This window comes from Rhamphochromis sp. 'chilingali' (assembly GCF_963969265.1).
Source record: "Rhamphochromis sp. 'chilingali' genome assembly, chromosome: 1".
Taxonomy (NCBI): Eukaryota; Metazoa; Chordata; class Actinopteri; order Cichliformes; family Cichlidae; genus Rhamphochromis; species Rhamphochromis sp. 'chilingali'.
Window position 1 is genome coordinate 45,008,276 of NC_137929.1, and position 288,358 is coordinate 45,296,633.

General features: G+C 39.7%; 14 protein-coding genes and 2 long non-coding RNA genes across 26 annotated transcripts; 12 read left to right on the forward strand and 4 right to left on the reverse strand.

Moving 5' to 3' along the window:
* The first annotated feature begins 12,052 nt into the window (after window positions 1-12,052).
* On the forward strand, window positions 12,053-13,858 carry LOC308404911 (uncharacterized protein). The gene is made up of 2 exons (XM_080895201.1): window positions 12,053-12,833; window positions 13,276-13,858. Exons 1-2 carry the CDS (start codon window positions 12,168-12,170, stop codon window positions 13,393-13,395), a joined length of 786 nt encoding a protein of 261 aa, XP_080751327.1. The 5' UTR covers window positions 12,053-12,167; the 3' UTR covers window positions 13,396-13,858.
* A 9,920-nt stretch (window positions 13,859-23,778) lies between these two features.
* LOC308403194 (uncharacterized protein) lies at window positions 23,779-24,921 on the reverse strand (the record flags this gene model as incomplete). Its single annotated transcript, XM_080892462.1, has 3 exons — window positions 23,779-24,167; window positions 24,280-24,572; window positions 24,738-24,921. The coding sequence occupies 3 exons, from the start codon at window positions 24,919-24,921 to the stop codon at window positions 24,150-24,152; spliced, it is 495 nt and encodes a 164-aa protein (XP_080748588.1). The 3' UTR covers window positions 23,779-24,149.
* A 13,801-nt stretch (window positions 24,922-38,722) lies between these two features.
* On the forward strand, window positions 38,723-41,637 carry LOC308403126 (uncharacterized protein). Its single transcript, XM_080892374.1, has 2 exons — window positions 38,723-40,009; window positions 40,452-41,637. Exons 1-2 carry the CDS (start codon window positions 39,344-39,346, stop codon window positions 40,569-40,571), a joined length of 786 nt encoding a protein of 261 aa, XP_080748500.1. The 5' UTR covers window positions 38,723-39,343; the 3' UTR covers window positions 40,572-41,637.
* A 12,614-nt stretch (window positions 41,638-54,251) lies between these two features.
* Window positions 54,252-55,304, forward strand: LOC308395200 (uncharacterized protein). Its single transcript, XM_080879950.1, has 2 exons — window positions 54,252-54,970; window positions 55,064-55,304. The coding sequence occupies exon 1, from the start codon at window positions 54,445-54,447 to the stop codon at window positions 54,934-54,936; it is 492 nt and encodes a 163-aa protein (XP_080736076.1). The 5' UTR covers window positions 54,252-54,444; the 3' UTR covers window positions 54,937-54,970; window positions 55,064-55,304.
* A 1,733-nt stretch (window positions 55,305-57,037) lies between these two features.
* On the forward strand, window positions 57,038-60,741 carry LOC308407146 (histone H1.5-like). The gene has a single exon (XM_080898640.1). It carries the CDS (start codon window positions 60,046-60,048, stop codon window positions 60,631-60,633), a length of 588 nt encoding a protein of 195 aa, XP_080754766.1. The 5' UTR covers window positions 57,038-60,045; the 3' UTR covers window positions 60,634-60,741.
* A 7,349-nt stretch (window positions 60,742-68,090) lies between these two features.
* Window positions 68,091-68,658, forward strand: LOC308406501. Its single transcript, XR_013973554.1, has 3 exons — window positions 68,091-68,246; window positions 68,320-68,409; window positions 68,487-68,658. It is a non-coding gene; the product is annotated as an uncharacterized lncRNA (long non-coding RNA).
* Window positions 68,659-72,358: 3,700 nt separating this feature from the next.
* Window positions 72,359-74,125, reverse strand: LOC308408296 (uncharacterized protein; the record flags this gene model as incomplete). The annotated part of the gene is made up of 2 exons (XM_080900500.1): window positions 72,359-73,009; window positions 73,424-74,125. The coding sequence occupies 2 exons, from the start codon at window positions 74,123-74,125 to the stop codon at window positions 72,812-72,814; spliced, it is 900 nt and encodes a 299-aa protein (XP_080756626.1). The 3' UTR covers window positions 72,359-72,811.
* Window positions 74,126-87,050: 12,925 nt separating this feature from the next.
* LOC308403589 (butyrophilin subfamily 3 member A2-like) lies at window positions 87,051-95,837 on the forward strand. Its single transcript, XM_080893142.1, has 6 exons — window positions 87,051-87,318; window positions 90,062-90,403; window positions 90,775-90,988; window positions 91,150-91,214; window positions 93,556-93,675; window positions 93,815-95,837. Exons 1-6 carry the CDS (start codon window positions 87,267-87,269, stop codon window positions 94,345-94,347), a joined length of 1,326 nt encoding a protein of 441 aa, XP_080749268.1. The 5' UTR covers window positions 87,051-87,266; the 3' UTR covers window positions 94,348-95,837.
* Window positions 95,838-97,366: 1,529 nt separating this feature from the next.
* On the forward strand, window positions 97,367-101,240 carry LOC308393537 (butyrophilin subfamily 2 member A2-like). Its single transcript, XM_080877377.1, has 6 exons — window positions 97,367-97,492; window positions 99,198-99,536; window positions 99,719-99,932; window positions 100,151-100,215; window positions 100,393-100,506; window positions 100,755-101,240. The coding sequence occupies exons 1-6, from the start codon at window positions 97,387-97,389 to the stop codon at window positions 101,171-101,173; spliced, it is 1,257 nt and encodes a 418-aa protein (XP_080733503.1). The 5' UTR covers window positions 97,367-97,386; the 3' UTR covers window positions 101,174-101,240.
* A 16,410-nt stretch (window positions 101,241-117,650) lies between these two features.
* LOC308409316 (butyrophilin subfamily 2 member A1-like) lies at window positions 117,651-127,393 on the forward strand. Of its 2 annotated transcripts, XM_080901951.1 has the most exons (6): window positions 117,651-118,185; window positions 120,657-120,998; window positions 121,409-121,622; window positions 121,826-121,890; window positions 122,085-122,201; window positions 126,096-127,393. In XM_080901951.1, exons 1-6 carry the CDS (start codon window positions 118,050-118,052, stop codon window positions 126,575-126,577), a joined length of 1,356 nt encoding a protein of 451 aa, XP_080758077.1. In that variant the 5' UTR covers window positions 117,651-118,049; the 3' UTR covers window positions 126,578-127,393. The 2 variants fall into 2 exon arrangements, 1 of the variants encoding a protein (XP_080758077.1); XR_013974004.1 differs by lacking the exons at window positions 117,651-118,185; window positions 120,657-120,998; window positions 121,409-121,622; window positions 121,826-121,890; window positions 122,085-122,201 and adding an exon at window positions 124,064-124,175 and having other exon boundaries at window positions 126,096-126,234.
* A 1,812-nt stretch (window positions 127,394-129,205) lies between these two features.
* On the forward strand, window positions 129,206-139,790 carry LOC308408304 (sialoadhesin-like; the record flags this gene model as incomplete). The annotated part of the gene is made up of 5 exons (XM_080900507.1): window positions 129,206-129,467; window positions 129,548-129,811; window positions 137,775-138,041; window positions 138,122-138,385; window positions 139,662-139,790. The coding sequence occupies 5 exons, from the start codon at window positions 129,206-129,208 to the stop codon at window positions 139,766-139,768; spliced, it is 1,164 nt and encodes a 387-aa protein (XP_080756633.1). The 3' UTR covers window positions 139,769-139,790.
* Window positions 139,791-143,343: 3,553 nt separating this feature from the next.
* Window positions 143,344-146,468, forward strand: LOC308406262 (endonuclease domain-containing 1 protein-like). The gene is made up of 3 exons (XM_080897168.1): window positions 143,344-143,392; window positions 144,506-144,838; window positions 145,794-146,468. Exons 1-3 carry the CDS (start codon window positions 143,345-143,347, stop codon window positions 145,935-145,937), a joined length of 525 nt encoding a protein of 174 aa, XP_080753294.1. The 5' UTR covers window position 143,344; the 3' UTR covers window positions 145,938-146,468.
* A 43,388-nt stretch (window positions 146,469-189,856) lies between these two features.
* Window positions 189,857-193,342, reverse strand: LOC308391555 (uncharacterized protein). 6 transcript variants are annotated; one of them, XR_013970654.1, is made up of 4 exons: window positions 193,089-193,342; window positions 191,530-191,580; window positions 191,174-191,269; window positions 189,857-190,630 (listed from the first exon to the last, which is right to left on the reverse strand). XR_013970654.1 is itself a non-coding variant. In XM_080874194.1 (4 exons), exons 1-4 carry the CDS (start codon window positions 192,751-192,753, stop codon window positions 190,313-190,315), a joined length of 480 nt encoding a protein of 159 aa, XP_080730320.1. In that variant the 5' UTR covers window positions 192,754-193,064; the 3' UTR covers window positions 189,857-190,312. The 6 variants fall into 6 exon arrangements, 1 of the variants encoding a protein (XP_080730320.1); XR_013970655.1 differs by having other exon boundaries at window positions 191,526-191,580; window positions 193,089-193,303; XR_013970656.1 differs by lacking the exon at window positions 193,089-193,342 and adding an exon at window positions 192,752-193,069.
* A 41,563-nt stretch (window positions 193,343-234,905) lies between these two features.
* On the reverse strand, window positions 234,906-239,870 carry LOC308404749 (myelin-oligodendrocyte glycoprotein-like). 3 transcript variants are annotated; one of them, XM_080894936.1, is made up of 5 exons: window positions 239,751-239,870; window positions 237,102-237,452; window positions 236,870-236,950; window positions 236,468-236,505; window positions 234,906-236,295 (listed from the first exon to the last, which is right to left on the reverse strand). In XM_080894936.1, exons 1-5 carry the CDS (start codon window positions 239,836-239,838, stop codon window positions 236,275-236,277), a joined length of 579 nt encoding a protein of 192 aa, XP_080751062.1. In that variant the 5' UTR covers window positions 239,839-239,870; the 3' UTR covers window positions 234,906-236,274. The 3 variants fall into 3 exon arrangements, with proteins under 3 accessions (XP_080751062.1, XP_080751061.1, XP_080751060.1); XM_080894935.1 differs by having other exon boundaries at window positions 236,389-236,505; XM_080894934.1 differs by having other exon boundaries at window positions 234,907-236,505.
* Window positions 238,061-239,228, forward strand: LOC308402866. Its single transcript, XR_013972821.1, has 2 exons — window positions 238,061-238,393; window positions 238,980-239,228. It is a non-coding gene; the product is annotated as an uncharacterized lncRNA (long non-coding RNA).
* A 28,753-nt stretch (window positions 239,871-268,623) lies between the features above and the next one.
* Window positions 268,624-286,067, forward strand: LOC308406403 (myelin-oligodendrocyte glycoprotein-like). 3 transcript variants are annotated; one of them, XM_080897396.1, is made up of 5 exons: window positions 268,624-268,995; window positions 283,615-283,992; window positions 284,157-284,237; window positions 284,674-284,789; window positions 284,892-286,067. In XM_080897396.1, the coding sequence occupies exons 1-4, from the start codon at window positions 268,899-268,901 to the stop codon at window positions 284,778-284,780; spliced, it is 663 nt and encodes a 220-aa protein (XP_080753522.1). In that variant the 5' UTR covers window positions 268,624-268,898; the 3' UTR covers window positions 284,781-284,789; window positions 284,892-286,067. The 3 variants fall into 3 exon arrangements, 2 of the variants coding, with proteins under 2 accessions (XP_080753522.1, XP_080753523.1); XR_013973537.1 differs by lacking the exon at window positions 268,624-268,995 and adding an exon at window positions 274,850-274,977; XM_080897397.1 differs by lacking the exon at window positions 268,624-268,995 and adding an exon at window positions 275,294-275,394.
* Window positions 286,068-288,358: the final 2,291 nt, after the last annotated feature.

Consider the following 288,358-nt stretch of genomic DNA (forward strand, 5'->3'; position numbering starts at 1 on the left):
TTTTATAGCAGTTACATACCAGTTAATAAAAAATCAATTGCAGCTCCAAGGGGGTTTTCGAGTCTGTTTGTCCAGTGTGTTGACATGTTGTATATACAGCCGGACAGAAGAGCTTCAACTCCTTCGATAAGAGGTAGCTGGAATCACCCTTCACACACTGGCACTTTTTCTGTGAAATAATAAATAATAATAAGAAAAAAATCCCATAAGGGAGCACATTAAGCTATGATAGGTGTTATGAATAACTGAAGCCCAGAGTGAGCCCACCCAACAGACTTTCACAACATTTAACAGTGTTTCACAGGGGTATAACCCACCCACTGCTGGCCATGGGGTCTGTCCACAGTAGCATGTGCAGGGGTGGATCTACAGACATTTTCTCAGGGTTGCATGGAAATCAAATGGAGTGGCAAAATCAAAGCATTTTTTCCAAAACAACAACAGCAAAAACATGCAGGTGTTACATGTGGTTAAAATGATTCAAATGCAATATGTATACACATTTCATATAAATACAGTCTATAACTTAATTATTTTCTGTGGCCCATATAATTACCTGCCTATCTAGTCTACTTTCGGACTTTCAGTGTGCCTCCCAAGTTTGTGATCTGTGCACTTGGTTTGTTTATAATAGTGGCCCGGAAAACAGGACCCAGGGATCTGGTCATTTAAAAGGGTGGAGAAAAGTGTAAGAGCTATTTATATGTATGTAAACTTTTATACATCTGTAGTGTTTCAGAAAGGGTTAAAAAATAATGTTCACAGTTTATAATTTTTAAATGCAATATATTTTATTTAAGTAATTTAGCAGGTGCAAAGCAAAAGCTGAATCAAATAATCATATAGCCAAATTAATTGCACTATACTAAAATCTAATCTACTCTGAGCTAACGCTGGTTTCCAATACTAATGTTGGGGTGAAGGAGAGAGAGGAGGGTGGACACACTCGGGCCACTGGTGCATTTATCTCCCTTCTGTGTGATACAGTCCAACAGAAAAGCAGTCAAGTGGTCAAACAAGGTAACATTCCAGCATCGATACAGACAGAGAAACTCTGAGCCCCAAGGAAAGAGTCGTTCAGCGTCTAAAGAGATCCAGGTGTTATTCTGTTCATTTAATCTTTAGGTTTTCCTTTCTCAAATATTCAGTTTATCCACGTTAGCATGACTTTAGCATTTTATCCATCTGCCTTTGTATTTCTACTTATTCTGTCTCCAAATAAACTCTTTGGTTGCTCCAGTGTCTTCTTTGCTCCCTTCAGTCTAAATGCTGTCCTTCTCTTTACATTATCAGGAGCTGTTTAGCTGCTCTATCACAGAGCCTCTGTCCACACGAAGGTTACACATGAAAATTAAATCACACCAACATTTAATAATAATAATAATAATAATAATAATAAGTGTTTTCGGTGAACATAATGACAAACCACAAGAGCTATTATTATTATTATTATTATTATTATTATTATTATTATTATTATTATTATTAATAATAATAATAATAATAATAATAATAATAATAATAATAATAATAATAATATTCATTAAATTAATAATGTAAAGCAACTTTCAGTGTTTTAGGATTTCACGGAATCAGTATTTTGTGCCACATTTTTGAAGAGGAGTTTAAAAATGAATTTCAGATGTAAACTGGAAGCATGAACTTAACATTACAAGGGAAAATGGCCCAGCACTGACTTCAGTGAACGAACCTAATAAACAATTTAATAAAATACTCTCAACAGTTCATTTCCTTATTTTAACGTTTACTAATTTCTGCTGCCCAGAATTTTCTTCCCCTGTTAAAACAAGTTTGCAATAAAGAGCCAACCAGAGAACAAATATTTCATATTTGAATTTACTTATTTTTTATTATTTAAAAGTGAAATCACCCCTAATTTCCTTTGTTCTGTTTGTCTTTACTGCAAAGTTCCTTCATGTATAATGTCTCAGCACCAGCAGCACAGTCCTGATGTTTACATCACTTACATCAGTGTGAGACTGAAGAGACAGAAGACAAAGATAAAAAACAAATAAACTGTTGCTGAGCTACACGTTGCACAGATGTTACTGTTAACTGTTCATGTCACTGATACAGCCTTGAGTAACTCCAGAGTGTAAACACTAAATCAAAGCTGAGAGAAAAATAAATACATCTTAAAAAGGCAGTTACATGTGGTCACTGCTCGGACACGAGCACTCCTTAACAAACTAGCTCAAACCATGCAGGGAAATCTTATAATGTTGCCACGTTCCTTTTAATTAAAAACAAAAAAGAAAAACTCAGGCAAATGCATTGTTTAAGTATCAGGTTTCTTTATTGCTGATATCAATGTTAATACAATAATCTACTCATGTCTTCCTAGTCAGGATTCCTTTGATCAGTTTCTGAAAATATCTGCCCCCCTTCTTCCTGAATAAAATGTGTTAGAAATGTCCCCAACCTTCTTCTTCTTCTTCATTCTTCCCGTTTAAGGTCACCACTGCGGATAATCTCCATCTCGCTCTATCCCAGCATGCTTCTCTGCCACACCAACCCTTTGCATGTCCTCCTTCACTCCATCTGTGGTTCTCCACTGTGGCCTTCCACAAGAAATGACAACATTTTAAACTCTGCACCTTCAGCTATTCCTTCTGTTTTTTTCTATATGTCACAGTGTCCAAACCAAACATCGCAGCAGCTCTCACCATCTTGTAAACCTTCCTTTTGAATTTTGGGCATGGAGCATAAAAATCATTGCTGACTTAAACATACAGACCTTCAACAATGAGAAAACATGAGTCCTTGTTTCCTTTTATAAGTATTTGAGTCAACACAGTGTGGCAATGTGACCACAAGACAGAGCTTGAGCAGAGTTGCTATTGTGTATTTCCTCTGTTTGTCAATTCAATTCAATTTTATTTATATAGCGCCAAATCACAACAAAAGTCGCCTCAAGGTGCTTCATAGATACAGAGAAAAACCCAACAATCATATGACCCCCTATGAGCAAGCACTTTGGCGACAGTGGGAAGGAAAAACTCCCTTTTAACTGGAAGAAACCTCCAGCAGAACCAGGCTCAGGGAGGGGCGGAGCCATCTGCTGCGACCGGTTGGGGTGAGAGAAGGTAGACAATAAAAGACATGCAATGGAGGAGAGACAGAGGTTAATAACAGATATGATTCAATGCAGAGAGGTCTGTTAATACATAGTGAGTGAGAAAGGTGACTGGAAAGGAAAAACTCAATGCATCATGGAAATCCCCCAGCAGCCTACACCTATTGCAGCATAACTAAGGCAGGATCCAGGGTCACCTGGTCCAGCCCTAACTATATGCTTTAGCAAAAAGGAAAGTTTTAAGCCTAATCTTAAAAGTAGAGATAGTGTCTGTCTCCTGAATCCAAACTGGAAGCTGGTTCCACAGAAGAGGGGCCTGAAAACTGAAGGCTCTCCCTCCCATTCTACTTTTAAATACTCTAAGAACAACAAGTAGGCCTGCAGAGCGAGAGCGAAGCGCTCTAATAGGGTGATATGGTACTACAAGGTCATTAAGATAAGATGGGGCCTGATTATTGAAGACCTTGTATGTGAGGAGCAGGATTTTGAATTCAATTCTGGATTTAACAGGAAGCCAATGAAGGGAAGCCAAAACAGGAGAAATCTGCTCTCTCTTTCTAGTCCCTGTCAGGACTCTTGCTGCAGCATTTTGGATTAGCTGAAGGCTTTTCAGGGAGTTTTTAGGACATCCTGATAATAATGAATTACAGTAGTCCAGCCTGGAAGTAATAAATGCATGAACTAGTTTTTCAGTGTCACTCTGAGACAGGATATTTCTAATTTTAGAGATGTTGCGCAAATGGAAGAACGCAGTCTTACATATTTGTTTAACATGTGCATTGAAGGACATGTCCTGGTCAAAAATGACTCCAAGGTTCCTCACAGCGTTGTTGGAGGCCAAGGTAATGCCATCCAGAGTAAGAATCTGGTTAGATACCATATTTCTAAGATTTTCAGGGCCGAGTACAATAACCTCAGTTTTATCTGAATTAAGAAGCAGTAAGTTAGCGGCCATCCAGGTCTTTATGTCTTTAAGACATTCCTGCAGTTTAACTAATTGGTGTGTGTTATCTGGCTTCATGGACAGATAGAGCTGGGTGTCATCAGCATAGCAGTGAAAATGTATGCTATGTCTTCTAATGATGCTGCCTAAGGGAAGCATGTAAGATAAGATAAGATAACTCTTTATTGTCATTGCACAGTCATACATAGTACAGTAGTACAATGAAATTGGAAAAACTGTCCTACGTCGGCACTACATATAACACAACACGACACGATATGACACATCACAACGTAACAAACAACACAACACAGTATAATGTATAATTAATGTATAATGTAAACAGAATTGGTCCTAGCACTGAACCCTGTGGAACTCCATAATTAACCTCAGTGTGTGAAGAGGACTCTCCATTTACATGCACAAATTGGAGTCTATTAGATAGATATGATACAAACCACTGCAGTGCAGTACCTGTAATACCTACAGCATGTTCTAATCGCTCTAATAGGATATTATGGTCAACAGTATCGAACGCTGCACTGAGGTCTAGCAGGACAAGCACAGAGATGAGTCCACTGTCAGAGGCCATAAGAAGATCATTTGTAACCTTTACTAAAGCTGTTTCTGTGCTGTGATGAGCTCTGAAACCTGACTGAAACTCTTCAAATAAACCATTCCTCTGCAGATGATCTGTTAGCTGTTTGACAACTACTCTTTCAAGTATTTTTGATATGAAAGGAAGGTTGGAGATTGGCCTATAATTAGCTAAGACTGCTGGGTCTAGAGATGGCTTTTTGAGTAAAGGTTTAACTACAGCCAGCTTGAAGGCCTGTGGTACATAGCCGGTCATTAGAGATAGGTTGATCATATTTAAGATCGAAGAATTAATTAATGGCAGGACTTCTTTGAGCAGTTTTGTAGGAATGGGGTCTAAAAGACACGTTGATGGTTTGGAGGAAGTAATTATTGAAGTTAACTCAGAAAGATCAAATGGAGAAGAAGAGTCTAACTTAACATCAATGGTACTAAGAGTAGCTGTAGATAATATTACATCTGTGGGATGATTATTGGTAATTTTTTCTCTAATGATAAAAATTTTATTTGTGAAGAAGTTCATGAAGTCATTACTAGTTAACGTTAAAGGGATGGTTGGCTCAAAAGAGCTCTGACTTTTTGTCAGCCTGGCTACAGTGCTGAAGAGAAACCTGGGGTTGTTCTTATTTTCTTCAATCAGTGATGAATATTAAGATGTTCTGGCTTTGCGGAGGGCTTTCTTATAAAGCAGCAAACTATTTCTCCAGGCTAAATGATGATCCTCTAAATTTGTGACACGCCATTTCCTCTCCAGATTACGAGTCATTTGCTTTAGGGTACGTGTTTGAGAATTATACCACGGAGTCAGGTACTTCTGATCTGAGACCTTAGTTTTCACAGGAGCTACAGTATCCAGAGTCGTACGTAGTGAGGAGGTAAAATTATTATTAACAAGATAATCGACCTCTGTTGGGGTAGCGTTCAGATAGCTGCTCTGCTCTGTGTTGGTACAGGGCATTGAAGATGATAACAGTGGGTGGATTATATTCTTAAACTTAGTTACAGCACTTTCAGAAAGACATCTACTCTGATAAAGTCTACTCTCCACCGCTGTGTAATCAATTATTGTAAATGTAAATGTTATCAGGAAATGATCAGACAGGAGAGGGTTTTCAGGAAACACTGTTAAATGTTCAGTTTCTATGCCATATGTTACAGTTTTTCTCAGTCGCTTTGGTGCGTTTCTCAGAACACCATTAACATTTGCACAGCAGTTAGTGCATTTCCCAAAACAATTAGTGCAAACTGCAAAACCTAGTGGATAGCCTGCAAAAGCACGTCACATGCACAGAATTGATTATCCATACCTCAAAAGCAAGTATCCATGTCAATGAAACTGTCAGTGCCATCAAAATGAAAAGTCTTGACACCATCTTTATGAACAAGATAGTCAAATGGCATTGTCATGTTTCCACTATGACAGTTTATAATTTCAGTGTTTCCCATTTCAAAAACAATTGGTGACACCTGAAAATGCTGACGACAGCACTATGGCCTACCTGTACAGCCATCTGAAATGTGCAGTAAAGTCACTGTAGATGTTATGGGAGTCTTGGGAGTAACTGAGACACTGAATACGTACGTTTCACATTTCCATTGTGTAGAAGTGTTTGTAATCCTACAGAATTGTGCAAAAGAAAAATATGCTACAGTCACTTGTGCACTGTAGAATACATGTAAACATAAAATCACCCATTTGGTAGAGCTGTGCACTAATGTGAACAATAAACAGCACATGTAACAGTACAGTAAATCATTCTGGCACATCCAGACGTTCCTGTCTGTCTGGCCACATATTTTCATCTACATCACAACAGATGTTATCCCTCGCAATGCAGCGAGGAAAGTATCTCCTGGAGTGGCGAATCCATCCTCTGCAGGACCCTGCTGTGATGTCATCACATGCTGCATCCATGGCTGCTAGCAGGGCCATTTTCTCATGTGGATTTCATTTTTCTTGAGTACTCTGTCAATTGTTGAAATTGGAACAGATTCAATATTGCCAAATACCGTGTAATTCTCTATGACAGCGCTTTGTATGTCTCTCAGCTTTATTGCATTGTTTGCAATGACCATTGCACAAATGGCTTCTTCTTGCTGTGGGGTAAAAAGGGGCCCTCTTCCGCCTCCGCAAGGTTGTCTTACAATCCTATGTGGTGCAGAGTGAACTTCTTGTGAAATTGCAAATACAGTACAGTAACATGTGATGTGTCTGAGATGGCACAGTACAGTACAGTGTATTACTGTTTGCATACCTGTTTTCCCTACGGAATGTTTGAATGATTGAACTGACAGTAGTTCTTCCAATATTGGGTTGCACCCTTCGACCAGCCTCCTCCATGGTGAGGCCGTGATTGACAACATGGTCCACAATTGTAGCCCTTATTTCATTAGGAATCCGCCTATATCTGCCTCTTCTCCCTCTTCCCCTTCCCCTTCCTCCCCGCATCCTCACCCCTCTTCCACGGTGCTGACCTTCCATTTTGTGTCACAGAAGTGTAGAAATGGTACACACTAGCTCCTGCGCAGTTTATATATGCTTGCCAATTGGGGATTCACAGGATTCATCCATAATTGACAGTGAACAAGTTGTTTGTCATTGGTTACAACTAAACTTTCACACGCCTCCTCATGAGTGACAGCTGTAATTCACCCGAGATCAATTGTTCAATTTCCAGGAACAATGATACAGAAAGGTATAGGATTTGCTTGACAGATGGCCAATATTTGGCATGTGATAACTAGTTCAACAATTTTGTGTGTGATGACTCAAGCAATGGATGTATGACTATTAGTTTTATTGGGAACGACTATTCAGCATCCATAGGTATGATTACTTTTGACTGACATGACATAAGCAAATGGAAATGTCAGAAAGCAGCAGGGAAATGTATGGAAGCAACTGATTCATGTCCAAAATCATTTGCAGTTTGTTCAGAGAGAGGAGAAATTGCTACTATGATGTGCACAAATGACTGAGTGTTGTGGAGGTTGAACTAATAGTTATGAGAATTTCAATTCTGATCTGAGAAACGCACCAAAGCGACTGAGAAAAACTGTAAAACAAGATCTAGAGTGTGATTAAAGTGGTGGGTGGGTTCTTTTACATTTTGAGAGAAGCCAATTGAGTCTAATAACAGATTAAATGCCATGTTGAGGCTGTCATTTTTAGCATCTACATGGATGTTAAAATCACCCACAATAATTATTTTATCTGAGCTCAGAACTAAATTAGATATAAAGTCTGAGAAATCAGACAGAAACTCTGTGTAAGGCCCAGGTGGACGATAGATGATAACAAGTAAGACTGGTTTCTGAGTTTCACAGCTGGGGTGGACAATGTTAAGCATCAGGCTTTCAAATGAATTAAAAGTATGTCTTGGTCTTTCATTAATTAATAGGCTGGTGTGAAAAATTGCTGCCACACCGCCCCCTTGGCCTGTGCTTCGAGATTTCTGGTAGTTAGAATGACTCGGGGGTGTTGATTCATTTAAACTAACATAATCATCCTGCTGCAACCAGGTTTCTGTAAGGCAGAGTAAATCAATTTGTTGATCAATTATTAAGTCATGTACTAACAGAGACTTGGAGGAGAGAGACCTAATATTTAATAATCCACATTTCACTGTTTTACTCTTTGGTTCAGATGTGGATACTGTATTGTTCTTTCTTTGTAATTGTTTATGTTTAAGTTGTTTGTTGCTGGTTTTTAGTTTGTTTTTTGTCCTTTTGGGAGATGACACAGTCTCTATGGAGATGGGTTTTTGGGGGGGGGGGGGTAGCAGGAGGAGAGAAGCTGCAGTGAGGCATGTAAGACTGCAACTCTGCTTCCTGGTCCCAACTCTGGATAGTCATATTTTGGGGGGTTTAATAAATTTGTCCATATTTCTAGAAATGAGAGCTGCTCCATCCAAAGTGGGATGGATGCCGTCTCTCCTAACAAGACCGGGTTTCATCCAGAAGGTTTGCCAATTATCTATGAAGCCCACATCGTTTCTGGGACACGTCCTGCTGTATAAAACACAAACTGCTTTCATGTTTAAACTGGACAGAAAATGTTCATACTGGTGCCTTGAAGACTACAAGAATGAGATACATGTCTGTTTCTTATAGCAGCCAAACACACCTGATGAGCCACACCATCCTCAGCCTCCACCTCTGCTGCCTCTCCAACTACATAGCTGAAGATGAAGATGAGCAGCATCATCGTGTCAGCTGAATACAGCACAGAGAGGGAGCACAGACATGTGAACCAGCTTAGAGCTGAGCTCAGCTTTGGACCAAAGCATAGAAAACAAGCAGTGAGAACAACAGATCAGTACAGCTTTGACCTGATGTGGGGCCTCAGATTGCTAAGATCATTGCTGAGGGATTCCCATGATGCATTGGGTATTTCTTCTTCAGTCACTTTTCTCACTCACTATGTGTTAACAGACCTCTCTGCATTGAATCATACTTGCTATTGATCTCTGGCTCTCTTCCACAGCACGTCTTTTATTGTCTTTCTTCTCTCAACCCAACTGCTCACAGCAATTGGGAATTGAGAGACCTGATGACCAGTGATGGACATTAGATCAATGTTAAAATTGGATGCAGTTTGTTTGCACTAACCAAAACAACTACCATCTTCGTCTCATGCAGCTGCCCTGGCGCCAGCTGGATGCTCGCGGCCAAAGCTGACAGGAATAACAATTCTCGCTTAGATAACAAGACTGTTGTTGTGACAATCTTCCTTCCAGGCCACCTGCATTCACCAAAGATTGACTTTTGCCTAACCAGCTGAAGGGACACTTTCTCTCGACTAAACATGGAATTCACACACGCGTGTACACTGTTACAGACCTTCACTCCCCCCCTCCAAACGCTATGTTGTGAGATGTGACGATTCATGTGCTATGTGCTGAGGTGTTTTTTTTCTGTTCTCAGACTGATTTCCCTGTTGGAGCTCAGTCTGAGGGGAGTTCTTATTTTCTCCTCGCTTCTCCTGTTCATTTCATTTCACTACATGTTGTACTCTGTATGATTGTGTATGTGACAAATAAAGGTTGTTTGTTCGCTCAAGGCTCACTTTCTGTCAGGGGCTTTCCCGTGTTGCACAGGAGCACGTTCAGTGAGAGACTGAGATTACCAAAAAGCAACACTGACCGACGCAGGAAGTCATTTGTTAAATATCAACACTTCACCGAGTTCTTTTGATTCCTCAGAGGCATCCGATGGAAGACACACTGTTCATAGGCCATTTCACACTTTATTCTATCACAAATTTACTTCTAGAAGGGAGATGCGTCCTGCATGACACAGTGCCGCGGATCTCAAAATGGTGACGCACGCTTAACAGTTTTATTACCAGCTCTCTTATTCTAGTCTAAACAACAGTGATCCAGTAACTTTCCACTAGAAAATGGTCCCGTGTTATGTACTTTTTCCCAGACAAGTGTGAGTGAGAGTCTACAGCATTCTACCCCCCAAGGACACGTAGTCTAATGCCTTTATTTTTCAGGGCTGTGTCCACTTAATACTACACTATATAACTTTACAGCACTTATTAATAAAAAGCATAGCATTATTGAGGCACTTCAAATAATTACTTCTCAACACTCCTGCCTGTGGCCATAATAATGTATTGTTTGGAGTTGTCGGAACCATACTGAATTTCTCCAGAGAAACACACACATATGAAGTTAGAGAGAGTATGCATAGTATGCAAACAGCTACCAAACAGCCATCATAATTCGTCATACAATGAGAACAGAACAAATCAACAATTGACAATGACTCATTAATATTAAAATCTGTAACATAATGTATTGTTTGGAGTTGAATCTGTTACTGTTGCTATTTTTACCATTTCTTTTTGGAGCAACTGTAACCCACATTATTTCCTTAGGGATTAATAAAGTATTCTGATTCTGATTGTTTCAGGATGACCTGCCATTATCCAACGACACATCTTCTTACCTGTATCTTTTGCTCGTTTCTCCTCCTCTTCTTTTCTCTTTTTTCTAAACTGAGCACCTGATGACTTTGAACTTTTCTTGTCCATCTTCCATTGGTTTTAGTTTTACACTCCAGTATGAACACCCATCCCCCAACCCGATGATCACCACAACATAACCTAATAGACCTACACCTTAGTTCACAGATTCACTTTGTCTAAGGTGTGTTTCTGGGATTTCGCACAACCCAGGATTCAAATCATGAATACACAATGAGCTTGGATTTACAACATTATGAATGAAATGTGCTCTATTTGGAAGCAGCAGGGCCCCTCCCCTGTCGACGGGTTGTGTGTGAGACTTTAAATCATCAAACTGTAAATTATTAATTGTTCTTAATCCCTTTACCTCTAGTCATAAAGTGTATATTTATTTTCTTACTCTTCTTATATTTAATGTTTACTTGCACTGCTGTAACTGGAGCCTCGTCGTCTCGTCTCTCTATATACTGGACTGTAGCGGAGATGACAATAAAGTTTACTTTGACTTCAGCAGCAAGCAGGCGCACCGAGGGCTCTCGAGCCGCTCACGCATAAAGAATTTAGAAAAACATACAATGCAAGGACACATTAAGTGCAAATTATAAGTCTTTATCATAATTTCTGGTGGGTTTTTTTTATTTATTTTACGAGCTAGTTATAAGATGCTGCTTCAGCCACCCAGCCTCCCCCTGGTGCCCGCCCTGTCCTCCCTGTGCCGCAAGCAGCAGGCGCACCTCGCACACGGAGACGCCCTTACTCCTCGCAAAACCGACCGGTGCCTATTCCATCCCCACAATTCGCTGGCATGATGTCGGGCAGCATGTGTGCGACCAACTTTTTTTTTGCTCGTAATGCGCCCCCACCTGGATGCCACCCTGGGCCATCGCCCATATCAAAAACCGCTACTGCTTTCCGATTAGTAGACAATCTGCTGACCTCCTGAGCCTCAGTCACCAACACATTAGCAGAAGTCACATGACCCCCCTTTTTTTTTTTTTTTTGCTCTGATGGGGTGTTAAACGTTCTTGATTAATCAGACCCAGTCGTATCAATGACCTCATAGTACTGTAAAACCCCAATAGAGCATCGGAAGTCTCGCACTGCAGGCTCCTCCAGTCAAGTCTGGCCAACACATTTTAAAAGTTGGCTCACCGTAATTTTTCCCACGTAAATTAATGATAACAAACTATTACGATTATTATTATTATTATTATTATTATTATTATTATTAGTAGTAGTAGTAGTAGCAGTAGTAGTACTAGTATTGTCTACAGTGTTTATAGCATCACTGAACAGAAAGTGATGATCAGAATATGTTTATTGGATTTCAGCACCTTGTACATGTAGTTACGTCTTATTGCCAGCTTCAGTTACACGGGGCAGAAATCTATTTAGGCTAGCGCCATTTACAATGCTGGTGTATGCCGGTTGGGCGGACCCTGACATCACATCAGTTCATGCGCATGTAGCAAGCCTTTCTCTCAGTTTCTAAACCTAACGGAGCTTCGCGATAACGCAGAAGAAGGTTGATAACGGAAACACTTCACTGTCAGATGGTCAGGATGAGCCTTTCATCAGTGTTTGTGTTCTTTCTTCCTTTTATCTGTGAGGGGTTGGGAGCACTGATCCAAACCACTGTGGGGGCAGATGTCGAGTTTCCGCTCTCAGAGGAGTGCAGGAAGGGAGAGGGCACACTGTATCAGCGGCTGGATGATGCCAGCACTCAGCTCATCGCATCTCTAAATGGTTACTGGAAGCCAGGACGAGATTACACTGACCGCGTGGTCGTAGGACGCGATTCGTTAATCTTAACAAATGCTAACTTCAATGACAACGGACATTATGAGTTTACCTGCAACAGGAAACACTTGGAAGCTTACAAGCTGGAGGTATTTGTGCCCTCTGAAGTTGCTGTATCCGAGGGTGGGGATGCCATCCTCCCGTGTCGCTCCGTCACAGCGGGCCAGTCGGTGAAGTCTGCGCGCTGGAGGAGAAACGGGGAAGTACTGCTGGAGCTGAATGGTCGGACAGGGGAAATCACATACGGGGATGACTTTAACAGAAGCCGGGTATCGATACCATCTGACTGGGACCGACGGGCAGACCTGTCTCTCACCATAAAGGGAGCTCAGCAACAAGACGGAGGAGTTTATTACTGCGACATAGAGAAGGCCGAGAAACACCGCTCTGCTGTCCGCCTGCGAGTGCGCAAACCACCGGTAAGTTCACCACACCCTGCTCTATCTTGCAAACCGATTGATTTACAGCAGAAACGCTTTAAATACAACATCTGCATTTGATGCCTTGATGACTTTCTGAGTGTGAATAACTTTACCATACTGTGTCAGGGTGACTCTGCTGTGACAGCATCGATTACAACAACACTGATCTCTGTCCTGGCAGCAAAGACTCACAGTTCAGGTTTTAACTATGTCATTCAGGAATTTAACAAGATAACAGGCACCTACAGGTGATTTTGTGGCTTAAACTGGGATTAACCCCTTTTTTTCTAGTCAGATCACAGATTGCACATGAACATTTCATCTTGATGTTTTGCTGTAAACTGTGTGATCTTTGATTTGCTGTAAACTGAAAGGCATTTAAAGTTTAAACAAACTGCACTGACTAACACCGAGTTTCATGTTTTCTTGCCGTCTGCAGGAGTCCTACCACTGGATATGGATCACAATCATCATAACAGCAGCTGTGACATCTGTGATTGTTTTTACTCTCAAGTTCTTTTGGGGCTGGAGAGAGAAGACCAAGGGTGTACATGCATGAAGAAAGCAGAGGAGACAGTGTCCGAAACAGTCCACTAAATGACCAATCATTTATAATCAGGAGAAAAGCACATCTCTAAAAATTGCCCTGCCAAGCCTTCTGATGTTATACTGCCTATAAAAATGAATAGAAATAGCTTTTTGTAGTGCATTGCTTTTAGTACCAAAGTCCAAACCTTTATTTCACTGTGTAATGAAAGTCTTCATGGCAAAATAAACAGCAGATATCTGCACACTGCTAACTTACAGTGTAAAGATAAAATACACACATACAGAGATTTCTTTCTGACTTTTGACTTATTTATTTGTGTCTTCTTCTTCTTGGCAGCTCTTCACTTGGTACAGTTGAAGGTCTGCCCTGAGAAAGAAGGTATAGCTTGGTTATAGCAACAGCTAATAATCAATTTTTTTGATTTCTTCATAGATCTGTAAGAAGCTGAAGCTTATAGTTAATGAATGCAACAGTCTGCGTTGAGTAGTTAAATTTATTATCATTGTGTTGAGGACAAAAGAGTCTTCAGGCCTCCAAAAGACCTTTTAAACCTTTTAAAGGTTCCAGGTGCCACCAAGTGTGACTGAGCAGGAGACTGAATGAGAAATAGTGACTCAATCCCCTACTTAGTGGAGTCCTATACACAGACAGAAACATCTTTAATGAAAAAGAGAGCAACAACCAGGATGAGATAGACCTTTGACCTCTACATGTGGAGTCAGGAGTTTACATCCATTCATCATCGGCATAAATGTCATGACAATTATATATAACAAAATGTATATATACCCTTCTCACCCTGGACACAGTCTGTTTGACCTGCTCCCCTCAGGCAGGAGGCTCCGGTCCATTCGCACCAGAACCTCTCGCCATAAGAACAGTTTCTTCCCCTCTGCTGTTGAACACATGAACAATAAACGTACGACTGTTCCCACCACTAACACATGACCCTACGCTGTGTTCACTGCATCATTCCATGTTTGGCACTGATCACCACCTGCACTCATGTCATATATATCTATCTATCTATCTACTTAGCACTTTTAATTCTTATTCTCATTTTTATTTTCATGTCTATTTAAGCTTAATTTATAACAGTATGTTTGCACTGAAGCACCGCAGCAATTTCCTAATGTTGTAAACCCGCTCAACATTTGGCAATAAAACCCTTTCTGATTCTGATTCAGATTCTGATTCTGATGCAAAGATTGGTAACAGCGCTTGGAACCATAAGGCAACAAAAAACTGTGAGAAATAAACTCGGCTCTGCCTGTGAATCATTCTTTGCCTCTCTTCCCCTTCTATTTCCTCATTTTATCTTTCACTCTCAACTTGCTGCACATCTGAGAACAAGGCACAACTTGCTATTGCAATAAACTATTATGTAATTATCCACACTTAACAACTCTTGCACTTAATCTATAATAATATGATGACAGAAAAATGTTATAGAAACAAAACATTCCAGTTGTGCTTATCATTATTTTTTTTATACTGGAATACCTCTCCAACAACTGGTACGCGTGTTAATGTTATCTGTGTTCTTTGTAATCCAGCTGCTTTTTTTTTTCTGCCTGTCCTGTTTGGATCTTTAGCCATCAGAATTGTTGTCTTAAGGCCAAGAAAGACGCTAAGCGGATTTACTTTACCAAGTGGATCATCATGGCCTCGCCATATTGGTCCATTTGATTGACCTTTATTATAATTATGTATTTATTTTATTTTATTTTCGGTTGTTACAGATGGGACAGACATGGAGAAAGGGAGAAAGAATGAAAGAAAGAGAGGGAGAGAAAAAAAATTGAGGGGAGAAGAGACGGTGAGAAAGGGGGGAAGAAAGAAAGAAAAGCAAACAAAACACCTGGATCACCTGTATGGAGAAAAAACAAAACAGAAGAGAAAACAAACAAAAAAAGACCAACATAATAAATACAACACCATTACAATAAACTAGCTAGCAGTAGATAACAGTAGATACTAAATATTAAATGTTATTGTGCAGTACACAAGATCGACAGCGCACCATGTGCTTTGAGGTAGCAGCCAAGAGAGTGTACACCTGTGAGCATGAACGCGCTTGTTTTTAAAAGGTTCCTTCATGTAATGATCTGCTAGAGGGTGTGGGGGGGCCACAGCCCCGTCCACCAGGGCATGAAGCAGGTATGGAGGAGATCAAAACTCCAGACATCCAGAGGCCCTCAGAACACAAGAGACCAAGGAAGACCAACAGAGGGGCATTCGCGCCACTATCCCAGAAAGAGCTGAGGAGAGTCCCAGATGAGGGCTCACTCAGCAGCCGCGGAGCAGAAGCCAGGGGGGGTTGCAGTGACGTGCCCGGGAGCTCCGCCGGCAGCCAGCTGCTGAGGGATCCACTGCCTTTAGTAGCCTCACACAGCTCCCACTGTTTGCTCCTCATGTCCTTACCAGCCATGTCTGGACAATGTTATATCATGAGTAATAATTTAAAAAATGCATATACATAAAACACACACATGCACACACAGTGACATTTTAGACCTTCTTCAGAATACTGTATATATTATGGCCACAAGTTTCCATCATGGTGCTGATCCACAACACAGAATTTGGTATTGCATGAATTTATTATTTAATTACCCACATTTAAAAACTCTTGCACCTCATCCGTAATAAAATAAGGATAGAAAATGTTATAGAAACATCCTTACACTGTCACGGTTCTGGGTCATTTTGACCCAGCTTTTTCAGTTTCTTGTATTTTGGTATATTTCTGTATCATGATTTATGTTCTGGTTCTTTAGTTGTGCTATTTTGATTATTATTCTAGATTTAGTTCAGTGTCAGTCTGCGTCTTTGTAAATTGTTTCTTGTTCCCTGTTTTACTTTGAAGGTTCCTGTCTGATGTCAGTGTGTTCAGTTTTACATCCCCTCTGTCTCGTAAGCCTTAATCTCTCCCAGCTGTGTCTTCCTCGTGTTTCCTGTTCCATGATTACTCCCCTGTGTATATAAGCTCTGTTTTTTCCTCTTTTCCTCCTTTTCCAAATTTCACTGTGTTCCTTTTGCCAGCCTGCCTGCATGTTTAGTTTGTTGTGTATTCTCAGTTTAGTTTAGTTTTTTTTTGTTTAGTTGCTTTCCAGTAATAAAGCTGAGGATTTTGAGTTACGTTTGCCTCCGTGAGTCCTGCATTTTGGGTCCTCTCTTCCTGCCTACCTGCACACAGCCATGACATACGAGGAATGTCTGGACTGTGTTAAATCATGAGTAATAAGTAAAATAAATCTATATACATAAAACATATGCACGCACACTCAGTGACATTTTAGACCTTCTTTAGAAAACTGTATACTGTAGGCACAAGTTTGCATCATCTCATATAGCAAGCAGGTCTGGCGCGGATCTGGTATCAAGCTGGCACTGCTGGCTGACTTCTGGAATGATAAGTGGTATATCATCCAGATATGGGCCAAGCCTGCCGTAGATGGCACTGTTTATGCGATGGCATGCCATATCTGGCTCGATTGTGGTTTGGTGTGTGTGTGGCCCAGGCTCATAGAAAACAGGTCTTGCCCAGATCTGGCATCAAGCTGGCACTTCTGACTGACTGGTGTCATGGCTGAGTGTATGTCAACCAGATGTGGGCCAGGTCTGGCAATGATTCACTATTTATGTTCCTATTTTCCTATTTTAGTTAGAAGACCCAAATGCCATGTTGCAATACTATACTGCCATGGTAGCCAACGTTTCAAATGCAGGTTTGACAGGTTTGTGAGTGTACACTTTATCCAAAACCTAGTGAGGTTTTACTCATGTTTACCACTGGTTGGCTGTAGATCAGGAGGTAGAACAGGTCACCTACTGATCGGAAGGTGACAAGCAGACTGATTCCTACAGTCTGCATGTCAAGTGTGAATGTTTATGAATGTAGTTAGGAAGCACTCGGTTTAGAGAAAGTGTGTGATTGGTGAACGTGGCATGTTGTACGGAGTACTTTGAGTAATCCGGGAGAGTAGGAAAGCGGTATACAAGAATCTGGCCAGAGTTTTGTCATGTTACTTTTGCACTATTATGCACATGTTTTTATTATGTGGCTTGATTATGGTACACATTAGGCTGACACAAAACTTACACATGGCCCACATACTGCAGGGAATGACGGCCCTTTGGTGGCCCACACATGGGCCAGCACAGGATCACCAGCGTGTCTACTACTGGCCTTGTGCTGGCCCATGTGTGGGCGACCTCTGGCGAATCAGATCTGGGCCACCAAAGGGCTGTCATTCTTTGCGGTATGTGGGCCACGTGTAAGCACATTGTGTGGGCCAGATCTGGGCCTTACCAATTTTGCTATGTGGGACAGTGCTGATAAAGGAACCTCCCCTTATTATTTATTCCTAGTGCTATAATAATACATTAAAAAGAATACAAAAATAAATAATAAATATGTATAAAAGGCTCTGAGATTTTATGTCTATGTTCTGCAATATTGTGTGGGGTGGAGTTGTGGGAAATGACATTGGCATAAGTTTGGGGTACAGCGCTGCTACTCCAGGAGGGGAGATTGTTTTTCCATGTTAGTTCTGTTTTACCTCATCATGTAAGCTGTGTTCCTAGTTGCCATCCTTCACGTTGGTGCTCAGAGTGTTAAGTTCATGACTGGAAACTGCTGACAACACTGAGCATATAGGTGGCAATAAAACAGCTGGCGCTGACAATCCAGCAAAGTGAAAGCCTCTTGTCCTCCTTCCTGTATCCTGACCGATTCACCATCTTGTTAGCTGCTGAACCTAAATGAACTAGCCTTCACCAAGTACTCCTCAACAAAGTAAAAAAAAAAAAAAATGCGTGTGTGACTCTCCACTCTGTACATGTAACTGTAGAGATACAGTAATTTTGCTGCTGTAAAATAAGCATTCTGTCACATTTAAAATATAAATCTAAATCAAATATAATCTGTTTCTTAATGTATATTCTTTAAAATACAGTTTGTGTTTTTTAGATATCATAATTATAATAATCCATGATTATGTGAATATGCATATTAGATTTTTTTTGTAAAATACAAGCCCCCCAGAAAGGCAGGAAAAGCCTTACTATAAAACTAGCTAGCAGCTATGACCAGCAGCACTTGTGCAGTTAATAAAATGACAGATAATGTTTGTCGCGCTGTTGCACACAGCAGAAAATGCACCTGTACGTCTTTTTGACCTTGTTCCCAGCTCATAACCAGCACGTTCTGCCGTCAAGGGCGATCATTGGTTAATGGTCATCATGTGACTGATGCAAGACAGATCCTTTTATTTAGTAAAACTGTGATTAATAGTTAAATGTTATTCTTGAGGGGCACAGACAGGACTCTGCACGCACACACAAATTAAAAAAAAATAATTAATTAAAGAAATTGCCCCAACAAAAGACCACTTTGGGCACCCACGGTGACGCTGGTGTTCCAGCAGTTTCCAGTTCATGGCAGTCTTGTGCCTTGTTGTTCCTGAACACTCAAACAAATTTCCTCTGTCAGAAATAATGTTGTATTTGTGTTTGTTCTAGTTAAAAATGATGTGGCCAGGAGTTCAGCTAGTTGGCAGGGGCTCACAGGTTAACAGACATCTAGGGTGGTCTACTCACCTGAAGTGTTAAATGCTTCCTCAACTTTCATCCTCGTAAATGGAGTTGTTGTTATTCATCCACTGAATGAGTCAGTACTGCAGGGTCTAATCATAAAGTCACCTGGGACAAGCAGACGACATGTATCGTCCCTGTTATAAAAATATCACTATTATTGTCATTGTTATTTTAAATTATTGTTCTGTTTAGTTTTATCCTGCTGCTAAACTAATTTCCCCTTGTGGGACAATAAAGAATTTGGAAAAAAAAAAAAGTGCAACGCACTGCTGTTATAGATCCTGATTGATGAGCGCATATTTTGAATCTAGTAATGTGGATTTTTTTTTTCTCATTCCCGACGCTTAACATAATGAAAATTTGTCACCTAGCGTAAAAAGTTACACTTTAGGAGTGAGAAGGTGCTGGTTGTTAAAGCAGCTTGTCGGGTGGTGCTCACTGGTTTCCAAACACTTAGACTGCTCAGAATACTGACACTGAGGGTTTCACACTTCCTCGCCTGTTAGCTTTGTGAATTGTTGGGGGAGATACAGGAGAGGTGGAGGAAGATCTCAGCCTGGGCGTTTACCGTCTTATGTAGTCTGGAAGATGTGTGGTTGGTGGGGTGGGTGCAGTTTTCTCTGTGGTGGGGTTGGGTGGACTGTCCAGGGCTCTGTGGAGCCGGGGGGCGCTACTGCACTGGGCCCCGGTCTGATGGGCCTGGGCCCCCCTTCCCTGGCGGGTCGCGGAGGGTGGGAGTGCCTACTGGGGTCAGCGGGGGAGCTGGCCCCAGGGAGGGGTTACCTGCCCCTCCCTTCCTTCCCTCCCCATCTCCAGCTGCCTCCCTCTTCCCGCTCCTCCACAACCACCCACACATGCAGGGCCTTGGAGTGGGGGTATGTCACCAGGGTGCAGAGGAGGCTACCCCCCCCCCTGTCCCCTTCTGGCTGCCTCTGCCTCAATTTTATCCCACATCTTAGACATTCACATTATTCACACTCTCATTACACATACATATAGGATCTTGGGGGTGGGCACAATCACGGAGTCCAAATCACCATCAGGGTGTATACCTCACCCCTGACGTCGTTGCCCACCTCTCAATTTTAAATACACTTAGTCATTGAGGGTTAGCAGGAGGGGCTATGCGCTTACCTGCTGCTCCTTGGCAGGTAGCTCCATGCCCTCCTGGGTTTTAATTGCACCTTAGAACACATATGCATCAACACTACAATGAGCGGGTGGAGGGAGGTTTGGAGTCTTCTCCCACCCCCATTCTCTGCGGCCTGCTGGAGCGGGAGGGCTAGTAGGAGGAGTTGGCCGTCCGACTGCGGTCTGGGGTGTGGGGCCTCCCTGCTGCTGCGGAGTCGGGGTGGTCTGCCTCTCCCCACCGCAGGGAAAAGGGTAACACCACCTGGGTCTGGGTGCAATTCCCCCCTCCAGGGGCAAGGGTACCTAGACCCGGATTGTAGAGTACGCTTGGGGAGTGTGATTATGTGTACAGCGTCTCTTTATGTCTGTCTCCACGTTGGTTGAGTGTGGAGTGAGTGCATATGAGAGCATGAGGGTGGGAATGGATGTTTGTGTCTGTGTGTGCCGGTATGTCTGTGTCTATATGTCAGGTTGGGTATCAGACGCCACCTCTCTGGGGACACCTCAGGCCCTCCAAGGTTTGGAGGCCTATCTCCACCCACCACCACTTCCCCTGCCGGTGGCGGACTCCCTCAGGTGTCGGTGTGTTGGTGGTTCTTTGTGTCTGGGGGTGGGCGTCCGGGTACACACCGGCTCACTCCTTGGCGGCCGCTTGTCGGGGCCTGGGGCCTGGGGCTCGCTCGGGCCCCCTTTGGAGGTGGGGTGCCCCCGGCCTCTCGGCCTAGGGCTCGGTCACTCAGGCGCAGCTGGGGGCCGGCGGAGCTCACGGGCGCGTCACTGCAACCCCCCCTGGCTTCTGCTCCGCGGCTGCTGAGTGAGCCCTCATCTGGGACTCTCCTCAGCTCTTACTGGAACAGTGGCGCGGCTGCCCCTCTGTTGGTCTTCCATGGTCTTTTGTGTTCTGGGGGCCTCTGGATGTCTGGAGTTTTGATCTCCTCCATACCCGCTTCACACCCTGGAGGACGGGGCTGAGGCCCCCCCACACTCCCTAGCAGATCATTACATGGAGAAACCTTTGGAATGCAAGCATGCTGATCCACACAGGTATGCACACATGGGTATTCACAGACGCGGACTAAAGCTTTCTTGGCTGCTGCCTCAAAGCACACTGTGCGCTGTCTATCTTGCGTGCTGCACAATATCGTTTATTATTTAGTAAATACTGATATCTATGACTAGCTAGTTTATTGTGATGGTGCTTTGTTTTCTCTATTATTATGTTGCTCTTTGTTGTTTGCTGTCTCCTCTGTTTGTTTGTTTGTTTGTTTGTTTTTTTTTCTCCATACAGGTGACCCAGGAGTTTTTTTTTTTTTTTTTGTCTCTCTTCCCCCCCCTTCTCACCGTCTCTTCTCCCCTTTGGTTTTCTTTTTTTCTCTCCCCCTCTCTCTCTCATTCATTCCCCCTGTCCTATTTATTAAAAAAAAAAAAAAAAAAAAAAAAAAAAAATGACAAAGGATGAACTGAAGCTCTGCCATCACGTAATGTCGCATACTGCTGTTTCTGATGTCATTTAAAAAAAAAAAAAAAAAAAAAAAAAAAAAGCTTTGTGAATTGTTGTTGTTGTGGAGTCACTGAATTTCTTAAGGTCTTCAAGTTAGCTTTCGATGCAACATACATGCACTGTCCCTATTGTATAAATGAAAGAAATACAAAATAAATAAATAAAATACAACAAAACAACATGTCTCTGATTACCTCTGACATTAAACAGTCACAGTCGCATTAATTTAATCAGTAGACGTGGAAGTCATGCAGCATGTTTGCTGTGTGCCTTTAAGGTCAACGATCATTTGTAATTATAGATGACATGGTTGGAAATTAATTCTGTCAACAGGTGATCTCCCAAACATCGAACTTATGGGCATGTTTTCTGTCCTTGTAGAATGCAGCTGTTGCAAATGTGGAAAGGATGGATGACCCAGCATTGGCACACGTAGAAGAATTAAAAAAGAACCTAAAAATGACCAGCCTGTAACAAACAAACAAACAAACAAAACTCTTTAAGGGGGTTTGAACTCCCGCAAAGAGGGGAAGTAAGACATTGTGCCTCTCTGTAAATCTCTGTAAATCAGTTTGCGCTCAAACGCTGACACGTCTTCCAGCATGTGCCTCCTCTCCCCTGAATGTTGTATTCAGCTGGTTCAGATTCGCTGTCATGTCCACCATAAAATGCAGCTTTTCCAGCCATTCTGACTGTTTCAGCTCCCAGACATGCAGTAATGCATTTCAGCACCTCTCCTCTGGACAGCCACCGGACTCGGTTATGCAGCAGGAGATCAGAGTACGCGCTCTCCAGTTCATCTAGCGAACAGTAGTGACAGCAATTTAAACCTTTTGCCATCATTTTATTGATAATCTGAACAACATTCACGATCTCTGTGCATTCTGGAGGGAAGGTTTGTGTGCACAGTGTGTCTATGTGCAGGATGCAGTGAAACGTCGGCAGCTCACTATCCGGTGACTTCTGGATCAAGGCCACAAAGTCCCTGTACGCTCCACCCATAACTGGTGCCCCATCAGTAGCCACTGACACTGATTTTATTTATTACTCTTAAACAATCAAGCATAGCCTTGCAGATGCCCCCTCCCCCCGGCAGAAAATATCCATCTTTGACAGTCTTCGCACAGAGGCATCTCTCAGATTTTCTGCACAATTTCACTCTTGCTTTCAAAGTCCGAGGGTAGGTGTTCTGAAATCTTAATGTGTGATTCTTTCATACATTCTCTGTCCGTGAACGGCTTACCGTGCCTTTGTGGCCACAAAACTTGCATATGTAGTTGAATTTGCAGAATTCATCCAACTGAATTGATTTTTCTCAGATCAGCCTTCCGCATCAGTTCTGAAAGTACTTTTCCCCCTCTTCTCCCTCCCGATATTTTTCAGCGAAGGCTGTGTGTTTATTTTGGAAATGTCTTGCGACATTTGACTTTTTATTGTTACTCAGTCTCTCTCCACAAATTAGGCATACTGGTAGAATCATTTAACCTTTTAAAGATAATTTAATGATGCCTGGGAATCCGTTTTCTTCAGATACTTTTGTTCTCTTATATTTCTCCATACTTGGCTTACCTGGGGTTGAAAGTCTCGAAAAATACATGGCGTTTTGGCCGGTATACCGCTTTCCGCGAGTGTAACACTTATTTTGAACGACGAAAATAATAAAATATAACTTTATCTTAGTATTTCAAGATCACATAATCTTCCAATTTAGAACTACACTTTAAAAGACAACTAACACAAATAAAATAAACTTATAATTTATTTTCCCAAGCCACGCGGAGCCGCAGGATGAAAGAGCTGCATGCGGCTCCGCAGCTGAACCGTTGTGGTTTACATTCAGTCCTGTAGATAAACTGATTTTACTGCATAAATGAAATGTTCTAATAATTGAGTTGTGCTCTTGATTCTCTGTATAAATGAACATGATGCCAAACCATCGATTGCGAAATGAATAATATTCCTGCCTCCATAAATATAAGGACACATTTCTGCCTCGTACCAAAATGATGGTCAACTGATGGAACTAAAAATAATAATAATGAAGTCTGGTTACACATAGTGTTTTACAGAAAACACACATGTAATTATGTAATGCTACAAGTACACACTTTAGGCTTTTAAACTCATTTATTAATATAAAGAGAAAGACTGTATGTAGACTGAAGGCACCAAAGAAGACACTGGAGAAACCAACGAGTTACAGGATGAGTAGAAATACAAAGGCAGATCGATAAAATGTAAAAGTCATGCAAACTAATGATAAACTAAAAATCAAGGAAGAAATGAACAAAATATAAAGAGATATGAATGTCCTCTTAGAACACATTTCTTATGATAATAAGTCTGAAAAACTTTATTGTTTCCAAGCTAATCTGGCACTTCTAACTTGTTGTTTTTAGACGCTAAAAATGAGAAATATGTGTAACGGGTGGCACTGATGAGCTAAAGCGAAGCAGGGAGGTCCGTGTGACTGGATCTTGTGTGGATGTTGCACAGCACAGCACTGCTCCTCTGTCAAGCTGACAGCAGCTCAGGCTTGTTGTGGTTTCTAATGACAAGATTTCAGAGAACATGAAACATATATTCAGTTAAACTCAGACACAAGTGGACACTGTGGTGTTCACATTTCATTGTCATGTGTAAAAGGGAGGGATGCTCACCGACGCAGGCGGTGGAGTGGATGTCCCGTTGACCTTTAGCCTCACAACAGATGCGAACCGTTTCCCTTCACACTGGATGTAACAAAGATAATCTCCTCCGTCTTGCTTCTTAGCCCGTGTTACGTTTCGGCAACAGTCTCGTTTAGGTGACACATAGAGTCGGCCATCAGCACACGTGTTTCCTTCGTCTGTGGTGAAATTCTGCTTCCCGTTTTTCACACACTGCACAGTCTCGGACTTGCTGCAGTTACGTTGATAAAAGCACGGGAAGGTTGGATTTTCTCCCTCTTTGACTGTTACGTTAAAGGGAAGCAGAACTTTAACTTTCATTTTGATTTGCACGCCTTCTCTACACCTTAACACAAAATCCCCGGTATCATTGTAAAATGCGTGATAGAAGATAATGGAGGAATTGTTACTGATACGGTCTTCGTAGCCTTGAGCAGGTGTCCACACACCTTGCTGGAGAACAGCCACCTCCACCTCCCCATGCGGCTCACACCGGAACAGTTTTCCTCCATCATTGCTGCAGTTTTCTGGAAATGTGAACTGCCTTCCTAAAACAGCTTCCACACAGACATCACACCGAGATGCCGCTATTAAGGAGGAGACCACGACAAAGAGCTGCAGAGGCCGGGCCATCCTGAGTCTCTGTCCTTCTGAGTGGAGCAGGGGAACGATGGATTAATATAACCTAAAGAGAGTGACCCTCCTCCACACACTAGCCCATCTTTACTGGCGTCTGATTGGTCATCCAATCCTGGGATGTGAAAAAAAAATCAACTGCATGAATATAGTGAACATCAACGTTGGAAAAGCAGTCAGAGCAGTGATGATTATCAGCCTGATGTGGATAGTCTCATTTTTGAAGGAAAAGGCAGGAAGAACTCAGTGAACATCAAATTATCATCTCCTACTACATCACACGCCATGCCAATAATCACTGTGTCAGGTTTTGGTGTTTTGACTTGTCTGCACTTTTTAAAAATAGAAGTTCTGATACTTTTCTTCCCCATAGCATCTAGTTCAGTTACATTAAAGCTTCATTTTAAGAGTTCTGGAATTTCCGATTTTACAGAACCTACTAACGAGGGCTTTGATGAAATGGTGCAATGGATACACGTGAGAATGCAGACAAGGTCGACACAACCGTTGTTTGTGTGATTTTTACAACAATTTCAAGAACATTTGTTGCTCAGCTGAAATATATTTCCAGCCCGATGATCATAGTTTTATTGCATAAAACTATTTTCTACTATTATCTACTTTCTGGCTTCCTGGGAAGAATAATTCAAATTCAACAGCTTTTTAAAATCCTCGTAACTGTGTATGAGATGAGAAAAATTAGTATCAGGCTGGGGGTTTTTCATAAAAAACCAACCTCACAATAACGTGTTAAAATGCGCTGTCTCTTAACAAAACATTTACATTTAGCTCTATTGTTACGGGAACATGCTGTAAGTCCTGGTGTGGTGTTAATGGACTCAGTGGCGGTCTTAGCCTGTTTGGCGCCCTGGGCGTACACTCCCTCTGGCGCCCCCCCCCCCCCCCCCCCCCAAACACACACACATAAAACATATTAAGGATTATACATTAACATAAAACTGTTGTTGGAACCATACTGAATTTCACCAGAGAAACACACACACACACATATGAAGAGAGAGAGAGTGCGCATAGTATGCAAACAGCTACCAAACAGCCATCATAATTCGTCATACAATGAGAACAGAACAAATCAACAATTGACAATGACTAATTAATATTAAAATCTGTAACATAATGTATTGTTTGGAGTTTAGTCTGTTACTGTTACTATTTTTACCATTTCTTTTTGGAGCAACTGTAACCCACATAATTTCCTTAGGGATTAATAAAGTATTCTGATTCTGACTGTTTCAGGATACATGACTTGCCATGATCCAATCACACATCTGCTTACCTGTATCTTTTGCTCGTTTCTCCTCCTCCTCTTTTTTCTTTTTTCTAAACTGAAGACATGATGGCTTTGAACTTTTCTTGTCCATCTTCCATTGGTTTTAATTTTACACTCCAGTATGATAAGATAAGATAAGATAACCTTTATTAGTCCCACACGTGGGAAATGAATGTACACTTTATCCCTAGTCCTAAAGTGTATATTTATTTTCTTACTCTTCTTATATTTATTGTTTGTTTTCTTGCTCTGCTGTAACTGGAGCCTCGTCGTTGTGTCTCTGTATATACTGGACTGTTTGTAGCGGAGATGACAATAAAGTTTACTTTGACTTCAGCAGCGAGCAGGCGCACCGAAGGCTCTCGCGCTCACTTTTCGCTTATAGAATTTCGAAAAAAATCGGTGCAAATTATAAGTCTGTATCATAATGTCTGGTGTTTTCGTGTTTGTTAGTTTGTTTTATTTTGTTTTATTTTGCGAGCTGGTTATTAGATGCTGCTCCAGCCAGCCAGAGAATCCCCCCGCCGCCTCGCCCTCTCCTCCCTGTGCCGCAAGCAGCAGGCGCACCTCGCAAACGGAGGGCGCCCTTACTCCCAGCAAATGGGCCTGTGCCACTCCCAATATGCGCTGACATGATGTCAGGGCAGCATGAGTACGAGCAATTTTTTTTTTATTTTAATTTTTTGCCCATGCGCGTAATGCCGCCCCCCACCACGATGCCGCCCCGGGCAACCGCCCGTGTCGCCCGTATCAAAAACCGCTACTGAATGGACTAAAGACTGATTCTACAGAGTTTCTATTTTTCTCTCACTGTCTCTCTCTCAAGGTCGACAACTGGTGCCTAATCTGACATCTTGGAGTACGATAGTTAACAGAGAAAGGAGCACGGTTTGTTTATTGGACTATGCAGAGACAGGCGCAGAGATTACGTGCCAGCAGCGGAGGAACTTATCACCATAAAATATTGTTTGCTTCAAAAACAACGTGTTTGTTTGCTAGCATCCGTTTGTCTTTTGAATAACAAAGATTAAAACCCAGTCCTCCTCCGACCCCACCCCGCCCATTTTTTTTTTGTTTCCTGTTTTGGTTTGGTCCAGGTGCACGCGCTCTTAGCCATCTGATGACTTTAGGATGGCTCCGTGAAAAGTGAAGTCAGGGTTTCAAAGAAGAGAAGCAACACCGGTGGAAACTAAACTTATAGTTGAAGTATTAGTTAGCTTCATTTCTAATATGTTAGCGTTGTTTTAGCCAACACGTCCGAAACCAAAAGTTCTTTAAATGTGAACAAAATAAAAACGAAAAGACTTTCAAATAACAAGAGCCAACATTTTATTCACGACAGAACATAAATAACATAGGAAATGTTTAAGCTGGAAAATTTGACAATTTTATGCACAAAATTAGCTCATTTCAAATTTGTTTCTTCCCTTGGACCTTCGGAATGTCAATAAACACTATCCTCCCACACCGCACTAATCTGAGCTATCGTCCGAGTAATCGTCATCACTCAGGCAGCCACTAAACATAGACTGTGTACTCAGACCACGTCTTTCCTTTGCACTGCTTCAAACACTTTGAACTTGTTAAAATAAATAAATAATAAAACTTTATTTATATTACACCTTTCTAGACAGAGTCACAACGTGCTAGACATAAGATAACAAATAATAAAAAGGTAAAACAGACAATATAAAAGAGGCAAAATTTAATCAAAAGCAGTTTTAAAAAGGTGAGTTTTGAGTTGTTTTTTAAAAACAACTACTGAGTCCACATTTCTTAAGATTTGGGGCAGAGAGTTCCACAGTCTCGGGGCCACAGTGGCAAAAACTCTAATATCCTTAGTTTCCATCTTAGTCTGTTTTATAGCAAGTAAGCCCTGATCAGATGACCTCAGGGACCTGCTTGGGACATAGGGCTGTAGGAGATCGAAGATGTAGGCTGGTGCCAGTCCATGCAGGGCTATACATGTAAATGTGTTTCACATTCTTATCATGAATCACTTTAGAAAACAATATCTGATGAGGTTAAGGTTATGGTTAGGGCTGGAATGGAGGGGCTCCAAGCCTGTGTTACCGCGAGCGGCATTCTATAATCCGGAGGGTCTCACAGTGAGGTGGAAGGGTATCTTTCACGTTTCTAATCTGCACTTTACATGGGATTCATAACTCTGACATCTATCTGCTGTTTGGCACGACTCACTGATAGATGTTTCTGCTTTGGAGCAAGCATGTTTCATTTGTAGAGACAGTCTCTTAATAAGTGATCACTTATAGTTGTATGGCACCGGTTCGACTCCCTCATTGAACTGTTTGGTTACTCTGGTCTTTTCATCTCCTGGTTCTCTACTCTGTTTCCGGCCCAGAAGGAAAGCAATCCCAGATGTTACGGCTGCTATTTTAAGGACTGTGAGTAGGGATGGGTATCAAAACCCGGTTCTTGTTGAGAACCGGTTCCCACTGTTTCAATTCCTTGGAGTTGTTTGCCATTTTTGCAAACGATTCCCTTATCGATTTCAGTCGCCCCGAATGACGTCACCACGTTGCGGAGCGTCATTTACTTGGCAGGAAACATGGTGGCTCAAACGCTCAAAAGTTTGGTTATACTTTACGAGAACGGATGACAACAGGACAACTTGCAATACTTGCAAAGTAGATATTTTATTTAAGGGAGGAAACACTACGAATATGTAAAAGCATTTGCTCACAAAACACCTTGCCTTGCACCCATTTGCCACAGCAGATGCCCCGATTTTCGGTAAGTGAATGTGTTTAATTGTAGGCAGGGACATTACTGGATATTCTTGTGTAATTGCTACAGAATAATTTATGTTATACTTTGTTATTGCTACAGAAGAATATTTAATTTATTATTTTACATTTAGAATTTTTTTTCTGGGGACCCTGTGACACCCCATTGAAGAGCCGTAAGCTGTGGATCTCTTAAGATCTCACTGCTGGGTTTGTAAGGCCATGTTACTCCTAAATTTCTATCTTGTTCAAAGAGAAGATCTAAAACAAAGTTCTAAGCTAATTGACCTTAGTGTTCTCCTTTTTAAAAAAAAGAATCGATAAGAGAATCGAATTGTTAAACAGAATCGAAAATGGAATTGGAATCGTGAAAATCTTATCAATACCCATCCCTAACTGTGATCCATGTCTCGTGAGAGGACTCTGATGGCTGCAGAGGGAAAGCAAATGGAAATCAGACATGTTAGTGAGTGGAAGTTTCAGTTACAGTCCTGCATTTTTTTGAACAGAAATCCAAAGATGATACAGTTCAAAGCTCAACATAAAGATACAATGAGATGTTTCTATGTGACCTAAGTGTTGAACCTGAATTGGATTTCCAGAACATGTTTAACTGTAAATGCTCCCCTTACACATAAACAATCATATCACGCGCATATCAGAGTGAGTTGGCTCCTGAAGTGCTGTGCTGGTGTGTGTGCCAAGTGTATGGGAATTACGACAAATGTTCGCTGTGGTGAACGGTGGGTAGCGTTCACATTTCAATGCCATATGCAAAAGGGAGGGATGCTTACCGACACAGGCAGTGGAGTGGATGAACTAGACCTTGTCTTGTTGATCTTTAGCCTCACAAATGCTGGATGTAACAAAAACAATCTCGTCCATCTTGCTTCTTAGCCCGTGTTAAGTTTAAGCAAAAGGCTTGGTCAGGTGATACAGAGAGTCCACCATCAGCAGACTTGTTTCCTTCGTCTGTGCTGGAATCCTGCTCCACCACAATCTCCTGTAAATGCCCATTGTGGGAATACATTATTATAACTTTAGGGATTTCGCCGCATAAGCGTTAGCAAAGCATTATACTTTTTATTCATTTAAGTAGGTCATAGGTCAATAGGTCATACTAACACACACACAGCATAGAGAGAGAGAGAGGTAGAACTGGTAGAGTGAGCACAGCGTGCATGGAGGCAGACACTCCCTAGTCATGTGACCAATTAACTAAAGATAAAAGGGCATTATACAGCAGTTTCCTCTGAATTTTGAAAGCTCTATTAACATCAGTCTGTACAGGCTCCAGATAACTTTCCTCAAATTCTTTAACTCTCACTCGCTTTTGCAACTTTGTACTTTTGTGTTACTCGCAGAAACAACTCCACCTCATTGTTAGTCCATTTAAAATCTCAACACCCTGTAATGGGAAAATTAAAGTTAACCCTCACATTTAGATTTAGGTGGTTAGAATTTCACTGTATGATTTCTGTATAACCTTTGCATGCGTAAGATGAAGTAAGTATGTGTCAGCATGACCTTGTGAAAACTGCTTAGCTGCCTAATGATGTTCACTATGCTATCTGCTAACTGTTTTGCTCAGACAGATGAAGCTCAGGGTCAGTGCCAGGTGCTGGCCTGGGAAAAGATAATGGGAGTCTTCTTTGTTCAGCAATAGCCCGGGTTGGACAAAAGACTGTTGCAACTAAAAGATACACAGAGTTTGTGCGATGGTATGAAAGGGGCGCTGCGACGCCCCATGGTTAGAACGCTCATTGCTGTGAACCTGTTATGTTTTGATGTGTATGTGTGTTCTCCTGCACGTAGTAAGAAGTAGCTTGACCACAGCCTTTTTTGTGTTGCAGACTTTATTTAGAAAATTCCACAACACCCCAAATGACACCCTCAGCACCTTTTCTTAGACTTGATACATAACAACAAGCCTGAAATACTGAGTTACTGACAGCATGCTCCTATTGAATGAAGCCATTTCCTCACCAACACTTTTGCCTGAAACAGTTAACCTTCACAGCCTTTTTACTCTAGAAAGTCAAAAGAAGAAAAAAACCCCTCAGACTGACCAAGAGTAAGATCAGCCAGCGGCCCAGGTCCGCATACATGTGGAAATAGACAGGAGTAAGTAAGACAGAGAAAAGTATCAATTCCCATATGGCTCCTAAACTTCAGGCCTTCTTCCCTCTCCGGGCACATGGTGTGGAAACAGCTCTCAGGCTTAGATCACCTTTGAAAAAACACATCTAAGCTGCAATTTATTTATATAAATAGAGCAGAACACACTCACGAACGTCTCGAGTAAATATAATTGTTGCTAAACTCCCATCGCGTCTGTGTGACTTTTGGATCATCTTCAGGGTACCTCAGACCACCATTCACACCTATGGGCAATTTACAACCACCAGTTAACTTAACCCCACTAACTGCATGTCTTTAGAGTTTGGGAGGAAGCTGGAGAAGCCAGACAGTACCAATGCAGAAAAGGGGAGAAATGGAGAGAACCGTGACACTCCTCACAGAAAGGTCCTGTCCCAGGCCCTTCACTATGCTAGCCACGTCACTTGTGTCATGTGAGCCAGTCATGCACCTCTTGATTTTTGCAACTTGTCTTGACAAGTCTTGACTTGTGATTTTGACTTCTCCTCCGTATCAGCATGTCTGATGTAACATTGTCTGAGTGGTGACAGCTGTCATTTAGGAAATTACTGTAGCGGCTTCTTGTGCCTTAATGGTGGGTATAAATGACTGCATGTGCTTGATGATAGCATGAAATTGAGTGATGCAACCACTGCAGAGGGTACATTGGGACCTTGACCTTGACTAGAAACCTCCCTGCCTAACTGCTTCACCACATTCTAAACTTTCCCCTTGGTTTTCTGCTCTTAAGAAAACACAATACATTCCCAGCTAATTTCAAAGCTATAAAATCACCTCCATACACAGCTTGGCAACCAAAAATATCACACCGTAATGAGTCACATTGGAGATGGAAAGCCAAACACTACAAACCATGACTAAAGTGTTCATTCAGCAAAATCACACGAAGCATCTGTGCTGCATAAACCTGAATCAGGAAGCCAAGAAACACAGTTTCTCACAACAAAGTTCAAAGACTGTGAGAGCAAGTCAGTAGTGCATCTGTTGCATACCATTGAACTCTCTGCCAGCTAACTAAGATGAAAAGGCTTTGTTACGATTCGATGTTGTTAGTGTTTTGTTTTAGGCGTGACTGTTATGTGTTTCCTGTTTTACCTTATGCGCTGGTCCTTACTCCTCCAGGACTTCAACATTGACAGCCGGTACAAAAAGGGCTTAGAGAACATCATGGCTGATGTCCTCTGTAGGTCATGAATCAAACATTTCATTTGGGGTTAAATGTTTGATTTTTGGGTGGGGGGAAATGTTATGATTCGATGTTGTCAGTGTTTTGTTTTAGGCGTGACTGTTATGTGTTTCCTGTTTTACTTTGAAGGTCTGTCTTATCTCAGTGTGTTCGGATTACGCTTCCTTGTCTCGTCAGTTCTGATTTGCCCCAGCTGTGTTTCCCTCCTGTTGTCCATTCCCTGATTGCTCCCTCTACGTATTTAAGCCCTGTGTTTCAGTTTGTCATGGTTGTGCTCTCCCCCTGTGTTGTAAATGGTTTGTTGTATATAGATGGAAATAGTTGTCGATACTTTTTCCTTACTTGGTAGCTGTAGGGGTGAGAAGCCATTTTTCTTTGGGAACCTTTTCTCCAGTTTTTGGTTAGGGAGGCAGGTAAGATGCCTATAATTTTCGTTTGGGGTTTTCTGTGAAGGTAAGCCAGCTGCATTTCATTTCTCGAGTTTTTGTTTGTTGTTTTGGCCATGCTCACCCTGATGCCTGCTACCTTTTGGGACTTGATAAATTGACTGGCTGTTGTGAAATCCATGGTAGCTGTTTTTTGTTGGTTCGTCTTCCTTGAGAGCAGGGAGTGTGGGGGCATTTCTCCTTATTTTTATTTTTCTTATGTTGCACGCCAGTTTTCCCTGGGCTGGGGTGTAACAGCTTTGGTGTCACATTTTTATGGAATCGTTTTGCTCAAACCACTATTTATTTTAATTAGTGAAAACAGATCTGCACTGTACTTTGTTATTTTCTCTTCTAAGTTCACTCCCTTGCTCGAAGTCGTCAGAAAGTAGATGTGATTGTGCAAACACCGCTCCTCCCATGGAGGCACACTTCACTCTGCTCTGCTATATTTAGTTTACTTAGTGACTCAGTGGCACAGAGCAGCCACAGTGAGTAAATGAAATCACTGACTACACTGATTTGTGTGGGAACACAGAGTTTTGTCCCAGCTCATTTAGTTAGCCAATTTAGTGGAGAAAGTCATGTTTTAGTCATGACTCATCCCAGTTCTTAAGCATAACTTAAAGTGTTATTGACCATTGCCAATGACACTTATTGAATATAATATAGTTACTTTTTTGGATTGTCTATTTTATTCATTTAGGACATTTAAACAACAGATGTTGACCAAATATGCTTTAAAAATATGCACTTTTACATTCTACAACAAAACAAAAACACTCTTTCAAAATACTTGGAAATCTCAGTGATCTGATCTCAGTCTGATTAAAATGTATTTTTATTTGGCAAATTGATGATAATCCATCACATTCACCATAAGACTCCACTCTCATGTGTATATAAGCTGCCTTTATAGATTAAGTGCATCAATACTGGTATTCGTAATACTGGCTCTGTATTTACTTGATGTCCAATCGATACCAGAACTTGCAGTATCTCACACCACTACATGTCCCAAGACCAGTGGCGGTCCTAGCCTGTTTGGCGCCCCGGGCGAACACTCTGGCGCCATCATACCCTCCGACCTACACCTTAGTTCACAGATTCACTTTGTCTAGGGTTTGTTTCTGGTATTTCGCACAACCCAGGATTCAAATCAGGAATACACAATGAGCTTGGATTTACATCATTATGAATGAAATGTGCTCTATTTGGAAGCAGCAAGTCTTCCTCCCCTTTCGACGGGTTGTGTGTGAGACTTTAAATCATCAAACTGTAAATTATAAATTTTAAATTGTTATTGATCCCTTTAACCCGAGTCCTAAAGTGTATATTTATTTTACTCTTCTTATATTTATTGTTTGTTTTCTTGCTCTGCTGTAACTGGAGCCTCGTCCTCTAGTCTCTCTCTATACTGGACTGTATGTAGCGGAGATGACAAAGTTTTACTTTGACTTCAGCAGCGAGCAGGCGCACCGAGGGCTCTCGCGCTCACTTTTCGCTTATAGAATTTGAAAAAACATCGGTGCAAATTATAAGTCTGTATCATGATGTCTGGTGTTTTCGTGTTTGTTGGTTTGTTTTTATTTTGTGAGCTGGTTATTAGATGCCGCTCAAGCCACCCAGAGAATCCCCCGCCGCCCCGCCCTCTCCTCCCTGTGCCGCAAGCAGCAGGCACCTCGCAAACGGAGGGCGCCCTTACTCCCAGCAAATGGGCGATAGAAAACCGTTCGGTGCCCATGTCATTCCCAATATGCGCTGGCTGATGTCGGGGCAGCATGAGTACGAGCAATTTTTTTTTTTTTTTTTTTTTTTTTTTTTTTTTTTTTTTTTTGCCGACGCCCGTGATGCCGCCCCCCCCCCCACGCCCTTGTCGCCCGTATCAAAAACCGCCACTGCCCAAGACAGACACAGACCCCCAGCATAGAGACAGAGCTAAAGTTTAAAGACAGACACTTTCACATTCCCGTTTGAAAATACATGAAAAGGTTTTTTTTTCACTGTCTAACTAATTATTCTGGGAAGTAAAAATCCCAGTGATTTAGTCTATTAGAATCCAACTGATGTAATTAAGTGAACTCTTATGCTCCATCGTGTTTGTTTGTCATAAACAAAAATAGAAATACTTTCAGATATAGGGGTTCAAAAAAAATCCTGACTATGAAGAGGTGTAGATTATTATTATTATTATTATTATTATTAACAATATCAGCAATAAAAGCTGATATTTAAACACATTTTAAGATCTCACTGTTCGCAGTGTTTCTACGTCCTCAAGTCCATTATAAGGTGTGCTCTCCATCCAAGTGAGTTTTGTTGGACCGTCATATGAATTTTTTTTAAATGTTTTTTTTAAATGTCTGAACAAGAAATTATGCATTTAAAAGAGATGTTAAAGAAAATGTAGTGAGAGAAACACTTCCAGTAGCCTTGGCTCATCTGAGCAGCTGAATATCTTTGAGGGCAAGCTTACCCCCTCTGGGTCTAGTTCCCCAATAGCTGGAGGATCATCTCCAGTACGCAATAAATTGCAGTCTTGTGTAACAGCATCTGATAGGGTGGTGTGTGTGTGTGTGTGTGTGTGTGTATAACAAGAGAAATTAAGTGTTCACTCTTCAGCAATGGTTTTATGAAAGTAAACAGAAAAGGGAAGTTATACAGAAGATGTTTTGATGCAGTTGTGCTAGTGATCCTTCTAGTGTCCCTTATCATGAATAGTTCTTCAGAGATCAGTTTATGCTGTTTGTTCAAGATGTACCTTTACAAAGGGAGAGAATTGTTAGAAAGAAACTAGTACGTCACACTAACACGCTGGTGAAAAAAGCCTGCTAGCGTTTCTTCTTCCTCAGACAACTCAGACTTCCACCTACCTCAGAAGTTGCTCAAGAACTTCTACTCATGCACCATCCAGAGCATCCTGATGGGAAATATCTGCACCTAGTATTGGAACAGCACCAAGGAGGAAAGACGAGCTTTCCAAATAGTGGTGCACTTTGCCAAATGCATCATTTGACAAATGGAAGTTAAAGAAATGCTGCTGGTTAAAACCTAGTGCAGCTAATGGCTAAAGTATTAAGTCTCTGGGAACATGTGACCAGCAATATTCTGTAGACCTTACTGAATCACGTATAAATAGTGTAACATATCCTGTCACGTATCTTGTCATTACAGGCCAGCCCGCCAGGTGCTCTCTGTATTGTTCACTCTCAAGACCTGACTCCAGGACGTGCAGGAGAAATGACATCTCTGAGCTGGCCTAGGAATGCCTCAGTGGAAAGAAAAAGGTCTGGGCGTCTTTGCCTCGGCTACTGCCTCTGTTATCAAGCCACGGATAAGCAGAACAAAATTGGTGGTTGGACCTTTGGTTCTGTTAAAAATGAGGAAAAAAAAGGAGTAAATCTTTTGAAACTCATCCAGAATATTCATGTGACTAAGTGGAGTTTTCTGATGTACAGCTCCACAGGGACAACTCTTCAGCATGTCAGTTTCAATCTAAGATGCAGACAGAGCAGACTTGTTTCAGAGAGTTTGAAACAAACTCAGAGCAGAGTTTTATCGATTCTATGGAGTGCACAAAATCAACTTCCAAGTGAAAGGATAAGACGGGTCCATTTCACTATAGATGCACAAGATTAGTTAGAACTCAAAAAACTTCTACCCTACCCTATTTTAGAGTTTTCATTATTTAAGTTTGTGGCCAGGGCTCAGCGGACCCAACACTCTAAAGGAAAAGAAAGACAACTCTAGAAATTCCCTACTTTGCTAATGAAAACTTATACTTCCCAGTCAACACATACACAATATTGACAAGAACAGGAGGACTTCACAACCAAAGACAGTCAAGAAAAATGAGTGAAGAACTTTTCAGACAGGAATCTCACTGAAGTCCTAGCCACAGAACTCAATTTTGCCATTTCTCCTCAACAGTTACCCATAGTGGACTTCAAAACAGACACAGAAACAACCATAACGATTAATAAATTAACACAAACAGGATCAGAGCAAATAAGGAGGAAAGTTTTAGCCACCCTCTACAGTGCAAAAAGTTCCTCTGTCCAACCTCACAATACAAGAAAAGAAGGCTGTCCAGCCGATAAGAGGAGGTGCACTGTTGTTCTAAGCACAGCAGCTTATTACACAAACATTACTACACTCTGCAGTGACTTCAATACCTATGAAGCCTTAAAACAAGACCCCAAAAGCAAGCACAAATAACGTATAAGTTGCCTACAAAAACTTGAAAAGGACAAAGTCATTGACCGCCTTACATACCATCGTCTATACCCAGGGGATGCCAGTCTTACAAAGGGTTCATCCTAAACCTTGGCTGATTGTGACTCACAGCCGTTTTTACACCTTTGCTTAGGCAGAGGATCAATAGGGGGTCCATGACCCTCTTAGGGACACTTCCATGGGGCTTAAATCTGGGACTCTCCACCAGTTCCTCTTAGAATTGAAGAAGCTTCTCAGATGTGAGGTGAAACGTCTTCAAGAAACTTAAGTCCAGATTTTCTTTCCATAGACTAAGATGACCTGGATGACTAGAAACCTCTACAGAAATAAAGGATTATGATGTTTTCTCTCCCCACATGTTCACAGCTAGACTAAACTGCTTATAGTCCAAAAAATATATAAAGGGCTCCCCCGTGTGGTCTGAAATGATAACAGCTTGATGTTGTAAAATAAATATTGTAAGGAAACATTAGAAAAACGTTTCTGCCCCGTAACAAAATGATGGTTAACTATAATGGAGCTTACAGCTGTAGATGTTTCACTCTGTATGTAACAAAAATAATCTCCCCCATCTTTCTTTGTATCCTGTGCCACGTTCAAGCAAAAGCTCTGTCACAGATATCTGCATCAGCAGACTCGGAACAGAAGAGTGGTATTTTCTTCCTCTTCAGCAGTTACGCTAAAGAGAAACAGAACTTTAACTTTGAGATGCATCTTCTGGGTGCCACATCTTAACACAAATCACTACTATCACTGCAAAATGCGTGATTGAAAACAATGGAGGCGTTTTCACTGATGCATCTTGAGCCCGCCCTGAGCAGGTGTCCAAAAACCTTGCACCTCCAGCCACCTCCACCTCCCTGGGTGGGGAAGTGTTTCTTCTTCATCATTCTTAGAGATTTCTAAAAGTTTGAATGGCTTTCATAAAACAGCTGCACACAGACATCACACAGACTAGCAGCTATTAATGAGGAGACACTGATTAAGAGCTGCAGAAGCCTCTATCATAGAGGCTCCGTCCAAAGTTAAGTACGAAAAATGAAATCACATTAACATTTACATGTAAAAAAAAATGAATAATATTCCAATTATGTTGTACTAAGTATGACAAAAAGTTATCTTTAATAGCAAAAAATAAACAATAATCACAAAAAGTACAGAAAATGTTTTTCTTTCCTTTTTTATTTATTTCATATATAGCTGAAATGAATTACTTTGTAACCTAATTAATAATTTTATGTCCTGTGTAGTAGTAAACAGTCTTCCATCCATCCATTTTCTTCCACGTATTGACCGGTAAATCGAAGGTACAGCGTCCACATCACTGTGGTTGCGGCACTAATCCATCTGTCGATCTCACGCTCCCTTCTCCTCTCACTCGTGAGCTTAAACTTCTCCATGTAAGGCAGGAACTCTTCCATGACCTGGAGTGTGGATTAGGACCATGGCATCTCTACCTTTAAGATTAGGCTTAAAACTTTTCTTTTTGACAAAGCATATAATCAGGGCTGGATCAGATGACCCCGAGTCCTCCCTTAGTTACACTGTAATAGGCCAAGGCTGTTGGGGAATTCCCATGATGCATTGAGTGTTTCTTCTTCAGTCCCCTTTGGGGCTTTTTTTTTTTTTTTTAACCTTTATTTGTGTTTGTACAAATCTCTCTATTTAATTATTAGTTACTATTAATATCTGTCTCTCTTCAACAGTGTGCCTTTGTCCTGACTCACCCCAGTCAGACACAGCAGATGGCCTCCCCACCACGGGCCTGGGGTTCTTGCTGGGGGTTCTTCCTTCCCATTGCTGCCAAAGAGCCTGCTCATAGGGGGGAAACCTGATTGTTGGAGGTTTTCTCTGCATCACTGTAGGCTGTATAAAAAAACAGAATTAAACTGAGCTGACCTTTGACCTCACAGTAAACCTCTCAGGTCCACACAGCACTTGTTTAAACTGCTCAGCACTCTCACACAGCCTCCTGTCATGTAGCTTCTCCCCAACACATTTCACAACTTGGCTCACTTTGATTTTTCCCACGTAAATTAATGATAATAAAATATTATGAACAATATAATAATGTTATGGACACTGGAGTGTTCTGTGGCTACAGCACCACCAAACAAAAAGTGATGATCAGAACATGTTTGTTGGATTTCAGCACCTTGTACATGTAGTTACGTCTTATTGCCAGCTTCAGTTACACGGGGCAGAAATCTATTTAGGCTAGCGCCATTTACAATGCTGGTGTATGCCGGTTGGGCGGACCCTGACATCACATCAGTTCATGCGCATGTAGCAAGCCTTTCTCTCAGTTTCTAAACCTAACGGAGCTTCGTGATAACGCAGAAGAAGGTTGATAACGGAAACACTTCACTGTCAGATGGTCAGGATGAGCCTTTCATCAGTGTTTGTGTTCTTTCTTCCTTTTATCTGTGAGGGGTTGGGAGCACTGATCCAAACCACTGTGGGGGCAGATGTCGAGTTTCCGCTCTCAGAGGAGTGCAGGAAGGGAGAGGGCACACTGTATCAGCGGCTGGATGATGCCAGCACTCAGCTCATCGCATCTCTAAATGGTTACTGGAAGCCAGGACGAGATTACACTGACCGCGTGGTCGTAGGACGCGATTCGTTAATCTTAACAAATGCTAACTTCAATGACAACGGACATTATGAGTTTACCTGCAACAGGAAACACTTGGAAGCTTACAAGCTGGAGGTATTTGTGCCCTCTGAAGTTGCTGTATCCGAGGGTGGGGATGCCATCCTCCCGTGTCGCTCCGTCACAGCGGGCCAGTCGGTGAAGTCTGCGCGCTGGAGGAGAAACGGGGAAGTACTGCTGGAGCTGAATGGTCGGACAGGGGAAATCACATACGGGGATGACTTTAACAGAAGCCGGGTATCGATACCATCTGACTGGGACCGACGGGCAGACCTGTCCCTCACCATAAAGGGAGCTCAGCAACAAGATGGAGGAGTTTATTACTGCGACATAGAGAAGGCCGAGAAACACCGCTCTGCTGTCCGCCTGAGAGTGCGCAAACCACCGGTAAGTGCACCACACCCTGCTCTGTCTTGCAAACCGATTGATTTACAGCAGAAACGCTTTAAATACAACATCTGCATTTGATGCCTTGATGACTTTCTGAGTGTGAATAACTTTACCATACTGTGTCAGGGTGACTCTGCTGTGACAGCATCGATTACAACAACACTGATCTCTGTCCTGGCAGCAAAGACTCACAGTTCAGGTTTTAACTATGTCATTCAGGAATTTAACAAGATAACAGGCACCTACAGGTGATTTTGTGGCTTAAACTGGGATTAACCCCTTTTTTTCTAGTCAGATCACAGATTGCACATGAACATTTCATCTTGATGTTTTGCTGTAAACTGTGTGATCTTTGATTTGCTGTAAACTGAAAGGCATTTAAAGTTTAAACAAGCTGCACTGACTAACACAGAGTTTCATGTTTTCTTGCCGTCTGCAGGAGTCCTACCACTGGATATGGATCACAATCATCATAACAGCAGCTGTGACATCTGTGATTGTTTTTACTCTCAAGTTCTTTTGGGGCTGGAGAGAGAAGACCAAGGGTGTACATGCATGAAGAAAGCAGAGGAGACAGTGCCCGAAACAGTCCACTAAATGACCAATCATTTATAATCAGGAGAAAAGCACATCTCTAAAAATTGCCCTGCCAAGCCTTCTGATGTTATACTGCCTATAAAAATGAATAGAAATAGCTTTTTGTAGTGCATTGCTTTTAGTACCAAAGTCCAAACCTTTATTTCACTGTGTAATGAAAGTCTTCATGGCAAAATAAACAGCAGATATCTGCACACTGCTAACTTACAGTGTAAAGATAAAATACACACATACAGAGATTTCTTTCTGACTTTTGACTTATTTATTTGTGTCTTCTTCTTCTTGGCAGCTCTTCACTTGGTACAGTTGAAGGTCTGCCCTGAGAAAGAAGGTATAGCTTGGTTATAGCAACAGCAAATAATCAATTTTTATGATTTCTTCATTGATCTGTAAGAAGCTGGAGCTTATGGTTAATGAATGCAACAGTCTGCGTTGAGTAGTTGAATTTATTATCATTGTGTTGAGGACAAAAGAGTCTTCAGGCCTCCAAAAGACCTTTTAAAGGTTCCAGGTGCCACCAAGTGTGACTGAGCAGGAGACTGAATGTAGATATAAATGTTCATTTTAGATTATTGGCTGTAGGGTAAGGTTTTTATTATGATTTAATGCCAACAAGCTTAGTTTAGTTCCTTAGTTTATTTGATGAGGACACCCTGTGCGCTGCTGTGGTTTGTGGGTCAGTTGGTTTACAGTGAGTGTATGAAGGGCTGCTGCTGAAACCATAAACCACCAGCCAGTAAAGATTTACAGTTTAAGGGTCCTTCATTTGTTTGCTTTAGGGTTGTTTACAGGCCACAGTGACAAAATGTGATGAATTTGCTTGCACGATGAAAACACTACAGTTCAACTTCAAACACCCTCAGAGGTTCAAGCTGGACTTCTTTCTATGTCTAGAACTTTAAGGGATTCTGTTTTTTATTTAATAACTGTGACTTTACTTTTTCCATATAATGAAGTTACACATACATTCTTTTGCATCAAGTTCACTTTTAATAATTCTACCACGCAGTAAATCTGTGTGATTTTGATGTGTGGCTAACTCAGCATCTTTTAGAAATAGAGGAGTCTGAAACTCAGACAATCAGCAAATAGGGTTTCTGGTGAAGCTGGAGCCAAATAACTGCTTTTAAACTGATTCTTAGAGTCCAGAGTGAACCGTTAGTGTCCTTAAACAACTTGTTCATTGGCCACATGATATTTCCTGCATGTTTGTAGAGTTTGAACAATAAATATATTCATTTACAGTGAGCACTTGTCCTGCTCTGTTTTTTAGTCTGTACTCTGTTTACTTTGTTCTTTATAAAAACTTCAAGAAGCTTCTTGTAAAATAAAATAAAATAAAATCTTCAATAAAGTACAGCACTTAGGTTCATTAATATTCCTGTTAAATTAATGTCAAAATCAGTCAATAAACTGCTCAAAGAAAATCAGCACCATGAGGGAGCAGCAGGACAACAAACCTATACACAGACAGAAACATCTTTAATGAAAAGGAGAGCAACAACCAGGGCGAGACAGACGTCTGACCTGAAGCTGTGGAGTCAGGACTTTACATCCACTCATCATGGACATAAATGTCATGACAATTTTAGTCTTTTCATTATTTCTTTGAACTGCCAGCAAAACAGACCCTGATGCTACCAGCACTATGATGTTTTTAACGAACACCTTTTATTGCCTCACTGGCGACAGCCTCCTCAGTACTCGTTTGTCTTTCCACCCGTGTGTAGTGTCACCCAAACAGAGATCATTTTCACTTTGTTTGCATTTAAACTCTGTTTCATTGAAGACCACATCTCGTCGAATCAGTATTTTTCCTTTTTCCTCATCCCACAGTCGTAGCCTTTTGCATTGGTTGCATATCCCAGGAAACGAACTTTCACTGCCTTTTTGTCCAATTTCTTTCTCTCTGTGTCTGGAACATGAGAATAAGCAACACAACCAAATACTTTCATATGGCTAATGTCTGGGTTTTTTTCCCATCCCATCTCTGACAGGGTGTTTCGTTCTTTAAAGCAGATGTTGGGAGCCTATTCTGTATGTAAGCTGCAGTAGCAACAGCTTCTGCCCAGAATGTGTTTGGCAACTTTGCATGTGACAGCATGCTTCTAGCTGATTCCACTAGAGTTCTGTTTTTTCTCTCTGCAACACCATTTTGCTGTGGTGTGTGTGGTACAGTCATTTCATGGTGGATGCCTTGAGCTTTCAAATATTCTTGAAACTCTTTAGATGTGTATTCCCCACCATTGTCAGTTCTGAGTCTTATTACTCCCTGTCCACATTCATTTGAGAAGATTCTTTCAAACTCTTTGAACTTACTCAGGACTTCGTTTTTTCCCTTATAAAATAGACTTTACTACATCTGGAGTAGTCATCAATGAAAGTTACAAAGTACTTTTTTCCTCCTAGTGACTCAGTTTGAAAAGGATCACAAACGTCACTATACACTAATTGCAACTTGCGTTTTGATCGTATTTCTCCCACTGATTTGTAAGGTTTTCTTGATAATTTGCCCTCAACACAAGCTTAACAAAAAGTGTCCTCCTCTTCTTTTGTAAAGGTAACTCCTTTTACCAAGTTTTTGACTTTTTTCAGATTTGTAGTGTGACCTAGATGCTGATTCAATTCAATTCAATTTTATTTATATAGCGCCAAATCACAACAAAAGTCGCCTCAAGGCGCTTCATAGATACAGAGAAAAACCCAACAATCATATGACCCCCTATGAGCAAGCACTTTGGCGACAGTGGGAAGGAAAAACTCCCTTTTAACAGGAAGAAACCTCCGGCAGAACCAGGCTCAGGGAGGGGCGGCCATCTGCTGCGACCGGTTGGGGTGAGAGAAGGAAGACAGATGCCACATACTTGCTGGAACTTTTTCATTGTTATGACCTAAAGCCTCAACCACTCTGCCATCACCGAGTTTCACCGTTTGTGGTTCTGAAAACTCTTGGTAGTTTTGTAGTGCTTTTTTATTCCATGTCATGTGTTTTGACGCTCCTGAATCAATTAACCATTCTTCTTGTTGTGCATCACTTTTACATGACTCATTTACAACAAAGGTTCCCTCATATGAGTCCTCTTTGTCCTTATACACCTAGCCTTGAAATAGCTTGTTAGCAACAGTATCTCTTGCAAACTGTGCTTTTAGCATCTCCCATGCTTCTTTGGGGGTCTTACAGTTTGTTATCAAGTACAATTGGGGTGCACTTACATTCAGTACCAGCACTGAAAATGCCTTTTCTTTCTTACGTTCAAATTCAGCTCGTGCTTGGGCATTAGCTGCTCCGTCTCCTGTACCATACCCCACAGTCCTTTTGCCTTCAACACGTGCTCCAGTTGAAATTTCCACGTTGCCCAATTCTCCGGTCCACTCAGCTTGTCATTAAACAGTCTATCTTCCATTGTGAATCCCATAACTCTGTTTATGACTCCCAAAAAACGTGTTAGTGACCTCTGGGCCCATAACCTGATATTTTTAACGAACACCTTTTATTGCTGTAATGCACAGACACACCAACAGAGGGCAGTAATATCCCTTCAACATACATTGTAAAATTACTATTGCAACACACCATACTTGACAGCTGATACAGCGTTCTGAAGTCTCAAAGCCTCACCTTCACTCTCCCAAACACACCTGTTATCACTGTGGCCAAATAGCTCAGTCTTTGTCTCGTCTCTGCACATTTTTTCTATTTGGCTCATTCACGTGATCAGCTGAAAACTTCAGGGGAGCATGAAGATGCCGATCTTGATGTAAAACTCACAAACTTCCAGTTCATGGCAGGCTTGAGCCTTGTTGTTCCTGAACACCCAAACAAATTTCCTCTGTCAGAAATGAAATAATGTTGTACTTGTGTTAAAAATGATGTGACCAGGAGTTCAGCCAGTCGGCAGGGTCTCACAGGTTAACAGACATCTAGGATGATCTACTCACCTGAAGTGTTAAGTGCTCCCTCGACTTTCATCCTCGTAAAAAGAGTTGCTATTATTCATCCACTGAATAGGTCAGTACTGCAGGGTCCATCATTAAGTCAGCTGGGATAAGCAGACGACATGTATCGTCCCCGTTATATAAATAAATCAAATAGAAAAGTCCTTTCAGTGGACGATAATCTGATATAATCTTGTTGAGCCACTTTTATGCGTCACTTCCCTTTGTTGTGTAACCTGCTCTATTCTTTGTGCTTAGGTTCTGCTTGACTGTTCTGGATGACTGAGCTATCTGCTCACTGATTCAAACTGAGGTGTGATGACATCGATCAGACGATGCACTTGAACTGCGAAGGTTTATTGAATGAACTTAGTTGTGAAAGGAGGGAGATCCGGACCCTAGGTTCGTGTGATGCATTAGCACAATAGCGTATGCGTCGATACCTTACAGAAAAAGACCGATAGGTCGATCAGTGATAAAAAAAATAAGGATGTTTATAATCGTCGCAAATGTTCCAGGTTTGACTGTAAATTTTTGTAAATAAATATATGTAGTCGCACTGCTGTAATAGATCCTGGTTGATGAGCGCATATTGGAATTTTTATTTTTAAACCAGCTGGTCGGGTGGGGCTCACTGGTTTCAAACACTCAGGATACTTACCCGGAGTGCTTCATGTTTCCTCACCTGTTAGCTTTGTGAATTGTTATTGTTGTTGTTGTTGTTGTGGAGTCATTAAATGCAACAAGGTGCTCAAATTAGCCTTCGATACAACATTCATGTATCGTCCCTGTTGTATAAATAAATAAATAAATAAATAAATAAATAAAACCCAACAAAACAACTTATGACCTGGCATCAAACACGATCCCTTGTTTTCAATCAGAGTCACGTTAATGTAATCAGTAGACGTGGATGTCAGGAATGCACCACGAATCTTTACCGCAGCTGCAAAACAGCTTCTAGATTCACATCTTAATCTCATAACACTTATACGATTAACCGCAAAATCCGCGTCAGCAGTGAAACTGATATTTCATGCAGCGCGTTTGCTGTTTGCCTAAACTCAGCAGTCTTTCAAATGATTCATTTCAAATGAATCATTTGATTCATGATTCATTTCAAATGAATCATTTGAAATGAATCATTTGAAATGAAACACGTGCTTTGTAGTTTATTCTGTCAACAGCCCCCCCTCCCCCCACCCCCTCAAGAATTGAGTTTAGGCACCCATATAAGAATATGAAAAGAACCTAAAAATGACCTGTCTCTATTTCCTCGCGGCTGTTTTCATGCTTTCTTATTTTAAAACGATTCGTTGTGCTTGATTAATCTGGTAAGGCCAAGGGGGTTATGCTGTGATAATCTCTCTCACCAGGGGCGGAGCGGGGGGGTGGCTTACGGGGCTTAAGCCCGGGTTGTTTTGTCAGAAGCCCGGGGTATTTTGGAGTGTAATTTTTTCATAGTTAGATGCCTGGCTGACAACTGTATAAAACAAAAAGTACACACAATATTCGAAGCACATAGTGCACACTGTGGGAATTTACGACTGTGCGTGAATCCCCCCCTGATATTGGTATGATCCAAGCTCAGGCACTAAGCGACTGAGCGAGGGGGCGGGGCAGCTGCTGCCCGTGAGTGCGCTGTTGGAGAGACGGAGCCAGCCATACTAAGGAGAGCTTAAGTTTGACCAGGTACCAAAGCAAATCATTCGTACCGTACAAATAATGTAAATATGACGGTGCATCACGAAAGATTGATATGAAACTGATCACTTGACCAATATTACCTTACTTGCTCTTCAAGTGAATCAACAAATGGCGAAATGAAAAGCCGAACAAATGCTATTTTTTTTAGAGAGTCTTAGCTTACGTGTGTTTATTTCATATTTTCAGTTCTTACCCTCCCCGACTAAATCGGTTTCAGTTATGTACTGAAATATAAGAATGGACATTCGAGGGTTCTTTCAAAGAAAAAACTCAGGTAAATGTTATTTTATATATTATGCTTTGTATGTTGTTCAGTATATTTCTATGCAAAACAAGAGGGATTTCAGTACACAGCAGGATATTCACATTTGTAACCAGATATTTACATACACTTTAGGGAGAAAACATAAAACATTTTTACTGTACAACATCAATTTAGAGTAAATTTTTGTTTTAGATAAATATTGAAATATATTTTGAATTAGTTAAATTTCAGAATAAAGAGAGACAGAGCTATTTTTATCACTTTCATCAAATTTAGGAGTACATATACACTAAGTTTATTGTTAATTAATAAGAAACTCCAGACGATTCCATTCTGAGCTGAAGAAGCTTCTGATAGGTTAGTAGAGTCCATGTGAGTAAACTGGTGGCACAGCTGTGGATGCATATAAGGCAAAACACAGAGCCTGTTTCTTTGACATGGGAAAATCAAGAGATATCAACCAAAACACCAGGAAAAGAACTGTGGAGCTCCATAAGTGTGGCTCAAGTTTGAATACAATTTGGTGCCATTTGCAATTAAGAAATACAGATAGTTTCTCTCTTTACTCTTAAAGTTAACAAATATATTTTTATATTTATCAATCTAAAAAAATAAACATTTAGTCTGATTTGATGTTACAATTAAAAAAGTGTTTTTATCTGAAGAGTAAATATCTGGTTTCAACTGTATATTTGATGATTGTCAGCACAAAGAGGGAGAGAGAGGAGAATGAGGACAGAACAGATGAACAAGAGCAGGTGAGACACACATGTTAGTCAAATGGTTGTTTACCAAAAGTATCACCGTATCATAGGTCCTCATGTATCTCGTACCTAGTGTTTCTTTTTAGGTTTGTTATTTTTCAAATTCTGTATTTATTAAGTTCTGCAGGCTTGTTTGCACAACAAGGCTAAATAATTATATAAACTTTTCTCAATCTAAATATTGTACTTTGGTAGAATTAAAAAATAAGTGTAGTGCAGGTCTATGATGATTTTTAGTGCTACTATCATCTAGTTCTGATTCTGGTTCTGTCTTGGTTAAGTCCTCAGTCCTCCTGATTTTGAACTGTTGTAGTCCTGTTTTAATTCTGGATCAGTTCTGGGTCTGGTTGAATTGGGGTTTAGTCCTCGTGTCTTGATACAGCCCTGACCTTGTTCTGCCTTGCTGCTTAATTAAAAAACTAGTTTAAGGTGTCCTGCACATGTGATATATATTTTTCCCTATATGAAGTCATTCTTTTTTGAACAGAGCCTATTAATCTTTCAGTCATTTCTACACCCCCCAAAAAAAAAAAAAAAAAAAAATCCCACATGCATACTACTCTTTGGGCTAAGCCCCGGGTGTTTCAAATGTCTGGCTCCGCCTCTGTCTCTCACATCAGCGTTGTCCTCCTGGATTGGGTTTTTTTTAGTCTATGCTTGAAATAAACTGCGAGCGGAAATTTAGCGTGCAGGCACTGTGCCACGCCTCAGAGATATGATAACAAATGCGAGAGGAATGAGAAAGTGGCCCAACAGGTTGATATCAATAAAATACAAGTCCTGTGGGTGGATGGCAATCTTCCAGCTTCTCATTGAACAAACACCGATTTACACATAACAATCCTTTGGTGTGTAACATTATTCTCCCTGCCTGTGTTTTCAATGTCACCTGCTTGATTTGTCTGGATGAGAGAACAAATAAGGTCATTGGAAGACCCGGGAGAAGGCACACAGATTAAAAGGAACAATCACAGCACCTTCTCAGCACTCCCACAGAAAGTCCACCATCTGATGTCTTAAGGTGTAGGGATTTTTGTTTGTTTTATTTTATGCATTTCTACATTGTCGAAAGAAAACTGTCAACCAATCAGCGTTTAGTGTTTGCTGTGCAGATGATTGTCCACAAAAACAACCAAACGTGGCCTTACTGTCACAAACAGTATAAGGTACTAAACAGTTTAAGCACTGGTTTAGTAACCTCAATGAGACTCCAGAACTTGGCCCTCGTAGTTGTGTTTCTGATGATTCATTTTCGTAAAGTGTTTTTTTCTTTCTCTGATATCATCATAGTTCTACTCGGGCTGCTTCAGGCAGAAGCATATGAGTGGCTACATGTTTGAACTTGGCTGGGCGATATTGCGAAATGTGACATTTTGGTTTTAATGAGGTTTTCTGGATGTCGCTTTCATTAATATCATTGAAGAAAGTTACCCCTGATCTGTTAATACCTGTGATTTTCTCCTGTTTGACTTTATACACACACAAGTGTTTTTTCCGCAGTGTGGCGTTAAGCAGCAGGGCCTTGAATGTGGACAAACAGGTTAGACTGTACATTTTTTAATTTTTATTTTTGCAAAGAACAAAGCCAAGAGATGAGCTCCTCCAGGCCAGAAACATGCAGCTGAAGAATGAAGACGGACAAAGAGTCAAAAGATGGCAAAAGGAGTGCCACGCCGAGAGGAAACCCCTCACAGACAAATCAGAGATATGATAAGAAATGCAGAGAGAATCAGAATGTTTCCCAGCATCTTCACCTTCAACCTACTTGGCTTCAGGATTGACAGTAACGTCACAGCCTGACTCACTGTGGAGTGGACTGCTGCTGTAGTGACAGAAGAAACGAGCATCCCAGCATTGTAAGAAACCTATTTATTCACTTACATGCATACAAATAAATGCTAACGATGTAAACAAAATGACAGAAGTTTAAATAGAAACAGACTAAATGAAAGCTTTGAAATGAAAGCAGAATCAGAATACTTTAATAATCTCTAAGGAAATGATGGGTTGCAGTTGCCGAAACAGACAATTTAACAATACAATATATTACAGATTTAAGAAAGAGTAATAATATATACAAACCGTTCTATAATAAATATCAAGAACTAACAGATGTGATTATAAATAAATGTCAGAAATATTTACAGCAGCACTAAATAAAAATGAGCATGTTAAAAAAAATGTGTAACTATTGCAGTGTTAACAGTGTGTTAGACTGAGACTGCTCAGAATACTTGCCTGGAGGGTTTCATGTTTCCTCGCCTGTTATCTTTGTGAATTGTTGTTGATGTTGTGGAGTCACTAAATGCAACAAGGTCTTCTACTTAGCTTTCAATGCAGCGGCCATGTTAACATGTATCGTCCGTGTTGTATAAATGAATCAAATACAAAATTAAATAAATAAAACACAACAAAACAACATGTCTCCGGTGACCTCCTGCACACGATTGCTTGTTCTCAGTCAAAGCCACTCCCTCACTGGGCAGCCTGCCAGAGTCATTATCAAAGGTTTACCAAGACTAAGTGATGACATTTGGCGCTTTCTTTTGCTCACATTCCAATAAGTTTTTCTTGTTACTGATTAAAAACAATAGAAAAACAGCAGCAGTGAGGGATGGGCGGTAATATTGTTGTAACTAGCTGTTAATCCTCTTCAGTCTAAACTATTCACATTCAAATATGAAACGTAATTGATGTAATTAATCCAGATAAGATGACAGGTTACCTGTCAAATACCTATCAGCCTGAAAGTTTCTTGGCTCGGGATGGCAGCCTCTCCCTTCTTTTTGCTAGTGCAAAAGAGTTATTCATAGACGTCACGGCAGACAAACAAACAATGGAGGATTCATTGTTTTCTCTCACTTGTCATCTGCATCAGGTTACAGCGTCACTTTGTTACCAACTTAAAACTTTATTGGCTTTTTACAAAAGAGAAAAGTAAACAGAGGAAAGATTGTAAATCTGTACAAACAAGCAGGACAATATACTGAGTATATAATAATATAAGCAGAATAAAAGTGCTATAAAATGTTACAAATAACAAATAATTTAACTGTTCCATGAAGTTTTGACACAGATTGTTGTGCTGTTACATTTTAGGGTTGTGTGCACAAAAGTGTGAAGCTCATATTTTTTGTGTGAGGGATAAATGTTATTATTGGACATGACTGATGAAAATGTGCAGGTAGAAAATCGAGGATTACATCTCCGTGAGTGTTTCGTCTCCTTCTTTATCCTGCATGGGAGAGAAAAACGACATTATGAAGCTGACATTGATCACGCATCACTGACTTAGTGGAATGATGCAGCCAGCATTACACCATCCTTTGCTGGATCTTTTAATAGTGCGGTGGAGCTGTGGTCCTGCTGAAGTTTCACCCAGTTTGAACAGAACAATGATGCAAAATGAGCAGCACACGTCAGGGCCCTTCTCCCCGCAGGCCTCCGTGAAACCATGCTCCGTGGGACATTACACGCCTGCTTTCTTCTTAGTCTTAGTTTTCCTTTTTTGGGGAGCGTGGACTCTTCCCGCTAATAAACATTAGTAGCCTACACGTTTTAATGTTTGATCGTGTTTTACGGAATGTTTTCTTTATGTGACAAGCGTGCGTAGCAAAGTGTCAACTCGAGTTTCGTGTCCCGCCAAGAATAATCGATTTATTTTTTCAGTAAGAAACATCTTCAAACATAAGCACGATTGCGAATAAATCTACTGTAGAAAAATGAAACAGAATTGTTAGGTATTTTAGTACCATGGGAGCATTTACTGGATATTGTTTTATAGTGACATTATGCAGGAAAACTCTGTCATTCAATAAGGCCCCTTTGTTTTAGTTATTTTTCTCTTTGACCCAAGAATTGATGTGTGAGAATCACAGGCTGGTACAAGGTTGAAATACCACAGAGATCACTCCCTCAGCTACATTAGTTTCTTAATCTCTTAGGAGACGCCTGTTGAAGGCCAGATGGTTTGTTTCAGAATTCACTAATGAAAGAACTCTTTGTTTTGTGCCTTGAAAATATGTCGCTGAGATAATCACAATTGTAGCTGAACTGATACACTACACAAAGGGTGCTTCTTCACCCAAGGGCAGGAAGACGCTCCCTTATCTTGGTCTGTACTGGTTTAAACTGATAATCTGCTGTCTCATGAATTTTACCCTCTATATAAACTGTTGTACTTGTGAATAAAGTTGAGTCAATTTGGGAAGACAATCTAAAGCAGTCTCTGTTTTCTTGTTCTCCCAAGCTGCTCCCGAGCTCGTACTAACACGCTGAATGGCATGCTTGAATATTGCTTGAGAATATATTTGACTGTGTTACAGACTAAGGGACATTCTCTGCTGATAGGTGAAGGTACATTCTCTGCTGATAGACGTCCACGCCTCGAAGGAAGCCGATCCACGGATTAGGCCTTGGAAACCGTTTCCTTCAAGAATAAATGAAGATCAAACATCAGACTTATAACAGTTCAACAGATAATGCCATCATTTTCCATTTTAGTGCAGCTGTAAAAGGCTTCAGCAGTCAACTCTTTATGAAGTTTAAACGAATGCCTTTTTTTTTTGTTTTAAATAGCGGAGAATTCTTTTCATTATCTGTAAAACTGCGTCTCATCCGTCCGTCAGCTCATATGGACAGAATCCAACACAGGGCGTGTGTCGCGCCTTTGAACACACGCGTCAGACAGTTACACTGAGGTGTGTCCGCTTTATTTGACTTCACGCCCAGGCTAGTTCAATAAACAACCCGAGTTCGTTTCTGTCTGAGCGCGCGTGCGTTTGTGTGCGTCCGTGCGTGTGTTTGTGTGGTATCTATGATGTGATACACTGTTTTGTCATGTTTTTTTTGACGTGATGACGTATCCACAAAATCCACTGCCACTCAGGTATCTGTCGTTCACTCATTTATTTAACAAGAATCCGAAGCACACATCCATAATGTGAGTGAGGGGATTTAACAGGCTGTAAAATGCTATATGGCGTGTGGTGAAGTTATGGTGTGGTTTAGTCTCATGGACGCACACCGCTAACAGCATTAGAAGGAACGAAAATCCACTGCGGTCAAGTGAGCCCTCACTTACGAAGTCACAGTCAAGCTAGCCGCTCCGTCAGCCGCACCTAAAATGTGGTTGCACTACTCTTACGTATATTACGGTATGGGTGAAGACTGGCTTAGAAACGCAGTGTTTTGTGTCCTGACACTATTTTACTTCACAATCCACTCCCAGTTTTCTAGGCTGTCGCCACTCTTCACCCTGTGATCCACAGCCAAAATTACTGTACGGTTTTGGAGAAAATTGATAGTAAACTTTGCACAATTTACTCTACTGTACTCTATATATTCTCATCTTTGAGCTCAGATTCCAGGAAAACTGTAAGAGGTGACGCAGATATTTCACTGGATTATAACTCTGGGTGACCCCCACTCTGCACCCTGTGATCCACAGCAAAAATTACTGTACGGTTTTTGAGAAAATATCTGCGTCACCTCTTACAGTTTTCCTGTAATCTGAGCTCAAAGATGAGAATATTAAAAGTACAGTAGAGTAAATTGTGCAAAGTTTAATATCAATTTTCTCAAAATCCATACAGTAATTTTGGCTGTGGATCACAGGGTGAAGAGTGGCGACAGCCTAGATTCAGAATCCAGTGAAATATCTGCGTCACCTCTTACAGTTTTCCTGTAATCTGAGCTCAAAGATGAGAATATATAGAGTACAGTAGAGTAAATTGTGCAAAGTTTAATATCAATTTTCTCAAAAACCGTACAGTAATTTTGGCTGTGGATCACAGGGTGCAGAGTGGGGGTCACCCAGAGTCATAATCCAGTGAAATATCTGTGTCACCTCTTATAGTTTTCCTGGAATCTGAGCTCAAAGATGAGAATATTAAAAGTACAGTAGAGTAAATTGGGCAAATTTTATTGTTAATTTTCTCTGAATCATACAGTAATTTGGGCTGTGGATCACAGGGGGGAAAGTGGAGATAAACCAAAACTGGGAGTGGATTGTGAAGTAAAATAGTGTCAGGACACAAAACACTGCGTTTCTAAGCCAGTCGGCACCTATACCGTAATATGCGTAAGAGTAGTGCAACCACATTTTAGGTGCGGCTGGCGGGGCGGCTAGCTTGACTGTGACTTCGTAAGTGAGGGCTCACTTGACCGCAGTGAAAATCCACACGGTGAGTAAAACTCTGCTGACTCTTCCCACCTGCAGCTCGGACCGAACTCTGGGTCGACGTGTGCGTAATGATGAGGTAGAATTGTGTCTTCTGATTGGTGAAGAGAATGGGTTGCCTCACCGCTCATTGGCTAACCGGCAGCAGCCTGCTGATATCTTTACTCAGCAGATGTGGCTCCGTTCGTGAGTTCTGCCGACTGGCTGGCCTTTTGTACAGTCTGTGTAAAATCAGTAGGCCTAATGCGGAAATGGCAGCACCCAAAAAAGTAAATAATTAAAAAAACAACACAGACAATGCTTGAAAGCAGATCATGTGTAGTCCTAATTTTTATTTTTTTTTACCACAAGCCTCTGGAAGTGATTGGTTAAAACTGTTGAGTATTGCAGCATCGACAGCGATCAACTCGAAGGAAAATGACGACGGAGGCAAAAATGTCCTTAATATTTTGGGAACTTTATTCCTCATTAACACGCGGCAAAACTTTTCTCATGGGTGCCGTATCTATTTCTCTTCTTCTTCTGTTTTTAGGAACGTACAATGAAACAGTGCCTCCTTGTGGTGAGCACTAAAACACTGTCTCTGTTAAACCACAGTAACCATAATGCAGTTAAACAATGTACAACATGAGTACACACAACGAATATCTTAACAAAAACCCACACACATCCAAATAACCCAAATATCAAACTCATGTTATGCCTCTCAGACTGTAACGTCAGACCAGAGGGACACGCCTCTCCTAAGACAAGCGAGAGCTCACACCACGCGCCGAACAGAGATACGATGTCGGGTGGTGCAGTCTTCGTCTTTTTTGGTCTCTGTGTACTTTTTGTTGGCTGCTGTGGAAAACCGGCGATTCTGGGAGAGTCTGTAGAGTTAAAAGCTGATGTGAAGTGTGACGCGCAGGAATTCAGTCTAATCTACCGGCTGAGGAATGACAGTCCACGGACTGTGGCCCAGCTGGTAAACGGTGTCTGGATGCCGGGAGAGAGGTACAGAGAGCTTGTGGAGCACAGATCCACGCTCAGCTTGTTGCTAACCCGTGTGAACTACAACGATCAAGGCTACTACGAGTTCACCTGCGCCGGGCAGGTTGTCACCACCATCCACCTGGAGGTCCTCATCATCTCCAACAACAACCTCTCTGTGCCTGAAGGAGACACGCTCACGCTGCCGTGTTATTTCCACACTGAGGGGGACTCCGTGGACTCTGTTGTGTGGGAAAGAGACGGGGAACTGGTGCTGAACCACAGCCTCTCCTCCGGGGAGCTCATATATGGCACTGGGTTTGTGGGCAGAGCGTCTGTGAGGTCTGACTGGTTTGCACTGGGAGACCTGTCACTGACGGTGGAGCGGGTCCAGCTGGAGGACCGAGGTGACTTTTTCTGCCGTGTTAATAAAGGCAAAAAAAAAGAGCGGGAAGTGGAGAGAGAGGGGCAGCCCTGCCGCTGTGAGAGTGACGGTCAATGAGAGGATCACCATCATCAGCAGCACCTCTGCTCCTGTGAGTACACCTCTCTGCTAAACACTGAAGCACATCACAGCTGCTGAGTCAGCGCAGTGGGTCTCACATTATTTCATGTTTGTTTCTCTGCAGCCCACGCGTGAAGCAGACACACACACAACAGCTTGTGACACTCCCATCATCATCACAGCCGTCATAACCCTGCTGCTCTCTGCTGCTGCTGCTGCTGTGTGGTTGGTTTGGAGGAGGAAGTTCCGAAGATCAGGATCCACACCTGGAGGCGCTGATGGAGGACCTGCCAGAGACCTGGAGACGACACCTTTCACTGAGAGGAGCCCTGATGGAGGATAACTGAAGCCTGTGTGTGTGTGTGTGTGTGGTTTCTACACAAACACAACCTCTGCTGTGACTCTCTCTCTCTTTCTCTCTCTCTCTCTCTCTTATATATATATATATATATATATATATATATATATATATATATATAATGGGGTTTGGGTTTTTAGTATCTCGCTCCTTGCTTTAGCCTAACTTCCTGTTCCTGTAGTTTATAAGTTTTATAAGATATAAATCTCAGCTTTTCTGCCAATAAATATCTGAGATTTTAATGTTTGATCGTGTTTGTGTCATGTTTTCGTGTCTTCCTAAGTACCCTACATAGACAAAACAAGAATATAGTTAAATGGAAATGTGGGAAAACTGTTTTAATAAACAAACAGAAGTCAAAAGCTCTTGTCAAAATAAGAGAAAAGGCCAGACAACAGGTTGGTTGGTATGATGTCATCAGACCAAATATTAGGTCAGAAAGTACAAAAACATCTCCCAGCTGAGCTCTGCCATCAAAACCTCTCGTTAATTGTTTTCACTTTAACTAATGCTGTGAATGAGTAAATACATTTCGATAATGAATTTTAGCTCTGCATAAATGAAGTTAGACTTCGTCAGTTTCACAACACACAGTCGTGACTTAAACGTCCGACTTTCATGATACCACAGCATGGAAATTTACAGCAAACCGGTTCATGTGCATGTAGCTGTCTGTGCTTTACTCTTTTTTTCCTGCATTATCTTTCGTCCCACGGTGAGTCGCCCTGTTTCTCCGAAATGTATTTGGGACTCAGCCAAAAAGTAAAAACGGGAAATACTGAAGCTGCTTGTGTTTAGTCTTGCTCTGTAGTAAAATCAGCGACCGTCCTGTTGCTCCCATTGAAATGTATACAGCCTATTTAAAATCTAAAACTTATAACTGTCCGTAGCCTGCTGTTGTTACCACTGTCCTGCTTGAAATGGATACTAACTAGCTAACTGACTGAATGCCCATTAACCTTATAACTCCTGTTGTGTGTGCGTTTGTGTACAGAGAGACAGCCAGGTTCATAATGGATATAAGGAAGTTTTTTCAAAAAAGGAGCCACATTCAGGTAAAAGTGTAAAATCAAATGATCCGTCAATCAAGAATAATGTTGGATCAGTGTTTCAATGTTTATATCTTTTATTGGTTGTTCACGTGGTTTGGTTATTTGCCTTTTGGTTGAAAGTTCACTGAGAGTGGACTTTTTGTTAGTGAGCTTAATAGAATTTTTTTCATGTTAATGTAATTTTTCATCTAATTGAGTACAATCTATTTGTGTATGATTGTCAGTCCAAAGAGGGAGAGAAAGAACAAGGTCAGGAAGAAGCAGGTAAGAAAACAGACAGGGAACAGTGACAGGCACAACAGAAACTGTTAAACTGACAAAGAAAAACAACAACTAATTTTACTCACACAATCTGGAAGTTGTGTTCTCCCGATATTAAAGCTGCTATACAGAAACTGCAAAACAAACTGGGTTGAAACATTTTTGACTCTCTTTAACAACATTCCAACATAACATTATAATTGATTGGGGAGATTAAAATGAATTATATATTTTTCTGCGGTTCAGCCACAACTCTACTAAAACCTCAGCCAGTACTAGGTAGGCCAACTTTTGGACCGTCCAGTTGTCTGCATGACTGCCGCGGTACGTGCACGACATTTGCACACTATCAGAAAGAGCCAAACAGCCCTGGTGGAGCGAGGAGCTGTAAAGAGAAGCAGATGCTCTGTGTTAGATTTGTATTGTTGATTGTCATTTATGCTTAGAAATATTTACTTATATATGCTTAGAGTTTTGTAATTAGTTGTAGATTGGTAGAGGTTTTGATCCTTGATAGTCTGCAAACTTTGTGTGTATTAGACAGCACTTTGGGAGCATGAGAGGTCATACCGTGTCTTATTATTTTATGGTAGGATTAACGTAGTTGCGTCTGTTCTAGTCTAAGTGCTCTTTGTTTAGATGAACTGCAGGACTTCCTCACCGTGTTATCTAGGATGAACCATCTAGGGTGAGGGGGAGGCTACCCTCTTCCTGACCAAGGATGTTTGACCCTTTGATCAGCAGTACACACACACACACACACACACACACACACACACACACACACACACACACACACACACACACACACACACACACACACACACACAGGCAAGGTACTCTTTGTGTGTATGTAGACGTCATATGTTAATGAACTTATGCATATTCATGTAACCTCAATAAAAGAACAGTGATACGGGAGAACGGACGAGAGCAACTGGGGTCAAGCGAAGGAACGGTGCCTGTCCGGTTCTCTCCCGTGCACGAGAAACATGAAGAAGCTTGCCTACTTGTGTCTTGCTTTGCAGTGTAATTATATTGCCTTCAACGTTCCAGCGGATGGGTTCAAGCTACAAACCTATCATTAATTGGTCCTTCGATGCCGGAGCCCTGGAATCGCATTCACCGAGGGGAGGAGAGGCACGCTGAAAGACTGACGTCAGCCAGGAAGTTCCTGTGGATTCGCTGTATGTCTTTTCTCCTCGATGAATGGCGATTGGCGGGATTCGAGGCTGATATTACACGCTAAGCAACACCGAGTAAGTTTAGAGTCCAACTCTATAACTGTACGTCTTCGCCGCTCAGTGGGGCGTTGTCCGTGGCCGCTTAGTGGGGCTAAAATTACGTCTTCGCCGCTCAGTGGGGCGTTGTCCGTGGCCGCTCAGTGGGGCTAAAATTCGCCGTCTAAGTGGGGCGATGTACAAAGCCGCTCAGTGGGGTTTTTTGTACAGAAGCATTAAGTCGCAGAGTTGCGCAGTTCGAACTTTTTTTGGTTCGCCGTCTTAGTGGGGCGAAATACAGACCGCTGTGTGGGGTACTGTAGTGAGTTCTCCACCGCTCAGTGGGGTGTTGAGAAGTTCCGCGGGGTCCAGATTGTGCTGGACAGTAGGCCTATTTTGTGTTGTTGTCATTGTCGTCGTCGTTGTTGTTGTTGTTGTGTGTGAGTGTGTGCGGAGCAGAACATGTGGTCTGTGACACCGACTGTTGTTGTTATCATGGGTTTCTAAGCAACCAAGAGTGAGTCGGAGGGAGACAGACGTTTGTGCTGGACTTTGCTCCTGGCAGCACAAAGTATTTATGTAAAAAAGAGAGAGAGCGACGGCTCCACAGCTGCGCGGGTTCACGCGAGCGCGGTCACGCGGACCTGAGCCGTGCGGTTAATCGCAGGCTTATAAATGGAAGAGATTCAAATGTTAGAAGTTTTCAGAAAACACACCAGCCTTGGAGAGCTGTGGAGAAGGCCAGCCCACATCAGCAGCACTTAAGATATGCTCTGGTGAATGGCTTTCCCCCCACCCCTTGCTGACACAATGTTTATTCTTTAGCTTGCCCTGATCGACAGCAGCCTGTGTGCCAGACCATAGATTTAATTGAGGTGGATAGTTGTTAAAAGTAATCTACATTAAGCTTGTGGTTGCTTAAATTCAGTACAATGACATGTGAGGTGAAGTGATATAGGTAAATATTTAAACTAATGAAGTGCATAGAGGCACTTGACCTGTGTGAAAGACTGTCGTCTTGTTATGAGCCATTGTTGAGATATGGAGCACACCTGTGAAAACAACTAATATGCTGAACCCTGTATGAAACATCTAAAAGTACATGATGGAGGAGCTGTGTTGAATATGAAAGTGTAAGACTTTGCCGCTGTGGGCAGAGCATGCAACTACTGTGTGATGTTGCGTTGCAGTTTTTTTCTGAGCTGATGAGCAAGCTACACGTTATCAGATCAAGAGCTGTCTGGGAACTACTCAAAGAGGGGGAAACAGGGAGTGTGCAGCGTTTCCGTGAGCAGTTTTCCTGCATCTTGACTTGTGTGTAGAGTGTTCATAACATCAGCATCATGTTTTTGTTTATTTGTTTTGTTGGGTTGAAAATAATTAAATAAATGTGTGATCATGCCTATGGATCACCATGGCACGTATCTCCAGCCATATGATTTATTTATGCAGATGACAAAGTGAGTGTGAATGTGTCTGACATCACAGTGTTTTTGTGCACTGTGCAAAAGTAATTGCCTTTGATTGTGAGTGAGAGCGGTGATTCTGCAGGTCACCAGCTATTGTAACGAAAAAAAAAAAAAGAGTGAAAAAGAGACAAAAATTACATTGTAGACGAAGAAAAATAATCATGGGAAAAAGGTTTCGTGTTGATCAGCCGAAAAACAACTACAATGTCATTTTATGCTTTTAAGAAAGGATTGTTCACACAAACACACACACACACACAGAGATGTGTGTTGATTAAGCAGTGATGATAATAATGAAATGTCTTAGTTTGTCACTTTCAGGTGAAAAGCAGACCTGAATCAATTTTCCACATGCAGCGGTCGGAAGAAAGTTATAGTTTAACATCATTGGAAACATGCAGGCCAAGTTTCTGGCTGACTTATTTACAGTGCCATGTGTTTCTCAACCTCACAAGCGAGCTCACTCCTCCCTGAAGATAAGGAATGCAGCTCCAAAGCAATAACATGATAAAGAGACAGCAGCAAGTCCTGAGCACAAAAAGTCCCAGCAAAGCAGCAGCAATGTGGACAAACAGCAGCAGCAGAAGAAAGCAAACCCATCTTCCTGTCTGATTGGATGAATTCCACGGAGGGGCGAGCAAGATGGCGGTGGCAGCATGTTGAAATGCTCAAAAAGGACTGAGTGACTCGGGCAAGCCACATGCGGCTAGCATGCTGGCTAGCGACATGAAAGAAATGGACCCTTCATGATGCGTTCAACGTGCCAGCGCTGTGGTGGGAAAGGCTCCATCATAAACACGCCCTGCACCAAGGTTCAGGCCAAGAAGAAGAAGACGATGACTTCCAAGCCCAAGAAGGTCGGCCTCAGCGTGGGCGAGCTGATTGTGAAAGCCGTGGCCGCTTCCAAGGAGCGCAACGGCCTGTCCGTGGCCGCTCTCAAGAAGGCTCTGGCTGCCGGAGGCTACGATGTGGACAAGAACAAGGCCCGTGTCAAGACCGCCATCAAGAGCCTGGTGGCGAAGGGCACTCTGGTGCAGACCAAGGGCACCAGGACCTCCGGATCCTTCAAGATGAACAAGGCTACTGAGAGCAAAGCCAAGAAGCCCGCCGCGGCCAAAGCCAAGAAACCGGCAGCAGCTGCTAAGAAGTCGCCCAAGAAGGCAGCGGCAGCACTTCAGACACTAGCACAAAGTCAACCGCATCAGAGGAGGGACAGGACAAAGCTGAAGGAGAAACTGCCTGCTATTGGACTATTGAAGTGGCAGAGGACAATAGTGAGAGTGGTGAGAACACAAATTTTGTTATTAAATGTGGGAAATCAAAATTTGGGTTAGCAAACCTGGGGAAAAAGAAAACTGACTGCTTAAGTTGGAAAATTGTGAAGGAGTCTGAAACATATACAAACATATACAGAATCACACAAAACATGCATTAACCCTACTAACACAAGCACAAGAGAGCTTATGAAGATTAGACAACATCTTCAGCATGTGAGTCTGTTTATCATCTTGTCCAAGTCACCTCGTGTGATGCAAAGACCAGTGGACTCACAGCACATTAGTTAAGAAATGATTAAATAATAGCAGAGAAGTGTGTAGGAAAGGCAGCTTTAAGAACATGCTCTGCTGGATATGCAGCTCCACAGACATGCATTAAACCTGCCTAATAACACAAACACATGTAATGAAAATTAGCTTGTTATCTTTCATCAGTGTTAAAATAGTGTCAATTTAGCAGACACTTGTTCTCAAATACTGAATTTATCCAATAAAAAAAAATTGACTCTGTAGGTTGCAGGACAGCAGTTTAACTTTTGTGGGGAAAAAAGATCCTGGTTTGACCAACCAGTGATCAGACAATAAATTTAGTTGTTAATATAGTAAATTGGGAGAAGCTTCCTGCTTGATTGATGCAGCACAAGTTTACTACTAAATTTACTGTATGAGGGAAATTCTCTTTTAGTGATAACATTTTGAACATGCATTTCTGTCGTCCTGTCATCCTAGTGGGTTAATAGCTGATTCAAATTAGTTGATCGGTCTTAGATTAATGAAAGGTGACTGAATTCTAGCACGAGTGAATGAGATGTGTTGGAGTTGTTGTGTGTTGAGTGGAGACTCTAAAACACTGAGTTTCCTGTTTTGATGTGCGAGTGAATCCTGTATTTAGATACACAACTCTGAATACATCAGAACAAACGTCTTTTGTGAAGTGCATGACAGCATGTCACATGTTTTATGATGAAGGGAAAAAGGAAAAATTGAATAAAATAGATCTGTGGCTTAAATGAGTGAAGAGCACAGACCGGGTGATTAAACTCATAGCTAATATGACATTAGGGTTATGTGGTGTGTTGTGCGGCTGATGGTTGGTTTGGAGTGAATCTAGCTGATGATTCTTCTCCTGTTGTGAAGATGATGAGGAGTTTGTGTCATGACTTAACAAGGCCTTTTTATTTTGATACTTTCACAGTGCACTGAGAGTTTGGTTTGATAATCTCTGTTATTTTTTATTTTTCATTTTTGAACAAGCACTAATTTTTGCTTGTGAATTTCTTTTCTTTGAGCAGATCTGCAAGTCGGGAGTTAAAAGCGTTACACGTCGTCAAGAAAATTGTTGCAAGTGAGTTTCTCCACATTTAAAATGGGTTCAGGAGAAAGCCACTTATTTGGGACAATTAGGAAATGAGAGTCCCCCCCAAAAAGGATTCAACGAGGAAATCCAGTCTAAATTATTTTTCTTTTTGAAATAACGTCGTTTTGCTGAGCGTGGAAACGAATGCGATGATAATTTCCACAATTAGCAAAAGAAGGAACCACTGAGTGAATGAGTGAGAATTTTAAAATAACTGACTGACTGACTGAACATGATTGTGTGAAGCTAACCCCCACCTGACAAAGGTGCAGATGAACCCATGTGTTTCCTTTTACAGGAGCAGAAAGATGACAGCAACACTCGAGGTTGCATGATGATTTAACCTTTTAAATGCCATTTTCTGTGTCTGTGCATTTATCAGGTGTGTTATTCATAGGCTTGAGTTGCTCACAGAGATAACTGTGACAAAGTATGCATACGCCTGCGCAAGCGCTAATATTTGCATTTTCTTTTCTTACAGCATGCCAGTTCTTCATGTGAATTGATGATGCGATTTATACCAGGACAACTGGTTGATGTTTTTTCCTACTACAGGATTTCTGGGTTTATGTGTGAGGAAAACTGTGTTTATAGGTTATGAGTGGTGATGCTGTTGCATTGTGTTGATGGGAAAATGTGAAGGTTACTTTGATAATGTGAATAACATGTGTGAAATTTCCTGTGTTGAGAACTGGTGTTACTTCTTTCCACAGCTAGGGATGGCTAACTTTATGGTGTTTTTATGGCACCTCTGGAATGTGGATGGCCGACGCCTGCCCACCAGGATAATCAATGTGTGTTGCTAATGTTTGTTTTTTGAGACTGCATGTACAAGATTCAGCAGAAGCGGACAAGTGACATGAGACAAACAAATAAGAGATGCGGTGTTATGGAATAGTTAATATGGGCTCATTAGCTGGCCACTTTTGAGCCCATAAATAATATATGAGTGGAGTGACTTTGCTTAAGAGCAGTCACCGATTACATTAATGTTGCCTGAGTACATGGGATGATCCATGTCTGAGGCGACTTATGAAAATAATTGTAGTTTACTGATTTGAGAAAACCTGCACATGACACTTGTCTTGCTGATGTTGAATGCTTCTTGTTCTTATGATACAATTGTTTACAGGTATGGAGTTTGATTTTACTTCCAGATCTTGTTTTCCAGGCCATGATGGTGTGTATGCAGGCTCCTGGGAGAGCCAGGTGTTAAGCAAACTTAATATGCAAAACACACTAACATTTTCATTGCAGGATTATAGGTCCAGGGTGGTGCTGCTCCAGGGGAGGAGATGCCCTGATGTTGCCTGGGATATGATCTAGCTAATCTTTTTCTTTAAGACTGGAATCCAGGTTTGGTGAGTTGACGCATGGGTGTGTCCATGCGTCAAGAGGAGGGGTCCAAGGATTAACATTAAACAATGTTTTTTATTATTGTTGCAGTGATTTGTGTGATTAGCCGTTTTATTTACAAATATTAAACCTATGCAAGTGGTGCACCCATGTTCAGATGAGGCTTTGATGGCCTATAAGTGAAGTTCACTGAACTAAAGAATGTGGTTTGATGACTGTTGACATGCTCTCCAAATAGTTTGTCTTCCTAGCAAGGAAATACAGGTGCAGCAGTAATCTCCTGAGAAATCTTCAGAGGCCCAGTGAGAAGCGCATAGCTGACAGGACCAGGCAGTGGTTGAGGTCAAAGGTCAAGCTGGTTGGGGCCCATCATGAGATCAGACCTTGGAGCCACAGCAAGGACCATTTTAACTGCCTGCAAAATAGCGAGAGACCCTCCTGGATTTATCAGAGCCACTGCAAGAGGTCGAGGTCCCAGGAAACCCCGGCACCCTCAAGACAGCACAATAGAGAAATCTCACACTTGGTTGTTTCAGTGGTGAGGGGGGAGTGCTGATTGAGCCCCCGTAGGGTAAGCTCGCACTTCAACCTCCAGCCTCTGATCAACTCTAGGGCAACCAAGTGCGAGGCGTGACGGACCTGTGTGCGACCAGGACCCTCTTGGTTACCTTGACTACGACACTTATCCTTATAGGACCCCAGCTGGTGCCGGAAACAGCTGAACCAGGAGGAAGGCAGAGGAGATGGACACATGACTCTCACCTAAGAGAGACAGATCCAGCAGGCCCAAAATCAGGACTATGCATTACGAGAAGGAGTGCCTGAGAGGATCGTCCACAGGATGGGAGCTGAGGCCAGGAGAGAGGCTTCAGGAGGATCAGCGGTCATCTTCAGCACAGCAGACATCACACAGAGAGCTGTGCTACTGAGCTTCCAGGAGATCAAGAGGAGACTTCCCACAGCAAGATTTTAAATAAAATGAAAGATTCAATATTGACGCTGAGAAAGACAATTAAGGTGTACGACGTGCCCTGCCTTAAATCTTCAGCAGCGTTGGGATATGAAAACTCGAGGGATGAGGGCTCCATCGACAGCGTAGAAGCAGTTCGAGGATGACATCATGATTCTGTGAAAAGCACAGGAACCAGAAGCTATGGTGGTGATAACAGCAGTTTCCTATGAACATCACCTAACGCTGTGCCACTGTACTGTGCATACGATGACACTCTGAAGGCTGCTGGGATCATAACAGCAGTAAGACAACTGAACCCTGCACCCTTTCCACAGAGGTGTTTCTCTGCAGAGCGTGGACAATTAAGGAGTCATAAATATCCCCCTCACAGGACGAAGGCTTGAATGAGGTGATGGGGGTTGGTGGAGGCCATAAAACTAGAGTGCTGAGAGGTCTGCAGCTTGGAAATAGCTGAGACCCATGTTGACGAACAACAAAACTAACTGGTATGTTTGAATGTTTATTCTACATACATTTGGACTCTGGTCCTATGGACAGTGATGGAAACAACTGGAAGAGACATTCATGACGCCCTGCAGAGCTTAAACCACTCTGCAGAGAGACATGTGATTTGCACACCCAGAGGAAGCATCACCAAGCTGAGATGTTTTTGAAAATGTTATCTTCTTATTTTCACTATTAAATTAACAATTTCTTTGTTTGCTCGTAAGATGCAGTTTGCCATGAGATGAGCTCAATGAATGGGATAACTGCTAATACATTTGTTGAACTGTGTACCTTTTCAGTAATTTAGGGTGATTTGACATATGCTGAGTATAAAAATGTTTGCATTGAAACTGTCAGACATGAGGTATTCATACCTGGGAACTTTTCAGGCATAAAGGTCAAAAAGGGGGGAAATGTTAGATTTGTATTGTTGATTGTCATTTATGCTTAGAAATATTTACTTATATATGCTTAGAGTTTTGTAATTAGTTGTAGATTGGTAGAGGTTTTGATCCTTGATAGTCTGCAAACTTTGTGTGTATTAGACAGCACTTTGGGAGCATGAGAGGTCATACCGTGTCTTATTATTTTATGGTAGGATTAACGTAGTTGCGTCTGTTCTAGTCTAAGTGCTCTTTGTTTAGATGAACTGCAGGACTTCCTCACCGTGTTATCTAGGATGAACCATCTAGGGTGAGGGGGAGGCTACCCTCTTCCTGACCAAGGATGTTTGACCCTTTGATCAGCAGTACACACACACACACACACACACACACACACACACACACACACACACACACACACACACACACACACACACAGGCAAGGTACTCTTTGTGTGTATGTAGACGTCATATGTTAATGAACTTATGCATATTCATGTAACCTCAATAAAAGAACAGTGGTACGGGAGAACGGACGAGAGCAACTGGGGTCAAGCGAAGGAACGGTGCCTGTCCGGTTCTCTCCCGTGCACGAGAAACATGAAGAAGCTTGCCTACTTGTGTCTTGCTTTGCAGTGTAATTATATTGCCTTCAACGTTCCAGCGGATGGGTTCAAGCTACAAACCTATCACTCTGTTTATATTCTAAAAATGTTTTAAGCTTGTTTCAAAGATTCTGTACAGCAGCTTTAAATGTTTTCCAAAAGCACACATACACTTATCAGTGTTTCTCAAACTTTTTACAGTGTGTACCACCTGATAAAAATGTCAAGCTCTCCTAAGTACCACTATGAAAGCATGAAAGTCATAAATCTTACAACACAAAATTATTAATATTAAATGAGTAAAATTAGTAACTGCAATAAAGTTTTTTTTATACATTGTATACATTCTAACACAGGCAAAGTTGCCTCCATTTTTATAGTTTTTATTAATATTTTGTAATAATTTATTCTGTTTTGGGAGGGTTTTTTATGCATCTGTATTATATTATACATACAAATTAAAAGTGAATCTCTGTCCAAAAAATGCAGTCAGTTTACTTTTTACTCACCAGTAATTAAGGTTAGGATATGTATTTTTTTATTCCAATCCATTCTTCTTTTGCAGCATTTAAATAACCTTGATCAGATTTCATGGTTTTGTTACAGACTTTTCAAAACAAGTGTTTTGCTTTTGTTTCACAAATGTGGGGGTTAAGTTGTGTTAAAATGTACAAAACAGTGATGTCATGTTTTGAGACGAGGACCCAGGCACAGAGAGACTTGATGAATTTAAGAATCTTATGATTTAATAAAGAAGTTTGCAGACTTACACAGAGATGGTAAAATGATGATGACTGATAACGGAGACGAAGACAACAGACGACGAGGACAGGGAGGAACAGGGGTTTAACTGCACCAAAGTGACAGAGAGAACTCGGGACAACATTTAAGGATGCAGGAACTGACAGAGACAGCTTTATCTTGCCTGGCTGGGCAGCTCTCGGGGTGCTCAGCACCCCCAAAGCTCTGATCCTAGAATTGCCCCTGGCTTTAATCAGAAATCCTCTTTGGTCATTGTTCACTGATTTGTGAATATTTTCTGTTGTGATTTATACAAACGCTCTTGTCAATAATCTGCAGAACAAACCACTGATCGAAATACACTTTTCTTTTGACAACGTAAATATTCATAAAATAAGAAAATACAATTTAAAGTATTTAAAACTTAAAATTCTTCAGACGGTGAATTGTCAGATACTTTTGCATAGACCGGGTCCGTGTGAATACTCGCAGACACAGATGTAGGGGGAGGAGTGCTGGTGGTCTGATCCGGGCTGCTCTCACTGACCTTCAGCCTCGCAGCAGCTGGTGTCCCCCTCTGTTCCCCTCTAACTTCTTTTTGGATGTAACAGAAATAATCCCCCTGATCTTCCTTGGATCTTCCCTCTGAGCCCACTGCAAGTTTAAGGACAGGTCTCCGTGTGAGAGCCAATCAGCTGACAGACAGTCGACCATCAGCAGCCCAGTTACTGTTACCACCGCACGAGTCTCTCCTTAACACATCTTCCCCGTCTTCAACCCAGCGCACAGACCAGCAGGTGCCAGCTGTAGTTGGATAGTAGCAGGACAGGCTGCTCGCTTCTCCCTCTGTGACGGATGTTTCAGAGAACACGACAACCTCCACATGGACAGCAGACACCTCCCGACCATCGCACATGAACCCATAAACTCCACTGTCCGTGTAAACTGAGCGGTTAAAGACGGGAGAAGAGTTGGGACTCATGCGATCTCTGAAACTTTCCTCTGGTCTCCAAACTCCGTGTCGGTGCGCAGCGACATCCCGGGACTGAAGCTGTATTTGACAAAGTTATCCATCTACTTCATTCTAACAGTTTCCAGGAAGAATAAAAGAGTCTCCCAACATTACTTTCACATATGGTATACTCCCCTCACTGAAAACACTCACGAAGAAGATTGCAGGTAAGAGCAGCTGAAGCAGTTCCATAACGGTGCTCTCTGTGTCCTGCATCGATCCTGTCGGTCTCCCAGCCACATATAATATTCATGTAAGAATCTGGCAGCTCTTGGATTTGTCAGGAGCAAGATTGTGAACGCCCAGTTTCAATCTATCAGAATCAGAATACTTTAATAATCTCTAAGGAAATGATGGGTTGCAGTTGCTCCAGTACAGTAACAGAAACAGACTATTTAACAATACAATATATTACAGATTTAAGAAAGAGTAATAATATATACAAACCGTTCTATAATAAATATCAAGAACTGACAGATGTGATATAAATGTCAGAAATATTTACAGCAGCACTAAATAGAAAAGAGCATGTTAAAAAGGGTGTAACTATTGCAGTTGTGACAGGTGAGACCTGGAGATTTGGGACCGCCCCTGGTGGGCGGAGCTGGTCTTCGCTCCTTTCATAAGCGCAGGTGTGGGCAATTGGGTATTCCTTTGCAAACCTGAAGCTGCGAGTGCTTGGTCCGAGTTGGGCAAGTTGGTGTTTCTTAACTATGAAAGTCTGATACGCGTCCTCCCCTAAACTTCTGTTAGAACGGTAGGTTACACAGAAATGTACCACTTGAGCTCTGGCTGTTGGCAGAGGTTTACAGTTATTTGCACCCTTGTAGGTGGGAAACATTGCTCCCGTGAGAACGGTATAGTGGACTTCATCGCCACTGACCCACATTTATTAGGGTGTGACACGAACTTGTGGACAGGTAACAAAACCAATTCAGTGGAGGAATATTCCTGTGTTTTATTGTCCAGCTAGTGATCTCCTGCCTTTTATTCACAGAGTACCGAGCTGCTGCTTTGCCAGGTGGATTTCTGGCTGCGGGCAAAGGACCCGACACATCAGTGTGTTTTAATTTGTTTTAAACTGGTGTAAGCCGACAGACTGACTGCTGCGGCTGTCGATGGTTTTGGTTTTTTGTTTTACTTTTTCTGTATCAGTAGGCACCACAGATATTGATTCGCAGGCGGTGAAGGCGCTGCAGGGAAAACAAATCCTTTTTTGTCTCCCCGCTCTTGCATGCACAGCGGGGGGCCCGAGTGAAGACGGCACCGAAGATTTGCCTTTTTTTTTTCTATAGTGTTTTACCCATTTGGGGTCATGTGTGAGTTGCCGTCCATTTTTAACCTGTGTGCTATGTCGATTTGTTTTTAAACTGTTCTCCGCAGCGCTTGTCCTGCCTCACGGGCAATCGTACAGTCTTATCGTTTTTTAATAAGGTAATGTTTTTAATTGTTTTTAGGTGCTGCTGTTACACTGTTTTATTTTGTATTAAAAATTAAACTCTTTTAAACTGACTGTGCGCCTACGGCTCTGTCCTATTTTAAATAGGTACCTACCACGGGTCACACAGTGTTTACAGTGTGTTAGATGGAGGAGTTGTACAGGAATGATTACGTATGTCGTGGTGGTGCTTTTTGGTAATCTCGGTCTCTCACTGAATGTGCTCCTGTGGCTAGCCAGCACATCATGGAGTGGATGGGAGGTATTTTCCAACATTGTCTTTATCTTGGACAACATCCACCTCTCAGACACCATCCTAATGGAGTCCAGCTCCATCCCCACAAGTGCTTTAAGGGTCTCCGAAAAGCGTTATATAAATGCAATCAATCTTTATTATTATTATTATTGTTACTGGCCTTGTGGATCAGGTGATTGAGTCTGTTGGTTTCAGCAATCCTCAACCGGGTCCCCCAGCATGCAGACGACAGCACTGGCCACAACAAACTTAAATTCATTGACGTGCAGGTCACACCTGCAAGTCCATGCGGTGTTAGAGCTGCTGAGGAATGTGCTTGCTTCATTTGTCGTACTCTGTACCTTCTCTGTGACTACATGGGTCATCCATTGCTCCCCTTTTCAAGAAATACATGTGCTCTATCTTGCAACAAGGTCTTCTACTTAGCTTTCAATGCAGCAGTCATGTTAACATGTATCGTCCGTGTTGTATAAATGAATCAAATACAAAATTAAATAAATAAAACACAACAAAACAACATGTCTCCGGTGACCTCCTGCACACGATTGCTTGTTCTCAGTCAAAGCCACTCCCTCACTGGGCAGCCTGCCAGAGTCATTATCAAAGGTTTACCAAGACTAAGTGATGACATTTGGCGCTTTCTTTTGCTCACATTCCAATAAGTTTTTCTTGTTACTGATTAAAAACAATAGAAAAACAGCAGCAGTGAGGGATGGGCGGTAATATTGTTGTAACTAGCTGTTAATCCTCTTCAGTCTAAACTATTCACATTCAAATATGAAACGTAATTGATGTAATTAATCCAGATAAGATGACAGGTTACCTGTCAAATACCTGACGTTGGAATGTTTATTGAACTAAGTTGGGCATGTGCGAGTCAAATCCCGGAGAGCTTGATGGTTAACAAACCGTGCAGACAAACAACCACAAGTCGCCAACAGTCACAGAGTAACGGAGAGAGAGAAACGTGGAGGACTGACGACACTTGCTTGATTCAAAGGGAAAAAGCAAAGGGACGCACCAACCTGAGAGATGCATGCTGCACTCTGCTGTGGGTTAGGCTGTGATAACCTCTCTCTCATCAGTGTTGTCCTCTTAGATTGGGGGATTTTTGTCTGTGCTTGAAATAAACTCAGAGCACAAATTTCACCGAGGGTTGGGGGGATTTCTTCTCCCTCAAGTTTAGTTCAATGTCCGGTTGCAGTCTGCTGAGCTATCAGTACTTTTGTCACAAACTGCTTTCTCTGTGTTTGGTACATGGTTCGTTTAAATTATCGTTTACATATCATGTCCTTGTAAACTCACTTTTCACCAAAGAGACGAGAAACATTTGAACAAACAAACAAACAGAAAATGATGTTGACGGAGTGCCTTTTACTGTAGATTCTAAATTACTCACCCACCACAGTAAAACGATCACACAACTTGTGGAAACATGACGCTGTCACAACACCAAATATGTCCTTGTTCTCTTGGCTCACTTACTTTAGGTTAACATAATAGAAAGCTTTGTGGATGCCACTTTTCAACAACACAAACCTCCTCTGATGACATTGAGCATGATCAGTTTTCAGTCAGACTCTCTTACCGGGCATCATGCCAGTCTTTATCAAAGCGTGACATCAAGCCCAAACGATAACATTTGTTTTTTGGCTCTCTCCGTCCTCTTGTGTGTGTTCGGCTTTGTACTACACACAAACAGTGGCGTGAGGGATAGACGATTTAATGTCGATTTTCCTTTTAAATCCCCTTTTCAGTTGTTGATTTCATTTCTCTTTAGAATGAATGATTCATATTATAATATTTAACCTATGCTTTAAGTCACATTATTTTACTAAGTATACGCTGACAGACCGTATAATCTTCACTGAAGCTCCAGAACAGCCTCGGGGTGTTATCATAACTACAACACTCCTCTGTGTTTGTTAAGATTCACCGCAAAATCCGCCTCAGCGGTGAAACAGATCACTCACGCAGCGTGTGCTGATTGTCTTTAAGCTCAGCAGTCATTTGTAATTCTAGATGACGTGATTAGAAGTTCATTTCTTCGACCTGTTGAAGTTCAGCAGCGTCTGGTTTTACAGCAAATCACTTTATCTCGTTGCTGCTCTGGTATCAGCATTTACTGAGCTTTAACCAATCTGGATTTCTGGCTACCTTAGCGTTAGCATGCTGTCTGTGCCGGTGCTTGCAAGCTGCGTTAACATTATACTGCTGTTGTATCTGTCCTGGAGCAATCTCCCTCTACCATCGCGCTCTCATCCTTATGTGCAATACAAAGGCTGTGCGTACATACATACATCAAAAAGTAAAAAAAAAAAAAAAACCCAGTAAAACAGAATTTTACAAAAATGCAAAAGAATTCTGTGATTACCTGTACCCATATTATTTTACGTGTATGGCAATTTTACAATAATATGGGTAAAATAATTCGCTAGCATTATTTGAACAAGTTACTAAAAAAAGTCATATTCAAAGTAAATAAGTCTGTTTTGTATATTGTACTTATCAAAACTGGGATCAGATGAACATGTATTAATTCTCCCTTTTTTAAAATCTCCTGTAGATATATTTTTTAAATTACCATGTTTTAAAACAGCGCCGTTCACCTCTTTGCTCTGATAAACCTTATGTTTACACGACTTCAGAAGAGTGAGGGCTAATGACATATGAGAGGGATGGCAAGAGGCTGTGACAGGATGAACAATGTCACATCACAGGATTCACGAGTTTGTAAAGCAATCAGCCTGAAAGTTTCTTGGCTCGGGATGGCAGCCTCTCCCTTCTTTTTGCTAGTGCAAAAGAGTTATTCAGACGTCACGGCAGACAAACAAACAATGAAGGATTCATTGTTTTCTCTCACTTGTTATTTATTCAAATGTCTTTGGTGTGAATTTTTCCCTCGCTGTCTTTATTTCACACAAATACCTGCAGCCTTTCTGGCTGGAAACAGTTTTGTCAGGATAACAGAGCCGACTGCAGAGAAACACCTGGACTGAGTTTAGATGAAGCTTCAGGTTTAACTGGGATTATGGCAGCAGATTAATGCTTCTTACTTTGTTGTATATTAATTGTATGTTAATGTGATTTTGTTAAAGGTTTTCAGTGTTTATTCCATCAAACATTTGAAGTCATTTCATGTGCAAAATGAATAAAATCATGACTGTAATCTGCATCAGGTCACTTTATTATCCACTTAAAACTTTATTGGCACACAGCAGCTTCCCTGAGCTTTTTACAAAAAGCAAAGTAAACACAGTAAAGACTAAATCTGTACAAACAGGCAGGACAATATACAAATTCCCTGTATGTGTCTGCACATATACTTGGCCAATAAACACGATTCTGATTCTGTTACTGAAGAGCTCTCATTCATCCATCTTGAAGCTAAATTATGCATTGATTATGTAAGCAGATGATTTACAGGCATTACTTCATTGATTGGAAGACAAACACAAAATAATAGAGACAATCTCAAACATTGTAACAGCAGTCAGCCTGAGCAGAAGGAGAACGGAGGATTTCTAAACCTGAGAAAGTGGAGTTGCACAGTGGTGCCGTCATAAAGGTGGCGAGTTCAAATACTTAAAGGGATGAGCTGTTGTTGTTTTTCACTCATCAGTGGTGGTTAAAGTAAGGGTTCCCGTCTGCCCTCTTCAGCCCCTCCTCCTCCCTCCTCTGTGCCGTTGCAGAGAAAACCTCGAGAGCACACATTGAATATCCTGTTCCTCAGAAACCAGCAGAGCCAAACAAGCAGGGCAACGATCACAAATACAGCTGCCGTTATGGAGAAAGTGCTCCATGACCAGTCGGAGCACTCTGATGGCTGCAGAGGACAAGAAGACAGAGCAGAAATGTTAGTGAGCAGTTTTAACTGGCGTCTGTTATGACGTGGACTGTGAGGCTCTGCTAAAGCTTCCACTAAATTACAGGGACCCGGCTACCCTCATAACCTATATTACCTCATTCCTACAGTGTCTCCACCCCACCACCCCCTGCCCGCCTTAGTAGATCTGTGCACCTGCATTGCACTTTACTACCTTCCACTTTACAACCTTATAATAGCTCAGCAGTGACTAACTACATTTGTAGTCACTGTTGTCTGTGTGCTTGCTGATCTGGGCTGTTATCTGCACTGTGTGTCTCTGAATGTGGGATTTTGCATGCGGAAGAGTAACTGAGTGGACTTTTAATGCTTACTGTCAAATGTGAACCATTTAAATGCAGTCTGTGTTCTTACCCTCTCTGTGGTTGTAGGCTGGGATGTGGTGCTTGGTGGTGTTGGTGGTGTGGAGACGTGCAGGCGGACAGCGGAGCGGTGTTTCTCCACTTTGTCGATGTCACAGTAATAAACTCCTCCGTCTCTCGCCTCGGCTCGCTTTATGATGAGGGACAGGTTTGCTCGTTGGTCCCAGTCTGATGGTATTGAGACCCGGCTTTCATCAAAGCCGTTCCCATATGTGGTTTTCCCCGACCGGACATCCAGCTCCAGCACCACCTCTCCATCTCTCCTCCAGCGCACAGACTTCACCCACTGACCTGCTGTGATGGAGCGGCACGGGAGGATGGCATCCTCGCCCTCGTGTACAAAAACATCAGAAGGTATGAATACCTGCAGCTGTGCAGTCTCTTCTTTCTTGTTGTTGCAGTCAAACTCGTAATAGCCTTCATCACTGATATCTGCACTGGTCAGTATCACAGAGTCGCTGCTTTGGAAAAACCTGTTAATATAACCTGGAGCCGGCTTCCAGCTGCCGTCGAGATCCCCGACCGAATGGAGGCTGTTGTCCTGCAGGCGACGTTTCAGCGTGCCTCTTCCTTTCATGCACTCCTCTGTGAGGGGAAACGTTACATCGTCTCCTGCAGCGGCTTGAATCAGTTTCCCAGAAACGCCGCTGAGAAAAAGAAGAGGAATGAGCGTAGAGACCGAAAAACGTGTCATCTTGTCAGTGTGGCAGCAAAGTGAGCCGCACAGCAGCTGACTCGCTTTTTATCTGCTAATGCCTTATACGGCAGCCTCTGTGCGCCGCCCTTCTTATGAGTCATTCATTAATGTTAGTGCCTGTGTGTGTGTTTGGGTTAGAATATGAATGCGGTCTGGAGTTACGTCACACTGAAAGCATTTTTTTTTTTTTGCTGGGAGTTGATCAGTATTGCTGAACTATGAAATATTTTGTGTGCATTGTATTTGTTGCCTACAGGTTTAACATAATAGCTTTAGTGTTTAGAATGGAGTATGAACTTATACGAAATGCAGCAAGATATTTTTAAACAAGTTTTATTGATTATAAAATACACTAAATCGGATTCACATCTTATCGGCAGATATCCAAATTTATGACATAATCGGACATAAAAGAGTGGTATCGTGCCATCTCTCTTCAAAACTTGGGCTCCCATGGCAATATCTCCATGAATCCCACACAGTGCAAATATTCCTGAAAGCAAAAGATGGCAACTTCAAAACCCCAATTCTGGTGACACAAAAACACACAAATACATAGCTCAGCAGGTAATCCACAATTGGAAGCAAGCGCTTTACTCATTCATACATATAAGTGAACAACAGGTTTAACTCAAGAATACTACACTGCCTGGGGCTCAGCCAAACTCTTAAACAAGTTGCTCCTGATGAGAGAAATCCACTGGCTGTGGGTGACAAGCGGCAGGTGTGGCTGCCTCCAGCTCGACCAAAGCAACGTTGTCAGGCCGTCACACTGATTTCTAGCTTGAAAGTAAAATTCTCGGATTTCTTTCTTAGATCAGTTTTTCCAAATTTCCACCTGACTGATTTTTGTTTTTACAAGCTTTTTTATTTTATTTATTTATGTACTTCAGATTTCAGGAGAAGAAGCAAAGAGACCTTCTAGAAGACACGAAAACTTGACACAAACATAATCAAACATTCAAGTCTCAGATATTTATTTGCAGAAAAGCTGATTTTATCTTATAAAACTTATAACCTACAGAAACAGTCAGTGCGGCCAAAGCAAGGAGTGAGATGCCAAAAACTACAAAGAGTGTATCACATCACAGGTCACACACAAATACAGCCAGGTTTAGCACCAGGGTGTGACAGATTCAGGTGACTTCATAACTCAGCCAGGTTCAAGACACACACACTCCCAGAGATAACGTGAGAGTGAGAATGCAGACGGGGATGACAGAATTCATGTTGGTGTGACTTTTAAAAAACTTTTCAAGAACTTTTTTTTGCTCAGCTAATATGTATTCCCAGCCTGATGATCATAGTTTTATTTAAATCAAATTATTCAAATGTTATTAACCGCTTTTCCTGAAATAATGATTCAGATTTAAAAGTTTTTAAAGTCCCACTGAAGAGTAACCACAGAATATATGAGATAAATGTCAGACCTAATGGCCTAGGAACCCTAAAAAAACAAAACAAAAGTGAATTACTCTTTTTTTAAGCTTATCGCTGTATGTTTGCTTCACAAACAACATGTTTGTTTGCTAGCATCAGTTTTTATTTTTGGTAATAAAGAATAAAATCCAATCCTCTTCCAACCAGGTCGCTGCCAGTACTACCTAGCCTGGCCTGTCTCCCCAATGTGATGTTTGTGTATTGTATGTACGTCTATCTTAATTGCCCCTTGGGGATAAATAAAGTCTCTCTGACTGTCTGACCTCGCATCCACCTTTTTATTTCCTGTTTTGGTTTGGTCCAAGGTGCACGCGCTCTTAGCCAGATGATGATGGTAGGATCGCTCCGTGAAAAATGAAGTCAGGGTTTCAAAGAAGGTAAGCAACACTGGTGGAAATAAAACTTATAGTTGGAGTATTAGTTACCTTTATTTCGAACAGGAAACATTATTTTAGTGTTGTTTTAGCCAAACAATATCTCCAAAAGTTGATTCTGTTCATCTTTATAAAACGCTACGTCCAGATGAACAGAATCAACTTTTGGAGATTTACTTACCTGGATGATTGAGCATGCATCAGGAAATAAAACAACATGTAAAATCTGAGGTGCTGCTACACTGTGCGGTACCACAAGCCCCTCAAAATATGATTGGCCCCCTTCAGGCATGAACAGAACCACCTGTGGGATGTAACTGAATACATTTACTCAAATACTTCATTATTTATTATTTACAGGTAAAGTGATGTACCCATTAATATGTATAATAACAGCTTGGTGGTGAGTTTAGCCACAGAACATGAAGTGCAGATTTGGTCAGATATAACCAACCTTGCTTCCTTTCATCAGCTGCTGTGACAAAATCTAAAACCTCAGATAAAAATAACAGGTATCACACAGTAACTGTGAGATGAGCTGTATCTGCTAATGAGAGGCTGAGGTGGAGAGGGCTAAATGTGGCTCATCAGCTGCTTTGCACAGTGCAAACCCTTCATCTGTAATTCTGCCCTGGTCAGTGCATCACATGTGTCAGTTCCATGTCAATAATACTGAGAAGATTCAAGATCTTTTAGTGAATCAGTAAGCCGCAGTAACAGTCATGTTAAATAAATCTTTGTCTCAATCACAGTGATTATTCTGTTCCCTTTGTTGTGGGATTTTGAAAAGCGAGTCTGAAGTCCAGTTTTTATTTTCAAGGTCATCAACTATTCAGAGACACGTTCACTGAGTTCAGGTGATAAAAGGGACTATGTGACAGGCTGCCAGATCATAGCTACTGATGGTTTTCTCATACACAGCTGGTGCTAAACTGGGATTTACCTCATCGGTTATGTCAAGACTTGTTCTTTTTTTTAAATCACTGTTTGTAGTGAAGACAAACAGTGGGAATGCAGCAGGGCCTTGAATGTGGACGAACTGGTTAGACTGCGGACATTTTTTATTTTTGCAAAGAACAAAGCCAAGAGATGAGCACTGTCACACACAGCAGGCCAGAAACATGCAGCTGAAGAATGAAGAAGGACAAAAAGTCAAAAGATGGCAAAACGAGTGCCACGCAAAGAGGAAACCCCTCACAGACAAATCAGAGATATGATAAGAAATGCAGAGAGAATCAGAAAGTTTCCCAGCATCTTCACCTTCAACCTACTTGGCTTCAGGATTGACAGTAACGTCACAGCCTGACTCACTGTGGAGTGGACTGCTGCTGTAGTGACAGAAGAAACGAGCATCCCAGCATTGTAAGAAATCTATTTATTCACTTACATGCATACAAATAAATGCTAATAATATAAACATAAAATGACAGAAGTTTAAATATCCATCCATCCATTCGCTTATCCTTTTCAGGGTCGCTGGAGCCTATCCCAGCTGTCATAGGGCGAAAGGCGGGGTACACCCTGGACAGGTCGCCAGTCTGTCGCAGGGCCAACACACAGGGACAGACAACCATTCGCACTCACATTCACACCTAGTGACAATTTGGATTATCCAATTAACCTATCCCTAACCTATTTGGACGGTGGGAGGAAGCCGGAGTACCCGGAGAGAACCCACGCAAACACGGGGAGAACATGCAAACTCCACACAGAAAGACCCCGGCCTGATGGTGGAATTGAACTCAGGACCTTCTTGCTGTGAGGCAACAGTGCTAACCACCGTGCCACTGTGCCAGAAGTTTAAATAAAAACAGTAAATTAAAGCTTTAATCAGAAATCCTCTTTGGTCATTGTTGATTGATTTGTGAATATTTTCTTTTGAGATATATACAAACGCTCTTGTCAATAATCAGCACAACAAACCACTGATTGAAAGACACTTTTCTTTTGACAGCGTAAATATTCATAAAATAAAAAATACAATTTAAAGTATTTTTAGATGTTGCATTGCAGTCACATAATTACATTTCAAGTTCAAAATGAGGTATTTAAACTGGTTTCATGTTGTGTTGTTGCCAACTACTGGTGGACTTATGATTGTGCTTATGGCACACATGCTTTTGGCGGGAGATGCTGGTGAGAGGACACAAGGTTCCTTTCTCAATTCTAAGTACGCGAGTACGTGCTCACGTTCTCGGCAAGACCGGACTTGGGTACCGGTATCCGGTGCCACGATGGCATCGGATACCGGTACCCATCCCTATATTCAAGTTTGATATTCTTAATATTTTAAACTCTATTTTTGTTTATTTTTAATGCTACGCACGTGTTTATCCTTTGTTGAATGTTAGAGGTCTCAAGGATAAAGTTAAAAGAAAAGCAATATTTATGTTTATCAAAGGGCTAAAAGCGAATTGCGCCTTACTACAAGAAACTCATTCAAGTGACGCTGATGCCACCTTCTGGTCAAATCAGTGGGGTGAAAAAATCCTCTTCAGCCACGGATCCAACCACTCTGCTGGAGTAGCTCTCTGTTTCTACCGATGTCCAGGGAAGGTCATGACTTTTCAGGCTGATAATTTAGGACACTGGCTGGCAGTTGTATTGAATATTGATGGTTCATTTGTGATTCTAGTAAATGTTTATGGGTACTCCTCTGTAACTCTAAATAAGCTCACGTTGGAAAAAATAACAGATGTCCTTTCCGAGTATAAACTTTTATACCACACAGACCATGTATTACTAGGCGGTGACTTTAATTTTGTTCCAAATGAATGGCAGGATAGAAATCCTCCCAGATACAGTATTAATCAGTGGAATCCAATTCTAACAAAGTTCATTGATTCAAACAATTTAAGTGATATATGGAGAGAGAGAAACCCTGGAGTTACTCAATTCTCTTGGATTAAACCAAATGGTAATAATATGTCCAGATTAGATCTGTGGTTGGGCTCGACTTTACTATATAGATATGTTTCACATGTTTCCATCTCAGCAGCCCCGTTGACAGATCACAGTATTATTACTCTTAATCTTAACCCTGAAAATAAAACACAATTTAAAAAAGATAACTGGAAATTCAATGCAGATCTGTTAATTGATGATGGGTATGTTAAGATGGTTAAAGACCTCCTCCATAAAATTTGCAATGGTGGAACAATTGGTACTTACACACACAGATGGGAATTTTTTTAATTTAAAGTTTAGTAAAATGAAAAGTAGACAACAAAAGGAATTTGAAAGTAAATTACTTTACAATATAAATAACTATTGTAATAGACAGTTTATGTCAGAGGCTAAGAAATTCCCTTTTGTCTTTATAGGCTCAATTAGATGATTTATACAAGAAAAAGGCTCACGGAGCATACATTAGAGCTCGTACAAAATGGATAGAAGAAGGTGAAAAAAGTACTTCATATTTCTACAGGAGAAACGGACGCAAGAGAAGAAATCTATTAATACAATAATTGTAAATGGGGAAGAATGCACAAATCATAAGACTAGAAGAAGAAATACATAAATTTTATTCAAATTTATACTCATCTAAACATTTAATTACCGATTCATTTACCTTTTTTGATCAGATTGAACCTTACATTCCAAAAATCGATTCTGTATTCAGAGAAATTTGTGATTCTGATATATCACTGGATGACTTAGATCAAGCCTTAAACAAACTGAAAATGGACAAAGCTCCTGGTCAGGATGGCTTGACTGCCATCTTTTATTTCTTCTGAAAAGAAATAAAATAATTTTTCTTCAAAACTATTAGGGAAATCATTAGTAATGAAACATTAGCAACGACAATGAAACAGGGTCTTATCTCCCTTATTCCCAAACCTGGTAAAGATAAAAGATTAATCGATAATCTACGACCAATTACTCTATTGAATACAGATTATAAAATTCTTGCTCGTGTTATTGCAAACAGATTAAAGGACGGCTTAGATCAGATTATTAGTGAAACACAATCTGGGTTCCTTAAAAATCGTTCTATCCACAATAATAATAGATTGGTTTTAGATCTACTGGATTATAATCACTTAATTTAAGATGATGGTGTGATTCTTTTTTTAGACTTTTATAAAGCATTTGATATGGTCGAACATCCTTTCATTTTAAAAGCTTTACAGTATTTTGGTTTTGGTAAAAAAATTCATAGATTTAATTTCTTTATTATACTCTGACATCAATAGTTCTATTTCTTTACCTTTTGGAACGTCTAAACAATTTAACATCAGTCGAGGAATCCGTCAGGGGTGTCCAGCTTCTCCGTTACTTTTCATTATTGTAACAGAACTTTTAGCTATTTTGATGAAACACAATCCAAATATTCAACCACTGAATTTGATGGGAGCCCCATTGATCATAAGTCAATTAGCAGATGATACTACACTGTTTTTAAAGAACATGTCACAGGTTCCTCTCACACTAAATGAAATTTCACTATTTTCAAAGGCCTCTGGTTTGTACCTGAATATTAGAAAATGCGAATTATTAACTATCCATGATTGTAAACCCAGTATGTCTCTTAACATGGCTATTAAAAGTGAAATTAAATATTTGGGTATTATAAATCTCAAAGAATACAAATAATAGAGAAAATCTAAATTTTGAGCATATTACCCAGAAATCTAAAAAGATCCTAATCAGCTGGTTACAAAGTCCATCTTTCGATGCGTCTTGCTTACTAAAACAGAAGGTATCTCTCGACGGATTTATCCATGACAGTGCTTATATGTTTCCAATAGACTAATCAATAATATAAATCAAATTAACTTAAATTATATTTGGAGAAACAAGCAACATTATATTAGGAAGAATGATGTAGTGAAGTCATTTGAAGAAGGAGGTTTGAATGCGATTGATTTTGAAGCAATGGATGGTTCCATCAAACTCAAATGGTTGCAGTCTTTCATAAATAACTCAAACAGTATTTGGTTTTATTTCCCCAAAGTAATTTTCGAGAAACTTGGTGGCATTGAATTTCTCTTAAAGTGTGACTTTGAAATTTCCAAATTACCAATTAAATTATCCAATTTTCATAAACAGGTTCTCCAGTACTGGAAAATGATTTACAAGCATAATTTTTCTCCACATACAAATTCGATTTGGAACAACAGATGTATATTGATAAAAAGAAAATCCATCTTTTATAAGGATTGGATGGATCATGGAATTTGGACCGTTTTACACCTTTTAGACAATGACGGCAATGTATTATCGTATAATAAATTCATAGATAATTATGGCTTATCATGTACTCAAAGTAAATTTATTAAAGTTGTGAAAGCCATTCCCCCTGCAATGATTCAGATTGCTAAAGCCAGTTTAACCTATTCTTTCTCTATAATTCGTGAACCGTCCTTAATTATTGATGATCGTCAATTTAAAGGAAAGACATGCAATAATAAATTTTTAAGGACAATTCTAACCAAAAAACTTTTTCCTTCTCAATTAAAAAGAAAATATTTGTTTAAAGATTATAATTCGAGGTTTTTGACTAAGTATCTTTCTTTTCCAATTCCACCAAAAGCAAAAGAAAATCACTTTAAAATCTTAAATGCCATATACCCGTCCAAGGACTATCTTCACAAGAAATTCAATATAGATACAAACGCATGCACTTTTTGCAACACTGATATTGAGAGTACAGAGCACCTTTTTTATTCATGTGAAAGTTCCAGATCTTTTTGGGATGATTTTCAGTACTGGTTAACCTCTAAAAATATTGACTGTCCTTCTCTAACCTTTCAAGTACTTAGATTTGGCCTACAAACAGAAAATAAGAAAATGGAATTTGGGATTAACAATTAATTTATAGTGGCATGGTGGTTAGCACTGTTGCCGCACAGCAAGAAGGTCCTGAGTTCAATTCCAACATCAGGCCGGGGTCTTTCTGTGTGGAGTTTGCATGTTCTCCCCGTGTTTGCGTGGGTTCTCTCCGGGTACTCCGGCTTCCTCCCACCGTCCAAAGTCATGCAGCTTGTGGGGATAGGTTAATTGGATAATCCAAATTGCCACTAGGTGTGAATGTGAGTGTGAATGATTGTCTGTCCCTGTGTGTTGGCCCTGCGACAGATTGGCGACCTGTCCAGGGTGTACCCCGCCTCTCGCCCTATGACAGCTGGGATTGGCTCCAGCGCCCCCCGCGACCCTGAAAAGGATAAGCGGAAGCGAATGGATGGATGCAAAATTTTTCATTCATAAATGTCACTTCTTGAAAATTTGCTGGCTTTAAAAATGAAGTCCTTCTATTGAAGGCTTCATTAGACAAGTGTAACTTAAATTGTAACTTAAACTTAAAACTCCTCTCTGGAGGGGAGAGGGAGGGGAAACAGGAGGACAAAGGAGGGGGGAACAACTAAGCTGTAGTGCCTCTTCACCTCACTGTGCAATACCTTTTTGTGCAATACTTTTGTAAATAGTCAACAGTGCAATAGACTCAATACTTGAAATGTGCAATTCACTTGTATTTTTATTTTTTATTCCTATTTATTCTATTTATCCCCTTCGTATATTTTATTTATATTGTCTCTGTATTTATATATGTGTGTGTGTGTGTGTGTATATATATATATATATATATAATATTCTGTAACTCTGAAACTTCTGTCGGTGCTGTGCTTTTTGGAAATCGAATTTCCCAGAGGAACCCACCCGAGGGATTAATAAAGTTCTATCTAATCTAATCTAATCTAATCTAATCTAAATAAAGCTCACACCTCACTTGAATTTTTGATGCTGCTTTTCAACTGATGTAGCTAGACTGTGTGTGGGTACTTTTGTTTTTGTTTTGTTTTGTTTGTTTTTGTTTTTTTTTTGTTTTTTTTTACTTTATATGGAAGGTCATTTAATGTACTTGTATGCTGCTTTATGTTATTTCTGACATATACTGTTCATTTGTTCTTTGTTCAATGGCTGCTTTGTTCTTAACCACCTATACTTATACTTGTACATATCTTTTTGATTTGTAAGATATGCGCTGTAATTGTTAGTCAAAGGAGGACAAGACTGCTGAGTCTTGTCCTGTGGAGGTGGCTCTTCTATGTTGTGCCATGCGCTGTACAGCCACTTCACAAGCGCATAGCACAACATAGAAGAGCCACCTCCACAGGACAAGACTCAGCAGTCCATCTGCATCTTAAGGACAAAGGTCACTCTTTCGAGGATGCCAATGTTCACATTTTGGACAGAGAGGACAGATGGTTTGAAAGAGGAGTGAAAGAAGCCATCTATGTCCACTGTGAGCGACCATCTTTGAACAGAGGCGGGGGTTTACGACACCAACTCTCTGCCATCTATAATCCAGTTTTGAGATCCCTTCCCAGACGCCTTAACGCCCACTCACATCCTGGGCCATCTGATCTCAGGAATTCGCATGATAAGGTGGGGCCAGGTTTCACAATGAACTCACCCGAAACTCTGGCTGATTGGGACCCACACCCAGTTTCACAACTTGGCTCAGGCGATTAGAGGATCATCAGGGGGTCCTTTTGTCCCTCTGTGGGGGGTTACTCCCACTAGGTTTATATCTGGGACTCTCCACCATTTGACCTTAGAACTGAAGAAGCTTCTCGGATGAGAGGTGAAACATCTTCAAGTAACTTAAAGAAGTCCAGACGCTTTTCTTTGCAAGCTCCTTTGACTAAATGGAGGGACAGTAACTGCATGTGTAAATGTAAGCGTCTAAAACCTGAAGATAGAGACAAAATACTGTTAATCTAACTATCTGCCATTCTGCAATTCATCTCCTGTAAACAATAACGTGGCGCACAGCGTGACGTGGAAAAAGGCACATACCTTTAACATTGCATGACGAACTCTGTATTCCTCCTCCACACATAAACCCCAAAAAGGAGTTTTGAAAAATCTCTGTTTTTGATGATTCCAAACGCCGTTTACGTGCATAAAAGCATAAAAGAGTTAGTAGTTCATTTTCTTACTACCTGCAGTTTACTTGTATTTCCTTAATTGTTTACTAAATGTTTGAGGTGTGAAATAAACCACAATGGAGCAAAATATGGGTGTGTGTGGTTGGAGGATGTGTTTGTGCGTGTGTGCGTGCGCGGAATATTTTTCTTGTAAAACAAAGGGGGGCCCAGCAAAAAAACATTTTTTTATTTGAATTAGTTAAATATGAGTGGGCAACTCTGACCATGACAAGACTGCATTTACTTTTAAAAAAATTAATAAAAAATGTAGACATATTGTTGTCATTATTTTTACTCTTCAATTTGATGTGTTTTTTCTTTAAGATGTAGAGTGCAGTAAAGCAAAATGGGAATATTTTACTATCAATTTTCTCAAAAACTGTACAGTAATTTTTGCTGTGGATGACAGGGTGCAGAGTGGGGGTCACCCAGAGTCATAATCCAGTGAAATATCTGTGTCACCTCTTATAGTTTTCCTGTAATCCGAGGTCAAAGATGTGGACATTAAAAGTACAGTAGAGTAAATTGGGTAAATTTTATTGTTAATTTTCTCTGAATCATACAGTAATTTGGGCTGTGGATCACAGGGGGAGGAGTGGAGATAAACCAAAACTGGGAGTGGATTGTGAAGTAAAATAGTGTCAGGACACAAAAGACTGCGTTTCTAAACCGGGCTTCACCCATACCGTAATATACGTAAGAGTAGTGCAACCACATTTTTGGTGCGGCTGGCGGTGCGGCTAGCTTGACTGTGACTTCGTAAGTGACGGCTCTCTTTCCATAACATCAGAATGGCATTAAATGGAAAGTTCCAGCTTCCTCTGGTTTTTTATAAAAACTGTTCCAAACTCCACTGTTAGATTATATGCAATGATATGTGTTGGCACAAACTATTAATTCATAGAAGCTGGAACTTTCCATTTAATGCCATTCTGATGTTGTGGAAAGAGAAGCTCCTATAAACAAAGTCAAAAGGCTTTTACTCTGAAATGCAAAACGAGATTGATTTGAGATTGAGATGTTACCACTGTAGAGGTTGTGTATGGTTTGCATGAACTCCAGTTACTTAGTGGAAACAGTAATTGTCCTGTTAACAGCATCCGTGTTTAATTATTAAAAGTACCAAATGAACAATTATAATTCCGATACTGACGTGATAAAACTGTGGGGTTGTATACTGTCAATGCAGAGTGAAATGATCTTGTGGAAACAGCAACTTTGCTTTTAATGGCATTCTGAAGTCAGTGAAAGAGTGGGTCATACATGGACAATTTCAATGGACCATTACTTTGAAAGGCAAATTGACTTGATATCACCGTGATAGTGTGCACTGTCGATCTTGAGTGAAATTATCCCGTGGAAACAGCAATTTTCATTTTTAAAACATTCTGAAATAATTGAAAGAGTATATCACATATGGACAAATTTGATGGGCCATTAATTTGAAAGGCAAAATCAGACCAACATGAAATTTACATGGTTTTACTGTCGGGTTGGATACTGTTGATCTAAAGTGGAATTATCCTGTGGAAACAGCATCTTTCAATTTAAGAGCATTTTGAAATTGTTAAAAGAGTAGGTGAAAAGGCTTTTATTTTGGAAAGCAAAATCATAATGACTGGAAATTGACATGGTAACATCGTGAGGTTGTATACTGTTGATCTAAAGTAGAATTATCCTGTGGAAACAGGGATTTTCCATTTTAGAGCATTCTGAAATCACTGAAAGTTAAGTGAATTATGGGCATTTTCAACAGGCCATTATTTTGGAAGGCAAAATCAGAATTACTTGAAATTGACATGGTAACATTGTGAGGTTGTATACTGTTGATCTAAAGTGAAATTATCCTGTGGAAACAGCAATTTTCATTTTTAGAGCATTGTGAAATCTTTAAAAGAGTAGGTCGTATCTTGGCAATTTGAAAAGTCTTTTATTTTGGAAGGCAAAATCTGACTGATTTGATATTGATACGGTATCACTGTGGGGTTGTATACTGTTGATCTAAAGTGGAATTAGCCTGTGGAAACAGCAAAATTCTATTTAAGAGCATTTTGAAATCGTTCCAAGAGTAAGTCAGATATGGGCAATTTTAAAAGACTTTTATTTTGGAAGGCAAAATCAGAATGACTTGATATTGATATTGTATCACTGTGGGGCTGTATACTGTTGATCTAAAGTGAAATTATCCTGTGGAGACAGGATTTTTTTCTATTTAGAGCATTTCAAAATCGTTACAAAAGTAAGTCATATATGGGCAATTTCAATGGGCCATTACTTTGGAAAGTGAAATCAGACTGACTTGATATCGACATGGTATCACTGTGGGGCTTTATACTGTAAATACAGAGTGGAATTATCCTGTGGAAACAGGAATTTTCCATTTTAGAGCATTTTGAAATCACTGAAATTTAGGTCAATTGTGGACAATTTGAAAAGGCTTTTACTTTGGAAGGCAAAATCAGAATGACTTGATATTGATATGGTATCACTGTGGGGCTGTATACTGTTGATCTAAAGTGGAATTACCCTGTGGAAACAGGAATTTTCCATTTTAGAGCATTTTGAAATCACTGAAAGGTAGGTCAATTATGGACAATTTGAAAAGTATTTTATTTTGGAAGGCATAATAACAGAATGACTTGATACTGATATGGTATCACTGTGGGTCTGTATACTGTTGATCTAAAGTGGAATTACCCTGTGGAAACAAGAGTTTTTCATTTTAGAGCATTTTGAATCGTTAGAAGATTAAGTCAAATATCGACAATTTCAAAGGGCCATTACTATGAAAGGCAAAATCAGACTGACTTGATATTGATATGGTATTACTGTGAAAAAGACTGTGGTTGGAAAGTGTTAATATAAAGTTCAAATAGTATTTGGAAATACGACTTTTGCTTTTAAGAGCATTATGAAGTCATTGAAAGAGTAGTTCAAAAATGAAGATTCACAGGGCTTTTACTTTGAAATCCAAAATAAGATGGCCTTGATAGTGACAGGGCACAATTAGGGTACAAGGCTGTGTCATATAGATCTAACATTAGAGTTTGTAAAAAAAAAAGAAGCCTAAATTATATGTTATTATGTTCTTAACATATCTGTTAATTCACTCGAAGTTGGCTTTTCTTTTGAAATCCGGTTTCCACATCCATTCCCGTAATACTTTGAATACACAGGGAACGTAAAACAAACTGGAGGCTGGCTTGACTGCAAGTCTCGAATTGGAGGCTGGCTTGACACCAGTTTCCTTTTTTGCCAAACTGTAGTTCGTCATTTTGCTTCAGGCTCTTCCCTGGAGAGGATGTACGAAAGAGTTTAAGAAAGTTTGGGACCTTTTTTCCTTTTTTAAATCCCGTGGATCCAGTGGGTCACTTTTTCTGTGTTTCATCCATGAGTATCTCTGTGCTCCTGCTGCTCGTCGCCGCACACTCTTCTTGCACAGGTAGGATTTGGATAAAGGCGACCGTACAAGAGTGTTTCGGGTGTAGATGGCTTTTCCACGCTCCAGTTTCCAAACCAGACATTAATATATTTGTTATAAAAGCTGCCGGGGACGATCTCCGTGCAGCAGCTGCTCGGTCAAAACGAGCCCGTTCAGGAAGCAGAGGTTGTCTGAATAGTCAGGTTTTTAAGGTTTCTTCGTACTTCAGCTGATTCACGGAAAGCGTAGGCTTTTATTGAGGCGTGACAAAGTAACTTTACAGAAGCGCAAGAAAAAGGAGTGTAAAAAAAAAAAAAGAGGGGGGGGGTAAGGACAAAAAAATAATCTCCTGATTGGTCTGTGAGAAAAAAGAAAAAAAGACAACTTATAAGAACATAAAACATCCCATAATTGCGAGACTACAGCGCTATGTTTCGAAAAGGGAAGTCGGTATATCTGAGAAACAGAGATAACGATCTTAATGCGTTTAAAAGCGACGACTGTGAAGTCGGGCTTTAAGGCTTTAAAAGTGAAGGAAACGGTTTCCAGGGCCTACTCCGTGGATCGGCTTCCTTCGAGGCGTGGACGTCTATCAGCAGAGAATGTACCTTCACCTATCAGCAGAGATTGTCCCTTAGTCTGTAACACAGTCAAATATATTCTCAAGCAATATTCAAGCATGCCATTCAGCGTGTTAGTACGAGCTCGGGAGCAGCTTGGGAGAACAAGAAAACAGAGACTGCTTTAGATTGTCTTCCCAAAGTGACTCAACTTTATTCACAAGTACAACAGTTTATATAGAGGGTAAAATTCATGAGACAGCAGATTATCAGTTTAAACCAGTACAGACCAAGATAAGGCAGCGTCTTCCTGCCCTTGGGTGAAGAAGCATCCTTTGTGTAGTGTATCAGTTCAGCTACAATTGTGATTATCTCAGCGACATATTTTCAAGGCACAAAACAAAGTTCTTTCATTAGTGAAATCTGAAACAAACCATTTGGCCTTCAACAGGCGTCTAAAAGATTAAGAAACTAATGTAGCTGAGGGAGTGATCTCTGTGGTATTTCAACCTTGTACCAGCCTGTGATTCTCACACATCAATTCTTGGGTCAAAGAGAAAAATAACTAAAACAAAGGGGCCTTATTGAATGACAGAGTTTTCCTGCATAATGTCACTATAAAACAATATCCAGTAAATGCTACCATGGTACTAAAATACCTAACAAAAAGTGTGTCCCTGCTGGTTCTGTGTTAATGCTGCTAACATGAGTGTGATCTTCGGTCATCTATTATGTGCTAAAGGCGTCGACTTCAGTGAGCAGATGTTTGCATTTGTCGAAAGAATTAAAAGGTAAAAACAGGAAGTGGGTTTTGCTTCGATGAGTGGCAGTGAGTGTTTCACGTCGCCGTGGGGAAATTGTGGCCCACTCACCTTTGGCGTCTTGCTTTAATCCCGTCAGACTGGAGGGTTTCCCAGCATGGACAGCTGTTTAAGGTCATCATAAACGCCTTTTTGCAGTTCTGGCTGCCAAGTGTGAAACCTATTAAGATAAGATAAGAAAAGATAAGATAGTAAATCTTTATTAGTCACAGAGATTGGACAAATATAATAAGAACATAAACTTAAATATGTGATTGAATATAGATTAGCATAATCTTAGGACAATGACACCATGGAAACAATATAGAAAAACATTGTACTGTCTTGTACTGTAGGTATGTGACTGCTCTGGTTTATGTGGGCGTGTGCAGAACAGTTAGACTGTGTTTGCTCTGAATGTTGACTAACAGTTAAAGTCGTGATCTACCAAAGCTCAACATATGTTTATTGCAGAAACTTCCAAAAGCAGCTTCAGTGACAGATTCTCACTGCCTGAGTTTTATCCTTTAGATTTCAGGGACAAGTTCACAGGATGTTTAGAGTATATCAGTGGCATGTTTGGTAAACACACCTCCCCCTTCCTATTAAATGTGGCCCATCATATTATTCATGTTGCATCCCGTAATCGTCTTTCAATTCTGTTGAAGAAGTTGAAGGTAGCTGGAAATGTTTGTCTCTGCTCAGCTTGTGATCGTGCTGTGCAGACAGACTTGTATAACCCCAGAGAATTCAGCAGTTTCACAAGGACAAAAGTGCAGAAGTAGTCGACATCAAACAGACATAAATTTACTTTCAGAAGTATTCTCATTGCACATGTGCATGACCTTTTACGTTGCTTTAACAATGTACAAGCCAGAAAAAAAACAACCCTTGAAAGATCATTTCCATATCCTTTCTTTCTAATACAGATATGTGTTTAGAGCAGATTGGTGATTTCTTATCTGTAGGGACCCTACTAGCAGATTTGTAGTCCCTCTTTTTGTTAAAAATGTTAAAAAGGGTTTACTATTCTGAGCTTTATCTTCATGGTTTGGTTATTGAAGTCTTTTAGCACCTTTCCACACAAAATATCCCTTATTTGAAGCATCTTTATCTATTATAGTCAGTTTTCTTCAACATCAAACAGAGCCAAGCTGAAAAACTGCCTAAAACTGAGTGTTTAGCAGCATCTGAAGCCACAGGCATTACTCATGCATGCACATGCCCTATATGTATGAGTAATCTGTTGTCCTCTGGGTTTCTAACAAGAAGCTGCACCCTATAAATGTGCTTACTTTGTGTGATGAGTAACTATATTGTTGCTACACAGATAAAATGTGTTAGAACTCTTTTCAAAACACAGTCATGACCTACTCACTGTTTTATGCCTTTTTCTCTTCACAGGAACAGCGACCTCAGCAAACAATGTACCAAAGATCGTAGCCTCTGCAGGTGAAACTGTCCTCCTGCCCTGCAGCACCACTGCTAGCGACGATGTACCAGCAGTAGAGTGGAGTAAGGAGGGTTTACCTCCAGATATTGCCTTCCTGTACCGAGATGGATGTGAGACCTTCGAGATGAAGAATCCAGTCTTTCGGTACAGAACAAACCTCATCAGGGATGAACTTCACCATGGAAACCTGTCAATGGTGATGTCCAACGTGCAGCGAAATGACAGTGGAAAATACCAGTGTGCGATTGTTAGGAACCCGAAAACAGTCATCGCAAGAGTGGAGCTGTTTGTAGGTACGTCCACTCAAAGATTAGAGCTGCATTTAATCCCCCTAAAGTAATTTTCTTCACTTTGTAAGTCTGCACGCACCTCACGTTTTGGTTTATGTTTCTTTAAACAACCTGAGGAGTGCATTTCACAGATTTCGTTCTTTATTCTAAGCAGCAGTAACTGTCTGCAGGGACCGTTTCTGCAGACAGAGGGCATTTTCACCCACATCATTTGTGACAAAGGTTCTCTTGGGTTCAAATGCAGATTCTTTAGTCATGTATCTCTATCTTAAAGCTCGGATGAGATTTCCTAATTGTTTCTCACAGTTTTCTATGGACATTTGAACTGAAATGTTGGTCATAGACAACAGCCTGAATAATGAATATTTTTGCAGGTGCTGTTTCTGAGCCGAAACTCTCAGTTGTTCCAGATGTGGGAGGTGGACTGACTCTGCAGTGTGAGGCCAGGTGTTGGTTTCCTGAGCCTACGATTAGATTTCTTGATGCTCAGGGAAATGAAATCAGTGCTGAAGACCCAAAGAGAGATAAAGAGTCTTTGGGATGCTTCACCGTCAAAAGAAGAGTGACTCTGCAGACTGCTACCAACAGGTTTCATTACAGTATTAATACTCAAACTTAAAGTGGCTCAATCTGGGTCATTTAGTTAAACTAAGTGGGATATGTTTTCAGAATATTTTCTGTGTGCACACTTTCTTCTTTTTCTAGAATAGCAAAGGAATAAATCCTAAATATGTGTCTTTTGATCACAGGGTCACCTGCAGAGTTCACCAGCCTGAGGTAAACCAGACCAGGGACTCAGAGATTTACATATCAGGTACACCAGAACTTTAACAAACACCTGGATGAATAAATAATTGATATTTAAATTAGATTTAGACTTAGATTTAAAAACAGTAACTTCTCAGTAAATAACAATCAAATTTAACTATATTTTGGATGTTAAAAAACAAACGTGTTGTTAGTATATCTTCTAACATCGCATTACTCCTGCAGTTCAATGTATATGGGCTACAGATAAGCAATCATTCTACATATTTATTTTAATATTTCTAAAGTTATTTAAATACAACCGGAGATGAACAACAGCATGACATGTTACATTTTGTGATTATTTATTTAACAGAAGATGCATAAGCAACGTGAAACCACATACAGCCCATGAATCAGTAGTTTTGAAAACACCTTGGGAGTGATAACTTGGTGTAATTGCTTTTTGCGTAACTTTATCAGTGTCTCACAATGTTTTGGGGGAGTTTTGGTCCACTCTTCTTCACTACATTGTGTCAGTTGCTCCTGTCTCACCACTAGGGATGGGTATTGATAAGATTTTCACGATTCCAATTCCATTTTCGATTCTGTTTAACGATTCGATTCTTTATCGATTCTCTTATCGATTCTTTTTTAAAAAAGAGAACACTAAGGTCGATTAGCTTAGAACTTTGTTTTATATCTTCTCTTTGAACAAGATAGAAATTTAGGAGTAACATGGCCTTACAAACCCAACAGTGAGATCTTAAGAGATCCACAGCCTACGGCTCTTCAATGGGGTGTCAAAGGGAGAAAAAACATTGTAAATGTAAAATAATAAATTAAATATTCTTCTGTAGCAATAACAAAGTATAACATAAATTATTCTATAGCAATTACACAAGAATATCCAGTAATGTCCCTGCCTACAATTAAACACATTCACTTTAAATCAGGGCATCTGCTGTGGCAAATGGGTGCAAGCCTTTTACCACAAACTTAGTCACTGCTCGGTGACATTCGTCTATCCTGGCCTGAAAGGAGACGCTACCGGTAGACTGCAGCGAGAACTGCCAGCATCTGAGCCAGACTCTGTCTCTCTCATCATGGTCACCTAAATGCACAGTAATAGCAGGTTTTGTAATAAGGCAGATCGCGCTACCATAATATGCACTGTTAGTTGATTATTTACCTGCCGCATTAACGGGAGAGGACGTGCAAACGTTACCGCTGCTGCTGGGTTGAGATTCACGAGTCCGGAGCGGAATTAAAAACACGACATTCATTTAAGGTCATCGTGTGTTTAGTGAGCAAATGCTTTTGCATATTCGTAGTGTTTCCTCCCTTAAATGAAACATCTACTTTGCAAGTATTGCAAGTTGCCCTGTTGTCATCCGTTCTCGTAAAGTAAAACCAAAGTTTTGAGCGTTTGAGCCGCCATGTTTCCTGCCAGGTAAATGACGCTCCGCAACGTGGTGACATCATTCGGGGCGACTGGAATCGATAAGGGAATCATTTGCAAAAATGGCAAACAATTCCAAGGAATTGAAACAGTGGGAACCGGTCCTCAACAAGAACCGGGTTTCGATACCCATCCCTACTCACCACAGCATTTGAGTCAGTTTGGTTTGTGGACTTTGACTGGACCATTACAACGTCTTTTTCAGCCATTCTGTTGTAGATCTGCTGCTGTGTTGGGGACCATTATCCCATTGTATGACCCAAATTATACCAACTGAACCTTGGGGTGAATTTGCAGGGACATTTACTCCTGTTAGACTGGCAGCTGTCCTGAACTTTTTCCATTTGTCAATAATCTTTTGCACTGTCGAACTATGGACTTCAGGCTATTTGCAAATGGCCTTGTAACCTATGCCAGATTAATGATCAACAACAGTTGCCTCTATAAGCTCATTGCTGGAGTCCTTTTTTTTTTTTTTGCGCATTGATCTGACCTTGGGGTGAATTTGCTGGGATGTCTGCTCGAGGCAGAGTTGTTGCATTGTGTTAGCACACACTTGAATGCTCCAGACCTGCAGACTTTTATTGCTCGTGATCAATTAATCAAGTGCGTTTGATCAGCTGCAGCTGGCTGCTTACCCTCTTAATTCCTATGAAGGCATTAAGGGTGTACTTTGGTTTCCCACAGACTGCTTTTGCATTTTGTCTTATTTTTGTTAAATAAATAAAGACACGTTTTGTAATTAAATTATTTTCAAACTGTATGGCCCAGATCATATTTTTATATTTATATTACTATGCGTTGATATGTAAACCTTAGTGGTAACATTTCAGTTAAAAGCAGCTTAGAAAACAAACTATGGAGATAATCTTCTCGTGTAATGAGTTTTATTTTATCCCATTGTTCGTGCTTGATCTTATTTTTTTTTTTTTTAAAATCATTTCAGATGAATGCATGAAATCCTCCACTCGAATCATCGCAACTGCTGTGGTGACGACCATCGTGGTGCACACAGTAATCTGTGTTTTTACTTTGCTCTTTTTAGTCCAGAGAGGTTACTTGTCTGGTAAGTCAGTTTTTTTTGGCTCTATGTTTAACTGTTACTAAGTATTTTTTCATTCACTAACTTTTGTCTTTGTTGTAAGATCAGTGACCGTCAGGAGTGAAAGAAGTGCTAACTGTATATTTTTTTTGTGTTCATACAGTGGGACGACAAAAATCGAGCTTGGAGAAAGACGAGATCAAGCGATTAACTAAAGAGCTGAACGACCTCAAATCCAGGCAGAGTCCAGCACAACAGTCCAGCCAGTCCTCAAATAACCCTAGATCCTCACCAGGCACCTCTGAATGTGGCATCCCACCCCCACCAAAGTCTCCCTACCAAAGCAAGCCCCTTAAGCCAGCATCCTCAGCCAACGGCAGCCATCCAAAATCTGGCACCTTACCCCAGACTAAGGACTCAAAACCTGTTGCGTTAAGACAAAATCCAGCACGCAGCCCACAGATGAGAAGAAGCAGTTATGGCGGCAGTTCTGCTGTCTCAATAACTAATGATGCTGTGTCATTCACTCCTCTAGATTCAAAAGAAAAGCCTTTTCCCCGTTCAACTAGTCTGTCTGTGAAACGGACTCATGGAGTCATTCCAAGGTCTCCACGCAGGAATACTCTCTCAGGCATTTCTAACAACCCATACGGTGTCCTGGCAGATTTATCCGAAGATGAAAATCTGATTGGATAAAGAGTGATAACTAAATGTGATCAGGCAGGTTTAAAAATTGTATAAATAATAATAATAATAATAATAATAATAATAATAATAATAATAATAATGGATTGGATTTATATAGCGCTTTTCAAGGCACCCAAAGCGCTTTACAATACCACTATCCATTCACTCTCAAATTCATACACTAAATGAAACATCTCAGGTTAGTGACTGAATCTTAGTAAAAGCTGTCAGTTAGATGGAAGTTTGGGTGGTTTGGAAAAAAAAAGGAAAAGTAACGTATGTGTACAAAATTCTTCCCATTGAGCCTCTAAAGCCGGCTGAATCATCAGCTTCGAGCAGCTAAGATCTCCGTAGCAGATTACCCTAAATCTTTGCAGCTTGAGAGTGATCCATATTGTAATAGCTGTTACACAAGGCTGCCTATAAGAAAGGTTTTAGTGTAATTATTTATAAAATAGAAACTTGCAATAAGTTGTTGACCACTACTATTCCTGCAAGATGCTGACATTCAGTCACAGTATTTGGGTCAGATTGACCCTCATTTACTAGTTTATTAACAGCATGTAGACACAAATCTGTTGTGTGTTTTATCCCCATTCCCATATAGTTTGTTCATACTTTATGAACAAATAAAGGCAAGCACTGCCAACATTTAAAATGAATACTATTTTACCACTACTACTATTTTTCTTTTACTTGAGCCACAGTGAATGTCTCAGTTCAATGCAATTCATTTTTATATTTATGTAGTACAAAATCACAGCAACAGATTGCCTTAAGGTGCTTTATATTGTAAAGATCCTACAATAATATGAAAGTGTGAATTCTATTCAGAGCCTCTGTTACTTCAGCCTTACTGCTTTTCCATCACTCTGATGGAAAGCACAAATGCTTTAAGTGTTTACTTTTCACTCCTGGGACTTTGTTGCCGGGAATTAAATTCTTGTTGTTTCGCACTTTTCTCTTTAATGTGATGTTTATAAATGATGTCATTTTGCATTTGTGTTCCATTACAGAGATTCGACTGGTGGGGTTTTGTACAGTTTCATGGTATAAAAGTTACATTTGTTAAAAAATTGATCATGCTGCAGTCTTTGTGCATTAAATGAGACTAAATAAAACCAGAGTGCTTCCTGTCTATGAGCAGTATATTATTGAAAACTTTGCAAGCTGCAGATTGAAAAGTTTGAAGTTTTATTATATTTATAGGAATAAACACTTGATCATCTTTGATCCAGTAAGAATTGAGGTTTTGCCACATTTAGTGTTATCAAATAAGGATGCTTTTTTGTTTTATTTGTAAACATTTATTTTTACACTGTTCAAAAAAATCAAAAGGACACTTTTTAAATTGATATTAGCATCATGTCAGAAAAAGAATTTACGGCACCTTACTAAAGGCAGTAGTAATAAGGTAACAATAACATCTCTCTTTCTATGACCCTACATCAAAAAGTCCTCAGTGGACATTAAAGCTGGACCTCAGTGGCATTTTGGACACTAAGCAGCTATTGTCAGTAGATGTCAGGCTGACACTGAGGGCAAGAAAGACACACACTCACATTCAAACATACTCTACACACTAACATGATACACATTGTTATTTGGTTGAAATATTAACCCTTTGTGTTGTGAATTAACTGCTTATATTATTTAAACCTGGCCATTCTCTGTGTGTGCAAACTAACATTGTTTTAGTTGTTTTACACAACACAACCTTGCATGAATACAATAATTTTAAGAAATCAACATTAACTGCATCTGTTTAATTAGCTGACAGAGAAATGTGTGAGAGAGAAAAGTGGTGTCACACTTCTCCAAGTTGACTTTTATTAGCAGGTGCTGGGTTTGAATCCTCCATGAAGCTGACAGTTGTTTTTAATCTATAAAGCATATTTGTATGCTCATGCCTGACTGCTGAGAGGAGCTAAAAATAAACACTTTATAATTACAAAGTTGCAATATTTTCACAATACTTTCCTGCTGTTTAAATAATTTTAATATAAATTTACCTGTTACCTGCCGATATAATCAAACACATGAATCTTAATTAATTTATGTTGATTTATGAAACACATAAAAGAGTCTTCCTTACCTCCTTTGGGATGAAAAAATCACATAAAAACACAACTTAATGTCCCACTTTCCCCACTAACACTACCTTTTTTCGTTAAAATCCTTTGACTTGTTTTTGAGCCTTGTAAATGATGAAATTTGCTCCATAAGCCTGAAATATGTTGACAGCTTTGGTTGTGTGTGCTGTACTTTGCAGTTTCTTATTTCAGTTTCACTCGCTCAGTTTCACTGTATTGTTTTATAGCAGTGATTTACCTCAGAGTCAGACTCATGGTTTGCACAGGGCTTTGCCCGTGAGTTCAATTAAAGCCTCACACTATAAGTTCAAGCTGCTGATAGCAGAACAGCTGCACTGGTATAATGTTAATGAGATTGACTCAATAATTGTTTTCTGGAATAATAGAAAATGTATCATGTTCATAAGCCAGTTAAAATGTGGACATCTCCTGCAGTCGCAGCACGCTGGTCAACAAGAGATGTGCAAACTATAAGAAACTCTGACCTTAACACTGACCTATAAATCATTCAAGTGTTATAAGGCTCCAAAATCAAGAGATGAACCAGCGTTTAAACAGAAAGCAGACAGAAATACCGAAAGCACTTAGGTGTTAAAAAAGTTGCGTGTATGACTGTGTGAATGGATGAATGTGTCATATAGTACAATATATTGTACTATATAAAGCCTCCGAGTGGTCAGGTATAGTAGAAAAGCGCTATAGCATCCAGCATTACGAAGCTACTTTCAATTTAATGATTATTAATGAACTTATAATAGATGATGAACGGAAACCTACCTGTATAAGAAGAAGTACTTTGATTGTTGTCTACTAAGCGCTATAAATGTGTAAAATTATCAGACAGCATGATGAAATTATGGCTCTGATCCCGCCTTCTTCTCTTTTTGCGACTTGAACTACAACAGTCGAAACTGTTCCACTTCGTCTGTGTCGACCTGCTCTCTGAAGAGGAACCATGGACGAAGTCATCAAAGTTTGTTTTGATGCCTGTTTGAACAGGTTGCTGTGGTTTGTCCGCCTGCTCCTGCTCGCCGCTGTCCTGTCCTCATCTTGTTGTACAGGTGAGATTTATGGATTTGTATTTTCAGCGAGTCACTTTACAAATGTTAACACAGAGTCGCTGTAAAAGTGCGTATCTGTGTACCTTTAATGCCTTTGCTAAAGTTTCTGTATTATTCTCTATCGAAGTTCTGACGATAAAAGCAGGATGTTCGGCACGTGGAGACTATTTGTTTACATTTTGAGGAAACAAGCTCAAAATCTGTGCGTCAGTCATTTAAAGAGCTTCTCTGTGTTTAAACTTGAAACGCTGAGCGATATTATCAAATGTTTCTCACAATCTGAATGTTGCAGTTCATTTCTACGTTTAGGGGAAGTTCATTTTGACCGACATGACTCGACTAAATTGACACCCAGTTCCTCAATTCTCATTTCAAGTTGAAGTTCACTCACTTCCAAAGGTTATTTTTGGATCATTTCTGTTGTAGAGCACCGACTGCAGTCAGCAGGGAAATCACACTGCTGCTGATGTTTGTGTGCAAACAGCAAATGACCACAGTTTCCAAAATAAAGCGATTTACTGTGACATCAATGTGCGCAATGTGTGACACCCGTACAGTAAAACATTTTTCAGAGTACTTTTTGTGTACGTTTATCGGTGATTTTGCTGTCACGGTTGCAGCAGAGATTAACAGTGTGGTTTTGTGCTAAAAATGTGTTTTTAATGTGTTTTCTTTATAACTGTCCCTCAGTTTTATTGCAGTTTCCTACAAATGTTTGTTCTGCATTTATTTGACTCACGTTATGCAGGAAGTTTAAGAATCTGCCTCACATGACAGGATTTCCTTGCGCATGCTATAAAAAAGGCAACAAAACAAAAATTGAAGTAAATTTACTACTTGCACGTACACAGAAATGTTTCAGTGTATTTGTGCATGACGTTTTACCTGCCTGGAACTGTGAGTCTCCTGCTGGAAAAATTATTATGACATTTTGTCTGATTTTTCGTTTGACGTTATGCAGGGATAAACTATCCACAGAGACTGCAACTGTCTCCTTCTTATTTCAGACAAAACAGACATCTTATCTTAAAGACACCACATAACACTAACAGATTAACATCGCTCTCAGACATGTGGTTCGTCTGATATTTAAAGCAGAATGAGGAGGCAGCGCCTTCAGCTTTCAGACCGCCCTTCTGTGGAACCAGCTCCCAGTTTCTTACACTCTAAAGCACCTTTAGCTGTTGTAATTTCTCGCTATATACAGGCTGAAAACATGCTTTTCTTATATGGTAATGTTGGGCATGTAAATGTGCAGTCTGTGGGGACTGACACACTTTTGTAACCAGCATTAATTTGCCACAATAGCGACAGTAGGCTGCATTTCTGCGCTGGCCTCGTTTTTCAGCCACAGAGACTCCTGCTTGGGTAATCTGTGGTGAAGAGGTTAGCTATTACAAATATATAAATGAAATTACACATAAGGCTCATCACTGACCTACAACACAGTCTGTGCGTATTTTAGAGTCTCAGTTTACACAAACAGAAGAAAACTTCAGATTTGTTGGACTATATTGTATCGTGAGAATAAACACTTGTGATGAGACCTGATATTTGTATGAATGCTTTCTGAGCAAGTTTTAAAGCATAAAGCAATAATGAGGTTGCTGCTGCACACACACAAACATTTTTTTTAGTAGACTCAGTTCTTTGAATAAACACAGTAATTAGTTCCTCCGTGTTTTGTTATCTCTATTATCCACAGGAAAACCCTCAGCGATTGTCGTACCAAAGATCGTGGCCTTTGCAGGTGAAACTGTCCTCCTGCCCTGCAACATCACCCCAAGTGGAGACGTCCCAACAGTGGAATGGACTAAGGAGAGTTCACTTCCAGATATTGCCTTCCTGTACCGAGATGGGTGTGAAACCTTTGAGATGAAGAATCCAGTGTTTCGGTACCGAACAAACCTCATCAGGCACGAACTTCACAACGGAAACCTGTCAATGGTGATATCCAACCTGCAGATAAGCGACAGTGGAAAATACCACTGTGCGATTATCAGGAAGAAGAAAAAAGTAATCACAACACTGGAGCTGTTTGTAGGTACGTCCACTCAAAGATCAGAGCTGCATTTAATCTCTTTAATGATATCTATCTATCTATCTATCTATCTATCTATCTATCTATCTATCTATCTATCTATCTATCTATCTATCTATCTATCTATCTATCTATCTGGTTGGAAAGTGCAAAGGCTACAATGTGAATATTTAATATTTTTGCAGGTGCCGTTTCTGAGCCGAAACTCTCAGTTGTTCCTGGTGTTGGAGGTGGACTGACTCTGCAATGTGAAGCTAAGTGCTGGTTCCCTGAGCCTAAGATTACATTTCTTGACAATCAGGGAAATGAGATCAGTGCCGAAGACCCAAAGAGAGATGAAGAGTCTTCACGATGCTTCACGGTCAAAGGAAGAGTGTCCCTGCAGACTGCTACCAACAGGTTTAATATCAAATTAAAACTTACCACAAGTTTATATTCTGAATGATGTGTTGGAGAATTTTTATCTTGATCATTTAGTTTGTTTACTTCAAAAAAAGTTGTACTTGTAAATATACATTGATTAGTGTGTAATTGCATCTTTCAACAGATGCCTTCTCACGCTAACCCCACTGGTGCACATTTTGAATAAGATGTAAATGTGTGTGTTTTGGTCCCAGGGTCACCTGCAGGGTCCACCAGCTGGAGATACATCAGACGAGGGACTCAGAGATTTACCTGCCAGGTAGCTTTAATCAAACACCTGGATTAGCTGTGTCTATGCTTCACTATCCATTAGCTATTCAGACACACAACATTTATTGAGTAAAATGTGCTGATAAAGCAGCTATGAAATTATGCAGGTTCCTCCTCTTTTATCGAAATGCTTTTTCAGGTTCAATCTCCTTTTTTGTCATTACAGATGGATACCAGGGATCCTTCATTGTAACCATTGTAATTACAGTTTTAACCACCTTAACAGCCACTGTCATCTGTTCATGTATTGTGCATTTAGTGAAGAAACACAGCTGCCCTGGTAAGTCAGTTTCTAGGCGTTATTTTAAAAACTGCTAATTCAGTTCAATGAATCATCAAACAAGTGAAGGAAAAGCAAAACAAATAATAAAAAATAAAAGGAAAAAATATACATATGGTAAGAAGCACCTGGATTTTAGCCTGAATTTAGGTTGGCTTTGTCATAACAGTTTGTGTGTGTAATAAGAACAACGAAATGTCAGGAATGAAACAGATGCTAATTATTTTTGTTTTTTTGTGTTCATACAGTGAGAAGACAAAAACGGAGTCTCGATAATCATGGTACGAATGATGAAAGGCAGAGTCCGGTCATCCAGACAAGGGACTGTACAAATGACTCCAAATCCTCATCAAGCATCTCAAATCCCACGATCCCGCCCTCTCCAAAGTCTCATCACAACAACGACAACCCCAGACCAGAGGCCTTGACAACATCTGTCAGCTCCTCACAGACCACAGAAGAAGATTCATCACATCTGGACACCAGCGGCGAGATGAAAAGAAACAGTGATAACAGCAGTTCACTTCCAGTGTTGTCCATTCCGCATGAGCGTCTTCGCCGCTCGTCCACTCGTCGGTCTGTTAGAGGCAGTATACGTGTTCAGCACAGAAACATCATCTCTGAAGACTCAGAGCCGCTGATGGAGATCGGACCTGAAACTAAATGAGGAACGTTTCATAATCAGACAAATGAAACTGTCAGTTAGGTGGGAGTTGACCTCTAAGTATAAACTGATTTGTCATTTATTTCAGGACGCCATCCAAGTGAGTTTTATAGAAAAGCATTGCATTTTATAAACATACCAACGTTTTAAATACTTATTTGATAGTTTTTGTTTTGAAATACAGTCAAAGTTGTCATTTTAATGTGCTGACCCAATATCTGCTTTTCTTGATTATCATCGTAGGTAGTAATACGGTTTTATAAGAGAGGCACCTCAATTCAAACTTTATCCACATTCATTTTGTGTAATATATTGGGATATGTATTTATTAGAGCTTTGCTGTAATCTTTTTTGAGTTTTGTAATTATTGTATTATGTAATAGTGCTGTTTTAACTTGCTGGTTACTGTTCTTGGAACAGCTGCAACCACACGATTTGCATTATTTTCACCTGGATTGCTGTGCATGTGAGTATGAAGCTGGCTGAGCTCCAGCCAAAGTAAAACTCCGACACGGACAGCAGTGACAGTGAAAACCACGTCATGTATCATGTAACTGTTTGTGACATTCTGATATAAACACACACACCTATAAAACAAACTGTAATGTTAAGAACAATAAAAGTTGTTCTTGTGAATCTACAGCTGTCGATTAATTCTGGTTAAAGCAAGTTTTCTTCAGTATTCACTTAATGCAGTCATATTTGAATTCATATCAAACGATTCAAGGTAAAAATGAACTATTTGTAGCCAGTTCAGTTTTCTTCTTTTTCCAAAACCTCAGAAAGAAATGGGCTAAATATTCCTCACATTGCAGCAGAGTAAAAGTAAGTAAAACAAATGAAGGTTTTGGAGTGGTCTATCATCTGGGCTTAAATGTGACTGGATTACAGAGATAATCGTGCAATTCTGGAAGAAGCTGCTGCTTTTCCTCTGTGTATGGAAAACTCCTTTAGAAAGCCTGTTGTAAGGCTGATGTTAAATGTTGATGTTGTTGTTGATGCTGATGTTAAATTAAAGTACAATTGCTGTTTGTTAATAGTAAACAATGATAAAAAATTTAAGTAGCTTTGACATCATATGCAAAGCACCAGTGGCGTGCACAGACATTTTGGGGGGCAAGTGCTCCAGGGGGAAAAAAGGGCACTTTTTGCATATGTGGAAAACCAGCCACACATTAGCAGAAAACCACTGTTTCTGGAATGATCTCCCCTCAGTTTTTGGGTAAGGTATATCAGGCTGACATGGGCCCACATTGCAGCACATTGAAACGTATCTGTCATTGCGCTTTATTTTAAATGTATGGATGTGTGTTGGATCTGTTGGGTATTGTAAAGCTGCTAACTTTGACATTATGTGATCGATCTGTTCTTCCTCATTGTGGTCTTCAGAGAGCACTACATCAGTGTCTGTAGGCCTAACTGAACCTGTTGCTGCATTGGTCGCGGCTTCATCTGTTTCTATATCTCCCTCTTCTGCTATGCTGGTAGATGGCATAGAGCTGCTTCCCTGCTGTGACTGACTACAATGGAACAATAATAATAATAGTAGTATTATTATTTATCATAATAATAAGCTTAAACAGATAGTTTTAATAATAACCCATACTGCAAGTCTTGTAACATAGAAATAACTTTCGTAGGTACAAAATAATAGTTAGCTCAATGCCTGCTGATTAAGTTCATTAAAAACTAAGTGTGAACAGCTTTTAAGATTATCCAATAGAATTAACTGCAAGGAGCAGGTTACATTAAAACATTAAAATAGAACCTGACTCTGCCCTTGACTCTGACCTTTCATCTTCATTTTCCTTTGCTTTCATCCAGGAGAGCAGAGAACTGCTTCCCTGGGCTGCCTGTTGTAGATCCCTTTCTTTCTCCTTTCTCAGCCTCTCTTTCCTAGGCATTATGCTTGCTGAAATTAGTAAATAAATAGACCAAAATGTATGAGAACGAATAAGACTGACTGTGGTCATTACAAGAACAGGGCAGAACGGTCGTTTTCACAGGCAATTGGGAACTGCCTATTTTTCCTTTAGCAAATTAATGTGTTAATGTTGCCAATATGTTACACCAAAAAAAATTAACATGTCTAACCAGTGCTTCTCAAAACTTTTAACATGCACCACCCCCAACACCGTACCCTTCAAACTACCAATAACAACGTCACTGTTCTGTCACAATCAGGTCACAACACAGTGCGTAAATGTCTGCGAGCATCGCTGAGTCACAACCAGTTAGGCTAAAGACTGCATCTTTAGACAGTTGGACGGTGTTCTAACTTTCTCACAGGAGACACCTACTAAAGACAGTCAAAGACATTAATTTCAATCTTACCAAAGTAGGACAGTAGTTGACGTTAGTTATGGAAAGGCTAATCCACAAAAACGGAGAAACGTCCATAATTCTATTATTCATAATCATGTCAAGATTTTAGGTTTTTCTGCAGTTCCATCTCTAAAAAGTGTGATGTCTTCCCGTCACTGACTTCAGTTTGAAAACTTTGTATTTATTCACAGATTTCCGTGAGATCATCCTAAAATTTGTAACGAAAAATGGGCTCAAAAGAGCCCTCTGCCTAACGGCATGTAGCCTATAGCATAACGTGATATTTTCAATAGTGTATGCAAAAAGGTCGGAATTGATGGAGAGTGGGGTTGCCTAAATGGTTTAGGTTACATTTTAAATGTGTCGTTTTTTTGTTTATCCATATGGATGGATGGAGGGGGCAAGCTGGCAAAGTTTGTCATGTGCAGTTTCTTACAGGCTACTTCACAACAAAACAATTGCAGGTTGGTCTTAGAGAGCAAACAGAATAATTTCACTCGATTCATGGGTTACCTGACTGGTTGGGAAGGGAAAGAGCTGCCGTGTTGTCCGCCGTGGCTCCCAGTCGCTATAGTTAGCCTACTATGCCTACTCCAAGTAGTCCTATGTCATGCCGCTGCTACACGCCTCACAACAAATGAACTGCAAGCGTGTTCACGTGACACGGTGACAGTGAAAAAGCGACAGGGTTCGGGTGTCTTTGAAGAAGGGGCACAAATCAAGCCATTATTTTCACACCTTTTTAAATCGCGCAGCTTTAAAAAAAAAAAATCACGTCTTTCAAAAGGGCACTTTTTTGGACTGAGGGCAAAAGGGCAAGTGCTTCAGCACCACCTCGTCTCTATCTGTGCACGCCAGTGCAAAGCACACAGAGTAGCAAAGTGTGATGGTGAGTTACTGAAAAAAGTTTCTGTTAAAAACCATGGCAAAGGTTTAACGTGAGTTTTTAAAGAAACAAGGTATCATTTTTATATCTTTTAATTTTTTACATGGTACATTTTTTTCTGTAGTCTACTGAGGATTTTGTGGTATTTACTGTGAAAGGTTAAATTTGTGGGTTTTATAGGAAGTGTCAGGTGATGTGAGAATTTAAGGAAAGCGAATGCAACTGTTTTTTGTTTTTTCCAGATGTCTTCCCATAATCGTCTCTCATTTCTGCTGAAACAGTTTAAAATTAACTGTAAATGTTTTTTTCTGCTCAGCTTGTGACGCGTGCTGTGCACAGAGTTCAGGAAATTTGTTTCACAAGGACAAAAAGGATTTACAAAATTGCACAAGTTCATGGTAATGAAATAGAAGTAAATCTACTTAGTACGTGTATGGAAGTATTTTACAGCATTTCTGCACGACTTTCTACTCCACTTGAACTACTTACAGTTATTTTTTTTTAACTATTATACTTTACAAAGCAGTGCAATTAAAACTTTTGAAAGATATTAATTCCACAGCAGTGTGTCCATAGCAGAGTGGTTTCTTAAATATGGGCCCTTTGCTGAATTTCATCCTTTATTTTTTAGTTAAAACATTAAAACAGACCTACTATACTCATTTCAGCCTCCATGTTTCGATTCTTGGAGTCTCCTACAGTAGTTTTGCATGATGCCCACTTCAAAAATATTCCTTCATTTTTAGCTTTTCTTGATCAATTTTAGCCAATTTTCTTCTGATTGGCAGGCTGGTGGGGCTTTTCCTCACAGCCACAGCTGTGTGCCTGACCATGTTAGGAAGATCCCTTTTCTTTGACGTCATACAAAGAGAACTGAGTGTTTACAGCAGACTTTTGGATCACAGAGATTATTAATCTGACATTTTGTGTTGTCTTAGGTTAGAATAAGGGGTACAGTGATTTGCAGTTATTTTCATTTCAATACATTTTGAAAGCACAGAAATAAGTAACAATAATGTAAATAACGTAATGTAACAATAATGCAGCTTAAAAAAACCGTTCACTTTGAACCAGCATAGATTTGTTTGTTTTCTAAACACTTAAATTAAAATATATTAAATACATGTCTTTTGTTCCTACTGAGTCACACCTAATAAAACATTAATGTGCTGTCATGTTTGCTGCTTTGAGTCTGTATTATCTAAATTTTAGCAGTTAACTGCAGGCCTACTTGTTGTTCCTAGAGTATTCAAAAGTAGAATGGGAGGCAGAGCCTTCAGTTTTCAGGCCCCTCTTCTGTGGAACCAGCTTCCAGTTTGGATTCAGGAGACAGACACTATCTCTACTTTTAAGATTAGGCTTAAAACTTTCCTTTTTGCTAAAGCATATAGTTAGGGCTGGACCAGGTGATCCTGAATCCTCCCTTAGTTATGCTGCAATAGACGTAGGCTGCCGGGGGATTCCCATGATGCATTGAATTTTTCCTTTCCAGTCAGCTTTCTCACTCACTATGTATTAACAGACCTCTCTGCATTGAATCATATCTGTTATTAACCTCTGTCTCTCTTCCACAGCATGTCTTTATCCTGTCTTCCTTCTCTCACCCCAACCGGTCGCAGCAGATGGCCCCGCCCCTCCCTGAGCCTGGTTCTGCTGGAAGTTTCTTCCTGTTAAAAGGGAGTTTCCTTGCTTGCTTGCCTGCTTGCTCATAGGGGGTCATATGATTGTTGGGTTTTTCTCTGTATCTATGAAGCGCCTTGAGGCAACTTTTGTTGTGATTTGGCGCTATATAAATAAAATTGAATTGAATTGAACAAGCCCAACATGACAAAATTTGCCACATCTAGTTTAACCCCTACTAACATTTGTTTATGCTGTTAATCACAGGTGAGCAGATCATCCTGTGTGGGCCAAAAAGCAACAATACAGACAGTTCACCTCACTATCGCTGTCACTGATCAAAAATGAGCTTTTCTGACTGATTCAGATGTGAGACCATTGAGATGAAGAATCCAGTCTTTTGGTAACCTTTGTGCTCAAATTGAATAGTTTATAATTAAAGAAGTTATGAGAGAGTATGAACCATCATCAGTGGTCCTCCAACTGCACAACCAGTAAGAATGTAACAAAAAATCAGAACAGAAAAATGAAGCAACAGATTTCTGTCCCTATAAGTTATAAGTAAATAAATAAGTAAATGTTATAAGTAGGGCCAGCTGTCTGTAGACAAATGCTAAACTGTTTCTTTGTGGACATTTTCACCCACATCATTCGTAAAGCGTGTGTAATGTAATGTTTTGTATAAACATTTGACCTGAAATGTTGGTTGAAAAGTTCAAAGACCACAACGTGAATAATTAATAGTTATGTATCTCTCTCTTAAAGCTCAGATGAGGTTTCCTAATCGTTTCCCACAGTTTTCTATGAACATTTGAACTGAGATGTTGGTCACAGACAACAGCCTGAAAAATTCTTACTTTTGCAGGTGCTGTTTCTGAGCCAAAACTCTCAGTTGTTCCAGATGTGGGAGGAGGACTGACTCTGCAGTGTGAGGCTACAGTGGGGCAAAAAAGTATTTAGTCAGCCACCGATTGTGCAAGTTCCCCCACTTAAAATGATGACAGAGGTCAGTAATTTGCACCAGAGGTACACTTCAACTGTGAGAGACAGAATGTGAAGAGAAAATCCATGAATTCACATGGTAGGATTTGTAAAGAATTTATTCGTAAATCAGGGTGGAAAATAAGTATTTGGTCAATAACAAAAATACAACTCAATACTTTGTAACATAACCTTTGTTGGCAATAACAGAGGTCAAACGTTTACTATAGGTCTTTACCAGGTTTGCACACACAGTAGCTGGTATTTTGGCCCATTCCTCCATGCAGATCTTCTCGAGAGCAGTGATGTTTTGGGGCTGTCGCCGAGCAACACGGACTTTCAACTCCCGCCACAGATTTTCTATGGGGTTGAGGTCTGGAGACTGGCTAGGCCACTCCAGGACTTTCAAATGCTTCTTACGGAGCCACTCCTTTGTTGCCCGGGCGGTGTGTTTTGGATCATTGTCATGTTGGAAGACCCAGCCTCGTTTCATCTTCAAAGTTCTCACTGATGGAAGGAGGTTTTGGCTCAAAATCTCACGATACAAGGCCCCATTCATTCTGTCCTTAACACGGATCAGTCGTCCTGTCCCCTTGGCAGAAAAACAGCCCCATAGCATGATGTTTCCACCCCCATGCTTCACAGTAGGTATGGTGTTCTTGGGATGCAACTCAGTATTCTTCTTCCTCCAAACACGACGAGTTGAGTTTATACCAAAAAGTTCTACTTTGGTTTCATCTGACCACATGACATTCTCCCAATCCTCTGCTGTATCATCCATGTGCTCTCTGGCAAACTTCAGACGGGCCTGGACATGCACTGGCTTCAGCAGCGGAACACGTCTGGCACTGCGGGATTTGATTCCCTGCCGTTGTAGTGTGTTACTGATGGTGACCTTTGTTACTTTGGTCCCAGCTCTCTGCAGGTCATTCACCAGGTCCCCCCGTGTGGTTCTGGGATCTTTGCTCACCGTTCTCATGATCATTTTGACCCCACGGGATGAGATCTTGCGTGGAGCCCCAGATCGAGGGAGATTATCAGTGGTCTTGTATGTCTTCCATTTTCTGATGATTGCTCCCACAGTTGATTTTTTCACACCAAGCTGCTTGCCTATTGTAGATTCACTCTTCCCAGTCTGGTGCAGGTCTACAATACTTTTCCTGGTGTCCTTCGAAAGCTCTTTGGTCTTGGCCATGGCGGAGTTTGGAGTCTGACTGTTTGAGGCTGTGGACAGGTGTCTTTTATACAGATGATGAGTTCAAACAGGTGCCATTCATACAGGTAACGAGTGGGGGACAGAAAAGCGTCTTACAGAAGACGTTACAGGTCTGTGAGAGCCAGAGATTTTCCTTGTTTGAGGTGACCAAATACTTATTTTCCACCCTGATTTACGAATAAATTCTTTACAAATCCTACCATGTGAATTCATGGATTTTTTTTTCACATTCTGTCTCTCACAGTTGAAGTGTACCTCTGGTGCAAATTACTGACCTCTGTCATCATTTTAAGTGGGGGAACTTGCACAATCGGTGGCTGACTAAATACTTTTTTGCCCCACTGTAAGTGTTGGTTCCCTGAGCCTCTGATTACATTTCTTGACAATCAAGGAAGTGAAATTAGTGCTGAAGACCCAAGGAGAAGTGAGGAATCTCCAGGGTGTCTCACAATCACAAGAAGAGTGACTCTGCAGACTGCTACAAAAAGGTTTCATATTATTTTAATATTTAAAGTTTCAGATCTTAGTTCTGGTTTTATGTGGTTCATTTACCTCAGTTGGGTGGGATTGTGTTGTTAAATTATCATCAGTGTACAGAGAGCTTTAATTTTCCAGGACAAAACTATGTGAATAAAACTAAAAGGTGCTTCTTTCGATCACAGAGTCACCTGCAGAGTCCACCATCCGGAGATAACCCAGACCAGGAACTCAGAAATGTACATACCAGGTACACCAGCGCTTTAACACACCTGGATCAGCTGAACTACATAAAACACATATTTTTGTCTATTGTTTACATCCATCTAGCTTTTCTAAAAAAACACTGCAAACTGTACATGTATATGAAAACTGTTTAAAATGTAATTAATTTTAATGTAAGATTTGCTAATTACTGTGTTCTTTAATGTCACTTCTGTTTTAATGTAAATTTTACAAGATGGAAGTTACGTCACCTGTTTGTGTCATTTTTGCAAAATTTTATTATCCTAATCTTCAAATGTTGAGTTTCAGGTGAAAGCCTGAGATCCTGCACTGACATCCTTCGCTGTTGTCGTGAGGGTCTTTGTAACAGCAGTCATTGCCTTTTTAGTCAAGAAATGTCAGCGTTATGGTAAGTCTGTTTTTTTAATAATGTGTTTTAAAATTAATTATTTAACTGATTATTTGGCCATCAGAATGTAAATATTAAAAAAACAAAAAACAAAACAGATCTGTTGCAATTATCTCCGTCAAGGAGGTTGTGTTTCTGGTAATGTTTGTGTGCTTTTCTTTCTGTCTGTAAACATAGTAGCTTGAAAAGTTTCTAATGAATTCTGATTAAGCTTTGCAGGCGTCATGTTAACAATCTATTCAAATTCAGCTAACATCCACCAAGTGTTCAAGGTCAACTTAATGATTTATTGGTCAAAAAAGCTGCGTGATTTAGAAACCACAATTCTTACGAGTGTGGTGTCTATTACCAATGTACAGAAAGCGATTTAAAATAATATTCCTTGGACATATAAAGACTGATATAGGTCAAAAAACTTAAACTTTCATGAAATTGATTTGCCTGAATTTCTACTGCCTTAGTTTGCATTGGCAACATGTACGAAATGATATTAGGATATTGAAAACATCACATTGACCTCTGACCTCACTTTTACATTTCACATCAGCTTTTCGTTCAAACTGTAAGGACACAAAGATATATGTTATATCTTTAAAGAACATATTGTCAAGAGAAAGACAATGAACTGCCCATTAAGTGACAAATATACTGACATGTAATATTATATAATGAGCTCGGGTTAGTTACACATCAGTACACATTGTCAAACATCTACTACTACATAATGTCTGCCCTTCTTACAACCTTAAAGTGAATACTGCTGACATTGTGAGCTGACCTGGTGGAGGTTTGCAGAGATTCTTTTAGTTATTTGCTGGACTGGGTTTGTGTTTTCACTCTATAAGAATGTTAAATGTAGCAATAATGTGGACATCTCAGGATACACCAGATCGTTGTGAGGCAGTTTGTACTGACTAATTTGACACAAAATCAAACCTCTTTTTACATTTAACTTTCTTATTTTTACAAGGACTGTATAGCTACAGTAAGTTCTCAATCAAAACCTCTTCACACTAAAAATCTTTACAATAAACAAATGCAGCAAAGTGCAGACAACAGAGAAAATATATAATTCATACACTAAGAGCAGTAGTGGTAGTTTAGCCAGGACTATCACAAACATATTTGACATTAATTTAGGTATTAGAATAAGGAAATGGGATGTGGTGTGTTGCAAAGTGGCTTGCAGAAGAAGCAGGCCGGGTAAAAGAGCTTAAAAATGTGCTGTAAACAAGATTGACCAATTTGATTAGATAAGTGATCATTTGTTGTAGCCTGGCAGTGACAGCAGGTGATGGTCCTGGATTTTGAGTTAATTTGGCCTGAATTTGTGGCCTGCCTAATCTAATGCTCAGTCTAAATATATTAATTTAAATTATATTTGTGTGTGTGTGTGTATGTCTGCACTGATCGATAGAATGGTCAAGATTTAAGAAAAAATTGCCAACCAAGTGATTTTTTATTCACTTTTTGTGTTCATACAGTGAGAAGACAAAAATCAGGCCTTGAGAAAGATAAGATGAGTTGTGTTCAACAGTCTAGCCAGCCCTCGGGATCATCACAAAGCACCCCAAACCCTGTTATCCCACCCCCAGCAAAGTCTCCCCACACCATCAGCCACCTGAAACCGGAGGCTTCAACCAACAGAAACCATCCAATCAGCTTAACACAGACCAGGTATTCCACACCTGCCGTTTCAGGACAAAATCCAACATCTGGCACGCAGATAAAAAGAAACAGCTGTGACACTTCTGCTTTTTCAGCAAAGAATCGTGCTGTGTCATTCAGAAGTCCTTCAGATTCAAAAGAAAGAAAACATCTTCCTGTTCAAAAAGCATGCGTGTGTCCTGGTCTGGTGCAGGTGGTGCACATGCGCCTCAGCGCAGCAACACCTTCGCTGACAGGTCTAAACTGCACTACAGTACCCTGATAGATTCATCTGATGTCCGGGGACATCAATAACAAATCAATATAATAGTATTAGATTTAGTAGCAGTAGTAGTTATAATAATGATAGTAATTGTAGTATCAAAAGTTAATAAAATTATTAATGCCACTACATAAAAATACTTCTGAGAAAAAATATAATCCCAAGATGTGAAATGATTCAGTGCAAGAAACAGGTCTGTGACATGCTTTATTTTCTTTATGGATTCATCTTATGATTTTTTTTGTTTGGTTTTTTTTTTGCTTGTCAAATTATTTCAAGAGTTTCCCAGTCATAACAAATCTCATGCAAAATGACAGATTACTAAAAAAAACTTGGGAAGAGCAGCTAAAGATGAAAATGCGCTTTTTCCCCACATGAAAAGGTTTCTTTTTTAATTTCATTCTCTTTTGGATACTACATCAGTCAGTTTCATGGGAAACCTTACACTTTTACAAATAATTTATCTTTCATTTGTATGTGTATAATGTGTAAAGTAACATACTTGAAGTTGTGTCTCAATATTTTTATTGCATTTGATTATTCTGATATTGGAATAATACAAAAATATGAAAGACAAAAACACCTTTCATTTTAAGCTTCTTTTAGTTGTATGCATATTGTATGTCCTATCCTTCAGACACTTTAAACTGAGTGTATGTTGACTTTTCCATTTGTATAAAAAAAATGAATCAACTTTTTTTTTCTTCCAAACTTAATTTAAAAATCCCATTACAGAGTCACAGCCCTTATCTACCCCAGAATTTTCCAGGGGTTGGCACAAATAAATGGAAAAGAGACAAAATGAAACCATTCCTTTCCTCCTTACAGGAGCCATGGTGGTTTGAAGGAAGCTTCAGTGCTAAATTGATTTCATTCATCTGTAACCCAGAGGTTTTGAAATGAAAGTTTTGTGGAAATATTTAAGCATCTGTCGATCTAAGCGTATGCAAATAAGAACACCGATCCATCACATTAACATCATGTGAAATAAAGAAAGCACATTATACTTCCACCTTTGCTGCTGCTGTGTTCTCCTATAGAGGTCAACTTTTCTATTAAGGCTTGTTTTTGGTCCATGTTTGTCTCTTATAATATCTCTGCTGCTGGACTTTCTGTCTATGTCTATAATTTCTTGGAGACTTAACTGGTCATGAAAAGACAAAGCTGTTTAATAAATGAATAAATCCTGTTGAAACTGTTTTTTTTCCAGCATATTTAAACGAGCAAACATTTTATCTTTGACTCATGTCCCAGTTTTTAATCCCTGTTCAGCGACGATGCCAGACTAGTGGTAACTGCTAGTTTAATGTCAATGGGCTCAACTTACAAGACTGTACATGTTTCATAGGACACAGAACCAACATAACAAGCTTGTTTCCACCACTGATCAAAAACAACAACAGCAAAAAAAGGAAATTTTGTTTCATAGATGACATTTCTTTATCACAAGCTTCCATAGGCATAGACAAAACATATAAGAGGGAGAAATTTCTTCTCTGCTCTGGACTCTATTCAAAAAGACGAGCCTTGTCTTTGAAAAATGGGGTCAGTGCCTGCCAATGCTTATAAAGATATAAATGTAGGCATACACTTCAGTCACTGACAAAGGAGAGGAACTGTAATGTTAGGTGACAGTAAGTTTTGCAGAGACTTATGTCAGCATTTGATTGCGTCAGACAGACGAGTAACTTCACAGACAGCAGATACTCGGAGTTCATGAACTGTAAAAAAACTGCATAAATATTTTCACATCCATTAGAAAAAAATTATTTTATTGTTATTGGGAGAGAGACAGAGTGAAGTAAAAACTCAGAAACCAGCGAACGACAAAGGTGGCACCGCTGATTAATAGGATTTTTAAACAGTTTCACATTTGCAATCAGAGGAAGAGGATTTAGGAGAAAATTATTATGGTTTCATGTTTAAATTTTTTATTTTGAAACGATATTAGGCTGTTTTAAACATACAACACTTATTACAGTAAAACTGATGTTTTACCTCATCCAGTGTCCCTCTGTTTTGTTCCAACCTATGAGTAACTTTTCATGCTGAAAATGATTCACTGTGTGCGATTAACAGGAAACAGCCATCGTATTTTCTCGAAACCATCGACAGCACCTTTGAATGACTGACAGAGGTTAACTCACTCATCACTGCATCTACAGCAGGTCTATGGCCTTTTGGTCAGTGAAGCTGCACAATGGTTTATGTTTGTTTAAGTTTTAATAAGCACTGTAGATGTGACTATAATTGAAATAATAAAAAAGTTAGCAATAATAACGCATTGCTGTTAAGATTTCAAGCTCCGTGAAATTAAAGCTTGGCTTATTTACTCAAAAACAGCGCAACCGTGTGGTAGGATATGATAACTGCATTTTATTATCGACCTCTTGATTTAATATTCAGCTTTTTAAAATTCGGCTTTATATCTAAATATCCTACATTTTTCAGCAGATCAAAAATTTATTCTGCTTGTTCTGGTAATTGTTTATTTTCTTCCTTTTTTCGGTTTTTTTCTTCCTCTTCAAAGGACTTCCATGATATACGCTCTATATAAGACCAGATCCCCAAAGTGAAACATTAGAAAACTACATGCAGTGCACGTGTGGCAGATGTGACCCTGAGTTGGATAATTAGAAAAGGATGGATGGATATACATGTATGTGTGTGTGATACAGGGCTTTAAGAACAGGTACATAACTCAATATGTTCAACACAGAAAGAAATTGGAAGGAACACCAAAGGGGCAAAACACCAGCTCTTGATACAGCTGTTGCTTGGAGTTGCAAGACCAGACTGGTCGTAAGACTGGCTACGGATACCGACTCCAGAATGGAGCAATCTCCACCCACCTCCTCTACATGGATGACAGGAAGCTGTATGCCAGGAGTGAAAGAGACACTGTCATTTGAACTTGAGAAGTGTAGTCAGATGGTAATGAAGACGGTAGTCAGAATTGGGGAGGACTGCACCACCATAAGGCAACATTGCAGACATCGAGGACAACTACAAGTACCTGAGAATCCTACAGGTAAACTGAAACCATGAATAGGCCTCTAGGAAAGCTGCAACCACCAAGTATGTTCAGAGAGTAAAGCAAGTCCTGAGGAGTAAGCTAAACGGGAAGAACAAAATCTGGGCAATCAACACCTACGCCATGACGGTGATCAGATACCTCACCGGGATAATAAGTTGGCCAAATGAGGAGATAAATGCCAGAAACATCAAGACAAGAAAACTCCTGACCGTGCATGGAGGGTTTCACCCAAATTCCAGCGCCCTGAGGGTGTACGCTAAGCAGAAGGAAGGAGGCCAAGGGCTGGTGAGTGTCAGCACCACAGTCCAGAATGAAACAACAAAAAGCAAAGGTCTGTTGTTGTTGCTTTGACATTTTTTATCTGACTGTGTTAATGCTGTCTACATCATCTGTTGGGTGGACCTTTTGTGACCTTTTGTATAGTTGAGAAGACACAGGAGTCTCTTCTTATAATGTGCTCTAAAAAACAAAACAAAACACAGTCTCTGTTAACACATAAAGTTGCCACTTTTACCATATTCAGCATTGCAAAGGAAAATAATGAAAAATGAAAATGCACAGCAAAGGTATAACAGGCTAGAGACTAGGGATGGGTATCGAAACCCGGTTCTTGTTGAGAACCGGTTCCCACTGTTTCAGTTCCTTGGAATTGTTTGCCATTTTTGCAAACATTCCCTTATCGATTCCAGTCGCCCCGAATGACGTCACCACATTGCGGAGCGTCATTTACCCGGCAGGAAACATGGTACCTAAGTGGCTCAAACACTCAAAAGTTTGGTTTTACTTTACGAGAACGGATGACAACAGGACAACTTGCAATACTTGCAAAGTAGATATTTCATTTAAGGGAGGAAACACTACGAATATGCAAAAAACACGTGATGACCTTAAATGAATGTCGTGTTTTTAATTCAAATTCAAATCAAATTCAAATTTATTTGTCACGTACACAGTCATACACAGTACGATATGTAGTGAAATGCTTGGACAACTGCTCGTGACCTAAAGAGAACAAAAAAGGAAAAGGCTATGAATAAGATAGGAAATAAATATGAAAAATTAAAAAGGGTAAATTTAACTAGGAAGGAATAAAATATAAATTAAGGTTAAAAATGAAATAACTGTACAACACAAATTAGAATGAAGGGTAAATTTAACTGGGAAGAATAAGATAAAGATAAATATATAAATTAAAGTTGAAAATAAAATAACTGTACAACAAAATACACAATACACAATATAGAACTATATAAGAATGTATGAAGGAATCTAAATATAAATAAATATATACACAATAACAGCAGCTGTACAAGTATTAACCGGAAATGAAGAATATAATTCCGCTCCAGACTCGTGAATCTCAACCCAGCAGCGGTAAAGTTTGCACGTCCTCTCCCGTTAATGCGGCAGGTAAATAATCAACTAACAGTGCATATTATGTTAGCGCGATCTGCCTTATTACAAAACCTGCCATTACTGTGCATTTAGGTGACCGTGATGAGAGAGACAGACAGAGTCTGGCTCAGATGCTGGCAGTTCTCGCTGCAGTCTACCGGTAGCGTCTCCTTTCAGGCCAGGATAGACGAATGTCACCGAGCAGTGACTAAGTTTGTGGTCAAAGGCTTGCACCCATTTGCCACAGCAGATGCCCCGATTTAAAGTGAACGTGTTTAATTGTAGGCAGGACATTACTGGATATTCTTGTGTAATTGCTACAGAATAATTTATGTTATACTTTGTTATTGCTACAGAAGAATATTTATTTTATTATTTTACATTTACAATGTTTTTTCCTGGGGACCCTGTGACACCCCATTGAAGAGCCGTAGGCTGGATCTCTTAAGATCTCACTGTTGGGTTTGTAAGGCCATGTTACTCCTAAATTTCTATCTTGTTCAAAGAGAAGATATAAAACAAAGTTCTAAGCTAATCGACCTTAGTGTTCTCCTTTTTTAAAAAGAATCGATAAAGAATCGAATCATTAAACAGAATCAAAAATGGCATCGGAATCGTGAAAATCTTATCAATACCCATCCCTAGAGACGTAAAGAAGTGTGTCCGTGTAATGAGCACTTTCACTTTAATAGAATCAGTAGCCACATTTTATTGAGATCACTGGTATCTTATCTGGATGAATCATTTGGTTTGTATCGATAGCATAAAATACAACAATATGAATGTTAAAGTTGTTGTATTCAGTCATATTTCTTTTATTAACAGATTCAGATGTGAACATAATCACACGGGCTATATTGTCAGCAAATAACATAAAGTGCTACTACATGAGTTACTTCTCACACACAAATTTTCTGTAGACTTCATCTTGAAATGCACTGACTGATATGAGCTGTCAAATGACTGTACTGCTGTTGTTTGAGTGTAAACAGGAAATGACCAGAGCTTCAAAATTACAGTAACTTAGCATGACTTCATGCAATGCACAGTAACAAAGCATGTTTCTTGGCTTTTGTTTTTTTGTAGGTTTACCAAAAGTTTCATGGCATTTACTGTAAAAATTGTGGTAAAGATTAACAGTAAGGTTATTTTAAAAGCACAAGCTATCAGGTGATGATTCCTTTGTATCCCTTTTTTGTACTAAAAATAAATTGTGGTTGTGTTTCTTCTTCTCCTTTTTTTAACTGATGTTCCCATAACTGTCACTCAGTCCTCTTGAAAAACTTAAAAAGGTTTGCAAGATGTGTTTGTGTTCTGCATGCATGTGACTCATGCTGTGTGACAAGTTTGAGAAATCTGCCTCACATGACCACACAGGATTTCCTTAAGTGCTGTTAATGTTGTGATAAATAATATGATAGCGTTATGTTCTCATCGGCCTCCTGATTTAATCTTGAGATTTTTTAAGGTTTTCTGGTTACATCTACAAATATTATACTTTTTAATCAGCAGCTCAATAATTGGTTCTAGTTGTTCTGGTTAATAGTTTCTTTGAGGGACATGTGCCCTGTTAATTTTATATAAGAGACCAGACCTCAAAGTCATCTAATGTCTTTGTCTAATATCAAAGACATTAGATGACTACTTACAATGTGGATGTGGTTTGTGGCTGTGCTGTACATCCTTTTGTTGTTGCTTTGAGTTATATTTGTTTGCAGACTTTATGCTAAGGGGAAGGAAGGAAGCCGAGGACTAGTACGTGTCAGTACCACTATTCAGCATGACAAAGAGCAACAAAGAGCAAAGATTTGTGTGAATGTGTTAATCCTGTCTACATCATCTGCTGGGCGACCTTTTTGTGTCTTAAATTTGGGGGTTTGTGTCTTTAAGATATTCCTTTTAGCTTTTTTTTTTTTTTTTTTTTTTTTTGAGACACTGGACGATTTCCCAAAGGGTTTCATATGAAATGTGATGTGAATTAGAAAATTACAATCTATGATAACAAGTTGTCAGTTTCAGCACATTCAGCATTACAAAACTACTTTTGTAGCTGTTTGTATTGTTTGGCATGATGAAAGGAAGCACTTTCAGTTCACTCACTCACTGTTTGACTTGAAGCAGCAGACCTTATTGTCTTTTTTGAGTTTGTTTTCATTTAGCCAGATTTATCTTGTACTGCATTTGAATCTTATCTGGGTGTAGTTTAAGAGAGCACAATGACTATGATCTCCTAAACTACAAATACATTAAAAAACCAAACAAGAGTGCATGATGACATTCACACCGTCATGAACCCACCCACTTCCCGTTTTGTGAATGAAATACAGTTGGAACTGTTGCACATCATTATGCCTCAGGCTGCCCTCTAGAGAGGAAGCATGGAGCAGGTTAACAGAGTTTGGGTCCTTTTTCAGTCCTTATTTCACACCCGTGGATCCGGCAGGTCGTTTTTCTGTGCTTCGGCCACGCACGTCCTTGCGTTCCTTCTCGCCGTGGTCCTATCTTCTTGTAGAGGTAGGATTTCTACAGTCCCGTGGGAGTGTTTTGTGTCGCGTGACTTTCCCACGAATTACTGTGCAGATCACACGAGAATATATTTGTTATAAAATCAGCTGAAATGGAGAGAATATCAGTGTAGTAGCTGCCTCTGCCCGTTGTCCATTTATATGCCCATATACAGTGGACTACACGGTTAATGGTTAATTCTTTGTATCTTGTTTTATTTAATCTGAAAAAGTCAGTGATCACTGTCACCCTATGTTTTTATTACCACTGTTCATTTTAAAGCTCAGTTTTTACATCCTTACGATGTGACTACAGCCCAGCTCATGCAGCAGTATATCAATGACTAAACTTATATTGTGGATGGATTATCTCAGCTGTTCTGCTGCTGCACCTCTTAGATATGACTGTAGTCATTACTGCTCTCACTACTTGTTTCAACTTCTATTGACTGTGTGTTTGAGGTGGTTTCAATCAGGCAGAACTGAAAACACATCCACACTGTTTCATGGTTTCTGGTAATATTTGTGTAAAAAGTGATATGCCTAGCAGGTTTTTACAGTTAATGGCTTGACTTTCATTTTTAAGAAACAAAAAAGGTTGTAAATCTGAGGACATGGGGCACCATGCATTGTTTTCCCACACACCTATGCAACCGAACTTCTTTTTGCCCTCCATAAGAAGAATGGCAGTCCCATAACACCGTCACTTTTCAGGCCAGGAAGGCCATATTATCTTTAATATGCTGTCTGTGGTTGATTCACATATTGTACGTCCATGTGACTGAACCATGTGATGCACTGTGCTGGCTGTTTATTTATTACATTTGTCTTGCACGGAGCCATAAAAACTGAAAGGAAGTCCTTCTACATTAGTTCATTTATTATAAGAACACAAACCAACAATCAAATTATCTTATAAAGGTACCAAAAATATGTTGCTTTACTTTTTTGTGCAACATTTCTTTAGACATTATCTTGTAAGACAGTGATTGATATCAGCTGTCAAATTTAGGTGTTACAGGAAACAACTACGGCTTCAGAAATAACTTACTGTGACTTCATGCAATGCACAGTAACTAAGCACATGTTTCATGCTTCTTTTTGTATGTTTACTAAGAGTTTTGGTATATTTACTGTACAAATTGCACTAAAGATTTACAGGAAGGTGGTTTTAAAAGCACAAGCTGTGAGGTAATCATTCTTTTGTATCCCTTTTTGTGAGCATTAAAAATAGATTGTGGCTGTGGTTGTTTTTTTGTATAGATGTGTTAACTGTCATTGGGTTCTGTTGAACAAGCGTTTGTGTTTGCATGCATTAGAGTCATGCTCTGCACCAAGTTTAAGATCTCAGTCTCACATGACTACACAGGATTTCCTTTATTGCATAAGCTATGACAAAAAAAGTGGAAGTAGATGACATTTTAACTTTACAAGCATGACTTTTAAATCTGTCTGTACTGAACACATGCCAAGACTTTTTTCTGACTTTCTTCAACACCTTTAACCTCTGCAGGTCAAAATAACACAAAAACAGCAACTGATGCATTTTACAACACGGTGCATCTCTTCTGCCCACTTAAAGATGCCACACATTACTTTCTAACAAGTGTGAGTGCACAGGAAAATGGTGTGCACACACACATTTCGTCCTATCTATATAGGCCTATTATGTTTTCACTGTAAGAGTCCAACATTTTAGTTAAAAGAAGAGGGGGGGGGGGGGGGAATATGAAGAATGAAAGGTGGTTATTCGAGCTGATATACCTGTGCAGGTACAGAAGACCAGATTATTTTAGACAGTTTGACTGAGGAATGGAGGAGAAGTGTACAGGTACCAAGCAGTTTCATGTTTTGATATAATAATGGCATCCATTATTCTGGGAGAAAAATCATCCCACTGTTTGCTTTTGGGCTTTCAAAGCTTTAATGTTTACGCCTGTAAACAATGTTGTATTTTTGGAGCCAGATTTGACCAAATTTGATTGCTAAATAAATGCTAAATGCTAGCATTCTGTTTAGCAAACTGCATCAATAAACTGTATTACACAATAGGTATTTGAGGGATAAATGCCCTAAAAGAAGCCAAGAGGTCTTCTTTATACAATTACTTCAACTGAGTCCTAGCCTATTGGAAATAGCTGCCAGTGTTGGCACACCCATCAAAGTAGGCTCAACTGCAAAAGTTAAACCTCAACAAAATTTCAATGAGTGATAATAATAAATACATAAAAAAAAATCACTCCCGCTGTTGTCATGTAGAGATGTACTATCTACAGAGGCTAAAGCTGGTTTGTCTACCAAGCTGTACACAAATGTTTTAACTTGTTTTAATGTTGTTAACTTGGGTGTTTTGAGTTCTATAGCATTGAGAAATACTGTTGCTGCACATGCAAACTATATTAGTAGATCCAGTTCTTTGACTGTAGGAAAAACACAGCAATTAGTTGCCACACATATTCTGTTTTTTTTTCTTATTCACAGGAATAATGTTAGTGGATACTGGACCAAAGATCGTTGCCTTTGTCGGTGAAACTATCCTCCTGCCCTGCATCACCACCATCAACAGTGAGGTGCCAACAGTGGAGTGGACTAAAGAGGGTCTGTTTCCAAACACTGCCTTCCTGTACCGGGATGGATTTGAGACCTTTGAGATGAAGAATCCAGTCTTTCAGTACCGAACAAACCTCATCATGCACAAACTTCACGATGGAAACCTGTCAATGGTGATATCCAATGTGCAGCTAAATGACAGTGGAAACTACCAGTGTGCAATTCGAGAAACAGGAAAAAAGAAAGTCATCACAAGGCTGGAGCTGTTTGTAGGTACGTTAACTCAAAGTGCAGTGCTGTATTTATCCTTTCCTCCACTTTGGAGGTCAGCACAAGCCTCACATTTTGGTTTAGGTTTCCCTAAAGACTCCAAGGAGGGCGTGAGGGGTGCACAGATTTTACTGTGAATGTCAGATTAAATGATTTATTATTTAATGAAATAGTCTGAGGTTTTCTCCTTTCTATTCTTTATTCTAAGCAAAGGTAACCAATTATCTGCAGATTTTTCCCAATCGTCTTTGCCAAATGTTCTTAGGAGAACATGCAGATTCTTTAATGATTTCTATGATCCACAAACCTCAGATAATATTTGACATTAAAGTATTTTCCACAGTGAAAATTTTTGTAATAATGTTTGCTTGAAGGTTCAAAGGCCACACCCTGAATAATTCTTGTTTTTACAGGTGCCGTTTCTGAGCCGAAACTCTCAGTTGTTCCTGGTGTTGGAGGAGGACTGACTCTGCAGTGTGAGGCTAAGTGCTGGTTCCCTGAGCCTAAGATTACATTTCTTGACAATCAGGGAAATGAGATCAGTGCTGAAGACCCAAAGAGAGATGGAAACTCCCCAGGGTGTCTGACAGTTACAAGAAGAGTGACTTTGCATACTGCTACCAACAGGTTTAATATCATTTTAATGCCTAAAGTTCAAGACCTCAGATCTCATTTTATCTGTGTCATTTACTTCATCCAAATGGGAATGTGATATCAAGTCACTGCATTAGTGCAGTCATGCATAAGCTATGACAAAAAGTGCACATCAGTTTTCTTTTTCCAGGACAAAACTGTGAATGAAACCTAAAGGTGTGTCTTTTTAATCACAGGGTCATCTGCAGAGTCCAGCAGCCTGAGATAAACCAGATTAGGGACTCAGAGTTTTACATACCGGGTAAGCTTAACACCTGAATCAGCTGGACTGCATAAAACATATATTTCATTATTCTTTTGTAATGATTCTAAATGTTACATTTTGCAGAATAAAAGTGCATCAAAAAGCACCTTCAAAAAATAAATTATGCCAGTGTCTCTTTGTGTAAAATGATCTTGATTTTCTCATTGAATCTCTTTTTTTAATCATTTCAGATGAATACCTGAGATCCTGCACTCTAAACATCGTAATCAGCGTTGCAGTGACGATCCTTTTAGTCACAATCACCTGTGCACTCGTATACTTTATTGTCAAGTGCTGTTGCTCCTCTGGTAAGTCATTTTGTGCCTTTGTTTTTAACTACTTCTAATTATTTGCTAATTAATTAGACAATTTATAAAATGGACAGAATGTTGTCTCCAGAAGTTTAGCTGCTTTAGCGTGGCAAGGTATGGTGGGAGAACACGGAGCTTCCAAGTTTAGCAGATATATTCAGCTGTGGTCTGTAGTAATGGCACATGAAGCAACTATCAGTACTGTGTGCGTCAAACATTCAACACGTCCAAACATAATTCTAGCACAGAGATTCCAGATGGAAACTGTATTCAACACTCACATGTATAACAACTTTAACAATTACACGAGGTTTATAATTAGCATTAACTAGCTTAGTAGCTTACATAGCGTATTAGCGTAAGATAGCATTAGCATAGTCACGAGGGAACAAATACACACAAAAGCATTGACTTACACAAAATCATGTAAACAGGACCCACCTTCTGGCATTCAGACACAGCAATAAAACAAGAACCCACAAGTTGCTGGTGAGAGGACACAAGGAAAAAATGCTGGCTATCAGCAGCTTCGAAAAGCAGTTTTCAAAGCCCACTGTGAGCATCAGAGCTTTTGTTTTGCTTGAAGAGTCCAGAAATGTATAAGTTAAACATCAAATGAGTCAAGGAGAAACAGCATTTTCGTACCGTTATAAATAAGAACCTTGATACTGTCTAAAATATTTAAATAGTTATTTGTAAGTAAGTAATTTTAATGTCAAATTGCTGACACAATAGCAAATTGTCTCATAATTGCCCCCAAAACATTTTTGTTGGGTTCAAATAAAGATGAATGCTATTGTAACTAAAATGCTTATATCTTACAGTTGGAGTTTTCCAAATTTTACACACACAAAAGAAAATGGAACTGTGCCCTTACCATTGTTATAGTTACTAGTTACTTCTTCAAAAAGGTAATTGAGTTAACTGAGTTACAATATTCTAAAAGTAATTAATTACTTGAAAAGTAACTATTGCATTACTACTAAAAAACGTTTAACCCTCTGGGGTCCAGGGTATAATTGGCCATTTTTAACTGCTTTTGATTTTCCCCACATTTCACCTTTAAAAACTATTTACTTTGCCTTGTTTGGCCTATCAACACAATTTAAAAACTGGTATCTATCACCTTGTTGCTTTGTCTTTAAGTGGTCATGTGATTGGCTAACCACGACTACTTTATTCTTCCTCAGTCAAACAGCAGCACTCATGCGATTGTTTTGCCCCGAGCTCCAGGTGTTGTGCTAGACAGTGATCGTGATTACCGTCCGCGGGAGCGTGCAGCTGCTTAAAGCTGTACCGCCCAGATTACTTACGTAGTCTGTTACTTCCGTGCAACTGATATAAGATGCGGTAAGCTGAACACAGCTTCAACCGTCTGTTTGTTGAAAAATAGTAACGGACTGCATTTTCTTGTTAGTAACGGTAACGGCGTTGTAACGATAGGAATAGTAATTAGTTAGATTACTCGTTACTGAAAAAAGTAACGCCATTAGTAACGCCGTTATTTCCCATCACTGGCCCTCACTACTAAAGAAACAGCTAAAAGCAGCTTTCGTTCATTAAAATAACCTTGTTAATCAGAGCAAATCCCAAAATATGGGGTCACTCAAGTGAAGTAGAACCTGGATTTGCTATGAAATTCAGAGAATTAACACTGAAATTATTAGAGATGGACCGATCCGATATTACATATCGGTATCGGTCCGATACTGACCTAAATTACTGGATCGGATATCGGAGAAAAATAAAAAAAATGTAATCCGATCCATTAAATATCACGAAAGCACCTCACAAAACTTGCAACACGCTGTAACTCACAGAATGTTAGCACGTCGGAGCAGTATGCATCACGTGATAGAGCGGCTGTGGCATGCGGGACCTGTCGGTGGTCTGGATAGCATGTGGAGCTTCGCTAGCAACCCGGCATTTCATCTCCGACAAAGTTATCCCCGAGAGAAGTAAAGCAAGTGTGTAAGTCCATCTCTGAATGTTTGTAAAGCATTCCCACGTTAAGCTTAACGAGCGACTGCCTCTCGCTCTCCGGCTGCTGCTTCAATCGTGAAACTGCTTAAATGATCAGCTGATCGGCTTTTCTGTCGCGAGTCCGTCTCTCTTGCTTGTTTTTGGCCCACTTTGCACCAGAAAGAGGAAACCAGCGGCTGAACAACAGCAGCACGTTTAAGCTTGATAAGCTGTTGTTAGAATTTATTTAATATTACTTTCTACATCAGGATCTTTTTCTACGTAGCTGACGGCTGTAACTGTGCAGGGGTGGATCTAGCAAAGTTTAGCCAGGGGGGCCGATAGGGCATTAACTGGAAAAGGGGGCACAAAGACATACTTTTCTTTCTTATTCTCATTTAAAATGTCTGGCTGTTATTAAATAATTATCTGACACCCAAAGTTTTAATTTGATGTAAAATGAATAGAAGTCAATTACTGTATATAGTGACTATTAAGTCTAATATATATACCCTAGTAAGCTATAGTACTTTTTACTTTGGGAAGGTACCATCTGTGCAGTCTGCAATTTTGTTGAAGAAAGATGTTGAATCTATTTAATATTTCTTGAAAAATAATTGATTTCTGTGCATTTTTTTTCACACTGCATCAAATTAAGGTTGATTACGTCGATTAAGCATCATGAGGTGGAGCGTGAGGGGTGGTTCCCTATTTTTTATTTATTTATTTTTGTTGTTGCTGGGAGTTGGAACCCTATTAGTTAGGTTGCTTAATATTTACGCTAAGTACTCTTTAAAATACCAGAATAGGGAGGATGGTGCAGGTCTAAGTTTATTAGATTGATCAGTATTGCTGAACTATGAAATATTTTTTTTGTATACAGGTATAACAGAATAGCTTTAGTGTAGTTGTTGTTTTAAACTTGAGTATGAACTTGCAGACTTGCAAAATGCAGCAAGATATTTTAAAAAACAGTTTTGTTGATTAAAAAACACTATATCGGATTCATATCGGTATCGGCAGATATCCAAATTTATGATATCGGTATCGGTATCGGACATAAAAAAGTGGTATCGTGCCATCTCTAGAAATTATGGTAAAAAGATGCAGTAATGTGCAGGTTTTAATGTGGACAACAGAGGAATACAGCAGTGGTAGTTCAACTGCAACTGCTTTAATTAAAGGAAAGTTATTTTCATTTGGGGGCATTTATTTATTTGTTTGCATGGCTACTCTGATGTCCTCATCCTTTTATGCATTTATGTGAACAGGCGGGGAAAGACAGAGCAGAGACATAACACAAAATGCAGGAACTCACATGTAGGTGGTCTGCAAGCTGCAAGATAGCTTGCAGAAGAAGCAGCAACTGCAGATAGAGTAAATAAGCTTAAATAACATGCTATAAATGAGATTAGCCACTGAAGGATATTAGCAACTGCCTTACCTAATGCTTAAGGTTAGTGCATTCATGTATATCAGGTATACTATGTTTTCTTTTGTGTGGGGTGGCTGTAGCTCAGGTGGCAGAGCAGGTCAGCCACTAATCAGAAGGTCAGTGGTTTGATCCCAGGCTGCCTCCTGGCTGCATCCCAGATATCCTTGGGCAAGATACTAACCCCGTGTTTGCCTACTGGTGGTGGTCAGAGGGCCCGGTGGTGCCAGTGTCCGGCAGCCTCGCCTCTGTCAGTGCGCCCCAGGGCAGCTGTGGCTACAATGTAGCTTGCCATCACCAGTGTGTGAATGTGTGTGTGAATGGGTGAATGACTGAATGTAGTGTAAAGCGCTTTGGGGTCCTTAAGGATTAGAAAAGCGCTATACAAATGCAGGCCTTTTTTTTTCCCGCTTTGTAATAGAAACAGGGAAATGTCAGGAAAACAAAATGCTAACTGTGTGTTTTTTTTTTTTTCTTTTGTGTGTGTATTTCTACAGTTGGAGGACAGAAACCGAGTGTTAATGGAGAGAGCATCCACCAGCTACCGAATGAGATGAATGAAAGCACACCCAGTCCGGACACACCCCCCAGCGAGTCATCAAATGACTCCACATCCTCACCAGGTATCTTAAATCCCAGTAATCCATCAAGACAAAAGTCTCCTCAAAGCAACAACAACCTCAAACCAGAGACTTCAAGCAGCAGCAGCCGTCCAAACTCTGACAGATTATCAAAGACCACAGGAGGAGATTCAGAACCTGCCGGTTCAACACAATATGCAGCAGCCAGCTCCCAGACGCAGAGAAGCAGTCAAGACAGCAATTCTGCTCTTTCAACAAACAGCGACGATGTGTTTTCCACTTCTCCTTCACACTCAAAAGAGCTTCCTTTTGTCTCAAATGCTCGTCGTGGAAGCACTGCACGGCCTCAGCGCAGACATACGCACTCTCCAGAAGCAGAGCCGCTCATCTCGATCTAGACTGGAACTGAAATACGAGGATGTGGCAACTTTTACAATTGGACAAAAAGAAAGTAAAATGCTGATGTCAGCTGACAGTCAAAGGAGAGTCGGTCATGCAGTTCGAGTTTTACTTTCTGTCGACTGATTTTTCAGTCATGTTTAATCATTCAGCAGAGACGGCTGGATACAGTCCATTTTTAATATATTCCATAACACATAGTCTAAAAAGTACTAGTAAGTAAGTAAATGCTTTCATGTTAATATATGGTATCATTTTCTGACTCACTAGTAGCACTGAATAACTATTATCTTCACATGGTTATCTTGGTGTGTCAGTATGACGCTGCCTGAGTGCTCGTCAAGATAAACCTCCAACACAGATGGTAGGTTAGAGGTAGATGTATTATTTTATGATTCTTTAATAATCAAGCTAACGGGACTTTTGAAATAAGCTTTTTCCTTATTTCTTGTTTGTTTAACTCCCTAAAAACAACAAGAACTTTCTTGTTTTGTTATGTTGCACTTTTCTCATGTTGTTCTTTTTTGCACAGTTGTTTCTGTGATTTTACAGGGAGGGCTGTGTAAGGTTTTCTTACTGCTAATCCTACATATCAACATCAGCTTTACCATTTATCAGACCCTTGAAACTTGGAAGCTTTAAAGCTAACTTTATTTCATTTTGAACTACCTTAAGATTGTGATTTTGTGATTTTCAATAATATTTGTTATGGAGTTTTTACAGGTTTATTATATAGTTCTTTTTATTTTCTGGTTGTGTAAAATGAGCCTTAAGAATAAACTATTTTGGCTTTTTAAAACTGTTTTTGTCCACATTTAATAAAACAGACCTTGTTTCTGACCCATATTTTCACAGCTGGAGGAAGAAAACAAAACAGTTAAAGTATTTAAAACAAGTCCAGTTTTTTGTATTTTTTTCTTCCTTCTCCTTTTCTTCACAGCATTGTCATGTTACAATATTTATAGATGTCTAACCCTCTCAAACTGCAAAAAAAGAAATGAACTACAGAACAAAATGAAAATATCTGGAAATCTGCAGCTTAAGGATTAGGATGAGGATCCAAAACTACACACTGTAGCTTGTCTGCCTGCCACTGTTTATTGCACTTCTTAATAATGACAGATATCAATACACTGTCAGGAAGTACATGAATAATCTTAGTGAGTATAGACAGTGACCATCATAACAATATCTGAACATTGGGCCACATTGGCCATATCACCTCCGCCTTTGTTCAGGTTACACACACACATATCACTTGCATCACTAAATACAATATACTATAACTCACAGCAAGCGACTAACAAATAACCATTCATTATTGGTTACAGCATTTGCATCTCCTCTTACCTCAACAAAACATAGAAAACACAACTGAAAACATTCATGAGCCTGTTTAACTTTAATGTCACGAATACTTTTTGTACTTCATTAGCATCACTACTGCACTTGAAGCTTTACCTGCTAGCATCAAGTCCATTAGCCTAGCATGACCACGTTGACGTTATTGTTTCATTCTACTCACAATACTTCGATATTACTGAGATTATAAGTTATACTTTCCTTTGACATGTTCACAACAGGCTTATTGTTTCTACTGTGTTACCTATAAGTAATTTAAGGACTAATAACCCACCTGTGTATTAAAATAAAGAGGCACAGATCATCAGCTTGTTTACAGTTTGCCTCAAAGAGAGTTTCTCCTGTGCACTTTGCACCACCTAGTTGTATCATAAAGTAATGCCGCAAAGTGTAGTGAGAAAACCACTGAACCAGTAATTAAAGACATATTAAACACGCAAGGATAGCATGGTGGCATGGTGGTTAGCACTGTTGCCACACAGCAAGGAGGTTCTGAGTTCAATTCTGACCCTGAGGAGGATAAGTGAATGGATGGATGGATAAACACACACAGAAATTACTTGGGTGGCCATTTTTTTTTTTTACCTTGTTTAAAAACATGAACTGAACTGTGATTCCATAACTTATGAATTGTCTTTTTTTTTTGTCTCTTAACCTTTTAACTATTAGTTTAATCCCTATTTATGTCTTCAACAACATTAAGCACTGTTTACTGTGTTTAGTGGTCTTCTCTGGATTCCCTTCTAAACCATTTTCCTCTGAGTCCTTGTAAACCGACCTTGAGGAAACACCAGAAACAGAATAAAAGAAATCCTATTGTTTGTTGTGAAATCTGTTTATGTTGTCCTAGTAAGGCTACCATGGGGCGACCACTAGAGGTCGCTAGAATACTGTATGTGTATATGTTTTGAGAAAATTGATGATAGCCACGTACACTGCTGCTCTAGTTCAACAAAAGCTGTTCGTGCAGGAGAACCATGCGTCTTATTGCCTCCAATCACGACATTGTTAATTCCTTTGATCTGAGAGGGAACCAGACTTCTTCACATGTATTCTGTTTTCAGACCACAGAGGCCACAGGGTTAGGAGGACGGACAAATAACCAAAATATTTTCTCCATCAACCAATGCTTGCCATGGGGTCTCCAGACCTGTGTGTCTGGGGCTTACCACAAGTCTGCAGACTTGCATGTTTTAAAAGGACCAAATCTCAGCCTGATGCTTTTTTCCTCTTCTTTTTATTTCATGTTTCGAACCCCAGCTGCTATGCTGAGCATCCATCCTGACCGATCTCAGTTCTTTTGGTACGAGACGATCACGCTGAGCTGTGAAGGGACAGACAACTCTGGAAATTGGACTCTGAAGAGAAACACCTCCTCTAAAACTGCTGAGTCATGTATCTCGGGTTGGGGAGTGTCAAATCAGACGTCATGCACTATTGTGGACACCTATGCATCAGACACTGGAACATACTGGTGTGAGTCTGATCGAGGGGAATGCAGTGAGACTATCAACATCACAGTCAAATGTAATGCTCTTTGTTATTTGATGTTTTAGACTTTTTATCTGATATACAGCTGAGGAGTCATAGCACGGTTTGATTTTCAGATGGAGTCATCCTGGAAAGCCCTGCGCTTCCTGTGACAGAAGATGAAACAGTGATACTTCTCTGCTATTACAAGTACGATGAAGAGAGCAAGGCGACTTCTAATTTCTCTGCTAACTTCTACAAAGACGGACATTTAATCAGTACTCAGCCTGCAGGAAACCTCACTTTCTCAGCTGTGTCCTTATCTGATGAAGGTTTCTACAAGTGTGAACACCCAACAAAAGGACAGTCAGCACAGAGTTGGATGGCTGTCAAAGGCAAAGGTGGGTTCAGGCAACAAGACATCTGTTTTGAGGAGAAATGTGGTAGACGTGATACATAATCAATAAAATACACCCAGTCTGTCCTTTGACATATTCATTGTGCTCCAAAAGCAATGCATTGACTAATTTCACCTATTTAAACTAGCCACTGAGGATTGATTGACATATATTCAAAAGATTTTGTTATTTTCCAACTGAAGCATAAAATCCTTATTGAGGCAGTCCTGTCTTCCTCCCCTCACCCCAAATGGTCACAACAGACAGCAGATGGCCCCGCCCCTCCCTGAGCATGGTTCTGCTGGATGTTTCTTCCTGTTAAAATAAAGTTTTTCTCTCCCTCTGTCGCCAAAGTGCTTGCTCATAGGGGGTCATATGATTGTTGGGGTTTTCACTGTTTTCTTTGTATTATTGTAGGGTCTTTGCCGTACAATATAAAATGCCTTTAGGTAGCTGTTGTTGTGATTTGGCGCTGTATTGAATGCTGAATTGAAACTATTTAAAATGCAGTCACACATTTTCAGTATATCCACATGCACATTGCATGGTCAAAAAAATATAAACAGTATAAAAAGTGGATGTAGCCATTCTTGCACCACCCATTACTTAGTGAAGTACTCTTATGAAACCTCAAGTTTAGTGCTTTACCACTTTGAAATGGACATGATAAGGGAAGAGGTGTCCAATGCATAGGGATGGGTATTGATAAGATTTTCACGATTCCGATTCCATTTTCGATTCTGTTTAATGATTCGATTCTTTATCGATTCTTTTATCGATTCTTTTTTAAAAAGGAGAACACTAAGGTCGATTAGCTTAGAACTTTGTTTTATATCTTCTCTTTGAGCAAGATAGAAATTTACAAGTAACATGGCCTTACAAACCCAGCAGTGAGATCTTAAGAGATCCAGACTACGGCTCTTCAATGGGGTGTCACAGGGTCCCCAGGAAAAAAAATTGTAAATGTAAAATAATAAAATAAATATTCTTCTGTAGCAATAACAAAGTATAACATAAATTATTCTGTAGCAATTACACAAGAATATCCAGTAATGTCCCTGCCTACAATTAAACACATTCACTTACCGAAAATCGGGGCATCTGCTGTGGCAGCCTTTTACCACAAACTTAGTCACTGCTCGGTGACATTCGTCTATCCTGGCCTGAAAGGAGACGCTACCAGTAGACTGCAGCAAGAACTGCCAGCATCTGAGCCAGACAGACTCTGTCTCTCTCATCATGGTCACCTAAATGCACAGTAATGGCAGGTTTTGTAATAAGGCAGATCGCGCTAACATAATATGCACTGTTAGTTGATTATTTACCTGCCGCATTAACGGGAGAGGACGTGCAAACGTTACCGCTGCTGCTGGGTTGAGATTCACGAGTCCGGAGCGGAATTAAAAACACGACATTCATTTACGGTCATCGCGTGTTTAGTGAGCAAATGCTTTTGCATATTCGCAGTGTTTCCTCCCTTAAATGAAATATCTACTTTTCAAGTACTGCAAGTTGCCCTGTTGTCATCCGTTCTCATAAAGTATAACCAAACTTTTGAGCGTTTGAGCCGCTTTCGCGCCGTGTTTCCTGCCAGGTAAATGACGCTCCGCAACATGGTGACGTCATTCGGGGCGACTGGAATCGATGAGGGAATCGTTTGCAAAAATGGCAAACAATTCCAAGGAATTGAAACAGTGGGAACCGGTTCTCAACAAGAACCGGTTTTCGATACCCATCCCTACCAATGCACATTCATTGTTCAAGAACTTATGACTAGGGATGGGTATTGTTTAGGTTTTATCCGATACCGGTGCCAAATAAATCGGTACTTTTGAAACGGTGCCGGTGCTTAAACGGTGCTCAAACCGGTGCTTAAAGAATGGAGAACACAAAATTGGTCCAAAAACCTCTCATGTTTAGCTGTTTTTTTGTAAAAAGATAATAATGTTAGCCTTTTCTGCAGTTATGGGGCATATATAATATCACTCTTGGCTGGAAGCAGTGCTTAAACAATGGAAAAAACACAAACTTTGTCCAAAAACCTCTCATGTTTAGCTGTTTTTTTTGTAAAAAGATAACAATGTTAGCCTTTTCTGCAGCTATAGGATATATATAATATCACTCTTGGCTGGAAGCAGTGCTTAAACAATGGAAAAAACACAAACTTTGTCCAAAAACCTCTCATGTTTAACTGTTTTCCACTTTTTCTTTGGTCATTTTAGCCTTTTTGGCCAGGGTGAAGGGAGTATCTGCCATCAAACAAGAAGACAGCTGCATGTAGCTATGATGATGTTTGCTAGTTCACCTTACATGCAGTAATGTAATAACGTGGTTAGCATACTCAACGGAAATTACACGAACAACATTAAGCTACTCCCGCAGAGAAGAACGGCTGCTGCTGCATCATCATCCGTCATCATTTCTGCTATACTGGCAGGGCTAGGGGCCAGGACTCTCCTCTTCGGGTTTTTGGGGGATGTTGCTAAATCCGGGTCCGATAACAGGCAACACACCCGCAGTAGATGTGCACGGTGTGAGGTCTCGCAGCAAGCTATCAAATACGGCGCATTTCTCGGCTTTAAAAAAAACCCGCTATGCATCGCCAGGTGTTTCATCAGATTTGAGGTGTTACCTCCTTTGACAGTATCACAGTATCAGCTTAAAGCACTTGTTGCAGGCTGCTGAGTTTGCATATTGTGCTGTGAAGTACAGCCAGACTTTTGACTGCTTCGCCTTGGACATTTTTAATCTGTAGCTCTGCTCTAAAAGAACGTACGTACCTGGGCCCGCCTACTATCTTCGGAAACATAAAATGATTGGCTAGAAGTGTATCACTGCTCAGGAAGAAAAAGCACCGAAATAAAGCAACGAAATGTGTGCTGCTTTTCGGTCTGGTTACTACCGTTTATGTCGGAACCGGTGCCATCATGAACACCCCCCCGCACACACACAAGAGCACAAGAGAGATGAAGACACCCTACAATGAGCTGAAACATGCACTTGTTATTGTTAAAACAGATTATTATGACTCAAAATATTATTTGGTTTTCATACGTGTCTATTTTCAGTGATATCAGCTCTAATAGCAGGATATTAACTAGGCATATAAACCTATAATTCTCTCTCCTTTTTGCCATACTTTTCAAGCTACCTATATTTGACAACAACATAAAAATTAAAATTCTGTTTTGGAGGCACGACCACAATATTTTTAGTGGCCCCGTATGAAATACATTCTGGAGGCGCCCTGTCTTTGTGAATTATTAAATTATTATTATTGAATTAATTTGGTCTTCTGATGAAAACAAAAAGAGGATTCAATTAAAGAAGATTTCATAGGCTTGCTTTAACTTCTAAAAGAGTGTAAAAAAGAGACTTTACACTTTTTTCACTTACTGAAGGGTGTCTCATTTCCTGTCATGCTCAAGTGCATGAAGCCGCTTCAGAGGGGTAGGTGTGAAATGGTGGGGGTGTAAATTCATGAGAAGGATAAGTGTTTGGAGGGGGAAACCAAACAGCACTGCATTCTGCAGACAGAGACCACAGGGGGTGGAAAATAGAAGCCCCCTGCATGTGCTCACAGTGTTGATCTGACATTTGGAATATGAGGGTTTTTTTGCAGAGCCCACCAACACCTAATCATCTGTGCGACCCTAATAACTTCCTGCAAGTCAGAGAGCTGCTGAAAAGTTTCTAAGAAAGAAAAGAGCACCAAAGCACAATGGAGATCTCTTCAATGTGTCTGATTATCTGTGAGTAAATTTTACTTTTTTAGTTGTTTTTAATTCAGCTGTAATTGAAAGAATTCCTGAGCTTGCAGGACATTTGAAGGTTTTATTAGGTGTATGTTTCTCCAAAGATCGCAAAGAAAATACGATTACTTCTTTGTCCTACAAAGTACAACTTGATGAGAGGCTGCTTCCTCACACATTCTGCTTTAAATTTCTCCCATTTTTTCCAGAGTTATTAGGTTTTGATTTATGTTCGGCTCTTCACAACCTAAAAATGTGATTTGCTGTTTTTTAATTTCACTTTCATTTACTCACTTCCACGTTGCTGTTTTCAGACATACTCGTGATATATTGCATGGACAGAATGATGTTTTGCATGATAATTTTACTGTGCTGCGAGCTTAAATTGTTAAACAGAAGCGTCGCACTACAAACCCAAGTTGGCAAAGTACACAAATGGTTTTCCTACTGCAACATGTCAACATATCAGCAGTGGACAAAGTCCGGTTAGTTCCTTTTTGCAACCTGCGTGGACTCTCTGTGATCTGCCAACAATGGTACCAATGCCAAGATAAACACACTATTCATTATGTATATCGTGAAAACAACATAATTATATATTTTAACACCCTTGAGTTATATTGTCTCTTGTAAAAGGGACTTCTTTCTTCCCACTTTAACCTTAAAGTACTTGCACAAAGGAGATTTTAAGGTATTTGGAATTCACTTACTAATATCGTAGGGTCTCTATATTATCAAGCATCACAAGGGTGTTGTTGTGAAAATCCTTCTGAGACCAAGAAAAATAAAGTTCTGGACATTTTTTTGTGTGTTTGTTTTTTGGAAGATTTTAAATTTTTAGATGATTTGGATTAAATACAAAACCTTTTTCCAAATAGCGGTTTATTCATTTATTTTTTATTTTTTTTTTATTTTCTGCCACTAGTTCAACAACAGAATGATGTTATGTGGAGATTTGGTGTTCACGTTCATGTGGATTTCTGGTTATTGTTTTGTTCACAAACAGTAAAATTGTTAGATGAAGGAAACTGGAGAGGAAATGTCTGCTCATCTACACAGGACTTCAACGGTCTCAGCATAGAGACGCAGCTTTGTTGCACTCTGTTGAAGTACAGTCATCTTCCAGAGATCATGAATTTTTCTTATTATTAGAGACATCAATATCAATTGTTACTTTGATGGAGTAATCTTGAAGATTTTGTCTTGACTTAACTGAATTGACTATAATTAGGACTCAAGTGTATCTGGATCCCAGTGCATCAGGCATGCCATGAACGCGTTATAGATACACCAAAGATTGTTTTCAAAAACCTGGTTTTCTATTTCCTGTTTGAGGTCACCAGAGGGCCTCCAGGCTTGGCAGTTGTGGGCAGTTTTGTCCTGTCTTCATGTCTCATGGTAAAAACAGCTGGAAACCAGTTTCAATAGAGTTGAAATTGAACTGAAAAAGAAGGGAAGGGTACAGTTTAATGCACTGTTAGGAAATATATTATCAAATGTATAACTAAACAGAGTAAATAGTTTAAGAAATAAAACTAATTATGCACTCTATGTTTGTGTGAGTGTGTGTGTTTGTGTGTATGTGTGAGTGTGTGCATGTGAGGGTTAAAATTGCTCTACATTTCTGAAATCCTACTACAATGAAGGTAGGCATGTAATAGTTTTCAAGACTGTAAGGCCAGTAAGCAAAAACAGACCCAAATGCTGAGCTGATAGAGAGTTGCATCAAAGTATTATAATCTTTATTTACACATGAGTTAAGGTACGCACTGAGGGGTCTTGGTAAAAGCACAGGGGTTTCTTTCAGTTCTTGAGGGAAATGTCCATAGAGAGAGACGAGACGGGTGTTAAAAGGTCCACAAAGTAAAAGGTCCACACAAGGTCTGGAGGCCAAATGTTTTCATTCTGTATCTGCCATTTCAGCTTTAATTAGACTCTGTTTAATGTATTCTAGCCTCTACACGAGATTAAAATGTTGCTGCTTTCCAACATACTGGTGATATACAGGAGGGACAGGATGATGTTTTGTGTAATCATTTGCCTGCATGGAGCTTAAATGGATAAACTGAAGCATCGCCCTACAAGCTCAAGCTGGCAGTAGTAAAACAGTTGCCTAGCGATCGTATGTTATATGGACGACAGTATTGGCCCACAGCTGTTAATCTTTGAATACAGGTGTTTTACGTTGCATTTACACAGCTGTATAAAACTGAGCACCCTTTCAGTCCGCCATTACAAACACTTACAAAAGATTGGGTCGTTCTAAAGAGGTCACTGAAACACTGAGCGTGGTATGACTAAAGTCCATTCGTGGAATTTCTTCCCTCCTAGATATTCCATGATCAACTGAAAGTGATATTATTACGAAGTGGAACAACAGCAACTCAGCCAAGAAGTAGCAGATCACACAAACAGAGCAGAGTCTCTTAATACGTAAGAGTTTCCAACGCTCTGTTCACTCAGTAACAGAGTCCAAACCCCCTCTGTCATTAACCTCAAACAGTGTGCACTCTTGTAGGTGTACTCCATCTGTGGCCTTTGCTTTGGTCCATGTCTTAATTTGAGACGTTCCTATTATTATCATTGTTATTATTATTTTATACACAGATGTCATGGACTTACAAGTAATAGATTGATATGATGCGGTGATATGGTCTTAATCTTTTGTGGATTTCTGATCATTTTTTTTGTCCATGAGCATTAAAACAGTTAGATGAAGGAAACACATCAGAACACTAAACCATGAACATATTATATACGCACTCAAGATTGTTTTCAGTTTGCCTTGTTAGATGAGCACCTCTCTGGTTTGTGTGCTGTGACATTTTCAGAAACCTGGTTTTCTTTTTCCTGTTTGAGGTCACCAGAGGGCCTCCAGGCTTGGCAGTTGTGGGCAGTTTTGTCCTGTCTTCATGTCTCATGGTAAAAACAGCTGCAAGCCAGTTTCAATAGAGCTGAAATTGAACTGAAAAAGAAGGGAAGGGTACAGTTTAATGCACTGTTAGGAAATGTATTATCTATATTCACAACATACTTCATACCGTGTACATTATAACATACCATAATAGACCCATTTCTGTAATATACTTACATATCTATACTATTGCTAATATATATTGTAATATACCTATATCACTAAAGCACTTCTGGATGGATGCAAACTGCATTTCGTTGCCCTGTACCTGTGCATTAGCAATGACAATAAAGTTGAATTCTATTCTATTCTATTCTATTCTATCAAATGTACAAAACAGAGTAAAATTGCTTGGAAATCAAACTTTTAGCAATGGCTCTGAAATAACTGAAAATCAGGTTGTGTAGGAATGTTTAGCTTATTTTAGAGTTTAGGAATGTGTTAGATAGGTAATAGAATTGTGAGACACTGACACTGCCTTGGATATAAATAAAGGCCGGACTGTGTCATGAACTTAGGAGTAGATTTTAGGAGACCCTCCCCCAGTTGAACTGTGTAAGTAAGACAAATGCTGAGTGGAAATTCCTCAGGGCATGCCTGGGTGGGAGTCCCAAAGTTTGTAACTAAATAACTTTGGTTTGGAAGGGAGGTGGACTTTTATGACCCTCAGGAAGGTACGTACATAGAGATATACGCACATAGTGTTTTAACTGTTACGCACACACATCCACACGCACACTCACTCACGTGCACTCACACATACACACAGGTACACGCATACACTCACTCACGTGCACTTACACACACACGGATACGTGCACACACAGGCATTCACGTGCTCGTGCACATAGACACAGACACAGAGTTTGCAGCACACCGTGGGGGGTTTTATGATAGGGTCGCTCCTACAAAACTGTGTTTCACAGAGTGAAAGATCATGAGTGAAGATTTTGGAGAGGGGCACCGGCCTGGCAAGTCTTCCCTTCTAGAAGAATGCATGCTTAAATGAGGATAAATAAAGATGAGTAAAGTTTTTGTGAAAATGACTACTGAGTCCGTCTCTGGATGCTCGAGGAATAAAAAGAACCGGGGTAAAACTGATTTCGCAACAGTTGTCATTCACTAGGTGGTTTAATGTTGAAGAACATGTTTTTCTCTATCAACCAATGCTTGCCATGGGGTCTCCAGACCTGTGTGTCTGGGGCTTACCACAAGTCTGCAGACTTGCATGTTTTAAAAGGACCAAAACTCAGCCTGATGCTTTTTTCCTCTTCTTTTTATTTCATGTTTCGAACCCCAGCTGCTATGCTAAGCATCCATCCTGACCGATCACAGTTCTTTTGGTACGAGACGATCACGCTGAGCTGTGAAGGGACAGACAACTCTGGAAATTGGACTCTGAAGAGAAACACCTCCTCTAAAACTGCTGAGTCATGTATCTCGGGTTGGGGAGTGTCAAATCAGACGTCATGCACTGTTGTGGACACCTATGCATCAGACACTGGAACATACTGGTGTGAGTCTGATCGAGGGGAATGCAGTGAGACTATCAACATCACAGTCAAATGTAATGCTCTTTGTTATTTGATGTTTTAGACTTTTTATCTGATATACAGCTGAGGAGTCATAGCACGGTTTGATTTTCAGATGGAGTCATCCTGGAAAGCCCTGCGCTTCCTGTGACAGAAGATGAAACAGTGATACTTCTCTGCTATTACAAGTACGATGAAGAGAGCAAGGCGACTTCTAATTTCTCTGCTAACTTCTACAAAGACGGACATTTAATCAGTACTCAGCCTGCAGGAAACCTCACTTTCTCAGCTGTGTCCTTATCTGATGAAGGTTTCTACAAGTGTGAACACCCAACAAAAGGACAGTCAGCACAGAGTTGGATGGCTGTCAAAGGCAAAGGTGGGTTCAGGCAACAAGACATCTGTTTTGAGGAGAAATGTGGTAGACATGATACATAATCAATAAAATACACCCAGTCTGTCCTTTGACATATTCATTGTGCTCCAAAAGCAATGCATTGACTAATTTCACCTATTTAAACTAGCCACTGAGGATTGATTGACATATATTCAAAAGATTTTGTTATTTTCCAACTGAAGCATAAATTCCTTATTGAGGCAGTCCTGTCTTCCTCCCCTCACCCCAAATGGTCACAACAGACAGCAGATGGCCCCGCCCCTCCCTGAGCATGGTTCTGCTGGATGTTTCTTCCTGTTAAAATAAAGTTTTTCTCTCCCTCTGTCGCCAAAGTGCTTGCTCATAGGGGGTCATATGATTGTTGGGGTTTTCACTGTTTTCTTTGTATTATTGTAGGGTCTTTGCCTTACAATATAAAATGCTTTTAGGTAGCTGTTGTTGTGATTTGGCGCTGTATTGAATGCTGAATTGGAACTATTTAAAATGCAGTCACACATTTTCAGTGTGTCCACATGCACATTGCATGGTCAAAAAAATATAAACAGTATAAAAAGTGGATGTAGCCATTCTGCACCACTCATTACTTAGTGAAGTACTCTTATGAAACCTCAAATTGAGTGCTTTACCACTTTGAAATGGACATGATAAGGGAAGAGGTGTCCAATGCACATTCATTGTTCAAGAACTTATGACTGGTAATTAATTCATGAGTGAGCATTACTTGGATAATCCTTCATTCTGATTTCAATAAAGGCCATAATTTACTAAAGGAACTTCATATTTTATTTATTATGACTAGAAATTCGTGGCTGAGCCAAGCAAGTCAACAGAAAAAGGTTTAAAGAGGTCACAGAGTGAGGGAACGTCCCCTAGACTTTCTATAGCATTGGAAGTCTCTTTCCAGTCACAGGAGTCTCCACCTGCTGGCCATTAAAAGAATGAAGGTTTAACATACTTGCATATTAGACCTTGAGGCTGTATCCATCTTTTATACTGCCTGTGCAGTACTGATTCACACATCTCATCTGCACATACTTAATTAGAAGGTAAATATGAGAAATACATATATAAAGTCCAAGAGCTTTTAAGCTCCTGTGCCCTGTATTTCTGCTTTGGCTTTCCCTGTCGGTTACTTAATTGATTCTACTGTGTATTGTTTGATTTCCTTCCTTTATTGTTGCCTTTCAGCCATTTATTCTGCCTGTATTTTTGGTACTTTCTATGCCAACTCTGTTATTTTGTTCTGTCTTCCTTACAGTCAGAGCTCAGCCATCAGTATCTGTGCCTGGACTGATTGGTGCTATTCTGGTGAAACTCTTCTACACTGTGATTATTACACTGGGTGCAAATGTACTCATACGCTGAGCTAATGGTAGAAAACCTGAGAAAATGAGTGTGATGTGACCTCTTTCATATCATTGCCCTCATATATTGAAATATATCTTTATATTTGTACAGCCATGATGTTTCGCTTTTTATTTGAAAATGCTGGAAATTAATCGCAACAAAGAATTTAGGAACATCTGAGATAAGATGCAGTAAAAATGTTTAAGGATGCGTTCACCAACAGCTATGGAGTCTGTGTATGTAATGGTGTTAAACATGTACTCATAAGACAAGTATTTAACCATCCAGCCATCAGTTTTTGCAGCTGAGCTAGAGCTGGAGCCTATCCCAGCTGTCATAGGGTGAGAGGAGCTATGGACAAATTGCCAGAACTGGTGAGATACAGATCTGAGAACAACCAAGTAACCTAGCATATCTTTGAATTGTGGGTGGAAGCTGGAAAACCCACTGGGAGAAGATGCAAACTCCACTTAGAACACCAGGCAACTGATGGATTCACACCCAGGACCATTTTCCTGTGGGGCCGTGGTGAGAAAACCATATCATTATGCCGTCCTTGTTACTATATGACTGTAACTACCCTCTATAGTGTTTTGTAAACCATTTAACACATTAATATGGTTCTAATAAATGACAACTGGAGTACCTGGAGAGAACCAACACCAGCACTGTGAGAAGATACAATCTTCATACCGAAGACCAGGAAACTGATGGATTCACACCCAGGACCGTCTTCCTGTGAGGCCGTGGTGCTAATCACCGTATCATCATGCAGCCCATGTTAAATTATATGACAGTAACTACCCTCTATAGTGTTTTGTAAAACATTTAATATGTTATTGTGGTTCTAATAAATGACAACTGGAGCATCACAGAGTGCATTTTGTGTTTTCTGTAGGAAAATACACTTTAGGTTTTAAAAAGGCATCATTTTACATCTGGGTGAAGTGTTTTTTATAAGAAATCAAAAAGGATCAAACTCATATAGAGGATAAATGTTTTAATGACTATTAAGTTACATAGATGCTGCCTTGATTTGCAGCCAAATGTCTGTTCAAAGCTAACTTTTCAGGAATAATTTAAAATAACTTTCAGTGTACGATGAAGCTCTCTGCCTGTAACTCAGGGTATCAGCATGTTTACATTGTTGACAGGTGACAAAAAGAAATGTTTCTCAGTGCTCACTCATTTTTTAGGTAATCACCATTCAAACTTGGGTGATAATAATAATAATAATAATTGTTATGGCCCTGGGCCTTGAGGGAGTGAGACCGCTTTTCTCTTCAAGCAAATCCAATAGTGCCAGGACTCAATAATGATTGGCTAGCTGGAGATCTGTGCCAGCCCTCCTGTATGCAGTTTGCAGTGTGTCAACCCTCATAGACAGGGCTGCACATAAGTGGTCCGCAGGTGCGCATGCGCTGTCAAAATAAAAGACGCGCAACAAATAATAAGTTGCAACGCACGTTTACGTACATAAGATTTTCTGGAGGAGGACAGACGTTTGTTTAAAACTCTTAAAGATGTCAAGAAGCTCCTTTAAGCAATTACTTTGGTGTTCCTCCACCTCCAAAGAAATGTCAGAAGGAGTCCGAACCACAAAAGAAGCACGTATTCTCGGAAAAGTGGTTGCAGGAGGTGAGCTGGCTTCAAACAAATGATGAACGCACAGATGTGGTGCAGAATATGCCGTGAAAATCCCACTCTAGCGGACAAAAACAGTGCTTTTTATATGGACGCAAACACACATTGCAACTTCTTATCTGGTGTGCGTCTTTTATTTTGACAGCGCATGCGCACCTGCGGACCACTTATGTGCAGCCCTGCTAATAGACACTTGACTGCCTGGGATCCGGTGGTGCTCCAGGAAGCAATGAGTGGTTGATTGTATGCACCTGTGGCTCTGTGTCTGCTGCTTAGGACTGAACATGCTTCCTTCTTGCCTCCCTCTTTGAACTTTGATCACTCAACTCTGTTCATGGCATTGAATTTTGTTTGTTAACCTCGGTGCCTGGTTGAACTTAACTTGATTAGAGTTTTGTGATGCTAGCTTGCCTCAGTTAACTCTTAGCTTTTACTATTGTCTGTGTTAATGCCTTCATGTAAAGTGGTCTGTTGAAAAAGCCCTGTCGGTTTTTTGTTTTACTCAGTTTCTTGTGTGAGGGCTCGTGTATGTTACGCCTCCCTAGTAGAGGGGATCGTAACAACAACAACAACAACAATGATAATAATAAAAATCCCAAGATGTAAACCTACCCATGTCACACATTCAACTATGTGTTGCATAAAAGCTTTCACTATAGTGAGATGCATTCAAATTATAATTTGAGTCAGTCAGATCTGATCTTCAAGGTTACAAACATTCATTTCTAATCATTAAACTGCTCAAATTCCAAGTTAGATTATTGCTCATGTAACCTTTGTATCCTTAGTTGTTGTAAGTCATGGCAAGTCAAGTTAATGTGTAACTGCTCTTTTTGTATGCCTTTGTACAGTTATAGTTACTGTATCTTGTATTCTTTATATTATGTTGTGTTGTATTTGAGCTTAGGCTATTTATTTATTTCACCAAAACACACAACGCAAAATAAAACTGTAGACAGACTTGACTGAGCATTGTCGAAGAGAAGGCTTCAGGTTTTCCATTAATTTGTCCTTCCTCTTTATGTTACAATCAACAGTTTGAGATATATGTTTAGTTTCATTTGGTTTAATTTCTTGTGAAGAATGACACAGTAATTTAGGTTTCATGTAACTTTATCTTAGCCTCAGCATCTTCCTCTTTGAATAGTTTCGTCAGAAAAAAAGTTTTTGTCCCTGTTGTTTTGTTGTTTCATGTTGTTTTTGTGATAACAAAGTCCATCTGAAGACTGTTCTCGAAAAGACGAGCACCAAATGATGTTAGACCTGCTGAAGTGAGAAAGTTGTCTTTTTTTTGTTTTCTTTGAGGATCGAAAGTTTTACTTCAGAAAACAGTGAATATGTTTATTAATAAACGCTATTAAAGTTGAAGTTAACAACAGATCCTTTGCTTTACTTGCTAATGTACTAACAGCATTAACAACCTAAAACACACAAAATGAAAAAACAAACAAACACAAAAAACATGTAAGTCGAGCACTTGCAGACTCAGCAGCACTTTCAGATTAGCATCTACTGCATATGAATGTAATACCTTTCATAAGCTGTGTTATATTATATTATAAATATACTCATTTATTATTTAATGTTTTTTTAAATATAAAATGATGGTAAATGTAAATGGCCTGTATTTATATAGCGCCCCAAAGCGCTTTACATATCCAGTCATCCACCCATTCACACACACATTCACACACTGATGATGTGTTATTTATTGCAGTAACATTGCTTTTTCATGAAATACACTTTGCTTCTTAGAAAGAACTCAAATAAAAGCTGAAGTCACTTTAATGTGGAAAATGATGCATGTAAAACATGTTTGGTTGGGTTCTGAGAAAACTTACGAAGCGTTTCCGCACTGAAGAACACCAAAACTACACTTCCTCTTTTGCTCAGTTTATATGTGAGGAAGGCAGTCCAGGTCCTCACTAGCTGTCTTGTTTCCTCTGCTGTATGAACCTGTTACAAGGTCATTTTGCTGGTTTTCACAGATCATTGGAGGTAAGAACTTCTCCACTTATCCCTACTTTATTCATCTTTTAATTTGTAATTTGTGTGATTGAAAAGGATTCTAACTGAATATAGTCGAGCTTCAGTCTCTGTTCGGTTTTCTTGTTCTGTTGTTTCAAGTTTCAAAGTTCTGGATTCCTGATTCAGCTTTCCTGTTTTACTTCGAAGGTTAGCTTTCTTTCTTCTCTGTGAATGTCTTCACCTGTGTTTTGTAAAATGTATTCATCACCTCTGAGAACACGTGGCACATGTATGTTTCAGTATGTTAGCTACAGTCCTGCTCCTATCTCTTGTCAGCAAAAAACAAACAAAAACAAACATAAGATGAAACAGGAAATTCTGTCTAAGAGTGTGCTGTTTGTGCAGTGGTGATATTTAAATGAGAAAAGCTGAGAACGACTGTTTTGAAGCAAGTCAGAATATCTAAAAGCCTTATTGAATCATGTTTTAGTTATTGTCTGGCTCACTTTGTGTTTTCCTGTAGATGATGAAAAACTGCTTGAGTTTCTGTCAGTTTAATCCAACTGACTTCTGACTGTGCTTCCTTTGTTAACGTGTGTGTTAAAGTGTGAAGAGTGGGTGGGGTTCAGTGTTCACAGAATGGATAGTTTATTTTAAATATTATATATTAACCTATTTTTTTTTACTTTTAAGAATGTGGCCATGATAAAAAAATAATATCCTATACTGGTTTATGTTTTATAACCTTTTCACAGTAAAGAGAGGAGCTGGTTGACCTCGGATTAACTCTAAAAGCTTTTATTAATATCTTAAAAACAAAAGCTATCAGATTCTCTCTCTGTGATGAAATGAATTCACGTCAATGACACTGGAATCCTAGAATAGACACTTGGACATAAACGTAGCTCATAATTTGAAACCTTCATCCTAAGAACCCACAGTCACACAGGTGACACTGCTACTTTACACATTGAGGGAAGTTTCTATTAAAGTTTGAACATTGACTCTCCCACAGTTTTCCTGACTGTAAAAATAGGTCTGGGCTCTTATGGGTTATTATGCACGTATATGTATATATCAGGGAATGAGGAAGTTTGTTTAATGTAATATCTGTCTTTGTTTTTCTCTAACCCGATGACACAGGGCTCACTGATGATATCATTGATGATGCAGCACCTCCTGCCTCTCACTACTCTGCTCCTTCTGTCCATCGTTCCCACTGAAACTGCAGTGGTGGCATCAGTGGCACAATGTAATGAGTCTTTTCTTGAGAAAACTCCACCAAACATCCCAGATATTTTGGAGGAAGGGAACATCAAGGACCAGAACAGATACAAAGTGATCTGCCAGACTTTGACAGACATCAGGAGGTTTGTGACGCTGTACGACACCAAGAACAGGATTCCAGTTTTTTCTGCTGCAGAGTACAGAGGTGGAGGCGAGGGAAAGGGAAGTCGTTGGAAGATTGAACCACAGGTATCATTATAAGTAACAGCCATCTGATTTAATACATCTTTTTAAGCTTTAATAAAATATGTTCATAATGCAGTGCTACGTGATGATAATACTTACCACATTTATTACTGTGAATCTTAGTATACCACTAAAATTAAACCAACTACCCACAGTGCTGTGCTACTGCTATTGCAACTAAAGCACTCCAGTGAACTACAAAAGTAACTTTTATGGTAACACTTTATAATAATGTCATGCTATTAGTGAGTAAGACATTTTTCTCTTAATTAATAAACTCATGTATAACACGTTCATGGTAACATTTAGAGAGGCTGAATAAGTGATTAACAAAGTAGTTTCATTGACATTTATATACGTAACGATTAAGATATGAGCACATTGTTTGTGAGCGATCTAATAAAGGTTTTATTAACACTTATTTCATACTGTAATTCATGGTTACTTCAATCAGTTATTAACCTTTAGTTCAGTACTTTGACTGCATTTAATGTGTAGAGCATTTTTGCCACATAAAGCATTTATAGAACAAAATGAAAGTATTTCAAGACTGCAATTACAAATTACGTACTATGGAGGAGTAATCCTTTAAAAATGATGAATGAAACATTTACTAATACCTCACTAATGCTGAATAGTCCGAGATTATTATAAAGTATTACTGCTTTAACTTATTACTTATATTCAGTGATCCCATTTATATGTTGATGACGCTACAAAGATTTTCCATTTTTTCTGATATAGGACACGTCTGTATATTTCCTATGTAACAGCAGTCTTGTCAGTTAAAGTTTGCCTTTTTAAATGGTAGCATTAAAATATGTAAAGCTCACAACTTAAGAGGGCTGTTATTATGTTTAAATAATACAACTTTGATCAACCAATTAGTAAATGTACATTTAGTCGACTTTGCAGCAGCCATGCATGGATCACTAATATATCATTTTCACTTTTATAGCTTGAAAACCAAACTGGTGATGCCAATATGACACCAGCAGACAAGAAAATCACCTACGACCACCAGGCTGGAACTAATGATTACAAACAGACAGAGTTTGACAGAGGGCATTTATTTCCAAGCTCTTATAGGAAGGTGACATAAACTCTACATATACCCTGACTAATGCTGTTCCACAAAGAAGACTATTTAACAATGGTAGGTGGAACTTGATGGAGAGATGTGTTAAATGCATTCTGGATAATTACTGCATTAAAAACAATAACCAAAGACAAGGCTTTGTAGTGATCGGAGCACAGCCCGGCAATGAAAACCCACTCAACCAAAGGATAAATATACCTTCAGTGCTGTGGTCGGCATTCTGCTGTTACAGTCAAAGTAAGGAGAGCTGGTTGGCGAGTGCACACTGGGGTGAGAACACAGATGATGGCCCAAAATATCTGCAGACCAAGACCTTGGCAGAACTCCACACAAAGCTGAAAATTGAAGCATTTCCTGGACCACAATGCCGTAATGGCAAAAGTGCCACTGAGCTTTACTCAGAAAGTCCCTGCAAAGCCCAATGCCGACAAAAGTGAAACAGAAAGAAGAGTACATCTACTCGTCCTACAACCACCCCCACCCCTTCAGTCTTCTTCTTCCACATGTAATTCACCAATCCCTCCCAGCTCCAAATCTTTCTCATCACCTGGAACATCTGTCTCACTTTCCTGCACAGTTCCAAATTACAGTACCACATCTGGCAATCCAACAACTGGCCCTCTGGGTACTACAGCCAGTGTTTCTGCTGCTGCATCTGTCCAGATTTCTAGCACATGTGTCAAAAGGTTTAGAGTAAAACCTTTTGACACATGAGAGTGATGAGATTCCTTATAAGGCAACAGACTAAAGATGAGAATTCTGATTCAAAGCAATTTTTTTTCTTTTAGAAAACTACCTGTAAGCACCATATGAGAAGCCGGGGTTAATCGAAAAGTGATTTGGAAAAGTTAAAAAACACGATCATATTAAAAGAATAAATAATAAGGAACTGTATGATTGACTTTGAAATGACTGAAAAAAGTACATTCAAAAGTTTACATCATTATTGTGAAATGAAAGGGCATCATCAGTTTTTCCTCCTAGTCATTTTTATTGATTATTTCATGCTGATGTTTTCTTACCAGAGTCTCTCTAAACATTGTTCTCTATCAGACAGGTGCCACAGACCACATCACAATGCAAATATTATTGATGCTTCATAAAGGAAGCTTGCAATCAAAATTCTTGGCTGAATAAACAACATCAACACTGCAATTTACAAAACAATTAAAAATAAAACAAGTTGGATTATATCTTTTTGGCAAAGATATACATAAAGCATTTCTCATGCATAAAGGGAAACTAAGCATGGTTTTAAAATTAGCAATTATATTACATTTTAATTATAAATGTCTGATTTAAACCACATTTATTTATCTACTATTCATGCCTGAGATGATAATGAAGTAAAAGCTACAGATGTGATTAAATGAATAATGATGTTTTTGGTTCGGGAATCGCATGAAGGATTTGTTAAGCTGTGGTTCCTGCTTTGTAATCTCCATGTTTATTCTTTCCTGTGTTTATAATGACCGTATAGTTTTGGTAATTTACCTGAATCATGTGCCTTGATTTCATGCCTTTATTTTCCTTCCTGAGTGCCTGATTGATTCTTGTGCTTTATCAGATTTACTTTCTTTGTTTTTGTGTTTTTTGACATTTATTCTTCCTGCATTTGGGGTATTTTATCTGCCAGTGCTGTTATTTTTTTCTCTTTTCCTCACAGTCAGAGTTCAGCCACCATTGTGATTGTTACACTGGGTGCAGATGTACTCATACTCAAAATAAGTGGTGTTACCAACATAAACTGCTTTGAGATCATCTCTTGGTTGAAAATGTCAGAAATGTATCAAATAGCAAAAGCAAGGACGATTTGAGACAATATTTACACACACTGTGATGTGCTGGTATACAGAAAAAAATGTTTAATGATGTGTTCACCAACAGCTATAGAGAAAAGAGAAGTATTTGTTGAAGTACTGAGTTGTAGTACCAGCTACAACTCAACAACTGGTTGAGATAGCTGGAGGCTATCCCAGCTGTCAAAGGGTGAGAGGAGTTATGGACAAATTGCCAGAACTGTTGAGAGACAGATCTGAGAATAACCATATAACCCAGCACATCATTGAACTGTGGGTGGAAGCTGGAGTACCTGGAGAGAACCAACACCAGCACTGTGAGAAGATACAATCTTCACACCGAAGACCAGGAAACTGATGGATTCACACCCAGGACCGTCTTCCTGTGAGGCCGTGGTGCTAATCACCATAACATCATGCAGCCCATGCTAAACTATATGACTGTAACTACTCTCTATAGTGCTTTGTAAACCATTTAATATGTTATTGTGGTTCTAATAAATTACAACTGGAGCATCACAGAGTGCATTTTGTGTTTTTTGTAGGAAAATACACTTTAGGTTTTAAAAAGGCATCATTTTAAATCTGGGTGAAGTATTTTTATAAGAAATCAAAAAGGATCAAACTCGTATAGAGGATAAATGTGTGAATGACTATTAAGTTACACCGGTGCTGCCTTTATTTGCAGCCCAATGTCTGTTCAAAACTAACTTTTCAGGAATAATTTAAAATAACTTTCAGTGTACGATGAAGCCCTCTGCCTGTAACTCAGGGTATCAGCATGTTTACATTGTTGACAGGTTACAAAAAGAAATGTTTCTCAGTGCTCACTCATTTTTTTTTAATTTTTTTTTTTAAAATGCTCACTCATTTTTTAGGTAATCACCATTCAAACTTGGATGATGATGATGATGATAATAATAATAATGATAATTGTTATGGCCCTGGGCCTCGGAGGGAGTGAGAAAGCTTTTCTCTTCACGATTGGCTAGCTGGAGATCTTTGCCAGCCCTCCTGTATGCAGATTGCAGTGTGTCAACCCTCATAGACAGGGGTGCACATAAGTGTACGATGAAGCCCTCTGACTGTAACTCAGGGTATCACAGCATGTTTACACTGCTGACAGGTGACAAAAGGAAGTGTTTCCTTTAGGTAATCAACATTATTGTTACCCTGTAACTCAGGATAACAATAATAATGACATTAATAATAATAATAATGATCCCAAGATGTAAACCTAACCATGTCACACATTCAACTATGTGTTATAAAAAAGTTTTCACTACAGTGAGATGTATTCAATTTAGAATTTGAGTCAGTCAGATTTGAACTTCAAGGTAAGATCGCCTATTTATAATCAATAAATTGCTAATATCCAAGTAAGGTTATTGCTCATGTAACCTTTGTGTCCTCAGTGGCACTGAGTCATATCAGTTTATCTCAATTCAGAGGTTTTTGAAGCTTTGTATTTTTTTTTTTATTAATTTTTACACTCAACAAAAATATAAACGCAACACCTTTGTTACTGCTCCCATTCCCCATGGGATGGACGTAGAGACCTAAAATTCATTCCAGATACACAATATAACCATCCCTCCCAAACAGTGGTCACAAATCAGTCCAAATGTGTGGTAGTGGGCACATCTGCTATATTGAGATAATCCATCCCACCTCACAGGTGTGCCACATCAGGATGCTGATCTGACATCATGAGTAGTGCACAGGTGTACCTCAGACTGCCCACAACAAAAGGTCACCCTGGAATGTGCAGTTTTTTTGCGCTATTGGGGGTCTGGGGACCCAGAACCGGTCAGTATCTGGTGTGACCACCATTTGCCTCATGCAGTGCAACACATCGTCGCATGGAGTCTATCAGATTGTCAATTGTGGCCTGTGGAATGTTGGTCCACTCCACTTCAATGGCTGTGCGAGGTTGTTGGATATTCGTGGGAACTGGTACACGCTGTCGTATACGCCGGTCAAGCACATCCCGAACATGCTCAATGGGTGACATGTCCGGTGAGTATGCCGGCCATGCAAGAACTGGGACATTCTCAGCTGCCATCTGCCCTGAACAATGTGAACCATGATTCATCCGTGAAGCGCACACCTCTCCAACGTGCCAGACGCCATCGAATGTGAGCATTTGCCCACACAAGTCTGTTACGGCGACGAGCTGGAGTCAGGTCAAGACCCCGATGAGGACGACGGGCATGCAGTTGAGTGTCCCTGAGACGGTTTCTGACAGTTTGTGCAGAAATTGTTTGGTTGTGCAAACCAATTGTTCCAGCAGCTGTCTGGGTGGCTGGTCTCAGACGATCTTGGAGGTGAACCTGCTGGATGTGGAGGTCCTGGGCTGGTGTGGTTACACGAGGTCTGCGGTTGTGAGGCCGGTTGGATGTGCTGCCATATTCTCTGAAACGCCTGTGGAGACGGCTTATGGTTGAGAAATGAACATTCAATGCACGGGCGACAGATCTGGTTGACATTCCTGCTGTCGGCATGCCAATTGCACGCTCCCTCATTGCTTGTGGCATCTGTGGCATTTTGCTGTGAGACAAAACTGCACATTCCAGGGTGGCCTTTTGTTGTGGGCAGTCTGAGGTACACCTGTGCACTACTCATGATGTCAGATCAGCATCCTGATGTGGCACACCTGTGAGGTGGGATGGATTATCTCAATATAGCAGATGTGCCCACTACCACACATTTGGACTGATTTGTGACCACTGTTTGGGAGGGATGGTTATATTGTGTATCTGGAATGAATTTTAGGTCTCTACGTCCATCCCATGGGGAATGGGAGCAGTAACAAAGGTGTTGCGTTTATATTTTTGTTGAGTGTATGTCATGGTTTTTGGGAGCAGCTGAGGGATTTTCAATTTTGGTCATCAGGATGGTACCCTGGCTACTCTCGGAGCCGCCTGTGTCGCACCTGAGCCCCCTCCGCTGTCAATTACAGGAGGCCTATTTAAGCCAGGGCTGCCTACTACTCATCGCCAGTTCGTTCAGTCACTTACTGTGGTAACTAGGCTTCGTCTACACTCCGCTCTGCCCTCGCCCTGTCTTCATGTTTAACTCTGCTCCCTTGTGCACAGGTGTCCATACAATCCCGCCCTGGACTCATCGCCTGTTGTTCAGAGGAAGTGTTCACCTCCTTGTTCCACCTCCGTCGTCAGCTCTCATTAAGGGAATCATCATCTAGTCATTCACCTGCATTTCGTCCTGCAAGCCCCGACTCTCTTGGCAACACTGATGATTTCTCATTCAACTTGGGCTAAGTGTAGTGATCAAAAACACACAACAACCACCAAAGCCCTTGATACTACTATTAGAAACTTCAAGCCCAGAATAAAAGAGACAAGGGGTCAATATTAGCCAGGATATGAGTGACATGATATGATATGAAGATGATATGATGATATAATAAAGAAAAGAGCAAAAATAAGGTTTGCAATAAAACTAAAACATCACAAAAAAAGATCACTTACAATCAACAATGTCTCTTTAACCTTCCTGTCGTGTTCGGTTCGATTTACAAATTAAAAAATTCGTAAATATTGTTTTACATCCGATTGCCTCAAGTCCTCATGACATCCTCCACACTATGCACTTGAACATATAAAAGTGATGAGCACCTCTTTCGTTGAATTTTGAGTGTTTTAATCAACTTTGTTACATCTGTGGTGTTCCCCCTGTCCCACTGAATGACCACTGAACGACTCACTGAACAACCCATTGACCCACCCACTGAACTGAATTTGGTGGTGAAAAATATGATAATTTAAGAGCTGTTAAAACTGACCGGTCATTTTTAACCGGGAACATTAGAGTAAGGGGTGAGGGTGAATGGTGCAACCTGCCCACAATGTAACAATCACCTGGTAACTCGCTCTCACCAGAAGAAAACAGATGCCCCTTACTTAAAAACCCAAATCCACTCCAGATAAATACAACTTTATTACATGCAAATGTTTCCCTAAGGAAATGATTGGTACCACTGCAATCGTGTTATCATAAACACAGCAAACCAATTCCCAAAAAGCATCTAGGCAAGGCCTAATTTTCTATAAGCTGTGAGCCCCAGCTCAGGGATTGCACATTGCCCGACTAATATTGCACCTGGCCCAGTTAACATAAAGAGCAAACCCAAATGCAAAAAAATATAAAATAAATAAATAAATCTGTTTTAAAATGTGACCCATACTCTAAAGCAGACTAGGGAGAACGAGCGACAAAAGGAGAAAAGGAAAAACTTCTCAGACTCATTACCTTCCCAAATCACCTTTGTTCACAGCCGCTCATCAGCACAAAGGAGAGAAGAAGAGCGCCTGCTGCTACTTCCTCTTTTATACCCTCCCTTTGATCCTCTGGGTCCTAAAACCTTCACCATTAAATAAATAAAGAGAAATTCTCATTAACTGAAAAGACAAAAAAATTAAGAGGAAGGATCTTTTCATTGTCATTATGCATTCACAAACAACACTTTGTTTGGTAACGCTCGGCACTGAAGACAAGGGGCACTTAGCTCATTACCTCACCCTTTTACATACATACATACATACATACTGTACTTACACTACTAGTCAAAAGTTTTAGAGCACCCAAATTTTTTTCAAGTCTAATGAAAAGCTTGAAATAGTACAAACTTAAGTGGTAAAGTGCCAGAGATGAAAAAAAGGCAAGGTTACACAAAGAAAGGTGTCAGTCAGTACAGTTTCCTTCACCATGAGGGAGGCCGCCAAAGGGACGAATCACTTTACTGTTTTTCCAAAGTTTGTCAGTGTGAACAAGATTTCTCTGTGGGGCAACCCACGGGGGTGTAAAACTGTAGCAGCGTGTGCAAAGCAGACACTCTTGTGTATGCAATGGTTTATTTGTGCGCCCGCTGTTGAGTTGTACATGCGCGGGTTGTTGATTTTACATGCGAGGAATTTAATTGGGCCCGTGAAATGAATATATTTGTTCTGATGATTTTTTACTTGCACATTTATTATGATTATAACTCTAAGAACTGAACACTGCTGATAGCTGAAGTCTGGCTTTTTAATTAGTACATGTTGCAGTGTAAGTAATCCAACAATAGCTTTACCAACCTGATTACAACCTGTTTAAATATCAATTAACAAACAAACTGAGATATATATACATAATGCGTGATATAAACAGTAGCGCAGTCATGGTTGGCTGCCTGTACCTAAACTGTCAGGGCCTATTTTCTGCTCCAGTCCAGTCCAGGCTCCACCTTTTTGCTCTTTGCTGTGTGCCTGCAGACAGACTCCATGTTAAACTATGGCAGCATCATCTTCGTTGTAGCCCCAGTTTGCTTAGTGTTGCCATATCTTTCATTCACACCCCTGTTCCTGCATGTGTTTCTACTGCAGGTCTTTCTTTAGATGCAAATGTGAGTGAAACGTTTGCACAGAGCTTCCACAGTGACACTATAGAGTCGTGCATTAAACGAAGCACAGAAGTAAAAAATTTGCACAAAGATTTTTAAAAATATTTGAGAGTTTCTCAATGAATAGTTGCTGTCCTAATTCAAGCTAATTTCTAATTTTGCTTCTTGTCTGTTTGAGATCAACATGCAAAGAGACACAAAAACAACACGAAAAAACAAGGTGACAGGAACAGAAACTGAATGAAGGCCTTGCATTTCACAGTCATAATGTTTCTGAGAACAACCACGAAAAGCAGAACATGCAGACTAAAATAAAGTAACTTACTGTGAAAACAGACTGCTGTGTCACCATCGTCAAACAAACAACATTAGTGTGACAATACATGTCAAAGTGTTAACATGAAGAAGGATAAATTAATGTAAAATACTGAAGTCTGTTCTCCAGTAAGGGTCTCACACACACAGCAATGTCTTGTTTGCTGCAACTCGACCTGTCAAACCTGCAACTCCAAGTCTTCCCTTCACAGTAGAAACAGACCTGCTGACTACAAACACTATTAAACTGTATTTAAAGTTGTGGTCTGCCCATCACACAGGCCGCTGACTCTCAGAAACACACACACATGTTGGTGTGTGTGTTTGTATGCATACATAGATAGATAGAGAATGAGAGACGAAAGGAGAAAAGAGGAAGTTGAGGTGCGAGACTATACGCTGTGTAAAACTGACAATAATCATAACATACACACTAAATTCTGAGTAGGCACCGACTTCCTCTTTGAGCCTAACTTATATTTAAGGAGGGTGACTCTGCACCGCACCAAGTATCTCATTTCCACTGCTCTGTTAACCCATAAAGGAAACCTGAAGTGGTAAGAACTGTTTTCTTTATTTTATTCATCACCATACTGGTCATCTTAGTAGATGTGCACACATACACACACACACACACACACACACACAATTGGAGTCAACAAAGTAAAGCCAAATTCCATTAGTTAGCATAGCAGTCACAACAAGCTGTACAAACTAATATGAAGCAACATTAATTGAATTAAAGCAGCACAAAGTTTAAAAAAAGAAAAAAATGATTCTGAACTCCATTACTGTAACCCTTTTTCTTAACTTTCTCTTAAGCTTAACTAAACTCGTAACAGATGCCACACCAGTTAGATGTTTACCTCATTCCAAAAAGGATTAAACATGAAACGCAGAATAAAAGTTTAGTAGAATCACATTTTCTAAAGATTTATTGAGTTGTTTGGAGCAGACTGAAACTGAATTTCACTCCATCTCAGGCCACTTGGGCTGAACTTGTCTGGCTGTTACATAACAGACACTCTACACCATTAAAAGAATTCATGATGACGGTTATCAAACGTGAAGTTTTGATCTTCTTTTGCTGCTGGTTCAGTGAATTTTGGTCAGAGTGATGAAACCTTCATATGTCGGTATTCAGCACTGATGGCATGTTCGTGTACGTGCCGTGGGGTGAACGATCCACGCTTTTTGTTTTTCTTTGTGCAGAATCTGTTTACCTGCTCTCATTTGCTGTTTTAGCTGTTTGGCGATTTTTGAAATAGTTTTCTGAGCTTTAACCTGAGAGTCTGAAAGCCTCAGTCTTAATTATTGTTGAGCTGACTTTGTGTTTACCTTTAGATAGATGAAGAAAGTGTCACGGTTCGGGGCAGCGGCCGTGTGGAGAGTGGAAGGAGGACTCAAAACGCAGCACTTATTCAGATGTGAGGGTGATTTATTGATAATAACAAATATAAAGTGGGGATGGTAAAACAGAACTAAGGATGAACTAACTGGGAGAAACTACACAAAGAAATAGCAAACCTGAGCATGAAGGGAGAACGGCAGGGAGCACGCAGGGGATTACACCAGGTATGAACACAGACAACGCGACGAGGAAAAGAGGCAAACACACACTATAAATACACAGAGAGACACTGGGAAATCACACACAGGTGGGAGACACAGCTGGACCTGATTAACCTGACGAGACAGGGGAACACTAACACCAGGGACCAATAGAGAGAGCACAAACCCAAAACCCAGTATCTAAAATTCCAAAACACAAACCATCCCAAAACAGCCCAAGAATAATAAAGAGAATAATAAGGAACACAAACACAAAGTCACTGAGTCATGGCCGCAGGACCATGACAGAAAGACACTTAACAGGCTTGAATTGGTTTTAAAATTTGTAAGAATGCAGTTTCATATGCAGGTTTCATCCGCCAGATTTTCTATGGTTAGACACCTTTTTATGATTCACAGTTTAAGCTAATCCTTATCTTATGCTGGGCCTTTGTTCATCTGAAATAAACTGCTTTATTTCCATTCCCGTTAATCCAATCAAATTCTCACTACACGTCCTTTGCAAACAGAAGGTTTGAACCGCACAAAATCCCTTTATTTATAAAGTGATTGCTGCTTGGTTTACTTTTGTAAATACTGTATTTGCATAGTTTCCACTGAGACACTATTTCTTGTGTTACGCCTTTTTGACATTACACAGGTTCAAGAGTAGAAACAAATTGGGTAAAGTCAGCATTTATGGTAATCCTTATCCTTAGTTTTGGGCTCACAGTGATTATTTGTGCATATATTTACCTCATGATTTGAAACTTTATCTGAGACAGAAAATACGGTAAATTTTAACTGTGCCTCTTTAAATGTAATGATGTGTAAAGGTTTTGGTTTCTCCTCTGACCAGATGAATCAGGGCGCGGTGATGACATTACTGAAGCAGCTCCTGCCCCTCGCTGCTCTCCTCCTTCTGTCCATTGTTCCCACTGAAACTGAAGTGGTGACATCAGTGGAAGACTGTAATGAGTTTTTTCTGGAGCAAACTCCACCAAACATCACAACAATTTTGGAGGGAGGGAAGATCTTGAACCAAAGCAGATACAAGCTGATTTGCCAGACTTTGAATAACACCAGAACATTTGTGACACTCTACGACACCCAGAACAAGATTCCAGTTTTTTCTGCTGCAAAGTTCAATGGGAGCACATCTGAAAGACCCCAGATCCCATGAATGATTGAACCACAGGTATATATTAAATATTTGCAATATTTATTAGTTATGTGTAACAACTGTTACGTGTTACTTCATAATAACTGCTGTGATGCAGCTTTCAAACTGAAATAAAATATTATGACACTGCAGGCCTACGTACATGATAAACTAATCACTGTACAGGCTGACTCCAACACTCTAGTGTTGCTGATACCATTTCTACTAATTCAGTAACTGTTTTGAGGGCTCTACAAATTATTTCCATTACATTACATTACAAAGTGATAATCAGCATTGTTCAGTATATGTTCCTAAAGACATCACTGAGTTCAGCTTCACTGAGTTTGGCTAAAATTAATTTAAATTATGTCAGTTTAAGTTTGCTCTATAGATGAAAAAAAAAAGCAATATCAGCTGAAATGAATGATCCTGAGGTGATAACTAAACTCTTTTAATCTGTTAATCTATTTAGCAACAACCATGCATGACTTATTGACCTACCCTTTTGATTTTGACAGCTTGAAAAACCAAGTGACAATCCCAATATGAGACCATCAAACAACAGTACCAATTACAAGCACCAGGCTGGGGACAAAGACTACAAATACAACATAGATTTTGACAGAGGACACTTGTTTCCAAGCTCTTATGGATCTACTGTTTTAAAAAGAAATTCTACTTTTACTTTGACTAACATTGTTCCACAAAATAAAGACTTCAACAGCGGAAGCTGGAATAAAATGGAGAATTGCATCAAATGTGTTTTGAATGAATATTGCAAAAACAATAGCAATATAGAAGGCTTTGTAGTTATCGGAGCACAGCCCAGCAACAACCGTCTCAACCAAAGAATCAGTATTCCTTCAGTGCTCTGGTCGGCCTTCTGCTGCTACAGTCAGATTCAGAACAGCTGGCTGGCAAGTGCACACTGGGACAACAACAGAAATCATGGCCCTGAACATCTGGATACAAAGACCTTGGGAGTACTCCACAAAGAGCGGAGAATAGAAGTATTTCCTGAAACACAATGTCCTAAAACTACAACAGTTACTCATCTGTATTCACACCTTCCCTCTAACTGCTCCTGCCCATCAAAAATGTCAAGTAAATCTGTACAAAGTACATCTTTCTCTTCCCCTGAAACATCTGTCCCACTTTCCACCACATCTGGCAAATCAACAACTGCCCCTATGAGTACTACAATTGCATCAGTCAAAAAGTTTAAAGTAAATGAGAATGATGTAAGGCTTTTAGAAGGAAAACATTTTCTTGGACCTAAAAAGAAGAAAATCCCAATTTAAAAGTCAGATTTTTTTTCAGGTAACTTGCTTGGAAGCATCATAAGAAGAAAGAAATCGTTAAATCAAAAAGTAATTTGGAAAAGCTGAAAATCATGAAAATGTTGAAGGAAATAACCTGGAAATGAATCATTTATGCCCGGTATGCCCGATGGCCAGTCCAGCTATGGCTACTGGAAGTGTTTCTCTCACTACATTTTCTTTAACATCTCTTTTAAATGCATAATTTCTTGTTCAGACATTTAAAAAAAACATTTAAAAAATGCATATGACGGTCCAACAAAACTCACTTGGATGGAGAGCACACCTTATAATGGACTTGAGGACGTAGAAACACTGCGAACAGTGAAATCTTAAAATGTAGTGTTTAAATATCAGCTTTTATTGCTGATATTATTGTTAATAATAATAATAATAATCTACACCTCTTCATAGTCAGGATTTTTTTTGAACCCCTATATCTGAAAGTATTTCTATTTTTGTTTATGACAAACAAACACACGATGGAGCATAAGAGTTCACTTAATTACACCAGTTGGATTCTAATAGACCACTGGGACTTTTACTTCCCAGAATAATTAGTTAGACAGTGAAAAAAACCTTTTCGTGTATTTTCAAACGGGAATGTGAAAGTGTCTGTCTTTAAACTTTAGCTCTGTCTCTATGCTGGGGGTCTGTGTCTGTCTTGGGCAGTAGCGGTTTTTGATACGGGCGACAAAGGCGTGGTGGGGGGCGGCATCACGGGCATCGGCAAAAAAATAAAAAATTGCTCGTACTCATGCTACCCCGACATCAGCCGACATCATTCCCATATTGGGAATGGCATAGGCACCGATCGGTTTTCTATCGCCCATTTGCTGGGAGTAAGGATGCCCTCCGTTTGCGAGGTGCACCTGCTGCTTGCGGCACAGGGAGGAGAGGGCGGGGCGGCGGGGGATTCTCTGGCTGGCTGGAGCAGCATCTAATAACCAACCCGCAAAATAAAACAAAATAAAAAACAAACCAACAACACGAAAGCAGCAGACATCATGATACAGACTTGTAATTTGCACCGATGTTTTTTCGAAATTCTATAAGCGAAAAGTGAGCGCGAGAGCCCTCGGTGCGCCTGCTCGCTGCTGAAGTCAAAGTAAACCTTATTGTCATCTCCGCTACATACAGTCCAGTATAGAGAGACGAGACGACGATGCTCCAGTTAAGTAAACAAACAATAAATATAAGAAGAGTAAGAAAATAAATAGTCAACAGGAACAAACTCGCTAAATCTAAGTAAAACTAAAATTATCTTATTTGGGAATTCCCTTAGAAATGCACAAGTGCAGATTCATTTAGATGGTGTGGAAATTGAAAGAGTACTTGAACATAAGTTTCTTGGTGTGATTATAGATGATAAATTAAACTGGAAGTCTCAAATAAATCATATACATAACAAAATTTCAAGAAGTGTCTCAATCTTGAGTAAAGTAAAACACATTCTGGACCACAAATCACTCCACATTCTCTATTGTTCCCTGATTGCACCGTATTTGAATTACTGTGCAGAGGTTTGGGGCAATACTTACAAATGTTCGCTATCATCAATCTTTATATTACAAGGAGGTATTTCTGTAGTCTATTGATTACTAGATAGTGGAAAAGGGGTGGGATTAAATAAGCTTATGCTTCTTCCTGCTCCTTTTTGAACATGAACGTAATTCGGAGTTGTGGTTGCTCGTTTTCCTTTTGTTTTGCTTTGTTCATTTGTCTCTTTTAATTCTATTTTGTTGTACTTTTTCAACATGTTCAAAATAAAGATTCAATCAATCAAATATACACTTCATGACTCAGGGTAAAGGGATCGATAACAATTTAAAATTTATAATTTACAGTTTAAAGTCTCACACAATCTGTCGAAAGGGGAGGAAGACCTGCTGCTTCCAAATAGAGCACATTTCATTCATAATGTTGTAAATCCAAGCTCATTGTGTATTCATGATTTGAATCCTGGGTTGTGTGAAATCCCAGAAATAAACCCTAGACAAAGTGAATCTGTGAACTAAGGTGTAGGTCGGAGGGTATGATGGCGCCAGAGGGAGTGTTCGCCCGGGGCGCCAAACAGGCTAGGACCGCCACTGGTCTTGGGACATGTAGTGGTGTGAGATACTGCAAGTTTTGGTATCGATTGGCCATCAAGTAAATACAGGGCCAGTATTAAGAATACCAGTATTGATGCACTTAATCTATAAAGGCAGCTTATATACATGAGAGTGGAGTCTTATGGTGAATGTGATGGATTATCATCAATTTGCCAAATAAAAATACATTTTAATCAGACCGAGATCAGATCACTGAGATTTCCAAGTATTTTGAAAGAGTGTTTTTGTTTTGTTGTAGAATGTAAAAGTGCATATTTTTAAAGCATATTTGATCAACATCTGTTGTTTAAATGTCCTAAATGAATAAAATAGACAATCCAAAAAAGTAACTATATTATATTCAATAAATGTCATTGGCAATGGTCAATAACACTTTAAGTTATGCTTAAGAACTGGGATGAGTCATGACTAAAACATGACTTTCTCCACTAAATTGGCTAACTAAATGAGCTGGGACAAAACTCTGCTGTGTTCCCACACAAATCAGTGATTTCATTTACTCACTGTGGCTGCTCTGTGCCACTGAGTCACTAAGTAAACTAAACATAGCAGAGCGAAGTGTGCCTCCATGGGAGGAGCGGTGTTTGCACAATCACATCTACTTTCTGACGATTTCGAGCAAGGGAGTGAACTTAGAAGAGAAAACAACAAAGTACAGTGCAGATCTGTTTTCACTAATTAAAATAAATAGTTAGTGGTTTGCGCAAAATGATTCTATAAAAATGTGACACCAAAGCTGTTACACCCCAGCCCAGGGAAAACTGGCGTGCAACATAAGAAAAATAAAAATAAGGAGAAATGCCCCCACACTCCCTGCTCTCAAGGAAGACGAACCAACAAAAAACAGTTACCACGGATTTCACAACAGCCGGTCAATTTATCAAGTCCCAAAAGGTAGCAGGTTCAGGTTTATGCAGCACAGATGCTTCCTGTGATTTCGCTCAATGAACACTTTAGGCATGGTTTGTAGTGTTTGGCTTTCCGTCTCCAATGTGAGTCATTACGGTGTGATATTTTTGGTTGCCAAGCTGTGTATGGAGGTGATTTTATAGCTTTGAAATTAGCTGGGAATGTATTGTGTTTTCTTAAGAGCAGAAAACCAAGGGGAAAGTTTAAAATGTGGTGAAGCAGTTAGGCAGGGAGGTTTCTAGTCAAGGTCAAGGTCCCAATGTACCCTCTGCAGTGGTTGCATCACTCAATTTCATGCTATCATCAAGCACATGCAGTCATTTATACCCACCATTAAGGCACAAGAAGCCGCTACAGTAATTTCCTAAATGACAGCTGTCACCACTCAGACAATGTTACATCAGACATGCTGATACGGAGGAGAAGTCAAAATCACAAATCAAGACTTGTCAAGACAAGTTGCAAAAATCAAGAGGTGCATGACTGGCTCACATGACACAAGTGACGCGGCTAGCATAGTGAAGGGCCTGGGACAGGACCTTTCTGTGAGGAGTGTCACGGTTCTCTCCATTTCTCCCCTTTTCTGCATTGGTACTGTCTGGCTTCTCCGGCTTCCTCCCAAACTCTAAAGACATGCAGTTAGTGGGGTTAAGTTAACTGGTGGTTGTAAATTGCCCATAGGTGTGAATGGTGGTCTGAGGTACCCTGAAGAGGATCCAAAAGTCACACAGACGCGATGGGAGTTTAGCAACAATTATATTTACTCGAGACGTTTGTGAGTGTGTTCTGCTCTATTTATATAAATAAATTGCAGCTTAGATGTGTTTTTTCAAAGGTGATCTAAGCCTGAGAGCTGTTTCCACACCATGTGCCCAGAGAGGGAAGAAGGCCTGAAGTTTAGGAGCCATATGGGCAGAGGTGGGACCAAGTCATTGTTTTGCAAGTCTCAAGTAAGTCTCAAGTCTTTATCCTCAAGTCTCAAGTCAAGTCTCAAGTAATGTCAGGCAAGTCAGAGTCGAGTCTCAAGTCACTGGTGTAAAAGTCCGAGTAAAGTCACAAGTCTGAAACTTTGAATTTCAAGTCCTTTCGAGTCTTTAAAAAAAAAAAAAAAAAAGCATGTTGCAGTTATGCTAAATGTAAATATTAGACCATGTAATTTTAAAATCTGTGTTTTTCTCAACACATGACAAAATAGTGAACTTAGAAAATATACACAAATTGTAAAATTGCACCTCTTTAAAATGCAGCTCAATTAAACCTAGCTCCAAGAATAATTTTCACCGACGGTTCTGAGATAAGCTGCATGTTATTCTTGGATGCGGTTGTAGGACCAGCTAGAATCGCATGCTGGCCTAAAAGGATCTGCCCTTCAGTGGTTTCGCTCCTACTTGACAGAAAGGTTCTTTTATGTCAATATGGGCCCCCACAACTCCAAATTAGCTCCTCTTAAATACGGCGTTCCTCAAGGCTCTATTTTGGGTCCCGCCCTCTTTGCACTCTATTTGCTGCCATTGGGCTCCATCTTCTCGCGGTACAGCATTTCATTTCATTGCTTTGCGGATGATCTACAGATTTATTTACCTTTAAAATCAGGATCAGATCAACCGCAGCTCTTATTACGCTGCCTTGACGACGTTAAACAGTGGTTATCATTAAATTTTTTACAGCTAAACGAAAACAAAACTGAGGTTGTCATTTTTGGCAATTTCAATCATATCGACAGCACGTTGGGTACCCTCTCCTCGTATTGTAAAACACATGTAAAAAACCTCGGAGTTTACATTGATGGTTCTTTTAAATTGAATAAGCAGGTGAGTGCAGTAGTTCAGTCCTGTTTTTTTCAGCTAAGACAGCTAGCCAGGATAAAGCCATACCTTCCGGCTGACGTCTTCGAGCGTATCATCCACCTTTTTCTTACTTGCAGATTGGACTACTGCAATTCATTGTATTATGGCCTAGATCATGCCACCATCCATCGCCTTCAGATGGTTCAAAATGCTGCTGCTCGCCTGCTAACCGGTACCAAACGGAGAGAGCATATAACCCCAATTTTAGCCTCTTTACACTGGCTCCCTGTCCCCTACAGGATCCAATTTAAACTCTTACTTTTTGTTTTTAAGTCACTCAACGCCCGAGCCCCCCCCCTACTTGTCAGAGCTCCTCTCTGCCTATGCTCCAGGAAAACCCACGAGATCTAGTTCAAAACTATTGTTGTCCATTCCACGGACTAACCTCAAATCTCGTGGTGATAGATCCTTCTCTGTGGCAGGTCCCAGACTTTGGAATAGTCTCCCCTTTAATATTAGATCTGCTCAAACTCTTGAGCAATTTAAATCTTTACTAAAGACACACTTTTACGCTCTGGCTTTTAACACATTATGACCCAAGCATTTTGGATTTATCTGAATTAGTTAGTATTGTTTCAATTCTTCTATTTTATTGTTTCTATTGTTATTATTGTATTACACTGTAGTTTTTAATTTTATTGTTATTGTTAAGCACTTTGTGCAGCATCGGCTGTTGGAAATGTGCTATATAAATAAATCTGACCTTGACCTTGACCTTGACCTTAAACTCGCATGACAAAAATATCATACATATTAAAAAAAACTGCATCACCAACGTAGCCTGGACAACATTTGCTAGTTAGATGAAGTCAGCTATCTCATCGTAGCATATTTATATGCATATTTATAATCATACGGTTCTTGGAGTGAGTGCATACACTCATGAAGTTTAGTAACTTCAGGTCACTGCAACAAGCCCAGGTACAGTTTACCGCCGGATGGGTGCAGGACCTTGAAATGCACCGTGTAGAACGAAAGACCATCGTACGTATCATAAGTTTACCAGTCTCACAAATTGTCGTCATAAATACACATTCGTTAACCGTTTATTAATAGGACCTTTGAGCTCAACGGTAATTAATTAGTAGTGGAAATAATTTCTGGTAGCATCACAGAAATGTAGCAGTGACAATAATATTGTATGCTGTAATCGTACTGGGCAATTAGTGATACAAAAAACCTGTTTTATCCTGTGAATAAAAGTATATGTTTTTGTCAATGTACCATAATAACAGAAGCGAAACGCAATATTGTGTCAGGACAATTCACTATTTATGCACAATAAATAAAGGAGCATAGCGCGACCATTTCTGTTCAGTGCCAGACTTGCTTGTAACCTATATCACCAATTATGTTATGAAAATGACGCATTAACTACAACAGCAGACTGACCTTTGTGTAAATGCTTGGAGCAGACTAACCTGTGAGCTGGAGTGTTCTGGGACGTTATATTTGGTCTTAGAATGGCTGCAATCCAGGCCACCCGTCGCCTCTTTGTTACTTCGGAAACATGGCTCGAACAATTTCTCTTCAACGACGTAATCCGATAACAACCGATCTCTTTACCCGTCGGCTTCCCGTGGCTGTCATGCGACCGGCTATTGCAGTTAATAATACAACAGCTTCTTGACATTTTTGTGTTTCTTTTTATCGCTGTATAACTGATTTTAATTGAAAGCCTAGTACCGCTTGCCACGAGTTCCCAGAATCCTTTGCGGTTCTACCCGTGAATGACGTCACATTTTCAATCTCCATATAATATGCATGTTAAATTTTATATTTGGGGTGAAATATCAAGTCTTTTCAAGTAAACCGGTTCAAGTCCAATTCAAGTCCCAAGTCATTGGTGTAAAAGTCCAAGTCAAGTCACAAGTCTTAGAACATTTTTTCAAGTCAAGTCTAAAGTCATAAAATTAATGACTCGAGTCTGACTCGAGTCCAAGTCATGTGACTCGAGTCCACACCTCTGCATATGGGAATTGATACTTTTCTCTGTCTTACTTACTCCTGTCTATTTCCACATGTATGCGGACCTGGGCCGCTGGCTGATCTTACTCTTGGTCAGTCTGAGGGTTTTTTTTCTTCTTTTGACTTTCTAGAGTAAAAAGGCTGTGAAGGTTAACTGTTTCAGGCAAAAGTGTTGGTGAGGAAATGGCTTCATTCAATAGGAGCATGCTGTCAGTAACTCAGCATTTCAGGCTTGTTGTTATGTATCAAGTCTAAGAAAAGGTGCTGAGGGTGTCATTTGGGGTGTTGTGGAATTTTCTAAATAAAGTCTGCAACACAAAAAGGGCTGTGGTCAAGCTACTTCTTACTACGTGCAGGACAACACACATACACATCAAAACATAATAGGTTCACAGCAATGAGCGTTCTAACCATGGGGCGTCGCAGCGCCCCTTTCATACCATCGCACAAACTCTGTGTATCTTTTAGATGCAACAGTCTTTTGTCCAACCCGGGCTATTGCTGAACAAAGAAGACTCCCATTATCTTTTCCCAGGCCAGCACCTGGCACTGACCCTGAGCTTCATCTGTCTGAGCAAAACAGTTAGCAGATAGCATAGTGAACATCATTAGGCAGCTAAGCAGTTTTCACAAGGTCATGCTGACACATACTTACTTCATCTTACGCATGCAAAGGTTATACAGAAATCATACAGTGAAATTCTAACCACCTAAATCTAAATGTGAGGGTTAACTTTAATTTTCCCATTACAGGGTGTTGAGATTTTAAATGGACTAACAATGAGGTGGAGTTGTTTCTGCGAGTAACACAAAAGTACAAAGTTGCAAAAGCGAGTGAGAGTTAAAGAATTTGAGGAAAGTTATCTGGAGCCTGTACAGACTGATGTTAATAGAGCTTTCAAAATTCAGAGGAAACAAAACAACTGCTGTGTACTGCCCTTTTATCTTTGGTTAATTGGTCACATGACTAGGGAGTGTCTGCCTCCATGCACGCTGTGCTCACTCTACCAGTTCTACCTCTCTCTCTCTCTCTATCCTGTGTGTGTGTTAGTATGACCTATTGACCTATGACCTACTTAAATGAATAAAAAGTATAATGCTTTGCTAACGCTTATGCGGCGAAATCCCTAAAGTTATAATAATGTATTCCCACAATGGGCATTTACAGGAGATTGTGGTGGAGCAGGATTCCAGCACAGACGAAGGAAACAAGTCTGCTGATGGTGGACTCTCTGTATCACCTGACCAAGCCTTTTGCTTAAACTTAACACGGGCTAAGAAGCAAGATGGACGAGATTGTTTTTGTTACATCCAGCATTTGTGAGGCTAAAGATCAACAAGACAAGGTCTAGTTCATCCACTCCACTGCCTGTGTCGGTAAGCATCCCTCCCTTTTGCATATGGCATTGAAATGTGAACACTACCCACCGTTCACCACAGCGAACATTTGTCGTAATTCCCATACACTTGGCACACACACCAGCACAGCACTTCAGGAGCCAACTCACTCTGATATGCGCGTGATATGATTGTTTATATGTAAGGGGAGCATTTACAGTTAAACATGTTCTGGAAATCCAATTCAGGTTCAACACTTAGGTCACATAGAAACATCTCATTGTATCTTTATGTTGAGCTTTGAACTGTATCATCTTTGGATTTCTGTTCAAAAAAATGCAGGACTGTAACTGAAACTTCCACTCACTAACATGCCTGATTTCCATTTGCTTTCCCTCTGCAGCCATCAGAGTCCTCTCACGAGACATGGATCACAGTTAGGGATGGGTATTGATAAGATTTTCACGATTCCAATTCCATTTTCGATTCTGTTTAACAATTCGATTCTCTTATCGATTCTCTTATCGATTCTTTTTTTTAAAAAGGAGAACACTAAGGTCGATTAGCTTAGAACTTTGTTTTAGATCTTCTCTTCGAACAAGATAGAAATTTAGGAGTAACATGGCCTTACAAACCCAACAGTGAGATCTTAAGAGATCCACAGCTTACGGCTCTTCAATGGGGTGTCACAGGGTCCCCAGAAAAAAAATTGTAAATGTAAAATAATAAATTAAATATTCTTCTGTAGCAATAACAAAGTATAACATAAATTATTCTGTAGCAATTACACAAGAATATCCAGTAATGTCCCTGCCTACAATTAAACACATTCACTTACCGAAAATCGGGGGCATCTATTGTGGCAAATAGGTGCAAGGCAAGGTGTTTTGTGAGCAAATGCTTTTACATATTCGTAGTGTTTCCTCCCTTAAATGAAATATCTACTTTGCAAGTATTGCAAATTGTCCTGTTGTCATCCGTTCTCGTAAAGTATAACCAAACTTTTGAGCGTTTGAGCCACCATGTTTCCTGCCAAGTAAATGACGCTCCGCAACGTGGTGACGTCATTCGGGGCGACTGAAATCGATAAGGGAATCGTTTGCAAAAATGGCAAACAACTCCAAGGAATTGAAACAGTGGGAACCGGTTCTCAACAAGAACCGGGTTTTGATACCCATCCCTACTCACAGTCCTTAAAATAGCAGCCGTAACATCTGGGATTGCTTTCCTTCTGGGCCGGAAACAGAGTAGAGAACCAGGAGATGAAAAGACCAGAGTAACCAAACAGTTCAATGAGGGAGTCGAACCGGTGCCATACAACTATAAGTGATCACTTATTAAGAGACTGTCTCTACAAATGAAACATGCTTGCTCCAAAGCAGAAACATCTATCAGTGAGTCGTGCCAAACAGCAGATAGATGTCAGAGTTATGAATCTCATGTAAAGTGCAGATTAGAAACGTGAAAGATACCCTTCCACCTCACTGTGAGACCCTCCGGATTATAGAATGCCGCTCGCGGTAACACAGGCTTGGAGCCCCTCCATTCCAGCCCTAACCATAACCTTAACCTCATCAGATATTGTTTTCCAAAGTGATTCATGATAAGAATGTGAAACACATTTACATGTATAGCCCTGCATGGACTGGCACCAGCCTACATCTTCGATCTCCTGCAGCCCTATGTCCCAAGCAGGTCCCTGAGGTCATCTGATCAGGGCTTACTTGCTATAAAACAGACTAAGATGGAAACTAAGGATATTAGAGTTTTTGCCACTGTGGCCCCGAGACTGTGGAACTCTCTGCCCCAAATCTTAAGAAATGTGGACTCAGTAGTTGTTTTTAAAAAGCAACTAAAAACTCACCTTTTTAAAACTGCTTTTGATTAAATTTTGCCTCTTTTATATTGTCTGTTTTACCTTTTTATTATTTGTTATCTTATGTCTAGCACGTTGTGACTCTGTCTAGAAAGGTGTAATATAAATAAAGTTTTATTATTTATTTATTTTAACAAGTTCAAAGTGTTTGAAGCAGTGCAAAGGAAAGACGTGGTCTGAGTACACAGTCTATGTTTAGTGGCTGCCTGAGTGATGACGATTACTCGGACGATAGCTCAGATTAGTGGGGTGTGGGAGGATAGTGTTTATTGACATTCCGAAGGTCCAAGGGAAGAAACAAATTTGAAATGAGCTAATTTTGTGAATAAAATTGTCAAATTTTCCAGCTTAAACATACGTATAAATTCTTTACAAATCCTACCATGTGAATTCATGGATTTTTTTTTTCACATTCTGTCTCTCACAGTTGAAGTGTACCTCTGGTGCAAATTACTGACCTCTGTCATCATTTTAGGTGGGGGAACTTGCACAATCGGTGGCTGACTAAATACTTTTGTATGCCTGTATGCCTTTATGCCTGTTTGAGTCAAATTTGACTAGTTTTGACATTTGATTAGAATTTAAAATTATTAAATAAAGCTGTTTTTTTTTAATTTATTTTTATATACACATCACATCTCTAAAGTTGAACATAGGACACACACAAACAGGAGGTCCAGTGCTGTAACTGGTAATTTCAACTGCCGAAGTAAATTAAATCGTTTTAAACAATAGATATTTCTCCTGTACTTCCTTCGAAGAAATTGAGCATGATAATAAAAATAAAACCAACTTAAGTTTTGTTCTTTTAGCCTGGAATTTAATGAATTCTTTTAGTTTAAACCAAAATACATAAAAATGGAAATATTTAAAATTTCATAGTATTGCACAGGTGCTACGAATGTGACTTTTCTGGGTCAAATGTTATCTGTATCTACACCAGTGTGAGACAGTCCAAGGTTTCAGGGACATTCTGTATTTCTTTTTTAGATGGTGACGAAATTCAAAGGTCAGCATGACAATATCATGACAAAGGAAGACTTTCGTCATGGTATTGTCATGACAAAGTAGATTTTGCCCAGAGACAGGGACCTGCTGGTCTCTAAAGGATAATGGGGGAAAACCTAAATACTGGAATGACTATATACAGTGCACATAAGGAGCAAAGTTAATACTGAGATGAGGGACTACATTGGCGCCTTGATACATAAAGTGTAACTTTTAAAAGCACTTTGGAGGGGCCAGTACACCCACAAAAGCACTGTATGAATGCATTAAGCCTCTTTTCAGCCCGTTCTTACTTCCAAGGTGTAATAAAGAGACGATTTGCCAAGTCCCGATGCTGTCACAGGCTGGGTCTCTGACCCAGCGCTCTGAGTTCATGTTTGTATTTGTCTCATTTTGTTATGTGATTTAGTTTGTGTTATTTCCTATCTGCCTTTAGTTTAGGCAGTTATTGTTCCTGGGTTTTCTATGTTTTGGGGTTTTGTATTTATTCATCACATATTAGGTCTGTTAAGTTGTGTTGTCATGTTTTAGTTTTAGTATTTCCTGTTTTATTCTGACAATGTCATGTGTTCTTTGTTTATTGTATTTAGCTTTCCTCTCCTGGTCCTGTCATTAGGTTTATGTCTGTCAGCTGTTTCCCCCATGTGTCTCCACCTCCCCTGATCACCTCATGTATGTATTTAAGCCCTTTGTTTTCTGCATGCCATTGTCAGGTCGTCTGCTCATCCATGTCTCATCCCCAGGTACCCATGTCAGTTCACTATGGTTAAGCTTTTTCATGTTTTGTTATTAGTTCACCCAGTTTAGGTTATTGTTTAGTTTTCACCGATGCCCGATTATTTTTACCCTCATTGCTAGCCTCAATAAACGGCTTGTTTTGTTTATCCACACTACGTTTTGGTCTGCGTTTGAGTCCTCCTCTGCAACACATACGGTCTGCCCCAGCCAGACCGTGACAGATGCGTTGCTGAGGAACGCGAAAGGCGACCTTCTGCGTCCTTCTGCTAAGCGCCAGGTTATGGATGATTTTCAGTAGAATGATGCTCCCACGGTAAAACACAATCCAGCCATGTATTCCATCCCTAACCCAAACCTTATTGCTAACCGTAGCTAACACTTTAATGATGTCAGATAGTGTTTACCAAAGCGATTTAAGTAAAAGAAAAATGTACATGTGTAGATTCATTGGAAACGGTTCTCAAGTTTTCTAATATACTGCCATGCCACATGTAATATACTGAGGATTTGTCACCTAGCGTAAAATGTTACGCTTTGGGAGTGAGAATGTGTTGCTCTTTTGCATCAGTACCTAGTTGGGTCGACTTGACACGGTTCGCCATGATTTTCAGGGTTTTCCATTAGGTCATAGTACCTGTTCTCCCAGGGTTCCAAGTGAGCTGAGCAGGTACTAAAATGTGACGTTCTTAGACAGTATGCCACTGATTTGCTGGTCAGCACCATCTCTCGACTAGTCATGAGAGCGTCTTGTTCACGAAAATTAAAACTGCCATTTTTGAAACCGGGCAATGAGGGAAGTGATCCTCAAGTCTAACAAAAACCCACAGACCGAGCAGCAGGAATATTCTTGCCTCGACATTCACCTGTTTTTTAGTGTTCGTGTTGCATATTAACTCATTCACTGCCAGCCATGAGTCAACGTATGTTTTCAATTGACGTCTATAGACGTCAATGGCAGTGAATGAGTTAATTATGTTGCGGGATGATTGGACGAGTTGCTATGACAACAACCACACAGATTAGGTACTACTGGATTGTAATGGAAAACCAGTCGATCTGTGTCAACGAATCCCTAGCAAGTGAGTCCCAGTAGGTACTAATGGAAAAGGAGCTTTAGATTACATTTTCACCCCCTTTCACCCTTAATGCCACAGATGAAAATCCCATTATTCAAAGCTAATTTAAATTAGACTAACAAAAAAAAAAAAAACCTAAGCTAAACATATAATTTATAGCCCCAGATTGAGTTAGCGTTTCTAATTATTAGAAAATGTTTTAAAAATTATTTATTTATTTAAAGTAAATTTCATTATTTTAAAACAATATCAAATAAAGGCTGCAGTTTGACTGGATATGAGTAATGCTGCCTGTGAAACTTCATTTGGATTCTGGAAAATTGTAGTGCGCAAATCCACTTTGACTCATTGGCTACAAAACTTCCTGTTTAGGTTAATTTTATATTTATGAAAGACCACCTTGTTCCTCACTGACTGTCTTGTTACACCTTCTGTATGGACACTAGTTTATCCAGGTTTCAAGAGAGAAGAGATGGTAAGAACTTTGTTACAATAATTTAAGTGATGCAAGTTTACAAAAATCACAAACTGCACAGCTATCAAGTTTACTTTTACATTTACAAAGGCTGTTTTACTTGTTAAAAAAAAGGGGGTTTACAACATTTTATAACTGATATTTATAAAATATGTTATAAAAACATAACATTTTTATAGTACATTCTCAAAACAATATGAATTCAATAGAGGCAACACTTCTGCATGTAATGGATTTTTTAGCATAATTTTAGCACAATTTCAACTCCATCTGGACCTTTCATTACTGCATCTGTCCCTTCCACCTTAACTGGCCTTTTCACATTTACATCTCCTTGTCTTACTACCACATCTGCCCCACCCTCTACCACATCTGACTTCCACTACTGGCCTTTTCACAACCACATCGGTTCCTCTTCCTATGGCCCACCTTCTACCACATGCAGCTGGAAGTACATTGGCAGCAGGTGGAGCTGGAAGTGCATTGGCAGCAGGTGGAGCTGGACGTGCATTGGCAGCAGGTGGAGCTGGACGTGCATTAGGAGTAGGTGGAGCTGGAATTGTGGCAGCAATAGGCAGAGTTGGAAGTGCATCATTGCAAAGTGGAGATGAAAATTCATTATTAGGAAGTGAAGATGGAAGTGCATCATACTGCGTCTGCTTCTTCCAGCAGGTCTGTTTCTCTTGCTTTTCAAACCATAAATGCTTCTTATCCAACAACAAATGCTCATCACTTAAACTCCACTTCAGCTAAATTTCTCATTTGCAGTCTACTTTCTGTTCACCTCCACCTCCAACCTCAGACCAACAACCAAATCCCTCTATCCCCATCACAGTTCACTCACCAGATGGTCCTTCCCTCCAACTGATTGTTATACCAATACAACATCAGCTAGATTTGTTCTGAAATATCATACTTACACTGGATGGCATTATCTTGACCTCCATTAACTCCAAGGAAACTTCAAGTTGTTTTTGACCAGAATATGTCCTCCAATGTCTTCTATTTGCTTTATCTCTAACATTAGAAACATTCCGTCTCAGAGTAATACAGAAACTCTATGTGATACCATCATTAAATCTAGAGTGTAATTCATTATTATCAAGCTGTCCTTAAAACCTGTATTAAAAAACTTCAGTTGATCCAAAATGCTGCATCAACAGTACTCTCAGGGAGTAGAAAGAGAGAGCATATTTCTCCCATATTGACTTTTCCTCATTTTCTCCCTTTTACATCTAGAATCTAATTTAAAAATCCTTCTCCTCACACACAAGGTCTTGAATAATCAGAACCCATCTGATCTTAATGACTTTCTAGCACCACCACAACATAACCTAGACCTACACCTTAGTTCACAGATTCACTTTGTCTAGGGTTTATTTCCGGGATTTCACACAACCCAGGATTCAAATCACGAATACATAATGGGCTTGGATTTACAATATTATGAATGAAATGTGCTCTATTTGGAAGCAGCAGGTCCCCCCTCCCCTTTCGACGGGTTGTGTGTGAGACTTTAAATCATCAAACTGTAAATTATAAATTTTAAATTGTTATTGATCCCTTTACCCCGAGTCCTAAAGTTATATTTATTTTCTTACTCTTCTTATATTTATTGTTTGTTTACTTCCACTGCTGTAACTGGAGCCTCGTCGTCTCGTCTCTCTCTATACTGGACTGTATGTAGCGGAGATGACAATAAAGTTTAATTTGACTTCAGCAGCGAGCAGGCGCACCGAGGTCTCTCGCGCTCACTTTTCGCACACAGAATTTCGAAAAAACATCGGTGCAAATTATTACATTACATTATCACAATTATTACAAGTCTGTATCAAAATGTCTGGTGTTTGTTGGTTTTTTGGCTTATTTTTTATTTTGTTTCATTTTGCGAGCTGGTTATTAGACGCAGCAGGTGCACCTCGCAAACGGAGGGCGCCCTTACTCCCAGCAAATGGGTGATAGAAAACCGATCGGTGCCTATGCCATTCCCAATGATGTCGGGGCAGCACGAGCACAAGTACGAGCATTTTTTTTTTTTTTTTGCCGATGCCTGTGATGCCGCCCCGTGTCGCCCGTATCAAAAACCGCTACTGTCCCCATTAGAACATTTCACTCTCAGGCTGTGGCTTATTGTGGTTCCTAGAGTATTTACACGTATAGTGGGAGGTAGAGCCTTTATTTTTCAGGCCCCTATTCTGTGGTACCAGCTTCCAGTTTGGACTCTGAAGGCCGACACAGTCTATAATTTTTAAGATTAGGCTTAAAGATTTTCTTTCCCACTGTCACCAAGTGCTTGTTCAAAGGATGTTGTTTGGTTTGGAAAGATTTTCTCTGCAATATTGTATGGCCTCTTTCTTATAATACCTTATAAAAAGTACCTTGAAGTGACTGTTGCTGTGATTTAGCACTTCATAGTTAAAATTGATTTGAATTAATTAAACAAAACCAACTGATGATTTCTTTCAATCTTATGTTTTATTTAATTAATATGAAATGAATATGCATCAGAATTAAACGCTAATAATAGAATTCATTTACTCTTTTTTTTGCTTCCAAAATCCATTAAATGTATATTGAAAGAAATTGTGGCTTGTCACTTTCTTTTGACAACATTAAGCCCACACACACACTGATAACACAACAGCAGCAGTGGTCGTGACGCTTTCACAGTTTAACGTAGAGTCAGCAACCTGTGGAAACCCAACTTTGTAGCCGCTACTTTGACCATCATTTATATACAGCAGGAAATCTGCACTTCCAGGAGTTGGATTAAAATAAGATGAACTTTTAATTTGGTCTTATAATATATTAAAATTATACAGCTTGCTGTATATGTAAACTAACAGTTGATTGAAAATTAAATCATATAAAATACTGTATTAATTAAACCCAGTTAGTATTTCAAAATATAAAAAGACTTTTTTAACAACCCAATAGAAATGTGGGCCAATAAACTCAAGTTAAAGGTTAAATTTTTTTATGCCTTATTATAGATTTTTTTTATTTATTATTTTATGGAATTTGACCTTTGACTGACCTTTGACATTACGTGCAATGTGTTTGCATGTACTGTGTTTTGTTAGAGGTTTTTGGATTTTTATTGAGTAATACTGTAGAGAATCATAATGTTAATAAATTAAATCAGTGACTGTGGCATCACAGTTAGCTTGAATACCAAAGGTCACCTTTCAGCTGTTGTTTACATAGGAAAACCCTGTAGCACTCTCACTGAGCAATTACTAACACTCAGACTGGCCAAGAGTAACATCAGCCAGCCACTCGGCTCCACATACACAGACACGCTGGTCTTACTGAAAAGCCTCCTTTTTTTCCTGTCTCCTCAACCTCTTCCTGCCCTCTTCTCTCTTGGCACACAACTTGGAAGGAATCAGCTTTTCATTACCTTTAGGAATACTGCAGTCTAAGCTCCTATTTATATAAATAGAATGATTTAGAAATGCAGAAGACTGACATCTATTGTATCAATGTGCAGAGCACTTTATATTGGGCAACCTCCCATCTTATCTGTAAATTATGATGTAATGTCAACTAAATGCTCCACTCCCACCACAAAGCCAGTCACAAGAACACTCTACTCACTGTTCACTGAGATCACTCAGCATCACAGTTCAGCATCAGTTAGACTTCACGAAAAATTCAGAGACAAAAAGATTTAGTTTTATTTCAGTTTTCAGTAAAAGTTATTGGAAATGTTAAGCATTGACTTTCAGTGTCCAGTCCAAACATTTTTGTGTGTCAACAGTTTGATGTGCAAACATGTTAAACAGCATACTCACAGTTACTTTGTGGCAAAAGAAGTTTGGTTGGCTTTGACTGTTTTCCAGTTTTAAGAGGTGGTTTAAGTACATGCTGGAAAACTTGATTGAGTGCTTTGTCCCAAATAAGGCCAACATCTGTTGTTTATTGTCAATTATTGTAGAAAAAAACTCAACAGTCATCACACCAAAACTTCACATTCCCTATTCATCACATCTACTACATGGTGTTTTGAGCACACTTGCATTTGCTCATTATACAATGGCTGTTTGCAGCCTCAATGGTCGCATTTTGAGACCGATTACGTCACAGCCGCGCAACAAAGGCTGTCCCAATTCAAACACTGCTTGAAATACGGCCCTCAAATGCCTCCTTCATTTCCCTGAATTCTAAGGATGGGTCGGCGTATCCTTCATGGCCCAACATATGCCAAACTTCATAGCGCGGCGGTGGGTGTGGATAATTTTGCTGAAAAAAATGGTGAATGGCTGAAGTGGGGCAGCTGAAGAGTAAACTTTCAAAAGTAAGTACTGAATATTATGTCACTTATTTATGTGCGAATGTTTAATAATGAAGAACATTAAAATATAACTGTTGGCCACATGTCGGCAAAGTTATGTGACATTAGCGATGTTTGTACTAACTTGGTTTAAAGCCTTTACTTTACTTTTATGGATAATTAAAGTCAGTCATACATCCACAAACACAACAAGCTGAAAGTCAGTGATGCTGCTCGGTTTGCAGTCCTGAATATCACGGCACAAGCAGGATTCAAAGGAGCTGACAGTTCACTCGTTAAGCTGAAAGAAAGATGCTTTAATCACAGCAGTCACACATGTGTCCACTGTACCATCTGAGAACTCTTCTTGTTTAGCACTCGTAATAACACAAACACTAAATCCTCCTTCTCTTGTGCTGTTGTGTAGCAGTGTATACACCTGAGACTGTCACCTGTCTGTCTGTCCTGCACTCTCTCTCTGTTTCTTTCTCTCTGATTGTGGAATAAAAGTAGGAACATGTATTTATAAGTTACACTTGTGTTTGAATCCTGCAGCTTATCACACATTTGATTTCCATGTGTGACGACTGCAAGTGTCCAGAGTGAGGACAGACTGAGGGACCCACTGCTGCACATCATCTGTGAGGCTTTGCACACCTGATGATCCACCAGGACAAACTCAGCAGTGTGTGAGGAAGAGGAGGAGGAAGAGCCAGCAGCAGCTGACAGATGGAGAGAATAGACAGACTGTTCCCTGTTTGTGAAGGACTGCTGGGAAAGTTTAGAATAGCTAATTGTGTGTCCTGAATCAGTCTTATTAGGTAATGTTCAAATAATTTTATCATCCCAGTGTTTTCAGTGTGGGAGAAAGTACTCAGGGCCTTCAAGTTAAACACTATGAAATGCAGCAACAAGTTTAATATTCAGAAACCTGAAGTATGTATCAGCAGCAGAATGGAGCTAAAAATAAATGTTTGTTTCAGTTCTATGAAGCTTTGAAACTCAGGGAACGTGCCAGCTTCAGTGCATAAAGAGGGAAACACATCATCATGTAGCAATTTCAAATATCCAGTGGCCTTGAGGTTTCCATTGATGAAGAATGGAGCCACTATCGTTGTACCCCATATACCACACCAAACCATCAATTTTGTCGTTCCAACCGTCTTGGAGGGATCCATCCAATGTGGGTTAGTGTCAGACCAATAGTGGTGGTTTTGTTGATAACTTCACCATTCACATAAAAGTTTGCCTCATCACTGAACAAAATCTTCTGCGTGAACTGAGGGTCCTGTTCCAATTTTTGTTTTGCCCATTCTGCAAATTCTGTGCGCTGATCTGGGTCATCCTCGTTGAGATGCTGCAGTAGCTGGAGTTTGTAAGGGTGCCATTTGTGAGTAGCTAATATCCGTCGAAGGGATGTTCGACTAATGCCACTCTCCAGTGACATACGACGAGTGCACAGTTCAACCTGTTGTAATGATAAATATAATAATAACTTTATTATTGGCCATATTATATCTACATTACCAAAGTAGGATGCCTCAGATACTTATCAAATCACACAAAGCTCATATAAAAACAAACAAACAAACAAATGAACAAAATATGTTCTCCTTCATTTCTGTCAAACAAAGCTGTATGAAACGTTTCCAGCTGTTAGTATCATGGTTGCTAGACAACCTGGGCAGCATGATGGAGGCTAGACCGTCCCATTTCACAAGTCTCCAACTTCCAGCCTTAGTGGTCTTTGAGTACGTGGCCCTTGTGGACCGTTAAGGCTGTGCACTTTAAGGCTGCAGATGCTGAATTGGTATACAGCCAATGAAATGCAGGGTGGTGCCACCTTAAATCACATGCGATAGGTCACATGACAACATGACAGCATTTTCCAGTCAGAACCACATTTTACATGGGACTAACATTTAATGAATAAATAATATAGAAGTAATATAGATTACCTTGGCATGAGTAAAAAGAATCAGTGCCAAGAAAAACTTTCAAGAAAAATTATTGCCGAATTATAGCTCCACAAATCCAACAACAAACAGAAGGACAGAAACACATAAGTTGTGTCCCAATGCCGCATTTGAAGGCCGATTAGGTCACAGCCAGGCGACAAAGGCTGTCCCAATTCGTCGACTCCTTCAAATGTGGCCGACAAATTGCCCCTTTCTTTGTTCATATTTTTTTTTTTTGCCTTTGATTTCAAATCCTTCAATGACTGTTCTTTCTTTCTTTTGTTAACTCTTTTTGGCTTTGTGTTTATTGTTTTGTTTTTGCTTTTTTTCTTTTCTCGTTGTAACGCTCAACGGAGGATATAACATATTCAGATTAATGATGATGCTTTGTATGTTATACTGTTGTTTATAAATAAAGTTCACCAAAAAAATAATAAAATGCGGCCGACAAATGTGTCCTTCATTTCCCCGAATTTGAAGGATGGGTCAGGTGTGTCCTTCGTGGCCCACCATATCCCAAAATTCATCGCGGGGTCGAGCCAATTCCAGTTTCCAACAATGGCGGCCACTACTAAGTTTTAAAATTGGTCTTATTAATCTTTCTGGGTCACAAAATAAACTTTTAACATATTTTCAGGCGAGAAAGTAGCTGTGTAATTTACAAATATCTGCTTGGTTTATCAAGACATCGCATATTTGCAAAAGTGTGCCGACATTTTCGGAGACGACTGTTACCCACCCGCTTGATAGCAAGCCGGGGGGTTCAATGGTCACTCGAGCCGGTGAGAGCAGCGGACTCCCAGCTTCATCGTTTACAGTCCCCCGCTCTTTCGCTACTCAGGTTAAACACGATAAACATGATATATAAGTCACTCGGATAACTAAAAAATGTAATTGTTTGCCTTTTTTCTGTGTTTTATTTGTTCCGGAGTAAATCGATTTGGCTGAGATCAAAGTTATTAGATTATTAGATTAAATAAAGCTTTATTAATCCCCCGGGTGGGTTCCTCCTTGGTTTTCACACAGCTGAATAAACGTCAAACAGAAAACTGATTAAACAGAAGTGTGAGACGGTCGAGAATTTATGCCAGCGTCCTGTTATATTTTAGATAGCAAGGAGCAGACGGCCGAGTTTATTAAACCCCACCGAGACAGCGGTGATGCAAATCTGAAAGCTAGACCGTCCCATTTCAAAGCCTCACACTTCCGGCCTTCTCGGTCTTTGAAGGACCCAGCCCACGTAGACCGCGAAGGTCGGGTCCTCCGAAGGATGCAGCCGACGTTTTGGGACACAGCTATAATGTCTCAGACAATATGTAACTGCAAAATATTTCATACCAGATATCAAAGCTACTCACCCACAAGTAGCAAACATTGTCTATAAAACTACAAGAAAAAGAGGTACTGTTGATAATTTCATGCAGTTACTGTAGTGATTATGTTAGGTTTTGTATTGTTGATTGTCATTTATGCTTAGAAATATTTAACCATATATGCTTAGAGGTGTATAATCAATTGTGTAGTGATAGTCTGCAAACTTTGTGAGTATTAGAGAGCACTCTGGGAGCACGAGGGAGGTCGTACCTTGTTTTATTGTTTTATGGTAGGATTAACGTGGCTGTGTTTGTTTTAGGCTAAGTGCCTTTTGTTTAGATGAACCGCTGGACTTCCAGACCAGCAGGTTTAGGGAAGTCATTTATGGGGTCACACTCTGACCCCACACACACACACACACACACACACACACACACACACACACACACACACGGTACTCTTTGTGTGTATGTAGACGTCGTATGTTAATGAACCTATGCATATTCATGTAACCACAATAGGGCTTTGGAGCGTGATGTCACGGGGGTGGGCGTGGAAAGGATTTTGGCCCGATCCGCCATTTTGGGGGTCTAAGTGAAAAAGGAGCGAAAGCATAGCCATGGTTCGTTCTTGCTGTGAGGTCGGCTGCAATGTTCGATCGCACGACCGGCAAGAGAATAAGCTTGAAAAGGGTTTATCTTTTAATTCTTTCCCAACCTGGAAGCGACATGAGGCAGCTCGTGTATCGATGTTACCAAACGAAGGCGTCTAGTCTGGATAGCAGCTGTGAGATGAGCTGACGTGCAGCTCTCTTCCATCTCCAAATATCTGTTGGTGCTCCAGACAGTTTCATTCCGGTAAGTTGTAAATATGTTCATATCACTCTTTATAGCCTATTAGTTTTATTTTTGATGCGCTCTGAGGTCATAGCAAATTAGAACAAACATCCTACTGAGTGCAGAACTACCTTCTATTTATAGAGTTGCTAATTATTTGGCATTATTGCAGCAAACCAGCCGATGAAATGGATGAAACATCATGACTGGTTTCCAGCGCTACACGAGGGACCTGCTTCAAACATACCACCATGCCAATCAGATTACTTCTTCCATGTGAGGGTGAAGAGGTGACCCTCCTGGATAAGATGGTGAAGGTTTGCTGCGTTTTGGTGAACAGTGTCATAATAAAACCAGGGAAAATGAAACCTGCTCCTGTTAAATATTCTTAAGTCTTTTGCTGTATAAATAGCAGTATTTTTTCAAAAGATATAGTAAATAAAGTAATGTTAGTAGTGGGTGATATCATGTAAACACTCATGATTTTATGTAAACATTTTGTCATTTGTAAACTGTAAATGACATGGATTCTACATTGTACCTGATGTGATGCTCTATAAAGTGGTTTCAATAAAAAAAAAAAGAGGCAAAAATTAGTTTGTTTCTTTATTCAACTTTTGAACAGCGGGACAAAGTCAGTACATATTCAGTAAATGCAAATTATTTACACAGCAGTGCACTACAGGCATAAATCTAGACCCCTAGATAAAACATCATGGCATTATAGCAGTGACAACTCCTCCACAGCAGCAGGTGGGATTTTTCTGTTTTGAGGCTCCTTTTACCTTTCAATACAGATGGTCTGTCTATGTTTTGATCAAGAGCCTTTTTTGGGCAGCTGAAGAGAAGTCGTCTATCTTATGGCCAACCTCTGGCTGTATCTTGGTCACATTACCCAGCAAAACCCAGTATGCAGGTTCATCTGTAACAGTCCTTGTGCCACGGATCAACACTGTTCCGTCTACTTTAGACAGAAGAGCAGCGACGTGGGTGCAGGTCTCTGTGACTCCGGCCATACAGGTGCAGCGGGCGGCTTCAACCTTCCCTGTGATGCTCACAGTGACCCATGGCTGCAATGCTGGTTCATTCAGTCTTAGAGTGCAGCACCTGAAACACACACAGACAAAGTTCATTTAAAGACAAGAACTATGAGCCAAGGCCGACATAAATGTGTTTAATCTACTTTATCATAAATGTAACAAAGTGTCTAGAAAGTTAGCACATACATGTAATTACGCATTTCTTTATGTGTCCATCTATAGAGCGCTGCATGTTATAGTCTAAATCTGCCTGTTCTGTCAGAAACCTGCCAGCAGAAAATGAACCTAAAGTATGTAATGCAAGGATGTCATCACTTTAGAGATGGAGAAAGCATAAAGTGACAATTATGAATCACTTAATGTGATAAGGAGATTCTGCAGGTCATTAATCAATGTATAAAACTAAAATAAAATGTATTTTTAGTGACACAGGATACAAATATGGAAGCAAGATGTATAATTAGAATTATTTATAATAAACATTAATAAATCATTGCAATTTCTTTAACCATAGAGAATAACTAAATCCTTCAGGACAGTGTCTCATCAATGCACTGAACTCACTATGTTATCCACCTAACAGCCTCCACACGTTCTCACTGTAATTTCCCCTCATGAATGAATTTATGCTGCACTAATCTGAATGTTTGCAGGGAAATCAAACGCATTTCACTCGCTGTACTCGAGCTGACTTACCTTTGTTTGAATGACGACTTGTACGCGCTGATTCCACAGATAAGGTATGAAATATATCAGGCTACGTCAATAGCGGTTGGTCTTCAGGGTTTCTACTCCACGGCCGTATTTCATACGGGTCCACATTTCCAATGCACGCTATTTTCTGCAAGTACCGCCGCTTCGCCTATGGACGCAATCGGTCTCTATACAGTCCATTCTCTATTGAGCAGCTTTTTTAAGCATCTTGTAATCGTCGTTCCAACACAGTGTGTTTGTTTTAATTCGTAGACCCCGAAAATGGTCCCACAATGCATTGCGGCGTGACGTCAACTCCAAAGCCCTATAAAAGGAGTGCTATGGGGAACCTGGCTGAGAGTCTGACGGAGGTCAAGTGGTGGAATGACACTTGGCTCCAGGCAGGTCTCCCTCATGCATGAGTAACAAGAAGAACTTTGCCTACTTCGTGTCTTGCTTGCTGTGTAATTATATTGTCTTCAACATTCCAGCGAATAGGTTCAAGCTACAAACCTATCAGATTACTTATGAGTTAGAAAGAAAATTTGGAAGAAAACATGTCACATTAAGTGAAGTGGCTTTTCGTCTATGAAGGTTTTCAGTCATCCAGGTCACAGTAGTTTAAGGAGCTTGGAAAGAAAAGCACCTGGACTTCTTTAAGTTGCTTGAAGACGTTTCGCCTCTCATCCGAGAAGCTTCTTCAGTTCTACGGTCAAATGGTGGAGAGTCCCACCATGTGATTAGGTAGAGGATCATTAGGGGGTCCATTGTCCATTGTCCCTCTCAGTGCTTTACTCCCACAGAGCTTCAATCTGGAACTCTCCACCATTTTGATTGAACAGTGTTGGGCAAGTTACTTTGAAAAAGTAATTAATTATAGATAATAGCTACTTCTTCAAAAAAGTAACTGAGTTACAAAATTTTTAAAGTAATTCATTACTTGAAAAATCAGTATTACCTTACTTAAAAAAATGTTTAACCCTCTGGGGTCCAGGGGATAATTGGCCATTTTTAACTACTTTTGATATTTCCTCTAGATTTCACCCTTAAAAACTGTTTACTTTGCCTTGTTTTGTCAGGGTCCTGGGACTGGGCGACCCAGGACCCCTGGGCAGTCATGGACCTGTGTTATTATTATGTATTTTTGGTGTTGCTTCCCCTTCTCTGTGCTTGTACATATGTGTGTGTGGGTGGCTGTGTGTCTGAGTACTTGTTTATAGGCGCCGTCAGGCCTGGGGGGTGTGGCCCTGCTAGGGGACTGGCCACACCCGAAGCCACACACCTGCTGCTGATCAGGCCTCGTTGGGGGAGCTACTTAAGAGAGTCTTGGAGCTCCCACCGACGCGGGATCATTGCTTGGGACTCCACGTTAGTTACCCAGTCTAGGTTTTGTCATGAAGTGTATGCCTGCCATTACTGAGTGTCCTGACAGCTGCCGCTATTGTTTCCCGCAGGAGGAGCGTGGAAGGCTTGGAGAGCAGCGAGCACCGGGGGGTGCTGACACGGGAGCAGAGAGCACTAGGAGGACACGACACGGGAGTCTGGGGAAAACACTGGGATTCATTGTTGCTTTCTACCACACTGTAAATAAACGCACTGCTTGTAATTTGAGCTCTGCGCCTGGGTCCTCCTTTCCCACATTCCCCCACGGTTTGCCACGCCAAACCGTGACATGTTTGGTATCATTCTTGTCAGCACAACCTCACGTGTCTGAATTTACAGTTATGTTTTCATTTTGACATACTGTATTAACACAATTGATCTAAAATCAGACAAAAAACATAAAATCTGAGTAGATAAAGTTATATTTCTTACTGTAACAACCACAAACATGTTTAATGAATCATATTTCATAACTTTAAATCCAAATATAAATGGTCAATTTTAAAATCCTATGCACAAGTTTTGCAAACAACAAAGTTATTTGCAGCCATTTACCTTTTACCCTTTTTATCACCATTTCAAACTATTTACAGAACAATCAGCTGTTCTGCATTCAATAAGATGCCACACAAATTATTTGTGCCACTCCAAATATTTCTGTCCACTGTAAAGGAGAACATCACAGCCTGACACCCGGAGGCCTGACAGCATCACTCCTGCTGCTTTCATTCAGCAATTGCCTCATTGTTCTAACACACACCACTACATACTAACAGTGTTGGGACTAACGCGTTATTAAATAACACATTACAGTAACTACGTTATTATTGTGGTAACGAGCACGGGGAAGTGCACCCAGACCCAGGTGGTGTTACCCTTTTCCCTGCGGTGGGGAGAGGCAGACCGCCCCGACTCCGCAGCAGCAGGGAGGCCCCACACTCCAGACCGCAGTCGAACGGCCAACTCCTCCTCCTAGCCCCCCCGCTCCAGCAGGCCGCAGAGAATGGAGGTGAGAGAAGACTCCAAAACCTCCCTCCACCCGCTCATTGTAGTGTTGATGCATGTGTGTTCTAAGGTGCATTTAAAACCCAGGAGGGCATGGAGCTACCTGCCAGAGAGCAGCAGGTAAGCGCATAGTCCCTCCTGATAGCCCTCAATGTCTACGTGTATTTAAAATTGAGAGGTGGGCAATGATGCCAGGGGTGAGGTGTACACACTGATGGTAACTTGGACTCCGTGTATCGTGCCCACCCCCAAGATCCTATATGTATGTGTAATGAGAGTGTGAGTAATGTGAATGTCTAAGTTGTGGGATAAAATTGAGGCAGAGGCAGCCAGAAGGGGACAGAGGGGGGGGGGGGGGGGGTAGCCTCCTCTGCACCCTGGTGGCATACCCCTACTCCCTGGGGCCAGCTCCCCCGCTGACCCCAGTAGGCACCCCAATACCAGTATAGGCTTTTAATGCCTTTAGGTAAAAAACTACATTTTCCGCGAAAATGACATCACTTCCGGTTTCGGGCAGGAAATGGTGGACATGCAATCGTTAGCGCTGACCCCAGTTTCAATGTGGGAAGTGTTACAAACAGCTGATCGGATCGTGTTTCTGGAATATTATGTTTTTGTTCCTGCAAGCTCTTTTTATACAACTTTTGGAAAGGAAACCGTGACGTAGGACAAGCTGATGGCATAAGATGTAAGTACAACTCCTCCGGTTTCATATGCAAAAAAAAATATTGCGCTGGCTTACGCGGTTCCGGTTCTTTAAATATAGTTACGCAAAACAGAGCGTGCCAGCTCCGACCGGCTTTATAGGGTTAAATCCAACTTATTTCTGATTGCAATTTTCTTGCAAACAAATGGAGAACACAAACTGTCCAAAAACCTCTCACGTTTAGCTGTTTTTTGTAAAAACAACTTTTTCTTTGGTCATTTTAGCCTTTTTGGCCAGGGTGAAGGGAGTATCTGCCATCAAACAAGAAGACAGCCGCATGTAACTACGACGGTGTTTGCTAGTTCACCTTACATGCATTAATGTAATAACGTGGTTAGCCTACTGAACGTAAATTACACACGAACAACATTAAGCTACTCACGCAGAGAAGAACGTCTGCTGCTTCCATCATCATCCGTCATCATTTCTGCTACACTGGCAGGGCTAGGGGCCAGGACTCTCCTCTTCGGGTTCTTGGGGGATGTTGCTAACTCCGGGTCCAATAACAGGCACCACACCCGCAGTAGATGTGCTCGGTGTGAGGTCTCGCAGCAAGCTACCAAATAAGATGCATTTCTCAGCTTTTAAAAAAACGCAGGTGTTTCATCAGATTCGAGGAGTTACCTCCTTTGCACAGTATCACCTTAAAGCACTTGTTGCAGGCTGCTGAGTTTGCATCTTTTGCTGTGAAGTACAGCCAGACTTTGACCGCTTCGCCTTGGGCATTTTTAATCTGTAGATCTGCTCTAAAAGAACGTACGTACCTGTGCCCGCCTACTATCGTATCCGGTGGCACCGGATACTGGTACCCATCCCTACTCCAAAACTCTAGTGCTGCTGCTATCATTTTTACTAATTCAGTGATCCTGCTAACGTTACAAGGGCTCAGCATATGTTTTTCTTTACACTGTGATATTCAGCATTAGTGAGTATATTTTCTTAATATTAGTTTACTAAAACACCTAATAAGAGGTGTAAACGTGAGCGTGAATGGTTGTCTGTCTTCATATGTTAACCCCGTGACAGATTTGTGAGCTGTGCACGGCGAACCCCGCCTCTCGTCCTGTGATAGCTCTGATATCCTGAATTGGATGAGCAGAAGACAGTGGATGAATGCACAATTGAAGCACTTTATGTGTTGAGCACTGTTACACCCCAGTCTAGGGGTACAGGAACGCAACATAAGTTTGAAAAGATTGCCCCGCCCTGGTCCTCAAAACCATACACAGAGGGAAAACCAATTTCTTAATGAACGGTGGTTTATTTTTCTACACTGCAAAATGAAGCTCCGAGGTGAACAAAGGCCAAAATAACAAACAAAACAAGCTAAGTCAGGAGGAGGTGCTATCTAAAACCCTATGTGAAATCAAAAACCAAACAAAAGACAAGCGCTACACCTAACTGAGATAAACAGGAGAAAACAGTGCAAGGGAAAACAATAAGGCAGCTCATCCCTTCTGTTCCAGTGCTATTTACAATGAAAACTAATGTACACACTATATACAGAACTCAGAAAGTTGCAAAAGTCACAGGCAAAAATGTCACAGGTTTTGGAGGCCAGGGTCAGGTCTGCTGCTGCTGTCAGTGGCTGCCCGGGACAACTGCTGGTGAGGGATTTTGAATGAGACCACATGACCAGGGGACCAATCAGCAGCCGTCAGCTCATCCACTCAGGGACCTACAAAGACTTAAAGACACAGACAAAGAAACAGCCAGCAAAACAGATTATGGCCAGGGCCATAACAAGCACGTTGTCACGTTGATGGAAACATCGGGTCGGTTGGGCGCTCGGTGCTTTGCTCGTGGAGTAAAAGAGCCAAGCATTGTACCTTGAGATTAGCAGAAGTATTATAGTTGTTTTGATAAAACAGTCATAGTACATTATATGGATTGCATGGATTTTATGCAATAATACTGAAGAGAATCATTACACACAGCCTTCAGAAACTATCATGTAATTTGCAACCAACACATTTTACAACTTGAATCACTTCAGTGAACATAAAGCTCTTATTTACACACCTGTCTATAAATTCCTCAGTAATATTGTACAAAACCCAAAAAGAACCTTTCTATGTGAAAAATATTTCCTTAACCCGTTTCTAATTATGCCATTTTAAGAGTCATCAGTCTGTTCATATTTTTTATGCATGCTGTGGATCCAGCTGTATAAATAATGTGTAACTTACTCTGAAAAAAGAACTAAAAATGAATTTACTTAACCTAAAAGAAAGAACACAACTAAAAAAAAGGGAGTAAAAGTAGACATTTTTCACTGGCAGCTTGACCTCATTAATGCCCGTGGCTTTTCTAGCCAAGTTTTTTTCCTTCTTTTTTAAATCTAAACCTTTGTCAAAAAAGTCTCACGAAACATCTTGTCAGCTGTGAAGCTCTTTTATACAGTAACACACCACTTATGACTTAGCATTTTATGTTTTGTTGAGCTGTATGTCCAGATTTTGCTCTTCTGCACCCTCTGGTGGTGAAGTATAGAGGGTTCAGTTGTTTGCAGGTTGGATCTCCACCCGGCCACTTTATGCTGGCACACATGGTGTCTGCATGCTGCAGCTCGTGGAGAAAATATCGTTCAAAAAGAAGAAATAAGTGAGAAAGAAGGCCATAAAGGACTATTTAGCCCCTCTTGGATGTCAGCTCACGAGGTTTGTGTATTTTAAATGTTTTATTTTCTGTATTTAAGGACTTTTGATTGATTGACACTAAGTACAAGAGTGCATTTTGATGTTTTGTTTTATTGTTTTTGAGTAGTTCTCACGGGTTGTCAAGACCAGAATGAAGCCTGTTTTATAACTCTACCCTCAAGTGTTGTGTGCCAAATCATTAACAAAAGTGAGTAATGACTCATACGTACTAATAAACAAATCTAAAGAACTCTGAAATTTCTGGTGTTCTTTGTATAACTGCTAAATCTAAAATTCAGAATAACAGTCACAAGTTTTATTTACAAAAACACCATGTTGAGCTATATTAAGTGCAGGAGCAAGAGAAGGAAGGGAAAAACACACTCCACTCTTCAGACACTCAGGCTCACGATCTCTCTCCACACCACCCTGCCAGACTTCAGGGAAACGGTTCAGGAAACAGGGACCGGTCAAGGGAATCTATTTAATCTCAATCAGAATGGACTAGAACATCCACTCTCTGGTGAGTCCCTTGCATATTTTTAAATCCAGCCCCCTCCCCAAAATCTAATCCTGTGTGTAAATATATCTGGAAGCGTCTCAATTGCTTTGGACTCTCTTATGTAGGCTTTGCGTAAAAACACGTAGAACTTGAACACACTCCATCACACTTTTTTATGGTCTATACCCACATACTGAAAAAACTGATGCCTGAGGACTCGTCAAGCTCCACATTAACAGGCAGCTATAAATAACTTATACACAAACAACACCAGCCGTCTCTTTTTAATTGCTTAAGCTAAAATTTTACTTTGGAGGTGTGCTCGTAAGCAAATCTAGATGACCAGCCGAGTTAAAACAACAAAATTACAATCTTTAAACACCTGCAAGTTATAATGAATTACAGTGGAGTGCCAAAACCACACAGACACTACAAACAATAAATTCAGAGAACTCGAGGGAAGAATCTGTGCTGCAAAAAGCTGAGTCAGGCAACTTATGGACTCCGTTTATTCATGTATGAGTAAGTCAGTGAACTTATGATACCATGTCAACTGATTACTGCACTCCAGTCACAAGAACACTTATAATTCAGATCACAGCAGGTAGACTGAACAGAAAATCCAGAGGGCAAAATACTAAGTGATTTCAGTTTTCTATAAAGGTTATGACAAACTTCAGACATTTAGTTTTATTCCAAATACATTTTCAACAGTATCAACAGTTTGATGTGCATACTTGCAAAACAACGATTCGTAGTAATAGTAACCAAAGAGGGTGTCAGATTTATCTGATTTCATGTTTTACTGGTGGGTTTGTGTGCAGACATACTTCGTCGATCTGTCTTTCCCATACAAAAGCTGTGTCTGCCATTTCTGAGAGTTAACACTCCAGGTGTGGGCTGCGATAAGTGGGCCCCACCATGGCTCCACAGTGCGGGACCCACAAGTTAGAAAACGTTTGTTTGTTGCTGGGTCTGTTGCGTCTTTTCAAATTGCATGTCAGTTAAAAAACGTTACTCCAATTTTGCTCGCTTCTCTTTTGCAGAGCTAACTAGATGCTAAATACTCAGAATGAATGTTGTCCTAACATAGTTATCTTAAGTAAGATTTACTTCGTTTTTTAGGCAATGAATTTCCATATTTTCTTTAAGTTCTGGGAACTACCGTATTTTCGGACCATAAGGCGCACCGGATTATAAAGCGCACTAAGCGAAACAAAACTCATTCTTCTTGCTTCCTCCACTTCCGTCCCATTGATTCATTAATGCTGAATTCTCTCGCAGCTGCTCTATTCCCATGTTCTACTGCATGACTGACAGCCTTGAGTTTGAAATCTGCTTCGTAAGCATGTCTCTTAAGAGGTGCCATTTTGGGATTGTTATACACAGACAGTACGGTAATATTATGTTGAAGCACAGTACGTATTACTCCACAAGGCTCCTGACTATGGTAGCCATAATGTTCTGACAATCCATCAAGCAGTGCGGCTTGGTAGCTTACCAAAGTTGTACTAAAACATTTTTGACAGGTTTGTCAAATAACATAAAATAAAATAGCACTTTTCTTTCACTTGTTTTTATGCAAAATCCTCTGGTGACTGATACATGAAAAGGACTGCCTTCCACGTTACTGTTTAGGCTGAAATCATGGTGAGCCTTAACAGTATGATGTATGTATGTAACACTATGACATGATGATGTTTGAAGGCTCATCATATTGTCACTTTTCTCTTGTTCCAACTTCTTGACAACCAAATTGAATTTCAACTATAACAATTAAAATCAGTTTTAAATACACTGTCTTTGATTTTGTTGACACATGTCTCTCAAGTCTTTTAATGTCAACAAGTTTTTAACCCAACATAATAATTTTAAAGAATACTAATTATTCACTGCAAGTTATGTCCCACAGCACATGTGCAATCATCTTGCTGAAATATTATTATTATTATTATTTTTATTATTATTTATAATGTGTATAATCTTTAAAATAAACCTTAATTATGTCTAAGGGAAAACAAACATAATTTTAACAATAATTAGTGTTCTACAAGTATTATAGCCATTGTAATTAAACACATGTGGGATATAAACCATTCATATTTGTCATGACTATGTGCAGGCAGGAAGGAAAGGGATCCAATATGCAGACTCACAGAGGCAGAACTCAAAAACCACAGCTTTATTGCTGGCAAAAGACAAAACAAAAGTGAAACTGGGACACACTGTAAAACCTAATAAGTTCACAGAACTCAAAAATTGTTGTGTAACAGATTACACAACAATTTTTTAGTGATGTTTTTAAAAGTTTTAAGTTTAACTAAAATAAAAATTATAGTTGCAGTTGCCTTAAATTACCTCAATGTTAACTCATAAATGTTGATATTCCTCAACTTATAATTAGGGAGTAATAAACTCAAAATGTTCAATTTTTTCAACTTAATTAAGGTGGGAAATACACTCAAAATATTTTACATATTGCAACTCATACGATGTGGGAAATAAACTCAAACTTTTTCATATTTTCTAACTTATAATATGGGAAATAACACTTAAAATCTTCAATATTTTTTAAAATACTGTGGGAAATACACTTACAAATAATTCTAAACTGTTTACCCAGTAAATTATAATCAGCTAAAAGTGTTAGAAAACATGAAAGTAACAACACTAACAATTTAACAACTTTTTATTAAACACAATGTGCTTTTAAAAAGGCACAAACAACAGAGCTCACTCATAAAAAAGTGCTTCATAAATAAAACAAGAGAAAAAGACTCCAAGGGTCTCCATCTCAATTCTAAAATTCAATAACATTTTCAGTATTAACAGCAATTGCAGCTATTAGAACATTGATGCATTTAACACTTACTGTACCTTGACAGCTGCAGCTCACTTTCTTTTTTAAAAATACATAAAAAAAAACAGTACTGGTTTCCACTGCTGTACTTATAGGGAACAAACATCAAGGCAGTGCATTTACGTATTAGGCAACAGAACATTAAACATGAATAGTGAACTGAACAGTCATCTTAAATGTGAGGTAGAAGAGGCAAATGATTAGGAAAAAAACAAACAAAAAAGCTTCCTCAATACTCAGCTTAACAAGTAGTCCATTCTGAGTGATTCACTCATTGAACAAATCATTCTTCAGCATCAGTAGACGCCCTTTCAGTGGTTTGTTGTCCTCAAGGCACATCACAACCTTCTGGATAAATGTGAATGTAAGCTCAAGTTTCTTTGGGTATTGTAGGTCTAATGCATAGATGTACCCAAAGAGCAGGAGAAATGACTCAGCCAGATTTGTGGGACCATTCACAAGTATTTCATCCTCAACGACAATGCAGATGCTTTCGGGACTGAAGAGGGCCGAATCAGTAGTGTCATCCGTGACAACTGTCAGCAGAGCCACAGGAGTGTCAGTGAGGTCTGGACCATCTGCTGACTGCAAAACAAAAATAATACAAGAATGAGTTCAGCCCCACAAGGACACAAATCATGCTATTGATTAGAGGTGTGAATCTTCATAAGTCGCACGTTTCTTTTAGGATTATAATGTCAACGATTTAATTTGATATTGCGATACATCATGATGCATTACAATAATCTTAATTTGGGTTTGGTTTCAAAACATATGTGTAAATAAATGTTTTCAATAATAAATATATGCCAAGATATTTGTTTTTGTTATTTACCAAACATTTCTCTGACCACAACATGGCACCTCCAAAAAAATAGAACACTTGAATTTTAAAAAGGGAGATAGTTTTTATCTGCAGATTTTTTTTGTATAATAATCTTTCAACTATTTTCATGTTTTCTGGTTTATGCGTAACAATCTTCTTGCAATCTTATTCAACAATAGTTGATATATGGGAGAAAACAAGTCAGATGAGGACTGTGTTGAACATCCTTCCTGATATACACCCTGGTTCTCCTTGAGTTCTGAGCGATGTCATATGGTTGATGCTGAGGCCAGTACACTTACATCACAAGTCCTGAATAACGTGGAGGCATCTTCACGCAGGTACACAGGAAGTGCACGAAGGACGAGGGCCCGTCTTGTATTTACATCATGCTGTTCCTAGATGAACACACAATATCTATTAGAATAGTATTTACACAAATGCAGAGTAAAAACAAAGTGTTGGATAGCCATGTTCTGATTGTCATTGTTATAGATCAGGGGTGTCCAAACTTTTTGTGTAACGGGCTAAACCTGTCAATCTAGAAGGGTAACCCAAAAAAAATCTAAAAATTTTGAATAATTCAAGGCAAAATTCTCTAGTTTCTTTGTATTTATTTTTTATTTAAATTGGGACACAAATTATAAAACTCACCCACTGACAACTGGTGAAATGTTGACTCTCTGTAGCGCTCTTTGCAGTCTGATATCTGTAAACAATATGTGCACAAAGACGACTTATTAATGTTCAAAAACATTTTTTGCACAGCACACACACACAAGTAGTCAGCTGATCTCATCTGATGCAGATCTGCTCCTTGATCAAGTGACATTTGTCCGGATTTTTGGCACGAGTGACGTCGAATCAGCACCGCAGCTGGATGGCCCGATTTACATACCCAGCGCAGCTGATACTCACTACAATAATTTACTAAGATTATATGCACTCCTGTTATTAAGTCCAGTTCAGTCTGTTAATGTTAACCGTTTCAAACTAATGTTGATAGGTGTGTTGCTAAGCTTAATAACTTAAATAACAAACTTGAAATTTACCCGTCCTATTTTCCCTTTTATTGTTTTTTCTCTGTGCTGTAAATCTTCTGTCTAAGAAGAAATCTGAGGCTGCTGTTCTGAAAATAAGCTACCAAAGCTTTTTCTGAATGAATCAATAAAGATCCATTTATGGAAAGCTGTGATGAAAGCAGTTTTGTCTTTAATTATATTCAACAATATAACATATTCGACCACTTTTAAGTGATTTTGTGATCTTTAATACACTTTAATACACTAAAGTTAAGGTTATTTACCTAATTTCTAGTAAGTAGCCCTCAGTGAAAAAAGTTTGGACACCCCAGCCTTACAGGTTAGGGAGTATTTGTGATCCGCACAGTCTGCATCAATGATTCTTTCTTAGCCTGGGAGCAGAACGCGGCTCTTTATTTTCATTTCATTTCAATTTATCTAGCAAAGATCGATAGGGTCTGGCTTAAAGGTGTCAAGGAGGCGCCTCAGTCTGGCTGGTTGAGCCTTGTCGAATTAGCGCGAACAATTTAGCTGAACTTCGTTCGTAGCACCGAGTTCGACCAGTGTATAATGTTAGGCTGAATCAGGCGATGCATTTTTCCGCAAGCCTTGACTTGTAGAGCTCGCTTAGTGGAATACCCCTCTAAACTGTTAAAAGGATTTCGAGATTATCTCACAACCACACATTTGAGACTACGAAAAAATACAAACGTGTCTAATTACCATCATGATAACACACTCATGTTGTTTATTATTGTTCGCTTCATGCTAGCACACACACACAGCTCAACAGCGTAAACTACTGACTGTGTAACACGGACACTTATTGAAATAAGTATACTCACAATACGCACGTACATTACCGGCGAATACGACAACCAGTGGAAAGTTTTAGTAGAAAGTTCAAATGCATGGAGCTAGAACTGCCACCGTCAACTTCCCGGGCAAGAATACAATGCATTATGGGAAATGTTGTCCCCCACGGAAAACCGCCAAAACGTTACATCATTCTAATTTGAAATAACATTACGTATTTGTCACATTAGAAAACTTCTAAAATTACAATTACTTGGATTCGAATTCATTTATAACAAACATTCACTGTGCACAAAGTACGAATATATTTCCAGTAAAAAATAAAAAAGAATGTTTATCGAAATTAAATTTAAACAAAACAAAAACACGTTAGACTTACCAAATTTAGGGCAGTTGATGAAAAAAAATAAGGTGGTGGTCGTGGTGGGTTGAAGTTGGGGACTCTTAATCCACACGGGCTGGCCAAAACTTCCCCGTATCAAGGTAAATTCAAGATGGCTGACTAAGCTTTCCTGAGGGAGCGACAAGACTCCACCCACCAGAACGTCACTAATATATGCTTCTTAAACGTTTTGAGCGTTCCAAAAAATTTAGCTAAAAAATATTGAGCCCTATTCAATTAAAGCTGCATAAAAGCCAACAGAGCTCAATACTTTATAGTTTGCTCAACTACAAAACGACATTTGAGTGTTATGAGCTTATTAGTTATGAGCTAGAACAACTGTTAGGGATTACAGTGCAGCTAGAAACTGTGGATGAAAACAGAGCACACAGGCAAGTATGAGGGACGACGTGACAACGAGCAGGGACACACGCAGACACTAAATACAGAAGAGGAACAGGGCAAAGAGCAGACACCTGGGAAACACGGCTGACACTAATCACACAGACTAGACGGGGGAGAGCAAACAGAACATCACGCACACAGACCGAAGACTATCAAAGTAAAACTGTAAGTACACTGAATTTTACAGACTCAGACCCACAAGTAGACACTACGACAACACGGACATGACAACAGAGGGAACAAAGACACGTGGGACCAGGGTAGGCACAGGACAGAGGGGCTAAAAATACAAACAGAAACCAAAATCACAGGAAACTCAAGATACTGGATCAAAATGACCCCGAAATGTGACAATATTACCATAATCCATTTATGGCTACACACATTTTGACTGGTGTAAAAGTGGTCAAATCAAAAAAGGTTTAGCTTGAACTGAGAAACATAATGTTTCCTTGTTTCTTTTTATTTTGTTTCTTCTGTTGGAAAGTGTTAATGGTATAACAAAAGTCCATCCAGAAGACTGTAGCACTTACAAAAAAGCATAATGTTTATGCTTGCAATATAACCTTTAGTTTAAAGTCTGCCTTGCGGACCAGTCCTTGTAATATTTTTGTGTTTATTTGTGTGCGTGTGTGTTTTCATTTTTGTTTTTTTACATTTTGATAAGATTTTTATTTAATTTACAGTAAAATAACTCTTCTCCAAAGTTGTTGCTTTTCAAGAGCTTCTTTTGTTTTAAAAGAACTGCAGCTTGAGCTGTGGTCAGTTTTACTGTGGGAAATGATGCATGTGGAAATCTGTCGTCGAGTTCTGATAAAATCTACTCAGCACCTCCACTGTGATACACATGGATACAAAAATTACTTTTTTTTTTTACAAAAACATCTTTGTACTTTCTTTGTTTGGGTGATTGGAAATCAAAATGAAATCAAAAAGAAATTACAAAGAAAGACAGTTTTCATTTTCACTTTGCATTATATATTTCTACAATTAAGCGTGGAACTGGCATGGTCTAAGGGTATTTATGTCTCTAAAGTTAATCGTCTCAGTTTGTGTCATGGACCCTGAGTCCTCAACACTTTCTATCTCTCTTTTTTGTTATTGTTATGGTCTCAAAGTTTTGGTTTTAAATTTGACTCCTTGTGATGTAACTGGTTTGTAAAAAAATATTTCTGTTGTGTCCCATTTACACAGTTTTGGTTCATGTTTTTATTCTGATTCTAGCATGTCGAGCTATAGTTTTACTGTATTTTTCATATGTCGTGTCCATCAGCTTTAATAAGCAGATATATGACCTAAATGTACATTACATAACACATGCATAAAAATAGTTTTACTGTATTTGACCTCTTGTTCTTTATTCTGACACAGTTTCTGTTTTGAGTTTCTCACATGCTTAGTTCACTCTGTAATTTCTCTGTCTGTTCCCACATCTCTGATGTCACTGTTTCATCTGGTCTCTTTTGAGTATTTTTCCCTAAGTTACTTTCTGCTTTGCTTTGAAATTCAGTTTTCTTACTTTTTACTGTTTGTTCTCATCTTTGTCTTGTTCCTAATCAACTCTCCAAGTGTATTTTTATGCTCTACATCTGTTTTCATTTGTTTGGATTTTGGGTCACCATTTAATTTGCAGAAAGATTTGAACATGAGCAGAAAATCTATAAAATTCTACATAAAATTATCTATAAAAGTGCTGCGGTTTAGAAATGAAAACATATGGATGTTTAAGCAGGTTACTTACAGACCTACTCTCATGTTTGGAACCAGGCAAAAACAGAAAGGAAATCACCACTAAATGTGTGCTGTCTTCTGTCAAGACACCCGTACCTCCTCATGCCACATTCAGGTTTCCACCTCTGTGTTTTTATTGTCAGACTATACTAACGTAGTTTTATATGCTCTCCACCAGGAACCACTTTTTCTTTTTTCTTGTATTGAGATATTTTGATATATTTTTGAAAAATATCTTTTATATATATTGACATTAAAATAACAAGTTTAGTTAATCATCCATATCCTATTTCTTTTGATTTTATAAAAATGTGTTATTACAGTAACAAAGTTGCTTTTTAAGAAATACATTTTGTTTTATTTTAAAAGAACTCCAGCAGAAGCTGTGGTCAGTTTTACTAAAAGAAACTATGCATGTGAAAATGTATGACGGGGTTTTGTGGAAACCTACTAGCACTTCCAGTCAGCTGGACTCATTGATACAAAAAATTAACTTCCTCCTTCGGCTCAGTTTATATTTGAGAAAGGCACTCCTGGTCTTCACTGTCTTGTTTCCTCCGCTGTGTGACCCTTTAACAACAGAAGTTCAGCTGGTTTTTACAAACAAGTGGTGGTGAGAATTCTTTCAGTTTATTTTATTAATCTTCTTAATTTCTTTATAATCTGGGTGATTGCAAATTAAAATGGAGAGAAATTACTACATAAACCCTCTTCAAGTTTACTTTCACATGTCTAATATGTCTAATATTTACTATTTTATATTTTCTGAAACTAATATTTATCAAAGAAAAAGTAACTCATACAGTCCTGTCTGTGGACACTTTCTGTCATGATCTCAAAGTAACGATGTATCTGAGTTAAGAAGTCTCGGTGAATGTAACTGAGCAGTTGTGTGTTAATGTTCTAGATGTTTAAAGTTCTTGATACCTTATTCAAATCTGACTTCTTGTCATATTGTTGAGTCTTTGATTTCTGTTTTTACTTATTGGTTTTCCATGTAAGAAGTTACTGTTTGCAGTATTTTGGATCAAGTTAATATTTTTAGTCTGGCATCTTGAGCTTTAGTTTTACTGTAGTTTTAAAAAATTATTTCAATACAGTGGTCCCTCGTTTAACGCCGGAGTTACGTTCTAAAGAAAACCCACGATAGCTGAAATCAGCGAAGTAGTGAGCTTTATATTTTACAGTTATTATAGATATTTTAAGGCTGTAAAACCCCTCACTACACACTTTATACACTTTACTCAGACAGGCATGAACATTTTCACACTTTTTTCTGGTGTTTAAAAACTCTCAAAATTCAAATTTTAATAGAAAAAAAGTCCAGTATTTTAGAATAAAACCAAAGGTCAAATCCTGTTTTCAGGTCCAGAACATGGAAATAGAGCAGCTGTGAGAGAATTCAACATTAATGAATCCATGGTACGGAAGTAGAGGAAGCAAGAAGAACAAGATGAGTGAAGTTTCAAATATCGGACTGTTTTATTTCGTTTAATGTGCCTTATAATCCAAAAAATACGGTAACTTCTACCTTCCTTTAGCATGTCCAGAAGTCCAGCTTTTTGTGCGATGGTTAGCATCTTCCTCTGCCTTTTGGGTGCTACTGCAGGTGCCTTTGACGGTGCAAATCGCTTGGTCGACATTGTTGTGTTTGTTTGGGAGAAAACTTACAAGTATACAGCACAGCACTTCAGAGTCACACTGCTAGAGATCGAAGATTTATGTAAATTTGACAAGCTGAACGCATTCTGTACTGTGCAGGAGACACAGCAAGGAGGAGATTGATTGACAATGGTCTACAGCCAATTAGGACGCGGAACACAATGCGTTGTAAAAAGAAAAAAGCGTGCAAAATTGCACACAAAAACTCTGCAAAACAGCAAAGCCGAGAAAGGTGAAGCGCGTTATAGCAAGGGACAATTTATTTTGAGCCTGTCTTGTTCTTCAGCTTTAGTAAGCAAAACCATCTGATCTGAAAAGACTGTTGTTCCAAATACATTAGATTTGCCAAGAGGCACTCTATAAACTCCCTATGGGCCCAACTTGTTATCTTTTTTTGTTTTCGTTTATTTATTTATTCCGATTAATAGTTAATAACCATGTATTTTGTAACCATATTAACACTGCAGCTTACAGAGAGTTATGATAAAAACTGTGGAGGAAGTCAGGAGTGGCAGGGAACTATGTGAGAGTGGTGCGGGATATGCATGAGGGATGAAATTCAGTAGAAATAAAACAGAATACGTGTCTGTGAATGACAGGGACATGGGTGCAACAGTGAAGATACAAGGAGCAGAGCTAGTGAAGGTAAACAGTCTACAAGCAAGATGAAGAAGACGATGAAGGCAAGGTGGAGTGGATGGAGAAGGAGGCAGCATGACTGGAAAGGCTTATAAAATGTTAATGAGGCCAGGGCAAACAGAGAGTTGCTGCAACGGAGGATAGGGTGAGATGAAAAAAGACGATCTGCACTGGCAACCCCTAAATGGAGCAGCTAAAGGAAAATAATTGTTTCCCTTTAAGAGTAATATTTTAGAATTGTTTTGTTATTTTCCTCTGAACAGATGATCAAGTGTTTGGCGATGTCATTACCGAAGCATCTCCTGCCCCTTGCTGCTCTCCTCCTTCTGTCCATCTTTCCCACTGAAACTAAAGTGGTGGCATCAGTGGAAGACTGTAATGAGTTTTTTCTTCAGCAAACTCCACCACACATCCCAGGAATTTTGGAGGGAGGGATCATCCTGGACCAAAACAGATACAAACTGATTCGCCAGACTTTAAATAACACCAGAACATTTGTGACGCTGTACGACACCCAGAACAAGATTCCAGTTTTTTCTGCTGCAAAGTACAGAGGGGGAGCTGGAGGCAAGAGGCCCAAGAATAAATGGATGATCGAACCACAGGTATCAGTAGCAATAACACATAATAGTTACCAGTAAAACTAACAATTAATTTTAGACTAAAATAAAATATTATGAGAGTGTAGTCCTACTTACATGCTATAATTGTAGCTAATCAGGAATCTACAGATATTTTCCATTACATTGTGGTATTCAGAATTGTTCAATGTATTTTCCTAAAGACGTCCTTAATCCTACATTAAATGAGTTTGGCTAAAATTAGCTTAAATTGTGTCAATCCAAGTTTGCTCAGTAAATGAAAACAATCATTATCAGCCAGAAATTATCCGAGGTTTAAGTCCTCTTTTCTTTAAATGAAAAAATATTAACTGCACAGTTAATTTATTTATCAGTAACCATACATTCATCACTATTTTATCCTTTTTACATTTTGACAGCTTGAAAACATACGAGACAAAGGCATTATGAGAAAATCAAACAAAAACATCATCTACAACTACCAGGCTGGAAATGAAGATTTCAAAAACAACCAAGGGTTTGACAGAGGACATTTATTCCCAAACTCATACGGATCCACTCTTATTGAAAAAAGGTCGACTTTTACACTGACTAACATTGTTCCACAAATAGGTCATTTCAACCAGGGAAGCTGGAATAGAATGGAAAACTGTGTCAAATGTGTTTTGAATGAATATTGCCTTAACAACAATGAAAAAATAGAAGGCTTTGTAGTTACTGGAGCACTGCCCAGCAACAATAGTCTCAATAACAAGATCAATATTCCTTCAGTGCTCTGGTCAGCATTCTGCTGCTACAGTCACAGGCAGAACAGCTGGCTGGCAAGTGCACACTGGGGCGAGAATGTGGCCGATGGCCCTAAATACCTGCAGACACAGACCTTAACAGAACTCCACAGAACCCTGGGAAGTGAACCATTTCCTCAAACACAATGTCCTCTTCACACCACTGCCACTCACTTGTACTCAGACCTCTCCTCTAACTGCAATTGCTCACCCACATCAAGTACATCTTCTCCTACAACCACTGCTATCCCTTGAAGTCCAATATCTGTGTCTTCCACTTCTAAAGCTAACGCAGCAGCCCCTCCCAGTGCCAGTACTGGTCTTTCACACTTCTAGTCCTGCATCTGACCATATTACTACCACAGTGTCCCACATCTACTACCAAATATTATACCAATACCATAAAAGCAATTATTCATAAAAAAGCAATTCTTTGCCCTCAATGAATGAGAAGCAGTACATCTGGGTGAAATACAACTGAAATGTATAAAAACTAGCTTATTAATTCAAATAAAAAATCATTAAGGAAAATATGCTCAATATAAATAAATGTACAACAATCCAGTAAATGTCATTTGATTAAATTCCATTAAATTTAATTGTACTTATGTGACAAGGTTTCATGGGAAATATATTAAACAAAATTATTGTTATAACAAGTAATTTTCACTCATTGGTACTTGATTCTGATGTATATTTTTCTCATCTTAATTGACAATAAGTGTAAAAATAATTGTTTTTGTGATTTGTTTTGTCTTTAAAATCTTCTGCTTATGATAATTTATTAGCAGTTCCAAACTAACTTACAGACTGTTCAACTTTTCTTTCTCATATTTCACAATGAATGCATTAAATCTAAAAATTCAATAAAATAAAAATTAACCTCCATGATATTTTTTAATATTTGACATTAAATGTGACAGCAACAATGTGCATGCTGTCTGTCTGTCTGTTGGCTAGCAGTCCTCAGTTTTCAAGATATCATATTTGATGGGTTTGTAGCATGAACGTATTCGCTGGAACGTTAAGGACAATTTACTACACAGCAAAAGCAAGACACAAGTAGGCAAAGTTCTTTGTGTTACTCATGCATGAGGGAGACCGGACCGGAGCCAGATGTCGTTCCACCCACTTGGCCTCCGTCGGACTCTCAGACAGGTTCCCCATAGCACTCCTTTTATTGTGGTTACATGAATATGCATAGGTTCATTAACATATGACGTTTCATATAGGTATACATGTGGACAAAGCATACCTTGTCTCTGTGTGTGTGTGTGTGTGTGTGTGGTGGGGGGGGGTGTCAGTGTGTGACCCCATAAAGACTTCCCTAAACCTGCTGGTCTGGAAGTCCAGCAGTTCATCTAAACAAAAGGCACTTAGCCTAAAACTGACATAGCTACGTTTATCCTACCATGAAACAATAAGACAACGTACGACCTCTCCCATGCTCCCAGGATGTGGGTGTGAATGCCAGAACACTCTGGAAAGCACACGAAGCCTTTGCAGACTGCTAAAGATCACACATCCTATCACTACACAATCGATTATACACCTCTAAGCATATATGGTTAAATATTTCCTAATACAAATGACAATAATAAAATCTAAACCCATCAATATTCAAAATGTGTTGTGTGATCTAGATGACAGTAGCAAATGTAACTGATTTGGAGTTTGGTGAAAATCAAGTAAGGGTCACTCAAAATGTAAAAAATCATTAAAAACTTTATATTACCCACAAATATTTTATGGATTGGCTCGGGGGGACACGAGTACCTGAGCTGGCTAAGCATTTGACGTTGACCCTTATTGTTGGCACCCAAGGTCAAAGTTGGTCTTGCAAAATATTTTAAAGAAAAATGTTTGAATAATATATCATGTAAAGGGTCAAGAGGAACACTTGTTTTTCATTGCAATGCTCTACAACATTACAATGATGTCATAATGTTTCACAAAATCACACACTGCTTGAGTACATTTTATAATCTCAAATTTTTCAGCTTGTAGAAGCCAATGATTTCAGGCAATTCTGCTCCAAAGACATTAAAAATGCATTTCTCTACAGTGTTTTATGATGACTGTCATTAGCGCTTTTGTTTCTGACTGAAATAAAGGACTGAATAAAAAAGTAATTGAGAGAAATCTGACCCTAAATGTCTGATCCTAATACTAAGTTCTAGTCTTGATTTCCTTTGGCTGTGTTTGTAAAAGGAGCAAATGCACTTGACGTGGGTGAGCAATTGCAGTTAGAGGAAAGGTCCGAGTACAAGTGAGTGACAGTGGTGTGAAGAGGGCATGCTCTTTGAGGAAGTGGTTCAATTCTCAGGGTTGTGGTTTTTTGTTTTTTTTTGCCACCTCCACGGGACAAGACTCAGCAGTTCATCTGAAATAAAGGGCAAAGGTCACTCTTTCGAGGATGCCAATGTTCACATTTTGGACAGAGAGGACAGATGGTTTGAAAGAGGAGTGAAAGAAGGCATCTATGTCCACTGTGAGCGACCATCTTTGAACAGAGGCGGGGCTTACGACACCAACTCTCTGCCATCTATAATCCCTTCCCAAACGTGTTTAACGCCCACTCACATCCTGGGCCATCTGACCTCAGGAAATCACATGATAGGGTGGAGCCAGGTTTCACAATGAGCTCACCCGGAACTCTGGCTGATTGTGACCCACACCCGCTTTCACACCTTGGCTCAGGCGATTAGAGGATCATCAGGGGGTCCTTTGTCCCTCTGTGGGGGGATACTCCCACTAGGTTTAAATCTGGGACTCTCCACCATTTGACCTTAGAACTGAAGAAGCTTCTCGGATGAGAGGTGAAACGTCTTCAAGCAACTCAAAGAAGTCCAGACGCTTTTCTTTGCAAGCTCCTTAGCCTACGATGACCTGGATGATTGAGAACCTTCACACACAAAACAAGTGGTAATATCTTGTGTATCCACTAGGGGGAGCAGTGTGGAGGCACATTCATTTAAAGGCTCGCTACACCATTTTTATATCATATTATATCACACCATATTTATATGTTTTAAATTTGTTCAGGGATTTTATAACTAGGGCAGATTCAACCTTTCTATCAAATATTAATATAGATATGTGTTTGCAGCAAATGAAAAACCGGTCAGTGATTATTACTGCCTTGCGTTTATGGAAATGAAAGCATGATTGTTTCATTTCACTGCTAATGTTCTTAGATATAATGCAAAATCAAAATTTAAATGTGCTCCAATTGCACAACAACTATACAATCAGTGCCCCATGCCCCCACAGAATACAATTTTTTTTCTCACTATGCAATCAGGAGATTATTAACAGCTGATACCTGTTTTATACATTTTCTATACCGTTTCTTGGGATTTTGCAATCAAGTGGCGGACTTCAAAGCCTGATTGGCAGCTGGCAGCTGGCTGTCAGTTAACAGACCAACTGACCTCTGGCTGAAAGTGACAATTTTGAATGACTGCATCTGTAGAGCCACCCGTCATTCATTATATTTTCAAACAAACCTAGACAGGAATGTTAAAACTGCTAAACTCAAGGTATTGTAAACTTGTGACATCAAAACTGCAAAGTCAGTGTTTTATACAGACAGCAGACAAACCCAGGAGTAGAAAACATTCAGAATGCTTTTTGAGCAGTCTGAAGTCGAAGCTTGTAGATCATGTGATATTATAGACACCAACCTCATTATTTGTAATTCTGTCCATGTTAAATATATATATAAATAACATACTATTGCAAGAGTTTATATAACAGCAGATAAGAAAGACATGTCGTATAATTGTTTTTTCTCCCCTGATCTGCTGGCACAGGGCCAACAAGGACATCACTGGTGACACATCATCTCCTGCTCCACGTTGCTCTCCTCCTTCTGTCCATCGTTCCCACCGAAACTAAGGCAGTGAAATCAATGTCAGAATGTGACAGTTTCTTTCTTAACAAAAATTCACCAAACATCACAAAGATTTTAGAGGGAAGCATCATTCTGGAACAGGCCAGATACAAAGTGATTTGCGAGTTTTTAAATGGCACCACTACATTTGTGACGCTCTACAACACCCGCAACAAGATTCCAGTATATTCTGCTGCAAAGTTCAGAGGGGACAAATGTGGGAAACCCAGTTACAAATGGATGATTGAACCAGAGGTATAATAATTGTCATAAATAATAATAATAATTAAAAAAAACAGACCACATTATCAGATATTACAAGTGCAGGTAACAACCTAAGCGGACCTGTAATTAGGTTTTAAACAACACAATTTTCTGGAAACAGTATATTTCATCACAACAGTACAACAACATCAATATTGTACTCTTTCCATTTACACAGCTTGAAAACAATGAAGAGATGAGAGAAGAAACAAGTTTCAGCTTGAAGAATCAGGCTAGTAACATTGATTATGCCAATAGCAATGGGTTTACCAAAGGACAGTTATTTCCAAGTACTTATGGATTCACTGAAATTCAAAGAAGATCTACTTTTACCCTGATCATGTTATTTCACAAAATGCTTCATTCAACAGGAGAAGCTGGAAGAGAGTGGAGAACGGCATTAAATGTGTTATGAATAACTACTGCGGTAACAACAGCTATACAGAAGCCTTTGTAGTGACGGAAGCACAGCCCAGCCACAAGAAACCCATAACAAAAGGATCAATAGTCCACATAGGCTGTGGTCGGCATTCTGCTGCTACAGTGATAGGCTGAAAAATGGCTGGCAAGTGCACACTGGGGCCGAAACAATGAATATAACGAAGATTACACACAGACTAAGACTTTGGAAAGCCTCCGTATAAAAGTGGGAATCAAAGCATTCGATGAAAGACAATGTCCTGGAGAAACAACTGTCACTGAGCTCTACCCACAACTTTCCCCTGATTGCAACTGTCCATAAAAACATAAATGTATAAACTACTGAGGGCTGAGATCTATCATCAGTTTTAGACATTTATACATGTTGTGATGAATATGAATAACGTTTATTGATTTGATTCAGTTTGTAATTGCTTCTTTGCATCAGGCTTCATGACATCAAATAAAGATACAGCATATTAACCTTTGTGTAAATCTGGTGTTATCAGAAACATTTTTGGTAAATGGAAGGAAACCACTCATGTTAATTTAAGCTGCTTAAATACAAAACTTTTGTTTGAGTGGTGACAGCTATCATAAATATCAGAACAGACAGAGGTAAACACTGGAAACACAAGAACCATCAAAATAAACAAACAGTATGAAAACAGAAAACAATTAACATAAAAGACAAACTGGAGTAGGATAAAGAGACTAAAACAATTTCTAATAATTAGATTTTGATTAAACATGAAGGCTCCCTGTCTGGTTCTTGGTCCCCAACAGAGACACCACCGTTAAAAAAGAAACCTTGGACTCCCCTGTGATTCGACCACAAATAATACATGTATTTGTTTCAGCTTTGTTACGTTTAAAGACCATGTGTTTTTTAAGATGCATGATGACACTCAAAATCGACTGACTCAACATTTCCACTTTGGTAGGCAACCAACAGTTTTCTGATCACAAGAAATCAGGCTACAACAACAGTTACACATGACATAAAGGTTAAGAACTATCATATAACAAAGCACAAAGGCAACTTTAAATCTAACTAAAAAAGATCTGAAGCTGTATTATAAAGTGCACTCATATCTTTTGCGTGAGTCATTTTAGCATTAGTGAACAGTGAGTATTTTTTGGCAGCAGAATGGTCAATGAAGTATTTTGACAAAATACTCTAAGAGCTCAGAGGAACAAATGAACATGTTAGCCATTACAATTTCTTTAATTTCATTTCAAAATAAATTCTTCAAATGTTTGAGAAACAAACTGATCTTTGTGGCTGCTGTAGATTCACAGCAGCAGCACCATCACCACGGCCAGAGAGACAGAAACCCTCAACACAGGAAGTGAGTCATGCAGAAGAGGGGAGTGAAAAGGTTCAGGCTGCCCACCTTCAACACAGGAAATAAAGAAAGATATAGTTTGGTCTCGATACAAATACAGCAATAGCTATGTGGTTGGCTTTTAGCTGAGCTTAGTAGAGAGAGCACATCTGAAATATTTGCTTAAAAGTCCTAACATCATCTCACCTCTGACAGACAGCCAGCTGTATGGTGATTCTCCAGTACCAGAGACATTACACTTGTAGGAACCTTCATCAGACTTTGAAATCTTTGGGATAGTCATGACTCCCGTAGAGCTGTGCCCAATGAGGAGGTTATCTTTATAAAATTCAGCTGTGAGGTTGGATAAAGAAGTCTCCCTATATGTGCAATGCAGAGTGACGGCATCGCCCTCCTGCAGATGATGGACCGGACTCTCCAGAATCACTTTACCTCCTATATGAAAAAATAAATATTTAGAGCTTTAAAGGTGCACTTTTGAAAAAAGAAATTCATGCAGCAGAGGTGGAGCCAAAACTTTCATAGAGCTTCTTGCGTAAGCCAAGACATATTCCAATCATATGGGCTAAAAGAAAAATGCCTTTCTTCAACCTCAACACCTTTCACGTTTGAAGGAATTCATTTCAACCACTTCAAGATGATAATGCTTTTAAAAGCTTTTAATTTCAATATACTTAGTAACCAATTTCCCCTGGAAAATAATTATTTGACCTATACTATTTTAAATGCTGCCTGTACTTTTAGCTTAATAACTGAGCTAACTAACATTTTTATTCATACCATAACGTAATAATTATAATAGATTGCATTCATATAGCGGTTTTCTAGGCACCCAAAGCGCTTTACAATTCCACTATTCATTCACTCTCACATTCACACACTGGTGGAGACAAGCTACAGTTGTAGCCACAGCTGCCCTGGGGCAGACTGGCAGAAGCGAGGCTGCCATATTGCGCCATCGGCCCCTCTGGCTAACACCAGTAGGCGGTAGGTGAAGTGTCTTGCCCAAGGACACAACGACCGGGACAGAGCTGTGGATTGAACCGGCAACCTTCCGGTTACAAGATGAGCAATATCATATTGCTCAATATCAATACATATCATATTGTACTATTAGCTAATTATTTCAACTTTCACAATTTTAGCAAATATTTAATTGCTTTTCTTTTTCAAGTATTCACTTTTCAAACACTATCTATCTATTGTAATCAATAGGGAATTTTTTGGAAGAGTATTTTCAATTACATAGTAAAGTAAATACATACTTTATACCTTAAACCATAAAGTGTGACTTTGGTGGCACGTTTTGTAACAAGCCCATTAGTGTAACTAGCTAATAGATGAAACAATATAAACATCACAGACTATATATGGCTGTTATTAAATGGTTTAAATGCTTTTTTCCTGTTGAATTTAATGGTAATCCTCTGTAGTTTGTATAAACTCACCAGTAACAGTGATGTTGACAGCTTCAGTGCACGCTCCAGCTCCAGAATCACACCAGTACAACCCACTGTCTGAGGGGTAAGCATCTTGAAGGAAGCAGTGTGACTCATTTTTTGAACCCCAGTGTTTGGAACACTCATGATTTGTTTTTATAGATGTGTTTCTCTTTATTGTCCAGTCAGGAGAGTTTTCATGCTCTCCACAGCTCAGTGTAACAGACTCATACAGGAAGAACTGAGATCTGTTGGGAAATATTCTCAGAGTGGCTGAAAGAAACAGAGAGGTGAGACAAGTTAGTTGTGTTTACAGAGCTGTATTTAAGGGCAGAACAATGAGGTGGGCACAGTTTAGTCTGGCCACCCTATGCATCCAAGGAAACACTGGCAGGGGACTCCTCACAATTGAATTCAAATGGATATATGGATTTATATAGTATAACTCCCGACTATAGTATAACATTTTTGCTGTGCTGTTTTTCCATGAACAATTGTAACTGCCCACTTCATTTGAGAAATTTTTATGAGTTTTACTGCTGATAATTGTTTGTTTTTTTTAGTTGTGTGTTGCATTAAAAAAGCTAATTAAAGGTGATGGTGTAGATATACAGCAGGAAGCTAGCACCATAAAACTCGGAAGCTTGAGGAAAACCCAGAACTTGTAACAGATCAGGGACAGCAAAGGATAAAGAGACTAAATAAACACACAGGCAGGTGACTAAGGAAGAGGAAACTGGTGGGAGCACATGTGACACTAATCACAGGAGGAGGCAAGTTAAAATAAAGACAATGCACATAGAGCAAGGGACTATTAAAATAATATAGAAAAGTAGCACAAAGAGAGACATAGACAAAATAAAAACAAACGTGGAAACATTACTGAGTGGGGAAACAGAAATAAATAAAATTCAAAACCCAGTAATAATAACAAGGGCTGCCTTTTTTATTTGAGAAAATCAAAAATGAACATGAACATGAAAACTTTTTAAAATGTTGTTACTTTTTTCTCTGACAGCTGTATTTTGGAACAAAGATGAAGCACTACCTCAAACAAATTAAATTTTACTGACCTTATACTAAATGTATTCTTGCCACCAAACATGATACTAAAACCCACAGCACTGACATTTCCTTCCTCTTTACACCTTTGCAGCTTCTGCATGCTACCCACAAAATAGTTGCATTACCTCCCACAAGGTTTCATTTTGAACACTGGAACATCTGGTTTTTCATCTGTGCAGATAAGTTTGTAGCTGTATTGATGCCATATAAAATTTATAAGATGAGTTTACACATTTTAAATTAATAAATACAAGTTACATGTACTGTATTGATTTCAACTAAATCAATCTACAATAAATCGACATGAAATATAGTACCTTGCATAGAGTACCTTTTTGTAATGTACCTATTATAAAAACCTGTAATAAAATACTCTATTATCAAACAAAAGCAGATGCCCACACAGAAACAAATCACAGACTTCACACACACATTTACAGTAGTACATACCAATAATAGTGCAGAGAGCAGTTATCTCCATGCTGCTTGGCAGGTGTTTGACCCACAGACAGTTTCAGGGGGGTTTGTTCACAACTCAGTGCTGACTGTGAAAAAGTCACTTGACCAAGATGTACGTCATCAATTTATTTTTTAAAACTGCAAGTGTCAAACACTTACATTCTCCACCATAAAGATATAAAGTATATCAAAGTGAAGTTATAGAATATTTAATCCTTCCTAAAATTTGAATCAAAAATATATAACTGATTATTTTTTTTCTTTTTTGAGAGTTTTGGGGAGTTTTTTTTTTAAATATAAAATTACATTAGATAGAGTGCAGTGTTCAGAGTACTTCAAAGTTTTTTGACATTTCTTTGTCTGATTTTTATCAATTACTGTCTTCCTCTATTCCGATTTGTGGAGTTTGTGCTGTTTTGCAATCACAGATTGCATAAGGGCAATGAATAATGTCAAAAAGCTCTACCTAAAATTTTGATACCCACTCATGTAAATGTGGTTTGCATATACTCAGACAACAACACAGTTTTTCTACTGTTGCTTCTATGCACCACCACAGTGGATTTTAATACATTAAAAAAACAGCATTACCACGGTGGAGAGGTTTGTGTGCCCAAGTGATCCCAGGCGCTATGCTGACCAGATAGTTTGCTTCTCCCACTGGTGGGGTCTTTCAAGGTAAATTGGTCCTCAGTGAAGGGTCAGACAAAGAGCAACTCAATTGACCTCTATAAGAGAGGAAAAAACAAGGGACCTGTGTAGCACTGCCTGGGATAGGTTTACTAAGGGCTTACCCTGGAGCCAGGCCTTGGAAGTGAGCTTCATAGAGAGTGCCCTGTGAGAAAATGTACATCAGTCCACTCTTCTGTAGGTCCACTACCAACTGGAGGAGCTGGTGGTCCAATCCCTGGATTTCAAGGCTTGCTATTAGGACATAGAAAATGACCTCTCTCATAGGGAGAGACACTGATATGGTTGGCCTCACCTTTTGCACAGATCAGACTTCTGGAGAGGGGATCGAGTTTGTACCAGTCTGGAGTTGCCCTCAGTAAGAAGAATGCTGTGTCTACATTAAGATTTTCTCAGTGGACTAGCGAGTGGTTCCCTGTGCCTTTCAATCAGGGAATGGGTCCTGTCTTTCATTTGTGCTTAGAACAAGTTCAAAGTACCCAGCATTCTTGGGACCTGGGTGGGGTTCACAAGGGTGCTTCATCTGGTGACTCAGTTGTCTTACTGAAAGACATCAATGGCCATGTGGGACATGAGGAGCATGATGACGATTAACAGTCTACCTGATGTGAAATGTAATCCCGGTTGAAGGCTCTGCCTCCCATACTGTTTTTAAATATACTAAGAACCACAAGTGAGCAAGCAATCTGAGAGGTAAGTGCTCTATTGGGTGACATGGTTCTATGAGGTCTTTAAGATAATAAATAATTTCCCCTGGGGTTAAAAAATATTCTGATTCTGATGATAAGATGGGGCCTAAATATTAAAGACCTTGAATGTGACGAGAGAGATTTTAAGTTTGTTTCAGGATTTAACAGGACGCTAACACAGAAAACTCAATATAGGATAGATAAGAAGTCTGGTATTATTTGCATAGCAGTGAAAATGTATGCCATTCCACCTAATAATACTGCCTAAGGTAAGCACGTATAATGCAAAATGAATTGGTCCCAGCATATGAACCCTGTGGAACTCCATATTTAACCTTAGTGTGTGACTCCATTTACATGAAACAAATTGAAGTCTATCAGATAGATATGGCGGGCTGTTGCTCAGAACATGGAGCAGGTCACCTACTAATCAGAAGGTTGGTGGTTTATAGGTTGGTGGTTTGATATCTGTCTGCATACCAAATATCCTTGGTAAATAATGTAATAAAATATGGTGAACAGTAATGAACACTGCACTGAGGTCTAACAGGACAAGCACATCTCACACAGAGATGGGTCCACTGCCAGAGAACATAAGAAGATCATCTGTGACCTTCACTAATGCTACACCCAAGGCCTAGCAGCCTGTCCTGTCTGAAACTCTTTCTATCCCTCTTAGTTAACCCTTCACACTGTGAGGTTAATCAACTCTTTCATGGGCATACATTTCAAATAACATTAAATAATAAATAGATTCGATCTTAGAGAAGTACCTTCCTTTGGTGCTCTTACAGGCTTCTGATGATTTAACAAAGATTCACTTAGTATATCAAAAGACACCTGAAGTCTGCCATTTTCCATTTTTGCTCAGGTTTTCTACCCACCTGTCTTAGTTATCAGGTAGCATTGTTCAACCAAGACTGGGTTTCAGGTTTTAGACTCCTGGTTGTGAAAGGAGAAATGTAATCCAGGATTTCCAAGCAGGTTGAATTGAAGGGAGAAAGCAAGTCATCGGGGGTCAAGCTGATGGACCTATTTAAAAGTAAGGCATAATTACAATTTTGATAAAACAATCAAAACGATCAGCTGTATCTGAGGCAATGATGTGAGGTCGGTATTTGGACACATCAGATATTTAGAAGTGATTAGAAGTCATAAACCAGAAGAGTAGAGACCTTTTTGAAGAAAAAAAGATGTAAACAAAGTGACCACAAACAGAACAGGTAACAGATGACGGCAAACTACACACACAGGTGCCATCTTCACTCCAATTTCAGTAAACCACCTTGAAATTAGATTTACAGTGTAATTACACTCTTAGTTGTGGAGCAAATCATACAGTGTTTCCAGGTTTTTCATGGTTTTCTTTGAACACTGGCTGCTTTTTCACTTACTTTCAGTCCGGTTCTTGTATGTGGCCATTTTTACAGGAATGTTTGTCTCTTAAGCAACTTAACGCTGACCTATGAATCATTCAAGCATGAAAAGGGGATCTTACTCGAGGGATGAACCAGTATTGTGTCTAGACATGACAAACAGCTTCACAAAGAATCAGCTATTTTTAAACCAACAAGGTGATTTCCCAAAAGACTATTTAAAGTAACTCCCGGCATATTTTTAGCATGGTGTGCAGTGTGTAATTAAAAAATATCGAAAGCAGATAGAAAGTATCTGAAAGTAATATTGTCTGGCACATCAATACGAGCCACTGCCAGAAGGTTTTAACTGTCCCATAAGTATGGAGGAAATTCCAGGAGACATATCCTCTAGGACTCTAGGAGAACTGAACATTGCTATGTGGTCATTTACCCATCAGCACGACCAGTATCTGCTCCTTACTGGAAGCTTGAACAGCACGAGCACTGCCAGAGCTCCAAATGACCCTTAAGGAGGACACTGGTGTGAATTTTCCTGACCAGATAATCAGAAACAGACTTTATGAGTTCAGGTTGAGGGGCTGATGCCCTCTAGTGGGCCTGTGCTCACTGCCCACTGCCATTTTGAGCCTGATTAGAATTTGGAATAATATCATAATGCCAGATTTAGCAGATCCACCAGTTTTACTTCAGCCCACACTAGGTTCATCATTTTCTTTTCCATTAACCAATCCTTTAGTTCCCAACACATTTCCCAGTCCACATGAGTGTGGATATCCAGCATGAATTTTCCACCTACTGAAATCTGATATTTTTCACAGTGTTTCTTTAACCTTTGAGCTGTGTACAATCACAGTTGGTTTTAGACCAGTAAAAGCTGACTGAGGCAATAAAGGTAAGAAACAGTCAACACCATACATAAATAGAGTGCAAAGAATTGAACATTTGCATAATTTATACAAGATATTCGATACTCTCTAACTTTCTCTCCTACCAGAGCTGTTCCTCTGATGTACTCCTTTCTGGTGAGTCCTGATTGTCACGCCTAAAAGAGTTTTTCCAGTAAGGTTTTGACAAAAACAAAAGAAAAAAAATGCCAAAAATAACATTTTGATGACTCAGTCTTTTAACTGACTATTGATTTATTGTCAATTGTGAACAAGGTTTAGTATTTTTTTCTTTTTCTTTTTTGCACAGGTGAATCTGTGTTATGAAAAATAAAGTAAACAGGTTTAGATCGAAATGCCCACTAGGGGGCAGAACCGTATTGTATTTGAAAAAGTCCGCAGTCTGGAAGCGCTGACTAAAGGTGGAGTTTTCAGAGATTGTAATTCGACCCTTAAAAGTGAAACTAGTTTGTATATTTGCTCTCATTAAAGTCTCCTGCCGTCTCATCCTTTCATCTTCTACTAGAAAAAATACTTCAGAACAGATTTTAATGTGACACATTTTCTCCTTGAGGTAAACAACGCAATGGGGAAAAAAAAGCTTTCTCATAAGGAGACTTTTGTGATGATGTCATGTTGACAAGATAGTTCCAAGACACGTGGATTGTTTCTTCTTATGTGGAGAAGCCTGAGCCAAACACGTGGGGGAGTTTTTTGTTTTTTTTTAGGAAAGTACATAGCATTAATTTTGTGTTTTAAAGCTTTTGATGGTAAAATGGAAGAAGAGTTTTAAATGCAGTTTCTGAAAACTGGTGGGGAAAATAAAAGGCAAATATCAAACAGGAGGTGAGTTCATCATGAGTAAATTAGTGGGAAGTTCATATCTGCCCACGTTCTATAAACAGACCCACCCGTGACAAGTATATTAATGAATATTCACTCTGATTTGGAGATGTGAAAAGAAAAGGGTTGCAAGAGACTGACTTAGTCAAGTAATTCTGGAGTACTCTCATGAGATCAGGTACATTTTTCAATTAGTCAGCTCCCTCCGAAGCAGCAGAACAGGTTTATCATCACGCTGTTATCTACACTGCCAGCACATGCTGAAAAACAAAGACTGAGCACTCTGTCATCCTTTTCTTCTACTGCAAGATTGGAATAGTTTTTCTTTTTTTTCTTTTTTTTAAGATTTCTATATATGAGATTAAATGGACTCACTGTATCATTTTTGACCAGGATATGCACTTCAATGCACATATTAAACAAATATGTAGGATTTATTTCTTGCATTTGGACAATATCTCTAAAACTAGAAACATCCTGTCTCAAAGTGATGCTGAAACCAATGTGTTGTAATTTGCTATATAAATAAAATGGAATTCAATTCAATTCATTGCCCCCCTTGATAACCCCGGGCTCTATTATGATATATATGTAGATGTTGTTGCCACTCCATTAATGAAATAGCAACAGATGAATAATGACCTGTGCAAATGTGAAAGAAAAGAACACTAAAGCTTACCATAAATGGAATATCTTACACAAACATCCCAGGCTTCTCCACCTGTTTGCACTTAGAAACCTGTTTCTGCCCCCCTCTTCACTATTACTCTTATCTTACAGGTGTCAAAAGTAAAGTTGATATAGGATGACCTTTCTCCTGATCAGGTGCCAAGAAACACCACATCACTGAAACTGTCTATCACTGCTTTTGTTGGGTGTCACTTGACCATTCCTTCATCAGAGTGTCTATGAATTCAGATCCAAACAGCTTTTTGTAAGTAATCCATTGGCTGCGATCAGACAAACCACCTGCCAGGAAAAAATCAGAGATGAGATGTACAGTAACGTCAGACAGGACATGAAGATTTGGTGTTCCGTTAGATTTAAAAAAATCATCAAGGTGTCCATAAAGCATTATACCCTGTATCCTTATGATCCTGACCATACATCCATGTAACAGTGCCAGACTTACCTGCTAACAATAATAACCAGAATTTATTTCATTTTTTAAAAGTGTGGAAAAAACAAAACACAAATAAACAAATAAAGTAAAAACTGTGAAAACCTCACTACTATACAGTTGTTATTTAAAAATAACACTGAAACATGTTGGTCTACGAGGTGTTGCTTTGTTGTTTTCATTTTCTCACCTTTACCAACCATCTGTTCAGTCAGGACTTTTTACATCTTTGGGATTGAGTGGCATCTCTGTTGTCCTGTGTTTAGCTGAGAAAAGTTCAAGATTTTATAACACAATAGTCATGGGGCCAAAAAAGTTGGTGCTGAAATTGGAATACCTTTATCAAAATTATTTGAGGCACTGAATTTGCTTACTATTTTTTGGCATTAGGTATAACTCACCAACAATCAGACGGACAATTGAAAACCTTGTTTGACTTTTTAACTTTGGGATGAAACATCTGTATCTTTCTTCATTTCTTCTAGTGTCACATTAGTGATTCTTAGTGAGATGTTTCCTTCTTTCAGGCCTTCTGTGAACAACGCTGTCCTCCCGATGTACGATGGGATCTTCATGTCTGTCACCTCACAATTGTGCCGATAAAAGATGAACATATTCATTTAGGCTCAGACGATTTTTGGGGTCTGGGTGGAGGTCGGGCCTCAACCACTCCACCATCAGTCTGCCACATTTAACTTTGGCTCCATGTGACACGGCAGGATGGCACCATCATCTGAAGTAGCCTTGACTGGGTGAGGTGCATAAAATAAATGAAACTGTCCTGAGGAGAAGAAAAATTAATTGATTAAAACAAGTTACATTTGGCATTTTTTAAGAGCAATAGAGAAACACATGCTTTCAAAGTTATTATTTAACTTACTGTGTAGTGTGTGGTTGCAAAGTCTCTGTGTGGTAGCCTTATGTTAGACCGACAGTCTGTAAAATGATGGAGAAAAATTATTTTGAAACACCCACAACTTCTCCTTAGTTGTGAGTTTGGCTTTCTAAAGCCCATGCTGCAGGTCCTGCAGGTTCAAACCGGACTTTGTGGTGAATCCACAAACCACAAGCAGTCATCTCTGGCTCTCTTGCACAGTGTGTCTGTCTCATGACTTCCTCCCCTAACCCCAACTGCACAAAGCACAGAGAAAACATTAAAAACTCCACACAGAAACACAGCAGGCTGGATTTAATCCCAGGGGCAACAGTGCAAGCTAATGGATCACCATACCACCCATAGAGGAAGTGTGACTCTAAAATGACATCCACTGTGGGAGCCAAGTTAAGATAGTTCATATGTTTTAGTATTTATATTTCGCTGTTGTTAAGCTTGTTTGTGTAATTAATAATTTTAGGAAATAGATGCATGTTTATGGTGGAACTAGGTTACGTAGTACCATGAATACATGTGCCTTAAAGACTCGTGTTTATAGTAAAATCCGGCCATCACGGATGTATGCAAATTAGTGCATGCGGTGCGGGAGGGGGGAGAGAGAGAGAAAAGGAGTTAACACGGCATAAGCTATACGGGGCAGCAGGGTAGAACAGAGCCACACGGTTTTCCTACCGTAGTAGGTTATTTTGTTGAGGACAAGTTAAACCTGACCACTCCTGTAAGATGCAAAAACTGTGGAATAAATTTTTTGTTACATCTTTTTACATCGGAGTCCCGTGGAGTTCTTTTTCCTCTTCAAACTGACGTACGCGAGTGAATCACGGGAAAACTGGTCTCACGGCTTAAACATTTTGTAGGAAAACCCGCTCGTTGTGGAGTAATTGACGCGACTAAAGAAGGAAAAAACCCGAGCTGCTGCAGCGACAACAAACGTGAGTAAGTGGAGCTAATTCACGAGGAAAAATTGCTGAGTCATGGTGGATGCTGAACTGTGTGGTAGCCAACCTGCATGATTTTTGGATGATAAAATAAGGATTTTGGTGTTGCTATTCGGGAAATTAATAGCATGAACAACGAAGAAGAAGACACAGTAGCAGAATTGGAAGCTAGGGCGGTGAAAATCACACCTAAAGCTATGGAGGAAAGGCTGCAACGTATTATCAATTTACGGAAGGCCAAGCTAGCCAAATTAACAGGCACAGTGAAACAAGTGCGCCAGCTGATGGAAAATGAATGTGATACCAGCCTAACAGAAGTAACACAGTTAATGAAGGATTTTAATGAGCGGTTTGGAGAGTTTTGTGGTTTGAACACAAATGTTAAAGAGGTGCTCCAGCAAATGCCGGAGGAGGATTTAACTAAAGACCAGGAAAATTGGTTTGAACCTAAGGCTGATTCCTTTAAGGCTTTTGCTGAGACAGCTTCGGCTTGGATTGACAAGATGGCCATGCGCGCTGTGGAGGCTGAAAAATGCAATGAAGATGTGGATCCATCTGACAGCATATCTAATGCATCTGTCTCAAAACGCAGTGATAAGGCATTGTCAGAACGCGGCTCCTGCGCTTCGTCATCGGTGTCGTCCACACGCATGAAGGCAGAGGTGGAGCGAGCTACCTTATTGATTAAGGCATCGTCTTTAAGACAGAAACGCTTGCTGGAGGAAAGGGAGGCTAAGCTCCAAGCTGAAAAGGAGGAGCTAGAAATACAAACAGCTCTTGCAGCAAATGAGGCAAAGATCAAGATCTTATCGGAATACGAAAGTCGTGCATCCAAGGCATCCAGTCGCGTATCCACTCGGGATGGAATGAACTCCTACGTGGCATCGCATAAGGTTGGAGATTTATTTACTTCACAGCAGTCAAATAGCCCATCCCCCACGCGAGAAAGACAAGCGCAGAAGAAGAACATTCTCCAAAACGCACAGCAAACACACACTGTTACCTCCCAGCCATCGCAGACACCAAGTGCTCTACAGGATGTGGTCGAAGCGCTAACTAAGCAACAGAAGTTAGCTACGTTGCCCCCGCAGAACATATCTGTGTTTAAAGGGGACCCATTAGAGTATCGGCTGTTCATGCGAGCTTTTGAACATGGTGTGGAGGACAGAACAGAGAGCGACAAGGATCGATTGTACTACATGGAACAATACACAAGTGGGCAACCACGAGAATTGATACGGAGTTGTCTTCATATGGAACCTACACATGGATATCAAACGGCTAAGAGACTGTTGGAAGAGCACTTTGGAAATGCCTACAAGATATCAGTGGCATACATTCACAAGGCTCTTAACTGGCCAACCATCAAGTCAAATGATGGAGAGGCTCTGCATGCTTTCGGCCTCTATCTTACTGGATGTCGTAATGCAATGATGGATGTGGAGTACATGGAGGAGTTGGATAACACGGCCAACATGCGTGCTATCGTTTCCAAGCTTCCGTACAAGCTGAGAGAAAGGTGGAGAACATATGCTTGTGGGGTCTTAGACAAGGCAAAACGCAGAGTCACATTTGCAGATCTGGTGGAGTTTGTCAATAAGCAGGCCAAAGAAGTTTTGCATCCATTGTTCGGTGATATAAAGGACAGCACATTAAAGGTCCAAGTTAGAGGGCAAGTGGATGAGAGGTTGCAAAGGAGAAGTGGAAACAGAAAAGGATTCACTGCAGCTGCAACTATCACCACTACACAGGACGTACCCTCTAAAGAAAGGAACAAGGTCAGCGGGAAGCAGGTGTGTGCATTTTCCAAACCCTGTCTTTTCTGTCGTGGTGAAGAGCACACCATGGAACAGTGCAAGAGGATGAAGAAGTCACTTCATAAGGAAAAGATTGACTTCATGCGAACTAAAGGACTATGCTTCAGCTGTCTTAAACAGGGACACATGAGTGGTTCGTGCCAAGAAAAGGCAAGTTGTCAGGTTTGTGCACAACCGCACCCCACAGTGTTACACATGAAGACTAAGCCCAGTGCTACAAGCAAAAGGGTAGCTTCTGAAGTGGAATCATTAGAAAGAGAAGACCAAACAGAGTCAATCGTGAATGGATTTGTTGAAATGGAAGCACCTGCTCACGCTGCAGAGAAAACAGAGCACATTTTGGCAATAGTTCCAGTACAAGTGACACCTAAAAGAGGACAAAAGGTGACACACACTTATGCTTTTCTGGACCCTGGCAGTACTGCCTGCTTTTGTACTGAAGAGTTAATGCATGAGCTTAACTTGTCTGGCAGAAAGACAAAGATTTTGCTGAAAACAATGGGAGAGGAAAAGGTCGTCAGTAGCCACATTGTGTCTGGGTTGGAAATAAGCAGCTTAGACAGCAATGACTTCTTTGAGTTGCCAGAAATGTACAGTCACAGTGACATTCCTGCTTCTGCCGACAATGCTCCTTCTCAAGACTACGTGAACAGGTGGACCTACCTTCAGCAGGTGTCTATACCTAGGATTGAAGCAAAAATTGGACTGCTAATCGGGGCTAATGCACCTAAAGCTGTTGAACCTTGGCAAGTTATAGCCAGCGAGAATGGCGGTCCATATGCTGTGAAGACAAGGCTCGGTTGGACCATCAGCGAACCCCTCCAAGGAAGCAGTTCACAAAAGGCACCATTCGGACTGATTCAGGTTGCAGCAAACCGAATATCAGTTAGCAAACTGGATGAACTCTGGGACCAGCAGTTTAAAAGTGACTTCCCTGAGCGTGAAAGAAACGAGAAACAGGAAATGTCAAGAGAGGATTTGCAGTTTCTGGAGATTGTGGACGGACACTACAGCATCGCTCTGCCATTGCGGAACAAGCGCATTAAGATGCCCAACAACCGCAAAGTGGCTGAGCAACGTGCGTTACACCTAAAGCGGAAGTTGGAGAGGAATACTTCATTCCACGCAAAGTACTCGGCTTTCATGAGTAACGTCATAACCAACGGTTACGCAGTGAAAGTGCCAGAACAGGACCTTGATCGTGACGATGGAAAGGTTTGGTACCTACCGCACCACGGAGTTTACCATCCCAAGAAACACAAGCTTCGAGTGGTCTTTGACTGTGGAGCATCGTACAAAGGCACCACCTTAAATGATCAGCTGTTACAAGGACCAAATCTTACCAGTACCCTTCTTGGGGTAATTATCCGGTTCAGACAAGAGGAAGTGGTCATCATGGCAGATGTGGAAGCAATGTTCCACCAAGTAAAGGTGCCTGATGAGGATTCTGACCTTCTTCGGTTCCTGTGGTGGACATCTGGTGACATTACTCAGAATATGGTGGAGTACAAGATGGTGGTTCACATTTTTGGTGCAACTTCGTCACCAAGCTGCGCCAGCTTTGCTCTGCGCAAATGTGCTGAAGACAACCGAGATCCAGCCAACAGCCAAGCGGTTGACACAGTCCTGCACAACTTCTATGTGGACGACTGTTTGAAGGCTGTGAGCTCAGAAGAGGAAGCCATACAGTTATACCACACTCTTAGAGCTGTATGTCAGAGGGGTGGATTCAGGCTCACAAAATGGATAAGCAATAGCAGAGCAGTTCTGTCTGCTATTCCAGAAGAAGAAAGGGCATCGGAGGTTAAAGATCTCGATCTGGATCAGGACACACTCCCCATTGAGAGAGCGCTGGGAGTCCAATGGTGTATTCAATCTGACAGCTTCAGGTTCAAGATTGTAATGCCAGACAAGGCACCCACTCGGAGGAACCTTCTGTCCACTGTGAGTTCTGTCTACGACCCACTGGGTATCTTGTCACCAGTCACGCTTCAAGCAAAGAAGATTCTGCAAGAGCTTTGCAGGAGAAAGATTGGCTGGGATGTCATCATACCTGCAGACCTAGCTCACAAGTGGCACAAGTGGAAGACCCAGCTCCGCCAGCTAGGGAACATAAGCGTTCCAAGATGTTTTAAACCTGTGGGCTTTGGAGAGTCAGTATACAATCAGCTGCAACACTTTGCTGATGCCAGTGAAGAGGGCTACGGTACAGTAAGCTACTTGCTACAGAGGAACAGCCGTAACGAAGTCCACTGCGCATTCATGTTGGGAAAGGCAAGAGTGGCCCCACTTAAGCCCATTACAGTTCCCCGCATGGAACTTACCGCAGCAACCATGGCAGCACGCATAGACAGGGTTCTGACATCTGAATTGCAGCTTCCGCTCCAACCATCTGTATTTTGGTCAGATAGTACCACGGTACTCAAGTATATCAGCAATCAAACAAGTAGATTCCGTACCTTTGTTGCTAACCGTGTGGATGCAATCTTGAAATGCTCCAGTCCAGAGCAATGGAGGTATATCAACACCTCACTGAATCCTGCCGACTTTGCATCAAGGGGGCTCCGAGCAGAGAGCTTCATGCAATCCCACACATGGTTACAGGGGCCGGATTTTCTCACCAAACCCATGGAAGAGTGGCCAGAAGAGGTGCACCCAGTTGAAGGCCTGACTACAGATGACCCAGAGGTAAAGGGTAACCTGGTGTGTGCTAGTACAATCAAGGAATGTGAAGATGTAGTGCTGGAGTTCCTGCACTACTTCTCATCCTGGTTTAAACTTAAAAGGGCAGTGGCATGGATGCTTAAAGTCAAGAGCATTCTGCTGCAATTGTGTCGCAAAAGGAAGGAGTTGTGTGCTGTTAAAACACAACCTGAAGTCGAGAGGGATATGGAAGGTTTCAAGGACAGCCTGTTTCAAGGGGACACCAACAAGCTAACGGTAGAGAACCTTGCGAAGGCTGAAGAAGCAATCATTCGCTACTGTCAGAGAAAGACATTTCCTAAGGAGATCAGCGCACTTTCTAAAGGTCAGGGGGTGAAGAGGACTAGTAGTCTTTTCAAACTGAGTCCAGTACTTGAACAAGGCATCCTTAGGGTCGGAGGGCGACTCAGCAGAGCAGCACTACCCGAGGAGGCTAAGCGGCCAGCAATCCTGAGCAAGGATCTTCACGTCACGAAGCTTATCCTCAGAGAAATACATGAGAACTTGGCTCATAGTGGTCGCAATCATGTTATCTCCAAGTTGAGAACAAAGTTTTGGGTACCCGGTGCCAACTCTGCAGTACGAAAAATACTCGCTACGTGTATTGCCTGTCGGCGTGAGCATGGAGTTGCAGGACAGCAGCAAATGGCCGACCTACCCCGAGACAGAGTTCTGCCAGATGACCCTCCATTTACTAACTGCGGAGTGGACTACTTTGGTCCGTTCGAGATCAAACGTGGTCGAAGTACGGTGAAGAGGTATGGAGTCATTTTCACCTGCCTAACCACTCGTGCAATACACTTGGAGATGGCAGCCTCGCTGGACACAGATTCCTGCATCCATGCTCTCCGTCGCTTCATAGCCAGACGAGGCCAGATAAAGACCCTTCGTTCTGACAATGGAACTAACTTCATTGGTGCAGAGCGTGAACTTAAAAGAGCCATTGCTGAATGGAATGTGTCCAAAATTGAAGACCACCTAAAACAACAAGGCATTCAGTGGATGTTCAACCCTCCCTCAGGACCCCATCATGGAGGGGTCTGGGAGAGATTGATCAAGTCAGTGAAGAAAATCCTAAACGTTACCTTGAGGCTGCAGACACTGGATGAAGAGAGCCTGCATACACTTCTGTGTGAGGCGGAGGCCATTATTAACAGTCGGCCAATAACCAAAGCGTCCAGTGATCCAAATGATCTGGAAGTACTCACTCCCAATCACCTGTTGCTGCTCAGGAACAAACCATCTCTTCCTCCCGGACTGTTCGACAGGCAAGATCTCTACGCAAGAAGAAGATGGAGGCAAGTGCAATACATGTCGGAAATATTCTGGAAACGATGGGAAAGGGAATATTTACCACAACTTCAAGAGAGGCAAAGGTGGACCCGTCCATCTCGCAACTTTTTGGTTGGAGACATTGTGCTTATTGTTGACGATACAGCCCCACGCAACTCTTGGATTACAGGGAAAGTAATCCATGCTATCTCAGACAAGGCAGGAATGGTGCGGCAGGTTAGGATCAAAACCAAGACGAGTGTACTGGACAGGCCCATTACGAAGATTTGCCTTCTGCAGGAATCGGACTGAAGTAATCAACTGCAGAGACTGAAGTTTGTGTACCTTGGCTCCACAAGTGTAATTTGGTAATTGTGTAATAGGGTCACAATTAGGGGCCGGTATGTGGGAGCCAAGTTAAGATAGTTCATATGTTTTAGTATTTATATTTCGCTGTTGTTAAGCTTGTTTGTGTAATTAATAATTTTAGGAAATAGATGCATGTTTATGGTGGAACTAGGTTACGTAGTACCATGAATACATGTGCCTTAAAGACTCGTGTTTATAGTAAAATCCGGGCATCACGGATGTATGCAAATTAGTGCATGCGGTGCGGGAGGGGGGAGAGAGAGAGAAAAGGAGTTAACACGGCATAAGCTATACGGGGCAGCAGGGTAGAACAGAGCCACACGGTTTTCCTACCGTAGTAGGTTATTTTGTTGAGGACAAGTTAAACCTGACCACTCCTGTAAGATGCAAAAACTGTGGAATAAATTTTTTGTTACATCTTTTCACATCGGAGTCCCGTGGAGTTCTTTTTCCTCTTCAAACTGACGTACGCGAGTGAATCACGGGAAAACTGGTCTCACGGCTTAAACATCCACATTATAAAATCCAAAATGCACCAAAGCTAAAACTTTGAGTTGTGACCACAATCAGTTTGTGTTTGTGACCTTTGTGAACTGTCACTGCAACAAAATGAACAGACAGAAAAACACCACACAACACACTAAATGCTTTTTGATGTGCGTGTGCAGATGAGCTCAGAAAAACACTAACTTGGACAACACACCACTTAACACTTTTGAAATGAACTGTCTGCTTTGGTGATGATGATGATTGATGCTGTTTCAGCACTTCAACCTGTTGTCACTATTTTGGTCAAACCACTTACAGGGATTAAAGTCCACTTGGGTCCAAAAAAATGATAGAAATCCTCTCAGCTTATTGCACCAGCATGCATGTGACAGCGCTGAGCAGCTCCTTCAGTGGGAGACTGCGGCACCCACGGTGTGGGACGGAGAGATTTCGCAGGTCTTTCCTCCCCACTGCTGTCAGACTCCACAACAAAGACTTTAACTGAACAAACACACACATCCACACATGTGCAATAACACTAAGTGCAATAATCTTTTCTGGCATCGTTGTATTTTTACTCAGTTGTATATAGCATTCGTATTCTATTTTTATCTTATTGTATATTTTTATTCTATTTTATTCTACTGTATATAGTATATTATTTTATTCTATTCTGTACAGCTGTGTACTGTATTTATTCTTATTGTATTCTAATTTTTGCGTCATAACTTTTGCACTGTCCACTTCCTGCTGTGACAAAACAAATTTCCCACGTGTGGGACTAATAAAGGTTATCTTATCTTATCTTATCTTATCAGCACTTATATAACTATCATTAGCTTAAAGCTTGAAGTGTTTAAGGTATGTGCTACCTAAAAATTAAGACAAGATGACAGTTTATTAAACTTTTAATGAAATTTGCAGGTTGTTCAGTGAAGTTTAATAAACTCACCCGTCTGCTCTGTGCTATCTAAAATATAACAGGACAACAAAGGCAGTGACGAGCAGTCAAGCTTGCAGCCTCCTGTTCATGCTTGCACAGCAGAATCCTTGTGGTCATCCCACACATTTGAAATTTAACAGACAGTTAGTAATAAAGAATAATTGGGTAGTCAGCACTTTTACCTGCTTTTAAGTAGACGTTTTCTAAAAGTGATTCAAGCACAGTAGCTTTGCTTTGTCAAAAGGAAAATACACAGAGCAGCATGAGAGTGACTTCTTGTTAAACATCATTTTAAATGGTTGGCTCCCATATTGTTTTTGTAGTTCCTTAGTTTTTTTTTTTAATTGGGGATTTTAAAATGAATAGGAATTTCAGATCTTAAAACCTCGTCCTGGAGCCAGGCCTAGGGAGGCAGTTCAAAGAACTCACAGCCCAATGGGCTGAGCGCAGCCCAGATAGATGTCAGCGGTCAGAGCGGAGTCCCTGGTCCAATCCCCAGCTGGCTATCAGGTCTGCTTTTATTTTGGTCTTTTAATGTTGTGTATTGTGTTCTACTCTCTTGCTATAAATGTGTTAGATAAATTATTTGGACTCTCTTCGTTTTTTGTTTTTTTTTGTTCTCATGCTCTCACCTGCAGCTTACATCTATATCAGATCAGGAGTTTGGAGAGTTTCAGAGTTGTCTCTGTTGTCATGGTTTTAGTTTGAATTTTTAGTTTGAATTTGGTTGTGAAATATCAGAAGACATTTAATTATTTACAAAACAATGTTTAGTAGTTCTTTGAGGAGCAATAAGTTACTACCAAAATGACTCTGAGTGTTTTTTCTTCAGTTTTAAGAAAAACTCTTTTCTTTCTAACTCACCAGCAAGCAAAAAGCAGAAACGAAGACTGATTTCGAGTCTTTGATGTTGAGATAAAACTTCTGTATCTTCCATCTTGCCATCTGTAAACAACAGCTTCCTCCTGACGTGTGATTGGATCTTCACGTCAGTCACCTCCCTGTTGCGCTGAGATGATCATATTCATCTCGACTCAGATGACGGTGGGGTTCAGGCTGGAGGTCGGGCTAGAACACTCAGTTATATCAACTTTTGTTTCCATGTGACAAGGCAAGATGAAATCACCAGCTGGAGTAGCCACGATAGGCTGAAGAGATGGTAAATGGACTGATTGTTATATAGCACTTTTCTACTCGCCCGTTCTCAAAGCACTGTGTACAACAAGCCTCATTCACCCTATTCACACCCACTCATATAAGCACTTCTAACATCAAGTGCAATCTAACCAACATTCACACTCTGATAAACTCATCGGAGGGCAACTTGGGGTTAGTATCTTGCCCAAGAATATTTGGCATGCACACTGGGGAACCCAAGAATCGAATCACCAATCTTCCAATCAGTAGTTGATCTGCACTGCCACCTGAGCCACAGACACCCGCAACCACATAAAACTGACCTGAGTACAGGGGGGGAAAAAATGAAAGTAATTTAAAAAAACAAAGAAGAAAATCCTCACTGCTGTTGAACTTCTCAGTAAAATTAAACACTATCCGTGACTTCATATCAACTTTTATATATAACTTTTATAACTTCACAAAAAGATCAGTCACAATCATGAATGATCTGAGACATACGTTGGAAAGCACCATGACTCACTCTCTCAGTCCCCAAAGATGGAACATAAAACTACAATGTGGTTTTCATCTTGGTTGGAGAACACTGGACCAGCTCTTTGTACTCTTGAGGATATTTAAAGGTGTGTGGGAATTTGAATTTGTGGACCTGGAAAAGGCATTTGATCGTCTTGAATATAGAGTGTTTGGCCCATTGCTACGAGCCATTTGGTCCCTGTACAACTATTGCAGGAGCTCCAATGCTTCACAAGATTGACTCGATCCCTGTCAGTGTTGTACTCCACCATTGGGGTTCTAAATCACTGATTCTGTTTCTAATTTTTATGGGTAGTTTTACTGCGTAACAAGGTGATGGAAGGTTTCCACTTTGGGTGACCTCAGAATATCATCTTTGTTTTTTGCAGATGATGGGGTTCTATTCACTACATTAGGTGGTGTCCTAGTGCTAGAGCAGTTCATAGCAGAGTGTGAAGCGGTGGAAATGAACATCAGCACCTCCAAATCTGAGTCTATGGTCCTAAGCTGGAAAAGCTGGAGCGGTTTAAGAATCACGAGTCCAACATCATCATCACATTTGCGGATGACACAACCATCATAGGTCTCATCACAGGCAACGATGAGACGGCCTATAGAGAGGAGGTGATGGCGCTGTACGAGTGGTGTCTGGAAAATAACCTGACTCTCAACATCAGCAAACCTAGAGAAATAATAGTGGACTACCGGAAACGACCGGTCAGGGAACACCAGCCCATCCACATCAACGGTGTCAAGGTCGAAAGGGTCAGCAGCTTCAAATTCCCTGGAGTCAACATCACCGAGGACTTCTCCTGGACCCTTCACACAGACACTGCTATCAGGAAAGCTCACCAGCGGCTTTATTTCCTGAGGAGGCTGAGGAAGTTTGGCATGAACGCCAACATCACCTCAAATTTCTACAGGTGTGCAATTGAGAGCTTGCTGACGAGCTGCATCACAGTTTGGTACGGAAGCTGCTCTGCTGGCAGCCGTAAATCACTACAGAGGGCGGTGAAGGCAGCAGAGCACATCACTGGCACGAGGCTTCCTGCCATTCAGGACATTTATCTCCAGCGATGCCTCCGTAAAGCACACAGCATCATCAAGGACCACAACCACCCAGCACATCAGCTGTTCTCCTTGTTACCATCTGGCAGACGTTACAGGAGCCTGTCTGCTCGGACTACAAGACTTAAAAACAGTTTTTACCACCAAGCCGTACAACACCTCAACCACAACACTTAAACACACACAACACAGCACTCAGAAGCTACCCTGCAGCTTCACAAGTACTTTGTTTAATCTGCACTGGTCACTTCACTTTATTGTCATTGATATTTAGATTTAAAAGTGCAATACTGTAATTTTCTGCTGCTCATTCCTGTGCAATATCCCATCTGCCCTCCCGTCATATTTCTTTTCAAGATTTTCTTATTTAATCACTAGTGTACATATATTTATATTTATAGATACATATATATTTAGTCATCTTTTCTCTTTTACCATGTCTCTCTAATAATTTGCTCTTTACTATTTTTCTATTTTTTTATTATTTTATTTTCTTATATTTTCTTATATTTTCTCCTACTGTACCATTCTGCTGAGTGACTGCTGCTCGTCAAACACATTTCATTGCATTGTTGACCCTGTGCTAACTTGCATATGACAAATAAAACTGAAAACTGAATCTGGGGATGTTGTTCATGCACGTAGAGATGTGCGCATCTCTGCTTAGACTGCTGTCCCTATGACCTACATAATAGATATACAGGAATATTTGAAAAAACTTTTTTATGACTCATACCCCAAAATTCACCTATTTTTTTTTTTTTAAATAAGTCAATTTAACAGAGAACAGGCATGTTTCACAGTTGGCTGGTAGATTAAAAACCAGAAACTTGTCACTGAAAGGTAAAAAGTTTCTGGTTTTTGAGTGAAGCTACACCCCCACGCTGCCCACTGCAACCCTCATTCCTAGCAACAGCCAGATTGCATCACTTTGAAAGGCGTAGTGCTCTGTGGTAGAGCCCACGATTACCCATGCAGAGTGATATGAGTCAGCAATAACTGCTCACATTATCAAATTAGCTTTATCTGCAGATCCTAAAATCATCTCTGCCTGTTTGAACATCTTCACAAGAAGACAAATCATCTTCTACAGTCAGGTCCTGGGCATACTTGTTTTAATCGTAACAGTGTCAAGTGTGTAAATGAGGACATTACTGGATGCCACGTAATATTCCAGGATATGTCATTGTTTCCATGCTGAACCAACCCCAGAGAAGAGACACAACTGAAACCCAAAAACATCAGGTCTTTATAAAAATTAAAGTGGCTGCCTGCAATAACCATTGTTACGTGCTTTGCATTGGGACCCTCTTCTTTCTCCTCTCCTCTGTTCTGTTTTTGTAAAGGAGCTGCAGTGTTTAGTAGCAGAAAGAAGTGTGAGAGTAATGACTCATGAAAGAGGGGGAGCTGAACACGAAATTTTGCAGCCTAGAGCCACCCACGCTGATTAGTCACCAAATACTACCCCACCACCTCTACCATTACAAATAAAGGAATACATAAATGTGTGTGTCTGTGTGTATATGCATTGTAGTTTACCTTCAACAGGTACGAGGGCAATAACAAACTAAAAAGCCAGCAATTAAATTTGAGAAATACTCTAACTCCACAATATTCATGTCAATATGAAAAGCAAACATTAAAAAAAATGTGCTTTCAAGGAACTCAGCCTGCCCACCTGAGGCTTGTAGTTATTTGACAAAGGGTAAAACCTGTTGTGTAACTTGATGGTGGCTCTCTCACTTTGTTGACCTACTTCTACTTCAGGCTCTGCACTCTCACATAAAACAGGGGAAGGTGACATAGATGTTAAATTGGCAGTGAGATTTGTGAAACAAAGAGCTAAATTTTCACCTTCATCATTATCATGGCTGAAACTGAAATATAAATGTTTAAGAAAAAGTGGATGAACGTTACCACACAGAGGAAACTTGACAGTGCTGTTGAAATAACATGGATTTATTTTTTAATGTGTTCTTCCACACATGTGACAGGTGAGCTGTTAGATTGTAGTATTTCATTAATGACAAAATCACAGTTTTGATCATGTTCTGGAGAGTTTGTGGAAGTGAGTTTTTACATTTTGTTTTATCAAGTTATTTATTTATTTGTTTGGTCATTTAAATTCAGAATAAGTCTGGCAATTAAAAACAAAAAGAAAAAAGTCCTCATAGGTGCTGAACTTCCCAGTGCAGTTAAAAACTTGTAAGTTTATTAAGGCAAGGCAAGGCAAGGCAAGTTTATTTGTATAGCACAATTCAACAACAAGGTGATTCAAAGTGCTTTACAGAGACATTAGAAACAAGAACAAATAAAAAGCATGATTTAAAATTGATTAAAACAAGCAAATAAACTAACTAACTAATTAACAAACAAACAAACAAACAAACAACAGTATATAAAATCAAAACAGATAAAATCAGAACAGTAGATAAAATCAGTAGTTAAATGTAAGTTTTGAAATTTAAGCTTAAAGTGTGGATTTGGTGCTTTATTCAAATGCAGCTGAGAACAGGTGAGTCTTCAACCTGGATTTAAATAAACTGAGTGTTTCAGCTGATCTGAGGCTTTCTGGGAGTTTGTTCCAGATATAAGGAGCATAAAAGCTGAATGCAGCTTCTCCGTGTCTGGTTCTGACTCTGGGAACTGATAAAAGACCGGATCCAGATGACCTGAGGGATCTGGATGGTTCATACTGGGTCAGGAGGTCATTGATGTATTTTGGTCCTAAACCATTCAGAGCTTTATAGGCCAGCATCAGAACTTTAAAGTCTATCCTCTGACAGACAGGCAGCCAGTGTAAGGACCTCAGAGCTGGACTGATGTGGTCCACTTTTTTGGTCTTAGTGAGGACTCGAGCAGCAGAGTTCTGAATGAGCTGTAGTTGTCTGACTGATTTTTTAGGTAGACCTGTAAAGATGCTGTTACAGTAATCAAGCCTACTAAAGATGAATGCATGGACTAGTTTTTCCAGGTCCTGTTGAGACATCAGATCTTTTATCCTTGATATATTCTTGAGGTGATAGTAAGCTGACTTTGTTATTGTCTTAATGTGTTTTTCTAAGTTTAGGTCTGCATCCATCACTACACCCAAATTTCTCGCCTGGTTTGTGGTTTTTAGATGTATAGATTGAAGTTCTCTGGTGACCTGTAATCGTTTTTCTTTGGCGCCAAAGACTATTACCTCAGTTTTGTTTTTGTTTAGCTGGAGAAAATTGTGGCACAACCAGTCATTGATTTCCTCAATGCATTTACCAAGAGCCTGTACAGGGCCTCGGTCTCCTGGTGACATTGTGATATATATTTGTGTGTCATCTGCATAGCTGTGATAGTTTATTTTGTTGTTGTTTATAATCTGTGCCAGTGGGAGCATGTAGATGTTAAACAGAAGGGGTCCCAAGATGGAACCTTGGGGAACTCCACATGTGATACTTGTCTGCTCAGATGTGAAGTTACCTATTGATACAAAGTATTTCCTGTTTTCTACGTATGTTTTGAACCAGTTTAGTACAGTTCCTGAAAGACCTGTCCAGTTCTCCAGTCGTTTGAGTAATATGTTGTGGTCAACTGTATCAAATGCTGCACTGAGATCCAGTAAAACTAGGACTGATATTTTTCCACTGTCTGTATTCAGACATTCAGTCATTAAACACTTTGGTCAGAGCGGTTTCAGTGCTGTGGTTCTGTCTAAAACCTGACTGGAAGGCATCGTAGCAATTATTCTGTTTTAAGAAGTAACTGAGCTGTTGAGAAACTGCTTTTTCAATGATCTTACTTAAAAACGGGAGATTTGAGATCGGCCTGTAGTTGTTCATTTGTGTCTTGTCAAGATTGTCCTTTTTCAGTATAGGTTTGATTACAGCAGTTTTTAGTGATTCTGGAAACACACCTGATAATAAAGAAAAGTTGACGATCTGTAACAGGTCTGACTCTAAAGTCTTTGAGACCTTTTTGAAAAAACTTGTTGGCAGGACATCTAAACAGCAGGAGGAGGAGTTCAGTTGACCTAAGATGTCCTCCAGGTCTTTGCTGTTAATAGGTTGAAACTGTTTCATGGTGTTTAAACAGTTTTTTGGTGGACACAGTACATATCCTGGATCTGCTGTTGATGTACCAATTGCTTGTCTAATTTTTTGGATTTTTTCAGTGAAGAATTTGGCAAAGTCATTGCAGGCCATGGTCGAATGAAGTTCAGCTGCCACTGACACAGGAGGGTTTGTTAGCCTGTCAACTGTAGAAAATAAGACCCGAGCATTATGGCTGTTTTTAGTGATGATGTCAGAGAAGTAGGACCTCCTTGCATTCCTCAGTTGTAAATTATAATTGTGAAGTTTCTCTTTATAAATGTCATAATGAACCTGGAGGTTTGTTTTTCTCCATCTGCGCTCAGCTTTCCTACACTCTCTTTTTTCATTTTTCACCAGTGTGGAGTTTCTCCATGGAGACTTTTTCCTTCCAGAGATAACCTTCACCTTAATTGGAGCAATAGTGTCCATTACATTTAACATGTTAGCATTGAAGCTATTGACGAGCTCATTGACTGACCCTCTGGGCAGGTCAGGTGTTAATGGGAAGACCTGGTTAAAAATTGCACTACTGTGTTCAGTTATACACCGTTTTGTGATCACTGTTGTTGATATATTTGTGTGGGCTGAGATTTTACTTTCAAAGAAAACACAGTAATGATCAGACAGGCCCACATCAGACACAGTAACCTTTGAAATGCTCAGGCCTTTGGAGATCAGTAGGTCAAGAGTGTGTCCTCTATTATGTGTGGCCTCTGTTACATGCTGAGTAAGCCCAAAGTTGCCCAGAGTGTTACTCAGGTCTTTAGTCCCTTTGTCCTGAGGGTTGTCCACATGAATGTTAAAATCCCCAGCAATAATTACACAGTCAAAATCAACACAGATCACAGACAGCAGTTCACTGAGGTCATTAAAAAAGTCTGTGCAGTATTTGGGAGGCCTGTAAACATTAAGAAACAACTTTGGATGGGGCCTTCAGCTGTAAAGCCACATATTCAAAAGACTGAAAACTTCCAGGAGATAGCTGCTTACATTGAAATGATTCATTAAATAAGACAGCAACCCCTCCTCCTCTCCTGCTCGCCCTGACCTCACTGATAAAACTGTAGTTAGGAGGGGTCGTCTCGATGAGAACAGCTCCACTGTTACTTTGGTCCAACCAAGTTTCAGTTAAAAACATAAAATCAAGGCTGTGCTCAGTGATTAAATCATTAATTAAAAATGTTTTCCCAGCTAGAGATCTAATGTTTAATAAAGCCAACTTAAGTGTTTTAGAGGTATTACTTGTCCCCTCGTGTTTGGGAGCAGTCTGTGGCACACAAGGTATGTTTACTATGTTTAAAGATCTTTTAGAGTGCAGCTCTCTGTGTTTTGACCACGCCACATGTCTCCTGTCACCTAAAAGTACAGAAATTTTAAAACCTTCTAGTAAACAGGGTCCCAGCTTCTCCTGGGAAAAGTCATCACTGCCATAATCCTCACAGCCCGGACCCTTCACACATCACGCATCAGACTGCGGAGACAGGGCATGAAGAGGAACTAAGGGGGGCGAGGCTGGGCAATGTGACTTCGATTGCTCTGTTGAGGGTGGGGCTCGATGGCGAACCTTTGGCCGCTCTGGTGGGGGGTTTATGGGGGACAAAAAGGGATTGGGACGGGGGGTAGATCTGAGCCCAGCATTGACCCGCTCCATCATCTCCTCAGTGAATTTCAGGTGTGGGGAGGAGGGAGAAAGGGAGGGGGAGGAGGGTGATGGCCTGTCAGGGGTTTGGGGGACTGGGGAAGGTCGTGGTCCCTTGTCCTGGTCGTTGGTGTTGTTGAGAGAGTTGGAGGCAAATAGGGACCCCTCTTCTTGCCTTAGATGTCTCTCCTTTCTGAGGCTCTTCCCGGGTGGGGGCAAATGGAGCTCCTCCTCAAGGTTTCTGCTGGGCTTTGTCTGTTCTTGGAGTACTGTTTGTTCCTCTTTATGAGATAACTCCTCGTTTATCTCAGCCTTGGCACCAAGCACGGATGGATGACGTATGGAATAAAACAAGTTGGAGGTGAACAGTTTCACCCCTGACTTGTTAAAATTAAATCCATTTGCTTTGAACAGATGCCTGCGTTCCCAAAAAATATTAAAGTTGTCGATAAAGTGCACTGAGTGGTCAGCACATGCTGATATAAGCCATTTATTCAGTGTAAACAACCTGCTGAATCTCTCGTCTCCTCCTCTGACCTCCCTGTGGCCTTTCACTTTTCAACAGATTTTCAGACCTTATTTCGCTGCTTTTAGATGGATGGTTGTCCGATATAGATCCAGGGTCCTTTGATAGTGGAGCAAATCTGTTCTGCAGTTTCACATTCAGTTGTTTTGGAGGTTTGTTGTTAACCTTCCTATTCACGGTTGTCCAGTCCTGTTTCCTCCCGTATACAGGGAGGATTGTTCTTAATCTTAAAAGAAGATTAAGAACAAAGTTTACAATGTGCAGCATCAATCCATTTTCTTGTCAACATAACCATGAAAAAAAGATGTGGTCACTTCAGAGATGTAAATGACAATGACATAACTACTGGTTCTTTGAAAAGAGCAATCAGTCAAAGAGTCACCAGATCTCCTGATTCTTGCTGTATTTTATATGTTTTGTGGTGATCCTACTTTATTTTGTGTTTTGTGTATCTTAATGATCTATTTTGACACACATTGAAAACAATCTTGACTCAGACATTATTGTGCTTTGTGTTAATTCTAAACAGATAAACATCGCATCAAAATCACACAGGCCATCATCAGTTTTCCTGATGATGCTTTCAAAAGTCCTTTTTTCAGTAACTTTAGCATCTTCAATATGAGAAAGAGACAGGAAACTGAGTCACTGATGAACACGAGTCATCAGCCTCTTGTCCCTCTGTGTCCTCTGTGCCAATGGAGAGATGCCAAACTGTGTTTCATTATTCTAATAACAGTGACAATAAAGATCTAATCTAATCTAACTTCCAGCTCTAAAGTGGAAATACATCCACTACACTCAGTTAATAAAAATTCATTTTTTTCCTGTTCCTCCTTTTGATTTACTGAAAACTAATCACAACGGGAAAAAAATCAAAATGTCAACAAAAACCTGACGTCTTCAGTTGAATCAAGTAGGTCAGCAGCTATGACTCTCTTCTTTCCTTCTGACACAAAGTGAAAACTGAATCACAGAGAAGCAGCAGGTTCACCTATCCAGTCAGAGGCATTGTTAAGTGATCAGAAATGTTGGGTTCTTTACCTACACAAGTACATTTTATAAGACAGATTTCTAAAGAATTTTAGAACAGCACCTCGCAGAAACTTCACATTGAGAGCTGACAGCACAGGCAACTACACCCCCATGTTTCCTATTGCAAAACCACATTCATGTCAATACATCTACAGATTACAGTCCATTCAGAGGTGTAATGCTCTGTGGTTAAGTCCAGGCTCATGCGATGAGTGATATCAGTCAATTATAACTGCTCACATGATCAAACGCTAGTTTCACATGTACAGCTCTTGAAATCATTTCTGCGTTTTTCACCATCTTCATCATCCACAACATCATCTTCACATCATCTGCTCTCTGCTTGGGTTGTCTTTCTCCCTCTTCCCATTCTTTCCCTGTCATATAGTTCTTCTCCAGCTCTCTCTGTTCCTCACTTATTCTCTTTTAGAGTAGTAGTTTGTTTCACAATAAAAGCTTCCTCTAAAAGAGCATGTAATAGAAAAAAAATGATAAATTTTGTGTAAATATAGAATATAATTACAGTTTGATCCATAAACAGAAGAAATATGAAAAAGTCAGGTTTCTTCAGCAGATAATGTGACAGTTGTTGACTTTTTGGATTATTTGCAGTGTTTTCAGTGTTTGATAAACTTTTGCACTTTGTGCTGCCCAAAAGTGTCATATTATTACTCATTATGGTGTAAACCAGGAATCACCGACAGCTTTTGAGATGGATTTTTTTTAAATAAATTCATTCATTGTCAGTTCTTGCTTGAGGTAAGATGCTTTGATTAATCAATCAACAGCAGGACAAAATAACATGAAGACACTTCCAAAAAACAGCTGATGGGAGCAGAAAGGCTCCTAAATAAACTTGAGATCTGTGTGTAACTGCTGGATATCTGAACAGATGGATTTGTAGTCACTGTGCCACCTACGCAAATGCTCATATTATTGTTTTTATTTTATTTTTATTCATTTGTTGTCTTTGGTTCTGGTTGTTATTTCCTCAAGAAGACGCAAGACTAAACCATTAAAGAGAAATACTGCAACTGAGCTTTTCACTATCCATGTCAACATGAGAGCCACAATTCACAACAAGCTGCTTTCAAGGAACTCTGAGGTTTGTGTTCAACAAAGGATAATACCCCCTAAGTGATATATGTTTTTACGGTGGTTACCAACTCTCAAGTTACGCGGGATCGTACATGTAACAGGTCGGCTGTTAGTTAGATTTATGTGGTAGAACTGTTTGTAAAAAAACAAATTAATTCTTTATCACTTATCTCACCTTTCAATTTTATGTGTAACATTTAAATTACTGTAGTTATTATGGCAACTTGTGAGAGGTAATAATGGTTCTTTTTTGGTATTTTGGTGTATATACCAAAAAAAAACTGAGTAAAAAAGTTGTTGTTAGAAGACATTTTAAGAGAAACCGTAGCCTGTCACACACTCACATCCCAGAGAGACCGAAGAAGACTACCACAACCAGAAACCAGGGTCAGGCTTGTGTTTTTGTGTTAGTTTCTAGAGGTAGCTCAGGTTTCAGAGCTTTGGATGGTGAACATCAGCTGTTGATTCAAATAAGCTGGTGGTGAAACTTCAACTTCTGAACTTTGAATAGCAAGTTTAAAAAGCAGGTTCTCCACTTGCACTGGCTCCACTTGTGAGGCTGTGTGGATAGGGAAAACCCACATTTGTCTCACACAAGCCCTGAGTGGCTGTGCCTACACAGGGCCAACAGCACTGTGTAGGCATGGAGATTACTACTTGAGGTCAGTGTTGTAGGTTGAATTCTACAGCTAAATGCTGATGGCAAGCGTATGACTGGAAACAGGTTTATACAAGCCTGATTCAATTCTAAGAAATTGGCAGAGGTTGGAGGAGAAGTGAATAAACCAGTTAAATAATTTTGGAATTCCCCATCTGTGCCGTCACTAAACCTGCTGCTAAAGAAGGCGCATCGTTGTTCAGTGCATCAAGGTTTTGTTACATTAAAATTAACTGCAGTTAATTTTTTTTAAATTGCAACACAAATTGATTTCTGAGCCATAAGAATAAAGAGAGGAAACGTTAAAGTTCATACTTTATAAATCAGAAACAGCAATGTTTGAAAGACCTGTATTTTTAAATAAAATTTAAAAAAAAAATGCAACCTCTTAAAAACAGCATTACCATAAATCAGCTATGATGACACTGGTTATTATTTTAGTCAAAGACAGCTGCCCTGTGTTGAGAAATCAGTTTTACCCTGGTTCTTTTCATTCCTCGAGCGTCCAGAGATGGCACCGGACTCAGTAGTTATTTTCATAAAACCATTATTCATCTTTATTCATCTTCATTTACTCATCTTCATTTAAACATGCACTTCTAGAAGGGAAGACGAGGCCGGTGTCCCTCTGCAAAAATCTTCACCCCTTTGTCTGTGAAACACAGTTTTATAGGGGCGACCCTATCATAAAACCCCCTACGGTGTGCCCCAAACTCTGTCTGTGTCTATGTGCACGAGCACATGAATGCCTACATGTGCGCGTTCCCATGTGTCTATGTGAGTGCTCGTGTGTGCCTGTGTGCGCATACCTGTGTGTATGTGTGTACACATGAGTGAGTGTGCGTGTGGATGTGTGTGCGTGACTGTTAAAGCACTGTGGGTGTAGGTGACTCCCTAGAGGTCATAAAACCCCTCTCCCTTCCAGACCACAGTTATCCAGTTACAAATGTTGAGATCCCCACCCAAAAACATCCTCTGGGGAATTTCCACTCAGCATTAACTCTTCTCTGTTTTACTTTCACAGCTCAAGTGGGGGAGGGGTCTCCTACAATCTACTCCTAAATTCACGACACAATCAGCCTTTATTATATTGAGGGCAGTATCAGTGTCTCTACAACAGTTCTACATTCTATGATAACACATTTCTAAACTCTAAATCAGCTAAATATTCTACACCTGCTCAAAGCACTTTAGTTATGACTGTAAAGTGACTGAAGGGCATTTTAAAGCTCACTAGATTAAAAAAAACATCTAACACTAAAAATATACTAAAATGTTTAAATCTAAAAATAGCTTTAAAACTAAAAATAGAAAACTTTACTTGATACCACTACAGCAAAACAAAACACAGAAAAGAACGTCGTCCTAAATGCTTCTCTGTGTCCTTGTACAGGTTTCCTCACATGAAAGTAACTTGGACAGAAGATTTGCTCAAACAGTCACGAAATGCTCTACAGCAGACCACTTCACGCTTTTGAAGTTTGATCCCAGAAGTCAACTTTGGCATCAATGATGGTTGTTGTTGTTTCTGTATGTTAACTGTCTTGTTTAAACCAGAGGTTCAGCGTGACTCCAAACAAATTACAGGACATTGTGAAATGCTCCTGCTGCAGATCCGCCGTATCCACATGAGGCTGGAAACGTTGTTAAAAAATTAAGTGAAGTGGGTGATGCTTTCACCTCTGTTAATGTTTCCAATTTGTCCAAGAGTCACCTATGAAGCGGCACTCGCAAGCTGGAGTAAGAAAGAACAGACACACAGTTTTCCTTCATTTCCATCCTTCAGCCATGAGGCAAATGCATAAAATCAAAGATTCAAGTCTTTTACATCTGTTTTTTGACACTTTGACTCAGCGAACCAACATCCTGCGACTGCGACACAGAGCACAATAAAAAAAAACGCTGACCCCAAATGGGATCAGTCGGCTCCGACGGGACAAACCACCTGCCAGGAAAAAACAAACGGAGATGAGATCTACTGTAAGACACAACATGAATGTCACATGTATTACCAACTACCAAGCACATAAGTTACATAACAATGAGTTTGAATTACTGAGATATCACTGCTGATGGTCAGGACTGGTAGCTGTATTGCTTCACAGAAAGACAAGAGATCAGAGCTGCTTAAGGAAAGTACACTTCACTTCCTGTATGTGCTTCAAATTAAGAGGTGCACATGTTAAGGACAACAAAGAGAGGGTGCCATTAGTGAGAGAAAACCACACCATAAAGATGATTTTGATCCAGCTGTAAACCGGTTATTTTAAGGCTTTTTAACTGTCTTGATTTGTTCCTCATGTTCTCACCTTTACTGTGAAACTCTTCTGCCAGATCAGGAGTTTGGAGAGTTTCAGGATGCAGTGGTGTCTCTGTTGTCACAGTTTTAGCTGAATTTAAGTTTGGCAGAACAGAAGATTTTAAATTATTTACAATATATTCAAATATTCTTTAATGAGCAAAAACAAGTTGTTGGTAAAATAACCCAAGTACGCAGTAAGTTTAAAACCAAACAACAAAAATCTTTTCAGTCTGACTCACCAACAATCAGATGAACAATTGAAGACTTTGTTTGACTCTGTAACTTTGGGATGAAACATCTGTATCTTCCTTCATCTTCTTGTGTCACATTAGTGATTCTTAGTGAGATGTTTCCTTCTCTCAGGCCGTCTGTGAACAACGCCGTCCTCCCGACGTACGATGGGATCTTCATGTCAGTCATCTCCCTGTTGTGCCTGTATAGATGTACATATTCCATATTACGATCAGGCCTCGACCACTCCACCGTCAGTCCCACCACGTTAAACTTTGGCTCTACGTGACACGGCAGGATGACATCATCACCTGGAGCAGCTACGATAGGCTGAGGAGATCCAACCACATGTAACTGACCTGAGGAGGAGAAAAATAAAGAAAATAAAGAAATACATCCTGCTGAAAACCAAGTTAAGTATTACAATTCAAAAAAATGTCTTTAATGATGTTAAAACTTTCCAGTGCGAAAATAACAACTTTCCATGAAATTATATCCAACTTTTTAGTATAAAATGTGACTAAGAGCAAACTTTACTTTGTACCACTTGATTCAGGAAAAGAAAAATCTTTAAACTGACACAGAAACTAGAAACTTCTATAGTGAAATGCTCAAACCTGACTAATAGATTCAGCTCAGTTATTTATGATTTAAACATCTGTTGCACTTTTTGTTTATGATTCCTCTTTGTGGAAATCTGAAATGAGAAATATCAGAAGATTTGATTTTAGCCGTTATTTCCGAGCACAATATATATAGGCCTGTATACGAAAAGAAATAGCTAAACTCTGATAGCATAATAATAAAAAAAATTGAGCTTCCTTTCTAAACCCGTAGCATAACTTTACACAGAAGAGTAAGGCACAATTTTTGGTGCAGTATTTTTAGACTAATTTACACTTGAATACAGCGTCTGCTTTTATTTACAGTGTGAAACATCTGCAACATCAGCCAGTACACAGCAAATTCAAAAGTGTTAAATTTTTTGGTGTTAATAGTCTCCTTGCAAAAGTAGAGTTAATTTTACTCTAAGCAGAGTCACATTCTTTTAATGTAACTCTGAGGTGTAAAATGATAGTAGTTAAAATCGAGTGTTAAAAATGAGTGTTTCTATTTCAAATCTGGAGGTGTTACAATGGAAACATTAACTCTTGACCTCTTAACTCTGAACTCCTAGAGGGGCTATGACACCAACAGAGTAAATTCACAGACTCCGCCCCCAGCACGGCTCCAATCGAAGCTGAAGTGAAGCCGTTTCAGAACATTTTGCTCTACATATTTGAGTTGTTTGCCATGCTTGGTAAGTCATTTTTTCAAAGATTGTTTCAATTATTATTATTAGCTTTTACTTCTGTGGCTCTTTGGAGTTGAGACAAAGCTGTGTGAAAGGCATTAGCCATGTTGCTCGCTGATAGCATAATATTCTGTTTTAGCTAGCTGAAAGGTATTGTTTGCGGGCAAATACCACAGCCTTGAAAAAAAGCTTGCATGTGAATTTTCAGTCAAACTTTTGGTCAAATACACCTAAAACAATGTCTAGAATGTGAAATGTTGGTATGATGGTGCTACTTGAAGCCTGAAAACGATCGCCCATAATAAAAAAAAACGAGCAAACAGCAGTAGCAGACGTCCTGACTGGATTCTACGGTAGCATTTAGATCCCTCCAGAGTTTTGTGCACACGGTTTAGGTAAAAATGAAAAAAGTTGAGGTTTTACATTTAGTTCAGTATTACCTGTTGCCTGTGTCCTTGTCTTTTGGGAAAATACTTTACACAAGTAATGGCTCAAAAAGGATTCCTTTTTTTTTTTACTGTGCTGCAATTGTTTACTGGATTATTTGTGCCATTAATTAGTGTCAACTAATTTTTATTCAATCTCCGCACAGGATATGCTTGTGAAGATGGAATATGGGGGAGAGCAGAAGTGCGTTGAAGTTCCACAAAGGGATGAATGAAGGACATGCATATTGTATTGAAGAAATAAGTGATGAGAATGCTGTTATTTGCATTTACCATGTCAGACCTTTTGATAAACAAAATTCTAATGAAAGTGAGAACATGTACACTGTTACATCTTTCAGAAAATGTTTTGAAATTGTGGTGCACAGTTCAGAATAAATGTTTTTCAAAAACCATTGCATCTTTTTAGTAAATGTTTATTTCCAAAAGAAATTTCTAGAAGTTCAGAACAGTAAAATTCCCGCTTTTTAGAATGAATTAGAAGATAACTCTTACGTAGTTAAACTAAAATACTCTTTGAGAGTTAATATATAAACTCTTAACACCAAGTGTTAAATTATCAACTCCAGACAGATTTGGTGTTTAACACTAAATCAGAGTTAACGTACCAACTCTCCAAAAAGAGTTAAATTAACACTCTCTGGTGTGGACCCATATAGACACTTTAATAGTGTTGAAATCAAATCCGACAGTGTTAATTTGGACATGCTGGATTTGCTGTGTATAACAGACTGCTGCTACATCATCACTGAGTTTGCCACTGTTTTTAAATACTCCCATTAAATTATATTTGTAACTAAAGCAAGTTTAATAATTTGCATCATTGACAGGCGCTCAAGGTGCATCGGAAACAAAAATACAACTAACATGAATTAAAGCTTAAACAAAACTGGACTCATATGGCAGAGAAATCTTACCTTCAACAGGTGTGAGAGCGAAAAGCAGCATAAAGGTGAGCTTTAAAGCTGAGAGAGACACACTGAACCTAAACTCTGCTACATCCATCTACAGTGAGTGTGAGACAGACGCTGACTGACAGCAGCTGATAAATACCAGTCTGTCTACTCTCTCTCCCTCCGCCCACTTCGCAACAATTTTAAAGCGCTGTCCCAGCCCCCCCTGCCCCCTGTATTTACCTGTTTCCAGGTGCCATTAATAATAATAATAATAATAATAATAATAATAATAATAATAACAACACAAGATTGCATAAATGTTAGCAGGAATTTTAGTGCCAGAAAAACAGGAGGTTTTCTGCAACAGTAAAGGAAGCCTGAAAAACTCCAAGTCAAGTGATGGGAAATTCCTATTAATTACTGTCTGCTTGTTTAAAGTAAACAGTAAAAAGTTAACAGCCCACAAAAGTCAAAAGCAGCAGTTAGTTCCTCTTTATTTCACACACTGCTGTCGTGCAGCAAGAGTTGCACAACAGCTGAATGACAGAGAAGAAGCAGCTCACCTGTTCAGACAGGAGCTTAATTAGCTGATCGTCACCACCATTCTCTTCATGGAGACGAGAAAAAAATGATAAAACAGGCTGTTTTCTTCAGTAACATGAAGGAAGGAAGCGCTTCATGTGCGGCTCTGAGTCTGAAAGTGAAAATAAAATAATAAGAAGGAGCAGTTTCGTCATACTGACGTGGGTTTAGTTTCCATTTTGTCTACTCCCGCTTTTAAACATGTTTTAAAGTTTTAGTTATTCTAACTGTGTTTCCAGCGTAATAATCTTAATCCACACACATATTAATTCTCTTTACATCTTATCCAGTTCAGGGACCTGGTTCAGGGGAATTCAGAGAGAGGGTGGATGGAGTGAAGCTGATGACACAAGAGTGAGAGGTCTACACATCTACACCCACACTGTAGTGGGTAGGTGTAGATACTCACAGCCAAAGTCAAAGACACAATTCAGCCTTAAACCAGGGCGATTTTAGCCCATTCAAAATGAATCAAAGCACCCCCAAAGATTTCTTACTTTTTTTGACAATATCTGCTGTTTGTGTGACACACTACTAAAAATATAAAAAGCATTCAGTACTTGGTTGAGATGTAACATTTTAACAAAAAAAGTATAGATACCCCCCCACACCCCCACACCCCCCACATCCCAAATGGTTTGTTCCAGAGTTGCCTCCATTTTTATAATTTTTTTTAATCAATATTTTGCGCATTTGTACATTTCAAGGACTCTATTTTTGGAGTGTATTTTGTATGTATCTGTATTATATTATACATACACATTAAAAGTGAATCTCTGTCCAAAAAAATGCACTCAGTTTACTTCTTACTCATCATCATCTTACAGCATCATTCATCATTTTCCCCCTGTAATGAAGGTTAAATATGTATTTTTTCTATTCCAATCCATTCTTCTTTTGCAGCATTTAAATAACCTTGATCAGATTTGATGGTTTTGTTACAGACTGTGAAAAAGTGTTTTGCTTTTCTTTCACAAATATGGGAATTAAATTGTGTTAAAATGTACAAAACAGTGATGTCATGTTTTGTGACGAGGACCCAGGCACAGAGAGACTTGGCAAATTTAAGAATCTTATGATTTAATAAAGAAATTTGCAGACTTGCACAGAGATGGTAAAATTATGATGACTGATAACAGAGATGAGGACAACAGACGATGAGGACAGGGAGGAACAGGGGTTTAAATACACCAAGGAGACAGGCAAAGAGAACTCGAGACAACTGGAGACATTTAAGGATGCAGGGACTGACAGAGACAGGGAAGAAGTCTCATTGTGACGAGTAAAGTTTATCTTGCCTGGCTGGGCATGCAGCTCTCTGGGTGCTCACTTTTTAAAAAAAGTGATCTTTGCAAACATTTCTGGCACAACTTCACCTGTTTCCAAGATACATGGATGAAAAAATCACAATGCAGGAACTCCAGCAACACTTAAAGGGAAAAGGAACAACTTCACTGTCCACTTTTAAAACACGTCTTAAAACCCATTTTTACTCTTTGGCTTATGACACAGTCTGACCCTGATTTTATTGTTTTAATCTAATGTGCTGATTTTATTGTTTTAAATGTGGTTTTTTTTGTTTATATATATATATATATATATATATATATATATATATATATATTTTACTTATCTTATTATTTTACATATTATTTTTTTTAACATGCTCAATGTATCATGTTTGGCACGTCAAGTGTACAGCACTTTGTGTTCAGCTGGTGGCTGATCTGAAAGCGCTATATAAATAAATTGCTTGCTTGCTTGCTTACTGACTGACCAACGCCTTCCGGCTGTGACCTTGACCCTGATGAAGGCCACAACACGAAAATACGTTGGTCAGTCAATAAAGTTGTTCGTCTTCCTCCAAAAAGTGATCCTTAAAAAAATGACCAAAGATCATAGTTAATCTCCATGCTTTCTGAATTTTTTTCAGACTTTTTCTTTGAACACTGGCTGCTTTTTCACTTATTTTTCAGGCCAGTTCTTGTAAGCGGTATAGTCACAGGAATGTTTTTGTCTCTTAAGCAATACTGGTCTATGAAGGGTCCCAGCATGAAAAAGGGATCTAACTCAAGGGATGAACCAGTGTTTTGACTAAAAAAGACAAACAGACAACAAAGAACCAATTTAAATAGCATGGTTAGGCATTTTGTTACTAGCAACCTGTAAAACAAATGCCCAAAAACAAGCAAACAAAAAAAAATTGTTCCCAGTTTTATAGCTGAATCTATGATGAATCACCAAGGGTAGCACTGTTTATCAGGAATAAAGCTGTATTTTTGCACCAACAGGCTATTTTGTAAAAATACTATATTATTTAGCATGGTGTGCAGTGTTCTTCAAAAAAATATCTGAAACAATCTGAAAGGAATGTTCTCTGGAACATCAATAAGTGCCATTGCCGGATGGTGTGTTGCTGTGTCTCCCAGCACAGTCTGAGGAGCATGGAGCTGATTCCAGCAGACAGACAGTTACTCTAGGAAAGCTGGACAGGGAAATAGAAGGTCCTTAACCCATCAGCAGGACCATTACCTGCTCCTTTGTGCAAGGAGGAACAGGAGGAGCACTCCCAGAGCTACAGAATGACCTCAAGGAGGACACTGATATGAATGTCTCTGACCAAACAGTCCAAAACAGATTTCATGATGGTGGCCTGAGGGGCTGACGCCCTCTAGTGGGCCTGTGCCTATTAACTGGCACTGTGGAGCTCAACTGACATTTGCCTTAGGATACCAGAATTAGCATGGTTTGGAGTAGCCATGGAGAACGTTATGCTGCCTGTAACATCATTCAGCATAACCGGTTTTGTGGTCGGTCATCGATGGTCTGTGGAGGTATATCCATGCAGGCAGGAACATGCCCTGATGCTGTCCAGCATTCATACAAGCACATGGGGGGCCATACAAACTACTGAGTACCATTTTTAGATGATGCAATGAAATGTCAGCCTACCACATATTTTTTCTGCTTTGATTTTTAGGTTGTTCTTTGTAGTTTTATCATTTTCATTTCCATCAAACAATCATTTAGTCCCTAATGCATTACCCAGTCCACATGAGAGTAGATATCCAGCATCATCTTTGGTCTGTCACAACTGTAGGTCTCTCACTTTCCAACATCCAAAGATGCTCTGCATTCAGATCTGGTGACTGGAGGCCATTGGAGTGTTTTCCAGTCTTCTGTTGTCTACTTTTGGTGAGTCCATGTGAAATGTAGTCTTAGTTTCTTGTTCTTAGCTGAAAGGTGGGGTCCCCAGAGTGGTCTTCTGCTCCGGTAGCCTATCTGCTTCAAGGTCAGGTGTGTTGTGCTTTCAGAGATGCTCTTCTGCAGTAGCTTCTTTGTAATGAACAGTCAGGTGAGTTAATTTCCTGCTCACTGGATATTTTCTCAATGTTTGCTGTCTTGACCGTGTCTACGTGCCTAAATGCTTTGAGTTGTTGCTGATGTATTTGGCTGATTAGATATTTGGATTACTGTGACTAGCTGTGGAAGAGGTGTACCTAATAAAGTGGCTGCTGAATGTATGTAGCTGACTTTATTGGACTGTACAGTAATTGGTCCGATGTTCTCAGGTTGTATATATTTTCCTTATCTCTTTTCTGATAAATATAGTTTCACATGTTTTACTTTAACTTTTCATCAGTTTTGTAAAGTTTCAGAAAATCCTTCAGATCTGATTTTTGTTTCTGAAAATATGTTACTCTACAGGACGCCTACATTTTTGCAGAACTCTCTCTAAAGTCAGAAAGGTTTTGAGAAAAAAGTGTGGTGAAAGGTTTTTCTCTATTCATCATCGAGTTGAAGTCAATTATTGAATGTTCATTTGGCAATTTGTTTAGTATCTTCTGCACAGGCGAGTCTGTGTTATGAAAAATGCCCTGACTGTTTTGAGAACTGCATGAAGAGTGGTGAGATTGGCAAATCGACTGAATTGTCCAAATCTGAACATCTTCAGCTCGGCCTTCTGTCGTTCTGTCAGCGCCATCGTCTCCAAACCATAAATCATAGCAGGCTTCACTACCACCTCATGAACCTTCCCTTTCACTCTTGCTGCTCTCCTTCTGCCACAACTCAAACCTAAAACTCATCATCCCCCAAAACAACATGAGCAACAATATCATATTTTTAATCATGATATTTATTTATTTATTTATTTATTTATTTATTTTGTAGTTGTGATTTTAAACAAACAAACATGTCACCACTCAAGTGCTTGAAACTTCAAAAACACAAAGAAATCCAATTTTGGAAATGACCACTAGGGGGCAGAGTCTATCAGCCTTCAGTTAATCCAAAATGCTGCAGCAAGAGTACTGACAGGGACTAGAAAGAGAGAGCATATTTCTCCTGTTTTGGCTTCCCTTCATTGGCTTCCTGTTAAATCCAGAATTGAATTCAAAATCCTGCTCCTCACATACAAGGTCTTAAATAATCAGGCCCCATCTTATCTTAATGACCTTGTAGTACCATATCACCCTATTAGAGCACTTCGCTCTCGCTCTGCAGGCCTACTTGTTGTTCTTAGAGTATTTAAAAGTAGAATGGGAGGGAGAGCCTTCAGTTTTCAGGCCCCTCTTCTGTGGAACCAGCTTCCAGTTTGGATTCAGGAGACAGACACTATCTCTACTTTCAAGATTAGGCTTAAAACTTTCCTTTTTGCTAAAGCATATAGTTAGGGCTGGACCAGGTGACCCTGAATCCTCCCTTAGTTATGCTGCAATAGGTGTAGGCTGCTGGGGGATTTCCATGATGCATTGAGTTTTTCCTTTCCAGTCACCTTTCTCACTCACTATGTATTAACAGACCTCTCTGCATTGAATCATATCTGTTATTAACCTCTGTCTCTCTTCCACAGTATGTCTTTATCCTGTCTTCCTTCTCTCACCCCAACCGGTCGCAGCAGATGGCCGCCCCTCCCTGAGCCTGGTTCTCTCTGTATATTGTACGATCTACTGTACAATATAAAGCGCCTTGAGGAGAATGTTGTTGTGATTTGGCGTTATAAAAATAAAATTGAATTGAATTGAATTAGAGTCATTTTCCATTTCAGAATGGTGCCACACTGTGAAACGATGATTATAGGTGAAGATTTCACAGATTGTAGTTTCACCTGAAAAGTTTTTTTTTTTTTGTATTATTGTAGAGTCTTTACCTTACAGTATAAAGCACATTAAAGCAACTGCTGTTGCTGTGATTTGGATGTAAAAATAAAATTAAAAAATTAAAATTAAAAAGTGAAGCCAGCTTGTGCCTCATTAAAGTCTCCTGCCGTCTCAGCCTTTTATCTTTTACTAGAAAAAATACTTCAGACGTGGGCGCGAATGGTGACTTTATACTGTCAAAATCAATGCGACTCTTAGAAATGACCTCAATAGATGTGAGGTTGCAGAGCTCGCCTTTTAATGTAAATAAATGAACTTATAATTAAATCTTGTACTGTGTTAGTTTTTAATCACATGACATTAGAGTCAAGCAAGAAATAGTTTTTAAATATTTGTTTTGTTTTTGTCTTAAAATGTCGCACAAGCTGAGGTTTCAGACTGAAACTGTGTTTGCACTTTCATTCAGTAAACTGGTTCTTTGCTCTGACAGACCACCAAATTAAAATGGAAGGACAACATTTATATTTACATATCTTATTTATTTAGACCACAGATTTGCTCTTTTTAAAGTAAATATTAAACAACTTTATGACAAAATAATTCATCATCTTTGAGGGCTGCAGTGAGCTACAGGGAAAGTACAAGAAACTTATATTCACCTGACTATCATATGACAGACTCAGGGTTAAATAATAAAACAACAGAAGCTTGGCACCTGAAAAAACTGGAAACAATGCAATAGAAAAACAGCTTTGTCATGACTTGCTTTCATTAGTATGATGAAAAGATATTTCTAGGACACGTGGATTGAGTTTCCTCTCACATGGAGAAGCCTGAGGCAAACAAGTGGATGAGTCAGTGTTTGCGGGAAAGTACAAAGCATAAATTCAGTGATTTAAAGATATAAATGGTAAAATTGAAGAAGTTTTAAATGCAGTTGAAACAATGATTAAATGAAAACCACATTTCTAAAAACCTGATTAAAATTAGAGCCTGACAGGATCTGTTGATGAGCTCTGAGTATCTGAATGAAATCAGATACAGTGGAAAGAAGGAACAGGAAGTGAGCTAATCATGAGTAAATTAGTGGGAAGTCCCTGTCTGCTCAGTTTCTATAAACAGATCGACACATAATAAACATATTAAGGAAGTTTCACTTGTACACGTGAAAGCAGAAACTGTAATGAGAAATTACAAGGGACTGGCTCAGTCGGGTAATTCTGGAGTACATTTTCCAGTTTTCTATTTTCCGAGCTTCATTCATAGCAGTAGAACAGGTTACTCAATACACCGCTGAAAAACAGAAACTGAGCACTCTCTCATTCACTTCTTCAACTGCCAAGCTGGAAGCGTTTGTTTGTTATTCATGAGTTATATAAAAAATTAATTTAAAAAAATCACAAGCAAAAAAATGACAAAAAGAATAAACAATAAATAGTTTAAGAACAAAAGTCTATGATTTTACAGCAGTGCATGCAAAACAAGCGGGTCTTCAGCTGCAGCAGGACTCGGCTCAGTTTACATTTACAGTTTTTATACATGAAGACGAAACAAAAATAGATCCCAGCACAGACTCTGATGTCTCCGCTCAGCTGGCTGCTGGTTTGATTGTTGAATAGAAAGTTGCTTCAGAATCTGTTTCTGCTAAAGACACAAAGATGCAAACTGTTAAACTACTAACAACATGCAGACATTAAAGTTCAACTACACTTCATCACATGCTATACATTTTTAAAACATCTACTTGCAGTGACACCAGGCAGTGTGGGCTTTCTTTGTTTCACGCTTCATTTTTCAGTGACTCTCACACAGTATGAAGGGGGTGTCCCCGCCCCCTTAAAATAAAACTGCCTCTACCTTCAGCGCTGAAGTGTTGCAGTGAATCAGTACTCACTTGTAGTAATGGGCAATTCTTTATAATGAATACTTTTACTGTAAGCACTGCATACATTTTGATGCTAAAACATTTTTAACATTATTATTAAGGAAGATCTTTGTGTACCAATAATAGGAAATGCAGTAAGTCTTTACATTTAAAAGAATCTCTGTGATGGTACAGGACACAGCAGTCATTTATAAGCCACTTTTCTCTGTTTCTGTCACTAAGACACGTCATGGCCTGGTAGAGGAACCAAATGCAAGGCGCTGAGGGAGGCTGAGCAATGACCAGAAAGTAAAGTTAGTACTCCATGTGAAAAATCCCTAAAATGCATTTAAAGGAGAGAGGACAGAGTTCAGCCTGTCTTATATGGAAAATGGACGCAATGATGCAGTGAAACGTGCAAACATAGAATCACAGTATATTAGGCAATGAAAGCTTGTACAGGTCTTACAAAGTTGAAGGTTGTGTTATTCCTCAACACAGCCTGAACTCTGCAGCGTTCTTGTTTCTTTACGTCATCTTCAGGAATAGTTCTCCGGGCTTCTTGAAGGACATTCAAAGCTCTTCTTTAGATGTTGTCTACCTTTATATGATCCCGTACTTCAACAATGTTGAGGCCTGGGCTCAGGGAGGCGAGTCCATGACTGACAGTGTTTCTTTGTGTGTTTTTCTAACACTCTGTTTCTAATGCATTGTCAGTGTTTGGGATCATTGCCATGCTGAAAAATGAAGTTGCTGCCTTTGAGATGCTTTTCAGATGTAGTGGATCAAAACCTGATGGTATTTTTTCTGTATTCATAATTTCAGCAGTTTTGACAAGATCTCCAAAACACTGGCTGAAGTGAAATGAAAAACCATGAGGAAGCTTTACAGGTGGCTGTAGACACTCACTGTACCTCTCTCACGACCTCCACTGTACATACTGATGACAGTTTGAACCAAATATCTTAATTTGGGATTCACTCCATCACTTCCTGTTTTCCTACCTTAAGAATGGGTTCTTGATGGCAGCCCTACCACTTAACACCAATTCTGATGAGGCATCAGTAAATGTGCAGAGATTTCCAAGATTTTCGGCTAATGGTTCTTTGGGAAGCATCGTGTTGGTGCAAAAATACTGTGCTGTGTTTCTCAAACTGTGTTATCTTTGGCATTTTTGTAGAATCTGATGACAAAATGGGAATATTTATGTGCAACAAAGATGCAATTAAAAATGTGTTCTTTGCTAATCCTTTGTTATGTGTTGACACATCAGTGGGTTAGGTTCCTTATACTTCAGTAATTAATAGTTGAGTTAAGTAGCTTAACAAATAAAAAACACATTCCCCTAAAAAATTAAAATAAATAAAAAAAAATTAAAAAGAGTGAAAAAGCAGCCAGTGTCCAAAAGAAATATTTGAAAGGCCTTCAGAAAGCCTGGAGAACTACTGCTCAAGACCGCTTTGAGAAAGATTACAGGGAAGTCTGACCCCTTGGAAACCAAATATAAAAAAATTAGGCAAATTTAAGAATCTTATGATTTAATAAAGAAATTTGCAGACTTGCACAGAGATGGTAAAATTATGATGACTGATAACAGAGATGAGGACAACAGACGATGAGGACAGGGAGGAACAGGGGTTTAAATACACCAAGGAGACAGGCAAAGAGAACTCGAGACAACTGGAGACATTTAAGGATGCAGGGACTGACAGAGACAGGGAAGAAGTGTCATTGTGACGAGTAAAGTTTATCTTGCCTGGCTGGGCATGCAGCTCTCTGGGTGCTCACTTTTTAAAAAAAGTGATCTTTGCAAACATTTCTGGCACAACTTCACCTGTTTCCAAGATACATGGATGAAAAAATCACAATGCAGGAACTCCAGCAACACTTAAAGGGAAAAGGAACAACTTCACTGTCCACTTTTAAAACACGTCTTAAAACCCATTTTTACTCTTTGGCTTATGACACAGTCTGACCCTGATTTTATTGTTTTAATCTAATGTGCTGATTTTATTGTTTTAAATGTGTTTTTTTTTTGTTTATATATATATATATATATATATTTTACTTATCTTATTATTTTACATATTATTTTTTTAACATGCTCAATGTATCATGTTTGGCACGTCAAGTGTACAGCACTTTGTGTTCAGCTGGTGGCTGATCTGAAAGCGCTATATAAATAAACATATTAAGGAAGTTTCACTTGTACACGTGAAAGCAGAAACTGTAATGAGAAATTGCAAGGGACTGGCTCAGTCGGGTAATTCTGGAGTACATTTTCCAGTTTTCTACTTTCCGAGCTTCATTCATAGCAGTAGAACAGGTTACTCAATACACCGCTGAAAAACAGAAACTGAGCACTCTCTCATTCACTTCTTCAACTGCCAAGCTGGAAGCGTTTGTTTGTTATTCATGAGTTATATAAAAAATTAATTTAAAAAAATCACAAGCAAAAAAATGACAAAAAGAATAAACAATAAATAGTTTAAGAACAAAAGTCTATGATTTTACAGCAGTGCATGCAAAACAAGCGGGTCTTCAGCTGCAGCAGGACTCGGCTCAGTTTACATTTACAGTTTTTATACATGAAGACGAAACAAAAATAGATCCCAGCACAGACTCTGATGTCTCCGCTCAGCTGGCTGCTGGTTTGATTGTTGAATAGAAAGTTGCTTCAGAATCTGTTTCTGCTAAAGACACAAAGATGCAAACTGTTAAACTACTAACAACATGCAGACATTAAAGTTCAACTACACTTCATCACATGCTATACATTTTTAAAACATCTACTTGCAGTGACACCAGGCAGTGTGGGCTTTCTTTGTTTCACGCTTCATTTTTCAGTGACTCTCACACAGTATGAAGGGGGTGTCCCCGCCCCCTTAAAATATAACTGCCTCTACATTCAGCGCTGAAGTGTTGCAGTGAATCAGTACTCACTTGTAGTAATGGGCAATTCTTTATAATGAATACTTTTACTGTAAGCACTGCATACATTTTGATGCTAAAACATTTTTAACATTATTATTAAGGAAGATCTTTGTGTACCAATAATAGGAAATACAGTAAGTCTTTACATTTAAAAGAATCTCTGTGATGGTACAGGACACAGCAGTCATTTATAAGCCACTTTTCTCTGTTTCTGTCACTAAGACACATCATGGCCTGGTAGAGGAACCAAATGCAAGGCGCTGAGGGAGGCTGAGCAATGACCAGAAAGTAAAGTTAGTACTCCATGTGAAAAATCCCTAAAATGCATTTAAAGGAGAGAGGACAGAGTTCAGCCTGTCTTATATGGAAAATGGACGCAATGATGCAGTGAAACGTGCAAACATAGAATCACAGTATATTAGGCAATGAAAGCTTGTACAGGTCTTACAAAGTTGAAGGTTGTGTTATTCCTCAACACAGCCTGAACTCTGCAGCGTTCTTGTTTCTTTACGTCATCTTCAGGAATAGTTCTCCGGGCTTCTTGAAGGACATTCAAAGCTCTTCTTTAGATGTTGTCTACCTTTATATGATCCCGTACTTCAACAATGTTGAGGCCTGGGCTCAGGGAGGCGAGTCCATGACTGACAGTGTTTCTTTGTGTGTTTTTCTAACACTCTGTTTCTAATGCATTGTCAGTGTTTGGGATCATTGCCATGCTGAAAAATGAAGTTGCTGCCTTTGAGATGCTTTTCAGATGTTGTGGATCAAAACCTGATGGTATTTTTTCTGTATTCATAATTTCAGCAGTTTTGACAAGATCTCCAAAACACTGGCTGAAGTGAAATGAAAAACCATGAGGAAGCTTTACAGGTGGCTGTAGACACTCACTGTACCTCTCTCACGACTTCCACTGTACATACTGATGACAGTTTGAACCAAATATTTTAATTTGGGATTCACTCCATCACTTCCTGTTTTCCTACCTTAAGAATGGGTTCTTGATGGCAGCCCTACCACTTAACACCAATTCTGATGAGGCATCAGTAAATGTGCAGAGATTTCCAAGATTTTCGGCTAATGGTTCTTTGGGAAGCATCGTGTTGGTGCAAAAATACTGTGCTGTGTTTCTCAAACTGTGTTATCTTTGGCATTTTTGTAGAATCTGATGACAAAATGGGAATATTTATGTGCAACAAAGATGCAATTAAAAATGTGTTCTTTGCTAATCCTTTGTTATGTGTTGACACATCAGTGGGTTAGGTTCCTTATACTTCAGTAATTAATAGTTGAGTCAAGTAGCTTAACAAATAAAAAACACATTCCCCTAAAAAATTAAAATAAATAAAAAAAATTAAAAAGAGTGAAAAAGCAGCCAGTGTCCAAAAGAAATATTTGAAAGACGTTCAGAAAGCCTGGAGAACTACTGCTCAAGACCGCTTTGAGAAAGATTACAGGGAAGTCTGACCCCTTGGAAACCAAATATTAAAAAATTAGGTTAGCTCAGGACTTTTGCACAGCACTGTATACTATCTTGCCACACTGTGTCATATTGTGACTTTAAATCGGGGCCCTAAATGTCAAATATGAGTAGTCTCTCCTCATGGTAGGGGGGACTAAGATGCGAGGAGAGGAGCATAGGAGAATAATGAGCAATGCCCATAGACCAGGCAGAAGTAAACCCGGAGAAACTAAACATAGTAACATTTAAATAGAAACCAAAAGTCATTAAACGCAACAACAGATTTTGATGATATTTTTATTACTCATGGGTGCTCTCTGTCTGGTTTTTATCCCCCCGACCACAAGTGAAACCACATTTTTAGAACTCTCTGAACCCCCTGTGAGCCACCCACCTGTATTTGTTTCTTTCTATGTTTAGTTATCGTTTGTATCTTATTATGTGCTGATACTCCACTGACTCTATAAATCATTAACAAAATGAAACTTGTTCGTGTGCTTCCTTGATAACGACTGATACTCTTGTGTCATTAAACAATGAGGTCGTAGTTTCATGCAGACGTTTACACTTGACTCAAAGATCAAAGAAGTTTCACTCATGACCAGATAACATAGCACAAATAAAGTCTTTATAACTTTCCACAAAAGGGAAAAACTGAGGTAATATAAATAACATACATATGCCTCAGGCTCTTGTGTACGTGTGGGAAAAGAGCTCTGCATGTGTTTTTACCTTTGTCACTCTTTGGCTGCACTTCCGGTACGATGGTGACATCAGTGTAGGAAACATCAGGGTCAGTTTCACCTGCAGCACAACACTTCTCACTGTTAAACATCTGCTTGGAAATATGATTCTCGACCATAAAACAACCATGTAAAAAGTTAAACATATGTAGCTCTCTGCTACATGTAATCGATCTCATCTCTTCTCTCTCTGAATTTAAAAGTCTTCTTAAAACATATTTATTCGCTGAAGCCTTTGGCATTGATTAGAGGGGTTGACTCAATTTGTTTTGACATGTTTCAATTTATTTTTGTTTTTTAGTTATTTATTTTATTTTATCTTATCTCATTTTAATTTTCTTTACTTATGCTTTTAGCATGTACAGCACTTTGTGAACTCTGGTTTTATGTTAAAGTGCTTTATAAATAAAGGTGGTATGGTATATAGTTTGTTCGGTTAAATCAATAAATATAGATCAGCTTAGTAAAGAGAGAACATCACAGAAAACCATTTGTAACGTAAATCCTGCTGTTGATTCATCAAAATTAGATTCTTAAAGCTGTAGCGCTCTTCCAGGTTTTTGTCTTCAGTGACCTGCTTTTACATGACACTCTCTGTTTTACCAGGAAACATCTGCTGCTTTTTTATGCTGTCTCCCAACAATGAGCTCTCAGCGATGCATAAACTCCTGCAGATACTGACGAGGAAGTTCAGTTAAGGCTTGCAGTGTGAGCAGGAAGCTGGACTACCCGAAAGAAACCCACACAGGGAGAACATGTGCAGTCTTTACATAAACCTGTAAAAGTGTGGGGGAGGGTTTGATAGTTTCATAGTTTAATACTACAAGTATTATTTTTGGTCTTACAGTTATGTCTAAACACACCAGAACCAACAACGACCCAATTACTTTCTGATTGTGTTTTTTCACACAGGCCCTCTGTTTTGACCCAAATCAAACAAATACAACATAAACGGTTTCTGTGCAGCGAGTTTCAACACTTTCATCATACAAATAGTGACTAATCAGAGATCAGATCTGCAGTGAGCTCATGAAACACAAAGACATACCAAGGAGATCGAACAGCTGATAACACAGAAGAATATGTAAGACACGATGCACTCATACTTTTTTACGTTAGTCGCACCACTGTGTTTTAAGTATATCAGCTCATGTATGTACTGGCCTGTGTTAAAACCATGTCTGGTGCCAACAATTGACCCAAAATCTTCAATCAGAAAGGGGAAGATATGAACAAAGCGAAAGTACATGGCTTTTGCAAAATAACCACAACGAAATGCAGCAAAACACATTTTTGATGTGGAAAATAATAACTAAGAATCATATCAACACTCAGCAAAATCAAAAATAGTCCAATGACTAGCCCAGTTTCATTACAGCCCTTCTAAGAAAGTGTTCGTTAAGTGTATATAAACAGTACACATAAGAAATATTAAATCATCATTTTAAATTGATTTAATCACATTTTTAAAATGTGCATTTATATTTATATTGTGAGCAAAAGATGTCTTCTTTTTTTTAAGTTCAAAAATAAATTTGGGAGGATCTAAAACCTGAAAGATTGTTCTTTTATCTTTTGAAAGGCAAAGTTAATTGGTCTGCTAGAAATGAATAGAAACTATGCGGGAAATAACGCTCTCAGTCACCTTTGTTTAGACTGTATCATCATTTTTAAGATGTTTTATTGGTTGTTAAGCTTAAGAGTGTAAAAGCTAGCACCAAGATTTAAAAAAGGCATCAAAGACACTGTTTACATCCGATCACTTTTTAAGTTTCAATATTCTCATTTTACTAAATAAAGAGCCACAAAGGTTCAGTTTGCAGAGATGCGCTGATACTTGCATGCGATGACTACGCACATATAATTTTCTTCTGGAAATTTGCATAATCTGACTCTTTGAAACTGCAGGGTGTTATCTGATGTGACACAACCCTCCCAGAAATGCCATCCAGGGGAAAATAATCGACTAAATCAAATACGCGGTTCTGCTGCTGTGACAGCTGAAAGAACAACAGATAAACTTACTCTTTATCGCCACGCTGAAAAACGAACAGTTAATCTCTTTGAAACTTATAATATAATCTTAATATGTACATAGTTTCATAAAGTAAAGTACCTTAATTTATTGGAAACTTAGGGCACTCTAACCAGCAGTGCACTTTTGGATTTTAGCGGCGGGATTCTGTATGAGAAATTGAACGATATAAACTGTGTGTTTACAGTAACTAAAGAATATGACTGTAAGTGCAAAGCTGTGGCTAACAGATATACTTCAAAAACAGACTGACCTTTGTGGTTCCTCCAGAGGCAGAACAGCAGCACCAGCACAACCAACACCACAGCCAGCGAGAGGCAGACACCCACCACAGGAAGCACAACATACATAGGAGGGGAGTGAAAAGATTTGGGCCGCCCAGCTTAAACACAATAGAAAACAGAAACCACAGTTTGTTCTTGATGCAAACGCAACAACAAGCTTGGGCTATCGCGTTGGTAGACTGTGATCTCTGTGCTACGCTCAAATAGAAGCACCAACAAATGTGGAAACAGAAGTTATATCTACTGTGTGAAAAAGTTTGTTTCCTTTTTACTTTTCAGTCCTCTCACCTGTGACAGACAGCCAGCTGTCCGGTGATTCTCCGCTACCAGAGATGGTACACTTGTAGAAACCTTCATCAGACTTTGAAACTTTGAGGATGGTCATGATTCCTGTAGAGCTGTTCCTGATGAGGTGGCCATCTTTATAAAATTCAGCTGGGATAAAAGAAGTCGGTTTATCCATGCAGCGCAGAGTTGCAGCATCGCCCTCCTGCAGAGGATGGACCGGACTCTCCAGGATCACAGAGCCTCCTGAACAACAGCATGACAGAAATGATCAATTAGTTAGTTTTAAGGTGACTCAAAGCTTCAGTTAAAAAAAAAAAACTGAAATCAAACATAGTCAATCCAAACTATCCTTCTTCCTTAAACCAAGACATAGTCCAGATCAGATAAGCTCAAAATGAAAAAAACTTCCTCCTCAACATCTGTCATGTTTGAATGAATTCAGCTATTTCAGCCATTCAGATGCCATTTTAAGTTACTACTGCATTTAACAGCTTTTCATTTCATTACACATAGCGATAAATTTCACTAATGTATCCTTTTTGCTTACCGAGCTAGATTTTTAGTTCTAAATATTAATTTGCATTTTTATCCAAACATTTTAACTGGCAGGGCATACTTTTAGGTCAATAATTTATAACTTTTTGTTCATAATTTTAGCTAGCTCCAGCATTTCATCAATAATTATTGATTATGCGAAGCTATGATATTAAATAAAAGCTTTAACTGTTAGCCATGCTTGGAATAAGCTTTGTCCATGCACTAATATCTAAATGACCCTTATTGCAGTACTTTAATTCAAAACCCATTAGAGTCTGCCATTAGATTTTCTGCTAATTTCTTTAGCTAACTGCAGGTGTTGAGTTATCCTTTACATGTTTCACCCAGTTACTCCAGAACTACACCCTCTGGTTAGCATGCTTGTACCCCATGATACAAGTTTTTGTTTATTTTGAACTAAATGATTTATGCTAAGCTAACAGGGTGCAGGTTCTAGCTTTATATTAGATATTTAAAGAAGTAAAACAATAATACTGCTCTTTTCTGTATTTTAGCAAAAGTCTGTTTTTTGAATCTGCTTGTTTGCTATCAGGAGGCCACAGTCAGTATTAATATGAGACAATGGATAAGAAGTCATTTGGCTGGAAAACATAAATGAGGTTTGTAGCTGTTTCAACAAATCCTCATGTCAGGCTTCTCATGGTGTATATTCTCATGGTGCATATTTATAACATAAAGTGACCCACTATAACGGTTACTGGTTGGATTTCCCTGAAATTTGATGCATTAATTTAAATACCCTCAGTCCACTCGGTGACATTTTCTATTAGGTTCAAATCTGTGTTGATTGGTGCTTAATTCTAATTAGACATTTTTCACTATTTTAATATGCTAAACTTCATAAACCTGCTGAACATCCCACCAGCATGTTGGTGTCATATTTCAATCAAAACTCTGCAAAGAGAACTATCTGTAATCTGGCTTTTAAATCCAAATGACGGCCTCTTCAATTTAGTACTTAAACTCACCGGTCACAGTGATGTTGACAGCTTCACTGCAGGCTCCAGCTCCAGAGTCACACCAGTACAATCCACTGTCTGATGGGTAAGCATCTTGAAGGAAGCAGTTTGATTCATTTTTTGTACCCCAGTGTTTGGAACACTCTTCATTTGTTTTTGTTGACGTGTTTCTCTTTATTGTCCAATTAGAGTTTTTAAGCTCTCCACAGCTCAGTGTAACAGGATCGTACTTGAAGAACTGAGATCTGTTGGGAAAGATACTCAAAGTGGCTGAAAGAAACAGAGAAAGAAACAACAAACAGAAAGGTGAAAAACAATTAAATACTTTTACAATAACAGATATAAGGTTTGAGCTATAAGGTAGTCACCACCACCTAAAACTGAGTCTAGCTGCTCTTGAAGCTGCTGTAGCATCTGTTCTGTGAAAATTCTCTACCAAACACTGATGAGAAGGTGCTTCCCTCCATTGTCGTGGGTGAACAGAAACCAAATGAGTGTAGAGTATTTGCAATTAATAATGCTAAATGGTTTCCACCAGTTGCTGTTTCATGAAACAACAATGCACTGTAAAATCAAAAGAAACACAACTGACACCATTTGTGTCAGTTGTCTCCATTTGTCTCCTCTTTGCAGCTCTGTTACGTGACATATGTAATGAAAGCTTCACATATTACCCACAAAACAGATACATCTGCATCTTCTGTTACAAGGTTTCATATGAAACACATGTGGGGTTTTTGAACGATGCTCTTTATGGGTGAATATGTGATCTGTATCAGGATGTCAGAGTGCAAATACGGTTTTATGCCCTAATTAAATGCTCAGCTGCAATTCTTTTTATTTTGTCTGTGTCTATTGTATTATTTACCTCATGAGCACATCAATAATTAATTAGCATTTGCTTAATTTCACTTCATTATCTAAAAACAACTTCATAGGTAAATTAACTCAAATTAATAAAATATGAACAAAAACTTCTGTAGTTAGAAACTACATTAAAATACTGAAGCTGTAAACTGAACACAGATAGCAATAAAATGTAAGAAGTTTAGCAACAATGAGGCAACTTTTTGCTTGTAAGCTGGTTTAACGATTTTAAAGATTATAAAGTAACAATTACCTTGTAATATCAAATAATCACAAAGCTTGCAGTTTATTGTAAAGTATGTTTGAATTCATGTGAATTACAAAAACTTGATTTCTCTTTAATGTTATGAAAAGATCAAAGGCTGAACTATTAATCCATCTGTTCATTAAAGCCAAAAGCTAAAGCCCACACACAGACTCACTGGAGACTTGACACATTCTAGTACTCACCCATAATTGTGCACAGAGCTGTGATCTCCATGCTGCTTGGCTGGTGTTCGACTCTCAGACTGAAGAGTTTCGGAGGGGCTGCATCACACCTCAGTGCTGACTTAGTGAAAAAGACAATTATGCAGGATGTATGTCACAGTTTTATTTTTGAAACCACAAATGCAAAATGTTTACGTTCTTCACCCTGAAGACCTGAAGTATATTAATAATGTATTAGACCTGAATCAAAACAGCCCTGAGATTCATGCAGAAAAACTTAAATCTTGAATAACAATCTTCAAACATTGCATAAAACTTAGAGAAGAAATTTAATTATTTTGATGTCTGGAAGTATGTTACTGTTATATTAAAGTTGTATTTGTTGATTTGTGCAGTTTGCACGTGCAGGTTGCAAAAGAAGTTTCATGACACAAGACTTTGGAAGTGAGTCAGGTTACTGACAGGATTTTGGTAAGAAAAGCAGATATCCCCTAAAGGTTTTTTTTGTTTTTGCTTGGTTTGTCAATAATGGCACAACTAAAAGCATTTCCCTCAGCGCCCCCCAAAACTCCAGATTTAACTTGATTAGGTAACTGTAACGCAGGGTTTGCCAGCAAAATTCCCAGAGCGCCTGGCTTGATGAGGCTCACTATCACAAGTGATACTTTGGGTACCTTTGCCATTCAATCAAAACTTAAGACTTTTGTTTTCTCACCAGTACGATTTCAAACGAATCTCTCTCTCTCTCCCTCTCTATAAATATATGTATACACACACACACACACACACACACACACATATATATATATATATATATATATATATATATATATATATATATATATATATATATATATATATATATGTGTGTGTGTGTGTGTGTGTGTGTGTGTGTGTGTGTGTGTGTGTGTGTGTGTGTGTACATATATATGTATGTATCTACATATATTTATTTATTTATTTATTTCCAAGCAGCTTTATCTTGGTGTGTGTCGGCAGTTGCTGCTTTGAGTTGGATAGAGAGTTAAACAACTCTGCACACTCCCACACAGTAGGTTGGCGTTCTTTCAAACCTCTACGCATTTGTGTCAAAAGGGTTTCAGTTAGTTACAGAGAGATTCGTTTGAAATCGTACAGGTGAGAAAGCAAAAGTCTTAAGTTTTGATTGAATGGGAAAGGTTATATATATATATATATATATATATATATATATATATATATATATATATATGAATACAATTTAAAAAATCCTGTCTTAAAACATATAACACTTATTGACCCTACTGTACAAGCACTGAAATATACCAGGCCAAACACAGCTGCAGCAGTGAAACTTCCATCAGAGGCGGTGTGGTGTGTTTCAAAAGCGTCTTTTACTCCATTGCTTCAAAGTGTGCTGAGTCTGTATTTACGGGAACCTTGTTAACAGAGTAAAGTCAAGCAGGAACTAAGGGAATCTAATTACTCTTCAATGAAAAGACTCAATGCAGCCCATGGGCCTTGTTTCTGAAGCAATTCAGCGACTGCTGTGATACAGAGCAGGTGATGATCAGACAAAACTGCTGGAGACGTGACTTTAAAGACACGGGGTGTATTTCAGGAGTTATATTTATGTATGAAGTAGAGGTTGAGACATTTAGTGAAGACATTACAACATTACAACATCTGAACTAAATGTTAACCTCACCAGACACAGGTCGCTGGCCCAAATCTATGGAGAGAAATTTGCATTACACACATGTGCGGGTCCTCAAAAGTTACACACAAATCACTGGGCACATTTGTAAACATCCATTTATGCAACTTTCTAACACTTTTGAGACAAATTTCTCTCCAAATGTATCCGTTTTTTTCTAATATTGGTTTACTCAGGTTACTAAGTAAATAACTTAACTAACCTCACTTGAAATATGAGTGATTACTCATATTTGTGAGATTATGGAGAAAAACTCATCTCAGAGATTAAAGATACCAACATCCACAGCTCTTTTCTGTGATTTCATCTATGTTTGTTGTCTTATTCTTCCTGTTGCTCCTTTTATCTTTTAACTGACATAATATATTATTACGTAGCAGTGGGTTACATAATAACATGTGGGATGTGCAGTCATACTTTAGCAGATAATTCAGTTCAATTACAATTTTTTTATATTTTTCCAAATTGCAAAAACAGTCACCTCAAGATGCTTTTTATTGTAAAGACTCTACAATAGCCCAGAGAAAACCGCAACAATCAGCTGACCGCTATGATCCAGCACGTGGCAACAGTGGGAAGAAAAAAGAAACCCTCCTTTTAACAGGAAGACACCTCCAGCAGAACAAGCTCAGGGACGGGCAGTCATCTGACATGACCAGCTGGGATTGGCAGAAGAAGTTGAGACACAGACACACTGTGGAAGAGAGTCAGAGATGAATAATAGCTACTGATGAAATGCAGAATGGTGGTTTTATAACAGATAATAATGGTATTTTAAAACATCTACAAGTATAAACTGTACAGTTCCAAATCATCTGGCCTGTGGCTATACTTACCATACTTACCAGCATAAAAACTCCAAAACAAATTTCCCTGGCAGGTTTAGTAAATCTAGTGTTAACGTGTACAGATGTGGTTTGTGGTGAATCTGTGTACCAGTTCCTCTAAAGTCCAGTTTGAACCTGCAGGATGGGCTTTAGAAAGTCAAGCTCACAATTAAGGAGAAGTTGTAGGTGTTTCAAATACATTTTTGGTGAGATTTTACTGGATGCCAGTCTAACATAAAGCTAACGCACAGAGACGCACACTCTCACATCCCAGCCAGGTTGAAAAAGCAGAGCTTCTATGAAATGGAAATCCACAACTTCTATTTAACCCCACACAGAAAAGTCCCAGCTGACAAGGATGTTTGAACACAAGGTGATACCGACAAATAAACACCGTGGTGCACTGATGTTTCACTGGCAGCGTGTTCGTATTTATCACATAGACAAGATAAAAGCAAATAAAGTTTAAATGAATGGCTGCATCCATGAGGAAAGACAAACTGCACACATATACAGACTCGGTGGAGGCAGAGGAGCTCATTCTTGGACCATGTGAGGCCTTTGCATGTTGATCCTTTCAGCAGCTACTGCATTCAGTTGTTGCCCGCTGTTGCTCACTAAAAATGAGGATCGGAGGTGTTTGATTTCGTAACCTCCCCCATCCCTGCTGCAGCTCCTCTGATCTTTTTACTTTCATTTTACCAACGAGGCAGCAGCTGCTCCACGGTCTCTCTCTTTTACCAAATAAAGTAGTTTTCTTATAAACACTGGTCCGAGAATAAGATGGTCACCGTGAATTTACAAATCTGCGATCCGAACAGGTGAGTCTCTTCTCTGTGATATCACAGCTGCTTATGAAGTTTGGTTTTTATATTCACCCATGTGTCGTTCAATTTTCGCTTTCTCAAACTTCAAGTTCAGTAAAAGTAGAGATAAATATTCACTTACTTTCTCCATTTGAAGTTTGATACTGTACAATTAATCACCGTAAAAGCACGTGTTTCTGGGGAATTCACCTGTTAGGACACGCCCCTCATGAATTTATAGCTCGTGTTCAGACTTATATTCAGCTGGTTTCGAGATGCTTTAATTATTTTCTGCATTACTGTCATATTAAAATGGGCGTAGGAGAGTTCAGTTACAGGATTTCTACCTCAACTCTAATAGTCGTCTTTCCGCTCCTTTTCGTCTTCAGGCTTGCTCAAGGTAAGCTTTAAAGTACATGTAAGGTATCCTTGCTTTGCAGCCAAATATTATTACTACTCATATATATATATATATATATATATATATATATATATATATATATACATATATATATATACACACACACACGTGTGTGTGTGTGTGTGTGTGTGTGTGTGTGTGTGTGTGTGTGTGTGTGTGTGTGTGTGTGTTATGGAAGTGTTTTCGTATGTAGCGCTCTTAGAGACCTGTCAGACTTAAGCGGCTGTACTGTTATCGTAGCCAATTAAATAAACATGACTGAGGCAATCCCTTTAATTTCTATGGAGACAAGTAAACATGTCAGCATCTTTGATACTAATGACGTTAGATGCTGTGATGCCTGTGTGTAACGTTTCAGTTTACTTCTATTGATATTTGGTGGCAGTAGGCTGCTTGGATTTGATTGGTCAAATCTTACCCTCGTAATACAAATCACTGAAAAATATTTGGCTGAATTGAACTGATATAAAGCATTGTCCACAAATCTCTGTTGATTTTGTTTTTCATTAAAAATATTTGGTTGGTTTACTTTTTTCTTTTGAATAACCCATAAATTATTCATCTATCATAATCACTCCCTTAAGAAATGAAAATTGGGGAAGGGGAAAAAGAGGGGAGGGGAAGGGAAAAGGGGTAAAAAAGAAAAAAAAACTATGTCAATGTAAATGAGATATATACTTTGTTGCCTGATTTGAATAAAGAAAGGAAAAAAGAAAAGAAATGAAAATTGATGAATGAAAAGTGTATTGGAAACATTTTTAAAATCTTAGACAGATTTCTTTTCTTTTTTTAATGAACTTACATACTTGCATGGTTAGAAGAAGAAATACTAAGACTGCATGTTTGACTCGAACCTTTTCATTAGCAGTTTGTTTAGCTGGGATAGGCTCAAAGAATTGGAATCTGTATTACTATAACTTGGGTATACCACTGGCCTATTTAAATCTTAGGAACACATTATGTTTTCTATACCATATATAAGTATAACTGCATGAGATTTTGTACTTATACCAGAGGTGTGATTTGAACCCTCAAGGTCTTATGTCAGTTGCCTCTTGAGTCAGTTAAGTCTGTGAGGATTAAGTGATTAGGCCTTAGTGATTAGACTTTCGGTGGAGATGGGACTGGGCCAGTGTTTGGTTGGAATTTAGGAGCAACTGAGCAACATTGAGATTAAATAAATGCCAAGACAGATTGCACAAAGATTTGTGTGTGTGTGTTGTTAATGCATGATATGTTCACTTCACTAAGAAGAAAAGTGGACAGTTATAAGCCTGATGTTATCTAAAGCATGAATCAGAAACATGACTGTTGTAGGAGGGCGTTCTATCACTTGAAAAGCTCTTTCAATAGCATCTGATTTGTCTGAGAAGTGCTATATAAACAAGGCCTAATTGGTTGCATGTTGATTTGATTTATATCAGATTTAAAATCTCCCTTTTTGTCCCTCAGGTCAGTTACACGTGGTTGGATCCCTTCAGCCTGTTGTAGCAGCTCCAGGTGATGATGTGATCCTGCCCTGTCAAGTGGAACCAGCATTTAACGTGGCGAGGTTGACGGTGGAGTGGTCAAAGCCGGACCTCCGTCCTGACCCCAACGACCGGCTCAGCCGAGTGGAATATGTTCATCTTTACAGAGACGCCCACGAGGTCCCCGACATGAAGCTCCCATCGTACATCGGGAGGACGGCGTTGTTCACAGACAGCCTGAGAGAAGGAAACATCTCACTAAGAATCACTAATGTGACACAAGAAGATGAAGAAAGATACAGATGTTTCATCCCGAAGTTAAAGAGTCAAACAAGGTTTTCAATTGTTCGTCTGATTGTTGGTGAGTCAGACTGATAAAATCATTTTTTTCTCAGTTTATTTTTTCTCAAAAGTATTAAAAACCTATAAGACCAATGACTTTAGTTATATCAGCTAATTTATGGATGATAAATACATATTTTTATTTAATTTATTTTGTTCTTTCAGACCCAAGTTTAACTGAAACTGGGACAACAGAGACACAACTGGGTCCTGAAAATTTCCATGTTCCTGATTTAAATGAAGAGATAGATAATAAAGGTGAGAACATGAGACCATCATACACCCAACACAGAATATGAAAAAGTCTTGAAATCAGCACGTTTTTGCTCTTGGGTCATGTGGAACCTACCATAAATGTTGCAAGTGCCTGAGACACTGAACCATTCATATTAATCCAACTTAGCTGAATACATGTGTGGTCTACGACACGAGTACATGTATTATGAATGTAAGGCAGTGGTTGCCGGTGTTCTGCGAGATAATGAGCAGACCTCTATGCATGCCAAATTTAATGCAGCTCTCGTCATTGTAACACTGTCACACAGCTAGATCTAAGCCTGTAACAAAAGCCTTTGCTTTCCACATTGTAGTACAGATGCAGGTCTTTTGCAAATCCATGCGCCAAATCTTTATCTCATCATTGTCAAATAATACAGTTTATCTCCACCTTTGCTGACCTCACAAAAAATGTCCCAAAAAAGTCAACAACAAGATCTGGTGGACTGAAAAAGAAAGTGATTTTATGATTCTGCTACTATAAAGACAGTTTCAATATACCAATATAAGATAATTGTTATCTTATATTGGTACCCATAATATGGGTGGATGAGAATGTGAAGTCAGCACATAGCAGTGCTATGTGTTAGCTTATGACATCAGTGTTGTATCTAAAAGTGCAGCAGAGGCTGCCTTATGCTTTATTTCATGACTGTACTGAATTATAAAGATATCACAGAAACTAAAAACCAAAAATTAAACTTCATATAATTTCCTTAGGGATTAATAAAGTATTCTGATTCTGATGATTAGACATAAAAATTCTATCAATAAAATATTGAAATACAAAAATGTGTAACTTCGTGAGTTTGACATTTACAGTTGGTCTCATCTCTGTTTGGTTTTTCCTGGCAGGTGGTTCGTCCGAGCGGTGCCGACTGATTCCAGTTGTGGTTCTCTGTGTGTTTATTCTTCTGTGCTTCGCAGTTGGAGGATGTTTGATCACAGAGTAACAAAAAGCAGAAGTATGTTAAAGTCTTAAATATTTGTTTTTATGCATTTACTTCACATTTGAAAGATTTGAAATATCACTGTACACAAAAGTGATTAATAAAATCTTTCTCCAGCTCAAGAAACGTCCAATCTAATTGCTTTGTGCAAGGGCGCATTGGAACTGTTAACAGAGAAGAGTGCTGCCTACGTACCTGCGGATCTTTCATATGTGTTTGAAGATTCGAAGCATTAACTCTTCCAGCCTCTTCTGGACACAGTGGACGTGTCCCATAATCTGTTTGGACCCAAATGAACTTTAACTCCTGTAAATGATGACCGTGTCTTCAGCGACTGGTCAGCTGATGTCAAGTAGTTTCGAGTGCAGAAACAGGATCCATCATTTGAGCCAAAGTTGAACTCTGGCTTCAGAGTATACGGTTACTTTAAATCTGTTGAAGTGATGTGTTGCAGCACTTTGTGTTTTACATGTCGACACTAAAGCTGAATTTGTTTTTGTTACTTTTATGTTAAGTTATTTTGCTCACAAGGAAAGATTTAGCTCTGTTCACATAACTTTGCACTACATATAGCGTGACTTCAGTGTTTTGCATATATACACACTTGCAGGATATATGAAAAACTGAAGATTGGTGGGAACTGAGGGGAGTTTTGTGTTTGTGTTTTTTTAAAGAGTCAAATCCAGCAGTAATGTATTGAGACAGCCTGGAGCTGTAGGTGCTTTTTCATCTCTTAGTTTTCTTATAATGACACATTGTTTCTGTATCAGTTTTAGGATTTCAGTTTTAGGATTTCAGTATTTGGATGTCATTTTAGAGGTATGTTTCCTTTATCAGGAAGAACTTTTCCATCCTCTGAACTCTAAAGTGCTTTTCAGTTACTTAACACTGACAATTAACGGGCTTTTGAGCCACGCAGCTATATTTATGGAGAAAAGAGCCAATATCATCAAAGTTAAATATTCATTGTTCTGTTTATTTGAGCTTCTTCATATTTAAATTCTTAAGAAATTGGTCTTTTTTTTTTAACGATTGTTCTGATTTTTGAAGTTTGAAACTCTTGTCACTCCTGCATTATCAAATGAATTTATGTGATATTTGAAACAGTGTTTATTCGGTTTCATGCAACAAAAAACAGCCACATAAAGTGCATTTCCAAGTGATTGCAGTGTGTTTGCGTCATATATTCAGTGATTAAAATCTGTTCTGGAGTTCAGCTGTTACATCACATGATAGGCATCTTATGTTGTGTTAGCATCAAGGAATCATGGATGAGTAATGTGGGTGAGAATGTGAAGTCAGCACATAGGTCATAGCACTGTGTTAGCTTATGGCACCAGTGTTTTATCTAAAAGTGAGCAGAGGCTGCTTTATGCTTTCTTCTATGACGGTACTGAATTATAAAGATATCACAGAAACGAATTTATCATCTACGAAGAATTATACCTTACATCATAATCTGTAGTAGATTTCATTTTCACTGAAACTGTAAACGTATCTGTTGGGTGAAATTTCACATCCACCGTGCTTCGTCATATCCCATCATATTGTTTTCATTTCCTTTCTGTGATTCTGTATAAACTTTATGTTTGCAGCCAATCCAGACATAAAAACTAACTGCTTCATCAGGTTCTAATGCTTTCTAATTTGGGCCAAAACTGAATAATTTATATGTGTATCTGGAGTTTAGGTGGATCTATTTCTCCAAACATAGGCCGGGGTTTATTAAAAAGGTATATGTTTATATATGTTTGATTTTACGCACTTACTTCACGGTTGAAAAATGTTAAACAGAAAAAAATGTGCACAAAAGTTTTGGGTTTTTTTAGATTTTTTTTTTTTTAGTTATGAAAGCCACTGGAATTCTTTAATTTTCTTGAAGGTTTGAGATGTGTCTCACAACTGGATTGTAGGTAGCAAACAGTTAGTGTCTATGTTCAAGGATGGCCTTTCACAGTAGACATAGATGGCCTCTTTCACTCCTCTTTCAAACCATGTGTCTTCCCTGATCTTCTTTTCTGTGCATCTTTGATGATTTGATGAAAGCCCAGATTTCCACATGTTTTAAGAGTTTTCTTTACATGTGTGTGTTCCTTTTCTTTCTCATCTGGCTTAGAGGGAACATTTTCTGCCCAGTGCTGTAGGGTCCTGATTACTCCAAGTTTGTGCTCCAGAGGGTGGTGCTCTGTGTGTGGAGGCTTCTGGTAAACTTCAATGTTGAGGTTTCCATGCTGCTCAATGTGCAAAGCACATTCCAGAAATAGCAAACTGTCATCCTTTGTATCTTCCCCGGGGAACTTTATATTTCTACCCACTGAGTTGATGTGAACAGTAAAGGCTTCTACTTCTTAGGTTTTGATTGTGACCCAGGTGTCATCCACATACCTGTAACAGCAGCTTGGTGCTGTTCTTTTAAAAAGCCTTTACTTTCCACTTGCTCCATGTAAAGGTTGGCTACAATAGGTAACACGGGGCAGCCTGTGGCAAATCTATGGCCTCACTGTATTTACAATTAATGGTGGTAACACAGAGGTCTAACAGTGTGCATATCTGACTGGGGGTAAAGCTGGATCTTTTTTCTAGGGAGCTGTCTTGCTGTAGTAATTGCTGCTTGAAATCAGGCCAGTACAGAATAATATGGAGTTCAGATGAGAACTTAAAAGACTTACTCCAAATATAGGCTCAGGAGGGTTATTAATAGGCTGTATTGGAATAAATAATGCATTTAATTAGGATAAAGTATAAACACCTCTTCTTTTTTTCTTTTTTTTTTAAATTCGACAATATTGCAGAAAAAATCGTCTTATGATCCCACAAACTGAGTTTGTTCAAGCAGATCAAGTCAAACTCAGATTTTCAGGACAGAGCCATGGAGCATCCACAACTACTGAAGACAGAAGCCTGAGCATACCACTAACCACAACAAACAAGAGATCACACAATTTTGTTTTCATTTAAAATGCTTGTTAATTAATTTTTAGTTGAAATTTTTAGCTATATAACAATTTTAGCTATATAATTTAATTGTCACAACAAGTCCTGGGTTACACATATGCTCTGCATGATTCAGCTGGTTTGTGTTTATGACAAGTTGCAGAGTGCCCTCTAGTGGACCAGCGATGCAACATCAACACTTATATTTTAAGAGCGTTCCTTCTGTCTCTTCTTTACTCCATTATTATATTTTTCGTTTATTCGCCATTATTATTGTTGATTCCAGTGTAGATTCTGATTGCAGCCAGGCTCTAGTTATTAATACTAAATGGTTTCCTCCCACCAAACAACTCTGAGTATCATATTTACCCCATAAACCCAGAAATGATTAATTAACATTTACTATATTTCATGAAACCTATTCTTTTTCATGTGAGAAGGACAAAGTGAAAGTGAAAATAAAACTCCAATTTTCAACTTTTCTGCATATGTCAGGAAGGAAAAGGCTGAGGGAGGCATGAAGGATGTTACTCAGACTTGTTGCTGCCAGGAGATGAGGTAGAGGAGGCCCAGACATGACAGCTTTAAGGTGCCTGAGCAGGAACAAAGTGATCGCACCCAACATCCACACTGGACGAGTAAGGCAGAGCTCTGAATTTTGTGGCATTGCAATGTGTAGGAAGGGAAATAAGAACACTTAGACACACACAAGTAGAGTACATAATCAGATCATTTCTATTCAAGTCACTTTTATTTATATAAAATCACAACAACAGTGGCTGTAATGGAGGAGGTCACTTTAAGAGGGATGGACTTGACCTCCTGACTATGACTGATGTAGATGATAAGGTGCTGACTCTATGAATCCACAATCTCAACAGGGTTGTCCGATAAGAACAGATGGCGTATCCACAAAATCCACTGCCACTCAGGTATCTGTCGTTCACTCATTTATTTAACAAGAATCCAAAGCACACATCCATAATGTGAGTGAGGGGATTTAACAGGCTGTAAAATGCTATATGCCGTGTGGTGAGTGATGGTGTGGTTTCTGTTGGAAAGAACATAAAAGTCTTCCATAATTATGTGAACAGAGTGAATTAAATGTGTAATACAACAATACAAACAATACTGGATAGTGGAACATGCAACCAAAATTAAGGGAGTGTCAACAAATGCTAATTTTACTATTTACATAAATCCTAACTAGGCACTTTACATTAGAGCTAACATGAGAAATTAGTGACGGTCCCTTAATGACCGCAGCGCAGAGGCTGCTTCGCAGTAAACGGCAGTAACAATCGGTAAACAAAGTGTGCGCCAAGGATTAAACAAGGGAGGATAATGGCCGCAGCAAAGAACAAACACGATAAAACACAGAAACTTACAGTCTCATGGACGCACACCGCTAACAGCATTAGAAGGAATGAAAATCCACACGGTGAGTAAAACTCTGCTGACTCTTCCCACCTGCAGCTCCGACCGAACTCTCTGCGTGCGTAATGATGAGGTAGAATTGTGTCTTCTGATTGGTGAAGTGAATGGGTTGCCTCATCGCTCATTGGCTAAACGGCAGCAGTATGCTGATATCTTTACTCAGCAGATGTGGCTCCGTTCGTGAGTTCTGCGAACTGGCTGGCCTTTTGTAGAGTGGCTTCAAGGTGCTTAAACTATGGGCACTTCCCATTGAACTATTTCTTTGATTTATATAAATAATATTTTCTAAAACTAATTAAACTTTATCAGTTCAGTTTGGAGCCTAAAGAAATTGGGTTACAACAGTTTTTAACATGAAACCTAAAAACTGCCCACAACCACCTCCTAAAGACCTTAAATAGAAAATAGGCAAAGTGGTTTTAAATATGTCAGACCACACAAACCAGAGTCAGGTGCTTGTCGCTGACTGCAACTTTAAACTGAAAACAGAGTATCTATAAAATGTTTGATGCATGACTCTGATACCCTGGGATCTGGATACACTGGGTCCCAGTGGTAGTAAGCTCAACGAGTCCACACATTATCCTTAGATTAGGCAGTCCATCAAGAGGCCTGAATCAGCCAAACCATGACACAGGAAAGCCTTTGTCGATGAGCTGATGATTCCCTGCACACACTGCAGTTTGTGTCCAAGTTTGTGTTCCAGAGGGTGGTGGGAGTCAAAGAGGAGGTACTGCTCTGTGTGTGGAGGCTTCTGGTAAACTTCAGATTTCTATTCTCCTCAATGTGCAACTGTCATCCTTTGTATCTTCCCCGGGGAACTTTATATTTCTATCCACTGAGTTGATGTGAACAGTAAAGGCTTCTACTTCTTAGGTTTTGATTGTGACCCAGGCGTCATCCACATACCTGTAACAGCAGCTTGGTGCTGTTCTCTTAAAAAGCCTTTACTTTCCACTTTCTCCATGTAAAGGTTGGCTACAATAGGTAACACGGGGCAGCCCATGGCAAATCCATGGCCTCGTTGTATTTACAATTCATGGTGGTAACACAGAGGTCTAACAGTGTGCATATCTGACTGGGGTTAAAGCTGGTTCTGTTTTCTAGGGAGCTGTCTTGCTGTAGTCATTGCTGCTTCAAATCAGGCTTCTACTCCAAACATGGACTCGGTGGGGTTATTAAAACAACAACAACAACAATCTTTATTTATAGAGCACATTTAAAAGCCTTGGGCATACCAAAGTGCTTTACATAAAACAATAAAAGGTTCAAACATTGATAACGGATAAAAAAAAAATAAGGAGTTATGTTCATAGATAAAAGCTACCAATAAGAATGACTACAGCACATGGGTAATAGCAAGATAAAAGCTGTACCACCATAATAAAAAACACCAATAGAAAGATAGGAGGGAATTAATACAAGAGGTCAATAGGTCACAGCAACCAAACAAACAAACAAACAAACCAGCAATTAAAAGGTGGAGAAGGCAAGTTTAAAAAGATATGTTTTAAGCTGTGATTTAAAAGAATGAATAGAATCAGATGCCCGGATGCCAATCGGGAGATTGTTCCACAGCACAGGTGCAACAAGAGCAAACGATCGATCACCTCTAGTCTTAAGTCGAGATCTGGGCTGAGCCAGCAGTAACTGTGACGATGACCTTAAAGCCCTGGCAGGAGCATAAGGGTTTAAAAGGTCCTTAAGGTAGCTGGGTGCAGTGTTGTTAGTAATTTTAAAAGTAAACAACAAAATTTTAAATTGAATACGATATTTGACAGGCAACCAGTGCAGATCGGCAAGGACAGGAGTAATGTGGGCAAACTTGCTGGTTTTAGTTAGAATGCGAGCTGCAGCATTCTGAACTGTCTGTAATCTCTGTAAAAGGGAAGAGTGGAGACCACAATAAAGTGAATTACAATAGTCTAGCCTCGACGTTACAAAGGCGTGGATGAGCTTTTCGAGATCTTTATGCGGGATATAGCGCCTAGCCTTAGAGATAAGACGAAGCTGGTAAAAACTAGATCTGACAACAGCAGACACTTGTTTGTCAAATGAAAAGGAGCTGTCAAATAAGACACCCAGATTCCTGACAGTATCAGAGAGAGAACAACTAAGAAAACCAAAGGCATCCCGGAGTTTGGCACGAAGGGCATTACTACCAAAAATCATAATCTCGGTTTTCTTCTCATTAAGGATAAGAGAATTCGACAACAACCACTTCTTGGCCTCAGACATGCATTCTCGGAGGCTATTCAGAGACAGAGCAAGATCGTCGTTTAGCTCAAAATAGAGCTGGATATCATCTGCATAATAGTGATAAGCAATATGGTATTTCTCAAAGATGGCACTTAAAGGAAGCAAGTATAATGAGAAAAGGGTAGGGCCCAGCACAGATCCCTGGGGGACACCACAGCAAACAGGTACAGCCGAGGAAGAGGATGTAGCCAGATGTACCGTAGAGAGCCAATTGGAGAGATAGGATTTAAACCAATCCAGGGCAGCGCCCTTGATGCCTACAGTGTGCTCAAGTCTCGCTAATAAGATATTATGGTCAACCATGTCAAAAGGCTGTATTGGAAATAAATAATGTATTTAACTGCGATAAAGTCTCAATACCTTTCTTTTTTAAATTTGACAATATTGTATTAAAAACATCCTCTTATTATTCCATGATTATTATTATTATTCCTTATTATTCCATTATGGGAACAGTCTAAATTTAATGTTTCTGATGTCTTCTGGCTGATTAATACATGTGTGTCCTACAGAGGACCCCATAGCTACAATTTTGCGCTTAAGTTGGGAGGGGTAATAAAACAGAAGTCAGTTCAGTACAATCAACTGCCATCCAGCAGTGAGTTTACACACTAACTTAAATCAGCATTTTGTAGGTAAATGTCTAAATGAGCTCGAGTGAATCAAAATGAACCAAAACTTATTGAGTTAAGGATAAAAAGGAAGACTAATACCATGAGACTGAAACCATAACTATAAAAAATGATCATAGTAACATAGTAATCACAAAGTAAACTTCTGTGGTAAACAAACTTGTAATGGTCTTTTTTTGTACAGCTATTTAAATCATTTATTGTAAAGCATTTAAATGAGTCTCCTGTGAATTCATATGAAATACAGAGGCGTGCTTCCTCTGGTATTCTGAAGTAAAACATCACAGGCTGATCAGTTTGTTGCTACATCTATTTATAAAATGCAAAACCAGATGCTCACACACAGACACATGATTGACTTTTCACACGTTTGGCTCAATAATGGTGCACAGAGTTGGTGAGCTCACAGTGTCAGAGCGGCTTTGTAAACCTATTTGTGGAGGATGTATGTCACAGTTTCATCTTCGATACCACAAATTTCAAATGTTTACTGTCTTTACCAAGAAGTGTATCACAATGAAGTGAAGTTATGGAATATTTATTAAACTCTGAATTCAAATAGCACAATGTTATTAGGAGAAAACTTCAATCCTGCATGAAGATCAATTGACACACTGTGGGAAGGTGATTTGTACAACACTTAAAGGAGAACGTCAATGTCTTTTTTTTCCAGATATTTATGTGATATCCCTTAATTTCTGGAGTTTACACACACAGACAGTACTAGAATAAAAAAAATACAAATTTGGCATCCATTCAGATGATGATGTAAACTCACAGATTGAGTTAAAGACTCATGGAACAGCTCTGCTGAGTTTTCTCTTCTGTGACTCCAAATACTATCATCATGTCTAAATGACAATCGAATATATACAATATATTATTCTGTAAGAGGGGAGTAGGAGAGCAGAAATAAAGTAAATGTTCATCACTCTATGGAGGATGTGCAGTTACATTTTAGCTGATGCTATTTTAAAATATGTGTAAATATAAAGAGTGTGTTAGTAAACCAGCTATCTTAGTCTTTGGCCAAATGAAGAAGTTCAGTGAGGTTAAACATCCTCTTTGCCTAATCTGTATGTGCTAAATTTATCCTACATTTCCTCTAATTGCTGGTTTGTGGTTGCTATATTTGGATGGGCTTGTAGAAAAAAATAAGTGAGTAGTTCAGCAGAAGCTGTAGATGTTGCAAAGGAATTTCCTGTTGTATTCTACAGTAGTCCATCTATTGCAGGGATGGCTGGTATGAGCAGGAAGTCGATGCACCGTAGGGACAGAGACACATACAGCGACACACTCAATGAACACTTAACAGTCCATTCTTTATTAAAGCTGTGGTTCTCAGCATCAGAAAGCTTTTGTACTCCCAGTGTTCTGCACAAACTACCACGCTGCATGTGACAGCGATAAAAAGGGAATAAATATCATACAGCATTTATATATTCCGTCATATTCCTTCTTATCAGTTAGGCGGGATGAAAGCATTGGAGGTAAGCTTTCACACACACACACTTTTTAAATTCAGTTTAACAGGATTTGTGAAATGTACAGTAATCGTACCCCTTTCAAAATAAAATTTTGTAGTGAAAGGAACTCACTAACTCCAATTTTCAACTTTAGTCCATACTTTAGGAAGGAAAGGGCTGACAGAGGCAGGATGGATGTTACTCAGGATTATGGGAGGTGACTCAGACTTATTGTCAGGAGATGAGGTAGAGGAGGCCCAGACATGACAGCTTTAAGGCACCTGAGCAGAAATAAAGTGATCGCACCCAACATCCACACTGGACGAGTAAGGCAGAGCTCTGAATTTTGTGACATTGCAATGTGTAGGAAGGGAAATAAGAATACTTAGACACACACAAGTAGATTACATAATCAGATAAAAGTTTGATTTCTTTGATTTATAGAAATAACATTTTCTAAAAGCAAATTAAACTGTACCTTTCATTTCTTCATCTGTTCAGTTTGAACCCTTCTGAAACAGGGTTACAATAGTTTTTAACATGAAACCTAAAAACTGCCCACAACCATCTCCCGATGACCTTCAACAGAAAAAAGGCAAAGTGGTTTTTAAATATGTCAGACCACACAAACCAGAGTCAGGTGGTTGTCACTGATTGCAACTTTAAACTGAAAACAGATTATCTAAAACATATTTGCAGCATGACTCGGATCTGGATACACTGGGTCCCAGTGGTAGTAAACTCAACAAGTCGAGACATTATCTTTAGATTTGGCAGTCCATCAACAGGCCTGAATCAGCCAAACCGTGACACAGGAAAGTCTTTGTCGATGAGCTGATGAGTCCCTGCACACACTGCAGTTTGTGCCTGGGAACTCAAATCGCACAACTTCAGAGCCCCACCTTACACAGCACTTCTTGTAATTGACTTTGAATGTTGGCATTTTGTTCCAGCTCAGACTTCTCAGAAGCCAGTTTGTCCTATTCTAAGGTTTCACCTTTCTGTTCCTTCTCTCTGTTATTACATACACGATTACTGTTGGTGTCATGCCTCAGGTGTTAGTGACCCAACAATGGAGCTTTAGAAATAATGACCATGTGTTAAAAGTCCTCACCTCTGTCCATACGTCAGGAAGCAGAGGACTGGAAGAAAAGTGATTCTCATCGCTGTTAGGAGATCAGGTGGAGGAGGACTAGACAGTGATTGTTAAACACGGCATTTAAGTGTGTGTAATCCACCTCTGAGCACTATGATAGCTGCTATAGGCTCCACCACTCCACCCTCCCGAAACCTGAATTGGACAAGCAGACGAAAATGAAGAAAAAAAGACATGAGTATGTATGGAAACATGAAAGTATAATAATAATAATAATAATAATAATAATAATAATAATAATAATAATAATAATAATAATAATAATGTATTTTTTAAAAAGAAGCATAACCTGGAAGGGAAACATAAGCCACTCCCTCCTCCTCGTCTTTCTCTCTCCCTTGCACACCGTTGCACACACACGCACCGGTGCGTCAGCTTCAGGCGGACCATCACTACTGTTTTTCATAAAGTTTTCTCCTCTCGATAAAGAACCCGATGGTCGCGATCAGCTAATGAAGCTTCTGACTGAAAAGGTGAGCCGCTTCTGCTCTGATCTACTGTTTGATCATTAATGAGAACGAGCACTTCCTGGATTCAAACCGCTCCTGTCTGAATGCATAACATCTTCTACGCATTGGCTAAAATATTACAGCACTCCAAACCTCTCTTTAAAAGTAACATTAGAATTACTTTATTCTAACGGAACGGTTATGTTTAACCTGAAAACACGTCGACGTGTGACATAATGTTGGCAGGCAGCTGACTCATGGCCCAAAGCATGACTCAACCTTTGTCACGTGATTAGTTCCAACATGCCCACAGACCGGTCATTCATCAGTTGCTCTGCAGTCACATAGTCCTGTCGAAGATGGACACAGAAGAGTCAAGTGTCAGTGTTTCTACTATATTCACGTTCTTGTTGTTGCTTTCCCCCATCGTGTCTCTTGAAGGTAAGCTATAAAGCTATACATAGGATGGCTCGCACATGTAGTTGGGTTTGATGATCTAACTAAACGAGATTTATATTCTAATGTGAAGCGTTCCTGTATGTATGGATACAGTAATATATATATACAACATTTAATTTAACAAAGCAATTTAAAACAATGATGAAACTCAGTGGTAATTTAATGCGTTGTGTGGTGGATGTTGGCAGTGTTAAGGACAAACACAGTCAAACTAGTAAATACTTTAATATGAATATGGGGGCGATCGTGGCTCAAGAGTTGGGAGTTCGCCTTGTAATCGGAAGGTTGCCAGTTCGAGCCCCGGCTCGGACAGTCTCGGTTGTTGTGTCCTTGGGCAAGACACTTCACCCGTTGCCTACTGGTGGTGGTCAGAGGGCCCGGTGGCGCCAGTGTTCGGCAGCCTCGCCTCTGTCAGTGCGCCCCAGGGTGGCTGTGGCTACAATGTAGCTTGCCATCACCAGTGTGTGAATGTGTGTGTGAATGGGTGGATGACAGGTTGTGTAAAGCGCTTTGGGGTCCTTAGGGACTAGAAAAGCGCTACAAATACAGGCCATTTACCATGAATAAAATCCTAAAATGTCCTGGTGGTATTTTTGTTTCTACATAAGCTGTTAGACTGTTTTCAGCAGCTGTGAACTAAATTATACTGCATGTCTTGTGATCAGTGTTGGGACTAACGCGTTATTAAGTAACGCGTTACAGTAACTACGTTATTATTGTGGTAACGAGCACGGTAACTAGTTATTATGCCAAAACCGGGAACGCGTTACTCGTTACTGGGATTTAGATAGGGTCGTTACTCGTTACTTCGTGTGGTGGCTATCGCGGAGCTTCCACAGATTCAGTAACATTAGCAAGTGGTGGAAGCCAGCAGGTGGATGAAGGAAAAGGGACGCAAGAGGAGAGACCCGAAGAGGCCGCTGGTCCGAGAGTGTCAGGTGAACTGAACTTCAGGTAAGAAGTTATAACCTGCAGTCTCTCTGAGTCAGATATGAACCAAGTTTAGGTGGAGTTTATTTTCGTTATGCTGAGCTTTTCCGTACTGCGTGCTAGCTAGCATGACGGAGTTTCTATACAGCTGGGTGGTGCTATGTTACTGATGTTGAACTTTATTTTGTTCATAAGGTTAATTATTAGAGTTGCCAACCATCCCGTAAAAAACAGAATCGTCTCATATTCAGAGAAAATATTACGCGTTTCGTATTGAGGTGAAAAGGAACATTTTGTCCCGGACTTCAGCTACAATGAAAAAGACACAAAGCTGGAGTTATTCTGTGTTTACGCTGCACAGCTGCCTCTTCTTCTCTCATTCTCTCCCCCCTCCCTCTCCTGTTTCTACTTCAATCATGAAACTGATCAATGATCAGCTGATCGGCTTTTCTCTCTTGTTTATTTATCACCCACTTTGCGCCAGAAAGAGGAAACCAGCGGATGTCGCGCTAAACAACAGCAGCACGTTTAAGCTTAATCAGCTGTTGTTAGAATTTGTTTAATATTAATTTCTAGTATCAGCTGATGTTTGCTGGAACCACAGCTGCAAACCTGCTGGTCATGATATGGTTTGGTTATGTGATGAGAGGGAAACATGAAGATGAAACCAGGAGATGTCCTTACTGAATCATCAGAGCTGTGATGGAGAAACAGGTTTACCCTTTAGATGACATGAATGAGTTGAAGGGAAGTTATGAACTGTTTCTGAGAGACAAATAACACCAGGATCCTTTTTGACGTAGCTGACAGCTGGTAACTGACAGCTGGTAACTGTGCAGGGGCGGGTCTAGTAAAGTGTTGCCAGGGGTCCATGTAGGGCATTAACAGGGAAAGGGGGCACAAGGAAATACTTTCTTATTCTCATTTAAAATGTCTCACTTTTAAAAAAATAATTATCTGAGTCTTGCAACAAACAATTGATAGATTGATACATATATACCATCAGAACAGTGTACATCACTGTGTGTTTATTTTCATTCAAAGGTTTTATGATTTTTCCTATAATGGTGGGCTGGTCTCTAGTCAAAATGCCCGGGACGATTTTTTTGTCCCAGTCCAGCTCTGTATGCAGCTCATCTGCAGTCTGGTGTTACCTACATCTTCCTATTCAGAAGGCAGAATTTCCGAGTTCTGAGTACAATCGAAAGCACCACGACTGCAGTTTTTGTGTTGGATGTAAAAAGCAGGCTAGGATAGAATCAGGCGTGGGATTTTTCTCGTGGAAATGGGCACATTATTTTTTCCTTTCTATTGGTAGGTGGCACAGTGCACTTGTGGCAAGTAAGCAAGCTAGAAGACTGGCAGTCTTGCTGGGTATCCAGTTATGGAAGCAACACATTAACAAGAGAATTCTGAGTAAAACCAAAGTTACTTTCCCTAGTAACTAGTTACTCTGAATAGGGCTGGGCGATATGACCCAAAATTCATATCTCGATATTTTTTAGCTGGATGGCGATATAAGATATATATCTCGATATTTTTTACCTGGACGGTGATATAAGATATATATCTCGATATTTTTTTTTAAAGTCATAAAGTAAGAACAAAAAGAGAGTTCTTAGTCAAAGCTGTGTCCCAGATGTCACACAGGCACTTTTATGAACATAGAGCAGATGTACATAAGATTTACTCAAAAATAAATTATGAGCATTTATTAAATAATCATGGTCCATAAATAAAAGAAAACAATGTTGTTTTTGTGCATAACAAAAAGCTCACAATTGTGCAGTCAAAATGTAAACTAAAAGACGCTGAGCACAATAACAAAGACAGATTTCACAGCTGCTCTGTTCCCAACTTGTACCGCGTGACTGACAGCCTGGAGTTTGTAATCCGCTTCGCAACCACGTCTCTTAACAGGTGCCATTTATGGTCCTTATACACAGTAGGGTAATATTACGTTGAAGCACAGTACGTATCACTCCGCGAGGCTCAGCCGTAATGCTCCGACAATCCATCAAGCGGTGCAGCTCCGTAGCTTACCAAAGTCGTACTAAAACATTTTTTGACAGATTGCTGAGCGCCGTGTTCCACATAAAATCGGTTCGCGGCCATCAAGCACAACCAGAATTCATACATAAGGCGCGCTGTCAACTTTTGAGAAAATGAAAGGATTTTAGTCCGTGCAGCACCTCTGGGCTGCATGGCGTTAGCGTGGTTAGCTCGTTAGCGTGGTTAGCTAGCTAACACGTTGACGCCGTCCAGCCCCACGCACGGGGCGATGCGCACTAACTCGTTAACGGAGATTTGCCGTGTCCATCTTGTCACTTCCTGCAGGTGAAGCGATGGGGGAGGAGGGGGAGTTGTGTTCAGTGAAGGAGAGGCGAGGCCGAGTAACGTTGCGTAAAGACAAAAGTGGACGAAAGAGAGGCAAACTTGCGGCTCCACAAGTATAATTATAACGTAACATAGACTATATCGATATAAAGGATATTGTCACATCTTATATCTCGTATAAAAATATATCGATATTTTTTAAAAACTCGATATATCGCCCAGCTCTAACTCTGAAAGTAACGAGTAACTTGAAGTAACTGAGTTACTTTTGATAGGAGTAACTAGTAATGTAACTAAGTTACCAATTTAAAGTAACTTACCCAACACTGCTTGTGATGGAACATAATGGAAAAGCAAAACAATCAGTCAACTCATGTAATGGCTTGGTAAGCCATTACAACCGAAGCCTTTATAAGGGGTTTTGTGTGTGGGGAAAAATAGGTTCTTTCAGCCAAGAGGTGACCACAGACAATGTAATCCCAAGCCCCACCAGGCTTTAAGTGCATACATTAGCTTGGTTCATTTGTCCTCACATTCTCAATTAATACACAGTATTTCTGCTGACACTCTACTATTGTACTTATTTGAGGACATGTATTTGTTGGGTTTAAGGCCTTTTTTTATCAGGGAGAAGGTCAAAAGACTACACTGAGCTCACTGTGCGGTAAGCTCTGTCACTTTTGTCTGAAGCTGTGGCGTGGCTACTTTTTTTTATAAATGAAATAAAATTTGCTCTTCATAACCTTTTTATGAAATTAGAAGTGTTTAAAAGGTAGATATAGTATTAATTATTTATATATATAAACACCCAGCACGCCCCTGCGGGCGGTTTATCCTTCAAGCTCGGGTCCTCTACCAGAGGCCTGGGAGCTTGAGGGTCCTGCGCAGTATCTTAGCTGTTCCCAGGACTGCACTCTTCTGGACAGAGATCTCCGATGTTATTCCCGGGATCTGCTGGAGCCACTCGCCTAGCTTAGGAGTCACCGCACCTAGTGCTCCGATTACCACGGGGACCACCGTTACCTTCACCCTCCACATCCTCTCGAGCTCTTCTCTGAGCCCTTGGTATTTCTCCAGCTTCTCGTGTTCCTTCTTCCTGATATTGCTGTCATTCGGAACCGCTACATCGATCACTACGGCCGTCTTCTTCTGTTTGTCTACCACCACTATGTCCGGTTGGTTAGCCACCACCATTTTGTCCGTCTGTATCTGGAAGTCCCACAGGATCTTAGCTCGGTCATTCTCCACCACCCTTGGGGGCATCTCCCATTTTGACCTCGGGACTTCCAGGTTATACTCGGCACAGATGTTCCTGTACACTATGCCGGCCACCTGGTTATGGCGTTCCATGTATGCCTTGCCTGCTAGCATCTTGCACCCTGCTGTTATGTGCTGGATTGTCTCTGGGGCATCTTTACACAGCCTGCACCTGGCGTCTTGCCTGGTGTGATAGACCCCAGCCTCTATGGATCTTGTACTCAGAGCTTGTTCTTGTGCTGCCATGATTAGTGCCTCTGTGCTGTCTTTCAGTCCAGCTTTGTCCAGCCACTGGTAGGATTTCTGGATATCAGCCATCTCCTCTATCTGCCGGTGGTACATACCGTGCAGGGGCCTGTCCTTCCATGATGGTTCCTCGTCTCCCTCCTCTTTCATGGGTTTCTGCTGCCTGAGGTATTCACTGAGCACTCGGTCAGTTGGGGCCATCTTCCCAATGTATTCTTGGATGTTTGTTGTCTCATCCTGGACTGTGGTGCTGACACTCACCAGTCCCCGGCCCCCTTCCTTCCGCTTAGCGTACAGCCTCAGGGTGCTGGACTTGGGGTGAAACCCTCCATGCATGGTAAGGAGCTTTCTTGTCTTTATGTCAGTGGCTTCTATCTCCTCCTTTGGCCAGCCTATTACCCCAGCAGGGTACCTGATCACGGGCAGGGGCGTACGTGTTGATGGCCCGGATCTTGTTCTTACCATTCAGCTGACTCCTCGGGACTTGCCTGACCCTCTGCAGGTACTTGATGGTTGCAGCCTTTCTAGCGGCCTCTTCATGGTTCCCATTTGCCTGCGGGATCCCCAGGTACTTGTAACTGTCCCCTATGTCTGCAATGTTACCTTCTGGTAGTTCAATCCCCTCAGTTCTGACTACCGTCCCTCTCTTTGTTACCATCCGACTACACTTCTCCAGTCCGAACGACATTCCGATGTCATTGCTGTATAGCCTGGTAGTGTGGATCAGTGAATCGATGTCTCGTTCACTCTTGGCATACAGCTTGATGTCATCCATGTACAGGAGGTGGCTGACAACTGCTCCGTTCCGTAGTCGGTATCCGTAGCCAGTCTTGTTAATGATCTCACTGAGGGGGTTCAGGCCTATGCAGAACAGCAGTGGGGACAGAGCATCTCCTTGGTAGATCCCGCACTTGATGGTGACTTGTGCTATGGGCTTGGAGTTGGCCTCTAGTGTTGTACGCCACATCCCCATTGAGTTCCTGATGAAGGCTCTTAGGGTCCCATTGATCTTGTACAATTCTAGGCATTCCAGTATCCAGCTGTGGGGCATTGAGTCATAGGCCTTCTTGTAATCAATCCAGGCAGTGCACAGGTTGGTCAGTCTGGTCTTGCAGTCTCGGGTGACTGTTCTGTCTACCAGTAGCTGATGTTTTGCGCCTCTGGTATTCTTGCCAATCCCTTTCTGTGTCCCGCTCATGTATTGACCCATGTGCCTGTTCATCTTAGCCGATATGATGCCTGACAGGAGCTTCCATGTAGTACTGAGGCAGGTTATTGGTCGGTAGTTGGAGGGGACCGGTCCCTTCTTGGGGTCCTTGGGGATCAGGACCGTCCGACCTTCGGTTAGCCATTCCGGGTGTCTCTCGTCAACTAGCAGCTGGTGTATATATATATATATATATATATATTAGGGGTGCAACGATATTCGTATCGATATTGAACCGTTCGATACAGTGCTTTCGGTTCGGTACGCATATGTATCGAACAATACAAAATTTGTAATTTATTTTATCAACTTTCCTTCTGACAATGCTGTCTGCGTTGAGCGCTCAGTGAATCTGCGTTCGACTACTCCGCCTAGGCTGCACTGTCCAGCGCAGATCCACTGAGCGCTCAACACAGACAGCATCGTCAGAAGGAAGAGCGCAGGGCAAGCTAGTGAGACAGAAGTTAAGCTCTCCTTGCAACATGGACCTCCCCCACCCTCATTCAGATCTGGCGTTTGGAATTATTTTGGTTTTCATGTGACGTATGACCCTGAAGGTAAGCGAGTCATGGACTAAAGTAAAACAGTATGTTGGATGTGCCATGCAATGCTCAATTACATGGGTGGGAACTAGTGTGTTAGCGCAGTTAGCTCGTTAACGTGTTGGCCGTCTAGCCCCATGCACGGGGCGATCGGCGGTAGCTCGTTAACGGAGATTTGCCGTGTTGTGGCGTTAAGGTCATTTCAACGAGATTAACCTGAAAGCACTAGTGGGAACACAACGAATATGACTGCACATTTACGCCGACATCATCCTAGTGCAAAGACAAGTGGAAGCAGACAAAAACAACAAGCACGCATGCTATAAACTTTAGCCGAGTCATTTAGACAGCTGTTAGCACAGGATTCTCCTTATGGAGACCTGATATGTTTAATATGCTGCTGAGAATATAGCCCAGAAGAAGCGGATAGTATAGCTTTTATTTTGGAAAGAGACATTTCTCTGTAATAAACTCTCTTTTCCAAAGATGAGTGATTCCTCAATCAGATACAGGGCTCGCAATATCGATAGCCCGACGTCCTGGGGCTAGCGATTTTTTTCAGTCGGGCTACCAAAATCTATCTCTTCCGTGCCCGTCGGGCTATTGTAGGAAGGAAAAATATATGTCAATGCTTTTGCATTCTTTCAAAAATGTAGCTGGGTAATTATGTCATTGGCATCGGTGAGCCACTGTCAATATGTGACATATTGAAATCGCGTTTGAATTTGCGCTTGTTTTTTTGCTTTCACTTTGCAATCGTGCGAACTGTGTATAGAGAGCGACAGCACTGATCTGTGAGTGATGATAATTTGTGCACCAATTCCTCTGACATCGTCTTATTAATCGTTAGCTTACTACGCAAACATGACAAGTGAAATCTCCCGCAGCAAGCTTAAACATGTGAGAGGTTGATCGCGCAGAGAATCGCTGAGCTTATGTGAGTGCGTGTGTAAAAGCAGCAGGATATATATTTTAGTTCTGCTGAGCCAAATAAGACAGGTCAGGGTGAAGAAGTGACAGCCAAAGAAAAGCTTACCACAAAACGGAGAAGTTATGACAAATCAGACTATAAGGCAAAAAGAAAGTGCAGCTTTATGGTTTCATGGACAAAAGAATTTCTGTGGCTGCAATATGATGAGCTAAATAACCAGAGGTGCACATAACTGGTCCGCAGGTGCGCATTTGCTGTCAAAATAAAAAACACGCACAAGGGTTAGGGTTAAATTTAAAAACTGTACTTTTGAGTTAAAATATATATTTATAATTTTAATAAATGACAAATTAAAAAGGCATGAACATTTTTTTTGTATCAAAAAAATATCGAACCGTGACACCAAAGTATTGAACCGAACCGAACCGTGAATTTTGTGTATCGTTGCACCCCTAATATATATATATATATATATATATATATATATATATATATATATATATATATATATATATATATATATATAGAGATATATAGAGATATATATATATATATATACATATATATAGATATATATATATATATATATATATATATATATATATATACATATATATAGAGATATATAGAGATATATATACATATAGATCGTTTTATATTTATTTATTTTTGTAAGGACAACACCAGTAAATGGTTATTTGAAAATACTTGACTTTTTAAGCAGGATGTGTGTATTTATTTCTCCTCCTCAGGTGAGTTTGATGTGGTTGGATCACTTCAGCCTATCCTGGCCGCTCCAGGTGATGATGTCATCCTGCCGTGTCGCGTGGAGCCAAAGTTTAATGTGGCGGGGTTGACAGTGGAGTGGTCGCGGCCCGATCGTCGTCCTGACCCCAACGACCGTCTGAGTCGAGTGGAATATGTTCATCTTTATAGAGACGCCCGAGAGGTCCCCGACATGAAGATCCCATCGTACGTCAGGAGGACGGCGTTGTTCACAGACGGCCTGAGAGAAGGAAACATCTCACTAAGAATCACTAATGTGACACAAGAAGATGAAGGAAGATACAGATGTTTCATCCCAAAGTTAAAGAGTCGAACAAAGTCTTCAATTGTTCGCCTGATTGTTGGTGAGTCAGACCAAAAAGATTTTTGTTGTTTGGTTTCAAACTTGCCTTAAAGATCGGTGTGCTTGGGTTATTTTACCAACAACTTATTTTGGTGTTGCTCCTTAAACACTTCTGGATATTATTTTATTGTAAATAATTAAATGTTCTTACAATCTTATATTCAGCTGAAACTATGACAACAGAGACACCACTGCATCCTGAAACTCTCCAAACTCCTGAGCCAATGGATGAGTTTCACAGTAAAGGTGAGAACATGAGGAACAAATCAAGACAATTAAAAAGTCTTGAAATGGATTTAAATCACCTTTATGATGCAGTTTTCTCTCACTGATGGCAGCCTCTCTGTGTAGTCCTCAAAATGTTTAACGTGCGCTGCTTTACTTTGAAGTAGATGCAGGAAGTGTAGTGTAATATCCTGGGAGCAGCTCTGCAGATCTCTTTATTTATTTCTGTGAAGCAGTAAATGTATCAGTTATTCTCCTGTGGTTTTTGACAAAGTCATGTTTGCTGCCCTGAGAATTCTGGGACTTGTAGCATTAAAATGACCGTCAGGACTGATATCTCAGTAATTCTAACTTCATTTCACTGTTATGTAACTTTGTGTAACTTCTGTGCTTGATAGTTTAATAAATGTGACATGTCATGTTGTGTCCTACAGTAGATCTCATCTTTGTTTGGCAGGTGGTTTGTCCCGTCGGAGCCGACTGATCCCACTTGTGGTTTTCTGTGTTTTTATTCTGCTCTGTGTCGCAGTCGCAGGACACCGGTTCACAGAGTTGAAGCATTGAAAAACAGAAGTATGAGTAAGCCTTAAATCTTAGATATTTATGCATTTACTTCATGGCTGAAGGATGGAAATTAAGGAAAACTGTTTGTGTGTCTGTTCTTTGTTACTCCAGCTTGCGAGTGCAGCTGGACGCATTGGAAACATTAACAGAGGCGCAAGCATCACCCACTTTACTTGAACGTTAATTAAAAGCATTGATTTTTCCAGCCTCATGTGGACACAGCAGCTCTGCAGCAGGAGGATTTCACTATGTCCTGTAATTTTCTTGGAGTCAACAACAACCATCCTTTTTGCCAAATTCGACTTCTGGGATCAAACTTCAAAAGCGTGAGGACCTAAAATTTTGATGCCTTGCTCATGGGCACATTGGAAACATTAAGAGAGGAGAAAGTGCCAACTTCTTACTTACTTTGAGATGTTTTTTATTTGTTTGAGGAGCCGAAGAACTTTTCCAGCCTCCTGTGGGCACAGTGGGCCTGCAGCAGGTGAATTTCATGACGTCCTGCAGTTTGTTTGGACCTGAATTCTACCTTCAATCCCTGTGATGGTGCCTGAGATTGTATGACTGGTCTGTTGACTTCCAAAGGGTTTAACCACAGGTTGTACTGCAGCACTAAGACTGAAATTGTTTTGTGAGACTTTGATCAAACCTTAATAACCTCACATATAAATTCTCTTGCATGTGAGGTTATTTACAAAGAAACACTTAAGTCTAATTGGATGTCCTTTCACGAGAACTAGATCTGAAGTGCTTTAACTGTTCTTGCATTTATACCTGCGTTAGTTTGAACTTTTTTTGTAGCTTGTGGGAACATGAAATGCTAGTTTAGCTACTAAGAAAATGAAACCTGTTTAAGAGCCTCTTAGAGTCATCTTGTATTTTTGAGGAGATATGAGTGAATATTTGCACTTTGTTTTGTATTATGGGTGAAATCTTACTTTATTCTGCCCTTTAGAGAGCAGACTACAACAGTACTAGATCAGGTTGAACTCATGTAAACATGTTTGCTGTGATGTGATTGTAGGTATTTATTTTGTCTTTCGGGACAGCTTGGAGCTAAAGGTGCTTTCCATGTGTTTGTTTTGTTAAAGTTCCTAACTGTCACTCTGACATACTGATTGTTTTTATCAAGCTCAACTTTCTGCTTCCTTCTTACAGAAGGAATATCTAATATATAGTTCTGTTGTTTTAGGCCTTATTCTATTTAAAAATGTCTCTTAAAGAAAAGCAGGTCTTCTCTTTGAAACACTGATTTTTATATTTTGAACCTTTTGTTATTTTGGACTTTCCAACTAATTAAACTTAAATTTGAGGCAAAATGTTTCCAGACAATTGCTTCTCAGATAAAGTTCATTTGCAAATGATTTCAGTGTGTTTGCATCATTTATTCAGTGACTAACATCTGTGCTGGAGTTCAGCCTTGTGTTGTTGTGTTATCATCACAGGTCAGCAATGTTGTTCAATTCACAGAGGTCATCCACATGAAAACATGCCGACCTGAGCTGTTTGTTAGATTAGCTCAGCATGACAACAGTGCTTCATCCAACAGCAGTACAGCAGGGGCTGATTTACACATTCATTTATGTCTGTACTGAAGTAAAAAACGTATTACAGATTTGTTTCACTAAAAGTGAAATCTCAGCTGTTATTGGAGGATGCTTTTACTGAAGGACAAGATTTACCTCCCAATGCTCTGTCACCTCACCTTATTATTATTATTATTTTTTTATTATTTATATATTTTTTTTTTACTTAAAACAGTTTTCTAATTTTGCCCCCCCCCCCCAAAAAAAATAAAAAAATAAAAAATTACAATCAAAATAACGAGACACGTGAGCAGCCCACAGTCTGCCCCAAATTTTTTTTAAACAAAAGTTTCTAACACAACCCGCTGGAAAAACAAAATGCCTGTGGGCGCGTTGACGAGACTATATAGTCAGAGATGTAACACAGGTTTCACACAGGGTCACACACATTCACTCACACAGTCTCAAACAATACCAGAATACTTTGCCTTACATGTGTGACGTATTGATCCTCCTTCAGATTCCTCTCATTGATCTGACGTGCCTCACAAACACATTGTTCAAACCTGCTCTTACATTGTATGCTCTAACGTTATATGGTTGGCAAAATGTCCACTGCCACAAGCGAATTTTTCCAGCTTGGGAAACCTGTCCCTACATGTGCCGATATTGACTCCCGCAGTGACTGCTGTGCGCTGGAACAAAGGAGTGATTTTAAATATGAGTTTATTCATGAGTAGTTTGGTCTTGTCAGAGATCATGTACAAAAACAGTCATCTCAGAGAGATCTGAACAGGGACTCTAACCAGCAACGTGGAGATTACAAGTGAGCTGCATTAATCTCAAATCTTTGTCTCAACCAAGCTGTGAACTCTAAACTTTTAGCTGCCCACAAAGAAACGAGGCAGGCTGCATCGCCATGTGTGAAGCACATCAATCTTTCATCTGGTCTCACAGTAAAAAAGGGAAAATCCTGTCAACAACTTAGCAACACTAATTACTGCACCCTTACTGTAAATCATGTTACAGTAAAGTTACTTAAATACTGTGAGCAACGACTTTCATTCAAACAGTTGTAAACTTTTCTTTTTGTTAATGATGCCCATGACTGAATTCAATCCACTACTGAAAGCCGATGAGATCTTTGAAAATCTTTACTCCACCTCTCTTTGATGAGGCTAATTATGACACACAGAAACAGATGGCATTCACTCCATCGGACCAGTGTCACTGAGTTTCAGTGCAGTTCTTGTGTAATTTAGCAAACCTAAACCTTTTGTTCCTGTCTCCCTTCCTTAAGAATGGCTTCTTGACAGCCACCCTTCCACTGAGACCATGTCTGATGAGGCTTCGGTGAACAGCAGCTGGATGAGCTGAAGGGGCAGATGCATCTCTCAGGTTTGTCAGCTCTTTCAAAGAACTGTAAAAGACTTCAGAAAACTCTTGCTCAACACCATACAAAATGTGAAGAAATGGGTTTTGATGACCCTGTATTTTATGTAGTACTGTACATATAGATACAGCTGGCTAACTAAGAACAAGTAATGGTGGTTGAGTGCATTACTTGTTTTCTTTGAAACAACTGTACCTGCTGAGTCCAGGTCTGTCTGTAGCTCTCCACAAGTGGTCTTTGGCTCTTGGACAACTCCTCTGATCATTTTCACTCCACTGTCTGAAATCTTGTGGGGAGCACCTGGTATGGTAAAATGATGTTCTTTCCACTTCTAGATTATGGGCCCGACAGTGCTCACTGGAACCTTCAGTAGTTTAGAAATTCTTCAATAACTAATGCCATCAGTAAGTTTCGCATGTTTTGCAATAAGGCTGTAAAGCTTTTCATTGGTTTTACCCATCATGTGATGTTTATTGTGTGGCACCTTGCTAATGATACATTTTATAGGGATGAAAGCAGCTGATATTAATGTCATGGTCCTGGGCCATGTGGGCCCAGTATTCTTAGTTCCTTGTATTTTTGTATTTCGTTCCTTATTTAGGCCATGTTTTCTGAGTTGCCCTGTTGTGTTGTTCCCTAAGTGTTTTCCCTTCATGGCT

Bases quoted from the DNA above. Each gene is read 5' to 3' on its own strand.
- LOC308403126 (XM_080892374.1), top strand. From the start codon at position 39,344: ATGGTCAGGATGAGCCTTTCATCAGTGTTTGTGTTCTTTCTTCCTTTT. The intron at 40,010-40,451 runs GTAAGTGCACCA...TGCCGTCTGCAG, and splicing joins TGAGAGTGCGCAAACCACCG to GAGTCCTACCACTGGATATG.
- LOC308395200 (XM_080879950.1), top strand. From the start codon at position 54,445: ATGCCGGGAGAGAGGTACAGAGAGCTTGTGGAGCACAGATCCACGCTC.
- LOC308391555 (XM_080874194.1), bottom strand. The intron at 191,270-191,529 runs GTGGGTGAGTTT...GTGTTCATCTAG, and splicing joins CAACATTTCACCAGTTGTCA to GAACAGCATGATGTAAATAC. The intron at 190,631-191,173 runs GTAAGTGTACTG...TTTGTTTTGCAG, and splicing joins CGTTATTCAGGACTTGTGAT to TCAGCAGATGGTCCAGACCT.
- LOC308407146 (XM_080898640.1), top strand. From the start codon at position 60,046: ATGATGCGTTCAACGTGCCAGCGCTGTGGTGGGAAAGGCTCCATCATA.
- LOC308403589 (XM_080893142.1), top strand. From the start codon at position 87,267: ATGAGTATCTCTGTGCTCCTGCTGCTCGTCGCCGCACACTCTTCTTGC. The intron at 87,319-90,061 runs GTAGGATTTGGA...TTCTCTTCACAG, and splicing joins CGCACACTCTTCTTGCACAG to GAACAGCGACCTCAGCAAAC. The intron at 90,404-90,774 runs GTACGTCCACTC...ATATTTTTGCAG, and splicing joins AAGAGTGGAGCTGTTTGTAG to GTGCTGTTTCTGAGCCGAAA.
- LOC308404911 (XM_080895201.1), top strand. From the start codon at position 12,168: ATGGTCAGGATGAGCCTTTCATCAGTGTTTGTGTTCTTTCTTCCTTTT. The intron at 12,834-13,275 runs GTAAGTTCACCA...TGCCGTCTGCAG, and splicing joins TGCGAGTGCGCAAACCACCG to GAGTCCTACCACTGGATATG.
- LOC308406262 (XM_080897168.1), top strand. From the start codon at position 143,345: ATGAACCTGTTACAAGGTCATTTTGCTGGTTTTCACAGATCATTGGAG. The intron at 143,393-144,505 runs GTAAGAACTTCT...CCGATGACACAG, and splicing joins GTTTTCACAGATCATTGGAG to GGCTCACTGATGATATCATT. The intron at 144,839-145,793 runs GTATCATTATAA...TCACTTTTATAG, and splicing joins GTTGGAAGATTGAACCACAG to CTTGAAAACCAAACTGGTGA.
- LOC308409316 (XM_080901951.1), top strand. From the start codon at position 118,050: ATGGAGCAGGTTAACAGAGTTTGGGTCCTTTTTCAGTCCTTATTTCAC. The intron at 118,186-120,656 runs GTAGGATTTCTA...TCTTATTCACAG, and splicing joins GGTCCTATCTTCTTGTAGAG to GAATAATGTTAGTGGATACT. The intron at 122,202-126,095 runs GTAAGTCATTTT...GTATTTCTACAG, and splicing joins CAAGTGCTGTTGCTCCTCTG to TTGGAGGACAGAAACCGAGT.
- LOC308404749 (XM_080894935.1), bottom strand. From the start codon at position 239,838: ATGGATGTAGCAGAGTTTAGGTTCAGTGTGTCTCTCTCAGCTTTAAAG. The intron at 237,453-239,750 runs GTAAGATTTCTC...TCTCCTCCTCAG, and splicing joins CGCTCTCACACCTGTTGAAG to GTCAGTTACATGTGGTTGGA. The intron at 236,506-236,869 runs GTGAGAACATGA...TTTTCCTGGCAG, and splicing joins AGAAGAGTTTCACAGTAAAG to GTGGTTTGTCCCGTCGGAGC.
- LOC308406403 (XM_080897396.1), top strand. From the start codon at position 268,899: ATGGCCGCAGCAAAGAACAAACACGATAAAACACAGAAACTTACAGTC. The intron at 283,993-284,156 runs GTGAGTCAGACC...TCTTATATTCAG, and splicing joins AATTGTTCGCCTGATTGTTG to CTGAAACTATGACAACAGAG. The intron at 284,238-284,673 runs GTGAGAACATGA...TTTGTTTGGCAG, and splicing joins GGATGAGTTTCACAGTAAAG to GTGGTTTGTCCCGTCGGAGC.
- LOC308393537 (XM_080877377.1), top strand. From the start codon at position 97,387: ATGGACGAAGTCATCAAAGTTTGTTTTGATGCCTGTTTGAACAGGTTG. The intron at 99,933-100,150 runs GTTTAATATCAA...TTTTGGTCCCAG, and splicing joins CTGCAGACTGCTACCAACAG to GGTCACCTGCAGGGTCCACC. The intron at 100,216-100,392 runs GTAGCTTTAATC...TTGTCATTACAG, and splicing joins CTCAGAGATTTACCTGCCAG to ATGGATACCAGGGATCCTTC.